Source organism: Canis lupus, chromosome 34 (genome assembly GCF_003254725.2).
Source record: "Canis lupus dingo isolate Sandy chromosome 34, ASM325472v2, whole genome shotgun sequence".
Classification (NCBI taxonomy): Eukaryota; Metazoa; Chordata; class Mammalia; order Carnivora; family Canidae; genus Canis; species Canis lupus.
Window position 1 is genome coordinate 16611916 of NC_064276.1, and position 221062 is coordinate 16832977.

At 40.8% G+C, this 221062-nt stretch overlaps 3 protein-coding genes across 9 annotated transcripts; 1 reads left to right on the forward strand and 2 right to left on the reverse strand.

Moving 5' to 3' along the window:
- Positions 1–28162: 28162 nt before the first annotated feature.
- Positions 28163–150792, forward strand: YEATS2 (YEATS domain containing 2). Of its 5 annotated transcripts, none has more exons than XM_025451321.3 (31): positions 28164–28373; positions 54356–54473; positions 58433–58530; positions 59448–59540; positions 63227–63472; positions 65650–65765; positions 80784–80945; positions 88806–88917; positions 93747–93791; positions 96145–96325; positions 102521–102760; positions 104421–104579; positions 106493–106596; positions 107569–107676; positions 108138–108320; positions 114553–114811; positions 117334–117495; positions 118905–119077; positions 119847–120005; positions 124207–124383; positions 127970–128153; positions 134533–134661; positions 135380–135478; positions 140245–140347; positions 141226–141299; positions 143054–143133; positions 143812–144013; positions 145496–145722; positions 146545–146619; positions 147382–147455; positions 149008–150792. In XM_025451321.3, the coding sequence occupies exons 2-31, from the start codon at positions 54374–54376 to the stop codon at positions 149114–149116; spliced, it is 4233 nt and encodes a 1410-aa protein (XP_025307106.1). In that variant the 5' UTR covers positions 28164–28373; positions 54356–54373; the 3' UTR covers positions 149117–150792. The 5 variants fall into 5 exon arrangements, 4 of the variants coding, with proteins under 4 accessions (XP_048961621.1, XP_025307106.1, XP_048961620.1 ...); XM_049105662.1 differs by lacking the exon at positions 28164–28373 and adding an exon at positions 36649–36854; XM_049105663.1 differs by lacking the exon at positions 102521–102760.
- A 985-nt stretch (positions 150793–151777) lies between these two features.
- Positions 151778–159859, reverse strand: MAP6D1 (MAP6 domain containing 1). The gene is made up of 4 exons (XM_025451324.3): positions 159429–159859; positions 154953–155070; positions 154282–154444; positions 151778–153596 (listed from the first exon to the last, which is right to left on the reverse strand). The coding sequence occupies exons 1-3, from the start codon at positions 159821–159823 to the stop codon at positions 154364–154366; spliced, it is 594 nt and encodes a 197-aa protein (XP_025307109.2). The 5' UTR covers positions 159824–159859; the 3' UTR covers positions 151778–153596; positions 154282–154363.
- Positions 159860–163287: 3428 nt separating this feature from the next.
- On the reverse strand, positions 163288–210809 carry PARL (presenilin associated rhomboid like). Of its 3 annotated transcripts, XM_025451322.3 has the most exons (10): positions 210636–210808; positions 200943–201138; positions 200130–200270; positions 197811–197859; positions 182751–182846; positions 182011–182160; positions 180054–180124; positions 167394–167495; positions 167157–167254; positions 163288–163615 (listed from the first exon to the last, which is right to left on the reverse strand). In XM_025451322.3, exons 1-10 carry the CDS (start codon positions 210758–210760, stop codon positions 163504–163506), a joined length of 1140 nt encoding a protein of 379 aa, XP_025307107.1. In that variant the 5' UTR covers positions 210761–210808; the 3' UTR covers positions 163288–163503. The 3 variants fall into 3 exon arrangements, 2 of the variants coding, with proteins under 2 accessions (XP_025307107.1, XP_025307108.1); XR_007408081.1 differs by lacking the exons at positions 163288–163615; positions 167157–167254 and adding an exon at positions 168503–168582 and having other exon boundaries at positions 210636–210809; XM_025451323.3 differs by lacking the exons at positions 167157–167254; positions 167394–167495 and having other exon boundaries at positions 210636–210809.
- Positions 210810–221062: the final 10253 nt, after the last annotated feature.

Consider the following 221062-nt stretch of genomic DNA (forward strand, 5'->3'; position numbering starts at 1 on the left):
CCTGGAGACCCGGGATCGAATCCCACGTTGGGCTCCCGGTGCATGGAGCCTGCTTCTCCCTCTGCCTGTGTCTCTGCCTCTCTCTCTCTCTCCCTGTTTGACTATCATAAATAAATAAAAATTTATTTTAAAAAAAGTAAAGGACTTAAGAAATTTTCTTTCAGATGTCAAAGAGAGGGCATATTATTTATTGGAGAGGCAATGTCTAATTTTATGTTAACAAAAGTAAAATTTTGAAGAGATAAAATATGTTACAGAAGCATATGCAATGCTAGCTTTTTATGCTTAGTTTTTAAATCGTGCCATCAAAATAAAATGGCATGTTAGAGTGCTTCTTGAATCGTAAATGTTAATGATTTTTCCTTGACTCGCTTCCTTGGTAGCCACCCCTGGAAAGTGCATGGGCTTCATCAGACGTGATTCCAACCAGTGCTCCATCATAAAGCTATTTAACTTTTGATCCATATTTTCCTTATTTTAAGAAAGATCAGGATATTCCCCTCACGGGCTTATTGTAAGGAGATGAGCTAATGGGAACATAAATGTTGGTTCCTTGTCCATGCAGCTAGTTCAGGACAAAAATGCAATATGTAAAAGCAGAGAAGGAGTTGAAAAAATTAAAATTATTAGCTTATGATTGGAAAACCATGGATAATGGGGTAAAGAATAGAAGCCTCGGGATCCCTGGGTGGCTCAGCGGTTTGGCGCCTGCCTTTGGCCCAGGGCACAATCCTGGGGACCGGGGATCGAGTCCCACGTCGGGCTTCTGGTGCATGGAGCCTGCTTCTCCCTCTGCCTGTGTCTCTGCCTCTCTCTCTCTCTCTCTCTGTTGACTATCATAAATGAAAAAAAAAAATTAAAAAAAGAATAGAAGCGTCTTGTAACTTAAGTTTTCTCTTTAAAAAAAATTGCTTGCGGGCAGCTCCGGTGGCTCAGCGGTTTAGCGCCGCCTTCAGCCCAGGGCGTGATCCTGGAGACCAGGGATCCAGTCCCATGTCAGGCTCCCTGCATGGAGCCTGCTTCTCCCTCTGCCTGTGTCTCTGCCTCTCTCTCTCTCTCTCTCTCTGTGTGTGTGTGTGTGTCTCATGAATAAATAATAAAATCTTAAAAATAAAATAAAAATTTTAAAAATCGCTTGCAGGGGCACCTGGGTGGCTCAGTGGTTGAGTGTCTGCCTTCCATTCAGGTTGTGATTCCGGGGTGCTGGGATCGAGTCCTGCATCGGGTTTCCAGCTGGGAGCCTGCTTCTTCCTCTGCCTATGTCTCTGCCCCTCTCTCTGTGTCTCTCAGGAATAAATAAAATCTAAGGAAAAAAGTGCATTTTTTAAAGATCGAAAAAATAAAATAAAATCCTTTGCACATTCTGGCATCTGGCTGGGTTGATCGGTAGAGCATGTGACTCTTTATCTCAGGGTCATGACTTCAAACCTCACATTGAATGTAGAGCTTACTTAAAAAAAAAAAAATTACCTGCACTCTTAATAGAATGGAGAAAAAATGGGCTAAACCTACCTTCTGCTTTTCTGATTCTATTGATGATCATTTAGCAAATCAAAAGGCATGGTTTTCCTCCTAATTTTTGGGGGGCCTTTTTATTTATTTCTTGTTTATATTTTATGACGTTTTGACATCTTGGGGGGACTTTGCTGGGAGAGACTGCCCTTCCTAAAACTAGCTAATTCCTAAAAAACAGTAGGTTTCTAGGAATTAGAACTTGTCAGTGAGCCTACCTTTCATATATAAACCAATCTTTCTCCATAACCCCCAACCACCTCCTTTAACTCTCACACACCAAGCCAATATTCCCTCTGCCCCTCAATCACTCCAGGGCCAGGTAACCAGGCAATAAGGAAGCTCCTCTGTCGTGAAGCCTGCCAGAATTATTAAAACTAGCCAATCCTAAACGTATAACCTGCCCTGCCTTGACTTTCTCATGGAAACACCAATAAAGGCTCTAGCCCGTGCTCTCCTCTCCTTTCTTTTTGCCTCTTGACACTGGTACTTTCCCCATGGCCCTGCATGACATGCCTCTTGTTTCTAGAAGAACTGTAAGATTAAACTTTTACTTCAAGAGTGATTTAATGTTTTAGTGAGTAAAAGCACTATTTCTGTTTTTTATGGCTATACAAGAGTCTGTTCAAAATAGACCTTAAGGGGATCCCTGGGTGGCTCAGCAGTTTAGCTTCTGCCTTCGGCCCAGGGCGTGATCCCGGGATCTGGGATCAAGTCCCACATCAGGCTCCCTGCATAGAGCCTGCTTCTCCCTCTGCCTGTGTCTCTGCCTCTCTCTCGCTCTCTCGCTCTGTGTCTCTCATGAATAAATCTTTAAAAAAAAATTGACCTTAAAATAGGATTTTTGAGTACATTTGATAAATATAATAATCAGTACATATGTACTGCCACCAAAGCACTGAAGAGAAATCAGTCCAAAGAGTCCAGGCTTTGAGCACTGATGCCCTTTTATTTAGAGAAAGTGCAATAAAGGGAAGCATCTTGTCCACATGGAAGAAGAAAAGATTTTAAAAGATCATATTTAGGGGTGCCCAGGTGGTACAGCTGGTTAAGCCTCTGACTTTTGGTTTCAGCCTAGGTCATGATCTCATGGGTCATGGGATCATCATGGCCTGGGTCGGGTTCCACTGTCTGTGAGGAGTCTGCTTGAAGATTCTTTCCCTTTGTCCCTCCTTCCACTTGCACACACCCTCTGACTCAAATAAATAAATAATCATATTTATTTGTTTACACTCCATTCTACTGGGGTTTGGTGGGTGATACCAAAGCTGATAGGGCTTTATAGAAATTCAGTGTTCACATGTATACAACAGAAGAGATAAAACAAAACAGAAAGCAACTCTTCAAAAAGCTTTCTAGTGTGGTATGGCAGCCATGGAAATGGGGGCCTGACCAGCTTCCAACCACAGGGAGCATAACTGACCAAATAATGCCCCAGCTGCTGGCTTTAAAATCCAGCTTGCTTTTGCAGAGGCCACACCTCCCACCAGCTGCTCCCAGCCAGTGTCTTGTGGCAGGGTTACTTAACATACATTTGTTCTGAAAGACCATTCTCTTCTTTTTATTTTTCTTCTGTTTTTTGTTTTGTTTTGTTTTGTTTTGTTTTGTTTAAAGAACGGGATGGTGGGGGTGAGAAGCAGAAGGAGAGGGAGAAAATCTTAGGCAGGCTCCCTACCCAGGGCGGAGTCTGACATGGGGCTCAATCTCACAACCTTAGATCATAACCCAAGTAGAAATCAAGAGTTGGCTGGACTCCTAACTGACTGAGCCACCCAGGTGCCCAAGACAAGTCTCTCCTGATCATGGATTTTTGGTTCCATGATTCCCCCTGTATTTTGTCCAACCTTCATTAGACTACATGGTAATGCAGGATATTTCTATCCAACCTTCTTTCCCTCTTCCCTTCATTTGCTTTTAGCATCTAATGGCTCTCCATGCTTTCCCTCACAGGGCATTTCTTTGCATGTTTTCATTAAAATTTTTGCATATTTGGAGCACCTGGGTGGCTCAGTGGTTGGCCATCTGCCTTCCGCTCAGGTTGTGATCTTGGGGTGCTGGGATTGAGTTCTACATCGGGCTTCCAGCAGGGAGCCTGCTTCTCCCTCTGCCTATGTCTCTGCCTCTCTCTGTGTGTCTCTCATAAATAAATAAAATCTTTTTTAAAAATCTTTGCATATTTGATCTCATCTCAGAGGACACAGGACTGACATACGTAGAAAAAAAGTCCCTTGGGAAACACTGCCCTAATGATAAAATTAGCACTGTGGAACCCATCCACTACTTGATTTTCTGGAAAGTTCTAGTTGTTACACTAGACTAGGCTTAGTGGCAACATAATGTGAAAATAGGTTTTAAAGTCAACTGTTTCGGGCTCCCCATAGGGAGCCTGCTTCTGCCTCTGCCTGTGTCTGCCTCTCTCTGTGTGTCTCTCATGAATAAATAAATAAAATATTTAAAAAATAAAGTCGGGGATCCCTGGGTGGCTCAGTGATTTGGCGTCTGCCTTTGGCCCAGGGCGCGATCCTGGAGTCCCGGAATTGAGTCCCACGGATGGGCTCCTGGCATTGGGCCTGCTTCTCCCTCTGCCTGTGTCTCTGCCCCTCTCTCTCTCTCTATGTCTATCATAAATAAATTTTTAAAAGAATCTAAAAATAAATAAATAAATAAAGTCAACTGTTTACAAATGCCAGCTTTAACGTTTACTGCCTGAGTGTCCTTGGGTAAGGTATTTAACCTTTCTAAGCTCTAGTTTCCCCCCTTCCCACTTAGGCTTGTTTTGAGGATTAACTCAGAATGTAAAAGCAGTCAGTACAGTACATGACAATGGTGCTTAATCAGGAATTGTAGTGATTACTAGCTTAGAAACTTCATTCATGTATTTATTCATTTATTTGGCAAACATTGGAGTCCTTGATGTGGGTCAGGCAGAGTGTTTCCTGCTGGCATTGCATCAATGAATGTGACAGTCCCTGCTCTTAAGGCTTATGGACTGATACAGGGCAAGCAGACATGTGAGCAGAAAAATTATATATAGTGTGATAGAGGAAGCTCTGGGCATTGCAGTTATTGAGAACTGTGTAAACGGGGATAAAGAATCCTCAATTTCCAGAGTAAAGCGATGTTATGGTCCCTTCTTTCCAACGGTGCCAAGCACTGGGCAAGGTGCCGTGGGATGAACACATCAAACAAGACAGGCCTTGTGCTCCCGAAGCTTTCTGTCAGGGAACACACTGCATAGCAATCAGGAAAAGGCTGCTTGCTGAGACAGGGAAACGATATTACACTAATGCCCTAGAGGTTTTTTTGGTTTTTGTTTTTTAAAGATTTTATTTTATTTATTTATTCATGAGAGACAGAGAGAGAGAGAGAGAGAGAGAGAGAGAGAGAGAGAGAAGCAGGCTCCATGCAGGGAGCCTGACATGGGACTCAATCCCGGGTCTCCAGGATCAGACCCTGGGCCGAAGGCGGCGCTAAACCGCTGGGTCACCTGGGCTGCCCGGTTTTTTGTTTTTTAAGTAGGCTCCACACCCAACATGGGGCTTGAAGTCATAACCCTGAGATCAAGAGTTGCATGCGCTCTACTGAGTGAGCCAGTCGGGGGCCCCCTAATGCCCTAGTTTGTTGTATTTGCCACTTCTCAAATTGTGGTTTCCAAATACCTACCATTTCACCGTGTTGTTTATAGCAAATTTGACACCTGACTCAAAGTCTTGCTCTTTAGTTTTGATTTCTGCCATTATCCTGGGTCATTTCAGCGTATAGAACCTATCCCTTTGCTCTCGCCTCACAGTATTTTGACCTCTAGTCAACAGACCTTCACCCCCACTCATTCCAGTAACTCACAAGGCCTTGCCTTAGGTCCTTTCATCGCCCAGAATTACTCTTCCTATGAAACCTTAACCTCTAAAGTCTTTCTGTCTTTTGCCACAGCCTTCCTTTCCTTCCTCTCTCATTCCATGACTTTACTTGTGAACTTATCCAGCCCTCCAATCTTCTAGCATCTCTTCATGCAGGTCCCCAGGTTGCCTACTCTCCCTTCCTAGGCTACACTCCGTAGTTACAATGTTGCTCCAACCACTCTCACCAGCACTCAAAATCTGCTCACCCTTCTGATCTCCCATCCCACTTTCTCTCCTCTGCCCACATGGGAATCAGCCCAATTATTGGCATTCTCTGCTCCTACTCCCAAGATATTGACTACTGATAAAGAAAATCAACTAGCTACAAACTGATACCTCTAAAATGTTGTGATCTCCAACCTCACTGGGGCAAGATACTCTTGGCAAACCTTCAGAGAACCTACCCTCTCTCTTTTTCCCTTTATGACAACTTGTTCCTCACTCTCCTGGAGAACTCTACTGTCTTCTCTTATGTTCTTAGCAGTTGATCTTGCCTTTTCCTTTGAAGACTTAAAGATATGAAATAGACTCCCAGCATCTTGCCCTCCCCTACTTATTTCTCATCCTCTCTCCTCCATGATTTAGGTATCTGTCCTCCATCTAAACTCTGAATCCTTCTTGTCTAGCGTTTTCAGGATATCCCTCTACCTCTCTCTCTGATTTTCAACCTCTTTATGAGTACTTTCCCATAGCATTTATACATACTCCAGCTTGTCTCATCTTTAAAATCCTTTCTGCAGTTCTAAGTTCCCTTCTCCACTTTATTTATTTATTTTTTTTAAGTCTCTCCTGGGGTACCTGGATGACTCAGTTAGTTAAGCTTCTTGATTTCGATTCAAGTCATGATCTCATGAGTCGTGAGATCAAACCCTGCAGCAGGCTCTGAGCTCAGCATGGAGTCTGCTTGGAAATTCTCTGCCTCTGTCCCTCCCCCAACTTGTGCACATGCTCTCTCTCTCTCTCTCAAATAAATAAATCTTTTTTAAAAAATCTCTCCTTGGGTGATAGTATTCAGGAGGGCACTTGTCATATTGAGCACTGGGTGTTAACATGTAAGTGATGAATCATTAAATTCTACTCCTGAAAACAATATTATACTATATGTTAACTAACTCGAATTTAAATAAAATTTTGAAAATAAAATAAAATACAACTACTATGCTTAATAAAAATTAAAATAATTTAAAAATAAATAATGATAAATTAAAAATCTCTCCTTTTGGGGTGCCTGATTGGCTCAGTTGGTGGAGCATGGGACTCTTGATCTCACAGTGTGAGTTCGAGTCCCACATTGGGCATAGAGATTACTAAAAAATAATAATAATAATAATTAAATCTCTCTTTTGCCTCTCACTTCTTACTACACTGCAATCTGATGCATACATACCATGACAGAAATCACACTTGCTAAGAGTGCCAATTATATCTTTGTTGCTAAATCAGAAGCCCTTGTTTTATATAACTTTCTATAAATTTGATGTTCTTAATTACATTTTTTCTATCTTGGCTGTAGTCATACTTTTCCTTTGCTCTTTCATGTTCTCTTCTTCTACCTCTGTCCTAAATCCCCAGTAAGGAGGCTTTCTTCTTACCTTGCAGATAATTATCCTGGGTAATTTATCCACTTCTTTCTTTTTTTTCTTTATTTAAATTGAATTTGCCAACATAGAGTATAACACCCAATGCTCATCATATCACATGCCCTCCTTAATGCCCATCATCCAGTTACCCACCTCCTCCCCCACCTTCTTCAGCAACTCTCAGTTTGTTTCCCAGAGTTAAGAGTCTCTCATGGTTGGTCTTCTCTCTAATTTGTTCCCACTTAGTTTCCCCTCCTTTCTCTTATGGACCCTTTCACTATTTCTTATATTTCACATATGAGTGAAACCATATGATAATTGTCCTTCTCTGATTGACTTACTTCACTCAGCATAATCCTCCAGTTCCATTCATGTTAATGTAAATGATAGCTATTCATCCTTTCTGATGGCTGAGTAAATTCCATTCTATATATACACCACATCTTCTTTATCCATTCATCTGTCAAAGGACATCTCAGCTCCTTCTACAGTTTGCCGATTGTGGACATTGCTGCTATGAACACTGGGGTGCAGGTGTCCCTGCATTTCACTACATCTGTATCTTCAGGGTAAATACCCAGTAGTCCAATTGCTGGGTCATAGGGTTGCTCTACTTTTAACTTTTTTTTTTTTTTTTTTTTAGATTTTATTTATTTATTCACGAGAGACACACAGAGACAAGAGGCAGAGATACAGGCAGAGGGAGAAGCAGGCTCCATGCAGGGAGCCCGACATGGGTCTCCATCCTGGGTCTCCAGGATCAGGCCCTGGGCTGAAGGCAGCACTAAACCGTGGAGTCACCCGGACTGCCCCTACTTTTAACTTCTTGAGGAACCTCTACACTGTTTTCCAGAGTGACTGCACCAGCCTGCTTTCCCACCAACAGTGTAAGGAGTTCCCCTTTCTCCACATCCAGGCTAACATTTGTTGTTTCTGATCTTACTCATTTTAGCCATTCTCACCAGTATCTCACTTCTATGGCTCCAGTTATAACTGTATTTTATGACTTCTAAATATAAATATTAGGTCAATATACTTGTATCCAAATGTTTTTTTTAATTTAATATTATTTTAAGTAAACTCTATGCCCAATATGGGGCTTGAATTCACTACCCCAAGATCAAGAGTTGCATGCTCCACCAACTGTGCCAAAAAGACACCCCACTTGTATCCAAATGTCTTTTAGAGATTTCTGCCTAAGTGTTTAATATGGGATTACTAGCACCTTAAACTCTAGAATCTCCTTCTCCAAAAATATTCACTTATCTTGCATTCTCTCTTGTGCAGCAAATAGCAACAAAATTGCTTATCAAAGCCAGAAATCTAGGAGTAATTTTTTTTCTGTTATTCAATCATACAAATATTTATTGAGTACCTACCTTGTGCCACGAACTCTTCCACTTTGATATCTAAATATGTCTACCTATCTTTCTCTCCATCCATCCATGTTTCTTTTTTTTAAGATTTATTTATTTATTTATGATAGACACACACACAGAAAGAGAGAGAGAGAGGCAGAGACACAGGAGGAGGAAGAAGCAGGCTCCATGCCCGGAGCCAGACGCGGGACTCGATCCTGGGACTCCAAGATTGTGCCCTGGGCCAAAGGCAGGCGCCAAACCACGGAGCCACCCAGGGATCCCCTCCATCTATGTTTCTATCCCTCCTCTCAATGTCTTAGTTCAGGCCTTCATCTGACCTCTTGTGGAAGAGCCTCCCAAATGGTTTGACTTTAAGATCAAAGTTGGCATATGACTGAAACGAACTATATCTGAATAAGGAATATGTTGGAAGGCAGCCAAGGGTCAGAGAATTGATGAGGGAGCCAAGTATCAGAACTGGAAAACAGAAACTGGGACAGCTCAAAAGAGCCATGAAGCAGGACGTGAAACAGTGATCTTTAAGCAGAAATAATCTGGAGAGAACATGTCTGCCCATCCACCATAACAGCTAACAAATTTATCTTTACCTCACTTACTCCTTGATTGAAATCCCTGCTGAAAACAATCAATTGATTGACACTAGTTCATATAACTAGCTGGCTGCTAAGGCCCAGGGAGAGAGATCTGAATTCTTCAGGAAGAGGTAGGCTTGGGATCCCTGGGTGGCGCAGCGGTTTGGCGCCTGCCTTTGGCCCAGGGCGCGATCCTGGAGACCCGGGATCGAATCCCACATCGGGCTCCCGGTGCATGGAGCCTGTCCCTCCCTCTGCCTGTGTCTCTGCCGCGCGCTCTCTCTCTCTCTGTGACTATCATAAATAAATAAAAAATTTTAAAAAAGGAAGAGGTAGGCTTTGCTTCTCGACAAAATAAATACAATATGAAATTCCCCAAATCTTGGGTGGCAGTGGGGGTCCGGGGAAGGAGGAGGATGTTTCATGGGTTTACTCGTCTCTGTGCCTTGGCTTTCTTCTCCAGGAATTCCTAACCTCCAGCTATCTTTCCCATTCTCTGAAAGAGCTTAGAATTCATTTCCTCAGGGGAACTCCCATGACCACTCTCTTCCCACCTCAGTCTGAGTTAGATGAACTCTTCTGTAACCCCAATACCCCTTTTATATACCTCTGTCATGGTACTTTACTTGACTCTTTACCTCCTTCCCCCAGGTTATGGACTCTTTAAAATCAGGAACCATTTCTTAATTGGTAAGATCCAAGGACTAGCTGGAAAGGGCCATTTCTTATTTGGTGAGATCCAAGGACTAGCTGGAATAAGATGACTTAGTGGATAGTTTTGGAAAGCCCCAGGTCACTGAAAAGTGAAAAGAGAGAAAAGAGAAGATAGAGTGCTGGTGACAAATGAGCTATTTTGAATTTGCCTAGAACTGAAAAATCTCATCAATATATGTTGTTACATTCCTAATGATTTCCCAGCATCTTACATAACAGTGACTTCCCCTGACCTTATCATTAGGTTTTGGGTTTCTGTCTAAATTTAGGTTTGGAGCAACCTTTTCTTGCTTCTGAGTCCAACTCTAATGCTGCTTCTTCTATAAAACCTTTCCCGATTTTCCAAATGGATTTCTTCTTTACTCCTTGAGGGCAAGGACCAAGTCTGTCTTGTTAACCTAACTCCATTCCTAGGACCTGACAAAGTGCCTGGCACAGAGTAGGTAATGAATACTTACTTGACTGTGAATCACTATGGGAAGAATAAGGGTTACATTGAAAAACAAAGGAATAGGGAAGTTCTAAAACCTCTAAAGTTCTTTAGCAGTCCTTGCTTTGGCTCACAGCTACTACCTCTCTCATGTTTGGTTTGGTTTTGGTTGGCTTTTTTTTTTGAGACTTTATTTATTTAACAGAGAGAGATAGAGAGCACAAGCAGGGAGAAAGGAGAAGCAGGCTGCCCACTGAGCAGGGAGCCTGAAATGGGGCTCAATCCCAGGATCCTGGGATCATGACCTGAGGTGAAGGCAGATGCTTAACAGACTGAGCTGCCCAGGTGCCCCTGCCACTCTCTTGTTATGCTACCTGAAAGTGTTAATTGATCGCTACCCAATCTTCTACTCCTGACTTATTCTATTACTGCTAGCCCTACCCACCATGTATAACCCTACCTCCACAGCTGCAATAATCCTGTTTTTATCAAAACGTTATAAATTACTCCTAGAAGGGTGATGTGAAGAGTTATGTGGACCCACACCCCAGCAAAACAAATGTAACTGGTAAAAATGATTTTTTTTTTTTAAAGAGCTCCCTTCATGGAGCCTGCTTCTCCCTCTGCCTGTGTCTCTGCCTCTCTCTCTCTGTCTCTCATGAATAAATAAAATCTTTTTAAAAAATATATAATAAATAAATAAATAATTTTAAAAAGGGATTCCTGGTGGCTCAGCAGTTGAGCATCTGCCTTCAGCTCAGGGCATGATCCGGGTCTAGGATTGAGTCCCTCATCGGGCTCCCTGCGAGGAGCCAGCTTCTCCCTCGGCCTGTGTCTCTGCCTCTCTCTCTCTCTCTCTCTTTCTGTGTCTCTCATGAATAAATAAATAAAATCTTAAAAAAAAAATTGTGGGGCAGTTCAAACCTAAGAGAAGTCTTGAAAATAATGGTGGCTAAAAACCACGTTTAAAGGCTCTAGAAATTGCCCTAAGGGCATATAGTAAGTGAAGAAACACTCATTCAAGAAAATCTACTAAAGTTTAGTAAGAACAGAGTCTGTAGCATGTTAAGCCCCTACACATTCTCAACCCCACCTCCCACCTAACTCAGTGCGACAGAAGCTACACTCCTAGCTAGTGTGGTCAAGAAGGTGGGGCTCACGCCAGCTATCAGTCAAGGATATCTTCTTGAGAAGGGCAGGCCACTAGTATTCCTCATCCCCTCATCCCCTCATCTCTGTGTGTCCTAGGCTAACTTCCAGGTGAATATCACTGAGAGGCTAAGGCACCCTTCCTCCAGCCACCCCACTCTTGTATGTTAGAGGTTCCACCCCCAAAGAGCAGACCAGAGGCTACACCCCCCAAGCATTCTGCTTGTAAAGCTGACTTTATTTTATTTTATTTTATTTTTATTTTTATTTTTTTTTTAATTTTTTTTTAATTTATTTATGATAGTCACAGAGAGAGAGAGAGAGAGGCAGAGACACAGGCAGAGGGAGAAGCAGGCTCCATGCACCGGGAGCCTGATGTGGGATTCGATCCCGGGTCTCCAGGATCGTGCCCTGGGCCAAAGGCAGGCGCCAAACCGCTGCGCCACCCAGGGATCCCCTGACTTTATTTTAAACAATTGTGGGATAAGTAAATAAAATCTTAAAACAAACAAACAAACAAACAAACAAACAAACAAAAAAAAGACGTGTGATCTGCCTTTGGCCAGGGCATGATCCTGGGATCCCAGGATTGAGTCCCACATTGGGCTCCTTGCAGGGAGCTTCTCCCTCAGCCTGTGTCTCTCCCTCTCTCTCTGTTCTCTCATGAATAAATAAATAAAATATTTTTTAAAAAATTGTGGGAAAGTTCAAACCTACGAGAGGTCTTGAAAATAATGGTGGTAAACAGTTAAGGGGAGCCTGGTGGCTCCAAGAGATCAGAGAACATCATAAGCAAGCTAGTTTATCATCGAGAACTAAGGAAAGAAAACAGCGAAGACCCTTCCTAGGATCAGAACAAACCTCAAAGACTGGCCTCAAAAATTAACCCTGCAGGGCCATCTAGCTGGCTCAGTCAGAAGAGCATGTGACTCTTGATTTGGGGGTTGAGTTTGGGCCCCACGTGGGATGTAGAGACTACTTAAATAAATAAAACTTTTAAAAAGTTAAATTGAACTTCGTGAAAATTAAAAACTCCTGTGTTCTAAAGGATACCATCAAGAAACAGAAAAGATAATCCACAGAATTGGAGAATATATTTTCAAATCATGTTATCTGATAAGGGACTCCTATCTAGAAGATGTACTGTACTAGTTTCCTGAGGCTACCATAACAAAGTTCTATGGACTGAGTGGCTTCCACAACAAAAATGTATCGTGTCCCAGTTCTGGAGGCTAGAATTCTGAGATCAAATTTTCAAAAGGGTTGGTTTCTTCTGAGTGCTGTGAAGGAGAATATGTTCTGTACCTCTCATATAGCTTCTGATGTTTTCTGGCAATTTCTTGTGTTTCTTAGCTTCTGCTATATCACCTTGATCTCTGCCTTCATCTTCATATGATGATTCAACTGTGTGCATGTCCAGGTTTTTCCCTTTTCATAAGAATACCAGTCATAGGGCAGCCCAGGTGGCTCAGTGGTTTAGCGCCGCCTTCAGCCCAGGGCCTGACCCTGGAGACCCAGGATCGAGTCCCCCGGGCTCCCTGCATGGAGCCTGCTTCTCCCTCTGCCTGTGTCTCTGCCTCTGTGTGTGTGTGTGTCTCTCATGAATAAATAAATAAAATCTTAAAAAAAAAAAAAAGAATACCAGTCATATTGGATTAGGGACCACTCTAAGACCTCATTTTAACTTGGTTATAGCTGTAAAGGCTGTATAAAGTCTTAATTCTGAGGTATTGGGGGTTAGGACATCACATCTTTGGAGGGAAGGTAGAAGGACACAATTCAACTCATAACTTATAGAGAACACTTAGAACTAAAACTAAAGTAGGGGAGGGGCATCTGGCTGGCTCTGTCAGTACAGTGTGTGACTTTGATCTCAGGGCTGTGAATTCAAGCCTCACTTTGGGGTAGAGTTTACTTCTTAAAAATGGAATAAAATTAGGGAGCACTTGGCTGGTTCAGTCAGTCGAGCATGCAACTTTTGATCTTAGGGTCATGAGTTTGAACTCCACATTAGGCATGGATCCTTCTTATTTAAAAAATTTAAATGAATTTAAGTTAAAAATAAAATAACCTAGTTCAAAAATAGGCAAAAGATCTGAGTAGACATTTCTCCAAGGAAGATTTACAAATAACCAACAAGCACATGAAAAGATGTTCAATATCATTCATTATTAGGGAAATGCACATCAAAACCACAATAGCTTCATACCAGAATAACTGTAATAAAAAAGATAAGTTATTTTTAGCTTAAATAAATTGAATTTTTTAAAAAGGTAAATAATGACAAATGTTGGCAAGGATATGGAAAAAATGGAATCCTGCTGCTGAATATTTAAAATAATGTAGCTCCTTTAGAAAACAGTCTGTCAGGTCCTTCCTTAAAAACTTAAACACACGGTAGCCCGGGTGGCTCACCGGTTTAGGGACGCCTTCGGCCTGGGGTGTGATCCTGGAGACCCGGGATCAAGTCCCACATCGGACTCCCTGCATGGAGCCTGCTTCTCCCTCTGCCTGTGTCTCTGCCTCTCTCTCCTCTGTGTGTTTCTCATGAATAAATAAATAAAATCTTTAAAAAAAAAAAAAAAAACTTAAACACAGAATTATGACCCAGCAATTCCACTCCTAGGTATATAAACAGAGAAATGAAAATGTATGTCCACACAAGAACGTATACATCAATGTTGATAACAGTGCTATTTATAGCAGCCAAAATGTGGAAGCAACTCAAATGTCTATCAGCTGATGAGTGGACAAATAAGTGGTGTATTGGGATGCCTGGGTGGCTCAGCGGTTGAGCGACTGCCTTCGGCTCAGGGCCTGATCCCAGGATCCGGATCGAGTCCCACATCGGGATCCTTGCATGGAGCCTGCTTCTCCCTCTGCCTCTCTCTCTGTCTCTCCTGAATAAATAAATAAATTTAAAAAAAAGGTGGTCTATCCATATAATGGAATTTTACTCAGCAGTAAAGAGAAAGGAAACACTGATACATGCTACAGCATGGCTGAATTTTTAAAGCATCACACTAAGTGAAAGAAGCCAGTCACAAAAGGCTACCTATTGTACAATTCCATTTATGTGAAACATATAGAATAGACAAAGCTACAGAGACAGGGGTAGGTTGATGGTTGCCTGGAGTTGGGGTGCTGGGGGAAATCGGAGTCATTGCTGATGGGTATACAGTTTGGGGGGTGATGATATGTTTTAAAATTGATGGTGGTGATGATGGCACAGTTCTGTAAATATATTTAAAACCACTTAATTGTATACTTTAAATGGGTTAATTATGTGGTGTTTGAATTATATCTCAATAAAGCTGTTTTAAAAAAACAGCTTTAAAATTCATGTAAACTCTTTTTAAAATTCATGTAAACTCTTTCCTTCAAGAAGCCCATCCTACCCAAAGTTGCTATCAGAACTGGAGTTGACAATGAGAAAGAACAATGGTTCTTCCTTGTTTTTATCCTTGAAATCTAGAGATGGACAGGGAGCCAGATGTATGGATAGATAATTAACAATACTTTGTGTAAAGACCTGTTAAAGGGAGACAATAGGTATAGTACAGTAAGCATAGGTTTTTTTGTTATTTTTTTTAAGATTTTATTTATTTATTCATGACAGACACACAGAGAGACAGGCAGAGACACAGGCAGAGGGAGGAACAGGCTCCATGCAGGGAGCCCGACGTGGGATTCAGTCCGGGGACTCCAGGATCACACTCTGGGCCGAAGGCAGGTGCTAAACCGCTGGGCCACTGGGGCTGCCCAAGAGTAAGGTTTTTTTAAGCCAGATGGCCGTAGGTTTGAAACCCAGCTCTGCTACTACCAACCTCTACTTCCTCTATAAATTGTGGGCAAATAATAAGCCATAAGACTTCTGAAGGAATCAAAGAAAATATTGTCATCAAACCATCTATCACAATGCCTAGCATGAAGCTGTGCCCAGCAGTGCCTCTCACACTTTTTTTTGCACAGGAATCACCTGGGGATCTTGTTAAATTGCAGATTCTGATTCAGTAGGTCTGGGGTAAGGCCTAAGAGTCTGCATTTCTAACTAGCTTCTAGGTGATGTCCCTAGTGTTAGTTGAGGACCATGGTTTAAGTAGCAAGACTATAAAATACCCTATGTATGAAGTGCCAAGGAGTATAGAGGAGGAAACAGTAAATTAATTCTTTAAGAGAATGGAAGATTGGAGCTGGACTTTCCTTGAATAATTGGTAAAGGAGTTTGCCAGGAATGAGAAGGATGACATGCATTCCAGGCAGGGAGAAGAGAATGAGTCAAGACCTTGAGTTTCCATAGAAATGGAAGGTGACTTTGAAAATAACTTCGGGAATATGGGGAGCAACAGCCAGAAACTGGGAAGGTAGATTGTAAATGATCTTAAAACTTGTGTTAATAAGCTTTAATTTTAGTCTAGGCCAGAGGTTCTCAAAGTGTGGTTCCTGATCAGCATCATTCCTAAATTTGTTACAAATGCACATTTTAGGGGGCACCTGGCTCAGTTGGTAGAGCATGCGACTCTTGACCTCAAGGTCATACGTTCAAGGCCTATGTTGGGTGTGGAGCCTACTTTAAAAGATAATAATAATAAATGCACATTTTAGGACTTACTCCAGACCCACTGAATCAAAAACATGGGAGGAGGGCCCAGAAAATTTGTGTTTGAACAATTCCTTTAGGTAATGCAGATGAAAAAATTTGAGAACCACTAGCCCTAGGCAATGGGGGTGGAGCACTGGGAGGCATCTTAAATGGCAGAGGTGGTCAGATTCGTGTTGTAGGAAGTTGGCTGGGCAGCTGAGATACATTAGACTGGAAGAGCAGGAAGTCAACACAACCAGCTGGGAGATGCATGAATCCAGATGTGAGAGTGGGCACCTGGCCCACAGCAATGGCTGAGGGAGGAAAGGAAGGAAGGATGACCTAAGAATTAAGAAGATGGACACAGTAGCATCTGGAGACCAATTAGATGAGACCTGTGAGGGCAAATGAAGATTAGAAGATTCCAAAGTTTCTATCTTAGGTGAAACTGCTAACCAAAATAGGTGAGGAAGGAGGAAAAGTAAGCTCTGGATGGGAAAAAATGAGTTTAACTATGGATAGGCTGAATTTGCTTCATGGCCATGCAAGAGGAAATGTCTTTAAGGTACTTAAAAATAACGGTCCAGGTTCAACATAGAGACCTAAATTCATGGTCTAGATTGGAAACTCATTGGTATGTAAGGGGCAGTTCAAGCTGTATACATGGAGAAAATTATTCAAGAAATGAGAACAGACCAATGACAGAAGACATAGAAACCTTAGTATTTAGGTACTGGCAGAGAAAGAGGAGGCTGGGAGAGAGAACTATCAGAGACGTTGAGGAGAATCAGGAAAGAAACATACTGAAGCAATCTCATGTGTCATATAGGAATATCCTTGGCCAGAAACAATAGAAAAACTGACTACAAGTTGTTTAAACAAAGGATATTTTTCTTACATAGCAAATTGGCAGTTTAGGCCTGGTACAGAGGCTCAATATCATCATTAAAGACCCAGATTCCTGCTTTCTTTCTGCACCACTATTTTTAAGGTGTTGGTTTATAATCTTATGGTTGAAGGATGGCTGCTGGACATTTAGGAGTCCTATCTAAATTCAAGGGGACAGAGGGACAAAGTCAGGACTAGCTACAACGCTCTTTCTTCTTTGGGAATTCTTTTCATTCATTGAACCAATGGTTTCATCTTCTTAGATACTGAGTCATGTAGTCACTCCTGGCCTCAGGGGAGGGCAGGAAATTGAGCATTCAACTGTCCAGCTTCTATAGAAGGAGGCAAGGGAGAACAGGTTGGGAATAGATGTGAAGTCTGCCAAGTTGCTGTGTATGCCGCATGTAAAAGGAAAGAGTTCATGAAGGAGAGAGACAAGGTGACCCAAGGGGAAGAGGAGAGGCATAGCTTCTTACACCTTTGTTGTTGAGTAAATAAGTCTTTTTATGCAAAATATAAATGTCAACATGGGGATGTCTGGGTGACTTGGCTGGTTAAATGTCTGACTCTTGATCTCAGCTCAGGTCTTGATCTCAGGGTTGTGAGTTCAAGCTTCAAATTGTGAGTTCAAGCTCCACTGTGTATGGGGCCTACTTAAATTTAAAAAAAAAAAAAAAAAAAGGGCAGCCCCAAGTTGCGCAGCGGTTTGGCGCAGCCTGCAGCCTGGGGTGTGATCCTGGAGACCCCGGATCAAGTCCCACATCAGGTTCCCTGCATGGAGCCTGCTTCTCCCTCTGCCTGTGACTCTGCCTCTCTCTGTATGTCAATAAATAAATAAAATCTAAAAGAAAAAAAATTTTTAAAAATGTCAACATTGTACAAGCCATATATAGTTAAGGGTCACAGAAAAGTTTTCCCAGCTATTATACCCAATACTATGGGGTTTGGTTTTGAGGCTTTGTTTTTTATTTTAAAACAGACTGTCCACATTTGGGGCCCTGAAGACCCAAATTCAATCTGTACACAAACTCTGACGCTCAGGTTTTCCACTTGGTCTTATCTCCAAGGAATACAACACAAAACAGTAGGAGAAAATTCCCTGATGATTTCTCCTCCTTTTGTTTCTTTTATACTGTGAACAATTCCTGAAGCACATTTATGGCTGTTCTGACATTATCTGCTGCTCAGTTAGGGAATAGCAAATCTGGATGACTTTACATATGAACATATGAATGAGGCATTTTATAAGCACAGAAGGAGAAACATAGTGGTCATACAAATAAAAGTTTGGAAAATAAATAAATAAAGGTTACTGGGCAGCCCCGGTGGCTCAGCGGTTTAGAGCCACCTGCAGCCCAGGGTGTGATCCTGGAGACCCTGGATCGAGTCCCACGTCAGGCTCCCTGCATGAAGCCTGCTTCTCCCTCTGCCTGTGTCTCTGCCTTTCTCTCTCCCCTCTCTGTGTATTCTCATGAATAAATAAATAAAATATTTTTTAAAAAGTTACTGCCCATGTGTTCATATCAGTGCCAAGGTCAATTTGTAGAAGGTTGCTCTTACCAACTAAAATTCCCTGTTCACTTGTTGGAGGAACTGAGATCTGATTACAGGGGCAACATCTCCAAATCTGCCATTGTGAAGGCAGGTTAAGACTTCCAACATCAGGGATGCTTGAGTGAGTCAGTGGTTGAGTATCTGCCTTTGGCTCAGGTTGTGATCCCAGGGTCCTGGGATCAAGTCCTGCATCGGGCTCCTTGTGGGGAGCCTGCTTCTCCCTCTGCTGCTGTCTCTGCCTCTCTCTGTGTGTCTCTCGTGAATAAATAAATAAAATCTTAAAAAAAATATTTCCAACATTAGGGTCAACAGTACAGCATTCTTGGCAGCAATTGATTTTTGAAACCTGATATATGCAACATTCTTTGTTTTGGCTCAGTTGAGGCCACCAGAGACCTCTTATTATATTTGGGAATGAGGGCTATTTTCTGTCAGGATTATACCTCTTGACTAAGGGCATTTGGGGGCATTTCTAGAACAGATGGATCATGAAATAGGAAGCCATGGAAAACATCATGATAAAAACTAGCAGAGGATCATACAAGTCAATACTATCAAGGAAATTAAAGGATATTAAAAATTCTGTCAACAAATAAGCTTAGCACTTATTTATCTTTGGAAGTTCATTCAAAAACAGTAAGTAATTAAAAAAGCCAATTAAAGATGTAAGGAAATATAACCAGATTAAGACCAGAAGTCTTTAGGCTTTAAAGTTTAAGTAGAACTATTTTGTATGTTCCCCTTTTTACATTGTCTGGGTTCCACCAGAACCAACTCATATGGGTGGGTTGGAAATTTTATATTTATTTTACCTTACCTCCCACACTAATTGTCGGACATGTTTAGTCTGTGCTCAGAGATTTCATTTTTAAAGAAACTTTATTGGGATCCCTGGGTGGCGCAGCGGTTTAGTGCCTGCCTCTGGCCCAGGGCGCGATCCTGGAGACCTGGGATCGAATCCCACATCGGGCTCCCGGTGCATGGAGCCTGCTTCTCCCTCTGCCTGTGTCTCTGCCCCTCTCTCTCTCACTGTGTGCCTATCATAAATAAATAAAAAATTAAAAAAAAAAAAGAAACTTTATTGAGGGGTACCTGGGTGGCTCAGCGAGAAGAGCATGCGACTCTTGAGCTCGGGATTGTGCGTTCGAGTCTTCCATTCAGTGTAGATTATTAGAAAAAAAATGACAAAAAACTCCACAACTTAAGATACACATTTTTTGCAATGAACATTCATGTACAAATTTTGTGTGGACACATGCTTTCATTTCGTTTTGGGATTCACCTAGGAGTGTCACTGCTGGGTCATTCGGTAACTCTGTGTTTTACATTTTGAGGAACTGCCAAGCTGTTTGCCAAAGCGGCCACACCCTTTTATATTCCTATCAGCAATGTATGAGAATTCCAATTTCTCCACAACTAGAGGCTTTATTTTTCTATGAAGTAAACACAGAGAGCCCAACCAGTTCCAGTCAAAGAAAGTTTCCTTTCAGGCCAAACTTCTCCTCCTCCTTCTCCACCGCTCCTCCTCCTCTTCTTTTTCTTCTTGAATGAAAACAGGTATTGTATCATCTTCCCCATTCTTAAGGTTTGTATTGTGTAGTGGGTGACAGCACAATCCACACAGTTAGAAGCACAAGTAGAGGGGGGCCTGGATGGTTTAGTGGGTTGAGAGTCTGCCTTCAGCTTGGATCATGATCCTGGGGTCCTGGGATTGAGCTCTGCATCAGGCTTCCTGCTCAGCAGGGAGTCTGCTTCTCCCTCTCCCTTTGAGCCCGTGCCCCCCATTCACACTCTGTCTCTCAAATAAATAAATAAAATCTTAAAAAAAAAAAAAAAAGCACAAGCACAAGTAGGGGTGCCTTGCTCACTCAGTGGAACAAGTGACTCTCGATCCCAGGGTTGTGCATTTGAGCTTCACATTGGGTGTAGATATTACTTAAAAATAAAATCCTAAAAAAAAAAAAAAAAAAAAAAGCATTATAACTGACTTCTTTCAGGTAATGATGGAATCCAGTAAAATCTACAACGGTGAGGTATAGTTTTGCCAAAATTCAAATATGCCAGTCAGACATTTGGTTTCTTGTTTGGACCTGGTTGAGAATAATACTTTACTTTTTTTTTTAAAGGTTTTTAAATTCTTTTATTCAAAAGATTTTTTTAAAGATTTTATTTATTTATTCATTAAAGACAATGAGAGAGAGAGAGGCAGAGACACAGGCAGGGGGAGAAGCAGGCTCCATGCATGGAGCCCGATGTGGGACCTGATCCCAGGACTCCAGGATCACGCCCTAAGCTGAAGGCAGACACCCAACTGCTGAGCCACCCAGGTGTCCCTTTTCAAAAATTTTTTTAAATTTACATATTTGAGATAGAACAAGTGTGAAAGGGCACTAGCAGGGGGAAGTGCAGAGGGAGAAGCAGACTCCCCACTGAGCAGGGAGCCAGATATGGTGCTCCCAGGCCCTGGGATCATGACCTAAGCTGGAGGCAGACGCTTAACTGACTGAGCCACCCAAGTGCTCCAAAGGTTTTGTGTTCTTTAAGTAAGCTGTATACCCAACATGGGGCTTGAACTCATAGCCTTGAGATCAAGAGTCGCTCACTCCACCAATGGAGCCAGCCAGGTACGCCAATAATTATTTATTTGTAACTGCCTAAGTGTAACTCCAAGGCACTAATTACAGTTTGCTTAGGGCTGTACATAAGTGAGATTCTCATTTAAGAAGTCTAATTAGTATCTGCAACCTACTAAGGGAACGTCATTACCTTAAGGGCTCTGGGGTCCGACTCATGTTCATCTTAGAAGGGTGGATAGTCTTCCCAGGAAATAGGCCAGGACACCTGAATCTCTGGGTCAGAGATTAGCAACAATTTTCCACCTGAGCCAGCTTCTGCCTCAGGTGGAACTTGGAGTTCACCATCCTTCTCAGGCTTTCCTGGTTTCCCTGATGACTGCCTTCAGTTTGCTCTCAGGGGTCTCTTGCCTCTGGAGCCCTCCCTGCACATCTCCCATAGCTAGGCCCCTCCAACTACAGGCTCCTTTTCCCGGGTCAGTGTCACCATTCCAGGAACCTTCTTGACTAATGTTAATAACAGTTGCTTTTTTTTCCCCACTGATGTTGTACATTTAAATCCATATCCTCTTCTTTCCTCCCACACTTTTACTAAGGAAGACACTGGTAAGCAATGTAAACCACCCATCCTGGGGTGCCTGGGTGACTCAGCTAAGCGTCCAACTCTTGATTTTGGCTCAGGTCATGATCTCAGGGTCATGGGATGCAGCCCTGCATTGGGCTCTGTGCTCAGTGGGGAGTCTGCTTGAGATTCTATCTCCCTCTGCCCCTCCCCCTGCTCTCTCTCAAATAAATAAATAAATATTTAAATCACCCATCCCCCTTCCCACTTGAGAGGCTGTAAGTGACTGAGTTAACTATACTTTTTTCCCAAGACTTGAAACTAAGGTGACGCATATTTTCAAAATCACCCTGATCTCAGTCTAAGGACATCAACCTTATTTAAATAAAACTGTTCCAAATTTAAAGGTTATCTAACATTTTAGTTGCCTTGGTTTTATCATTTTAATTTTATATACTTGGGAATAAGAGATCACCTCAGAAGCGTGATTGTATCAAAAGCATGGAAACATAGTGAAGAGTTTCTCATACATATTTAATCTGAATATAATTTTTAAAGATCTAATTCATTTATTCATAATGCAGAGAGAGAGGCAGGCTCTCTGCAGGAAGCCCGATGTGGGATTCGATCCTAGGACCCCGGGATCATGCCCTGAGCCAAAGGCAGATGCTCAACTACTGAGCCACCCAGGTGTTCTTCTGAATAGTAATTTAAACTGTTTTTACTGGTTTTGTCTGATCAGAAAATGTACAAACAGAAATTTCCCAAATAATTTTTAAATTCTTATCCATAGAAGTTAGACGTGTCAATTTAATTTTAATTCTTTTTCCTTTGTGGGAGACAGCACAAGCAGAGTAAGGGCGGGCCCAGAGAAAGAATCTTGAGAATCTTAAGCAGGCTATATAGGCCCAGCGTGGATCCCCACACGGGGCTCAATCTCACACCCTGAGATCATGATCTGAGCCGAAATCAAAAGTCAGACCCTTAACCAACTGAGCCACCCAGATGTCCCTCAATTTAGTATTTATAACTTTAGGGATACCTGGGTGGCATCAGCAGTTGAACGTCTACCTTTGACCCAGGGCGTGATCCTGGAGTCCCAGGATCCAGTCCCACAATGGGCTCCCTGCCCTGCTTCTCCCTCTGCCTGTCTCTGCCTCTCATGAATAAATAATCTTTTTTAAAAATGATATCTTTAACTTTCTACTTGGTATAGAGAAATAATTCTCTAACATCAGAAAACAGCAGCACGAGTTAAACAATATTTGGCAACCCGGGGTCCCTATGGAATGGGGGGGTGTGGGGAGACAGCAGGGAGGGGGCCGGGCCATCTGCTGCAGGCAATAGAGCTTCTCTGAACGGTGCTGCCTTTCAGCGGCCTCCACGGTGTGGGGGTGTGGGAGCGAAGACCCTGGCGCCAGACTGCCTGGGTGAGCAATCAGCTCCCCCACTTCTTAGCTGTCTGACAAGTTACTCAACCTTTCTCTGCTTTAGTTTTTGCTTCCTTAAAGTATAAAGAAGATGAAAAAAAGCTGTTATTTAGATTAAATTTGTGAAGTGCTTGGAACACCGCCTGATACATACAGTGTTAGCCAGTATCTAAGGCAAGTCCAGGTTCCCACAGCTTCTGATTTTTCAGAGAAGGAGAAATCCAGGTGATTATGTGAAATTTCTCAATGTTTGGAGTGTTGGCTTTTTATTTATTTATTTTTTAAGATTTTTTTTAAATTTTTATTTATTTATGATAGTCACACACAGAGAGAGAGAGAGAGAGAGAGAGAGAGGCAGAGACACAGGCAGAGGGAGAAGCAGGCTCCATGCACCGGGAGCCCGACGTGGGATTCGATCCCGGGCAGGCGCCAAACCGCTGTGCCACCCAGGGATCCCGGCTTTTTATTTTTTTTTAAGATTTTATTTAATTGAAAGAGAGAGATCATGGGGAGGGAGAGAGGGAGAAGAGAGAGTATATCAAGCAGACTCCTTGCTGAGCCTGGAGCCCATTGCGGGGCTCAGTTTCAGGACTCTGACCTGAGCCGAGCAGAAACCGAGTTGGACCCTCTGCTGACTTCGCCACCCAGGGGCCCCTGGAGTATTGGGTTTTTTAAAGCAAAATGTGACATTGTGGGCTGTAGCTGTGAACCCCCCTGAACTGTGCTTTTCACTGCAATCTTGCCAGCTCTCACAACTGCCTGGGAAAGGCATGTTGGCAGCGCCACCCACCAGTTCCCCCCTGAGCCCCAGGGTCATATGACCCTGTTTGCTCTTCAGGCCTTCTACTTACATGTCCCGAAGGGAATTTTTTTTTTCTATAAGATTTTAGTCACGAGAGGCAGAGACACAGGCAGAGGAAGAAGCAGGTTCCCAATAGGAAGCCTGATGTAGGACTCGATCCCAGGCCTCTGGCTCAACTGCTGAGCCACCCAGTGCTCCTCAAAGGGAACTCTTGTTTCACCCAACCTCCAACATACAAAATCTGCTCTTCCTTTAGACCCCCTCTGCTCAGGAAATGGCACCTTTAAACCCCATTTGCCAATGCCAGAAACCTTGAGGTCAATCTCAGTTCTTCTCCCTCCTAATCTCCTCCTCCAGGCCTCCCTCTTTGAGGAGGCTTAGCTAAGAGGCCCCTGAAATCCCACCTCCAGCTGTGCAGGACTGTGTCTGCTTGAAGGTTGGGGTGGATTCGTCTACACGCATTTGACTTAGCAGGGTCAGTCTCCATTACCAAATGTCTCAGTATTTTCTCGACAATTCTTGAATCTCTCTACTTCTTCTGACTCCACCGTTCAGTGGAGGCCATCCTCACTTTTCATCGAGGAGACTTACTTTCCAACCGTTGAGCTGCTTCTTGCTCACACAGCCTTCCAGTCATTCCCCACCCATTCGCAAGGTAAACAATCCTTTTACAAGGGCAAATAAAATACATTACTCCCCTGCTTAAACCCCTTCAATGACTTCCTGTTATTCTTACAGCAAAGATCAAAATCTTAACACCACCTCCTGTGTGATCTTGCTCCCAGCCCCAGCCCCAGCCCCAGCCCCAGCCCCAGCCACTCTGCTCTTATATAAGTTCCCTTGGGCTTCCTTCTTACCTTGCTGTAGGCATGATCATGCCCCAAAGGCTTCTACTGACTTCAGCTTTCACTGAATGTTTTTTCAGGAAGGCCTTTTCCACCTCCTAATATTAAATGTACTTCCCCTGTGCTGTGCTATCTTTCTTTACTCTGCCCAATTCAGCTTATCTCTGTTATGGAAATGTGCACACTGTAAAAATCTATAGCTATGTTACATCTCATTAAATGAGGCAAACTTCTTCGGAGGCTCTCACTGCTATCGGGGCTGGGCTAAACTGAAATTTGCTAATTAAAGTTATCTAGTCTTAAAGAGTCTCATTTGGGTAAACATTCAGTCAGTTTAAAGTTGCAGTCCTGCCAGAACTTTCCCTCCCCCCACCTTGACTTCCCAAGATGGCCTGTGGGATCAAAGGGAACCTTAGAGGAAGTGGCCAGAGGGTCTCAGATCTGTGTGCACAGCTGTGAGCTGTAGTCTGGGTTCTCACTGGCTTCTGCTCCCTAGTCATGTCTGGTCATCACAGCTCTGCTGTCATCAGCTGCTGAGGTTGTTGGCTGGCAAGCTCATGATTTGTTGCTTCCACACCTTGAGATTCAGATACCTAAATGTCTCTCATCCCATCCCCCATCCCTGCTCCTCTCACCAGGTGACTTGGAACCACTTTAGCTCTTCCTGGGGCTTTCAGCTCTGTACATCCTTTGGCTCTTGGTCATATTCTTCAGCCATTCCCTGCCAATTAGTCCACTACTGCCCCTGGTTTAGGCTCATCTTGTCCCTGGCATAATACCCATTGTCCCATCCATGGCTCTCAACCATGTTATTTTGCCTGGCAGGGAGCATACAGAGAAATCTGGGTTTCTGGCACACCATTTGTAAGTTGAGGACAACGAGCATCCCCTCTCTCTCCCATGCTACTCTCTGCTCCTGAGCCCTGCTCAATGTGAGACATCTGCCAGAATTGGGCAGCCAACCAAGCTGGGTTGGGAGAAGTGGACTAGCCCTACCTCTATGCTCAGTTAGCTAGACACTTCTTTTTTTTTTAAGATTTTATTTATTTATTCATGAGACACACACACACACACACAGAGAGAAAGAGAGAGGCAGAGACACAGGCAGAGGGAGAAGCAGGCTCCATGCAGGGAGCCTGATGTGGGACTTGATCCCAGGACTCCAGGATCATGCCCTGGGCTGAAGGCGGCGTTAAACTGCTGAGCCAACCAGGGATCCCCTAGCTGGACACTTCTAAGCAGTGTCTACATGTGGTGTCTGTCCAACCAGATGGGGGCCCCCAATGTGGGGTGATGATACGGTGGGATGGGCTGTAAAATGATTCACCTGAGGCAAAACAAAGACATAGAAGTTTATTGAATACACCACAAGGGAGCAGTAGGTGGGACAGCAAAAAGGCTGTTTGCCAGGAAACAGTGGGTAGAGGGCTGTTTTTATTTTTATTTATTTATTTATGAGAGACACAGGGAGAGAGAGAGAGAGGCAGAGACACAGGCAGAGGGAGAAGCAGGCTCCATGCAAGGAGCCCGACGTGAGACTTGATCCCAGGTCTCCAGGACCATGCACTTGGCCAAAGGCAGCACTAGACTGCTGAGCCACCTGGGCTGCCCTGGTAGGGGCTGTTTTTAAAGAGGGATGGTGAGGAGGTATGGTCACATACAGAATTTTCCCTTTTTGGTGCTGTGCCTGGTTGTAAGTAGCCCATTGGTTAGTTAGGGCCTATGGATATTCTGAGATGGGTTGCCTGATGGGCCCATCAATATTCAGCCAGATGGTTGCTGTGGGCCCTTTCTCCATTCCATTGCTCAAGCCTGTTTGCCCCAAGGCAGTCTCTACCTCAGAGTTAGACCTCAAAGGCAGGGGAACACTGACACACTCATGCTGACCTCTTGCCCTACCTCTTTCTCCATGAAATATATTTTTTACCTCCCCAATTCCTATTCTCTCTTTGGGTCTTAGCTTCAGGATCAGGGAGGGCTTTCCCTGCCTTTCAGATCACATTGTCTACATTTCACAAGGGCAGGTACTGTTTTGTTTCTTCTCGATCCTTAGTGCCTAACACAGTGCTTGGCCACACAGTGCCAGAAGATCAAAACGCAATAAAAATGTGCTGAACAAATATTATTAATCTGTCTTTACTCTTAATAGACCCTAAGGTCAGGAGGACAGGGGTGATATATATATATATACACACATATATATATGTATATATATATTAAGGATTTTATTATTTATTCTTAAGAGACACACAGAGAGAGGCAGAAATACAGGCAGAGGGAGAAGCAGGCTTCATTCAGGGAGCCTGATTTGGGACTCAATCCTGGGACCCCAGGGTCACTCCCTGGGCTGAAGGCAGGTACTCAACTGTTGAGCCACCCAGGCATCTGGGTTGTGTGTGATATATTAATAACCCTTCAATTCCCTTATTATGCAGAGCTTTGGAGTCAGTTCTTGGCCTTACTATTCATTTATTCAACAAATGTGTATTTTAAAAATATTTATTTATTTGAGAGGGAGCATGCACTGCACACATGTGCTTGTCTGAGGGGGAGGGGCAGAGGAAGATGAGGGTGGAGTGGGGGTGGGGGGGATGGAGAGAGAGAGAATCTTAAGCTGACTCTCTGATGAGCAGAGCCTGAGGAGGGTCTCTATCCCACCACCCTGAGATCAGGACCTTGGTAGAAACCAAGAGTTGGAGGCTCAACCGGCTGTGCTAGGCAGGTGCCCCTAACAAATACTTTTTCTTTTTTTTTTTTTAAGATTTTATTTGACAGAGAGAGAGCATAAGCACAGGGAGTGGCAGGCAGAAGGAGGCAGAGGGAGAAGCAGGTTTCCTGCTGAGCAGGGAGTGGACTCCATCCCAGGACTCTGGGATCATGACCTGAGCCTAGGGCAGATGCTCAACCCACTGAGCCACCTAGGCACCCTTCAACAAATACTTTTTGCATGCATGCTAAATTCTTTAGAACAATTTATTAAATTTAAGTACATCCAAAAAATTGATGACATAAATAGTATAAAAAATTATAAGTGAACTCTCTCTAAACCTACTACTCAGCTCCAGGGGTAAATTTTTACACAGTGAGTTGAACAGATTGAAGGAAGACAGAGACAGATCCCTGGAGAGCTGCAGCAGTCTTGGGCAGAGAGATGATGAGGCCTCAGGCAGGATGTTACAGGAAGAAAGAAAGGGAAATGTGGGCTCAAAAGATACTTAGGATTTGATGGATGGTCACTCACTAGTTGTATAAACTAGTGAAGTCCCAACCTTTCCGAGCCTCAATTTCTGCATCTGCATAATAGGTCAGTGATAACTATTGTTATCCGTATCCCTAGCACCTAACACAAAGCTTGGCACAAGATGATAAACACACACAAATCATTACTACTGTTTTAGACCTGTGGGAGGTTCACTACGCTGGGAGAATGAATAGTCGGTCTGTCAGACCGGAGGCTGGAACTCGCCATCTTCTAGGGAGGAATATGATAAATGACGGTGCCTCTGCCAGAACGGGCATCCAGGCTCCCCAGGCAGTGCGGCAGCACCAGTCCCCATCAGAGTCCGGCCGCCGCCAACCCCAGCTCCAGCCCTGCGCGGGCCCCAGTCCCCGCTGGAGCCCCGGCCCCGCCCACATCCCTGCAAGCCCCGCCCCCGGGCCGCGCGCGCGCCGCCGCCGCCGCCGCGCACGCGCGCCTCGCCCCGCCCCTGGTGCTGACGTGCGAGGCCGAGAGGGACGGACGGGCGGGCTCCGCCGAGCCGTGTGCTTCCGCGGGCTCCGGGGTCGCTGGGGCCTCGTGGCGGGGCGGCTCCGCGGGGCTTCGCCCGCTCCCGCACCTCCCTCGTGCCCTCTCGCCGCGCCCGGCGGGCCCTGCGCTTCGGCCGGAGACCCGGGAGAGGGTGAGTGTTGGCGGGAGCGGGGTCGGGCCGGCCGGGCGCGCGCTCCGCTCTCCCGGGCATTGTCTGGGCGGGGGCGGCGCGGGCACGTGCGCTCCCCTCCCCCACCCTGCCCGCCGCGCGGCCCCGGCGGGCGGGGGAGGGGGAGGGAGCCGGCGACTGCGGGCCGCCGAGCACCGCGGGGAGCGGGCGGGGTGAGCGTGCCGGTCGGGGGCGTCTCCGGAGCGGGAGCCTGCAGCTGCGTGTGTGGGGTCCTTCCTCGGGGCTCAGCGCTCTCCGAGGGCGGCGGGGTCAGGGACCCCCGGGGCTGGAGCTCTCGGCGTGTTGGGCTCGGTGGCCTGCGGTGGAGACGGAGACGAGATTTGGCTCCAGCACCGGCAAGTTGTGGGTTTACCGACAGGCACCGCGGAGTCTGCTTCCAACCTGTCGCCATCCTTACGGTCCTCCCTCGCGAAGGATGAGTGGGATTTAGAAAGGTTGGAGGATTTTCCAGGCATACGCTCCAGTTAGAAGCACCAGAGGCGTGACACAGTGCGGGGTGACAGCGGAAAGCTTGGGAAAGTGAGGACTTGGAGGAAAGGCTGGTTTGGTGGGTTGTGGCCGGATTGCAAAAGACAATGAATGAGGTTTATATCATAACCTTGTCTTCTATCGTGAGTGTAATCAGGGTAAAGAATAGAAAGTAGAGGAGGAAAATATCACCAAATAACCCCACGGCCCTGACACCTCTTTCTTAGTGTTCTGGATGTGTTTGCTGGTATTTTCATCTAAGCTTGTAACAGTTGCAATTAGAGTTTACTTACAATTTTCCATTCTCTTTTCTCCTTATGGTGTTAAAACGAGATGTAATATACAGTATTCGGCAGTATCCTTTATTCTTAATAAGCAAATAGCAAGTATTCATCATAGAAAAATGAAGAAATATAGACAAGCAAAATGAGGAAGAGTATTCATAGTTCTGCTGCCTCGAGATATTGCGTATTTTTGGTTCTGTATATTCTTTCAAAGATAGTGGGGCAGATAATGCCCTGGTTAGGAATTTAGTTTTCATACGAATCCTTTGAAGGTTTTAAGAAGGCAGGTAGCATAATCTGACTGCTCTGTAGAGGAAGAGGGTGAATATGGGAGCGGGGAGATCAGTTAGGATGCTGTTTGCAGTACCTTGAACTAGGTCCGTGGCAGCGAGATGAAGAGTACAGAGATTTAAACATTATTTTGGTTGTAGAATGAACAAGACTTGTGAGTGGGTTAGTGGGAAAATAGGAGACTTCTTTACTTTTTTTTTTTTTAATGTGTTTTTAAGGATTTGTTTATTTGAGAGAGAAGGATTGCTTGAGTCCTAGAGAGCAGGAGGAGGGGGCAGGGGTGGGGAGGAGAGAGAGAGAGAGAATCTCCAGTAGACACTCTGCTGAGCGCGGAGCTGAAGTGGGGCTCTATCTTTTGGCCCTGAGATCATGACTTGAACTGTCAAGAGTCGAATGTTTAACATACTCGGTCACCCAAGCACCCTTTTATATATTTTTTAAAATTAAGTTAAACTCTCTTCCCATCCTGGGGCTTGAACTCAGGTCTCTGAGATCAAGAGTTGCATCCTCTACTTACTGAGCTAATCAGATGCCCCAAGAATTCTCTCTCTTTTTTTTTTTTTTTTTTTTTTTGGTAGTTGTTTTGAGCAGCTATGGGTAGATAGTGACATTTACTGAGAGGGAGAAGAATGGAAGAGAAACTTGAAGGGGGAAAAATCACGAGTTCTGTTTTGGGTATATTAAATGTGAGATGTATATCAGTTATGAAGTTGGTATATTGAGGAAATTGGATGTGCAGGTTTAGAGCTCATGGAAGAGAGAGCTAGGAGCTGTTAGATAAAACTTTGGAATTCATTACATAGATGATATTGAAAGGTATGGGACTGCATGAGATCACCAAGGGAAAGAATATAGATAGAGAAGTGAAAATTGACACTTGATCGCTAATACTTCGAGCTGCAGTATGGGAAGAAGATTGAACATAGAATGGAAGAAACAGCCAATGAGGTAGGGAAAAAAGGCAGAAGACCAAAAGGTGTCATGGAAGCCAGGAAAAATAAGTTCAGAGAGGATAGAGGATGTCCATCCCTGACTTTGAGATGTTTAGTGAGATGCTCAATTGGATTTGGAGGTTGTTGGTTTTGTTATTGGTATTATTATTTTTAAGATTAAAAAATTTTTAGTGATCTCTACACCCATCGTGGGGCTTGAACTTAAAACCTGGAGATCAAGAGTCTCATGTGCCACCAGCTGAACCAGCCAGGCACCTCTGGTCATTGTTATTATTATCCAGAGTTCTAGAAGTGGGAGATGGAAACGGGATTGGAATAATTAATTGATTGGGGCTTGAGGAAGGGAAGATAATGAGTGTGGATTAGAAAAACCTGGGCCTTTTTCGAGATGCCTTATTTCCATCTGCTCCCAAACTAAATTTGGTAGGTGAAAAATGGTGTCTTGTTTAATTTTTCATTCATTGATTACTAGAGTGTTTGAACATTTTTTTGTTTGTTTGTTTGAACATTTTTTAACATATATTTGCCATTGGTGATTTTCTGTATCCTGTGTATATCTTTTTGTGTTTATCACTTTTGGGAATTGATTATCAAGAGTCCTTTTAGATCTTGAAAACATGTAGTTTGACATAGAGCTTGCAGAACTTCTGCTCTTAAGTATTTTTCCCTTCTGGGAGTAAATGAGTTTATAACATATGCTCCATCAGGAAGGACATGGTTAATGGAAAAGCCATACTTAACATTTAACTCCTACATATGCTTCTGTTTTTTTTTTTTCCCAATTATAGTGGAATACACATAAAATTTAGCACCTTAATGATTTTTAAGTGTGCAGTTCAGTGGTATTAGATACATTTGTAGCATTGTATTTGTAGCATACATTTGTACATTGTGCATCCATGACCACCATCCATTTTGGTCACTCTTTTCATCTTATAAAACTGAAAATCTATGCCCATTAAACAACTCCCTATTCCCCCTTTCTCCTAGTCCCCAGCAACCATCGTTCTTTCTGTCTCTGTGATTGATTTTGACTACATTAAGTACCTCATATAAGTAGAATCATACAGTATTTGTCATTTTCTTTTTTTTTTTTTTTTAAGATTTTATTTATTTATTCATGAGAGACACACAGAGAGGCAGAGACACAGGCAGAGGGAGAAGCAGGCTCCATGCAGGGAGCCGACGCGGGACTCCATCCTGGGACCCTGCCTTCTGAGCGGAAGGCAGATGCTCAACCACTGAGCCACCCAGGCATCCCAGTATTTGTCATTTTCTGACGAGTTTATTTCACTTGGTATAATATCTTCAAAGATCATATCCATGTTGTAGCATGTGTCAGGATTTCCTTTTTAAAAAAAAATTGTTTTAATTTTAATTCCAGTTAACATACAGTGTTATATTAGTTTCAGGGGTACAATATAGTGATTCAACATTTTCATACATTACCCTGTGCTGATCACAAGTGCACTTACCTATTTCACCCATCCCCCCACCTCTCTTCTGGTAACCAGTTTGTTCTCTGTAATTAAGAGTCTGTCTCTTGGTTTGTGTCTCTTCTCCCCTTTGCTCATTTATTTCCTAAATTCCACATATCAGTGAAATTATACAGTATTTGTCTTTCTCTGACTGACTTATTTCACTTGGTATTATACTCTCTAGCTCCATCCATGTGGTTGCAAATGGCAAGATTTCATTCTTTTAAATGGCTACATAAATTCCATTGTGTATATATGCCACATCTTTATCCATTCATTGATCAGTGAACACTTGGGCTGCTTCTGTATTTTGGCTATTATAAATAATGCTGCCCTAAACACAAGGGCACATGTATCCCTTTGAATTAGTGTTTTTGTATTCTTTGAGTAAAGAACTTTCCTTCCTTTTTAAGGCTTAATAATATTCCAGTGTATGTATATATCACATTTTGTTTACCCATTCATCTGTTGATGAATACTTGGGTTGTTCCCATCTTCTGGCTATTGTATATAATGCTGCTAAGAACGTGGGTGTACCTCTTCAAGTTCCTGCTTTTAGTTTTTTCAGTATATATGGATTTAGAAGTAGAATTGTTAGATCGTACAGTAAATCTGTTTTTAGTTTTTTGAGGAACTGCCACTGTTTGCCATAGTGGCTTGCACATGTATTCCCTCCAACATTGTACAAAGGTTCCAGTTTCTTCACATCCTCACCAACACTTGTTTTCTGATTCTTTCTTTTTTTTTGATAGCCATCCTAAAGGGTGTGAGGTTATAATCTCCCTGTGTGGGTTTTTTTTTTTTTTTTAAAGATTTTATTTATTTGAGAGTGAGAGAGAGAGAGCACGCATAAGCAGAGGTGGGGGCAGTGGGAGAAGGAGAAGCAGACTCCCTGCTAAGCCGGGAGCCCGACATGGGGCTCAGCCTGAGGGTCATGACCTGAGGCAGATGCTTAACCGACTGAGCCACCCAGGCGCCCCTCACTGTGTTTTTGATTTGTACCTCCCTAATATTAGTGATGTTGAGCATCTTTTCAAGTGCTTATTTGGTCATTTAGATATCATTGAAGAAATGTTTATTTAAATATTTTGCCTACTTTGAGTCAGATTTTTTGGTTGCTTTGAGTTTTAGGAGTTCTCTATGTTCTGGGTATGAATCCCTTATTGAATATGATTTGCAAATATTTTCTCCTGTGAGTTGCATTTTTACTGTTGATAGTGTCTTTTGATGCACAAAATTTTAAAATTGTCATGATGTCCGATTTATTTTTATTACCTATGCATTTGGTGTTATATCTAAGAAATCTTTGTAAATCCAATGTTGTCAAGCTTTTAAGAGTTTTATTATTTTCAGTCTTACTTTTAAGTCTTTGGTACATTTTGAGTTAATTTTTGTAAATGTTGTTAGGTAAGAATCCAGCTTCATTCTTTTGCATGTAGATATTCAATTTTTCCAGCATCATTTGTTGAAAAAACTTTTTTTTTTTTTTTTAAGATTTTATTTATTTATTCATGAGAGACATAGGCAGAGAAAGAAGCAGGCTCCACGCAGGGAGCCTGATTTGAGACTGGATCCCGGGACTCCAGGATCACGCCCTGGGCCGAAGGCAGGAGTTAAACTGCTGGGCCACCCAGGCCTCCCCAAAACTGTCTTGTCTTGTCTTTTCTTTTCTTTTTTTTCTTTTCTTTTCTTTTCTTTTCTTTTCTTTTCTTTTCTTTTCTTTTCTTTTCTTTTCTTTTCTTTCTTTTTTTTTTAAGATTTTATTTATTTATTCATGAGAGACACAGGAAGGCAGAAACATAGACAGAGGGAGGAGCAGGCTCCATGCAGGAAGCCCGATGTGGGACTTAATCCTGGGACTCCGGGATCACATCCTGAGCCAAAGGCAGATGCTCAACTGCTGAGCCACCCAGGCACCCCTGTCCTTTCTTAATTGAATAATTTTGACACCCTTGTCAAAAATAACTTGGCCATCTGTGCAAAGCTTTATTTCTGGGCTCTATTCTGTTCCACTGGTCTCTATATTTCTGTTCATGGCAGCAGTAACATGCTGTTTTGATTACTGTAGCATCTAGTACCTTTTGAAATCAGGGAGTATGAGTCCTTCAGTTTTGTTCTTTTTCAAGATTGTTTTGGTTAGGGTCCTTTGAAATTCTATAAAAATTTTAGGATGAGTTTTTCTATTTCTGAATGAAAAAATGTCATTGGAATTGTGGTAGGGATTGCATCAAATCTATAGATGGCTTTGGGTAGTACTGACTTTTAAACAGTATTTTCCACTCTGTTAATATGAGATGTGTTTCCATTTAGTTATACTGTTTTTAATTTCTTTCAGCAGTGTTTTGTAGTTTTCATTGTATAGGTCTTTGACCTCTTTGGTTAAGTTAATTCCCAAGTGCAGTTGACCCTTGAACCACACAGGTTTGAATTGTGTGGAAACATTTAATATGCAGAATTTTTTTTTTAAGATTTTATTTATTTATTCATGAGAGACTGAGAGAGGCAGAGACACAGGCAAAGGCAGAAGCAGGCTCCATGGAGGGTGCCCGATGTGGAACTTGATCCCGGGACCCCAGGATTATGCCTTGGGCCGAAGGCAGGTGCTAAACCACTGAGCCACCCAGGGATCCCAATATGCAGAATTTTTTGATGCAGTACTGTAAATGTATTTACTCTTCATGATTTTCTTAATATTTTCTCTACCTTATTTTATTGTAAGAATACAATATATAATACATATAATCTACAGAATATTTGTTAATTGTTTCTATTATTGGTAAAGCTTCTGGTCAACAGAGGCTATTAGTAGTTAAGTTTTGGGGGAGTCAAAAGTTATACATAGATGTTTGACTGTGGCTAGTTGGTGCCCCCAATTCCTGCATTGTTGAAAGGTCAACTGTGGGCAGCCCCAGTGCCTCTGCCTCGCGGTTGGTGCCGCCTTTGGCCCAGGGCGTGATCCTGGAGACCTAGGATCGAGTCCTGTGTCGGGTCCGGCTCCCTGCGTGGAGCCTGCTTCTCCTTCTGCCTGTGTCTCTGCCTCTCTCTCTGCCTCTCATGAATGAATAAATAAAATCTTAAAAAAAAAAAAAAGGTCAACTGTATTTTATTCATTGATGCTATTATAAATGGAACTGTTTTTGAATTTTCTTTTCAGATTTTTCACTGTGTATAGAAATGCAACTGATTTTTGTGTGTTGACTATCTTGCTACTTTGCTGAATTCATTTATTTCTACAGATATTTTTTTGTGGGATCTTTAGAGTTTTCCACATATAAAATCATATCCCTCCATATTAAAATGTCTTCATATTCATTCATTGGATACACTATAATTTGCTATAGACTGCTTCCAGTCATGTATTATAAAATATATAGAAGAGGAAAGCTAATTGTAGATCTGTAAGTGCAGCCCACATATGACAAGTTGAGAGCAATTTCTTAGGATAGATTCTGATAAAGAGGATTTTCTTCTTATTTAACCAGAGATTTGTATTTGAATTTTCACTGCCAATCCTTGAATTCACCCCCATCTCCCTACCTTTAATCCTGCCCCTCTTACCCTGTTTTTCACACTGCTACCGAATAGAGGGTGAGAGTCAGTGCATTTTTCCCTCATAGAAGACTTATGAATTGTGTCTATAACATCTGTTCTGTCAGTTGGAAAAAGTTTTGAAGAATGGAGAGCACTTCGTGGATGAGTTGGAATTTGATTTGGTTTTTGAAAGATGAATGAATAGCATTTCAGTAAGCAAGAGAGGAGGTAGAGGTGAAATACGAATCCGTTGAAAGGTAATTGTGTTCAGGCATGCGAACTTTGATGACTGTAGACAGAGAGGTAGAAGAACTAGTTCTCCCGCCAGGGATTGTTTATTCTGTTTATCTGAATAATGAGCTATGAGTGTGTGTGTGTGGGAGGAGACCTGTTATGTGTTGATAGTGAAGGAGGTGAGGAGAATGCCAAGGGGCGCTTCAGCTTGATTTGTATGTTTATTCATTTAGTTATGTGGCTACATTGGTGATTGTTACCTATTTTGTTTCTTAAAAATTAGTTTGAGGGGCATCTGGGTGGCTCAGAGGGTTAAGCGTCTGACCTTTGGTTTCTGCTCAGGTCATGATCTCAGGGTCCTAGAATCAAGCCCTGCGTCCAGCTCTACATTCACTTAGCATGGAGATTGAGATTCTCTCTCCCTCTTCCCCTGCCCCTATTACTCATGCTGTCTGACTCACTCTCTCTAAAATAAAGGAATAGGGATTCCTGGGTGGCGCAGCGGTTTGGCGCCTGCCTTTGGCCCAGGGCGTGATCCTGGAGACCCGGGATCGAATCCCACGTCGGGCTCCCGGTGCATGGAGCCTGCTTCTCCCTCTGCCTATGTCTCTGCCTCTCTCTCTCTCTGTGTGACTATCATAAATAAAAAAATAAAAAAATAAAATAAAATAAAGGAATAAAATCTTAAAAAAAATAGTTTGAGAGTGTGTGTACTATTTTTTTAAGATTTGTGTATTTATATGAGAGAGAATGCGTATGCATGCATAAGCAGTGAGAGGGAGAGGGAGAAAGACAGAAACCCAAGCACACTGACACAGGACCCCATCCCAAGACCCAGAGATCATGTCCAGCAGAAACCAAGAGTCAGATGCCCAACTGACTGTGCTTCCCAGGTTCCCCTAGAGCGTGTATGCTTTTTTTGTTTGTTTGTTTTAAGATTTATTTATTTAGAGAGAGAGTATGTGAGCACCAGTGCCAGGGGTGAGAGGTAGAGGGAGAAGGAGTCTTTTTTTTTTTTTTTTTAAGATTTATTTTTATTTATTTATGATAGACATAGAGAGAGAGAGAGGCAGAGACACAGGCAGAGGGAGAAGCAGGCTCCATGCCAGGAGCCCTACGTGGGACTCGAACCCGAGACTCCAGGATCGCGCCCTGGGCCAAAGGCAGGCGCGAAACCACCGAGCCACCCAGGAATCCCCGAGAGTGAGTCTTAAACAGACTCTCTGTTGATCGCTGACCCACGGTGGGGCTCAATCTCATGACCCTGAGATCACTACTCCAACTGAAACCGAGAGTCCGACGCTCAACCAGCTATGGCACCTGGGCACTCCAAGAGTGTGTTTACTTTTTAAAATTGAGATTAATTTGCATAATGTAAAATTCATCATTCTAAAGTGTATAATTCTGTGGGTTTTAGTATATTTACAAGGTTATGCAACCATTTCTACTATCTAATTCCAAAATATTTCCATCACCCCAGAAAGAAACCCCATACCTGTTAACAGTCAGTTCTGGTTCCCCCCTGTCCCTCAGCAGCCACTTTTTGTGTCTGTGGATTTGCAAGTACATTTCATATAATTGTGAATCAAATAACATGTGGCCTTTAGTATCTGGTTTCTTTCAGTTAGCATGCTGTATTCAGTCCACCTGTGGTGTAGCATGTGTCAGTACCTAGTTTTTTTTTTTTTCTTTTTTTAAAATTTATTATTATTTTTAAAGATTTTATTTATTTATTCATGAGAGAAACAGAGAGAGAGAGAGAGAGGCAGAGACACAGGCAGAGGGAGAAGCAGGCTCCATGCATGGAGCCCCACGTGGAACTCGATCCTGGGTCTCCAGGATCATACCCTGGGCTGCAGGCGGCGCCAAACCGCTGTGTCACCGGGGCTGCCCAGTACATAGTTTTTATCACTTAATAATAATCTCTTGTATGAATATGTCACATTTTGTCTAGTCATCAGTTGGTAATTGTTTATACTTTTCCGCCATGGTGAGTAATACTGTTAAATGAACATTTACATGTAAGTTTTTATGTTGACATATCATTTTAGTTCTCTTGGATATATACCTAGGAGTAGAATGGCTAGGTTATATAGTAAATTGGTTTAACTTTTTTTTTGCTTTTTTTTTTTAAGTTTAGTCTGGGTTTTTTGTTTTGTTTTGTTTGTAATCTCTACACTCAACTCAGGGTTTAGTAAACTCAGAATCCTGATATCAAGAATTTCAAGCTTTTCCCTCAGAACCAGTCAGGCACCCTGATTCTGTTTAACTTTTTAAGGAACTGCCAAGCTTTTCTGCAGCAGCTGCGCCATTTTACATTTCCACCAACAAGTATGAGAGTTCCTATTGTGTATTCTTTATATGTTTTTTGTGCAGACTATTCAATGGGGGTGTGTGTGTTATTTTTAAAGATTTTATTTATTAGAGGGAGAGAGAGAGAGAGAGAGCCCGAGCATGCAGGGATCAGGGGAGAATGGTAAAGGGGGAGGGAGAATTGCCAGCTGACTCCATGCTGAGTGCAGAGCCAGTGCGGAACTTGATCTCAGGACCCTTAGATCACAACCTGAACTGAAACGGAGAGTCAGATGCTCAACCAACTGAGCCACCCAGGTGCCCCAGTTGTGTGTGTGTGTGTGTGTGTGTGTGTGTGTGTGTGTGTGTTTATTTATTCTTGAGAGAGAGAGAAGCAGAGACACAGGCAGAGGGAGAAGCAGGCTCCATGCGGGAAGCCTGACGTGGGACTCGATCCCAAGTCTCCAGGATCACGCCCTGGGCCAAAGGCAGGTGCTAAACCTCTGAGCCACCCGGCCTGCCCTTGTGTGTGTTTTTAAACAGTGTCATTGAGGTACAGTTGGCATCTACAAACCGCACAAAGTAGGCAATTTCCGAAGTTTCAACAGATTTATACACCTATGAAACCATCACCACAATCAAAATAGTAAACATCCCACAAATTTTTCTTATCCCCCTTTTAATCCTTCTCCCTCTTCCTGTCATTGTCCTTCCTCTGGCAACCTGTGATGAGCTTTCTGTCAATGTAGACTAGTTCGCATTTTATATGAATGGAATGATTATAGTATATACGTAAACTGGCTTCTTTCACTCAGCATTGTTTTGAGATTAACTCATGTTGCTCTATGTATTAGTTCATTCCTTTTTATTGATGAATATTGTATGTATGGATATATTACAATTTGTTTATCCATTCACCTGTTAATGGACATTTAGATTATTTCTGGTTTTTGACTACTGCAGATAAAGTTGCTGTGAACATGTGCTTACAAGTTTTTGTAAGGACATGCTTTTATTTCTTTTATTTTTTATTTTCTTTTATTTTTTTTTTTATGATAGTCACACACACACAGAGAGAGAGAGAGAGAGAGAGAGAGTCAGAGACATAGGCAGAGGGAGAAGCAGGCTCCATGCACCGGGAGCCCGACGTGGGATTCGATCCCGGGTCTCCAGGATCGCGCCCTGGGCCAAAGGCAGGCGCCAAACCACTGCGCCACCCAGGGATCCCCTTTTATTTCTTTTGGGTAGATATACAGGAATGGACTGGCTGGGTCATGTTGTAGGGTATCTTTAACTTTTTAAGACACTGCCAAACTGTTTTCCAAAGTAGTACCTAATGTGGTTGTACCACTTTATATTCCCAACAGCAATGTATGAGAGTTTGTTGTTCCACACTATGTAGTTGTGTTCTTGTGAACATTTAGTGAAGAAGAAAACAGAGACATAAAGACCTCTATATAGGTATCCCCCGCTTTCTGAAAGTTCATATTTTGCCACTTTGGTTTTATAAAGAAAGATGCTCATGGCTTTTGCATAAGAGCAAAAATCCTCTTCTGATTTTGAATTAAGGAAAACAGGTACTGATATAGGTCTTTTGAAAAAGTGAGGTAGTGTAATGTGAAATTTCAGAAAGTAGGGGATACACCATTTCAAGTTAGGAAAGTTTTTGTAGGAATGCTGCACTTTAAGATAGCAGGGTAAAACTATATTCCATCTCACAGATTAGTCCTTTTGACATTTTCCTCCCTAAAGTAATGCATGAACATGTTTTAGAAAGTTCAAATGTTGTAGTCAGGAATAACATAAAAGGAAAAATCACTACCCAAGAGCAACGATTGTTAATCATTTTTTAATCTTTTCTTCCAGGCCTACACGAGTGTATACCAGAATTTTTAAATTTATTTTCATCTCTAGTTTACACAGAAGGAATCAAAATATACACATTATTCTGCACCTTGCTTTTTTTCATTTCACAGTTTAATTTGGAGGTACTTTCATATCAGCACATTCTTTTTTTTTTTTTTAATTTTATTTATTCATGAGAGACAGAGAGAGGCAGAGACACAGGCAGAGGGAGAAGCAGGCTCTTTTGCAGGGAACCTGTTGTGCAACTCGATCCCGGGACCCCAGGATCACACCCTGGGCCAAAGGCAGGTGCTAGGGCAGCCCCGGTGGCGCAGCAGTTTAGTGCTGCCTGCAGCCTGGGGTGTGATCCTGGAGACCCGGTATCGAGTCCCATGTCGGGCTCCCTGCATGGAGCCTGCCTCTCTCTCTGCCTGTGTCTCTGCCTCTCTTTTGCTCTCTCTGAATAAATAAATAAATTTAAAAAACAAACAAACAAACAAACAAAACAAAGGCAGGTGCTAAACTGCTGAGCCACCTAGGCGTCCCATTTTTTTTTTTTTTTTAAGGATTCTATTTATCATATCAGCACATTCCTTATCATGGCTGCATTACAAATTACAGTAGTACAGTCAGTATTGCTTTAAGAAAACATGAATTTGTTCTAGTGCAGTTAATCTATTAGGGAACTATTTGAGTATAATGTGAATTTCACATTTGCTTATAAGATTTTGTCTACAAGAAATGTTAGGTGAATGCAGAAAACTGCACTTTGCTGAACTGAGCCACAGAAAGGACTACACAGCTGCACATGCCTGGCAGCTATCATTCGGCTACCTACCTCAGCTTATTTTTCTCTTATGAGCCACATCTGGTGCTACAACTTTTTTTTATAATTTTTAAAAGAGATTTTATTTATTCATGAGAGAGAGAGAGAGAGAGGCAGAGACATAGGCAGAGGGAGAAGCAGGCGCCATGTAGGGAGCCCGATGTGGGACTCGATCCCAGGACTCCAGGATCACATCCTGGGCTGAAGACGACGCTAAACCTCCGAGCCACCCACTAAACCGCTGAGCTACCCAGACTGCCCTGGCACTACAATTTTGATTTCAGATTACCTCCTTCTGTCACTTCATGGTAACATACAAGCCGTAACCTTTTAGTGCCCACATTGCCAGGCAAACCTGAGGTCTTTTTCAAGGTGAACTGCCATATTTATTGTAGCATTTATGTATTTCATTACCATTTAATGTATAAAATTGTGCTACTATTTTTATTAGATTACCTTTTTTTATGTCACATTTTTGAATGTTGTGTCCTTAACCCCATTTTCCTGATGCTTTGTGGTTTTTATTCAGTTTTATACAGCATGGTGATTTTTAGGAATGTATATGTTACATTGTAGTGGAACTGATGTATCCATTCCATGAATGTACATAATTTTTAAAAAAAGATTTTATTTATTTATTCATGAGACAGACACACAGATAGAGGCAGAGACATAGGAAGGGAGAGAAGCAGGCTCCATGCAGAGTGCCCAATGTGGGACTTGATCCCAGGACTCTGGGATCATGCCCTGAGCCAAAGGCAGACAGGCGCCCGACCACTGAGCCACCCAGGTGTTCCCCATAATTTCTTTATTTACATTTTATTTTTAAAGCATCCTATATACTGGGCACCTGGGTGGCTCAGTCAGTTAAGTGTATGCTTTCAGCTCAGGTCATGATCCTGGCCTTGAGCTCCATGTTGGGCTCCCTGCTTACCAGAGAGTCTGCATCTCTCTCTACCCCATACTCATGCTGTCTTGTGCTGTTTCTTGTTCTTGCTTACGCTCTCTCAAATAAAAATAATCTTAACATATTTACTAGTGCATATAAGGAAGTATATATTTTTTTTAAAAGATTTTGTTCATTTGAGAGAGAGTGAGCACACATGGGAGAGAGAGCTTGAGATGGGGAGAAGCAGAGAGAGAGAGAGGGGAGAAGCAGACTCCCCACACGATGTGGGGCTCGATCCCAGGACTCTGGAATCATGACCTGAGCCAAAGGCAGATACTTTTAAAAATGTCTTTTAATCCCCTGATCCTTTTTTACTTTTTGAATATCTGAAATATTTTAGGATAAACTAAAATTTAAAAGTATTACTAATATGTGCCCTCCCCACCCCAAATTAACCTTCCTAATGTTGATTACCCAGTTGACTTCCTGCCACCTTGTAAATATACATATAGCATGTACTCACATACTTTGGAAGGGATAATCTGTAAATAGACTTGTTTAAGGTTAATATATATTGGGTTTATCATTTTTTTAAAGATTTAATCTTAAATAATTTCTATACCCAGTGTAGGACTTGAACCTACACAATGCTGAGATCAAGAGTTGTACCTTCCTCTGACTCTTGGTTTCAGCTCAGGTTGTGATCTCAGGGTTGTGAGGTTGAACCCTGTGTTGAGCTCAATGCTCAGCATGGAGTCTGCTTAAGGGTCTCTCTTCTGTGGCTCCCCCTTTCCCCCTGCATGCTCTTGCTCTCACTGAATAAATACATCTTTAAAAAAAAGGATTTGCACACTCCATCCACTGAACCAGCCAGGTACGCCGTCACTGTTATTGTACATGATTTAAAAAAAAATTGGGGATCCCTGGGTGGCTCAGCAGTTTAGCGTCTGCCTTTGGCCCAGGGCATGATCCTGGAGACCTAGGATCGAGTCCCACGTCGGGCTCCCTGTGTGGAGTCTGCTTCTCCCTCTGCCTGTGTCTCTGCCTCTCTGTTTCTCTCTGTGTCTCTCATGAATGAATAAATAAATAAATCTTTAAAAAAGAAAAAAATTACTGGATGGAAGGGGAGGGCATTATGCAAATAAGCCATTATGCAAATAAGTCAATCAGAGAAAGACAGTTATGATTTCACTCATGTGGAATTTAAGAAACAGCATAGGGGAAGGGAGGGGAAAAATAAAATGTTATCAGAAAGTGAGACAAACCATAAGAGACAATAAATTGAGGATTGCTGGGGGGGGTAAGGGGATGGGGTTACTGGATAATAGATATTAAGGAGGGCACATGATGTAGTGAGCTCTGGGTGTTAGACTGATGACATTGACTTCCACCTCTGAAACTAATAATACACTAATGTTACTTAATTGAATTTAAATTAAGAAAAGAAAAGGTTATTATTTTAAAAGATTTTATTTATCTATTCATGAGAGACACACAGAGACAGCGACATAGGAAGAGGGAGGAGGGACACCTGGGAGGCTCAGCAGTTAAGCGCCTCTGCCTTCAGCTCAGGGCGTGGTCCTAGAGTACTGGGATTGAGTCCCACATCGGGTTCCCTGCATGGAGCCTGCTTCTCCCTCTGCCTGTGTCTCTGCCTCTCTCTTTCTGTGTCTCTCATGAATAAAGAAGTAAAATCTTTAAAAAAAAAAAAAAAGAAAGAAAAAGGGAAAAGGAAGAGGGAGGAAAAGCAGACTCCATGCAGAGAGCCTGGTGCGGGACTTGATCCCAGGACTCCGGGATCATGCCCTGAGCCAAAGGCAGACACTCAACAGCTGAGCCACCCAGGCATCCCATCCGGATCCTGGGATCACACCCTGAACCAAAGGCAGGCGCTAAACCACTGAACCACCCAGGCGTCCCTCTTTTTTCTGTCTAAAAAGTTTATTTATTTATTCGAGCAGTCTATATCCAACATGGGGCTTGAACTCAGGACTCTGAAATCAAGAGTTGCATGCTCCTCTAGCTGAGCTAGCCAGGTGCCTCTTTATTTCCTTCCTTCTGTCAATTTAAGAATTTACCTTAAATGTCTCAAAACCCTTAAACATTTCATGTATATAGCTCACTCTGTCCAGAGAAGGTGTGTTGAAGTGGTGGAGTAAGGGAAGGGTAAAACAACGTAAGGCCACCTCTCCAGTTCTAACACTAACAGCTAGAAGCAGTGGCATGGATGATTTAGAATAGCTGTTTTATTCTGAACTCTTTGACATGTTACTTTGTAGATAGGAGATAAAGTACTGGCCTGAATGGATCCTAGGGCTGACCTTATATGGCAACTCGTGTCGTCTTTAGCAATTTTGTTTATAATAGGAAAGTATGTATTTTTGACCTGGAAATCTATAATCTTAAATAATAATACATTTTTTTTTAAGAGAGAGTGTGGGGGGAGGGAGAGAATCTTCAAGCATACTCCGACTGAGTGCAGAGCCTGATATGGGACTTGATTCCACAACCCATGAGATCATGGTCTGAGCCAAAACCAAGAGTTGGATACTAACTGACTAGGCCCCCAGGTACCCCAGTAGCACAATTTTTTTGAGCTCAGATATTTAGCTTTTCTGTTTTGCTGAGCTCTTACACGTTGTACTGTGACTAGCCCATATCAGATGCTAACTACTGACCTCTGGGCAGCTCCCCACCATTCTGGTCCAGTGTAAAATTCTGACCATTTTTACTTAAAAGACCTATTTTTTCCCATACCAGATGAGTTGAAGAAACATTGATTATGTTGACCAAAAATGAGAGTATATGCAAATGGTTTTATATATAAAATCTGGCTTAGAATAATTAGGATACAGAGTTTTTGTTAGTACCAGCTTAAAATTAGAACAGAATCTCCTTTTTAGAGTTCCTTTGATCTGAATCTTTCATATAATACAATACTTCAGATTGCTTGTATTGTGGAGTCAGACATGCTACCATTGTGCCACGAGGTCACTAAATTGCTTGTATTGTGATAAAAAGCAAGATTTGGGTGAGAAAATTAGCTGTGTATATTTTCAGTTACCTATGTCAAGGAGATGACAGTTTAATGACTAATCTTTAAATAAAAGGACAAATTTAAATCGACATTGAAATATATTTTGATTTTTTAAAAAAGTTTATTTTTTAGTAATCTCTGCACCCAGTATGGGGCTTGAACTCACAATCCTGAGATCAAGATCATGATTCTTCTGAGCCAGCTGGGGTCTCTTATATTTTGATCTTTTTGATAGGACTTCTTCATGCCAAATGATTTTTCTCAAAATAAATAAAAAAAAGAAAAGAAAAAAATGGATATCAAAATGGATATTTTTTTTCTTATAATACACATTGGGCAGTCTTCGGGAAGCCTTGGATGATGTTGGGGTAAAAGCTGCTATTTTAATTTCCAATATGTAATTTATTAAATGGATTCCTAAAGATTCAACATTAGTCAAATTTAGTGCAAGTCACCTTGCTTCTAGATCTCTAGTTATTTATTGCTGATAAGAAAAGCTTCTAGTTATTTTTCTGTTTTTCTAATACTCTGCTGTACTGGGGTCCTCTGGGTGGCTTGAACGTCTGACTTCAGCTCAGGTCATGATCTCAGTGTCTTGGGATCTAGCTCTGCACTCAGCGGGGTGTCTGCTTCTCCCTTTCCCTCTCTGCCCTTCCTCCTGCTCCTGCATGCGTGCTAGCTCTCTCACCCAAATAAAGAAAGAAAATCTTATAAATCCCATCCAGCGGGTTATATTTTTTATCTGTATTCACAAAAGAAAACTGGTCTGTCATTTTTCTCTACTGATGATTTTGACCACATCTTCATAGGTTTAGATACAGTGCTCTTTTTGTTGATAATTTTAAAAGTCTTATTTTAAATTTCTCTTTGAGTCATGAGTTATTTAGAAAAGTATTTTGTTTTCCATTTCATAGAACGTTCTTGTTAATGATTTCATATTTAGTTTTATTAGGATCAGAGAATGTTTTGTAATAATTATGACTTTATATTCCATCTCATGACTTAATTTTTTTAAAGATTTTACCAAATTATATGACAGAGAGTGAGAGAACACAAGCAGGGGGAACAGGAGAGGGAGAAGCAGGCTCCTCATTGAGCAGGGAGCCGGATGCCAGGCTCTGTCCCATGATCGTGACCTGAGCCAAAGCCAGATGCTTAATTGACTGAGCCACCCAGACACCCTGATTTAATTTTAATGACTTTCTATAGATAATCTTAAACAGTATTGTCTGTTGTGTTCAGACTGATGTGTAGCTATAATTTTTTTAAAAATTTTTGTTACTTTTTAAAAATAGGCTCCACACCCAGTGTGAGACTTGAAGTCACAATCCTGAGTTCAAGAGACATGCCCTGTACCGACTGAGCCAGCTAGGCCCTAGTAGCTGTTAAATCTGGCTTGTAAATTGCATTATCTATACTATTGGTATTTTTGTCTGTTGTTTTCTTCATCTTTTAAATTTCTGAGGTACATGTTCAAATTCCCCTGTAATGATTGTGATTTTCTTAAAATTTCCTTGTATTTTGGTTTATTTTGTACATTTTAACATGTTCGATGTTTATGGCATATCTTTGTGATTGTGTCCTTTATTTATTTTATTTTTTTAAAAATATTTTATTTATTTATTCATGAAAGACACAGACTGAGAGAGAGAGGCAGAGGGAGAAGCAGGCTCCACGCAGGGAGCTGGATGTAGGACTAGATCCCAGGACTCCAGGATCACACCCTGGACCGAAGGCAGGCACCAAACTGCTGAGCCACCCAGGGATCCCCTGATTGTGTCCTTTAATAGTAACATAATCATTATTAAAGTTTATTGGTAAAAAACAAAACAAAACAAAACAAAACAAAAAAAGTTTATTGGTGTTCAGTTATCCTGTTGGTTACTAATCATGCCATGCCAGTTATCTTTTCATTTGCATGTATCTGTGTATAATAACTTTGCACATCCCAGAGCACCTGGGTGGCTCAGTCCGTTAAGCATCCAACTCTTGATTTCAACTCAGGTCTTGGTCTCAGGGTTGTGAGTTCAAACTCCACGTTGGACTCCACTGTGGAACTTACTTAAAAAAAATTTTTTTTTAAACACAAACTTTGGGGGATCCCTGGGTGGCTCAGCGGTTTAGCGCCTGCCTTTGGCCCAGGGCGCAATCCTGGAGTCCCGGGATCGAGTCCCACGTCAGGCTCCCTGCATGGAGCCTGCTTCTCCCTCTGCCTGTGTCTCTGCCTTTCTCTCTCTCTCTCTCTCTCTCTCTCTCTCTCTCTGTCATGAACAAATAAATAAATAAATCTTTAAAAAATAAAAAATAAAACAATAAACACAAACTTTGCCCATCCCTTTATTTTAAACATTTAGCTATAATACCTTTCAAAATGTAGAAATATCAAATAGATTTGTAAGTATCAGGAGTGATAAAAGTTACCATAAGCTAGTGGTTATGTTCCCTGTGGGTATTTGTATTTTGACACGTATCTGTTATCCCTTCATTTACTTATTCAGCAAATAATGTATTGAGAGTGCCCAGGAACTTTGGAAGGGAAGATAGGGAAAGCTGTGTTGGATAGTATGATTAAGGAAGGCCTTCTTTGACAAGGTAGACATTTGAGCTGGGGTCTAGAAAAGCTAACTTGGGGAAAGTGCATTCCAGGTAGAGGGAACCTTAAGTCCAAAAATCCTAAGGAGAGACACCTGGCTGGCTCAGTTGATAGAATGTGTGATTCTTGATCTTGGAGTTGTGAGTTCAAGCCCTGTGTTGGGCATAGAGCTTACTTAAACAAAACCAAAATCCTAAGGAAAGATTGAGGTGTATTTGAAGAATAGAAAGGACCAATGTGTCTGGATCTTAATGATTAAGGATGATGAGGCAGGCAGGGCTCAATTCATGTAAGATCTTGTGGGTCATGTTAAGGAGTGTGCTTTTATTCTTAAGTGTTATGGAAAGTCATTGGCAGATTTTGAGCAGGGGATGACATGATTAGATAAATATCTTAATAGTCCTAATGTAAATTGAAGTGGTTTACATTCAGTGAAATGCACAGATTTTTGTGTACAGTTGGATAAGTTTTCACAGTTGCATATGCCCATGCGATCCACACCCTTAAGATAAATTTTCTCATCCCAAAAAGTTCCTTTGTTCTTCCCAGTCTGTCCTCACCATCAGCACCTGAACTATTATCCTCTTTTCTTTCATTATAGATTGTCTGTTCTAAAACTTCATATAAATGGAATCATTTTTAAAAAATGGAATCATTTATGTATGTGCTTATGTGTCTGGCTTCTTTCACTTTCCAAGATGAGTTTTTTTTTTTTTTTTTTTTAGATTTATTTGGGAGAGAAAATGTGCGTGTGTGTGGAGGAGGTGAGGAGCAGTCTGTTTTTTGTTTTTGTTTTTTTTTTAAAGTTTGTTTATTTGTTTATTTATTTATTTATTTGACAGCATGTCCATGTGCCTACTTTCTGGGGGAGAAGCACAGGGAGAGAAGGACAAGCAGGGTCCATGCTGAGTATGGAGCCGATTGGTCATGGGGGTCAGTCAACCTCAGGACCCCAAGATCATGACCTGAGCCAAAATCCAGAGTGGGACTCTTAACTGACTGAGCCACCCAGGTGCCCCTGTAATTGTATTTTTAATTATACAATTTCCTTTTAAAATTATTTTTTTCTTGAGGTTTATTCCAAAGTATAGAACACTACAAAGTATAGATAGAACAAGGTTTTGTTTTGCTTTTGATCTTTAACTTTTTTCAAAAACTCTGACTTGTTTATGTTAATTTGAATGGGTATGATTGGGTACTTTTGCTTTCTTACTTGTAGGGGAAAATTTACTTTTTAGGTTTAAATTGACAGTATTTACTTTTTTTTTTTTTAATGTGAGTTCTAGGCCCAGTATGGGGCTGAACTCACAACCCCAGTACCATGAGTCACATGCTCTACTGACTGAGCCAGCCAGGTGCTCTGACGTTTCCTCTTTTTTTTTTTTAATCCAAATCTGTTTATTGGGATAGTTTCCCACTCACCTTGATTCAGGATGCTTTAGGTGCTGCTTCTATCTGAAGGAGCATCCTTCGGTAAGCCTTGTTTTCCTTCTGTAGACTGGCAAAGGACAGTGGAGCAGCTAACACACAAAACTACCTTTTGTGCATGGCTGAACAGGATGGTGATTTTGTAGCCTCCTGGGCACTTCACACATGTGTGAAGTAGGAGTTAGAGCTCCGCTCTAGGCGCTTCTTCTTGTGCTTTCTCTTCTCTCCTGGGGACAGGTGGAAGAGGTCTTCACTAGGAGATGTTCTTCCTCATGCAGAGGTCATCACTGCCAGGAAGTTGTTTACTTTTTATTTTATTTATACATGTATATATATTTTAAATAGGCTCCACACCCAGTATGAGGCTTGAACTCACAGCCCCAAGATCAAGAGTCACACACTGCTCTGACTGAGCCAGCCAGGAGCCCCAAGCTGTTTACTTATTATAATGAGTCTGTTTCAGTGACAAAAATTTTAAATTAGAGGAATCAGCATTATACATGTTTCTGAATATGGATTTGGTCCCATAATATGGAAGAAATCCTTTCTCACAGACTAATTATAAGCAGTAATGGATTTTTTTTTTTTTGTAGCAGTTCACATTTACCATCTCCATATTGGTTTTATCTGATTCAAAACCTAAAGAGGATTAATAGGACATTTTGTTTCAAAGTTGAATGTAACAATATCTAACAACTGTTCTTATTTCCTTTTCATAAATCTGAAAGTCAGACAAGAATCTGAAGCTTAAGATGACCATGGATCATTTGTTACACATTCCATTCACTTATTAATTACATTATGATGAGAGCATGCCTCAGCAGTTGTTCCCAGCTTTCCTAGCATATACTTGAATGTGGCATGTGTATACCTTAGTGTTTTTGCTAGACCGAAGCAGACATGAATTATTAAAAAATCGCAGTATGGACCTAAATCTTCCTACACCTGTTTATCAGAAGCTCAAATCTATGCCCAAAGTTGACATCAAAGCTTTATTACAAGGCTGCATGAATTATGAATGACCTTGACAGCACAAGTTAACTCATTGGTTTCTTCTTTTTCTATCCCAACCCCTCTACACCCAAATTCTTCTTTTTTTCTCTTCTGTTTCCCTAGTTTTAGAGCAAAAGAGAGTTTTATTTTATCTTTTAAATGAGGGTGAAATAAAATACTCTTTTCTTCAAGGATCCCCAGCCTTCTTGTGGAGGAGCTACTGTTACTCTTGGGAGGTAGGAGGAAAATATTCAGATTATGAAGTCCATGGAATGGATGAGTGAAGGTGATGCTGGATTCACTCATCTTTGCAAATAATCCCATAAGACTCTGGCAAACTGTAGAAGACAGGTGATCACTGAGGAAGTGGTGTTGCGCAGAAACAGATTTGGAGATCTGCTAGAATGTGTCTACTTCTGATTCTAGGTTTATTAGAGAATAGGACGTATGTTTTTTCCCTTCTGCATTAAAGAAGAAGGAATGAGGTATGAGGTTTATTGATTTTTTTTTTTTTTTTGGAATGTATTCTTTATGTAATGGCCCAAGATTTTTTCAGATTGTCTAAAACTCGTTGCAGACCAATTGGGGAAGGCAAGACCTGACTCCCCATTTTTTTTTTTTAATATTTTAAAAAACATTTTATCCATTTATTTATTTGAGTGAGCATGAGAGAGCACAAGCAGGGGGCGCAACAGAGGGAGAAAGAAAAGCAGTGTCTTTCCAGAGCAGGGAGCCCAAAATAGGGCTTGATCCCAGTACTGCAGGATCATGACCTGAAGCAAAGGCAGACATTTAACCGACTGAGCCACCTGGGCACCCCTTGAAAACTTATTTTATTTTTTATTTTATTAGTATTTTTAGTAAGCTCTATACCAAAGGTGGGACTTGAACTCAAGACCCCGAGATTAAGAGTGACATGTTCTACCAACTGAGCCAGCCAGGTATCCCATTACTCTCATTTTTTATAAGCTTTCTTTAGAAACATAAAATAACAGTTGGATTCAGGGCCTCTACAAAAATGAAGACTCATTTATATTCTAAATTAGAGCAGGTACATAATGATGGTGAGGAAACATTAAATGGCTTGGTTCTGGATGTTTATAAATGCTGGAGTTTTTAGAACATTTGAGCTTAGTACACAGCAGTTATAGGAAAAAATGATCTCTGAGATCTAGGATTTAAATATGTATCATTATATAATGGGTCTCTCTCCCAGCTGAATCAATTGAGCCTATCTCAGGGTTGGGTAATAGAGCTGGACTAAACCAAGGAACTTTTAAATTGTTATTTCTGTTTTAATGTTGAATAAAAACATTTTTGAGTTAACATTTTTATTAATTTTATTTTAGAACATCTAAATACCTAAGCAAATACGTATTGTGTATTTTTGCCTTTGGTTAGGTAAATAACCTTTAGTGGTAGATGGTAGAACAAAGGTTTGGAAATCAAGGAGCTCTTCTTGTCTGTTCTGTGTCATAGATTAATGTTCTAAGGAACAACATATAAACTACCCTGAGCCTGTCTTATTATCTGTATATTGTATCAGTAGGCCCTCGCTTCTCGTAAGGGAGTCACTAGCCACAGATGGTTACTGAGCCTTTGAAGTGTGGCTGTTCCAAACTGAGATGTGCTCTAAGTGTAAACTATACACTGGATTTTAAAGACTTGGTACAGAGATAAGAATGTAAAATACCCTTTTTTTTTTTTGGTAAAATATCTTATTGCTAATTTGTTCATATTGATTACATTGTTGGAATGATAATATTTTGAGTACATTGGTTAAGTAAAAGTGTTACTAAAATTAATTTCACCCATTTCGTTTGCCCCCCCCCCTTTAAAAGTAATCTCTACACCCAACGTGGAGTGGAGCTCAAACTCATGACGCTGAGATCAAGAGTCAAAAGCTCTATTGACTGAGCCAGCCAGCTGCCCCCTTTTTTCCTTTTTGAATGTGGCCGCTAGAGAATTTTATTTTATTTTTTAAAAGATTTTATTTAGGGGCACCTGCGCTCAGTCCAGACTCAGTGGTTGAGCATCTGCCTTTGGCTCAGGTCGTGATCCCAGGGTCCTGGGACAGAGTCCCACATCAGACTCCCTGCATGGAGCCTGCTTCTACCTCTGCCTAGGTCTCTGCCTCTCTCTCTCTCTCTCTCTCTCTCTCTCTCTCTCTCTGTGTCTCTCATGAGTAAATAAATAAAATCTTTAAAAATAAAAAATGTTTTTAAATTAAAATTTTTAATTTAAATTTAGTTAATTAACATACAATGTAATATTGGTTTCAGTGGTAGAGGTCAGTAATTCATCAGTCCTGTATAATACCCAGTGCTCATTACATCACATGCCCTCCTTAATGTTCATCACCCAGTTACCCCATCTCCCTGCCCTCCCCTTCTTCCCCTCCAGTGACCCTCAGTTTGTTTCTTATGATTAGGAGTCTCTTATGGTTTGTCACCCTCTCTGATTTCATCTTGCTTTATATTTTCCTCTCTTCCCCTATGATCCTGGGTTGTTTCTTAAATTCCACATATGAGTGAGATCATTTGGTAATTGTCTTTCTCTCATTCTTTCATTTAGCATATCCCCTAGTTCCATCCATACTGTTTCAAATAGCAAGATTTCTTTTTCTTTTTTGATGGCTGAGTAGTAGTCCATTGTATGTATTGTATGCTAATAGTCCACCATATCTTCTTATCCATGCATCTATTGATGGACATCTGGGGTCTTTCCATAGTTTGGCTATTGTGGAAATTGCTGCTATGAACATTGGGGTGCAGGTACCCCTTCGGATCACTACGTTTGTATCTTGAGGCAAATACCCAGTAGTGCAGTTACTGGGTCGTAGGGTAACTCTATTTTCAACTTTTTGAGGAATTTCCAGATGTTTAGAGTGGCTGCACCAGTTTGCATTCCCATCAACAGTGTAAGAGGGTTCCCCTTTCTCCACATCCTCGCCAACATCTGTTGTTTCCTGACTCGTTCATTTTAGCCATTCTGACTGGTGTGAAGTGATACCTCATGGTGGTTTTGATTTGTATTTCCCTGATGGCGAGTGATGTTGAGCATTTTTTCATGTGTCTGTTGGCTATTTATATGTCTTCTTTGGAAAAATGTTTATGTCTTCTGCCCATTTTCTTGATTGAGTTATTTTTCCTTTGGGTGTTGAGTTCTATAACTTCTTTATAAGTTTTGGATACTCGCCCTTTATCTGAGGTGTCATTTGCAATTATCTCCTCCCTTTCTGTAGGTTGTCTTTTGGTTTTGTTGACTATTTCCTTTGCTGTGCAAAAGCTTTTTATCATGATGAAGTCCCAGTAGTTAATTTTTGCCTTTGTTTCCCTTGCCTTTGGAGACATGTTGCTAGAGAATTTTAAATTCCATACTGGGCTTACGTTATATATCTTTTGGATGGGGCTGGTTTGGGCAGCATTTCTTTCTTTCTTTTTTTTTTTTAATTTTTATTTATTTATGATAGTCACAGAGAGAGAGAGAGAGAGAGAGGCAGAGACATAGGCAGAGGGAGAAGCAGGCTCCATGCACCGGGAGCCCGATGTGGGATTCGATCCCAGGTCTCCAGGATCGCGCCCTAGGCCAAAGGCAGGCGCTAAACCGCTGCGCCACCCAGGGATCCCTGGGCAGCATTTCCTAAGCTAACTCATGAAATATTAATAAGTGCTCCATGAAACGTAGTTTGGAAGAGCAACAGTGTCCAGTAGAACTCTTTTGCAGTGATATAAATGTTCTGTATCTGCATTGTCCAATATAGTAATAGCTACTAGCTACTGATGGCTGTTGAACACTTGAAATGTGGCTAGTCCTGAAATGAGAAAAATTGAAATGTACCAGAAAGTAAGTGAATTTTGAATTTATTTTTTTATTTAAAAAAAAATTAATTAACTTTAAATAGCCACATATGGGTAGTTAATGTATTGGGACAGTGCTGATCTAGAAGATTTATGGGATTGTTTTGGTTTGTTTTGTTTTGCAGACCTGTATACATAGGATTTGTTTACTATATTGCAAACTTGCTTAATATATCTATAGGTATGGGTTTTTTATGAGTAATGATAAGTGATCAGTAGCAATAATATTTATTGAGTACCTGTTATATAGTAGGCACTGTGTAAGTACCAGAAAGAAGATTTTATGATAAATTTTTTATTAAGAGCTTAACTATATATATTACTCATGTTTTGTAATATGCTGGTTGCATTGTGAATTCCAAAGTGCTATTTGGGCTTTACCATGTTTTCATCAAAGTCTAGTTTCTTTCCTTTCCTTTTGAGTGCCCTTCTGTGAAAGCCTGGCTTCTTTTGAAAAGTTTAAGCAATGTGCTGACTTGTTAAAAGATTTTCTCTTGAAAGGGAAACCTACACTTTATGACAGATGATGCTGATTTTGTTTTTAGTAAACTTTTTTTTTTTTTTAAGATTTGAGAGAGAGCATGCATGCCTGTGTATGCAGGCATGGGGGGAGGGGATTGGAATAACAGTGGGAGAGGGAGAGCGAGAACTTCAAGCTGTCTCTCTCTCTTCTCAGCCCGATGCTGGGCTCAGTCTCATGATCCTGAGATCATGACTGGAGCTGAAATCAAGAGTTGGATGCTTAACCAACTGAGCCACCCAGGCGCTCCTGTTTATAGTAAACTTTTGAAGTTAGGTTTTTGATTTTAACAAGGGTATGTACATGTTTATACAGAGACTTAAGAGTATCAGTATTGTGTAATATTTTTCCCTTTGTTTTTGTGTGCACATATATTTATTCATACTAGCATCAAGCAGTGTTATTTATTATTACTTCACAGTGAAGAACGAATGTCATCATGTCTGGAATCAAGCGAACAATCAAAGAAACTGACCCTGATTATGAGGATGTATCTGTGGCTCTTCCAAATAAGCGGCATAAAGCAATTGAGAATTCAGGTAAAAATTCACCTGCTTTAGGAAATTATTTATTTTTTTGAGGTATGCTTTCCTATAAGATTTACAGGAACTAAAACAAAATGTATTTCTCCTGTTTCGTATAATTTGAAGAGGGATTAATTAAGTGGTCTGTCAATAGCAATACACCCTGTGTGTTGAAAAAGGCCAGGAAGACAATCATGTAGACAGTGAAAGTGTCAATAATGAGACTGGCTGTAAGTTTTAGCTATCATTGTATGTGAGGCATAACCATAAAATCTTATAATATGTATGCTGCAGTGTGGTAGATGATAATGGGTGGTATATGGATTAAGGTTTTTTTATTGTAATAGTTGTATATTATTTTAATGTCTGTTGGAAAAATGATCTTATAAGTTTTGTAGTTGCATGACTTGTTACATAGGATAAGGCTAAAATTATTTTAAAATATTATGTTAATTAGATGTTTCATATGATTCTCAGATGTGGTGTAGGTAACTTAACGATGGCATATGAGTGATACAAATTTGGGAATTACTGATGTAGTTTAACCTCTGCACTTAGGTGCTAGTAGTTTAGGCTCAGAGACATTAAATTACTTGCCCAAGATCATGTAATTAATTAGTTGAAGAGCAAATCATCAACTATGTGTCTGTAGCAACCCAGAATATTTTAAGCTATCTCAAAAAAAGTTGCTAAATTTGAGTTTTTAAAACAAATTATTGCTGAAATTCATTACTATTTATTTAAATAATCAATGTAAGTTAATAAAACTGGTAAAGAAGGCATCCAAGTCATAAAGTGCTGTAGCTCCACAAAGATTAGTGCCCCTAGAGTTGAGGTGGTGAAACAAAAATCCTTTCTCTAAGTGCAGTCAAGACATACATACCCTCCAAAAGTCTTTGTGGAGCAAAAATTATCAAAGTCTAGTTTCTTTCCTTTCCTTAAATTTCCTTTCCTTTCCTTGAATTGAATTTCAAGTAATGAAAAATTTCACTGCAACCTTTCCCCTTATTCAGTTATAATTCTATTTTTAAGGAAATTATTTCCTTTCAATAAGCCAAATAAATATGAAACTTATATCCTTTACTCCTCAAATGCATCATATGCCATAACTTTTTTAATAAAAATAAGAGTAGGGAAAACTGATTGTTTTAGTAAACATCATAATTTCTGTTAAAATCCCAGATAGTCTGCCTAAGCAGGGACAGTTTTTCCTACTGAGGAACAATTTGCTCTTCCTCTTGATGTCCATACTGTGCCTGCCTAATCCCAAACCATATTTTATTTTTCAGAGTTTTGCTCAAAGTAGATTTGGTAGGATGCTTCTTTTTGCTTATTTTTGTTTTGTTTGTTGGTTTTGTTTTTATTCATTCCATGAAAGATTTAATTTAGAAAAGTTTCTTTCTGAGGAGCTTATGACAAAACCACCTTCAGTGATGACAGTCTCTGACTTCATTCTCCCCTAAGAGTATCTGCTGGTTTCTACAGACAAGGATATATATAGTTATAGTAGAAAATGCTCTTTTTTTCATAATGACACAAGTCAGTCATTTCCATTCATGCAGACATATCCACAAGAATGCTCACTTATATCATTATTGGTTTGAAGTTGCCAGTTTAATGACCTATGTTTTGCAGGGAGAGAGTGACATGGTATCAAGGGGTCCAAATTTTCTCTGCAATTTTTCATATACTCCGAAGCATGAGTGAACATCATTTTTTTCATATTATACAGAATCATTTTTACAAAATTCCAAGTTTTTCTTTTTTAAAGATTTTATTTTTAAGTAATCTCTACACCCAATGTGGGGCTTGAATTTACAACCCCAGGATCAAGAGTCACATGCTGTACTGACTGAGCCAGCCAGGTGCCCCCAAATCCCAGGTTTTTCAAACAATCATTTGGCTCCCTTGTATCTGATATTTTAAACTCTGAGTTGCATATTACTTTGAGTCATTGTCATCTGAATTCTATCACCTTTACAGCATTCTTTTCTTTTTTTTTTTTTGTTTCAAGTTTTTTTTTTTTTTTTTCAAGTTTTTTTTTTTAAAGCTATATTTGTTTGAGAGAGAAGGGTGAGAGTATGACAGGGGGTAAGGGGAGAAGGAGAGAATCTCAAGCAGACACCATGATACTGGGCTATATATCTCATGCACCTTAAGATCATGACCTGAACTGAAACCAAGAGTCAGACACTTACCTGACTGTGCCACCTGGGTACCCCCTCTTGAGTTTTTATTTAAATTCTAGTTAATGTATAGTATAATATTACTTTCAAGAGTAGAGGCTTTTTTTTTTTTTTTTTTTTTGTAAAGAGAGAATGGACAGCAAGGGGCAGAGAGAGAGAGAGAGAATCCCAAGCAGGCTCCACACCCAGAGTGGAGCCTGATGCAGAGTCTGATGTGGGGCCTAATCTCATGACCTTGAGATCATGACTTGAATCAAAATCAAGAGTCAGATGCATAACCAACTGAGCCATCCAGGCAGCCCAGAAGCATTTTCTTTACCTTTGAATTCTTTTTTTGGTCACTGTTTTATGTAGTTGTGATCAGGAACTGAATTGCTTGCTAGATCCTTTTCTACAGAGGGAAGCTTGTTGCCTTCTTACAAACCGCTCTTATGTCACAGACTACCTCTCCTCTAGCTAACTCTTCTATTTTCTTTGTCTTTGGGACTATGGTTTTTCACAGGTCACCAAATACTTCTCTCAGAATCTTAATGGATTTCTTTTTCTTATACAGTAATTTTATTTTGGTGTAATTCCAAACAAAAATTGCAAGGATACTTGTATGTCTTTTATCCAGATTAATTTGCCAGTTGTTTATATTTTTGCCTCATTGATTTATCAGTCTTTTTACCCACCCCCAAATACACATACTCTGAGATGCGTCTGTGCATGCAGGTATATATGCATATCATTCTTTTTAAATCATTGGATAATAAATTGGAAACCTGTAAATGTAGGTGTATTTCTTTTCTTTTTCTTTTTTTTTTTTTTGTAGGTGTATTTCTTAAGGAGATTCTCTTATGGTAATCACAGTACTATTATCAGAAGCAGGAATTTTAACATTCATCCATTACATTATGTAACATCCAGTCCATATTCAGGTGTTACCAGTTTCTCAGTATTGTGTAAATATTTTACCTTCTCTAGGATCCAGTCCAGGATCACACATGGCATTTTGTTGTCATCTCTTTAGTCTCTTTTTTTTTTTTAATATATTTTTTTAAATTTTTATTTATGATAGTCATATCACAGAGAGAGAGAGAGAGAGAGAGAGAGAGAGAGGCAGAGGGAGAAGCAGGCTCCATGCACCGGGAGCCCGACGTGGGATTCGATCCCGGGTCTCCAGGATCGCGCCCTGGGCCAAAGGCAGGCGCTAAACCGCTGCGCCACCCAGGGATCCCCTCTTTAGTCTCTTTTAATCTCAACCTTTCTACCTTTCTTGACTCTAATGTGTGAAGCATGTAAAGCCAGTTATTTTGCAGAATGTCCTTCAGTTTAGGTTTCTTTGATGTTCCCTGTAATTAGATTTAGGATTTTGGCCAGAATGCCTTTGAGTGATGCATGTCAGAAAACACAGGAAGTCAGTTTGCCTCCATATTAATGATGTTAACTTTTCATTATTGGTTGAAGTGACGGCCACTAAGTTTATCTACATAGAAGTTATCCTGAGTTTCTTTTTTTTTTTTTTTTTTTTTTTTTTAATTTTTATTTATTTATGATAGTCACACACACACACAGAGAGAGAGAGAGAGAGGCAGAGACACAGGCAGAGGGAGAAGCAGGCTCCATGCACCGGGAGCCCGACGTGGGATTCGATCCCGGGTCTCCAGGATCGCGCCCTGGGCCAAAGGCAGGCGCTTAACCGCTGCGCCACCCAGGGATCCCTATCCTGAGTTTCTTCTATTGCATACTGACTTAAGACAGTCACTGATTAATTAGACCTTGGATTATTTTATGTTCTTTGTGCAGCTCGAGATGCTGCTGTGCAGAAGATCGAGACTATTATCAAGGAACAATTTGCACTTGAAATGAAGAATAAGGAACATGAAATTGAAGTCATTGACCAGGTATAATGGTGATAAAAAAAACAAGAGGTGCCTGGGTGGCTCAGTTGGTTAAGCTTCTGTCTTTGGCTCAGGTCTTGATCCCAGGGTCCTGAGATTGAGCCCCACTTTGGGCTCTCTATTCATCAAAGGGCCTGCTTCTCTCTCCCTCTGCCACTCCCTCTGCTTGTGCTCTCTCCCTCCTTCTCTCTCTCTGTCACATAAATAAAATCTTTAAAACAACAATAACAAACCTGTTACAAAAAAAAAAAAAAAAATCTGTTGAGGTAGAATGTTGATTTTCATCTTTGCTGTTCTTTCTTTCAAGATTTACTTATTAGGGAGAGAGAGTGCATGGGAGCAGCAGGGAGGGGCAGAGGGAGAGGGAGAAGCAGACTCATCACTGAGCAGGGAGCCAGATGCAGACGTGGGGCTCAGTTCCAGGACCCTGAGATTATGACCTGAGCCAAAATCAAGAGTCAGATGCTTAACTGGCTGAGCCACCCAGGCACAGTCCCCCTTCCTGTTCTTTTAAAAAGAGTGTTCTCATTTTGGAAAAAAGCATATGCCTTTTTTTTTTCCTATAAATGAAATTGCAGAAAAATATAATGAAAAAAATTACTTGAAATTCCATCCTATAAGGTAATACCTTTTTGCTCTCTGCTCAATATTTTTGTGGACATTTCTCAGTGATTATGTATACATATACATAAATATTACATATTAACTTGTCTATATTTGTAAACATTGGCTTTTGTCATTCTTTTAAAAAGTCTTTTGCCCATTTGATAGGTGGAAATAGTCATTTTTGTTTGCCTTTCTTTGATTATTAGAGAATTGAGCTTTCAGTCCTTTGTATTTCTTATTTTATTAACTTTTTTATAGTTTATCTCTTATGTCATTTCTATTTTTTAAAGTAACAGGTTAACATTTGTTTTTAGCGACTGATTGAGGCAAGAAGGATGATGGATAAACTTCGTGCCTGCATTGTTGCAAACTATTATGCTTCTGCAGGACTTCTAAAAGTTTCTGAGGTAAGTTTTCCTCATATACAGTCATTTCTGGCTATCCATATTTGTTGTGTGAAGGGGAAATTAGTGTTGATGTGAAATTCCTGCTTTTGAAATGTTCTTATATTGACCTTTGGAATTCAAGAAGCCTAGCGTACGTACCTTCTTGGAAAATACATAAACTGTCAGTAATCCTAAGTATCATTTTTTCCTTTATTTATTTTTTATTTTTTTACTTAGAGAAAAAGCACATGTGCCTGGGATTGGGGAGGGGGCAGAGGGAGAAAGAGAGCAAGAATCTTACGCAGGCTCCATGTCCAGCTTGGATGCTGATACAGTGCTTGATCTCATGACCCTGAGATCATAACCTGAGCTGAGATCAGGAGTCGTACACTTAACCAACTGAGCTGCCGGGCACCCCTACATTTTTTCCTTGATGTTAAATCCTTCTCCAGCTAATATTTAGCACTGTTGCTAGGCTTTATAGATAGAAAGTTGAGTGAGACCCTATTCTAACTTGCCTTTTTCTTCATTTGATTATGGTCGGCTTGGAGTAAGTTATAGATAGATTTTCCTAGTGAACAGCAATTTGTAGTTTCAGTAGATACACCCTATTCAGGAAACCCTGATTTTTCCCTCAATTTTTATGAAAAATTTCAAATACACAGAAAAGATGAAATAAGCACCCATTTATGCATCACTTAGATTCACTATTTTAATGTTTTGTCATCTTTGCTTTATCCATCTTATTTTTCTTTTTTTTTTTTTTTAATTTTTTTTTTTTAATTTATTTATGATAGTCACAGAGAGAGAGAGAGAGAGGCGCAGAGACACAGACAGAGGGAGAAGCAGGCTCCATGCACCGGGAGCCCGATGTGGGATTCGATCCCGGGTCTCCAGGATCGCGCCCTGGGCCAAAGGCAGGCGCCAAACCGCTGCACCACCCAGGGATCTCTCCATCTTATTTTTCTGTAAAATATTTGAAAATAAGTTCCAGGCATCATGACACCTCACCCCTAAGTACTCAAATCATGTATTTCCTACAGGATATTCTTCTGTGACTTTTTTTTTTTTTTTTTTTTTTTTTAAGATTTTATTTATTCATGAGAGAGGCAGAGAGAGAGAGAGAGAGGCAGACACACAGGCAGAGGGAGAAGCAGGTTCCATGCAGAGAGCCCAATGTGGGACTCGATTCTGAGATCCCAGGATCATGCCCTGGGCTGAAGGCAGGCGCTAAACTGCTGAGCCACCCAGGGATCTCCTTCTGTGACTTCTTGATATTATTTGATAACCATTCCATATTCAGATTTTCCTAGTCGTCCTCAAAATATTTTTTAAACCTGATTTTTTGACATAGGATCTAATCAAGGTTCATGGGCTACATTTGGTGGTTTTGTTTCTCTAGACTCATTTTATCTGATCACCTCCCCCCCCCCCCCCCCCCCCCCCGATAATGTGGACTTATTTAAAGAGATCCGGCCAGACTATCCCACACTTTGGGTTTATTTTTTTTTCCTTGGGTTAGTCCCTCATTCCCTCTATTTTTCTGTAAACTGGTAGTTGGGTATAAAGATTTGGTTAAAATTAGAGGGTTTTGGCAATAATACTTCATAGGTGATGCTGTATATCTTATTGTATCAAATCAGGAGACCTAGTAATCAGGTTGTCCTACTGTTTGGGATATTAAGTGTAATCACTTAATGTGATTGCTACTGGATCGCTCCAATTATAAAGGAATGTCATTAGAGTTGAACTGAAACAGAAGTGTTTCTTCTTGTTTGAGATTTTGATAATTTCAGCATATAACTTTTGTTCATTTTTCATTCAGTTAGAATGGTGGCAGGGCTGGGGAAGGTGTGATGTCATACTGGTTTACATTGTTCCCTGTGGTTTTTATGGATAAGAAGTACTGTGTTTTGGCTTTCATGTCATCCTATATTGCTTGAGGGTACCTGGCATTGGAGATACTCCCATGTTGTCTTAGAGAAATCTGGAGCATTATTTGAATTTAATCTTAGAGGATAGATGGTTGTTTCTTCTACCACAGGAGTTTCCATAATACATACTAGTCTTGAACTATTTTTTAGAGCTACTGTAACAAATTACCACAAGCTTCGTGGCTTAAAACAAGAGGAATTTATTATCTCATGATTCTGGAGGCTAACAGTCCAAAATCAAGGTGTTACTGGACGATGTTCTCTCTGAAGGCCCTAGGGAAGGATCCTTCATCACCTTCTCCTACCTTCTGGTAGTTACTGGCAAACCTTAGCATTCCTTGGCTTGTGGCTACATCAGTCCAGTTTTTGCCTCTATCTTCACATGGATGTTTTCCCTCTTAAGTGTCGCCACAGTTTCTCTCTCTCCACATTTCCCTCTTATTAGTAAGCCCTAATCCAGTATGACATCACCTTAACTTGATTGTATCTGCAAAGACTCTATTTCCAGATAAAGTCACATTCACAGGTTCAGGGTGGATATGAATTTTTGGAAGACAACTCTTCACCCAGGGTAGATTTTAGTGTCATCTGTTACGTGGCTTGCTATCAGATTCAACAAGATGGATATTACAGGCTAGCAACTGTATGACGTGGGACTTGTAGCAACTCTGTTTGTAGAGCTGGTTGTCCATTTAATGTTTTGTTGTTGTTGTTTTAAGATTTACTTATTTATTTATTTGAAAATGAGAGCACAGCAGGGATTGGGGAGCAGAAGGAGAGAGGAACTTAAGAGAGAGGAACTTGAGCCGACTCTGCTTTGAGTGGGAGCCCGGCATAGGGCTTGATCTCATGACCTGAGCTGAAGCCAAGAGTTAGATGCTTAAATGATTGTGCCATGAGGCAACACCCTCCCCCCACCTTTTTTTTAAGTGATTAGCAGTTCTGAACTGTGTTATTTGGTAGTCTAGAAGTAGACTGATATTTTTTTCCTGTTATATTTTGATTAGTGTTTATTCAAGGATATTGAGGTGTAGTTTTGTCTATTATGGTCTACTATTTAATTTTTTAATTTTCTGTAACAAAATACATCACAGCTCTAGAAAATAACCTTTATTATTGAGATTCAGTAATTTTGTTACTTTGAAATACTAGTTTCTGGCTCCTTTCTTCTCACTAAATTATGTTAATTGCACAGTTTTTAAAAGCTGGGCTTCCTGGGAACTGTAGAGTGTATCTCATTATAAGAGAATACACTGTATTTTGTATCCAAGTAACAAGATACACAAAAATACTCCAGGCTTCAGTACTGGACTGATGACAAGCTTCATATGTAAGTATTAATCGTTTTAAAGCATTCTGTACTACATTTTGTGGGAGCCATTTTACCATATACATTTTTTAAAATCTTTGTATCTTTTATGGTAACATTTTATTTAGAGCAATTGATGTGTTAAAGCAGTGTGAGGCTTATTTTTTTAAAAGTCAAATCTTACTTTCCATAATTTACTATATGTTTACCTTTATTTTATATTTCGTTTCAGAGAACTTGCACCTTTTAGTGTTAAGACCTCCACATAATTATCACTTTCTACCTTTTGTTTGGTTTGGCTCAGATTACATTAACGGATTTGGACTTCATTTTGTGGTTGTGGGGAGATTTTGAAGAATTTTAAGCATGATCCCTAAATAGATAAGGGTTATGGAAAATTAAAATTTTACCTACTTTTAATGGATTTGATTAAAAGTTTGTTTTGCTTGCTTTCATTTTTGCAGGGATCAAAGACTTATGATACAATGGTTTTTAATCATCCTGCTATCAAGAAATTTTTGGAGTCCCCATCTAGGTCATCGTCTCCTGCCAATCAGAGATCAGAGACACCATCAGCCAATCATTCAGAAAGTGATTCTTTATCTCAACATAATGACTTCTTATCTGATAAAGACAATAATAGCAATATGGATATAGAAGAAAGACTCTCAAACAACGTGGACCAGAGACCAAGCCGAAATACTGGAAGGGTATAGTTTGATGGGTGGGAGGGAGACGAGAAGGGAACTAGTATTTATTAAGTATGTACATGTTATTCCATTTCACCTTCATAGGAACCCTAAGAAATAAGTTAGTTATATCCCTTTTGGAGATGGGCTTTATGTTGCATTTGTCCACAAATATCAGAACTGAGAATTAAACTGAGTCAGAACTGTGCCCTGCACAACTCCTAGAGGCCATCCACATTGATAGAAAAACCTTGAGGAATTGGCAATTCTGTGACCTTATCCAAGGTCTTTCCATTTTGTCATGTTTGTTCTCTCTTCAGCATTTTGCCTTGTGAGACTTTAATGCTTTAATAACTGGGGGAAACTTGACAAGTAATAAATAAAAATGAAAACCATTTATTCCTCTTTGATCCTGCCAGATTCTCATTTGAATTCCCATCTCAAGCTGCTCTGAACTTCTTGGTATAATATTTGGCTGTAGGGCAGCCTGGGTGGCTCAGCGGTTTAGTGCCACCTTTAGCCCAGGGCGTGATCCTGGAGACCCGGGATCGAGTCCCACATCAGGCTCCCTGCATGGAGCCTGCTTCTCCTTCTGCCCCTCTCTCGAATAAATAAATAAAATATTAAAAAAAAATAATATTTGGCTGTAGAGCCCTTGTTGGATGATTTTTCTCAGCCAGGTGTTCTATGATAGAGGAAATCTTCAGGTTGTTTTTCACATATTCAGACATCAAGGATTTTATTTATTTTGATAAAAATCAATTTAAGAAATTTTCTTTTTATAAATTCACATGTGTTCATTTTTTAAAAATTTAAACTACAAGAAAGTAAAAAAGAATAGAAAAGTCATAATGTCATCACCCAAAAATGAAAACTCTTATTAATGTTTGGATTTATTTGTTTCTTACCAGTACTATTTCTGGGCAAATACTGCATGGTCTTTTGGGGTGGGGGGTTGTGTTTATTTTTTTAAAGGTTTTAGTTTTAAGTAATACCTGCACCCAATGTGGGGCTCAAACTTTACAACCTTGAGATCAGGAGGTCACGTGTTTTACTGACTAAGCCAGCCAGGCACCTGTATTTTGATTCTGTTTAATTAAAAAGAATTTAGGTGATACAGGTTATAGGATTTTGAAATTTACCATCATGTATGTAATATACATGTTCATGTTTATGTAACAAATATTTAGTACTTACTATGGTGCACTTCTCTGAGAACTGTATGAAACAATCATGTGAGGCAGGTACTATTATCCTTATTTTATTTTTTATTTTGTTTTTAAGAGAGAATGGAGGGAAGGAGCAGAGGGAGAGAGAGAGAATCTCAAGCAGGCTCCACACTGTAGAACCTGATGTGGGGCTTGATCTCACAACCCTGAGATCATGACCTGAGCTGAAATCAGGAGTGGATGCTTAACTGACTGACCCTCCCAGGCACCCCTAGGGTTTTTAAACATTTTTATTTTATTATTATTTATTTATTTATTTATTATTTATTTTTTTAAACATTTTTAAAGTAGTCTCTACACCCAATGTGGGACTGGAACACACAACTCACAATCCCTAGATCAAGAGTCACGTGCTCCACCAACTGAGCCAGCCAAGTGCCCCTGTTATCCTTATTCTATAGGTGAGGAAACTGAGACAGAGAAGTTAAATAATTACACAAACTTAAACATCTAGTGAATGGAAGAGCCAGGATTTAAACCCTGGCAGTCTATCTCCATAGTCAAACTTGAATCATTTATCTGCATTACTTCTCATTGAAAAGTTTTTAATAATATAGAATGTTAAAAAGAAAGTAAATTCCATTGATCCCTTTCCCCATTCCTGTTTCCCAGTGGTAACCATTGTAATAGTTTCTTGTATATCCTTCCATATCCTGTTTGCATATACAGCACAGATGTGTATGACTGTTAAATATATATATGTAAATATATATATGTGTGTGTGTGTGTATATATATATACACACACACATACACACACTCATGGAGTTATAATGAACATTTTATGTAAGCTAATGAAAAAAATGGTAAAATTACTCTTTTATGTTCTTAGAGGTACCATAAAGCCAGAGAACTTTGTATTTAAAAAAAAAATGAGTTGCTTCATACATACCTTGTATAAATTTTTGTGGTTTCTGTCTATTAGAAATTGTCCAAATTAAAAGTGAAAATTGATTGTGATTTCTTTCAGGACACTGCTAGTATTACTGGCTCTCATAAAACAGAGCAGCGGAATGCTGATCTCACAGGAGATGAAACTTCACGACTTTTTGTAAAGAAAACAATAGTAGTGGGCAATGTGTCCAAGTGAGTATCCAGTATTCTCTCATTTTTGGTTATCCATTTATGTTAATGCTCTGGCATACTTTTATTATCATAGTATTACTGTAGGAAGAAGCCTTAAGGGTTTTTCCCCCAAACTCTTAGTTGTTTTAAAATAAAGTAAGGTCCAAAGACTTGAAACTGCCTCAGTGTATCTGCTTGTCTTTGACATAAAGTAAAATTGTGCTTGGTAAAAAATTTCTAAGACATGAGCTTTTATACAAATGGAGTAATCTCTATACTCCACATGAGGCTGGAACTCCCAACCCTAAGATCAACAGTCAAACACTCCACCAACTGAGCCTTCCAGGCACTCCATATACAAATGGTATATTTTATCAGGCATGTTAGTGTGGATAAATTTAGAACTTTTGACTTTTTCTGACCTAGTTCTATCCTTCAGGGCCTTAGCTAGCTGCTAAAAAATGTTTGTTGTCCAAATTGAAATGTTTTAAATTTTTGTTTTTTAAAGATTTTATTTATTTATTCATGAGAGACAGAGACAGAGAGAGGCAGACAGGACTCCAGGATCACGCCCTGGGCTGAAGGCAGGCGCTAAACTGCTGAGCCACCCAGGAATCCCCTAAATTTTTTTTTTTTTTAAGATTTTATTTATTTGAGATAGAGTGACTATGAGAGAGAGCATGAGCAGAGGGAGGGGCAGAGGGAGAAGCAGACTCCCCACTGAGCAGGGGGCCCAATGTGGGGCTCGATCCCAGGAACCTGGGATCATGACCTGAGCTAAAGGCAGATGCTTAACTGACTGAGCCACCTAGGTTCCCCAAAATGTTTTAAATTTTTTTAAAAAGTTACAGTTCATGTCTTCAAGATAGAACTTCTCTGGGCAGCCCAGGTGGCTCAGTGTTGTAGTGCTGCCTTCAGCCCAGGATGTGATCCTGGAAACCTGGGATCGAGTCTCACGTCAGGCTCCGTGCATGGAGCCTGTTTCTCCCTCTGCCTATGTCTCTGTCTCTCTCTCTCTCTCTCTCTCTCTCTAGAGAAAAGGGGGGAAAAAAAAAAAAAAGAACTTCTTCAAGCTGAAGGACTAGCTCCTTAACAATATGATTTCATGGTGTCTTGTGGGAGCACCATCATTTTGCCAAGTATCTAGAAATGGATAAAGACATAACTCTTTAAAAAAAAAAAAAAAAAGACATAACTCTTCAAGTAGCATAAGAATGTTATTTTCTCACAAAGTCTTTATTTGCCTTTCTCCTCCCTCATTAGGTGTATTTTCTCTGTGCGCTCTTGTCATCTTTGTCATATAGTCATTTCTTATTTTTATATTTTCTCCAAATCAGACTGCAATCTCTCTAGGGTAGAAAATATGTCTCATTTGTTTTGTACCTTAATAGTTGGTATTCACTAAATATTTGATTGTTAAATAAGTTGATGTATTTATGAAAATTGTAATAGATTGAATTATTGAAAATAAAAGGTTCAGACAGACTAATTATTTGGGGGGAAAAATCAGGTCGGGGGAAAATATACCAACCCCCATTAATGGACCACAAATAACAAACAAGAAATACCTTTAAAAATCTTAGGATAGGGACCCCTGGATGGCTAAACGATTGAGCCGAGCCGCACTTTGGGCTTGGGACATGATCCCGGGATTGAGTCCCACCTTGGGTTCCCTGCAGGGAGCCTGCTTCTTCTTCTTCTTTTTTTTTTTTTTTTTATGGCTAAATTTTTTTTTTTTTTATTGGAGTTCAATTTGCCAACATATAGCATAACACCCAGTGCTCCCCTCAGTGCCCGTCACTCAGTCACCCCCACCCCTCACCCACCTCCCTTTCCACCATCCCTTGTTCGTTTCCCAGAGTTAGGAGTCTCTCATGTTCTGTCTCTCTTTCTGATATTTCCCACTCATTTTTTCTCCTTTCCCCTTTATTCCCTTTCACTATTTTTTTATATTCCCCAAATGAATGAGACCATATAATGTTTGTCCTTCTCTGATTGACTTATTTCACTCAGCATAATACCCTCCAGTTCCATCCATGTCGAAGCAAATGGTGGGTATTTGTCATTTCTTTTTTTTTTTTTTATAAGTATTTTTAAGTGTACAGTTCACTGGTATTAATTTTTATTTATTTATGATAGTCACAGAGAGAGAGGCAGAGACACAGGCAGAGGGAGAAGCAGGCTCCATGCACCGGGAGCCCGACGTGGGATTTGATCCCGGGTCTCCAGGATTCGCCCTGGGCCAAAGGCAGGCGCCAAACCACTGCGCCACCCAGGGATCACCCGTATTTGTCATTTCTAATAGCTGAGTAATATTTCATTGTATACATAAACCACATCTTTTTTATCCATTCATCTTTCGATGGACACCGAGAGGGAGCCTGCTTCTCCCTCTACCTATGTCTCTGCCTCTTTCTCTCTGTCTCTCATAAAAAGTCTTAGGATAATAAGCAAAGTTTCTAATGGTTTATGTGATAGTATTTAAATGGAAGCATAAAATATGATGAAGGCTATGAGATTTCTATTTTATGGATTATTTTAGAGTTAGCATGCATTTAGATAAGGGGACTCTTCGACCATGTGAAGTGTAACAATAGTATAAGACCTGTCACCTCAGAAAATCGAAAACTGCAAATCTAGATGAGCTCACTAGAAGACTGAGGAGAAACAGTCATTGACATTTTCAAACAATTACGTTTAAATTGTAGGTGTTTTGGTTTTTTGAAGACTAGCTAGACCTAAAATAATGGCCAATCATTGATTTTAGGTAGAGAAGGAATGATTGGCATGAGAGTTATAAAGTCCTTTTTTGTTCTGGAAGAGGGAAAATTATTGATTTACTTTAGACTTGTTAAGAATGTTAGAGTAGCTAAGATAACTAAAAAATTAGACATAGAGATTTAAACTTTAAAAGTAGTAAGAGGAAAGTGAAATTGAATGAAAAGGAAAAAAATCTTTTGATTCTTAAGCAGGGACAGGAGGGAAGGATATGATAAAGAGAAAAAACAAGACAAATAGTATAAAATGATTTAGTAACAACAAATCTAAATATATCAACAATCATAAAAATTGCCTAGGAATTTAGTTATCTAGTTAAAAGATAGAAATTATCTTGAGATAAACAATACAGAACTAAATTTTATTTTATCAGTGACATATCTAAATACATAAAGATTGAAAGCAAGCAAATAGGTAAGATATAGTTGGCAGATACTAACCAATGGAAAACCAGTGTAGCACATTGATATCAGGCAAAATGAAATTTTAGACCAAAAATATTCATAAAGGGAAAGAGTTATTATATAATGTTAAAAAGTTCTTTTCATCAGGGAGAGACAAAAATTCTAAACAACTGTGTACTAGATAAAAGTTTTTTTTTTTTTTAGATAAAAGTTTTAAAGTATCTAAACCAAAGTTGACAGAACCATAGGAGAAATTCTAAATATACTAGTGTACTGAGAGATTTTATGCACCTCTCTCAGTAATTGATATACTCAGCAAAATACCTGTATAAATGTAAAAGACTCAAACATCATTTAACAAAGCTTGATCTAATATATACATGTAGACTATTATATGTAATAGTTGGAACATTTTTTTTTAAAGATTTTATTTATTTGAAAGAGAGCAAGAGCGAGTAGGGGAAGGAGCTGAGGAAGAGGGACAAGCAGACTCTGGGCTGAGCACAGATGCTCAACTACTGAGCCACCCGGGTGTCCCTTGGCTGAGCACAGAGCCCAACGCAGGACTCGATCCCATGTCCCAGAGACCATGACCTGAGCTGAAATCAAGAGTAAGATGCTTACCTGACTCTACCTCTGTGCCCCTAGTTAAACATTTTTAAGCACATAAGGAATATTTATGAAAATGGACTACACAATATGCCATAAAGGAAGCTTCAACAAATATCAAAGGACTTGTATCATGCAGACCACTGTGGTGGTGGTGGTGGTGGTGGTGGTGGTGTTGTTGTTGTTTTAAGATTTTTAAGCAATCTCTACACCTGGCTTGGGGCTTGAACCCACAACCCCAAGATCAAGAGTCGCACTGACTGAGTTAGCTAAGTGCCCCCAGACTACTTTTTGTTTTTGTAGATTTTTTTTTTTGAAGATTTATTTATTTGAGAGAGCGCACGCATGAGCACATGGGGGAGGAGCAGAGGAAGAGAGAATCTCAAGCAGACTCTGCACTGAGCACAGAGCCAGATGGCCCTGAGACCATGACCTGAAACCAAGAGTGGGATGCCCAACCGACTGTGCCACCCGGTCCCCCAACCCAGACTACTATTTTGACTATTTATTGCAATTAATCAATGATAGTAGGAAAACTAGAAAACTGTTTTTTTTTTTTTTTTAAGATCGTATTTATTTATTTGACAGAGCACACAAATGAGGGGTGATACAGAGGGAGAGGGAGAACCAGACTCCCCAATGAGCAGAGGAACCTGATAGGGGGCTCACTCCCAGGACTGTGAGATCATGACCTAAGCCAAAGCCAGAGCTTAACTGACTGAGCCACCCAGGCACTCCTAGAAAAGGTTTTTTTTTTTTTTTTTTTTTTTAAGATTTTATTTATTTATTCACAAGAAACCCAGAGAGGCAGAGACATAGGCAGAGAGAGAAGCAGGCTTCCCACAGGGAACCTGATGCAGGGCTTGATTCTAGGACCCCTTGATCACGACCTGAGCCGAAGGCAGATGCTCAACCACTGAGCCACCCACGCATCCCTAGAAAACTTATTTATGTCTAGAAATTCAAACTACTGGGACACCTGGCTGGCTCAGTTGGTAGAGCATGGGATTCTTCATCTGGGGTCATGAGTTCAAGTTCTACATTGGATATAGAGATTACTTAAAATAAATAAATAAATAAATAAATACATACATACATACATACATACATACATACAAACAAACCAAAACCCTCCAAAATCTTCTGGGGGAAAGAGGCAACACTTGTCAGTTTATGTTATGAGAGTAGCCTAACTTTTTAAATAAAGCCAGACAATTCATAAGAAAAGGAAAATTATAGGACATACATGGTTGTAAATATAGGTACAGAAATACTGAACAAAATCATTAGGAAACCGAATTTTGTAAATACAGAAATGATAATACTTTATGACCAAGACATGAAAGTTTGGATTCACAGTAAAAATCAATATAACTTGGCCCATTTTTAAGGATAACCATAGGCATAAATAAACATATAGAAGGCCATGACCATGGGATCCCTGGGTGGCGCAGTGGTTTGGCGCCTGCCTTTGGCCCAGGGTGCGATCCTGGAGACCCGGGATCAAATCCCACGTCGGGCTCCCGGTGCATGGAGCCTGCTTCTCCCTCTGCCTGTGTCTCTGCCTCGTTCTCTCTCTCTCTCTCTGACTATCACAAATAAATAAAAATTAAAAAAAAAAAAAAAAAAAGAAGGCCATGACCATATTTTCCAACAGAGTGTTTTAAGGAGGCCTCATGAAATAAAGGGAGAGCTAGAGATACTGGTTTTACCATGGTCAGGACTTAAAGGGAATGATTTGTTTTGGTGTTTACGGGTTAAGAGACCAGTTACAACCTTCCTGGTAGCAATGAGTAGGAATTAGAAGAGTTCAGAGTTCTAGCACTCTGAAACCTGAATCAACCCAAAGGCTAGAGAGTCCCTAAACCAGTAGTAAAATATGCCAATTTATTTCTATCTCATGTATCTGCTTGGAAAAGCAAGGTTGATTTTTTTTTTTTTTTATTGCATGGTAGTAATCATAAAATAAAACAAACTTCATGAGAATGGTTCTTAGACCAGGAAAGAAAAAAAAGAAAAATGTTTAAAAGAAAAGGATTAAATGCAAAGACTCAAGTTGCTTGGTTCAGTGATAAAACTGTTAAAATCTTGATGGGATTAAAATTTTTAAAAATATTTTTTAGGGGAGTGGGAATATGAGCTTCCAGTTATAATGATTAAGTCATGGAGATGAAGTCAGTTGTATTGTAATAGTGTATGAGGAAAGATATGGTGAGCAAAGCATAATGTAGTATTGAATCACTGTTGTACACTTGAAAGTAATGTAACATTGTGTAAGCTATACTTCAGTAAAAAAATTTTCAGTCTTGTTGACATAATTAACAAAATTAAAAGATTTAAAGTGTATATAATGATTTGATGTGTATATACATTTTGAAGGAATTCCTGCCATCAAGTTCTCTCTCTCTCTTTTTTTTTTAAGATTTTATTTTTAAGTAATCCCTATGCCCAGTGTGGGGCTTGAACTCCCAACCCTGAGATCAAGAGTCTTAAGCTCCACCAACTGAGCCAGTCAGGAGCCCTGTCACCCATCACCTCACATATTTATCTTTTTTATATTTTTTAAAATTTTATTTTTATTTTTTATTTTTTTTTATCTTTTTTTATCTTTTTTCTTTTGGTGTGAACATTTAAGTTCTATTCCCACAGCAAATTTTACAGTGTTATTTACTGTGGTTACCTTGTTATACATTAAATCCTCAGACCTTATTTATCTCAAAGCTAAAAGTTTGTACACTTTTACCAGCCTCTCTATTTCTCCTACCCTCAGCCTCTGGTTGGTAACTGTTTTTCTGCTCTGTTTCTATGAGTTTGCCTTTTTTTTTTGCCATATTTAAGTGATACCCTGTAGTATTTGTCTTTCTCTGTCTGGCTTATGCCACTTAGCATAATGCCTTCCATTTTCATTTGTGTTCTCTCACAAATGTCAGAATTTCTTTCTTTCTCATGGCTGAAGAATAATATTCCATTATATACATACATATATACATACTTACTCAGTTGGCCTTTGAGCAATCTTTTTTTTTTTTTTGGTTCAAGATTTTTATTTATTTATTTTTTAATTTATTTTTTATTGGTGTTCAATTTACTAACATACAGAATAACCCCCAGTGCCCGTCACCCATTCACTCCCACCCCCCGCCCTCCTCCCCTTCTACCACCCCTAGTTCGTTTCCCAGAGTTAGCAGTCTTTACGTTCTGTCTCCCTTTCTGATATTTCCCACACATTTCTTCTCCCTTCCCTTATATTCCCTTTCACTATTATTTATATTCCCCAAATGAATGAGAACATATAATGTTTGTCCTTCTCCGACTGACTTACTTCACTCAGCATAATACCCTCCAGTTCCATCCACGTTGAAGCAAATGGTGGGTATTTGTCATTTCTAATAGCTGAGTAATATTCCATTGTATACATAAACCACATCTTCTTTATCCATTCATCTTTCGTTGGACACCGAGGCTCCTTCCACAGTTTGGCTATCGTGGCCATTGCTGCTAGAAACATCGGGGTGCAGGTGTCCCGGCGTTTCATTGCATTTGTATCTTTGGGGTAAATCCCCAACAGTGCAATTGCTGGGTCATAGGGCAGGTATATTTTTAACTCTTTGAGGAACCTCCACACAGTTTTCCAGAGTGGCTGCACCAGTTCACATTCCCACCAACAGTGTATGAGGGTTCCCTTTTCTCCGCATCCTCTCCAACATTTGTTGTTTCCTGCCTTGTTAATTTTCCCCATTCTCACTGGTGTGAGGTGGTATCTCATTGTGGTTTTGATTTGTATTTCCCTGATGGCAAGTGATGCAGAGCATTTTCTCATATGCATGTTGGCCATGTCTATGTCTTCCTCTGTGAGATTTCTGTTCATGTCTTTTGCCCATTTCATGATTGGATTGTTTGTTTCTTTGGTGTTGAGTTTAAGAAGTTCTTTATAGATCTTGGAAACTAGCCCTTTATCTGATATGTCATTTGCAAATATCTTCTCGCATTCTGTAGGTTGTCTTTGAGTTTTGTTGACTGTATCCTTTGCTGTGCAAAAGCTTCTTATCTTGATGAAGTCCCAATAGTTCATTTTTGCTTTTGTTTCTTTTGCCTTCGTGGATGTATCTTGCAAGAAGTTACTGTGGCCGAGTTCAAAAAGGGTGTTGCCTGTGTTCTCCTCTAGGATTTTGATGGAATCTTGTCTCACATTTAGATCTTTCATCCATTTTGAGTTTATCTTTGTGTATGGTGCAAGAGAGTGGTCTAGTTTCATTCTTCTGCATGTGGATGTCCAATTTTCCCAGCACCATTTATTGAAGAGACTGTCTTTCTTCCAATGGATAGTCTTTCCTCCTTTATCGAATATTAGTTGCCCGTAAAGTTCAGGGTCCACTTCTGGATTCTCTATTCTGTTCCACTGATCTATGTTTCTGTTTTTGTGCCAGTACCACACTGTCTTGATGACCACAGCTTTGTAGTACAACCTGAAATCTGGCATTGTGATGCCCCCAGATATGGTTTTCTTTTTTAAAATTCCCCTGGCTATTCGGGGTCTTTTCTGATTCCACACAAATCTTAAAATAATTTGTTCTAACTCTCTGAAGAAAGTCCATGGTATTTTGATAGGGATTGCATTAAACGTGTATATTGCCCTGGGTAACATTGACATTTTCACAATATTAATTCTGCCAATCCATGAGCATGGAATATTTTTCCATCTCTTTGTGTCTTCCTCAATTTCTTTCAGAAGTGTTCTATAGTTTTGAGGGTATAGATCCTTTACATCTTTGGTTAGGTTTATTCCTAGGTATCTTATGCTTTTGGGTGCAATTGTAAATGGGATTGACTCCTTAATTTCTCTTTCTTCAGTCTCATTGTTAGTGTATAGAAATGCCACTGACTTCTGGGCATTGATTTTGTATCCTGCCACGCTACCGAATTGCTGTATGAGTTCTAGCAATCTTGGGGTGGAGACTTTTGGGTTTTCTATGTAGAGTATCATGTCATCGGCGAAGAGGGAGAGTTTGACTTCTTCTTTGTCAATTTGAATGCCTTTAATGTCTTTTTGTTGTCTGATTGCTGAGGCTAGGACTTCCAGTACTATGTTGAACAGCAGTGGTGAGAGTGGACATCCCTGTCTTGTTCCTGATCTTAGGGGAAAGGCTCCCAGTGCTTCCCCATTGAGAATGATATTTGCTGTGGGCTTTTCATAGATGGCTTTTAAGATGTCGAGGAATGTTCCCTCTATCCCTACACTCTGAGGAGTTTTGATCAGGAATGGATGCTGTATTTTGTCAAATGCTTTCTCTGCATCCAATGAGAGGATCATATGCTTCTTGGTTTTTCTCTTGCTGATATGATGAATCACATTGATTGTTTTATGGGTGTTGAACCAGCCTTGTGTCCCAGGGATAAATCCTACTTGGTCATGGTGAATAATTTTCTTAATGTACTGTTGGATCCTATTGGCCAGTATCTTGTTGAGAATTTTTGCATCCATGTTCATCAGGGATATTGGTCTGTAATTCTCCTTTTTGGTGGGGTCTTTGTCTGGTTTTGGAATTAAGGTGATGCTGGCCTCATAGAACGAATTTGGAAGTACTCCATCTCTTTCTATCTTTCCAAACAGCTTTAGGAGAATAGGTATGGTTTCTTCTTTAAACGTTTGATAAAATTCCCCTGGGAAGCCGTCTGGCCCTGGACTCTTGTGTCTTGGGAGGTTTTTGATGACTGCTTCAATTTCCTCCCTGGTTATTGGCCTGTTCAGGCTTTCTATTTCTTCCTGTTCCAGTTTTGGTAGTTTGTGGCTTTCCAGGAATGCGTCCATTTCTTCTAGATTGCCTAGTTTATTGGCGTATAGCTGTTCATAATATGTTTTTAAAATCGTTTGTATTTCCTTGGTGTTGGTAGTGATCTCTCCTTTCTCATTCATGATTTTATTAATTTGAGTCTTCTCTCTCTTCTTTTTAATAAGGCTGGCTAATGGTTTATCTATCTTATTAATTCTTTCAAAGAACCAACTCCTGGTTCTGTTGATCTGTTCCACAGTTCTTCTGGTCTCGATTTCGTTGAGTTCTGCTCGAATCTTTATTAACTCCCTTCTTCTCTTGGGTGTAGGATCTATTTGCTGTTTTTTCTCTAGCTCCTTTATGTGTAAGGTTAGCTTTTGTATTTGAGTTCTTTCCAGTTTTTGAATGGATGCTTGTATTGCGATGTATTTCCCCCTTAGGACTGCTTTTGCTGCATCCCAAAGATTTTGAACGGTTGTATCTTCATTCTCATTAGTTTCCATGAATCTTTTTAATTCTTCCTTAATTTCCTGGTTGACCCTTTTATCTTTTAGCAGGATGGTCCTTAACCTCCACGTGTTTGAGGTCCTTCCAAACTTCTTGTTGTGATTTAGTTCTAATTTCAAGGCATTATGGTCTGAGAATATGCAGGGGACAATCCCAATCTTTTGGTATCGGTTCAGACCCGATTTGTGACCCAATATGTGGTCTATTCTGGAGAAAGTTCCATGTGCGCTTGAGAAGAATGTGTATTCAGTTGAGTTTGGATGTAAAGTTCTGTAGATATCTGTGAAATCCATCTGGTCCAGTGTATCATTTAAAGCTCTCGTTTCTTTGGAGATGTTGTGCTTAGAAGACCTATCGAGTATAGAAAGAGCTAGATTGAAGTCACCAAGTATAAGTGTATTATTATCTAAGTATTTCTTCACTTTGGTTAATAATTGATATATTTGGCAGCTCCCACATTCGGGGCATATATATTGAGGATTGTTAAGTCCTCTTGTTGAATAGATCCTTTAAGTATGATATAGTGTCCCTCTTCATCTCTCACTACAGTCTTTGGGGTAAATTTTAGTTTATCTGATATAAGGATGGCTACCCCTGCTTTCTTTTGAGGACCATTCGAATGGTAAATGGTTCTCCAACCTTTTATTTTCAGGCTGTAGGTGTCCTTCTGTCTAAAATGAGTCTCTTGTAGACAGCAAATAGATGGGTCCTGCTTTTTTATCCAGTCTGAAACCCTGCGCCTTTTGATGGGGTCATTAAGCCCGTTCACGTTCAGAGTTACTATTGACAGATACGAGTTTAGTGTCATCATGATATCTATTCAGTCCTTGTTTTTGTGGACTGTTCCACTGAATTTCTTCTTAAAGGGGAATTTTAAGAGTGCCCCTTAAAATTTCTTGCAGAGCTGGTTTGGAGGTCACATATTCTTTTAGTTGCTGCCTGTCTTGGAAGCTCTTTATCTCTCCTTCCATTTTGAATGAGAGCCTTGCTGGATAAAGTATTCTTGGTTGCATGTTCTTCTCATTTAGGACCCTGAATATATCCTGCCAGCCCTTTCTGGCCTGCCAGGTCTCTGTGGAGAGGTCTGCTGTTACCCTAATACTCCTCCCCATAAAAGTCAGGGATTTCTTGTCTCTTGCTGCTTTAAGGATCTTCTCTTTATCTTTGGAATTTGCAAGCTTCACTATTAAATGTCGAGGTGTTGAACGGTTTTTATTGATTTTAGGGGGGGATCTCTCTATTTCCTGGATCTGAATGCCTGTTTCCCTTCCCAGATTAGGAAAGTTTTCAGCTAGAATTTGTTCAAATACATATTCTGGCCCTCTGTCCCTTTCGGCGCCCTCGGGAACCCCAATTAAACGTAGGTTTTTCTTTCTCAGGCTGTCGTTTATTTCCCTTAATCTATCTTCATGGTCTTTTAATTGTCTCTTTTTTCCTCAGTTTCCCTCTTTGCTATCAACTTGTCTTCTATGTCACTCACTCGTTCTTCCACCTCGTTAACCCTCGTCATTAGGACTTCTAGTTTGGATTGCATCTCATTCAATTGATTTTTAATTTCTGCCTGATTAGCTCCAAATTCTGCAGTCATGAAGTCTCTTGAGTCCTTTATGCTTTTTTCTAGAGCCACCAGTAGCTGTATAATAGTGCTTCTGAATTTGCTTTCTGACATTGAATTGTAATCCAGATTTTGTAACTCTGTGGGAGAGAGGACTGTTTCTGATTCTTTCTTTTGAGGTGAGGTTTTCCTTCTAGTCATTTTGCTCAGTGCAGAGTGGCCAAAAGCAAGTTGTATTGGGAAAAAGAGAAAAAGAGAGGAGAGAAAGAAGGAAAGAAAAGAGAAAGAGGAAAAAAAAGGGAAGAAAAAAAAAAGAAGAAAAAGAAAAAAAGGGGGTGGGGAAGGAAACAAATCAAAAAGCAAAAGCAAAGAAAAAAAAAAAAAAAGAACCACAGGGGAGTATCTTCTGATTCTGTGTACTTTAAGTCCCTTGGCTTCTCCTGGAAGTTGTCCGTCTAGCTGTTCTTCTGGGGGAGGGGCCTGTTGTGCTGATTTTCAGGTGTTAGCAGTTGGGGGAGCTGCTGTGCCCCTGCCTGGTGCAGGGCTCAGTGGGGGTTGTTTACCCCGTGAGGCCGCAGGAGGAACAGCCCCAGTGGCGGGGCCAGCTCTGGAAACCTGGATTCAGCTCTGGCAGGAACTCCGTCTGCAGGGCCTGGAGGCTCCGGGGCGGGGCCGCTGATCTGCTCAGCTCGGGGCAGGAGCGTCCTTGCTGTCCTGGGCCCTCCCGGCCTCTGCCTGCCCCGGGGGAGGCCGGATCCTGGGCTGTGTCCCGGCGCCCTGTGCTCCGGGGCCTGCGCTGTTGGATTCGCGCTCCCGGGCCGCGCAACCCCCTCCGGGGAGCCGCCCCCGAGCCCCTCCGAGCTGCTCCCGGGGCCGCGCAGCCCCCTCCGCACGGAACCTCTTCCTCTGCCCGAGCCCCCCCCCCACCCCGAGCTGCTCCCGGGCCGCGCAGCCCCCTCCGTGGAGCCGCCGCCCGAGCCCCTCCGAGCTGCTCCGGGTCCCGCCGTGCGCGCTGCAGCCCTTAGGGAGCTCGGCGCACTCTCCCGGGGCGCAGGTGTCTGTTACTGTCCCGGGGAGCCCGAGCGCATCCCCGCCCTCCTGGGTCCTGCTCCACCTCCCTGCGAGCCCCTTTCCGCTGGGAAGGTCGGTGCAGCTCCTGCTCCTCCGGGACGGGGCTCTCCTGTCCTGGGGACACTCGCCCCGGCCTCAGCCCGGCTCCTCGCGGGGCCCCTCCCCCTTGGAGGCCTTTGTTTCTTTACTTCTTTTTCCCCGTCTTCCTACCTTGATAGAAGCGCGAACTCTTCTCACTGTTGCATTCCAGGTGTTCTCTCTTTAATTCTCAGGCCGAATTCATAGATTTTCAGGATAATTTGAAGGTTTTCTAGGTAATTTGGTGGAGACAGGTGATTTGGGGACCCTACTCTTCCGCCATCTTGCTCCTCGCCTTTGAGCAATCTTGAGCAATGCGAGGATTTGGGACACCAACCTCCCTCACAGTTAAAAATCTACATAAGGGTGCCTGGATAGGGATCCCTGGGTGGCGCAGCGGTTTGGCGCCTGCCTTTGGCCCAGGGCGCGATCCTGGAGACCCGGGATCGAATCCCACGTCAGGCTCCCGGTGCATGGAGCCTGCTTCTCCCTCTGCCTGTGTCTCTGCCTCTCTCTCTCTCTCTGTGTCTCTCATGAATAAATAAATAAAATATAAAAAAAAGAATAGATGTTGAATTTTGTCAGGTGTTTTTTCTGCATCTGTTGAGGCAATCATATGGTTTTCATCTTTCATTTTATTAATGTATAGATTGATTTGCAGATGTTGAACCATCCTCACGTACCTGGAATAACTACCACTTGATCATCATGTGTAATCTTTTTTATGTACTATTGAATTCTGTTTGCTAATACTTTGTTGAGGATTTTTACATCTATGTTTATCAGGGATATTGGCCTGTGATTTTCTTGTAGTGTTGTCTGCTTTGAAATCAGGGTAATGCTGGCTTTGTGAAATTAATTTATAAGTGTTCCCTCCTATTTTTGGGGAAGAGTTTTAGAAAGAATTGTATCAATTCTTCAAATATTTGGCAGAGATCACCCTTTATGCCATCTGATCCTAGAATTTTCTTTGTTGGGATAACTTGATTACTGATTAAATCTCCTTACTAGTAATTGTTCTGTTCAGATTTTCTATTTCTTCATGATTCAGTCTCTGTAGCATGTATGTTTCTAGGAATTTATCCATTTCTTCTAGGTTGTCCAGTGTGTTGGCATATAATTGTTGATAGTGGTTTTTCCTTTTCTTTTTCGTAACAATTTATTTATTTATTTTTAAGATTCTATTTTTAGGTAATCTCTGCACCCACTGTGGGGCTCAAACCCACAACCCTGAGATCAAGAGTCACATGCTCTATCTACTGAGTCAGCTGGGTGACTGTCATAATTTATGATCCTTTGTATTTGCGGGATATTAGTTGTAATGTGTCCTCTTACCTGTTTATAATTTTATTTATTTGAGTCCTTTCTCTTTTTCCTTGGTAAGTCTAGCCAAAAGTTTGTCTATTTTGTTTACCTTTTCAGCAAAACAGCTCTTTAGTTTCTTTAATCTTTTTTCTTGTCTTTTTGTCTCCATTTGTTTTCACTCTCATCGTTGTTATTTCCTTCTTTCTACTAATTTTGGGCTTAGTTTGTTCTTTTTCTAGTTCCTTGTGGTGTAAAGTTAGATTGAGAGCCTTCTTAGGGTAGACATTTATTGCTATAAATTTCCTTCTTAAAACCTCGGGCTGTATCCCTTAAGTTTTAGTATGTCGTATTTCCATTTTCACTTGTTTTTTTTTTTTTTTTAAGATTTTATTTATTTATTCACGAGAGACACAGAGGGAGGCAGAGAAACAGGCAGAGGGAGAAACAGACTCCATGCAGGGAGCCCGATGTGGGACTCGATTCTGGGACTCCAGGATCACGCCCTGGACCGAAGGCAGGCGCTAAACCACTAAACCACTCAGGGATCCCCATTTTCACTTGTCTTAAGATAGTTTTTGATTTTGTCTTTGACTCATTGGTTGTATAGTAGCATGTTGTTTAATCTCCTATATTTGTGAATTCCCATTTGTTTTCTTGTAATTGATTTTTTTTCTTAAAGATTTTATTTATTTGTGAGAGACAGAGAGAGAGGGGTGGAGGAGAGAGAGGTAGAGACATAGGCAGAGGGAGAAGCAGGCTCCATGCAGGGAGCCTGATGTGGGACTCGATCCCAGGTCTCCAGGATCAGGCCCTGGGCTGAAGGCAGCGCTAAATCACTGAGCCACCCAGGCTGCCCATTTTTCTTATAATTTATTTTTAATCTTGTTTTAAGTAGGAGTTGTTTTGTTAGGTTTCTAAAGGAAAAAAAAGAATTCAAGTTTCTTCCTTTTTTCTCCTTTAGGTACATACCTCCTGATAAGAGAGAAGAAAATGACCAGTCAACCCATAAGTGGATGGTATATGTCCGAGGGTCTCGTAGAGAACCCAGCATTAATCATTTTGTCAAGAAAGTTTGGTTCTTTCTTCATCCCAGCTATAAACCAAATGACCTTGTGGAAGTTAGGTAAGCACAGTCAAGTTATTTAATTTAAGAAATAAAGATTTATTGAACTAGAAGAGTGATTTAACTTGAGAATGTTCCCTTTAATTATTATATTATTATTCATTTAACTTTGACTTTTAGGCACAATAGACATTTAACTATTGTTCCGTCTTGCAGATTATTGTCTCCCTGAAAAAGCATTATTTCCTCCTGTTAGAATTATTGGATTTTGCTCCCCCTGGAAATAGCTAAACTTTTTTATATAGAGATAAACATAAAAGTATTCTTGTTTTTTATGAATATCAGAATGTAATAGAATTAAACATTGGATTCTGACATTACAAAAATATTTAATGTTGAAAGTTCCCTATGATCTCATACTCTCAGAATTAACCCCAGTGATATTCTTCCTACATATATTAGCCTAGTATAGTAGTTGTTTGTTGTTCCACAAAGATGGAATGATTATGTATATGCTATTCTGAAATTTGTTTCATTTAGGTGTATTCTTTTTTTTAAAAAAATTGATTTATTTTAAAGATTTATTTATTTTTATCTTAGAGAGAGAGTGGGAATGTGTGTGTGGGCGTGGAGGGGGCTAGAGGGAGAGGAGAGAAAGAATCCCTAAGCAGACTCCCTGCTGAGCAGGGAGCCCAATGCAGGGCTCTGTCCCAAGACCCTGAGACTGTAACCTGAGGCAAAATCAGGAGTCAGATGCTTAACCAACTTAGCCGCCCAGGCACCCCATTTTTTTTTTTTTTAATTTATTTGAGAGAGAGATGGAGAGAGAGAGGGAGGGAGGGAGGGGGATATCACATGTGTGTGTGTGAGTTCGGGGTGAGGGAAGGGCAGAGGGAGAGGATCTCAAGCGGACTCTCTGCTGAGCATGGAGCTCAATGCAGGGCTTGATCTCACGACTCATGAGATAATGACTTAAGCCATCCAGGCTCACCTTATGTGTATTCTTTATATCTTTAAATGATGTTAAATATCACATATACATTCATTGTATGAATGAATTGTACAAGTAGTTTTGGTTTACTATCAGTGAAATTTCCTATATCCTCACCCCTCTTCAGAACATTCCCTCTACTAACTCTTTTAAGATTTTATTTATCTATTTTTTTTTTAATTTTTATTTATTTATGATAGTTACAGAGAGAGAGAGAGGCAGAGACACAGGCAGAGGGAGAAGCAGGCTCCATGCACTGGGAGCCTGATGTGGGATTCGATCCTGGATCTCCAGGATCGCGCCCTGGGCCAAAGGCAGGCGCCAAACCGCTGCGCCACCCAGGGATCCCAAGATTTTATTTATCTATTAGAGAGAGAGCATGAGCAAGGGGGAGAAGGAGAAGCAGACTTCCCACTGAGCAGGGAGCCCAATGTGGGATTTGGTCCCTGAACCCTGGGAACATGACTTAGGTCAAAGGCAGATGCTTAACCTACTGAGCCACTTAGGCATCATCCACTCCTGAGTCTTAAATAAAACATGACTATTTTCCGAGAACACTTTTCTGAGAACAGCTTTCAGGTGGCAGTTATCTTTTTCCTCTCACACCATGTACCATTGGTCTAGGCATGGGGTGTGTGTATTCGTTGCATGTATTTGTGGCATCTAGACCATCTTTTCCCTGTTTCTGCCTAAAAACTGTCCACTCCTTTGGAGCATCATGATCCTCCTTGTTGCAGACATCTGCTAATTTCCCAGTTACTCCCCTCTTTCAAAAACATTTTTAGCACCTATTGTCCTAATTTCCTCTTGATGTCATTCCTAAGGACTTTGACATTGATGTAGACAGTTCACCCAGAACTGATTTCTCAGTTCATTGATTTCCTCACTTTTATAATGAGGTTATTGTGGTAGTGATGTGCTGTAGAATCTAAGCTAAGGAGAGAAGGAAATTATATAAAGAGCAGTGAGAGGTAGTGAAAATTGATGTGGGTAAGAAGTAGAATTCCCAGTGAGTCAAAAAATAGTTGGATTAGGAATGGAGCTGGAAAGATAGGAATTGATAGATGGTCAGAAAATGAAATACTTGGAAATGGGACTTTTTTATCTTCATATGGATGATAGTTGTCCCAATATCCGTTTATCAGCTGATCCATCTTTTTCTTATATTTAATACTAAGTCCCATATAAGTATGGATCCAATGCTACACTCTATTAATATTTATTTATGTACCAATATTATACTGTTTAAATTGTTTTTGCTTTATAGCATATTCTATTTGGTAAGGTATGTTCCCCTGATTATTATTATTTTAAAAATTTTTTCTTGGCCGTTCTTGGGAATACATGTTATTCCAGATTCAGCTTTCAATGCATTTAAGGCTTTCTTTCACTGTTTAAAAAATTTCCTTCATTTTCTTGACATATTTCACTGGATGGAACCTCAGTAAAGTGTTTGCTATTCTGTTTTATCCCAGAAGTAGAGGTTAACTGGTAAAGAAGTAATTTCATTTTTAGGCTCTCAGTGTTGAAAAAACCATGTCTGTGATTTGGTTTAAATCTATACCTGATTCATGAAACCTTTCACAAATACACTCCGTAGCTCATCTAGTCTCTCCTGGAATTCCACTGGTGACTTAGATTTGTTTTCTTTGCTAGTTTGTCATCTTCACTCACAGGCATGTCTGCAGATATGCTTGTGTGTACATACACACACATACAGTGTAGCTATCTTACTAAAGGTCTGTTCTTTATCCTTTAAGACATAACTTAGAGTTACTTCTTCAGGTTACTTCAGAGGTTACTAAAATAAATAAATAAATAAATCTTTTAAAAGATGCTGTATCTATAAAAATATAAATAATAAAAAGAATATATGTTTTAGTGTCTAGATCAATGAATGATCTCCTTATTTGGTTAAAAAAATAAAGCACATTGTCTTAAGAAAATATTTTATTTTATTTATTTTTAAAAATATTTATTTGAATGAAAGAGCACACACAAGTTGGTGGGGAGGGGCAGAGGGGGAAGGAGAAGCATACTCCCTGCTGAGCAGGGAGCTTGACGTGGGGCTTGATCCCAGGACTTCACATCATGACCTGAGCTGAAGGTACTTAACTGACTGAGCCACCTGGGTACCCCAAATATTTTATTGATTGATTCTTTTTTTTTTTTAAGTTTATTTATTTAAGTAATTTCTACACCCAGTGTGGGACTCAAACATATGACCCAAGATCAAGAGTCAGATGTTCCACTAACTGAGCCAGTTAGGCTCCCCAAAACATTTTATTTCATATAAATCCTGTGAATAAATGAAAATATATTAATCATATTCTTATTGATGATAAACATCTAACTTAACCAAAAAATGGGATTAAAAACTCATTACAGGGATGCCTGGGTAGCTCAGTGGTTGAGTGTCTGCCGTCAGCTCAGGTCGTGATCCTGGGGTCTTGGACTTGAGTCCCAAATCAGAGTCCCTGCAGAGAGCCTGCTTCTCCCTCTGCCTATGTCTCTGCTTCTCTCTCTGTGTGTCTCATGCATAAATTAAAAAAAAATCTTTAAAGAAACAAAAAACTGAGTACATAAAATCCTTAATACTTCGTGATTCAAACCAGTGCCTATTTTTTCAGTTATCACTCCGAGAATTGTGATTTATAAAACACTAACTTTCCTTAAGTTGCATGAGAGTACCATGAGCTGATAATTAGGATGTGTTGTAATGGTCTGAGGAAAATCCAAGGAAAAAAGTCATATTGTTGCTCCTTTTCAAATTTCTCTTTCATTGTATACATTTGGAGTCTCTTCTGTTAATAGTAAATGAACTTTGTGAAATTTATGAATTTTCACATCATTAAAATAGCCTTTGATAGTTATTTTCTGTCTGGTTCGTGCCACTCTAACAGTATTGCATAAATTGGCTGTTATGACATATTTGAGCAGTTTTCACAACTTATCACATCATGACCACTTATCTTTTCCAAGGGCTGATTCTCCCATATGTTATTAACTACAAGGGTATGATTTTTTTTTTAAAGATTTTATCTATCTATCTGTCTGTCTATCTATCTATTTATGAGAGACACAGAGAGAGGCAGAGACACAGGCAGAGGGAGAAGCAGGCTCCATGCAGGGAGCCTGACAATGGGATTTGATTCCGAGTCTCCAGAATCACACCCTGGGCTGAAGGCGGCGCTAAACCGCTGGGCCACTGGGGCTGCCCAAGGTTATGATTTTTAAATAGGATTTTAAAAGACTTCCTTGGTTGTATGCTTCTGGTGTTTAAAACTGGAGAAATAATTTGTTATGATTAACCATATTCTGCTTTTATAGCAAACATAAGGTATTTAAGTCTATTATTATACTTATTAATTTACATATATTTCTCCTTGACTAGTTTCAAAGCTTCTTGATGTTTGGGATCTTTTCTGATTTGTCTTTATATCTCCAAAATCTAGCAGTGCCTAGCATATAGTTAATGCTCATTTCACATTGAGTGAAATGATCATTTCATGTTGAATTCATGGTGTGGGCCATCCCATTAGTAGAAGGTTGTGTTTGTTTGGAAGTTTTTAATTTTATTGAGCAAAGATGTAACTTTCTTTAACTTCTAAACAATCTTGCATATGCCTTGTGACACCATATAGAGTCATTATAATCTCTTTTCATGTACCTATTATTCAGATTTTTTTTTGAAAGCAACTGTTGGGATCCCTGGGTGGCGCAGTGGTTTGGCTCCTGCCTTTGGCCCAGGGCGCGATCCTGGAGACCCGGGATCGAATCCCACGTCGGGCTCCCGGTGCATGGAGCCTGCTTCTCCCTCTGCCTGTGTCTCTGCCTCATTCTCTCTCTCTCTCTCTCTGTGACTATCACAAATAAATAAAAATTAAAAAATAAAAAATAAAAAAATAAAAAAAAAATGAAAGCAACTGTTGTGTCTCTTCCAGGCTTTAAGCCAAATACATTTGTTTTAGTTGTCACTCATGTGACTTTGTTTTGTGTTCCTTTGCCACCTAGGTTATAATCTCTGATATGTTCCAGCTTGTCTGTATTCTTCTTAAAATATTCTTCTTAGAAGTGAACTTTAAATTTCAGGTATGGTGAAACCAAGATCAGAACATTAACATGTACCCTACATTTAATTATAACTCTTTAGTTCTTTACAAGGATCTGAAGATGTTTCTTGTGTTGGATATCTAAAGTAGTTTGTTGAGTAGGGGAGACCTTTTGTAGGTGCTTTGAAACTTGGGGTTAATCTTATTTCTAGATCAAAGCAAATATGTGTTCCTCTTATACTCTGAATTTTCTTATCACAGCACATTACCTGATGAAGAGCATGGGCAGGTTCTGTTCTTATAGAAGCATTTTTTTTTTTTTTTTTTTTTACATTTGATTCCGTTGCCATGGCCGCCTTCCTAAAGGCTCTGATTGTAAACTTTGCTTTGAGGTACAAAATAGTCACTAAATGTATTCTAGGCCCAGAACTCGATACAGAGATTGCAAAAATGAATAACACATGGTTTCTTCCTTTGAGAAATTTGGTAGAATATTCTGGTCCTTGGTCTCTTGGGCTAGGTCCCCAAGAGAATGTACTCATGAGCTTATTCAAGATGTTTGTTTCATTCAGGTTGAATGTAGGAATTCTCTAGAGCTGCGCTGTCCAATAGAAATATACTGTGACCCTCATAAGTAATTTAAAACTTTGTAATGGTCACATTAGAAATGTAGTCTTATGCTGCTTTATTACAAGTAGAGTAGACTTGCTCTACCCTACATTCTGACCACATCTAGCCATACTATTGAGCATCTGGGAGGAGAGTCGTCTGGATAGTCTGGAGATCTAACACCACAGGGATGTGGATTGGCTACAAGTTAAAGCGTGGAGTGTCCTGGATCCTATTGCCTGAGTTTGATCTCAGCCCTACTACTTATTTGCTGTGTGACCTAGGGCAAGTCAGTTAGGGGAATGTTTTCTAGTTTTTTGAAGGTCATGTGGAGGAAGAATTTGTGATTGCAGAAGGCATATAGTGGAACTAACATGCTGGAGGAAGATGAAATGTTTTTATAACAGCTGTTCAGAAATATAGTAGAGAGCTTTATTAAGTAGTAAGTTTTTTGGGTCACTAGAAGTGATTGAAAGACTGGTTGGCATTTGAATTAGGTGGGTAAGGAAGGAGTTGTACCCCTTGCTGTATTTCTAGTAGAGCCATTTTCTTTAGCCCAGTATTCTGTAGTTTTTCCTTCTTGGTTATTGATACATTTCACCTTCTGTGAATTCACAGAGGAATTCTGTGAGGAATCCAGAAGTAAAAAAGTCTGGGGAAGGAAGTCCTTTTTTGTGTGAAATACATGTATCTTTTTGAAGTTTAACGTTTCCGTAGGTGATGTCTTTTGGTAAGTTCTAACCTCCTTTTTTGCTTTCAAAAATATAGTTAGGGAGAAATTTCCTGTTAAAAGCATTGTTCCTTTTTCCTGTCCTTTATGTTATCTGTCTGTCTACTCTGGCAGTAGTCCTTCCTGTTCATTCACTAGAGTTTAGCCAATGTACATAAATTGAGGAACATAGCTAATTTGCTATATCCGTTGTAAGAGAAATCCGGCATACAAACAGTATGATTGACGTATATTGCAAAATGAATTTAGGCTATCTACTTTACTGGAATTTAAATGACATGTTATCAGTAGAACTTTAATTTTTCTTCTAAAGTTCATCATGCCTCTAGGCCCCATTGCATCCTTTTTCAAATTACAGTCTCAAGTCGACCTTCTCATTTGATCCTAAGCCTGTCTTTTAATTTCTGTCTGACCTATGCCAATGTCATGGCTACCTCTCTTACTAACTCAGTGGGTGGGTGTTCAGCTAGTTTATCCCATCCAGGGCACTTTAGTTTTCTTTGCTTTCTTTTCTGTCTGGCTACTCTTGTACTCAGGGATTTTTCCTGTTGTGAGCCCCTTCTGGTAACCTCTGGCTCTTGATAATTTCAGATCTTTTAGACTCCTCTCAGGTTGTCTCCTTGGACTCTGCCCTTACTGAATTCATGTTGTCTTTTAGTTTTGCAAAAGCGTATCCTGTTGAATGTTTCTTCCTCCCTACCATCTTGGCATCTTCTTTCATTTCAATAATTCCAAGCCAGTGATTCATAATGAACATTTTCATTTTAAAGCATTCTCTCTCCCCCATTAACTTAAACCATATTGTTTTTTAGTACATGAAGTTCTCAGTTAAATTAAAAAAAAAAATTTTTATGGAAAATTCCAGACATACTCAGAAGTAGAGTATCTTGAGCTCTTCTATACCCAACATCAATTAACAATTTGCTAGTCTTTTATCAACTTTCCTTTTTCTTCACTTCACAAATTATATTTTGACTGAAAATTCTCTAGTTCAGTTAGCATTCCTGCACATTCCTCCTCTATCCACTAAAATCGTAGTCACTGCTTAGGGAAGAGCATATGGTGAACATATGATCTTTTAAGTCTTATTAGTGGATAATTTCAAATAAATTCTCAGTTTTAGTTTGAGCATTTGTGATTTATTCTGTTTTTGCCAGTGTGGAGGAATAAATATGAGTGTCTAGGGTAGGGAACATATACCTCATAGCTGGTGTCTATCAAGTAGCAGTTAAGGATTCTGGCTTCTAATATGTGACATCCATCATATCACCTTAGTTCCCTGCCTGTGAAAATAATATACAGTATATGCTGTAAGTGTCTTAGCTCTAAGTATTTAGTAATTGAAAGTTTAATGTAGGTTTGAGTTCAACATTTCTTTTAGCATTTTAGCAAAATTGAGCATATTGATTGAACTTCAAATGAGGAAATGTAAATGTTAGAGGTTGTGAATTTCTAATTTACCCAGTATGAGAAAACATTCCCTCTCTAGAATGAGAGCATGACTATAGCTTAATGTGTTAATATGTGCTTTTCTCTAGAGAGCCTCCTTTTCACCTGACCAGAAGAGGCTGGGGTGAGTTTCCTGTCAGAGTTCAAGTTCACTTTAAGGACAGCCAGAACAAGCGGATAGATATCATACATAATCTGAAGGTATTGTAACAAAACATTGCTCCCCCAAAATGAAGCACCTCTTTTCATCTGGTTACTTCAAGGCGTGGGTTAGGCCTTCTGAGAGAAGTGGCCAAGATTAAGAGGATTAGTCTTTTTGATTGTGTTATGCAGACTGCTACAGTACTCCTTTGGGGTTCTCTGAAGGTTGGGGAAAAGGTTGCGTTATATTAGAATGTATATTCTTTGAAAAGATGAACTGGTCAGATCAGAAGACTTGAATCTCTTATCAAAGCTCACTGTTAACTGTGTTACCTGAGACTGGGTGACTAAACTCTTTCAAAAAAGAAATCTGTTTACTTTTCTGTAAAATGAGGCAAATAATAAGCCTCATTTATTTATCTCCTAAGGATATAGATGTTTATCTTATAAGGATAAAGACAGAAGTGAACATGTTTTAGAAAATTGAAAGTACTATACAAAGTTGTAATTCTTTTGATTTATATTTTAAGAAATTCATTGGTATCCATATGATTTATTATGCAGACATTTTAAGTTTTATGAAGTGTTTTCTATACATGGGGAAAAACTACCAGTTATAGTAAGTGAAAAGCACAGAGTACAGAACTGTTATGTATAGTATGAAGTCAACTGTGATTTTTAGATAGGTGGAAAAAACAGAAAAGAAATATACCAAAATGTTGGAGGAATTGAAGTAATGATATTGTAGGCAATTTCTTGTGCCCTATTGTCTGTTTTCTTCCTTCTAATTTTCTATAATAAACATGTTTAACTTTTATAATTGAAAGATCATTTTTAAAATGTTTTCCTACTTCCTCTCTATATCGTCTCATAAGATAAATTTCTAATATTAAATTTACCCCAAAGTGCTCTTACGTTGTGATTTACCGCATTGTTTCCATTAATGGCTCAAAATTGAACTAAATGAATCTTAGTACATCTGCAGAATTCCCATTTTGCTCCCTTTGTTCTACAAATACAAGTTTTTCAACCTTAAGGCTGAAATTTGCCCTCCATTGGTGATCGACATCACTGCTTAACTTTGCGTTTAAGTTATTTTTTAGAGATTACTCTAAGACTAGATTGCTTTATGACCTCAGAGAAGAACTGGCACAAAATAAAGAATATATACACACATTGTTCAGAGTGGCAGGATATGATCCCACTTAATTAGAGGAAGGTCTAAAATACTTTGCTTTCTGTCTTATTTTAAACACTGTACATACCATCTTCTATCACACTGGGCCCAGCCCTAATTTCTAAAATAAAAGGAATTGTTTCCATAGTTCTCATACTATTGTCCATATCACTTAAGAGTTCCTGGTGGAAGATTGAGACACAATGATTTATTTATTTAAGCAATCTCTACACCCAACATGGAGCTCAAACTCATGATCCTGAGATCAAGAACAGTAGAGCATGCTCTACTGACTGAGCCAGCCAGGTGCCTCAAGACACACTGTTTTAGAATGACAGTATTTAAACATTCTTATCAGCTTTTTTGGAAAGCTTAATTTTACTGTTTGTTATGTGTTGATTGGCCTTGAGGCTTAAACACCTGTGTTGTAATTATGTGATCTTGTTTGTACCAGAGTATTCTTTGGCCTGTTATTTCTATGTTAACTTTCAGAGCCATCTTGGATTCTTGTCTCTTTGATCCAAATATTTGTTCAGTTGCTGTTATTCTTCATCATTGTTCTTACCCTTCCCACTCTTGCTTAGGTCATTATTTCACTGTCTCCTCATTAGCTTATTTCATTCTAATCTATCTGCTTTACCCTCCATCCATTCTGCACACCATCATCTAGTTAGTAAGGAGAACCATTATGCTATTCCTCTCAGAAAAGCATTCATTGAATTCCCTTTACTCAAGTTCAGACTTCGCTGCCTACTGTTCAGGACTTTTCACATTTTGACTCAAGACATTTTCCCTGAATTATCTCCTGCTAATCCTGTACATGGATACCCCATTCCAGCCAGGTCACTTATTCGTGTCCCAGAAATGCCATGGGCCTTCTTTTCTTGCATCTTTCTTTTATGCTTTTGCCCTCCTAGAATGCCTGTTTGAATTCTTTCCATTCTTCAAGTTCAAGTTCCTGTGTACTTTTCCTGACTATTTAAGCACATAGTGACCTCTATCTAGTCTGAAATGCTGAAATACTTAACAATCTATATTTGATACTTACAATTCCATTAAATACTAAATACTCAAGTGTTAGAAGTATGTACAATTTAAAGTTCCCAGAATGTATGAAATTCCCACATCCTGCATCCTTGATCAGCCATCACCATGGAGCACAGTAATTTCCAAAACAACCCATTTATCCGTTTAGAAAATAAACTTTTGAAAGGCTCTTTCATGAAGAAACTGTGCTTTTTTTTTTTTTTTTTTTTTTTTAAACCTTGATCTTATTTGTCCTACTTTGATTTCTGGAATAACACAGGACAGGACTTTGTTTTATTTTATAAGAACCCTAAAAATGTTTAATGACCTTAGGAGAGCCTTTATGTCTCTCCTTAAGTCATCTCTAGGCGGAGCCTGTTCTTAGAAAATTCCTTGTATGCTGTGCTTTCTATTTCTAGTTCCTCTTGCCATTTTGGTAATAGTTCTATTTTATCAATGTCTCCCTTAAAGTATGGTTCCAAGAATGAAACACGTAGGCCAGTGCACATTACAGAGAGACTATTATTTCCATGCTCTGGAGAATATGAAAATGGATGTAGCCTATAATTGCCTTTTAACAGTCATACTGTTGGCTGAGGTTTAAGTATTAGAACTCTAGATCTCTTCCATGGAACTAGTATGAATTCACCCTGCTTTGTCTTTCTAAAGTTGCGAAACTAGATCCCATGACTGAGTAGTCATGTCTGTGTTGGCTGCTAAGGAATTCAGCCAGACTTGAAATCTACTTTTTTCCAAGTCCTAGAGTTTTCTATATACTATTAGTAAATCATCTTTCCTTTTTGCCCAGCTGTATAGTTTTTCCCCTATTAATCTTACTATGTAGTGTTTATATTAATAAGTTCCACAGATCTTTTTTTAATTTTTAATGTTAGAATGCTTTATTGCTTCAAAGCAAAAATACTGCCAAATAACAAATTGTTTATGCTAAACAAGACTTTTTTGATTTTCATTTTTATTGAAATATAGTTGACATATAGTGTTATGTTAGTTACAGGTATATAGTATAATTTAATTACACATTATGCAATGCTCAACTTGATATGTGTAGTCACCATAACAAAGTTACTGTAGTATTATTGACTATTTCCTATGAGATACTTTTCATCCCTGTGACTTATTATATAACTGGCAATTTGTACCTCTTAATCACCTTCACTTACTTTGCCCAAGACCCTACCCCTGTCCTCTCTGGCATCTACCAGTTTGTTGTGTGTGTGTATAAGTCTGTTCCTGGTTTTTGTTTGTTGGTTCATTTGTTTTGTTTTTCAGATTCTACATATGAGAATTTGTCTTTCTCTGACTGAATTCACTTAGCACAACAGCCTCTAGGTCCATCCATATTGTTCAGATGGCAAGATTTCATTCTTTTTTATGGCTGAGTAATATTTGTGTGTGTGTGTGTGTGTGTGTGTGTGTGTATGTATACAGATCTTTTTTAATAAAAATGATAGAATATAAATAAAATATAGGAATAAGAAGTTAGCCTCTTTCTAAGTGTAGATTTTATTTATATTATTTTTATTCCTTTAGGTTATACTTTTTTCTTTCCTCTAAAATAAATCATCCATGATGCTAATACATTGGAAGTGATTATTAACATTGCCTATATCACTAAATTTTTCTTCCTTCTTTTCAGAAATGTTTAGTAAAATGTCTTCTTAAGTATATAATTGTGTTTTCACACTGTATATTTATTTTTATAGCCCATCTTTTTGTTTTAAAAATGATTTTATTTTATTATTTATTTATTTTTGAGAGGGAGAGAGAAAATCTTAAGCAAGCTACATATTCACTATGGAGCCCAAGTTGGGGCTTGATCTCACAACCCTGAGGTCATGACCTGAGCCAAAATCAAGAATCAGACCCTTAACTGACTGAGCCACCCAGCGGCTCCTAAAAAAAAAAAAAAAAAGTGATTTTATTTTTTAAGTAATCTCTAAACCCAACATGGGGCTCACACGCACAACCCCGAGGTTGAGAGTCACATGCTTTCCCAACTGAGCCAGTCAGATGCCCCCATAGTTTGTCTTTTAAGATATTCTTTACATTATCTTTGTAAACATCTAAGTGGCTACGTAATACTTCAGAGTTGATGGCTCAAGATTTACTTAAGCATTCCTCTCTTGATGGACATTTTCAGTTTGTGGTTATAGATAGTGCTGTAGTATACATCTTTTTTTTTTTAATTAATTTTTTGTTTTATTTATTTACTTATGATAGTCACAGAGAGAGAGAGAGGCAGAGACACAGGCAGAGGGAGAAGCAGGCTCCATGCACCGGGAGCCCAATATGGGATTCGATCCCGGGTCTCCAGGATCGCGCCCTGGGCCAAAGGCAGGCGCCAAACCGCTGCGCCACCCAGGGATCCCAGTATACATCTTTTTGTGTAAAATTTCTTCCAGTTTTAGATTGCCCTTAGAATGTTTTTACTAATGTATAGTTTATATTAAAAGTATAATACCTATCTGTTTGATGTTTATTAATTTTACTCATTTCCTTCAATTAAGAGGGTTTTATTGAAGTGATGAATTGATAGTTTATATTACGAAAAAGTAAATTCTGTGTTATGAAGACTTGTGGTAAAAGGGTACTTAGATGAGATTGTATCCTAAGATTTATAAGTATGCCAAGTGAAACTTTGCACTCTTCTTTTGTCTTTCAATAGCTGGATAGAACTTACACTGGCTTGCAGACTCTTGGAGCAGAGACGGTAGGTTTTTTCCTATAGTACTATTTGGGAATAAGTAGAATGAAAATTGATTTTCATTCTTTCTTAGGAGAAAAAGTGAGTGCTTAATTTTTTTTAAAGTTTGCCTTCCCCTTTTTAATTTGAAAAAATGATAAAATGCACTCAAAATTTAACAATTTTTAATTGTACAGTTAAGAAGTATTGAATATATTCACTTTTTTGTGCAGCTATTGCCACCATCCATCTCCAAAACTCTTTTTCATCTCGGAAAATTGAAGCAGTATCCATTTACAATAACTTCCATTCTCCTCTCCCTCAGCCCCTGGCAGCTACCCTTCTACTTTCTGTCACAATGACTTTTTGACTACTCCAGGTACCATATAAGTGGAATTATACACTGTGGGGGTTTTTTTGGTTGTCGTTGCTATATTTTACTTAGCATAATGTTCTCAAGATTCATCTATGTTGTAGCATGCATCAGAACTTCCTTCCTAAAAAAGACTGAATAATACTCCATTGTATGTATGTACCACATTTTATTTATTTACCTGTCAGTGAATACTTGAGTTGCTTGCATCTTCTGGCTGTTGTGAATAATCTTGCCAAGAACATTGATGTACAGGTATTTGAGTCTGTGCTTTCAGTTCTTTTGGGTATATACCCAAGAAAGTGGAATTGCTGGATGATATAGTAGTAAATTAGTTAGTTATTTTTATGTAATCTCTACAACCCAGCACAGGGCTCAAACCCACAACCCCAAGACCAAGAGTCACACGCTCCACCAACTAAGCCAGTCTTGTGCCCCATGGTAGTTCTGTTTTTAATTTTTGAGGGGCTGCCACACTGTTTCTATAGCAGCTGCACCATTTTACACTCCTACAAACAGTGCACAAGAGTTCCAGTTTCTCCATATCTTTGTCAACACTTAATTGTTTTCTGTTTTTTTACTAGTAGCCAAACTAATGAGCATGAGGTGGTATTTCATTGTGGTTTTGGTTTGCATTTCCTTAATGATAACTGGTGTTTAGTATCTTTTCATGTGTTTATTGGCTATTTGTGATTCATCTTTGGAGAAATGTCTAGTCAGATCCTTTGCCCATGTGTGAATCGTGCGTTTGGTTTTTTGTTGTTGAGTTTTAGGAGTTCTCTTTATATTCCTGACATTCATATCTTATCAGATCATTCTGTGGGTTGCCTTTTCACTCTGCTCATTGTGTCCTTTGATGTACAGAAGTTTTTAATTTTGATGTCCCATTTATGTATTTTTTCTTTGGTTGCCTGTGCTTTTTGTGTCACATCCAAAAAATCATTGTCAAATTCATTGCCATGAAGCTTTGCCCTATATTTCCTTCTAAGAGTTTTATTGTGTTAGCTCTTCTGTTTGGGTCTTTGATCCATTTTGAGTTAATTTTTGTAAATGGTGTGAGGTAAAGGTCCACCTTCATTCTAATGCATATGGATACCCAGTTTTCCCAGTACCAGTTGTTGAAAAGACTTTTTCCCAATGATCTTGGCACTCTTGTCAACAATAATTTGACCACCTGTACGAGGGGGGCATTTTATTCTAGTGGTCTCTATATTTTCTCAATGCCAGTACCACACTGTTTTGATTACTATAGTTTTGTAAAAAGTTTTGAAGTCAGGAAATGAGACCTTCAGCTTTGTTTTCCTTTCCCATATACCTCCTCCCAGCTTTTTTTTTTTTTTTGTATTCATGATATATCAGCAGTAGTTATTATAGTTAGAGTTAACAAGTTAAAGCTTATTCTGTTTAGGGAAATATGCTGTGTTGTATCAAAAGATATTTATTGAACATATACCACATATTAGATTCTGGTCCTGGTACTGGGGATACAGAGGTGAATAAGATAACTACTGCTTTTAAGGACTTATATTCTTGGTTGTGTTGAAAATGGGGAGAAGGTATATAGTAAATAAAAGCAAATGAGATAGTTTCACTTAAAATAAGTGCTATAAAGAAAAGAGTAGCTAGAGGACAAAAGGGTTGTTGCTTTAGCTAGATTGGTTAGAGAAGGTGTCTCTGAGAAGGTGACATTTGATTGAGACCTAATGATGACAAAGAGGTAGTCATGGAAAGATTTGGGTAAGAGTGGGAAAGAATGTTCTAAGACATAGAAACAGCAAATGGAAAGGCCCCAATTATATGATTGGTTTCACTCAGTTATCTGTCTGTGAAACCAAACTAGATTACATTCTGGGTTAAGTCCTTTAGTTCTTAGATTGAAATTGCTTTTGAAGTATGATTAGAAATTATTTGTCACATCTCTTAGAGAACCATGTTCTTGGACAGGTTTGGGGGTTTCTGAGACATTGATGATGGATTCATGAGCCCGATTGTTGCCTGATTGTGTAGGTAGTGGATGTTGAGCTCCACCGACATTCTCTTGGAGAAGATTCCATTTATCCTCAGTCCTCCGAGTCAGACATCTCTGATGCCCCACCATCTTTGCCTTTGACCATTCCAGCCCCAGTGAAAGCTTCCTCACCGATAAAGCAGTCACATGAGCCAGTACCTGATACATGTGTGGAGAAAGGTAATATATTTTTCCTTGTATGGAAATGAATTTTTCCTTGTACAGAGGAGTCACTTTCTGGGGCATTCCTTTCTCTCATTTGCATAAATACCTTGAACTGCTGCCTATAGAGATTTAAGAATGTATGGAAAATAAATTTTCCATAAGTAGACATGCTGCATCTACTATATAGTCCAGATATGAAAATAGCCAAATTTTTTTCTTCTTAGAAGTTTCTTTCATGAAGTTCTTCTGACATTTTATAGAACATTAAACTCACAAAAAGGCATTAAATGCTTATTTTTTTATGATTGTAATGGTTTCTTCTAATATGTTACAGGAAGACTTTTTGGTTTGGTTCTTAATTGTGTGAACAAGAAACTGAATACTAAGTATCTAAGCTTATTTAAAATATAACATAACAGGGCGCCTGGGTGACTCAGTTGGTTAAATGTCTGCCTTCGGCTCAGGTAATGATCCCAGAGTCCTGGGATCGAGCCCTGTATCAGGCTCCCTGCTCAGTGGGGAATCTGCTTCTCCCTGTTCCTCTGCTTTTCCACCACTCTCCCAGGCTTGTGCTCCTCTCTCCCTCTCTTGGTCATTCTCTCTCTCAAATAAATGATAAAGTCTTTAAAAATAAAATATAATGGACACCACAGAAATACAAAGGATTATGAGAATACTATGAAAAATTATATGCCAACATATTGGACAACCTAGACAAAATGGATAAATTCCTAAAAAAACATATACCCTCCCAAAACTGAATCAGGAAGCCGTGCCAAATTTGAACAGACCAATTACCATCAATGAAATTGAATCAGTACAAAAAATTCCTGGGGTCCCTGAATAGCTCAGTTGGTTGAGCATCCGACTTGATTTCAGCTCAGGTTGTGAGCTCATGGTCGTGACATCAAGCCCGGTATTGGGCTCTGCACTCAGCAGGGAGTCTGCTTGAGATTTTCTCTCCTTCTGTCCTTCCCCCTACTTGCATGCATGTACACACATACTCTCTTTCTTTCTCAAAACAAACAAACAAACAAACCAAACACAACACACCTCTCAACAGAAGTCCAGAACTAGATGGTTTCACAGGTGAATTCTACCAAACATTTAAAGAAGAGTTAATACCTATTCTTTTCAAATTATTCTAAAAAACAGAAGAGAAAGGAAAGCTTCCTAATTCATTCTGTGAGGCCAGCATTACTCTGATACTGAAACCAGATAGACACTACAAAAAAAGAGAACTATAGGCCAATATCTCTGATGAACATAGATGGAAAAAATCCTCAACAAAATAGCTAACTGAATCCAATAGCAAATTTAAAAAATCATTTGCTATGATCAAATGGGATTTATTCCTGGGATGCAAGCATGGTTCAGTATTCCCAAATCGATCAAGATGATATATCACATTAATAAGAGAAAAGATTGAAAGCTATTTCAATAGATGCAGGAAAAGCATTTCACAAAGTACACCATTCCTGGTAAAAACCTTTAACAAAGTAAGTTTAAAGGAACATACCTTGACCTAATAAAGGCTGTATATGAAAACTCACAACTAACGTCATACTCCATTCTCTCAAGGTTAGGAACAAGACAGGGATGTCTATTTTCACTGCTTTTATTCAACGTAGTACTGGAAGCCAGAGCCATAGCAATTAGACAAGAAAAAGAAATAAAAGGTATCCACATTGGTAAGGAAGAAGTAAAACTGTCACTATTTGCAGATGACATGATACTCTGTATAGAAAACCCTAGAGACTCCACCAAGAAACTACTAGAATTGATAAATGAATTCAGTAAGGTCACAGGATACAAAATCAATGTACAGAAATCTGTTGCATTTCTATACAGTAATAAATAAACAGCAGAAAGAGAAATAATCACATTTATTATAATTGTACCAAAAAGAATAAAATACCTGGGAGTAAACTTAATCAAGGAAGTGAAAGATTTATACTCTGAAAACTATAAAACATTGATGAAAGAAATTGAAGGTGACACAAACAAATGGGAAGGTATTCCATACTCAGAGATTGGAAGAACAAATATTTGTTAACCTGTCCAGACTACTCATAGCAATCTTAGATTTAATGTAATCCCTGTCAAGATACCAACAGCATTTTTCACAGAATGAGAACAGACAGTTGTAAAATTTGTATGGAACCACAAAAGATCCTGAGGGGCACCCGAGTGGTGCAGTTGGTTGAGCCTCTGACTCTTGGTTTTGGCTCGGGTCATGGTCTCAGGGTCATGAGATTGAGCCCTGCATTGGGCTCCCCACTCAACAGAGTCGGCTTGGGATTCTCTCTTCCTCTCCTTCTGTCCTTCCTTCTTGTGCTTTCTCTCTTTCTAAAATAAATAAGATCAATCTTGGTTTGTTTGTTTGTTTTTAATGATTTTATTTATTTATTTTTTCTAAAGATTCATTCATTCATTCATTCATTCATTCATTCATTCATTCATTCATTTATTTATGATAAACATAGAGAGAGAAGCAGAGACACAGGCAGAGGGAGAAGCAGGCTCCATTCCGGGAGCCCGACGTGGGACTCGATCCCGGGACTCCAGGATCGCGCCCTAGGCCAAAGGCAGGCGCTAAACCACTGAGCCACCCAGGGATCCCCTGATTTTATTTATTTTAGGGAGAGAGACCGTGTGTGAGCAGGGGGCTGGAGGGAGAAAGAGAGCAAGAATCTCATGCAGATTCCTCAGTGAGTGCAGAGTCCAGTGCAGGGCTTGATTCCATGACCTTGAAATCATGACCTGAGCTGAAATCAAGAGGTTTTTTTTTTGTTTTTGTTTTTTTTAATTTTATTTATTTATTCATGAAAGACATGGAGAGAGAGGCAGAGACACAGGCAGAGGGAGAAGCAGACTCCATGCAGGGAACCTGATGTGGGACTCGATCCGGGGTCTCCAGGATCAGGCCCTGGGCCAAAGGCAGGCGCCAAACCGCTGAGCCACCCAGGGATCCCTGAAATCAAGAGTTGAACGCTTAACTGGGTGAGCCATCCAGGCGCCCAATAAATAAGACATATCTTAAAGGGAGAAAAAAAAAAAAAAACCAAAACTAAATAGCCAAAGAAGTCTTGAAAAAGAAAAAACTGGAGATATCAAAATTCCAGATTTCAAGATAATACAAAGCTATAGTAATCAAAACAGTATGCTGTGGTATTGACACAGAAAAAGACATGTAGATCAGTGGAACAGAATAGAAGACCCAGAAATAAACCCATGCTTATATGGTCACTTAATCTTCAACAAAGGAGGAGAGAATATGCAATGGGAAAAAGTCTTTTCAACAAATGGTTTTGGGAAAATTGAACAGCAGCATGCAAAAGTATGAAACTGGGCCATTTTGTTATACCATACACAAAAATAAACTCAAGATGGGTTAAAGATCTAAACGTGAAACCTGAAACCATAAAAATTTTAGTAGAGATTCTAGGCAATAATTTCTGTGACATCAACAGTAGTTGATCTACTAGAAAAGTAACACTTTTCTAGATACATCTCCCAAGGTAAGGGAAACAAATATCAACTACTGGGACTACATCAAAATAAAAAGCTTCGGCACAGCAAAAGAAAAAATCAACAAAACTAAAAGAGTCTGTTGGATGGGGGAAGATATGACATACCTAAAATATATGAAGAACTTTTTTTTTTTTAAGATTTTATTTATTTACTCATGAGAGACACACAGAGAGAGGTAGCAGAGACATAGGCAGGGAGCCCGATGTGGGACTCGATCCGGGGTCCCCAGGATCACGCCCTGGGCTGAAGGCAGCGCTAAACTGCTGAGCCACCTGGGCTGCCCATATGAAGAACTTCTATAACTCAACACCAAAAAACAAATAATCCAATTAAAAATATAGGCAGAAGACATGAACAGACATTTCTCAAAGAAGACATACTGATGGTCAACACACATGAAAAGATGCACAACATAACCCATCATCAGGGAAATGCAAATCAAAACCTGCAAATGAGATGCCACCTCACACCTATCAGAATGACTAAAATAAAAAACATAGGAAAGAGCTGGTGTTGATGAGGATGTGGAGAAAAGGGAACCCTTGTACACGTGGGTGGAAATGCAAACTGGTGCAGCCACTGTGGAACACAGTGTATGGGTTCCTCAAAAAATTAAAAATAGAAGTACTATATGTGTGATACAATAATTCCACTACTGGGTATTTACCCAAAGAATACAGAAACATGAATTCAAAAAGATACACGCACCCTTATGTTTATTGCAGCATTATTTACAATAGCCAGATTATGGAAGCAGCCCAAGTGTCTATCGATAGATAGATGAATGGATAAAGAAGAGGTTATATGTATATATGTATACACACATATACAATGGAGTATTACTAAGCCACAGGAAGAATGAATCTTGTTTGCAAATCTTATTTGCAGCAACATGGATGGATCTAGAGAGTATAATTCTAAGTGAAATAAGTCAGAAAAAGACATACCATATGATATTACTCATGTAGAGTTTATGAAACAAACTAACAAAAAAAAAAAAAAAGATTACCCAGAAAACAGATTCTTAATTATAGAGAATAAATTGATCATCCCCAAAGTGGAGGTGGGCAAGGGAATGGGTGAAATAGATGAAAGGGATTAAGAATACACTTGTGATGAGCATTGAGTAATGTATAAAGTTGTTAAATCACTATATACACCAGAAACTAATATAACACTATATGTTGACTGTCTTGGAGTTAAAAATACAATATAAGGGGCGCCTGGGTCGTTCAGTCCGTTAAGCATCAGACTCTAACTCAGCTCATGTCTTGATCTCAGGGTCCCGGGATCAAGCCCTTCATTGGGCTCCACATTAAGCATGGAACCTACTTTAAAAAATAAGATTAATCATTGGGATGTCTGGGTGGCTCATTTGGTTAGGCATTCCTATCTTGAATTTGACTCAGGTCATGATCTCAGGGTCCTGGGATCAAACCCTTTATCAGGCTCCGTGTTCAGCGGAGAGTCTCTTTGAGATTCTCTCTCTCCCTCTCCTCCTGCCCCTTTCCCCCATAAATAAATATACTTTTTTTTTAAATACACCTTAAAAAAATTAATCAACAAAGCTATTTCAACTATGACATTTTTTCATTTTATTCACGAGAGACATAGAGAGAGAGGCAGAGACATAGGCAGAGGGAGAAGCAGGCTCCCTGCAAGGAGCCTGATGCGGGACTTGATCCCAGAGCCTGGGATCACAACCGGAGCCAAAGGCAGACGTTCAAGCACTGAGCCACCCAGGTGCCCCATAAAACTAGTTCTAAATGGTATCAGTTTAATTTCTAAACCTTCATTTTATTTTTATTTTTATTTCTATTTTTTTAAGAGAGTGGAGGGAGGGGTACAGGAGGAAAGAGAGAATCTCAAGCAGACTTCATGCTTATTGTAGAGCCTGACACATGGCTCAGTCTCACAAGCCTGCATGACTTGAGCTGAAGTCAAGAGTCAGACACTTAACCAACTTCACCATCCAGGTGCCCTTCTAACCCTACGTTTTAATGTGATGTTAATATTTTGGTCCTTTTATAAATCTCAACTCTTATTTCTCTTTAAATTTCAGTTGCATCTTCATGGGCATTTTAATAAAATAGGACATTATTAGATTAAGTGAATGCTTTTGAGTTTTCTTCTTTTCTAATTTAAACATTTTTCAATTCAGAACATAATGAACGGGGGCAGCCCAGGTGGCTCAGCAGTTTAGCGCCACCTTCAGCCCAGGATGTGATCCTGGAGCCTCGGGATTGAGTCCCACATCAGGCTCCCTGCATGGAGCCTGTTTCTCTCCCTCTGCCTGTGTCTCTGCCTCTCTCTCTCTCTCTGTATGTGTCTCTCATGAATAAATAAATAAAATCTTTGAGAAAAAAAAAAGCAACATAATAAACATGTGCTTTTTATATTGTACGTACTTAATAGTTAATGTTTTCTATTTTTTTTCTAATTTTTGAAAAAAACATTTTAATAAGATGATTCTAAACATGATCATTTACATTTCACCCAAATATATGTAAAGGGTTTATAAGTATTGTGAGCTGTATGTATTTTACCGGGAAGTGTTTTAAATGGTTGTTGAAGTGGTAAGGGGTTTTTATCATTTCATTCTTTTCCCACAGTGGTAAGGTTTTATTATTTCTAAGTGATTCATGACTTATCATTTGCCTGTTTCATTTCAAATAGGCTTCCCAGCCAACACTGAAGCTGAGAGACACACTACATTTTATTCTTTGCCATCTTCATTGGAACGAACACCCACTAAAATGACAGCATCCCAGAAAGTTACCTTTTGTTCTCATGGCAATTCAGCTTTTCAGCCAATTGCATCAAGCTGCAAAATTGTGCCTCAAAGTCAGGTTCCTAATCCTGAGTCACCTGGAAAATCCTTCCAACCCATCACCATGAGTTGCAAGATTGTTTCAGGTATAAGATGATGTGTGTCAAGTTGAAGTGTATAAAAATTGTAATAACCAAAGAAAGTATTGTGGCTTTTTTAAAAAGTTCTTTTAAGGGCAGCCCTAGTGGCGCAGTGGTTTAGCGCCGCCTTCGGCCCGGGGTGTTATCCTGGAGACCTGGGGATCAAGTCCCACATCAGGCTCCCTGCATGGCGCCTGCTTCTCCCTCTGCCTGTGTCTCTGCCTCTCTCTCCCCCTGTGTCTATCATGAATAAATAAATAAATAAAATCTTTAAAAAATAAAAAATAAAAAAATAAGTTCTTTTAAGTAAGGTTTTTGTTTAATAAGTGAGTTAATCAGTACTGATTAGCAAAGTTATCAACAAAGGAAAAACAAAAGTCATTTCATATGAAAACAATTTTTGAATAGGAAAGAAGTGAAATTCAAAGCAGTCAGGTTTTCACCTCAAGGATTGCTGGAAGGTAAAATGTTTACTAGGATGTATGGTTGAAGCTAAGGTAGGAATTAAGTTTTTGAGTTATATATGGAAACTAGAATGACTAATAAGAACAGTTTAAAGGCCTTTTGGTGTGAAGTTAAAGCTTCAAAGGTGGGAATTGGTTTGGAATTGAATTTTCTTTTATACTAATCACACTAGAAAATTACTCATTCCTATTACCGGTAGGAAATTCTGAGCCTTCACATTGACTGAGATTGGATTATCTACTGTCTCATGACAGTTTCACATTTATGTTAGGTAGACTTCTGATGGGATTATGCTTGATGGTTTAGGTTGTACCACTTGAGAAAAGGCAGGAAAGAGTCAGTAGAAATATCTAGGCATTGGAAATCTTCTATATATGAAGGGGGTAGAAAAGGAGTCCTCCGTGCTAAAAATAGACAAGCAAAAATATAATCCAAGTCTTCAAAATTGATGAAAGGTGAGAAACATGTAATTTTACCTCCCAGTTAGAAGCATTTTGGAACTTATTGCTTCATACGAGAAATAGACTGACCATACAAGTTGGTCTGAAGTTTAGAGAAATTTATGGAAGATAGATTTGATTGATAAAAAACCATTGGGATGTTGACTGATATAGGGGTAACATTTGAGAGTGTTCTCGGGAATAGGAATCTCTGGATCGTAGCTGTGATTTAGTATTGACAGACTTGTTTTGGGTGGGTGAAATTCATGTTTTCCTATAGGAAAGTAATTGTAAATCAAGACTCCCGGTTTGTAAGCCTTGCTGTTCACGTAACGAATTTCCTGTAATTTTAGTGTCTTTGACTAACCATTATTATAACAGTTTTCCCAAGTTATTAAGAGTGGTTAGGGATTCAGGAGTTCCACGCTGTTATGTGAAGCTCTGCTTTTTGAATTTAATGTGGATGGTTGTGTTGGGGGGAATTTTGTTAAGGTATAGATTTGTATTTAGTAGGTCTGGAGTAGCACCTCACAATATGTTTCTCAAAAGCTCCCTATTGATGCTGATGTAAGGTATAGAGAGGGAAACACACTAATCCCCAACTCAGCCAACAGCTACTGTTTGATCAGTACCTGAAACATACTGTACCATTCTCTCTTTTCCCAGTTTGTCACCTTTGTTCTCTGTTCAGCATTTCCTTAGATGGGTTGAGTATATCTTTTTTGTTTAGTTTATTTTGTTTCTCTTTTTTATTAATAAAGGTTCCCCCATATCAACTCCAAGTCCATCACCGCTGCCTCGAACCCCAACTTCCACTCCAGTCCATGTGAAACAAAGCACTGCCAGCTCTGTCATTAATAATCCTTATGTTATCCTGGATAAACCAGGGCAGGTTATTGGAGCTACCACTCCCACTACAGGTATGCCTTTTATCAATATTTCTGCATCCAAAAGATTTGAACTTTTGTGAGATGAAATCTTAGTAGGACTTATGTAGCCATATAATGGGAGAATGAAATCTTCCATTTGATTCAAGAAAGGACATCTAGAACAGTAAATCCAGTGGTATTTCTCTGAGGGAAGATGTACTTTATGTAAAATTTATACTTTTTAGGAATTTAGGAATTTACTTCAGTTTTCTTTTTAATTTCTAAAGACTAAAAGTGAACCATAATTAATTTTCTTTAAAAAAAAAAAAACAAACCCAAAACTTAATTTTGTTTTCATTTGGAAGACATTCTCTTTGGGCTTACAAGCAGTGTGGTTATTTTCCACATTTAAGCTTCAGAAACGAATACCTTTGTGGGCCACGTATGTTTCTTACCAAATAAAAAAATTATCTTTACTTTTCTGTGAATAAGTAAATTTTGTGTGTGGGAGGGAAATTGAACTCTGCAGTTATAAAAAGGGACCTCTGATAAGAATAAGAACTGGATTTATTGTGTCTGTTGTCATAATTTCCAATAACTACAGAGTGCTTTTTACAGTTTTTCCAAGATTTTTGCTAACATTATTTTATGTATTCGCTTCAGTTAAATTATGGGAACATGTGCTTCTAAGTGCAAACTTTCTGTAGCTTTCACTTTTAATTAAGAGAAATAGTGAAAAGAGAAGTAACTATAAGGTAATGAGACTGATTTAAAAATTTTTATTTTTATTTTATTTTATTTTTTTTGATTTAAAAATTTTTAAACATATTGATTTTAACACATGACTGTATGTTGGATCTTTCCAAGTAGTTTTTTTTTGGAAAAGTTAGGTCCTTTAACAGTGATTAGAATTATGGAAGTCCTTTCAAAAATGTTGTTTTCAGAAATTACTTAATAGCCTTTTGATTATATTTAGGGATATCAAATAGGTATCCTTTGAGGATGTTTAGTTTTAGGAATTAGCCAAAGTCTTTGCAGGCAAGTTTGATAAATGGAGCAGGTGATCAGATACCATTTTTGGTCTTGCCTTATTTTTGACTATGGATAATGGGACTTTTTTTTTCTTTTAAGATTTTATCTATTTGAAAGAGAGCACAAGCAGAGGGTGCAACAGAGGGAGAGCAGGCTCCCCACTGAACAGAGAGCCTGACTTGGGGCTCAGTCCAGGATCATGGCCTGAGCCAAAAGCAGATGCTTAACCAACTGCCGCCCAAGTGCCCCATAGATGATGGGACTTGTTTTTATCAGACCCTAAAGGCAGTTGTACAGATGGCGTATAAACTGCTTAATGTCAGCTGCACTTTGGAATAGGTATAATCTCCTAGTGAGGAGGCTTTGAAGAAGCTAGCTTTCGTTCAGATTCATACATTTGGTACATTGTTACATAACCAATATCCTTGCATATCCTACCTGTATACAGGTAGTAGAGTATGTTATGTCTAATAATTCACTTTTCTACATGTCCTTACTTGTCTATTTTTAAGTTAATGAAGTGGCTAATTTCATGGGAGGAACCCTTAAGTATTTTTTCTGTAATAATTTCATAATTTCATAGTTGTGAGTTTTCGACCCTTACAAATGAAAAATAGTGGGAGGGGCAGCCCCAGTGGCACAGCGGTTTAGCGCCGCCTGCAACCCGGAGCGAGATCCTGAAGACCAGGGATCGAGTCCTGCGTCGGGCTCCTGTGTGGAGCCTGCTTCTCCCTCCTCCTGTGTCTCTGCCTCTCTCTCTCTCTCTCTCTCTCTCTCTCTCTATGTCTATCATAAATAAATAAATCTTTAAAAAGAAAAAAGAAAAAGATGAAAAATAGTGGGAAAAGGGGGAGGGTGGTGGAAAATGTTTTAAACTTCCATTTTGTACATTTTACTTTGTACTTTATTTTAAAATCTGCCTTGCTTATCAGGAAGTCCTACAAACAAGCTCTCTACTGCCTCCCAGGCCTCCCAAGGAACAGGTTCCCCTATTCCTAAAATTCATGGAAGTAGTTTTGTAACATCTACTGTCAAGGTAACACTCTTACTGCATTATTGCACTTTTCTAGTTTATAAAGACAATAAGTTTAAGGTCAGCAAGAATTTGTTGGTCGATAATGCAAATTTCATTAAGTAGAATCTTCAAACTAATAAGTATCTTGAAGATCATTTATTCCAGACTCTCCTACCTTCCTCTTGGTCTTTTCCTAGTGTGAAAAATGTTCCTCAACACTTTTATTAGTTGGACGGTCAGTATGTATTTGAAAACTTACTCTGATGAGGAGGCAGCTATTTTTAGGAGTGGTCAGCTTTGTTACAGATTTTTCCTTATAAAAATATTCATCTGGCAGTATGCTATTTTTCTTCTTATGTTTGTCCAGTAAAGAGTAATTGTGTATTTTTTCTATACGTCAGCCATGTAGTTACCTGAAAATAATTTTTATCATTTCACAATTTATCTTTTTTTTTTCCCCTCAGGGTAAAGAAGCCTTTAAAATTAGAACTTCAAATATGATCTGACTTGTTCAGCTAATAGATACCTAGATACCTAGAGTGCTGGGTATCTGCTCACTGTTTGGTTCAAGTATATACTGAAACACTCGAACCTGTTTATTTATTTAGTGATTAGGCTCTAGGGATAGAAAAGAAAGAAAATACAGTGCCAGGCCTTAAGTGTCTTACCATCAGGCAGGGGACTAGACATGTAAATCAATGAGTCAACCAAATATTAGAGGCATATCATAGGAGACTTCCCAGCATACACTGGGGCACAGGTGAATAGGTTCTTGCCAGTTTATAGCCTTTTCTTGCATTTGGTTTCTGAAACAATATTAAAATGCTAGTGTGGGGGCTGAAGACCCCAAAGAGTTTTGAGCTTTTGATTTTCTTTTATTTTTTGGTTATGTTGCTAGAGAATGTCACAGGTTTATATTAAATATAAGGGACTGGAATATCTGAAATCACTTATTTTATCCTAATTGTATAATATGTATTTTTACATACACAGCAGGAGGATTCTTTGTTTGCATCTATGCCACCTCTTTGTCCAATTGGGAGTCACCCTAAGGTTCAAAGTCCCAAACCTGTAACTGGAGGACTTGGAGCTTTCACAAAAGTGAGTATTTATTAGGACATTATCCCATAAGTCAATATGGTTTTGTTATATAATTATTTTGTGGCATGTTGGGAGTTGGCTACCCTACAACATGTAAATTTTTAATTCTAAGACCACATCCTACTTCTGTGACATGTTTCCATATATTTAGTGGTGTCCACAGGGCAGCCCTTGGTATCTAGCAAGATCTCCTGAGAGCACAAGCTGTGTGTGCCACCAAAATCTAGAACAAATGGACTAGGATGAGTTGCAGAAACACAGGATCAAATCCAGATCCTCCTTTTCATCCCTCTGATAACTTTCATGGACTGTATTTAAGCAGTATTTTTACCTTCTAGTGGAGTCATTTTTTTTATAGACCAAGCTTCATTAATTCATTAATTTCTGCAAGCAGAATAGATTGAAATATTAGTGGCTTTATTCATAGGATGATTATTCAGTGTTATTATGTTTGTTGCCAGGTAATCATCAAGCAGGAACCTGGTGAAGCCTCTCATGTGCCTGCAACAGGAGCTGCTAGCCAGTCACCACTCCCTCAGTATGTGACTGTGAAAGGGGGTCACATGATAGCTGTGTCCCCTCAAAAACAGGTCCTAACTGCTGGAGAAGGGACTTCCCAGTCACCAAAGATTCAGCCCTCCAAGGTTTGTGTTCGGTAGGGTTGGGGAGATCAATATGTAAATGAACATTAGGTGCCTTAAATAATAGGTAGGTGCTGACAAAATTCAGATGACAGGGTTGCTCCCCCTAGAAAATCCTGTAGATGGAAGTCCTGTTGGAAAAGCAAGTTAGTGTTAAACCCGTCTGCTCTTGCAGTAATCATTGACAAGAACAGGGGCACATCTTACAGAGAGAGCTCAGGAGTAGTCAAGAGGCAAAGGGATACTTATTATCTCTCTGGCAGTGAAGGTGATAGATTTCATGACACAATTTCCCAATTGATTCAGTTGTAAAATGGGTAGCTAACAGGACCAAGGTCTACTGTTTTATTTATTTCTGGTAGGTGAGTGCTGTAGTTTACAACTCTAATGTCCAGGCTCTGTGATCTGTTTACTGATTCTTGACTCTTTAGAGAATTTTTTGCTTTATAATTTGGAAGTGTGGGGGAATTAATATAATGATAAAATGGCATGTAGGTCCATGTTTTCCTGCATTGGTTGTGCTTATGAATGCCTGTGTGTGTGATGTTCTCATTTACATGCTATCTGTTCTCCTTAGACAACCTTGCAGGGCGGATACTCTCAACTCCATTTTCCAAATGAGGAAACTGAGAGGTCAAGCAACTTCCTTGTGAGCGTTTAGCTAATAAGTGACACAGGAACCTGGGTCTGCTGAGCCCACAATCTCTCATTGCAGGGCTAATTAAAATTTGTGAGCCATTGTCTGGAACCTAAGCATGATTTTAGAACATAACAGAGTTAAAATATCTCATTTTGGTGGCAGATACATTCTGTAGCTATCAAGAATATTATGTGAAGTGTTTGTTTTTCAACTTGAAAGCCAGCCTATCTAGGGATAGATGAATTGCTCTGAGAGGAATACCTTTTTCTTTTTTAATTATTTGAGGGGCGGAGCAGGCCATGAGCAGGGGGGAAGGGCAGAGGCAGAGGGAGAGGGAGAAGCAGGTTCCCCACTGAGCAGGGAGCCTGACACGGGACTCCATCCCAGGACCCTGGGATCATGACCTGAACTGAAGGCAGAGGCCCAATTGACCGAGCCACCCAAGGTGCCTCAAGAGGAACGCTTTAAAATAGAACAGGGCTAGAAAAAGGGCTTTAGATATTTTGGTTTAGGCTAGATAACTGCACATGGATTTTGACAAAAATTCATATGTTATAATTCTAAAATATGTATGGTTTGTTCTCAAATCTGTAAGAGTCCATTAACTACTTTCCCAAACTTAGCTGGTCATGAGTTATCTGATAATTAAAAATGTCTAGATACTAAGGCCCTCATCTCATACTTTCTGAATCAAACTCTTCTTGGGAGCCCTGGGAATCTGGATTTTTATCAAGTTCTGCTGACTCACGATTCAACAAATTTAGGAACCACCAAGCTATAACATCAAATTTGACTTTGGGGCTTTCCTAACCTGACTGAGACAGGCACCCCTATCTGCTTCCTAATGCTCTCGCTATTGTTTTGGCCTTAGGAGTAAGCTCTTGTCAAAGTCCTTTCATGAGTCAGTTATTGTTATCTGGACTTGCTACTCGGACACATCGTCATTCTTCAGAATCTATTTTGTTTCACCAAAGATACATGGAATAGCTGAGTTAGGTTTTTGAGTCAATATAGCATTGCTGTTTATGCCCAGAAGCTCTGGACAAGTTAGTTTCACTTTTTTACACTTTGCTTTTTACAAATCCACCCCTCTGTAATCCTGAACAACTGTATTGGCTTTCTTGTCACATTGCCGTCTACTTAGTGACAATGTAGGACTAAAAAAAAGTAGATGGTTTTGTGCTAGAATGCCCTGAATAAAGTTTAAGGGCACCAGAAAAAGCCACAGAAGAGTGTGAAAGAAATGTACAGAAGCAGAAGAGCATGAGGAAAGACATTTCCTGTTTATCCAGGAAATTTAGTACATGCTTTGGACTCCAGATAAGGAACTGTCTGCAAGTACAGACTGTCCCTGGTTATTGGTGTGAAGTGCATTCCCAGAAATTATGCCAGAAAACAGAAGGGTGAACAAAATGATACTGTTTTACCTTCCATTCAACTTTGGCTTATCTTTTTTCATGAAAATAAAGAGAAGTGCTGCTTTTGCCATAAAATGGGACATCTGAGCACTTAGTGGGTTCTTGTGGGAAGGAAGGAGTGTGGCATAGTAAAAACAACGCGAGCTTTGTAATTAGAGCTTGTTACAAATCTCAGCCATTTACACACTACCTGTGTGACCTGGACAGGTTTTTCTTTCTGAACCTTGTTTTTTTCATCTAGTAAAGGAATAATACCCTCTGTCTTTCAGAGTTGTAGGAGAATTAGTAGAGATATTTGTATAGAAAAGGGGATCTCTGGGTGGCTCAGCGGTTTAGTGCCTGCCTTCAGCCTAGGTTGTGATCCTGGAGTCCCGGGATCGAGTCCCACATCAGGCTCCCTGCATGGAGCTTGTTTCTCCGTCTGTCTGTGTCTCTGCCCCTCTCTCTCTCTGTGTCTCTCATGAATAAATAAATAAAAATCTTAAAAAAAAAGAAAGAAAGAAATCATTGTAAAGAAAGAACTAAGCACAGAGCAAGTACTCAATAAATAATAGTAGCTAATGTTACCTGAGGAAGGACAAGTCCCATGTTAAGTACATGCGTTAAGTACATGGCAGTTCTTATCATTGAGTACTAAATTGTGATTGGCTGTATTTTTCAGTGTCTAGAAGAAAAATTAGATACATAGAATCTTCACTTTCTGGTTCTTAAAGTAAATTCTGACTTGCAGAGGTCTGTACAGGACACAAACAAAAACATTGAGTCAGAGTAAAGTATTTGTAACAATATAGAACAAAGGGTGTCTGCTTTGTGAAACCAGAAGGAAAGTAGGCATGTAAAGAGAGAAGTGTTGTGGAATGGGAGGAGTTCAGGTTCTATGCTAAAATGTTGTATTGTTTAAAAAAAAAAAAGCAAAACTAAGTGTCTTAGGAGTCTTCCTTATGATGTCCATAGACAGCTGTGTGTAGGATTTTTCCCCATAGAATGCCAGACTTCCTCATTCTCTTTTTTCAAACAAAAGGGGAGGAGGTTAATCTTGTGAGTGGTATGCTCCTACTGGATAAGCTCACTAATAAAAACTGCCCTCCTGTGGCCAACTTGGGATACCACATTTATTTAGCTCTTGGAGAGATTAAGTATGTCATATTTTGGAAAATTTGAAGCAGTTAAGTAAGGATAGAGGTTGGTACAAGGTGGAAAAAGCAAGTTAAGATGCATGGAATTTTAGAAAAGAAAAAAACTGGTCTAATCCATATATATTTTCCTTTTAAGATTTTTTTGCTTTCTTTGTTGGCTTTTAAGAGCATGAAGATAGATTATGTGTAATTTAGCTTATGCAGTGAATTATTAAGCTTGATATATTTAAGAAATGTGAAAACTCTTAGGAAAAAAGTTTGGCTTCTGTAATAGTAGAGAAATCCAAAAACCAAAAGCTTAAGTGTTTTTCTCACACATAAAAGACACACATAAAAAGGCAGTTCTAATATGTTGGCTCCAAAATCATCAAGAATCTAGACTCCTATCTTGTTGCTCTGCCATTTTCAAAATTTGGTTCTCAGCTTGTGGGCAAAGATGGCCATTTCATTTTATGCTACCATGTTCACATTTCTGGCCAGCAGGAAGAGAAAAGGGGGTGCGGGGAGGCATAACCCAAAAGTTGCTCTCATCACTTCTCTTCCTATCTTTTTAGCCAGACCAACACTAGGCTAGATAGAAAATGTTCTATGTGGCTATGTCCCTAGCTGGAAACTGGGGGCGCTCTTACCGTGAGAGAGAAAACAAGAACGGTTATCAGGATTCAGCTGGCACTTTCTGCCATTACCCAAAAAATGGTTTTCTACATTAAGAAACTGTTTTCCATAAATATATAGAAAAGTTCTTTTTTTGAGAGTGAGAGTGAGCAATCAGCAGTAGTGGGGGAGAGAAAGGGAATCTTAAGTAGGCTCCACACCCAGTAGGGAGCCCAATGTGGGGAAAAGTTCTTGATTAATAAGAAGAGTTTCTGGGCAGCCCCGGTGGCTCCGCGGTTTAGCACCACCTTCAGACCAGGGCGTGATCCCGGAGACCTGGGATCAAGTCCCGCATTGGGCTCCCTGCATGGAGACTGCTTCTCCCTCTGCCTGTGTCTCTGCCTCTCTCTCTGTGTCTCTCATGAATAAATAAATAAAAATCTTAAAAAAAAAAAAAGTTTCTACATCCACATCTGTGAGGTAGAGCAGGGTGAGTGTGCCCAGCTCTGTGGCTACAGCCACACTCCGTGTTGCTGCAGAATGAGGCTCACAGTCAGAATGAAGAGATTTGGATCATCCTAAGGCATTGTTTTAACCAAGCCAGGATAGTGGGAGGATTTTTTTTCTTCGTTCTAAGTTAACTTGTTTTTTTTTCCCCATTGGTTCTTTGAGTCTTTTGTTTCTTTCTTTCCCTCCTTCGTTAAACTTACATAAAAGTGGAGAGACTATTATAATGAATCCTGTATGCCCGCTACCCAGTTTCAATAATTATCAGCATTTTGCTAATCTTCTTTCTCTTCTAGGACATTTTAAAGCAGATACCAGATGTTGCATACTTTAATTTCTATTTGACTAAATCTAGGATTTACAGTGAAGGTTTTCTGCCCTCGCTGAATGTGGATCCATTGATGTTCTCCATCCTTTGAGTCTCTATGTAGCCTCATACATTACAGTTCTTCAGTTAATAATAAGTGTCATGGGCAACAGCAGCAGTCATTTACTGTGTACATTATATCTTATGAGATAAATATTATCTATATTTTATAAATGAGATGTCTAAGGCTAAAGCTCAGAAACATTAAATAACTTATGTAGCTACTAACTGATGGAACAAAGCTGGGAAACCAAGTCTGGCTGCTTATAAAATCTTGTACTCTTTCTTCTGTGTTATACTGTGGTTTATAACTGTTGATTAGAGGACCATTTCCTTTATATCAACCATAGTGTCCAAACACATGGCAAATGTGTTTTACTTTATTTACATTCTTTGAAAAGAAACCATGTATGATTTAGTAATTATTTAACATAAAAGTTCCATTTACCAGTTGTATATGGTTTATCGTTTTCTTCTACTTCTTATGTAATCCTATTATTGGTAATCCTATCATTTAGAAAGATTCTAAAATAAAATACAAAGAATAATATAATCAGTGCTCACATATCCTCCAACCAAAATTAGCATGTTCATATTTATTTCATTTCATATATTTTCCCCAAATAAAACAGGACAGAGTTGAAGTCTACTTTGTTCTTGCCAAAAGTAACACTGTAATGAATTGGGATGTGTAGCTTTCCAGTTCATACTTTTATTGCATAAATCCATAGCCATAAATAACATGTAATGTGTGTGTTTCGAAGATTTATATTAGAGATATTTACACTTATATTTTTCTGCAGCTCTCCAGTATTTGTACTGTCAGAGTTTGTTGATGCTGATATCTGTAGTTCTAGTTCATTTTTACTAATGTATGCTATTCCATTGTCTGACTTGTACCACAGTTTATCCATTCCTCTACCTGTAGACCTAAAGCATGTTGTTACATGTTATAGACATTAAGTTTGTTAACATTTTTTGTAATTATAAACAATACTACCTTGGATGTTATGTATATGTTCCCTTTAACACAGGTCTAAGGTTTCTCTAGGATGTATTTCTAAAAGAGGAATTGTTATAACACGGGATAGGCGAATTTTCAGTTTGAGTAGATATGCCTATAATACCTCTCTGGAGTGGCTGTACAAATTTACTTTTCTTTCAGCAGTGAACAAATGTTCCTGTTTCCCCATACTCTCCAGCCACTTCTTGATGGAGTTTACTTATAAAATAAATAAATAAATAAATTATATTAAATAATAAGTGGGTAAGTAGAATTTTTTTCTTTACATTTCTGTATTTTCTAAGTTTTTTATTTAAAAAAACATATAAAATAAGTTCTAGATAGTAGCTGGGGTTAAGACGAAAACCATAGCCTTTTATTGTAATAACATCCAAAATGTAAAAAATTCTGTCATTCACATCATAGGTAGCATTTCTAGGCGATGAAATTAGATTCCATGTTTTATATCTAGGACTTTGCCTTGTTCTCTGATAGAGTGACTGTTCTGTTCTAAGAGCCCTTGAAAGGACTGAGAAGAAGCACTGGTGGATTATTCTCTATTTTCAACAGGTTGTTGGGGTGCCAGTTGGGTCTACTTTACCTTCAACAGTGAAACAGGCTGTGGCGATCAGTGGTGGCCAAATCCTTGTAGCCAAGGCCAGCTCTTCTGTTGCCAAAGCAGTTGGTCCAAAGCAAGTTGTGACCCAAGGAGTTGCCAAAGCAATTGTGAGTGGAGGTGGAGGAACCATTGTTGCTCAGCCAGTGCAAGCCTTAACCAAGGCTCAGGTCACTGCTGCTGGCCCTCAGAAGAGTGGATCCCAGGGTTCAGGTAACTGATACTGATTGGGTCCCTTTCAGCAGCAGGCCTTTATATATAAACTGTTCTTTGCTAGTAGTTTTATTTGGTATTTGGTTCTAAGAAAACCTATTAGGTTGATGCATAACGAGTATATAAAAACATGTTAATTTTTTTCAGGTAGCATTTTACATAGAAGTCTGTAAAGCGGTTTACTTTAAGGGAGCATGTGTGTGTTTTAGCAAGAGTAATAAAAATAGAGCGTATTTCTTGATAGTGGTTTCAGGTCTGAAAGATAATTTTCATTTGATCTTATCTCCACTTTGGATTGTACTCAGACTTAAAATCTTGGGATGGTCATTTGTCAGCAGCATTTTGAGATACTGAACTAATGCTTTCTCTACCAAACAAGTTTAAACACCTTGGATGTGTTTGAAGCCTTGATATGTTGTTTTTATGAGAGCATGAAAAAATATACCTAAGACATTAGATGCACTAAGTTTTGAAGGTCTCGATGAGGCTAAAGAATTATTGCAGTGAATTAGAAGGATGAGGGTAGCGGATGTCTGAATCATATTGTACACCTGCTACTCACACTGTGTTAATTATACTTGAGTTAAAAAATTAAAAAAGAAAACATAAAATCTAAATAATAAATTGAAAGAATAACCAGAATCAACTTTATATAAAACATTAAAAAGATTTAGAAGAAGGGATCCCTGGGTGGTGCAGCGGTTTGGCGCCTGCCTTTGGCCCAGGGCGCGGTCCTGGAGACCCGGGATCGAATCCCATGTCGGGCTCCCGGTGCATGGAGCCTGCTTCTCCCTCTGCCTGGGTCTCTGCCTGCCCCCCCCCCCCGACTATCATAAATAAATAAAAAAATTAATAAAAAAAAAGATTTAGAAGAAAAAGGGAAAAGAAGGAAGTGGATGTCCAAAATAAAGATTTCAGAGGTGGTGAGTTGTTGGTGATGGCAGAGTCCATTTGTGCCATTAAAAATGAGTGTTTGCAATGTTGGAGGAAGTGATCTTTGGAGTTTAGAAAATGAGGTGCCTGAGAAGCTAGATAATTAAGTCACTGATAGTGCTATCACTGAGGATGACAATCATTGGCTTTAGAGCAAGACTGAGTCAGGAGTCAGTCTTCAGCAAGTGAGGGGAAGTGATTGGGAGTTCAGTAAATGAGCACAGAAAAGAGGGTTAAGGTGGTAGAGCCAAACAGGAGCCAGTAGGTTTTTCTTCTGGAATGAGGGGTAATAACGGTCTGAAAGCCAAATGGTAGAGCACAAAGACTCCTCTCCTTGTCCTGGCCATCAGACACTAAGTAAGATTCAAAAAATAGCTTTTAGCTAAGGGTGCTACTGGGGAAGTCCTGTATCTTCAGAGGACTCAGTGTTTAATACCACAAAAAGAAAGACTTCAGAGAGGTCAGGGTTCTAGTGGGTGTCATTATCACAGCAGGAATTCCTGGGGGTAAGATGAGAGAGCCAGGGGAGGAGGATGGGCTGAGGAGATGGGTTCAGATGAGGAATGCAGGGCAGTGTGAGGCTGGACTCTGGGTGCGGGTGACTGAGCAGAGAGGCTTGCTGAGCTGCACAGTGATATAAGGTGGGGTGAGTTCTAGCAGCAGTGGAGAGGGCTGGTACTCCAGTCTTCATATCAGCCCCTGCTGTTGGGGGGTAGCTTCCTGGGGTCTTGCTTCCCTGGGCTTGCTCAGTGGAGTAGTAATGAAGAAGAAGACTAGCTCAGGCTAGAGGAGGCTCTGAGAGCCCTGTGCCTGTGGTGACTCACTCGGTTCTATGGGCTTCATTATAGGGAGATTTGAATTCAGGGTAATTGCAGAAATTTTGATGTGTAAGTCTTCACTGAAGAGTCACATTTAGAGGTTTATAGCCTTGTGCATTGAGAAGTAAATCCTAGGGGATAAGTGAAAGCTCTTTGACATAGGTGAGACTTTCAAAAGGTAAATTCTGGTTTCATACTATATGTGCTAGTTGTTGACTGGCTTTTTTGTTGTTGTCATTTCTTTTTTTTTTTAGTTCTTAAAAAGTGAAAGAGGTTAGAAGTCTTGTTTCAAATCTGTAGTTTCATTCATTACTAGAAATTGATAAAAAGGGCTTTAAACGGGTTTTGGAAAGAAATATATATTCATCCAAAAATAAGGTTATTATTTCTTTGATTGTCTAAACCATAGGACTTTTGAGAGTAAAAAGAGTCACGGTTAATAATGATTGGGACATAAGTATAAAAATCAGACCCAGGTATAAACTGGAACTGTTCTGGGCAAATTGGGACATATGGTCATCCTATTTATGTACAAATATAAATTCCCCTTTGTAATTTATGGCAAGCTCTTCTAATATGTAAATTAGTTTTTGATTAGCAAGATATTAGCCTTTGAAGTATTACATATCTAGGAAAACAAACTGTAGAGTTTACTGTTTGTGTTTTTTAATAAGAATTTATTGCTCTGTTTTTAATTTTTAGTGATAGCATTGTCCTCAGTTCTACTTTTTCCCTTTACTTTTTTTTTCTTTTTTTCCTGTACCATTTTAGTAATGGCAACATTGCAGCTACCAGCCACTAATTTGGCCAACTTGGCAAATTTGCCGCCTGGCACTAAACTCTACCTTACAACGAACAGCAAGAACCCTTCAGGAAAAGGGAAACTGCTGCTGATTCCTCAAGGAGCCATCCTGCGAGCTACCAACAATGCTAGTCAGTCCGTCATTAAATCATTTGGTTCTTGGGTCTCTGGGTATGTTCATCTCATCCACCCGAGGGGCAGCTCTTACCTGTTTCAGGAAGTGTTTCTGTAGCTCTTTGTGGTGGTATGATGGTAGTATTTGCCCACCTGGATTTAAAACATACACATAACTATAAGTGGGTTTAAATAATCATAGTTCTAGGCGATGACACTGCTATTTTGGGTTTATCTACTCAGAGTTTGGGGTCAGGAACAAATCACACTGGAGAGAGATGACTATTAAGACAGTGTGGGGAGAAAACTGTTCGTGTGAACTATAAACAAAAAAAGTTCTTCTTTTCAGTGGTATCTAGAAACCGGTGATACCTGGGGAGATAGTAGCTGGAGGCCTATGTGCATTTTGGAGGGCATAGGAGTAGGAGTGGAATCAAATGTTCTCTGCCTGCTGTTATTTAAGTTTGTCAGTTTTGGAGATGGAACGAGAAATATAGAGTCAACCTTAGTGTTAAGCCTTAAAACCCCAAAGAAATTAGGTTAGACTTAATCTAGAAATTATCTAGACTTAGAAACTTTGGCTTTGACATAGAGAAAAGCAATTTGGATAGTGCTGGAAAGGAAAGGGTAAAAGGAATTATTTCCCTCTGAATCATAAGTATAATTGATAGAGCAGTTAGGTTCACTAGAAATGAGCTGCCCTTGCCAAAATCTAGTGTATGAGCTAGTCACCATTTTGTTTCCTGACTGTTTGCTCATCCTGGCATTTTTTCCCTCATACCTAAGTATTGATATATAAAAGATATGTAAGAAAAGGACAATGTAAGGATTCCATTATTTACCCAGAGAGCCACCTCAGTCTTAGTTTATATACATTATGTCACCAAAAGAGAAGTAAAGGGGATCCAAAGGCTTTAAGATGGAATATAAAAAGGGGGGGGGGGAATGGGGCACTGAAGTCATTATAAATATGAGGAAAAATGTTTTTTTTCCAGGGCAGAGGGAGACAGAAAAGAGAGTTCTGTAAAACTACACTTAATTTTATCAGTTTCACTGAAATCGAATGAGATGCCAGAATGTTTAGAAGCCCTTCTCTGAGCATATTTTAGTCAACACTTGGTTAGAAAATGTCAGTATCAGACTGTTGATCTCCCACAACGAAGTCAGAACTCTTGTTAAAGTGAAGTTCTTCTTGTACTGAAAGCTGAACTCATCATTTGTCCTTCAGTTGAAAGTAAAAATCAGTTTCAGTCCTTAATTCTAGAACAGTCTCCTCACTGTTGTCACAGAATAGGTATGTTACCAAAAAAGGGGACTAGGAAAGGGAAGGGATGGAAACGTCATCTGTCACTCTGGGTGCATTTTTTTTCCTGGTAAGTCTCTTACTATTTTTTATGATGTTGCTGTCATCTCGTTGTGTTTCCAGATCTCCAGTCTGGCTCAGCTTCAGGTAGTGGTGGTGGCGTCAGCGGAGGCAGCAGCGGCAGTGGAGGTAGCAGTGCGGGTGGCAGTGGTGGAGGAGCCCAGAGCCCCGCGGGCCCTGGAGGGATATCCCAGCACCTGACTTACACATCTTACATCCTGAAGCAGACTCCTCAGGTCTGATCATTCGTGACTGGTATCTTTCAAATCCTTTAGTTATTAACAACTTCCTTTAATTATACTGGATTTGTTTTTACATCTCTGGGATTGGGAGTCAATACTAACACTATAGCCACATGGAATCTTTATTATTTTGAGCTTGTTTTGAGAGGAGATAGAAGTTCAGAAAGACTTAAGTACGAGATCTCTCTGCTAAGCCAATGCTAGAATTTGGATTTAAACTCATAGCTTTCTGACTCAATTTTTGCTACACTGTTGCCTCCCAAATCCATGAGTTAATGAATAGTATTAAGAGACAGTTGAAAATTTTCTCTTGCAAGGGAGTAACCAGAGGAATACTATCAAGTTTTGGTATTTGGAGTTGAGTTGGATTCATGATTAAGAGTAAGTTTCTGCCTTCTTTCCCCTAGTTGCTTTTAAATCTTGACTCCTCTCTTAAGGAAGGTCGTGGAATTCTGGTCTAGATGTTCTTAATGAGAAGGATGGGTAGTTACCAGTCTGAATAATTCAGATTTAAAGACTAGGTTGTAGAACTTGACTGTCCAGCAGCCTGCTCCATAACTACTGTGCAGAGTTTCAGAAGTGGGGCTAGCTAGCTGTTGGTAGTGGAACTGAGGGCAGAGCTGTTCTTTTTAGTTATTTTGGCTGAGTTGCAGAATTGAAGGTGAGCATCGTAGCTTGTAACATGGGACCTTGTGATTTATAGGGTCAGGGCAAGTCATTTTCACTTAACAAATTACTGAGTAGATCTTTGTTTCTAACTTAGGGTACATTTTTAGTTGGTCAGCCATCACCGCAGACATCTGGAAAACAGCTGACTACTGGATCAGTGGTCCAGGGAACCCTGGGAGTCAGCACATCTTCTGCACAAGGACAACAGACGTTAAAAGTCATCTCTGGACAGAAAACCACTTTGTTTACCCAGGTAAATAGGCAAACACACACACATACCCCAAATATAGGATATTATGGCATTTATTTAAACATTTACAGCTTCTTTCTTTCCACAAAGAAATTAAAGATGCGAGATTAAAGATGAGAAAATAAACAATTAAATAGTATAAAAAAATAAGAATAAAATCTTGAGATTTGAGAAAACTATGAGTTAGAAATGAGAAGATAAAGCCAGAGTTATTAGATACGCAGTTATGTCTTTTATAATTACTAATACTTGCCAAAGCAAATCAAAAGCATGATCAGTTACAAAATTCACACTATTTGTGAGATGCAAAAGAAATACACACATAATACTTTCTTAAAAAAACAAAATTTTCTTGCTACTTCATTCTAAAACTTCACTGGAGAAACTTCATATAAGAGATTCTGAATAGTATAATAGATAATTATAGCTACAATATCCATATACAGTTGGCCCTTGAACAATGTGGGGTTTAGAGGTGCCAACCTCTCAGGCAGTGGGAAATTCCCATGTAACTCTACTTCCCCCACTAGTAATAGCCTACTGTTGACCAGGAGCCCTGCCGATAACACAAATAGTCAATTAACACACATTTTGTACGTTATATGTATCATATACTCTATTCTGACAAAAAGTAGCTAGAGAAAAGAAAATGTTATTAAATAATAAGGAAGAGGAAATATTTACAGAACTATACTGTATTTACTTTTAAAAAGAAACAAAAACAACCCATAGGGTACCTGACTGGCTCAGTCAGTAGAGTTTGTGACTCTTGATACCAGGGTTGTGAGTTCAAGCCCTACATTGGGCATGGAGTCTACTTAAAATAACAATTAAAAAGAAAAGACCCATGTATAAGTGGACCTGTGTAGTTCAAACCCCGTGTTGTTCAAGGGCCAGCTGTAAAAAGTAAATGTTGTAGGGGACTTGGTACATGTTTCTACAGCATTCTTTAGTGTGTAAGCCAAAGAATAGCGACAGGGCATTTTAGCTGGTGAGGGATGTCAGAATCACCTGCAGGAGAATCTATAGCTAGATCTCAAAAAGTTGACCAAATGAAGCAAACAAGGTATAGAAGGATAGGGGCAGTGTGATACCATTTATCAAAAAATCATTCATTTTCTCTGTGTGTAGATCAATAGTTCTCAAAGCATGGAATGTGGATATTGGATTTTCGTCAAATATTTTTTCTGTGTTTTATTGAGAAGATCATGTGTTTTTTTCTTTTTTTGTTGTGGTGAATTACATTAATTTTTAAAATGTTAAAATGGGTGCCTGGCTGGCTCAGTTGGTGCAGCATGTGACTTTTGATCTCAGGGTCATGAATTAGAGCCTTACATTGGGCATAGAGATTAATTAAAAAACATTTTTAAAAAGGTGTTAAACTAGCCCTGTACTCCTGGAATAAACCCTACCTCGTTGTGACATATTATCCTGTTTTAATGTGTTGTTGGGTTTCATTTGATAAAACTTTGTTTAGAATTTCTGTGAGAGTTATTGGCTAGTGGTTTTCTTCATAATTCTTGTCTGATTTTGATATCAGAGTAATGCTGGCCTCCTAAAATGAGTTAGCAACTTTTCTTTCCTGTTCAGTTTTTCATGAGATTTTCGGTAGAATTGGTATTATTTCTTCCGTGACTTTTTAAAAAAAGATTTTATTTATTTATTCATGAAAGACACAGAGAAAGAGAGAGACATAGGCAGAGGGAGAAGCAGGCTCCTTGCAGAGTCTGAACTGGGACTCAGTTCTAGAACTCTGGGATCATGCCTTGAGCAAAAGGCAGTGGCTCAACTACTGAGACACCCAGGTGTCCCCCTTAACTGTTTAGAGTACACCAGTGAAGCCATAATGACCTGGAGTCTTGTTAATTGGGAAGGTTTTTTAACTACAATTTAAATTTATTTAATAGATACAGGACTATTCAGGTTATTTGTTTTGTCTTGAGGGAGGTTTGGTAAGTTATATCTGTAAAGGAATGTGTCCATTTCATCTAAGTGGTTGAATTTACTAGACTAAAATTGTTCATAATTGTCCTTTATTATCCTTTTAATGTTTGTAAAATCTTTAATGATGGCCCCATTTTCTTTTCTTTTCTTAGAGAAAGAGTGCCCAAGTGGGGATTGGGGTGTTGTGGGGACAGAGAGAGAGAATCTTAAGCAGGCTCTATACCCAGCATGGGGCCTGCTGCAGGGCTCGATCTCATGATCCTGAGATCATGACCTGAGCTGAAATCAACAGTCAGATGCTTAACCAACTGAGCTACCCAGGCGCACCCCCCTTTCATTCTTGATTATGATAATTAAGCATCTTCTCTTTTCTTTCTTAATCATCAGTCTTTTCATATTAGTAGTATTTGGTTTCTTTGAGTGCTAATTTCCCTTTGGTCAGATGCGCTTAGTACTTAAACAGATATGAGGCCCCAAAATTCTTTAGGCAGTTCTTTTAAATCTTAGCTTATTTCTTCTTACCTGCTTATGGTTGCAGCCAGTGTGGTGACGCTCTCCAGGTTCTGCTACAGTGGAGCAATTACCGTTGTGTTTTAATAAGTATTATTTACATAAAGTAATGCGCAGATCATGAGTGTACTGCTGAATGAGTGTTGACCACTGTATAAACTCATGCAGGCACTGTCCCAATCAAGATACTGAACATTTCTGTCACTCTAAAACATACCCTCATTTCCCTTTCAATCATCATTTTTCTGTTACTATAAATTAGCTAATTTCTGTCATTGAACTTCGTGTCAATAAAATTATACAGTATGTAGTCTTTCATGTCTAACTTCGATTGTTCAACATGTTTTTGAGATTTATCCATATTTGTATCAGTAGTTTATTTTTAAGTAATATTTTGTATAACTTTTATATTTATTTTATTTTTTTAAAAGATTTTATTCATTTACTTATGAGAGAGACAGAGAGAGAGAGGCAGAGAAGCAGGCTCCATGCAGGGAGCCTGACATGGGACTCGATCCCTGGTCTCCAGGATCACACCCTGGGCTGAAGGTGGCGCTAAACCACTGAGCCACCCGAGCTGCCCCTTGTATAACTTTTATTCCCCTGTTTATGGACATTTGGAATATTTCCAGATTTTTATTATGAACCATAGTGTTACAAACATTCTTGTATACATCTTTTGTACAGTAGAATAACTAGGTCCTAGGGTAAATAAATAAGAAAATTTATAAGAAAATGACAAATGGATTGCAAAGTGGTTGTACCATTTGATTCTCCCATAAGTAATGTGAGAGAGTTCCAGTTGCCATACAACCTCAACAACACAGAGGACTGTCCATCCTTTTATTTTTAGCCATTTTTGTGAGTATGAAGTGATATCTCATTGTGGTTTTAATTTGCATCAGACTCCAGCACAAATTATGCCATACTAACTGTGTGATTCTGGTAAAATTACTGAGCTTAATGTCTTCATCTGTAAAATAAGACTAAAATCCACCTTATAAAGTTTATGAAAAGATTGAATGATATATAAGATATGTAAAAGTGCTTTCTGCCATTCCTGACACACAATAGTAAGTCCTCAGAGACTGATAAATGGTATCTGCTTGTGCAGTGTATTAATTTGGGTAGTAAGTAATCATTCGGGCCAGGAGTTAAGCACACTATGCCCAAGGCTTCCTGTTTTTATAAGTAATAATTTATTGGAACACAGCCACATCCATTTCATGCTATAACAGTAGGGTTGAGGAGTTGAAACAAAGACCATATGGCCTGCATTGCTGTAAATGCTTATGCCATTTACAGGAAAAGTTTGCTGAGCCTTGATTTAACCCACTAAAAGTATAATTTGTTGAATGGTACTAAATTTGTTGAGTGCATAGAGCACTTAACCATTTAAATCTGGCCCATCTTGTTTAGATTTTCATGTTTAATAATTATGTGTACATTTAAGAGCATTTTGGACTCGGTTATTTTGATAACATGTGACCTGGTATCTTTGAATTATTGCTGCCAATTAGTGATTGGCAAATGTATTCACTTAACTTGTTTTACATTAGGGGTAATGGAACATTTGTACGTAAAAAGTCAGACTTGAGAGCTTATTGGAAGGGTGCACAAACCTCATATGTTTTTGATTAGCAAGACTTTCTTGGATCTGCTCTAATTCTTGGGCCCTATGTTGATAAGGAATAATTTGTGCCTCTGAGCCAGGGCAGAATTATTACTTCAACCCATTTTGTTTCTGCAGGCGGCCCCTGGGGGACAAGCATCGCTAATGAAAATATCTGATAGCACACTGAAGTCTGTGCCGGCCACCTCACAGCTCTCAAAACCCGGAACCACAATGCTGAGAGTGGCAGGAGGGGTTATCACAACTGCCACTTCCCCAGCTGTGGCCCTCTCAGCAAATGGGCCTGCACAGCCGGTGAGGATTAGCATGACAGTAGAAAACAGTAATGAAACATAAAAGTAGTAAAAACAGAAGGTATTTAGCAGGTATACCAGTGGGTCGTATTTCTCTTTTTAAACAATTTGAAATATAACTCGCATGCCATAAAGTTCTCCATTTTCAAGTGTTCAGTTCTGTGGTTTTTATTATATTCTCAAGGTTGTGCAGTTACCACCACTAGCAATTTCAGAATGTTTATTTAATCACTGCTAAAGGAAACTCCATACCCAATAGCAGTTATTCCCTATCTACCCCTACACCCCCTCCCCTTCATACTAGGCAGTCACTAATCTTTCTTGTGTCTGGCTTCTTTCTGGTATTTTCAGGGTCCGTCCATGTTGTAGCATGTATTGGTACTTTTGTATAGCTCAATAGTCAATACCCAGTTTTATGGCCATAACAAATTTTGTTTGTGCATTTATTAGTTGATGGGCATTTGGATGGTTTCTGCCATTTGACTTTATTTATTTTTTTAGAAGAATTTTTTAAAAATATTTTATTTATTTATTCGAGAGAGAGAGAGAGAGAGAGAGAGGCAGAGACACAGGCAGAGGGAGAAGCAGGCTCCATGCACCGGGAGCCTGATGTGGGATTCGATCCCGGGTCTCCAGGATCGCGCCCTGGGCCAAAGGCAGGCGCCAAACCGCTGCGCCACCCAGGGATCCCTGCCATTTGACTTTAAAGAATAATGCTGCTGTGAACATTTATGTTCAGGTATTTGTATAATCCTGTGGTTTTGGTTGTTTTGGTTATATACGTAGGAAAGGAATTGCTGGATCATATTGTAAACTATGTTTAACATTTTGGGGAACTGCCAAACAGTTTTCCCAGGCAGCTACACCTTTTAGATTCCTACCCGCAATGTATGAGGGCTCCACTTTTCCCACATGGTCTCTAAATGCTTGTTCTTACCCATTTTTTTGTTGTTGTTAGAGCCATTCTAGTGCTTGTGAAATGGTATTGCATTGTGATTTTGATTTACATTTATTTCCCTGATAGCTAATGAGCATCTTTTCATGTACTTGTCCATTTCTGTATCATCTTTGGAGAAATGTCTCCTCAGATCTTCTGTCCATTTAGTTGGGTTATTCATTGTCTTTGTTATTGAGTTTTAAGTATTCTTAATCTAGATACAAGTCTCTTATGAGATGTGCAAAAAATTTTCTCCACTCTGTGGACCATCTTTTCACTTCTAGTGGTACTCTTTGAAAAACACAAAACTTTTTAATTTTGATGAAGTCCAGTTTATTTTTCTTTTATTGCTTATGCTTTTGATCTCATAGCTAAGAAACCATTGCCTAATCCAGAATCTCAAAATTTAAGTCAATATTTTAAGAGTTTTATAGTTTTGCTTTTTATATGTAGGTCTTTGATCCATTTTGAGTCAGTTTTTATATGGTGTGAGGTAGGGGCCAAACTTCATTCTTTTGTATGTAGATAGCCAGTTGGCCCAGCAACCTTTGAAGTCTGTTTACCCCTTGAATTGTCTTGGCACCCCAAGGTCTTTGCTTTTCTTTCTTTCTTTCTTTCTTTTTTTTTTTTTTTTTTTATGCTTTCTTTGGGCCTTATGGTTCTGTGGATTTTTGTTTTGTTTAATAATAAATTTATTTTTTATTGGTGTTCAATTTGCCAACATACAATAACACCCAGTGCTCATCCCGTCAAGTGCCCCCCTCAGTGCCCGTCACCCATTCACCCCCACTGCCCGCCCTCCTCCCCTTCCACCACCCCTAGTTCGTTTCCCAAAGTTAGGAGTCTTTATGTTCTGTCTCCCTTTCTGATGTTTCCTACCCATTTCTTCTCCCTTCCCTTCTATTCCCTTTCACTATTATTTATATTCTCCAAATGAATGAGACCATATAATGTTTGTCCTTCTCCGATTAACTTATTTCACTCAGCATAATACCTTCCAGTTCCATCCATGTTGAAGCAAATGGTGGGTATTTGTCATTTCTAATGGCTGAGTATTATTCCATTGTATACATACACCACATCTTCTTTATCCATTCATCTTTCGATGGACACCGAGGCTCCTTCCATAGTTTGGCTATTGTGGACATTGCTGCTAGAAACATCGGGGTGCAGGTGTCCCGGCGTTTCATTACATCTATATCTTTGGGGTAAATCCCCAACAGTGCAATTGCTGGGTCGTAGGGCAGGTCTAATTTTAACTCTTTGAGGAACCTCCACACAGTTTTCCAGAGTGGCTGCACCATTTCAAATTCCCACCAACAGTGCAGGAGGGTTCCCTTTTCTCCGCATCCTCTCCAACATTTGTGGTTTCCTGCCTTGTTAATTTTCCCCATTCTCACTGGTGTGAGGTGGTATCTCATTGAAGAAAGACAGTCTCATCAATAAATGGTGCTGGGAAAATTGGACATCCACATGCAGAAGAATGAAACTAGACCACTCTCTTTCACCATACACAAAGATAAACTCAAAATGGATGAAAGATCTAAATGTGAGACAAGATTCCATCAAAATCCTAGAGGAGAACACAGGCAACACCCTTTTTGAACTCGGCCACAGTAACTTCTTGCAAGATACATCCACAAAGGCAAAAGAAACAAAAGCAAAAATGAACTATTGGGACTTCATCAAGATAAGAAGCTTTTGCACAGCAAAGGATACAGTCAACAAAACTCAAAGACAACCTACAGAATGCGAGAAGATATTTGCAAATGACGTATCAGATAAAGGGCTAGTTTCCAAGATCTATAAAGAACTTCTTAAACTCAACACCAAAGAAACAATCCAATCATGAAATGGGCAAAAGACACGAAGAGAAATCTCACAGAGGAAGACATAGACATGGCCAACACGCACATGAGAAAAAGCTCTGCATCACTTGCCATCAGGGAAATACAAATCAAAACCCAAGGTCTTTTCTGAGGCTGATTTTGCTTGTTTTTCAGGCTTTATGTCCTCCAGCTACTACTTTTCATATACCTATTCATACCACTCTCCTTTGTAGTTCCTTGAACATATCATGTTCTCTCATGCCTCTCTTTTTGCCTGCTGTCTTCTGCCAAGAAGCGTTCTTTCTTGTCTCCCCCTTTCCTTGTCTTGAATCTGGAATATTCCCCTCTGTCCTCCTTGAGGGCTTTTACCTCTGGGCCCTAGCATTTAACACTGTGCCTGCCACATAGTAGATACTGTTTGGATGAATGAGACAAATGTTAAAATATTATAGTGAGTTTTTAATAAAACTTATTATCACTTTTATGTTCCAAGATTATGTAGTCCTTTTTTTGGTGATGAGATATCCTTTTATAGGGTGATATAATAGGTAGTAAGGGTTTTGGGGAGTTTTTGTTGTTGTGTTTTTAATGTGGTTTACTCTCTGATACCTCCTAGTTTTAAAATTTAAAAACTTTCTGGTCTGTGAACTCCAAAAGTGTAGGCAACACTGAACAAGAGAGGCAGTCTTTTTAAATGGCATGGGATTTAATAGGTAAAATAATAGCTAATAGATTATTGAATATACTCCATAGCAGTCACTGTTCTAACTTACACTGCTTTCTTCTTAATTTCTATTATTTTTGGCCCTATGTATGAGCAGGTGGAAGGAACAACTCCCAGTCCATCATCTGCTATCTGTTCTGTAGTGAAAACATCTGGGCAGCAATCAGTGTGTGTGAGCCAGGCCCCCATGGGAACTTGCAAGGCTGCCGCTCCCTCTGTCATCAGTGCCACGTCCTTGGTGCCCACACCAAACCCCATCTCTGGAAAAGCTACCGTATCAGGTGAGTTGTGTCATAATGATATTCTCTCTCCCTTCTTAGGCTTAGAATATTTTTGGAAGGTCTTAAACAATATTATATACAGTAAGTAGTTAAAAGTAATTCACATTTTCCATAAAACTGCTTTTTTCTATAATTTATTCTTAAAATCTACACATAAATTCTTTTTTTAAAAAAGATTTTATTTATTTATTATTGAGAGAAAGAGAGAGAGAGAGAGGCAGACACACAGGCAGAGGGAGGAGCAGGCTCCTTGCAGGGAGCCTGACATGGGACTCAGTCCCTGGTCTCCAGGATCACACCCTGGGTTGAAGGCAGGCGCTAAACCAATGAGCCACCGGAGCTGCCCTACACATAAATTCTTAAGTCAGAAATGGTTTATGGATTGAATAGTAATTTTTAAGTGATATAATAAAACTTCAGCCATCTGGAGCCCTGTGGAGTATTTTAACTGCTTTCACAACGTAACTTTGTGGAGAACTAAGAGTCTACTTTCCTTACATTGCCATTTGCTTTCTTTTTATCATCCAGTTTTGAATGGAACACATTATAAAACATATTTTCATAAACAAAGTATATAAAATATAAATTGGGGCAGCCTGGGTGACTCAGCAGTTTAGCATCGCCTTCAGTCCAGGGCCTGATCCTGGAGACTCAGGATCAAGTCCCACATCAGATTCCCATCTTAAAAATAAATAAATTAGCCTTGATGACTCCAAGTTGTGATTTTTAACCTTAATTATTATGTTGGGTAGTGTTAGAATAACATGCATGTGGTCTGTAAAATGTGTGATATCTTTGTGCGCACACCAAATGGCCCCAGAAGAGTGTGCCCTTTACATTGGTTAACATAACAGCACAAATCATGGAGCCAGATAACCTTAGTTCAAATAATTTGCTTCAGTTTCCTTGGCTGTAAAATAAGGTTGATAATAATGCCGACTGAGGATTAAATGATTCAGTGTGTTAATGCTTTGACTGCTATCCAACATGTAGTAGCCATTATATAAATAAATAATGCGGGGCAGCCCCAGTGGCTCAGCGGTTTAACTCCGCCTTCAGCCCAGGGTGGGATCCTGGAGACCCCAGATCAAGTCCCCACGTCGGGCTTTTTGCATGGAGCCTGCTTCTCCCTCTGCCTATGTCTCTGCCTCTCTCTCTCTCTCATAAATAAAAATAAATAAATAAATAAATAAATAAATAAATAAATAAATAAATAAATAAATAAATCTTTAAAAAAAATAGCCGCTATTAGCATGTTTAGTATCCTTATCCACGTTCCCTTGAATTTTTTTTTTTTTAATTTAGAATTCCCTTGAATTCTAAAATATAAAGAGCTGTGAAAAACCAAAGGTGTTTTTTTTGTTTCTTTATTTGGGTAACTAATTTTAGTGTGAAATCTGACCTCCATTGACAGTCTGTTTATATGACATAATATAAATATTCGTGTTTCACCACAAAAATACTAATGTGCTTGATTACATTGTGCTGCCCACATGCCAGTGGGCTGATACAATGTATAGCATTGCTTCTCAAACTTGAAAGATCAGTTTTGTTTTTCTACTGTTCACTGCAGATACTTCTGTGAAATGCAGTAAAAATACCACAGCAGTGTCACACTGTTACAAAAGTTTCTGAACATTCTTTGCTTCTGTATTACCTTGTTGCAGAATGATCAGAGCTTGCCAGCTGGCACTAACACACAAAAGAAGCTGAGCATTACTGAGATATATGTGCATACACAAGTTCCTTTGGATGAAAGATTGTGGATACTGTTATTTTTAATTATTTATTTGCGAGAGCATGCACTAATGGGGGTAGGAGCAGAGGGAGAGGGAGAAGCAGACTCCTGGCTGAGCAGGGAGCCCAATCCCAGGCTCTATCCCAGGACCGTGGGATCATGACCCGAGCAGAAGGCAGACACTTAGCTAACTGAGCCACCCAGATGCCCCAATTGTGAATATTGATATTCTTATTGCATCGTTATTTCATTTTGTGTGTGACAAGCCCCTATGCCTTATTTTTGGGGTAGTTCAAGACCAAAAGATGAAGACTTGTAGTTTTTCCTGTGACTTCTACCTACCAATTAACCATTGATCAAGTTCTAGTAAAGGAAGTACTGTTCTCTGCCAACAGAATTTCACAGGCACTGTTAGGAATGGAGTAGAAATTGTGGAAACAGAAGGATTACTTTATGAGAAATAAATGCCCTCCTTCTTGTCTTTCTTTTTTCTTTCTTTTTTTAAGAGAGAGCATGAGCTGGGGTTGGAGGGAGAGAGGGAGAGAGAATCTCCAGCAGACTCCACTGAGCATGGAGCCAGTCCTGAGGCTCCATCCCAGGCCCCTGAGATCATGACCTGAACCGAAAACAAGACTCGAACACTTAACTGACTGAGCCACCCAGGCACCCCTGCCTTCCCCTCTTCTTTTTTTTTTTTTTTTTTTTTTTTACCTTCCCCTTCTTCCCCCTTTCTAATTAAGTTTTAACATGAAGTAAATGAAGTGTCCTGGCTTTAGGTCTTACTTCATATGTTGCTGCAGAAGAACCAAACTATTTTCTGCTGCCTATTAATTTTTTGTGTGTATGTAAACTTTCTTTATTTTTAGCTAAGGTATAACCATTAATTTTTTTTAAGACCATTAATTTTTTAAATAAAATTTTTGCGTGCATTTTATGAATTGTTTTGAACAAGGTTACTGTTGTAACTGGAGCAGAGTGAGCAAGGGAAAGAGTACTGAGGCATATGGTCAGAGTGGTGGGGACCAAATCACATAGGGCCTTTGTAGGTCATGTTAAGAACTTTGACTCCAAAGGAAACCATTGGAGGATTTTAAATTAAGGAGTAACTTAATCTGCTCTACCTTACAACAGGGTCATTGGCTGCAGCATTTAGACCAAACTATGAAGCACAAGGTAGAAGCAGAGAGCAGACCAAGAAGTAGACACTAAGAAAGAAAATTGCGGGGGCGCCTTGGTGGCTCAGATGGTTGGGCGTTTGCCTTCAGCCCAGGTCATGATCTCCAAGTCGCTCAGCAGAGGATCTACTTCTCCCTCTGCCGCTGCCCCTCCCCCCAACGCATGTGTGCGTGCTCTCTCTCTGTCTCAAATAAATAAATAAAATCTTTGGGGGTAAAAAAAGGAAAAAAATTCGGTGGTGTATTGGGGAGTCTTGTCAGACTAAAAGAAGTACTGGAAAGCAAACAGAAGGTGGTAGGAAGGAAATGATCCAAGAAGCCAAACAATTTATCTGAGAGTTGAAGGGACAAACTTCCAAGTTTAAAAGGCACAAATGTCTAGCACAGTGAATGGAATATAGCTCACAAGGAAGTACAATTTATTCATGATTCAGAACACCAGGGACAAGGAGAAGATCTTACAAGCCTTCAGAAGAAGAAATAGAAAAGTTCAGAAGTTATGTGATCATTGGGCTTCTCAGCAGTGCTAGAAGCCATGATACTGTTCTTCAGAACTCTAGGGGAAGATTACCTTCATTCGAGAATTCTGTCTTCAGCCAGATGAGTGAGGGTAGAAATATTTTCTGACAAAGTTCTGTTTCCTATGCTCCCTGTCTCAAGGCATTAGTAAAAAATACATAGTTTTTACTAGAGTGAAGAGGTATAGACCAAGAAAGTGGAAGAAACAGGATCCAGTGTAGAAGGAAGGCAAAGGGAATCCCCTGGGTAATGATAAAGGATGTCCCAGGGTGGCAGCTGTGCAGCAGCCTAGAAAATAAGGTGGAACGGATTAGACAGCTCCAGAAAAGTTCTCTCTCAGACGATGTGGAAACTAGAAGTTATTTAGGAGATCTGACTATAGGGAGAATTATAAAGGACGGGTTTATGGCATTTTTGAAGGAAGTAAGAAGACATAGATGCTGTAAGAGAACTAAGCAACTGAAAAAGAAATATCTCAAGGGAACAGATTGGAATCTCAGTGTTATGGTGCTCTTTGGATCAATAGAGAACAGTATAGGGAGGAAAGAGGGTATAAGTGCCTTTTTTTAAATTTAAATTCATTTAATTAACATATAGTACATCATTAGTTTCAGAGGTAGATGTCAGGGATTCCTCGGTCTTAGATAACACCCATTGCTCATCACATCACCCCGTTACCCCAACCCCCCACCCCCTTTCCTCCAGGGAACTATGTTTCCTATGACTAAGAGTCTCTTATGGTTTGTCTCCCTCTCTGATTTCATCTTGTTTTATTTTTCCCTCCCTTCCCTTATAATCCTGTTTTGTTTCTTAAATTCCACATGAGTGAAATCATAGGACAGTTGTCTTTCTCTGATTGACTTATTTTGCTTAGCATTGTGTTCTCTAGTTCCATCAGGTATAAGCTTTCAAATGCCTGTATCTACCCTAATAGCACATCAGTATGTACCATCAAAATGTTATATCAAAATTAATACATACAATGTACACATTCTTTAAAAATTAATTACTAAGATAAATATTAAAAGGAGTCAAAAGGGTTGAAAGTGGATGCTGCTGGGGAGTTAGTTACATGAGGACAGGGAAGTGGAGGAAAGGATGGCTATATTTAATTTAGAGCCTCTTTAGCACTTTTTACTTTTCAACTGATAAGCATATAATATTTTGATAAAAATAAGAATTTTCAAAAGGAAAAACCAGGTCATTGTTCTGAGGACACATCTCACTAGGAACTTACTACCTGACTGATTTGACACTCCTCTATTCCAAAGAAAGATTTTTAAGGCTTTATTTCAGAAAGTATTTAAGAGAATTCCTTTCTTTTTACTCTTACCTGCTGCTTTCCAGTGCTTTAAGGTATCTTTAGCCTCAAATACTGTTGTTTTTGCTTTTGTTTTTTAGAGAGAGAGAGAGAGAGAGCATGTGTGCTCAAGAGAATGCAGGAGGTGGGGGTGCAGAGAGGGAGGGAGAGAGAATCTCAGGCTGACTCATGCTGAGTTCAGAGCCTGGTGTAGGGCTCGATCTCACAACCCTGAGATCACAATCTGAGCCAAAATCAAGAGTTGGATGGATGCTTAACTGACTGAACTACCCAGGCACTTCTCAAATGCTGTTTTTAAGTAGTTGTTATATGACAGCATGTGTTTGTGTTGTGTTTTCTGTGTGTCTTATAATAAAAGCCCTTTGTTGATTTTTCTCTGAATGCCTCACGTAGTTGTGTAAGAGAAATGGGAGTATGGAAGTTATTCCTAAAGGAAAGTAGAAGAGGATGACCCTTTCTAAAATGATAGGTGGAGGAGCATCTAGGTTGACTCAGTGGTTGAGCCTCTGCCTTTGGCTCAGGGTGTGATCCTGGGGTCCTAGGATCGAGTCCCACGTCGGGCTCCCTGCAGGGAGTATGCTTTCTCCTTCTGCCTATGTCTCTGCTTCTCTCTTATGTCTCTCATGAATAAATAAATAAAATCTTTAAAAAAAAAAAAAAAAAAGATGATAGGTGGAGGGGCACCTGACTGACCCAGTCAGTAGAGCCTGCCACTCTTGATCTTTGGGTCATGAATTTGAGCCCCACATTGTGGGTAGAGTTTTACTAAAAAAAAAATCATAAGTGGAGAATGATGTTTGGAAAATAAGAGCTGTACAGAGGTAGGAAATTAGAAGGCATGGCAAGTACACACATTTCAAAGTATTTGATCTATAGGGATGATGTGAAGAAGACACAGATAAACTGGGACTGGATTATAAAATGGACTCTGAATACTTTGAAACTAATTTTGGAAATGTTCTATAGGCAGCCAGGAGCCAGAGAAGGTTTTTAGCTAGGAAAAAGACTGTTCTCAATCAGAATATAAAATTTTATATCGGGGATCCCTGGGTGGCTCAGCGGTTTAGCACCTGCCTTTGGCCCAGGGCGTGATCCTGGGGTCCCAGGATCAAGTCCCGCATCGGGCTCCCTGCATAGAGCCTGCTTCTCCCCCTGCCTGTGTCTCTGCCTTTTCATGTCTCTCATGAATAAATAAAATATTTAAAAAAAAGATCATCTGAAAAAAAATTTTTATATCCAGTTTGTACCTATCAGAGCTATATACAAAGCAAAGAAACTGTCACAGGGAACAAACATGAAAAAGAACTATCATAAAATGTTATTACTGTCGTCTCCACAGTTGGACTTTGGATGACCTTTTCTCTCTCTTTCTTTTTCTTTATTCTGCTTTTCCAAAAATTTCTGTATTACTTTATAATTGCGGGCAAAAATAAATCCTCACTGTCACATCGTTGTTTCATTGTGAAGTCAGCCACATCCCTTGCCTCACGCTTCCAGCTCTTTGTTTATTGAAGGGGTAAATGTCCTAAGAACTTCTACCTGTGAGACAATGTGACTGCTGAAGAGGGCAGGACTTTCAGGAAGCATCTGATCTTCAGCTTGGCCTTATCTTCCAACTTATTTTAGGATTGCTAAAGATTCACTCCAGTCAATCCAATCCCCAGCAGGCTGTCCTGACGATTCCCAGCCAGCTCAAGCCTCTCAGTGTAAATACATCCGGAGGTGTACAGACTATACTGATGCCTGTGAATAAAGGTAAGTCCCCACCGTGGGTTGTGGCGGCCTCCAGGTTTGTGTGGGTGGCCGCCCCTCCCGTGTGACCTGCCGAGTAGCCATCAGTTCTCCTTGGCATTTTGAACTCTGGAGCACCAACTCTCACACTGAAAGTGAACCCCAGATGATCCATTGGTTTCCAAATAGCTCTCCATTTCTTGAGTAGAGGGGAGAACATTTTTAAGCATCTATGAGACTTCCAGGCTAATTGGATTTTATTTTTGTAGTGATGACAAGCCCCCATTTCATAGTTGAAGATAATAGCTCAGTTACCCTGAGCTATTTACTGTCAGTAAACAGCCTACCTTGTCAGATCACTATATTAAATACGGACCTTTTATTTTAAAGAATTTATTTATTTATGTATTTGAGAGAGAGCACAAAGTGGGGTGAGGGACAGAGAGAGAAGCAGACTCTCCACTGTGCAGGGAGTCCAATGTGGGGCTGGATCCCAGGACCCTGAAATCATGACCTGAGTCGAAGGCAGATGCCTCACCGACTAAGCCACTCTGGCTCCCAAATAAGGACCTTTTTAATGTTGTATTGAAATTGTTTTAGCACTGTTCGTCTAAAATGAGGCCACTACCCCGGAGTTAGATATTGTCATTAAAATAATTTCTATATTTCTTACATTCTTTCCCTCTTTTTTGTTCTTTTTGGCGGTTTTTTTTTTTTTTTTTTTTTTTTTTTTGCCTATTAGTGGTTCAGTCATTTTCTGCCAACAAATCACCTGCCATTCTGCCTGTAGCTGCCCCAACTCCAGTTATCCCCAGCTCTGCTCCTGCAGCTGTTACAAAAGGTGGGTAGTTTCTTACGGTATTTTTGCTTGGAAGTTTTATATAAGATATTACTGTAATCTGGGTGCCCTGAATTTCAGCCTCTGTGAATCAGTCACTTCAGAAATCCTTACCAAGTGTTCATAAAGTAGACCTGACACTGAGGGAAACACAGATGTGTAAAGTATTGTTTCTGTCTTCTGAGAACTTATAATCAGGTTGAAGAGAGTTGTAGTAGACAGCAAGCAATGATTGATAAATGCAGGATAAGTGATCTGAAAAATGAATGCTGAAATATTTCAGTCTAGGATATCTGGTCAGGGTTGGTGAGGGCATAGTGGGGTGAAGGACTTTATGGAATGTGGATTATAACCTGGACTTGAGAGTGAAGCATTTTGAGGGAACAGTAGAGACAGACTCAGAGGGCTTGTTTGGGGAAGTAAACCAATTAGGGGGACTCATCCAGGCTGTATAGTTGTGATAAAGGAACTTTAGGTAGGGCCAGGTTTTGGCAGGCTGGCAAGGGGGATATTTCTGACTACTGTGAAGATTGAAATGGTGTTGTGGGTTAGAGCAGCACTTTTGATACCTGTAACATCTTATAATAATGATAGCTACCATATGGTAAGAGCTTCAAGTGTACCAGGCACCAAGCTAGCTGCTTTATATATAGCTTTATATATATATCACTAATTACCATAGTACTTCAGGATAGCTATTATGCCCATTTTGCAGATGAGGAAACTGAAGTTTGGAGATATTAAAGTATCTACTTCCCAAGTCAAAAAGCACAGTCAGAATTTGAAGTATGTTTGCTTTTTAGGCATGCCAGGTCTTTCACATTAATCTTGAGAAGAGGTGGATTTGTAACTTACAGTGTGACCAACTAAAATGGGGTTTGCAGATTACAGTCCCCTGCCTGTCTTTACATAAAATTTATTGTTACCCAGCCATTCCCATTTATTTACATATTATTTGTGGATGCTTTACCACATAAGACTGCAACTGATAAGTTGCAGTCGAGATCATATGACCCACAGAACCTAAAATATTTACTGATTGGTCTCTTGTAGGAAAAGTTTGCCAACCTCTGATCAAAAGATAGCTGATAAAAGAATTGGTATTAGTCTGGACCAGCATTTCTCCTCAATAGTAATGTTTTATAGGCCTTCCTCATGCAGATTCTGACGCTGTTAATTTTAGGCTGGGGTCAGAGCATCTCTATTTTTATTTTCATTCTGATAAAATTTTGTGTATTGAAATGCAAAGATACTAAGCATACTGTTTGATGAGTTTTGTTATGAACCCATGTAACCCATTTTCCATTGAAGATACAGAAATTTTCATCACCTTGTGCCCCTTCCAGTCAGTTCCCAGCCCCCATAGGCAGCCACTGTTCTGATTTCCCTTATGATAGATCAGTTGTGTCTACTTTTTGACTTCATATGAGTGGAAGCACATGCATTCTTTTATGTCTAGCTTTATTCACCATAATGTTTTTGATATTTCTACATATTGTACCTAAATAGTATTCCACATTGTAGGAATATACCATAATTTATCATTTCTCCTGTTGGGGGACATTAGGGTTGTTTCCAGTTTGGAGTCATATGTACAAGTCTTTGAGAGCATATGTTTTCATTTCTCTAGTAGAATAGCTGTGTCAACCTGGAAAGGCTAATTATATAATTCTGTAGTTTTTTGAGGGCCAGATTAATGTGAGTATACTTGTGCCTATAGAATTGAAGTATATGAACTTTTTCTGATGCCTTCCTTCTGCTTCTTGAAGTCTTGGTATCACTAGGGGTTGGGGGAATATGTATTTACTAACAGTGAAATTAGCAAGGTTATTCAATACAAATCAATTTATACATAAAAAATTTAATTTTTATATAGAAATTAAGTGCTAACCTACTAAACAGTTCTGAAAGAAATTGAAAAGACCTAAATAAATGGAAGGATGTACTATTATAAATATAATAAGTTATAAGTACATTGACCCTTGAACAACACAGATTTGAACTGTGCAGGACCACTTAGAGATTTTTTTCAATACAGTACTTGTAATTGCAATCACTCCTCTTTATGATTCTCTTAATATTTTCTTTTCTCTAACTTATTGTTTCAATGTGGAATATAATATAACATAGAAAAAGTATAGGTTAACTAACCATTTATTTTATCAGTAAGGCTTCTTTCTAGTCAGTAATATGTTATTAATAGTTAAGTTTTTGGGGAATCAAAAGTTTTGCATGGGTTTTTTGACTGCACAGAGATTTGGTGCCTCTAACCCTCGGAGTTGTTCAAGGCCCAACTGTAATTTATTATAAATATGGTAAAAATTATATTAACTTACTGAAAGACCTGATGTGTTATGTATGAGCTCTTCCTCTCAGAAAATTACATACAAAATGAATATAGTGCCAGCCAAAATGCCTACAGTGTTGTGTGTATGTGTGGAAATGGACAAGCTGAGTCTAAAATGTGTGTGGAAATGCAAAGGCCCAGAAGAGCTGAGGCAGTTTTAAAGAACAAAAAGGTAGGGGATTTGGACCATAGATACACATACTATTAAAGCTACAGTGTTGAGATAGTGGTGTGTTCAAGAACAGACACAATAATGGAATAGAAGAGAGAGCCTCAAAATAGACTCACATGTTTATGGTCACTCGATTTATGACATTCAGTAGGGAAGGGATGTCCATTTCCATAAGTAGTGCTGGGTTAATTAGATACATCCATTTGGGAAAACAATGAACCTTACATCATAAACAAAAATTAGAGTTGGATTATGTCTATAATGTCTAAATGTGAAAGGTAAAACAGTGAAACTTTCTAGAAAAGAAGATGAGAATATCTTCATGACTTTGGGCAAAGGTATTTTAAGAGCAAAAAATGTGAACAGGGATCCCTGGGTGGCGCAGCGGTTTAGCGCCTGCCTTTGGCCCAGGGCACGATCCTGGAGACCCCGGATCGAATCCCATGTCGGGCTTCCGGTGCATGGAGCCTGCTTCTCCCTCTGCCTATGTCTCTGCCTTTCTCTCTCTCTCTCTGTGTGACTATCATAAATAAATAAAAATTAAAAAAAAAAAAAATGTGAACAGACACTGCCCAGAAGAGGGTATCCTAATAGTTCATAAAGATAGGAAAAGTTGTGAAAACTCATTAGTCATCAAGGAAATGCAGATTAAAGCCATAGTAGGATGCCATTAGATTCACCAAAATTTAAAACACTGGCTGTTACCAAGTTCTGGCAAGGATGTAAAGCAGCTGGAACTCGCACTGCAGATGGAACTATAAATTGATACAATCACTTTGGAGAGCAGTTTGGCATTTTCCGATAAACATACATCTGCTCTATGTTCCAGCAAATATACTTCCAGGAAATGCACACATAGGTTCATTCACCAAAAGACATACACAAGAAAAAAAAAAACAAAAAACATACACAAGAATGTCCATTGCATTATTTTTTTTTAATTTTTATTTATTTATGATAGTCACACAGAGAGAGAGAGAGGCAGAGACATAGGCAGAGGGAGAAGCAGGCTCCATGCACCGGGAGCCCGACGTGGGATTTGATCCTGGGTCTCCAGGATCGCGCCCTGGGCCAAAGGCAGGCGCCAAACCGCTGCGCCACCCAGGGATCCCCATTGCATTATTTTTAATAGCTAAAAAGATGCTAGTGCAAAGGTTTATGTACAGTACGGTGAAATTCAGATGGATAAAAAGTGGTTATCTTTGTAGGCAGGAACTGCCAAAAGCACAGGGAGCCTGCTTGAGGACTAGAAATCCTTCCATCTTTGTCATTGTTGTTGTTTTATTTAAGTAATCTCTCTACCCAGCATGGGGCTCAACTCACAACCTTGAGAAAGAGTCCCGTGCTCTTCTGACTGAGCCAGCCAGGCACCCCAAAATACTCTATATCTTGATTGGAGTGGTGTACATGAGTGTATATATGGGCAGTGGAACCATACACTTAATATTTGTGCATTTTATGCAAGTTATGCATCAGTGAAAAGGGGGAGGGATAGAGGAGTAGATCTCATTTATAGACCCTTGTTATATAAGAAAGTACTGAAGGATGTTAAGTATGGAAATGACACTAAAAAGATTTAGGAAAATTTTCTGGTGCTGATGTGCAAGGTGAGTTATAAGGGAAGCTGATGCAAAAGGAGAGAGTGTGTGGTCTTGGCTTTTTGATCAAAGAAAACTGGAAGTACATGCATCTGAGACATTGCTATCTTCCATCAGTAGATCTGGGGAGATTAAAGCCTAATGGGCGTGGCTTGGCTGTTTCCAGGCACAGCAGATCTGATTTTTGCTTTCTGCCTTACATCTCAGAATAGTAAGATAATGCTGAAAGTTGATAAACTTAGCTGGAGAGATGATATCCAAAAGGATACTAGAACTTAGAACAGGCCACTATTGTATTTTAATGTGGCAGTTTGTGTGCACACACACACACACACACACACACACGAGTGTGTGTGAGTGAGGGGGCCCTCACCAAGCAGTGTGGCTGGCCCTTTAAGAAATATATACAAAGCCACTGTATTGCCTGTCCTTGTCCTGAGCCTAGAGGCGCTCCCCCTGAGTGCCAGGGTAACAGTTCTTCCCTTGTCTGCTAGTCCTGTGATGATGGGCACCATCTCAGTCCCCCACCCCTGCTGCAGCTGGGGTGGCATGCCCTCACTGAGTTTCAGTGGAAGAGCTTTTGTTTCTGCCTTCGCGTGTCCTTCCGTCATTGAAGGCTGACAGCTCTCTTCTTATTGCTCTTCCCTTGTAGTAAAGACTGAACCAGAGACGCCTGGGCCAGGCTGCCCCTCTCAGGAGGCTCAGACAGCAGTGAAAACAGAAGAAAGTTCTGAGCTGGGAAACTATGTCATTAAGTAATTATTTCGATCCTTTCTAAGGGGGTTATGCTTTTGCTGTTTTACATGGTACTTTTTTAAAACCCATACCTGTGATGGCCGAGTAGAGTGTGTGTATGGAAGCAAGCCCCTTGGTTGGTGGAAACCCTCCGCTCGTGTTCAGTGAGCAGGTGTTAGCGCTTGATGCACAGCCCAGGGTCTTCATGTAACACCTGAATATCACCAGTGGGCAGCATGACTTGGCACTTCCGATGCCTCACATGGTACAGATCTCCCTCCAGTGGAGCTTAAAAACATGTACTTTCTTTGCTGAATCTTTGAGCATCAGATTTCTCATGGTGTAATTCTCAGATATGTCTACAGTTTACATCTGAGTATCCACACACCTGCCTAATCACAATTGCCTTTTCATGGGCCATACATACTCACTGCTTCTATAAATACTTCATGAGGTTTTCTAACTTCCAAGTTGGGAACCCACCTCTGACCCACTCCATGTATTTTGAAGTATGTCAGATTATTGGAGATAATGGAAACTCAGCCGCTTTGACACGATAGGTAACAACATGAACTGTAATAAACCTAAGAGTAGGAATTTGCATATAGAAGTGTTCTGTTCTAGTGGCAATCAACTGCAAAAAGATATGTGACTATTTAATTTTAAACTATAGATAGAATGATATTTGCATAATTTGCCATTCCTGGAGTCTCATCTGGGTTATGTTTACAAGGCAGTGGAAAAAAAGACATGCCCAATATAATTGGTTAAATTTTAATTCCCTTGGAAAGAGGGGACTATATACATGAATTTGTGTGTGTGTGTGTGTGTGTGTGTGTGTGTGGCTAGAAACTGCTGTAATTATTACCTTAATATTCTTTTCATTTATCCTTCTCAGGATAGACCATTTAGAGACTATCCAGCAACTCTTAACAGCGGTGGTAAAGAAGATCCCCTTAATCACTGCAAAAAGTAAGACAATTACACTGAATATATGGATGCATTTTTTTAAAAAAACTTTTTATTTATTTGAGAGGGAGGGGCAGACTCCCACTGAGCACGGAGCCCAATGCAGGGCTCAATCTCAGGACCCAGAAATCAAGACCTGAGCTGAAGGGCAGACACTTAACCATCTGAGTCACCCAGGCACCCCTATATGGATGCATTTTTAAAGCTGTGAACTACTTGGGATATTGAGTCAACTTTAACCCTTTGTGTTATAAATTAATACTAATGTGGTAGTTACCTTTGGAGGTTTTAGTTAGAACTATAGCTCATTTGCAAGATTTTCAAATTCACAGTATCTTGGTCAACCAGTTGGTCTTTTACTGTTTTCACTGCATTTGATCTGTGGAAGGAATTTTTTACATATTTTGGTGTATGTAAATTGTAAATCTATTGCATATACAATTAAAACTGCATTAGTCTTTAATGGAAATTAATAAGGAAAGAAATTAGAAATTGCCTACAATGTGCGAGACTCTGCAGGCTGAGTATTTTTACAGTCTTTTGTGGGATAGGTGGTATCATCTCCCATTTTACAGATGAGAAAAATGAGAATAAGCAAGGTTAAGTAACTTGCTCAAGATCACTAGCTATGATGAGGAAGGTTACTAACCTAGGTCTGTTTGAGTCCAAAACCATTAATGTTCTATCGCTCACTATCTCTCACTTGAAAGTTGAAATGCAGGATTATCAAGACTTCCAGCAGTGATGTCAGCTCTGTCATTATCCACTGTCAGCAAGACTCAAACACTTGCTTCTCAGCCTCAGTTGTTTTGACAAAACCAAACTGCCTTTAGGGTGCAAAAAGGCAGTACCTGTTGATACTTAGGTGTATGCTCTTGAGCGATGACTACAAACATTTACCAGGAAGGGATGATGCACATTATCATATTACATTCATGGGAGTATGAGAACGATAAGCCAAGTATAGACTACCCTGCTTGTTTTTTTCTGACAACAGAGAAATGATCTTTTTTCTCCTTGGTTGAAGTAGGGTCATTCTGAGGTAGTTCAAAGTAAACTTTCGGGGATGTTTTCCTAGCCCAGCAGAAAGAAATTTTAAAATCTCTGTATTGTATTATTTAGATACAAATAGAGAATATTAGAGCTGGAAGGCGAATCAGAAAACCATCTTCCCGACAGTCTAGTTTTATAGATCAGAGAACTGAAGCCCAAAGAGGTGCTTTAGGTCACGTGGCACCACTTAGCAAGCTAACGGCAAGGCCAGGCCTAGGTCTCAGAGCTGCTACCTCTAGCGGGTTCCATTTGCACTACTTTTTTTAATAGGTAGGGGTCTACTGCCATGAAACTTGCTCTGCCAAATAAGCTGATTTCCCAGAGGGGGTGTTATTTTGAATACACACTTCCCTTTTAAGGAGAAGCCCTCTGTGTTAAACCTCAAGTGAGCTTGTCTGGTAAGGAACATATGTCCAATAAACCGGTCTAAAGAAACTTTCAGACATACTTCGAGCAAATAAGATTTGATTTCAGGGACACCTGGGTGGCTCAGTGGTTGAGCGCCTGTCTTTGGCTCGGTGTGATCCCGAGGTCCTGGGATCGTGTCCCACATCGGGCTCCCTGCATGGAGCCTGCTTCTCCCTCTGCCTGTGTCTCTGCCTCTCTCTGTCTCATGAATAAATAAATAAAATCTTATTTTAAAAAAAGATTTGATTTCAGTCATAACAACTTTGTTCAGAGTTTGCTGGGTATGTTCATTCTAGGTGAAGATGCCAGCTGTTTTTCTGCAAAGTCTGTGGAGCAGTATTATGGCTGGAACATTGGGAAAAGGAGAGCTGCTGAGGTAATCTCGTTTGTTCAAGAGGCTGCCACTGAGCCTGAAAGACAGTAACCAGAACACACATGCATGCTGGCTACTTCCATAAACCTCATCTTACAGAGCAGTGATAAAATTTACAGCATATTTTATTAAATATTTAATGGTGGAATTTATTCCTCCATTTAAAATCTCATTCTTCAGACACAGGTAGCTAGCCTTTGAAAAGTCTACTATTACGTCCTGCAGTGGTAAAAAATTTCTAAACATCTTTTATGATTTTCATTCGATATATTAAAACGAAATGAAGTAGTTGTTGAGTACTCATAGTGTGGCAGCTACTGTGTCAGGTGGTGGGGTTTTAGGAGAAAGTGGCAGGTCTGAAGGCATGCTGAGGAAGCTGTGAGAAGGTCAGTGTGATAGGTTTGCTGGGGAATGGGATATTGGAGACCACAGGTTGAGACCAGCTAGAAAACCTAGGCCAGACCTAGGAGTGTTACTAGGCCAGCTGGAAAACCTAGGCCAGTGTTACTTCATAAATACCAGGTAGAAGTTCCTTTACTTCTTTTTTACAGCTTTTTAAAAACACAGTGAGGTTTTTAATAAAAAAATTCTGACAAGTTAGCATGGTCATTTACAGTTGGGTGATTTATTTGAACACACTGCTAAATTGAAATTGATGATTTCAAAAAATTTTGTTTTAAGTGGCAAAGAGCAATGACAATGCGAAAAGTCTTACAAGAAATCTTAGAGAAGAATCCAAGATTCCACCACCTGACTCCTCTTAAAACCAAGCACATCGCTCACTGGTGTCGCTGCCACGGCTACACCCCACCCGACCCCGAGACTCTGAGGAGCGACAGCGACTCTATTGAGGATGTGTTGACGCAGATCGACAGTGAGCCAGGTACCCCCTCGGTGGGCGCCCTGAGCACCGTCAGCAGCCTGGGAGGGGTTTGTGTGGCGCACGCTCCCATCTCTTCAGCTTCCACGGTTCTGGGACCACGTATGCCCCACAGGACTGGGAGACCAGGAGCCTTTGCTCACCTGTAGATGCATGTCTACACTCCCCACCCCCACGGCCCGAGTACAGCCCTGCACAACTCTTTGTGCCTGGGTGTCTCCAGCATTGTGTTCCAACCTGTGGCATATAACAGGCGCACAGTTTTTCAGTGGTCCCCCTCCTTGACATCATTTCTTCTTTCAAGGCTTTCCTAGTCCCCTCCTTTCCTCTAGGCAGAACTGATTTCTCCTTCCTTTGCGACCTTATAACCCCTCATAGACACGTCTACCCAATCTCCTTGAAGATGGAGGCGCGGTCTCATCTGTTACTTTATCCCCAGACCTAGCTAGGCAGTATGCAACCCAGCGTTGGAGACACAAATGAAAACTAATAATGTTGCCAATAAGATGAATTGCTTGATGGTGAAGAAACACAGTTGGGCTATATGGGGTAGGAGCAGGGCATGAAGGAGAATATTTTGCATTTCACCTTAAAAAATAAGGGTCATTTCCTCCTCCCAACCCTACGTTTGTAGAAAAGCAGAAGCTCCACCTCCCAATGTGAGGGAGCCTGTAGCACAGGGAGAGTGTGTGGCAGTGGGGGGTCCTTAACGATAAGCACAAGTCCCATTTTCTCCATGAAGCTTTCTTGAGAGCCCTCGTGCAGGATGACCACTCTTTTCTCTGAAATCCAGCACCCAATATTAGAACCTTGACAGTTTGTCAGAAATAAATACCTAAGTTCTTTGGAGGACAGAGGCCATGTCGGTTACCTCCGTGCCTCCTCGGTAGCCCGTGTGAAGCACAGTACCTCACACACCCTAGCTTTCCATTACTCTGACTGACTGGTTTGTAAGTGCCCAGTCAGTGACACAGAAGCCGGGAGCTTCTGTCACCAGCCTGCCTGCGTACCCTGGAGCCCATCTTGCACCTCGGGTGGACTTCGCTTCCTCGTCCGTAAACTGAAAAGGATGCACCGCATGATTCCCAGGTCCCCTGCTGGTTCAGAAGGTCTAGTCTTTTGCTAGACTTTGTACAAATCAGCTTATTGAAGATGCACAGTTTGTTAACGGTGTTGTTACCAGTACTTGCCTCTGTATGACAGCTTCAGGCATGGCCGAGTTTTTGGTGGCAAAGTCAGAATTACATACTGTCTGTTTTGTCTTAGATTGCAGTTACATCACATATATATTAACATAAGATGCCTGTCTCCTGAATTACTAGTTCTCACAGTTACAGAGCCATAGAATTCTAGAGCTGGTAAGAGAGTTAGCTCCCTTGATACTTGTCCCTTCTCCTCTGGGTCTCAGACTGTTGGTCTTAACGAGATAGGCAGGCCTTTCCTTTGGCCAGCAAGCTGTCATAAGACCGATCGCCTCTCATTTAGAGTGCCCGTCGTCATTCTCCTCTGCCGACAACCTCTGCCGGAAACTGGAGGACCTGCAGCAGTTTCAGAAAAGAGAGCCAGAGAATGAAGAGGAGGTGGACATCCTCAACCTGCCAGAGCCGTTAAAGATCAACATCAAAAAGGAACAGGAAGAGAAACAGGAAGAAATGAAGTTCTATCTGCCACCAACCCTGGGGTCTGAATTCATTGGTGACATCACACAGAAGGTAGGGGGATGGCCTCTGGTGTTTCTTGGTCACAAGCCAGGTTTGAGATGCTGATGCATAGAGCCTCAGCCTTAGAGACCAACCTCAGTCCTTCCTGGTGAAGTAATGGTGTGAGTTTCTTCTGCCTCATGAGCTTGGGGTGTGCTCCCTGGGCATCCCCTTAGAACTGTTAATGTGAGAAGGTGCCTTGGTGGCCATGGAACTGAAGCAGGCAGCTAGAGAGAGACCGTTTCCACTTTTCATTTTTGTTCTCGTTGGCCTCCGTGGAAGCGGCTCTCCTTTCCCATGAAGCGCATGTCCTGATATTGCCAAGTCACACCTGAGAGGGCGAGGCTCCCCTGACGTTATTAGAGCTCCCGGGTGCCCTGCCTGTGCTGGAGCTTGGACAGCTGCTTGGGACAGAAAGACGGAAGGTGGTGTTCTTTCATTTACAGGAGAAAATGCAGAATGGGGTGAGTCACAGTTTCCAAGTGTATCTTCACCACCTTTTACAAACAGGGCCTGAAGTTGGATTCCATGCTTTCCGGTGTGTTGATCCCACTATCAGAATTCCTGCAAATCCTGACCATGTTCTTCATGAAGGAGATTTGGGGGTGAAAGCGGGATTGTAATAGCATATTTAACAGCCACTCAGAAACAAAGAAAGGATGATGTGTTCTTCCAGTTATATTTTTTGTTACTTCCCCTGAGTTTTGTCCAGAATGCTTACAGAGTTGTTATTCTTCAATTGGACATCTCTTTGGGTATCCGAGAAGTGTGCTTGTTTGGAGAGAGGTGGTTTTTAGCGTAGAAATGGGAACAAATGGCTTTCTTCTTTTCCAGATTGGGATCACCCTGCAGCCTGTGGCACTTTACAAGAACGTGTATGCATCGGTGGTGGAGGACATGATTTTAAAGGTGGGTGCCTGTTGGCAGCAGAGGGCCAAGCTGTGTCTCCAGGGGCTGAAGCACTGAGGTGCCAGCTGTGGGCAGGATGGTCTGGGTCCCAGGCAATTTTGGGTAAGGGACAAGGGCAATGAAATGGAACAGAGATAATAAGTGTTAAGATTTTTTCGTCTTATTGAGGCTTACTGTGTTTTTCCTTCTGATTTTTGAATGAACTAAATCATAGGTCATCTGAATGTTAAAGCATCCACAAGAGTTTCTGTGCTGTTGGCACTCTAACAGTACTTTCTAGTGCCTTTGAAAGCAGACTGAGATGAGAGTGCTCTCATTGCTTTAGGAGATGACATAAGCAAGGCCTTGGGTTTTCTCCACTTGTCATAACAACAGAGAAACAGCCACAGCTGTCCCATCCCTGGGCGAGAGAGGCTCATGGACTAGCTTCCTTAGCCTGTCTGATCCTAGCTCTGCAAGCTCCTTTCCTGGTGGGACTTCTCCCACAGCACAGATAACTCACAAATAGCCCTCAACCTGTTTTCCTTAAAAACGCCATCTGAATAATGAATGTTACCCCCGTTCATAATTTCTCAGAATTATGGCCATTTTTCTGACCTGATATTTTTTGTCTATAATTTGGACCTTTATTTTTTCCTTAAGGACTTATGATCTTTAGATACAGTTGTTTCCAAAGTTTTGTGTATGGGATGGGGTCAGATGTGTCTCTTCTCATAGCAGGCCCGTGGCCATCTTCGAGAGTAACCCCATCTTGTCTCGTAGGCCACGGAGCAGCTGGTGAATGACATCCTGAGGCAGGCTTTGGCAGTTGGATACCAGACAGCATCTCACAACAGGTACTAATACCTCCCTAGTCAGGGGTAGTAGGCTTACAGATACTTCCTGACAGGTTAGACGCCCATGAAGGGGTCTTCTACTTAATCCAGTTGGAGATGGAGGGGTCAGTGCTTGGGACATGGGGTCGGCTTGGTCATTTTGAGACTCATGGTTGTAAACGCTCAGCTCTGTCCAGAGGTCTGTATGTTCCTAGTCACCCCTCCAGACACAGCGTTCATTAGGACTGTTATGCTACAGGGTTGAACAAATACCAGCTCTTTGCAATTAAAGATAATATTGTCCATGATGTATCAGATGTTGGGGTCAAACATTGCATACATTACTTGATTTGTTTTTCATTGGAAAACTCTAAACCGCTTTGTAGAAGTCAGGAAACCAGGCTCTGAAAGTTCTGTTGCCTGGCTTTCCCAGCCTTTGTGTGATAGAACTTAGACACCCACTCAGACCTCATTAGCTCTAAAGCCCACCGGCTCACCTCTGCTTTGCTGCCTCCCTAATTATCACTGGTCGGGACACTGAGTTTTGCCTTTTTCCTAGGCCCCAAGGAATGGCAGACAGGTTATTTCTTTGTTCCACATCCTGGCATTCTTTTCAGAGGAAACAAGTATTTTATCCACTTTATCCCAGTATGCTTAAAGCCTGTCATAAGTTTGCAAAATTGTATCAAAAGTGTCTGAGGACATAAAAAGGCTTAAATCAGAGGACTACGAGGTCAGACTTCACGGTATTAGAATATATCAACAGGGGGATCCCTGGGTGGCTCAGCGGTTTAGCGCCTGCCTTTGGCCCTGGGCGTGATCCTGGAGTCCCGGGATCGAGTCCCACGTCGGGATCCCTGCATGGAGCCTGCTTCTTCCTCTGCCTGTGTCTCTGCCTCTCTCTTTCTGTGCCTCTCATGATTGAATAAATAAATAGAATCCTTTTAAACTATATATATATATATATCAACAGAAGACATCTTTAAGAAAGAAGGAAAAGGAAACAGGAATTCTAAGAATGCTCTTGTCCTGCGTGAAATGCAAGAGTGGGCTGAGCACCTTCTGTGGCCCCTGCTCACCGCTGTCCTGGCTGTAGAGATAGAGTAGCTGGGGTGCTCTTGATAAGAACACTTAACCTCACTGGCCAGACAGACGGAATCGTGGTCTTGCAGTTCTGTAGCCCTTGAACTCAGTCCAGGTGAGACTGAATTACGAAAACATTGTGCTGTTTTGCTGTCCAGTTTACTTCCTTTCTCTTTTCTCAATCCTGAGAGTCTTTTTTCTTTGTTGTTCAACTGAGTTCTTGAAATCCATCTCATGCCTGTGACTGGGAAGTCAGATCTAAGCCCTAAGAGGCCAGGCCAGTTGTCATCAAAACAAAATAAATTAATGAGGAAGGAGAGCAAGCGAGAGAATGTACCTGGCCACCCCCATGCCAGGTGGCCGAAAGTGTGCCTCAGTATTGTCCCCTTCCAGTAGGCCTGCAGTGGGGGAATGGTCCTTTTGATAAATGGATTGTTTAATTATTAAATGCTTGAGAAAACTGCACCTAATATGCTTTGTTTTTGGACAGGATTCCCAAAGAAATTACAGTGAGTAATATTCACCAGGCCATTTGCAACATTCCTTTTCTGGACTTTCTCACAAATAAACACATGGGGATATTGAATGAAGATCAGTGAATGGAATGAAGATGCTCCTAGAAAAGCAGGATTTGAAAATGTATCTGAAGCTTTGAACTGTGACGACTCTTCTCTTTGGGGAAGGAGGTTATTTTCTGTGTGCCTCAGAATATTATGGCTACCAAACCATTGCCTCCACCTAATTCACTGTAACACCAGGGTGTTCAGTCTCAAATCAGATCCCTTCAGGACAGAAGTTTGTTTCCTGATTCTAGAGTGAAGCTGTGAGTGGATGTGTGTTCTGTTCGCTTGCATCTGCTCACTCTCTGCAAAGGCTCCAGGAGAGTCTCAGAGCTGGGCCCAGCCATGTGTAGTGAGCAGGTCCTTCTCTGGGTGTCAAGGGGCACCTTGGGCTTGAGTCTCCCTCCAGGAGGCAGAAAATAAGTCTGGCACACTAGCAGTCCACCCATTCTGGGATTACAGGCAGCTCCAGCAGTTACCCTGCTAACACCTGGAGACAGGCTGAGCTTCCACACTTGGGGTGGCCGTGGCGTGGGGGACCCAGTAAGCTATAGGAAGCGGTGACACCTTGCCGAAAATAAGCCTGGGAGCCAGCACACTACACTGCACAGAATTTTTTTTGTTTTTTCAGAGCACAGAAATGTTACTACAGCCATGGTCAGAGTATTGTCAAGGGGTAGGCGCATCCCAGCATAGGTCCAGGTTAAGGTTTGACTATAACCAAGAAGCTCTTAAAGTCTTAGTAAGAGAACACCCGCAAGTCCCAGGCACCTGGCAGGCTTGTACCAGCTTTGCGTGTGTGCCAGGCAGAGAGCCGGTTCCATGGCATTTGCTGCCGACCCCTTGTTGAGTGGCCAGTGGGGAGCAGCGCCTGGGACAGGCCTGCTGGGGTGGTAAGTCCTGTCCGTGGATTTAGTGTCCTGTTCTTTTCCACTCAGCTTTTCCAAAGAAAAGCGTTTCAAGGAAACACTGTGAGTGCCTTAAAGATAGAGAGATGACTGCTGAAGCCACGAGACAGGAAGGTCAGTGCTCAGAAGCAGTGAGAAGAGATTGTGCCCAGACGCAGAGCCCTCTCAGTGGAGTAGGGAACCGAAGGTAGGTTAGCAGTGCCCTGTGCGATGCCCAGTTCCATTACAGACACTCTGTCCTAATCATCCTAACACAGTCTCTGTCAAAGGAAAGCAAAGAATTTATTCTGTTAGGAATCTTCTCGAAGGAAACTTGAAGCCTGTGAATCACATGTACCGAGTCAGCATAATTCCAGTTTTCCTGAGTTCTATAGACATTTGGGCCAGGAGCAGAAGAGGGCAGGGAGGTGACTGAGAAATCTGCCCTTTTTTTATTCAGCATCTGAGGATTGCAGATGCACAAGGAAATCTGTTCGGTAAGGCACTGGGCATGCCCAGGCTTAGTTAAACAAAGAAAAAAAAAAAGTACATAAAGGCTCAGATACTTTATACATTAACTACTGCAAACAAGGTTAGTGGGCAAGTGCATAGATTTATTCAGCGTGGACTGTGACAGATCTACAGGACGGAGGATTTGATCCAAATGAGAACAGAGTGATTTATTACAGGTATGAAAGCCTAAAGTAATTATCTTTTTGCAAAAGAAATATTAAATCATTTAACAGTTCCCATATGTGTTAATGTTTCAGATGTATTTGTATCATAATGTGTAACAAAAATCTACAATAAATCTTTTAGTATTTGTGATGGGTTTTTCTGAGTTAGATGCATTACACTTTGGTAGGTTCTTCCTACGGGAGGCCTGGAGGCACCGGGGTGGGGCAGAGGGATGGGTACTTGCGTGTTTACGCTAAGTCTGCTGCTGCTTTCCATAAAGGGTTTGCGGCTATGCAGGATAAAGGATCACTGTTACGTAAGAGTCTGAAAAGAATTTGGAAGATGCACATTAACCCTGGAAATAGCAGTTTCTGACAGCTTGGGGCAGAGAAGCACCTCGGAGCCTCCTCAGAGCCCTGGCAAGGAGGGGACCACGCCTGTCCTCTGACAGCAGCATCCTGGTCTATGCTGTCTGGGAAGAGGGGACTCCTGTGACACAGTTCTGCTGGGACCACCTGCTATCAGAATGGCTAAAAAAATGAGAGATGCAGAAACATTTCAGAAATGACCACTTTTTACATCCGTCCTTAACAAGAACTAGGGGCTTTGAAAGCTTTGGTTCTTCGGAGGCAAGTAGTTCCGCAGGGAAGAGGCATCGTGATAGCGTCCAGGTCCATAGCTTTCTTGGGACCAGACTCCGTGTCAGCCTTTAAGGAACTAAGGTGTCTGGAGGACAGAGAATAGGGGTGTTACTGAGGCTTCTTTCCCTAATGACTGATGTCACCTCGGCTGGGGACTCCTTCTCAGGACCGAAGCCTGTGTGAACGGGGCAGGCAGAGCTGACCCCACTAATGGGGTGTCTGCAGGGTCAAGGTTCTTTCAAAGGGTGCTTTTTGGAGTTGGACCTGAAATCCTGGTGGTGGTACGGGTGTGAAAGAGTTCCCATTTGCAGTGGGTTTTTCTGACTTTTGAAGCACCATGGAACACAGAGGCAGGACCCTGGTCTAAATAACTGCGGGTGAGGACTTTTGGGGCTCCCCTCTCTGTGGGCCTCACAGTGCATCCTCAAGGTGGGTCGAGGCGGCCACTGGCAGTGCTGACACAAGTTATAAAATCATTGATACTGAACACTTGCTTTTGGCTGAAATTAGCTAACAGATTGAACTTTTTATTTTTAAAAACATTACTCTGTAGAATTAATACAAAAATGGTTATCATATAGAAACATTAGCAAATACAGTAAGGTGTAAAAAATTTAAAGTTACCCATAGTTCCCCTTCCCAAAGAGAACTACCTTAGTATTCCAATGCATTTTCCCATCTTTGTCTATTTTTTTTTCTTTGTCTATTTTATATACATGTATTGTGTGTGATGTGGGTTCATACCGCACTTGAGACTGTTGCCTCAGTTGCTTTGGAAGGTCACTCCAGTAACATGATGGGCCTTACTAGTGGGAGGAAGTCCCTTCTTCAGAACCCCAGTCTCCTAATAATGAAGCCTGGCAAAGAAGATTATCGAGTTGGGGGTTTTGTGGAAAGCTATCTGTTCCAGTGCATTCCAGAAAGGTTCTTAGGCATGCAGTATGCCTTGAGAGGCAGGCCGGGTGAGGCACAGGGTGCTCCTGCTGCTATGGTGCTGACGCGGCCGGGAACAGCAGACCTGTGGTGTCTGGCTGAGGTACAGCCTTTCTGGTCTACAAGCTCGGGGGAGGGAAGGGTGACAGGGGCAGGGTTTAGGGAGAAGGACTGTGTCTGTGGCATCAGGGGGACCCAAGCTGCAAAGGAGAATAGAGCCGGCTCCATGGGGAAGGAGGAAGGGGGGGCCTGGGCAGGAAAGGACAATTGCCATGTCTGTGCTCTGTTGTCCATTCACTGTACTGAGCAGCACCCTGCCCGTAAACATAAACCGGCTCGGCGAGGGAGGGGGTGGTCTCCTTACTGTGCACATAAGGAAATGGAAGCTGAAACTGCTCACAGGTAGTGAGGAGAGAAGTCAGGATTTGAGCCCAGAATTAGCTTCAAGGACGGACTTTTCAACCTAGGCTCTGGGAGATGCAGAGGGGCAGTGCGGTGCAAGGGGAGGATGGTACGTCCTGTGAATACCGCGCACGCCACCGGTGTGGATGGCGGTCCAAAGGGAGAGACCCTGGGATCCATAAGCCTCCAAGGGACAACCAGGACTAGCCATGACCCGCCAAAGTCCTTATTACCAAGAGGGGATAAAGACATGAGAGAAGGTGCTCTGGGTTCACAATTAAAGAAATAAGCTAACAAGAAATTGTAACCGTGCATTTTTGTGTTTTAGTAAAATCTGAGATTGTATGGTTAATCTGTTCATTCCCCACAGAATGCACAGCGGCAGGCAGTCTCTTTTCTCTTAGAAACCACTAGCATGCAAACCAATGAAGTCGGAAATAATAGAACCCTTTGTGTAAGCATATGGTTTGGGTTCTGCCTTTAAAATGATTCAGAGCATTTCCTCCGCTGCGCGGAGGAGCAGGCTGTGCCAGCCCGAGGCAGCCCTTTGAGGGACCAGCCCAGCTCCTGGTCTCGGGTTGTGAGCTGGGAGGGCCGGCGCCGCTGGCTTAAGTAAATGCCCACCAGCCAGCGCGTGAGGCGGAGAAGGATGAACATCCAGAGGGAAATCCTGGACGGAAGACAGCTTAGCTTAAACCTCTGATCTCTGAGAGGGGCCGAACTCCGAGTGTTTGACCACCTGCTGTGCAAACGGGGCCAGGCTTGTTCCAGGGCCACATAGGCTGGGACTTACCGGGAAAGGAGGCAGCTTTCCAAAGCCGACAGCTGCCTCCTCACAGTGAGCTCCCCGACTGTAAGGGAGAGCAGGGTGGGAGTCATCTAGGTGTAGATAACATTTTAAAGTCTTTCAGGGAATGAGGCTAATGCCACTTCGTCCCAAGGAAGCCAGTGTGTATGGTGTTCCCTTTTAGTTGTCAACTGTAAGGGAAAAAACTGGAATTAGTAATAAAATGTGGGGCTCAGAAACCTACAAGGTAAATGCCATTCATTCACTACTTGTAGCACTCCTCACAAGAAGCCTTTTGTTAAAACTTAACGGTTGTCTGGGCCCTAAATCATGTCGTTAAAACGGAAATCCTATGATTGATACTCCTCCTTTTGGAAATGGCATCCTACTCAGCAGCATCATGGGTCACATGCAGGTGATAACCCAAGAGTTCTTCAACCTGAATGTGTGGGGCATTTGTAGGAACACCCAGGGACAGGCCCTTGGGTTGCCATAGGTTACAAAGTTCTTGTGCAGCCTGGGAAAACAACAAAGTGGACATTAACTGGTTCTTTCAAGCACCTGTTATGTCCATATTCCTCAGCTCACACAGACCAATTCAGTTTACCACAGAATTGGTCCTTAGGTTCTTCAGATTTAAAAACTGAAGGGTGGCCAAAAGAGGCAATTAAAAAAAGATCCGAAGCCTTCTGTACACTTCTCGAGGAACAAGAGGCTGGTGGGGGCCCAGAGCTGAGCAGGGTGATGCTGTGTCCATCTGCGCCCCTGCTCTGCGCCAGGCCCACAGCCCAGGTGGCAGCCGGGGAGGAGCGGTGCCCACAGTAAGCAAGACGGGCCCTCCCCCTCGGACGGAGAGGGCCAGTCCCAGGATCTCACCCCAGTCCCCAAGTGGCTGAGCACTGCTCCATCTTGGCGGCAGTGGGTTCGGTCTCCGCTGTGGCCCTCTCCGTGGTGGGAGTCACACATTGAGGATCCGGGGAGCTGATGCCTGAAAGATGGCTGAGGGGTTAGGGGTAAACTTCTTCCTCCCCTCAGGAGCCTGGAAAATGAAATGTGGTGCCATATCAGTGTGCCTTTCCCACGACTTACCCTCCCCACCACCTCCCACCGCAGCTCCTGGAGGAAAACTCCTGCCTCCTGACCTCTTTATCCTCTAAGAGTTGAGACCACCTGCTTGGGGGATCTGTGGGGGGGAACATGCAGGGGGCAGGGTCACTGCATTAGTAGGACAAATATGGCACCTGGACCTTCCATTCTGCTTCCTGAAGCCTCCTTTGGGTGGAATCAGGCGGCTAAAGAGTCCCCACCTCCCATCTTTCCTCCCTTACACAAATGCCAAGGATGTGGAAGGCTCATTGCTAGTGCTCAGTGGCCAAGGGTAAGATGGGGATTTAGGACGGAAAGGGACATCCTGCTTGCCAGAGGCGCCAGCGCTGGGGAGATGGCCACCCCGCCAGCAGTAGGGGACCATCTAGAAAAAGACTGTTCTCACACCATCTGCAGCCTGGAGCCCAGCCCCGTGCCTGCAGCACCAGTTTCAGGCTGACCTGGAAGCTGTCCCGGGGGCTGCTGTCCCATCCAGAGCTGTGGGTTGTTATGACTGTGGCGGGTCTCGCCTTTGTGGATCTCGACGGCTTCACTCTGGTCCAGGCCTGGAATTCCTGTCTGGAATAGAGAACACAGTCACCACCCTGCTCAGAGTCCGTCATCCCTCCCGACTCTACAGGGGCCACCGCCATTGCCCTGTGCTTCCAAGACTTCCTGGCCAGTCTTCACTGCTCACATCCTGCTCTGGATCCAGAGCAAGCACCTGGTACGTGCTGCGCAACGGAAACCAAGTCCCAGCCCTTCCTTAGTGCTCCCACTTTTGTCTCTGGGCCACTTTAAGGGGCCCTAGTCACCCAGAACCAGTGAAGGCTGGTCACCTCCAGCCCAGGTCACTTACATCCACAGAAGGTGCTGGCCAGGACAGTGCCCAGCACAGCAAATTTCTTCTCTACTTGGTTACAACTGAGAAGGAAAAACAAGGTTCAGTATTGTTTACTTTTTAATAATTTCTTATTAACTCCTACAAAACAGAACAGGTTGTAGTGACTGTCTCAACTACAAGCTGGTCTGGCTTTAAATGGCTCCGTGCACACATGTTCCAGCCTGGACGAAGGAGGGAAGGTGGTTGGCTCCCTGGGCAGAAGTGACAAGGCTGGCACAAACTAGCTTCATGTTCTTGAAGTTTTTTTTTTTTTTTTTTTTAAGATTCATGTATTTATTTTTAGAGAGAGGGGAGGCAGAGGGGGAGAGAATCTCAAGCAGACTCCAGGCTGAACTCTCTGCTGAGTGGGAGTTCCATCTCACGACCCTGAGATCATGATCTGAGCTGAAATCGAGAATTGGACATTTAACCGACTATGCCACCCAGGTGCCCCCTTGGAGTACATTTTTTGACAAAGACTTATTTCCTCAATTCTTCTGCATAAAAGACCTATTTCTTTTAATTCTTTCAACGCCCCTGCTAGACAGCTCAGGAAGGCAAAGACCTGCTGTGTCCAGGAGCACCTGCCAAGGCAATGTTCTGTAGAAAAGTGTCCAGCTGGCCAAGGGAGCACCCACATGTGGGCTGGATCCATTCTTGTCTCATCCCACCCACAGCCCTGGCTGGGTTTCAGGCCCAGAAGTCAACAAAGCTGCCTTTTCTCCTTGGCAGCAGCACAGCTGGGCACCACTGGGCAGGCCTTGTGTGTAGGGAGCAGCTGTGTCTGTCCGTGGTCAGCACTCAGGGGTGCCAGGAGGCGAGCTGGGCCAGGGCCCTACGGATCACTTATGCTTCTGAAGCTGCAAGTTTCCAAAGACCAGCTGCCCGAGCCATCTGCCATTCTGTTTCTCCTGGGGAAGCAGGTCCTCCCCTGGGCGTGCCCTTCTGTCCCCAAACTGAGCTGAGCCTTGGACCTGGCAGCCCAAGCCTGCCGCCCCAGGGTGGCTGCAGGGGTCACGGCACAAAGCGACCAGAGCCAGGAGCTAGAACAATGCCCATAGCTGCTCCTGGAGACCAGTGAGAGGAGACTGCAGTGGGGATGGAGACGAGGCCTCAGACCTAGAATCAGCAGGACCCCCCTGTGACTGCCCAGAAGAGGAGGAGGACAGATTTATGGCTCTGGCAAAGAGGATAATAAAAACACAGGGCAAGCCAATACACCGGGTGCCTCCCCTGACCAAGCAGGCTCTCCTGTCCACCTTGTCTGGGCCTCAGCTGGGCCCTAGGGCTGCAGTCCCACGGAGGGCCGGGGGCCACCTGTGGCAAGGCCGAGCACCCTCCATCTTCATGGCTTCAAACCCCTTCATTTCTCTGAGCCTCAGCTTCCTCATGAAAAGGGCTACTGATGTATATGCAGGAGGTTATGATGAACCTTGGGGGCCGGGCACAATGGTTTGCCCTGTAACCCACCCAGGAAGGAAAGAGGATGACGACTGGGGAAGGAGGTCTAGAACCTGTGTCAAAGGTGCTAAATAGCACCTAGAGAATACCAGAGGGGAGGCTCTGGGCGCTGCCCAGGAGAGACCCAGGCTGGCGGCAAGAGCAGGATCTGCACCCATCTGGCCAAGCAAGTGAGGCAGGTCAGTTTTCACACGAGAAGCGGGGCTAGCGAGTGGCCACGAGGACTCCGGTACCTCGGCTCCCTGGATCTACTCATTTTGTTTTGTGAATTTCTTCAAACAGTTTGCTCAGATAACATGGATCTTACAAGAAGGAGCCAGAATGGAGTTTTCCTGCATCAAGTGCTAGAGCCGGGAAGTGAGGCATCCTGGAGGTCGGCTGGCATGGATTGGGAGAGCCAAGTTCAGTAGTGGTCCTGGGTTTGGGCCAGAGTTAGGGGTATGGGGACCCAGGGAGTCAAGCTCTGGCTATTTGTTTTACAGATGAGGAAAGGGTCACAGAGGCCAAGTGACCCACCAAGTTTAGACCCCAGGACACAAGAGCACCAGTGAATCCCAACTCCTGGCAGTACACTTCCCCCACTGCAGGACACAGCTCAAGAAACGAAGGGATTCGGGGCAGCAACATCTTAGGAGGTGAGGTCTTGGGGAGATAATCTGCAAAGTCCTGAGCCTGGTTTCTGATACTTGCTAAGCAGAGAATAACAACTTGTACCTTCAGCATCATTGGAGATGGGAGACCCAGTGAGACATTCAAACCCATCATCTGCTCAACGCAAGTGAGGGGCTCCTTCTAAATGGGCCCCACCTTTGCTTGAACATTACCAGTGAGGAGGAGCTTAGCACCCTGGAGGCCGCTCACCTCATCATCAGTCCGTTGGAATTACAAGAAAGCTCTTCCTTCCTGAGCTGAAGCCATGGGTTCTCCTCCTGGCTTGAAATACTGGTCATGTGAAGGTGCTGCACCCCCAGGCCCTTGGGCCCTACAGGCTTCTCTGGAGGGGATTCAGGCCCCTGCAGCTGGCTCCCCGCCAGCACACAGGAGTCAGAACCGCCCACAGCCCAGCTGGGGCCTGAGCTGGGCTCAGTGTGGGCCCTGCCCCCTGACCTTGCCCTCGCCTTTTAGCAGCTCAGCTGAGCACGCATCAGCAAACTCGAGACCCAGCCTGCAGCACCCATTCTTCACCAAGGTTCCTGAAAAACTGTGTGCCTGTGAAGGAACCTCTGGGGAGATGGAATGTTCTATGTGTCTTGATGATTATGGGACTCTTACCTTAACAGTGCTTCTAAAAATAATAAATCTGAGGGAGATAGAAAGTTCATACCTTTTTGCCCCTTTAATTCCACAGGTAGGAATTTATAAAGAAATTGATAAGCGCAAAGACAGCTATAAGGATGCTTATCATATCACAGAAATTATTTTCTCTAAAAAATGGTTTAAAGATAACACCTGTAAACGCTTAAAAAAAACCAGTTAAGAGGCTGAAAGTCACTCGGTGCCCTTCCACCCTGGCATCCCCCTCTCCTCCCCACTCTTCCTCCCCCCAAGGGTTCCTATTTGAACAGATACGGGTACATGAGTACTCCTTTTAAAAACATAAATAGTGGACACACTGTTCTGCATTTTGTTTTCTTTTTTGAGGCCGGTACCCACTCAAGATCTTCCAGATCTTCCACTATCCGTACATCCCAGGCCTCCTAGAATTAACCAGCTGCACTGGGGGGGGAGGTGGGATTGTTTCCATCTCCTGCAGTACAAGGTTGCAACATAGCTTCTATTCCTCTGCTCTCGCCCCACATTGAATACTTAGAAGGAAACTCCTGGAAATGGAGTAGTGGATTGAAAGAAGCGTTTTTAATGGTTCCAAATTAGAAACATCCTAAATATTCAATGACAGATTAATAATTGAACATACATATCCATATATGGACGAATGTATATCCATCCCTAGGATGAAACACTGCACATCTACTAAGATTCATGTTGCAAAAAAATATCCAGTAACATGCAGACAACTGAAATTGATGGGAAAATGTGTATGGAATCTAAACGTACAAGAATTACAAGTGGGTATGAACTCAAATATGGATTAGAAAGAACTACCAGTTTGGGTGAGTTAAAGGAATTAACTTGTTGTAATTTCTATTTTTTTTCTATGGTGAGTTTATATTACTTTTGTACTAAGAAAGGAGCGAGCCCGGGGCAGAGCTGAGGTGGGGGCAGGGTGGACCCACAGATCCGCCCACTCAGGGCGATCCCCAGGGGGCCACCTACTGGGCGCCCTGTTTGGTCGACAAACGCCTCCACAGAGGGCACCGAGGGCACCAGGGCAAGGGCAGGAGGTCCGGCACTGGCCCACCTGGGGAAGTGCCCGGAAGCAGGTCGTGGCTCGGTGGAGGCAGTGGGCTCGGGTGGGCAAGGTGCCCGCTCCTTCACTCGGAGGCCCGCAGGGAGCAGGGGGCCAACGGGGCGACCTCCGAGGCCGCCCGCAGCAGTGCGACGGGCGAGGGACGGGGGCTCCGGGTGCACGGCCTCAGTTTCCCCCTCCCATGGGGTACGCCCTCCCCACGCGCCCCCGCCCGAAGCCCCCTACCTGTACGACGTGGTCACCGCTGCGGCCGCGTCTGCGTCGCCGATGGGGAGCACGTACACGCCCCGGCCCGGGGCCGCGGACTGCTTGCCCCTGCGGCCGCCCGCCCCCGCCGCCGCCGCCCCCGCCCCGCGCCCCTGCGGAGCATCCCGGGGCCCCGCGGGCGCCGTCCACACCCCGAAGTCCCGCTGGTACTGAGTGAGCGGCACGTCCCGGCCGGGCTCCCGGGCGCCCGCGGGGGACGGGCCCTTGCGCGGGGCGGCGTCGCCCGGGGCGGGCTCCTCGCTCTCGAGGTCCGAGTGGCCGTGTAGGGTCAGCGGCACCGCCACGTCGGAGCGGTCCAGCTGGTTCCAGCGCCGCGCCAGGCAGCAGAGGCGGCTGATGCAGGGCCACGCCATGCCGGCCCCGGCCCCGGCCCCGGCCCCGGCCCCGGCCCCGGCCCCGGCCCCGGCCCGCCGCTCTGCTCCCCGCGCTCCGGGCCGCGCCGCCCCCGCCCGGCGTCCCCGCCCCCGCGGCCCTCCCCGCGCCGCCGCAGCGCCGCCCCCTGGCCTGGGGGAGGCCTCCGGGGCGGGGGCGGGGCGGGGCGGGGGCGGGGACAGCCCGGCTCGGCCCGGCAGCAGGGGCGCGGGGCTGGGGGGGCGGGAGGCGCCCGAAGACGCCTGGAGGCATTTGCCAGCGTCCCCCTCGAGGGTTTCATAATTTAACCCTTAGTTCCCTTTGATGCTGGCTTCTAACTCGGACCTGGTTTGGCGGAGAGCGAGAGCCTGGGGGCCAGCGCGGGCGCAGTACCCGCCCCCCCCCCCCCAGGCGCTTGGGCCTCGCAGGGCGCCCGGGGCTGCCGCATTGGCGCTGCGCTGCCCGCGGGCCCCGCAGGCGGGAGCGCGGGGCTGACCGCCCGGGCCCTGCTGCCAGGGAACACGTGTCCGAATCAGCCAGTTGAGTCACTACTTGCCTTCGCGATGCTAAATTTGTAACAACCAATCCAGTTTTCATTGAGAACTGGCATTAGCCCTCAATTGACCTTTCCCTGGGTTCTAAAATCCCTAATTTTAATGCATGGCAACAGAGGAGTTACATTATAAAGCTGCCGATAAATCTTTGGCCGTTGTGTTATAAAAAGTCCCTGTACCGTTTTGTTTTTTTTTGTTTTTTTTTTTTTTTTTTGCAGTTTGGGTAATCCGCCACTAAAGGTCAGTTTGTTTAATGCAGGACAGGGTTCCCTGGCCACACTCAAGAGACTTCCTGAGTATTTGACACATGCCCTCAATGTGCACTGCAGACCAATGACTAATTAATTAATCACACTACCGAAACGGCATTAATTACCCAGAGCTCCATCTCCAACATACACTTGGATGGTCTCCAGTCTGCATCTTGGAGGAGAAATCTGCAGTGCAGCCCTGACCAGTCAGGATACTGATTCCTCTCCCAAAGCATCCTCTCTCTTAGCTTCCAGTCATAGCAGTGACAGCTGCCCTGGCCAGGCCATGGCCCAGGAGGCAGAAGAGGAGCATGCCGTGAAGACACTAGGAGGTTGCACACCTGCTCTCTCCCTAGGCAGAGCAAGCTGTCATTGTGTGACCTCCGTGCTCCAGGGTCCTGGGTTAGCCATTGAGACATTTGGGACTACAGTACTCCATCCTGCAGGAAAAAGAAAGAAAAAAAAAGGTAGCTTTTCTTTTTATTTCATTCATTAAACAACAAAGAGCACTTACTAGGTGCCTGGAATAATGCTGGGGGACTCAAGAGGTTCAGTGTAGTAAGGCAACAACAGAATTGGATAAAGCAAGTAGGGGGTGGTGAGGCTGGCCCTGTCACCTGTAATGAGGGAAGGTGGTTGGGTAGGGGTGGGAATGCAGGGTGGGAGGTTGGGAGGTCCAGTCAAAGGCATCAGAGGCCAGACCATGGAGAGCCTCAGGGAACCACACTGAATTTAAGTTTTTTTCACGGGGGACAATGGGGAATGACCAAAGTGTTTCCAGCACCATGTAGCCATATGAAGACATATAAGGAAATTTTAGAGACCAGCTGGAGAACAGTCTCAACAGTCTAGGTTAGAGACAAGGGGCTGAACTAAGGCACAAGCACTGGGGATGGAAGGGGCACTGGATTCTAGAAATGAGAGCTGAGAGAAGGAAATCTAGAATGGCTCCCAAGTTTCTGGCTTCCGATCAGTGAGACCACTCAGTAAGCCAGGAGTGGTATCTGAAGGGCTTATGGAGTCCTAGGACCTGAAACCATACCTGGCATGTGGTAGATCCATGTACTGGGTACAGAGGTAGTCTGTGGGCCCAGAGCTCAGAGGATGTCCTCATGAAGATAACTAAAGCCAGGGAAAGCAGAGTGAGACAAGGCAGTTGTGTTCCTGGGGGCAACGCACTTGACAGGCCAGTAGAGGAGGCATAGTCCAAGAGGTGCGCTAGCCAGGCAGAACAGAGGCTTGGGGTGCTCACGTGTCAGTAGAGAAGCCACGATGAGAAAACACCCTAGTGGGCAAAGAGTAGTAGGGACGACTGCCAAAGCTACACTCAGTAAGACTCATGCTTCCAGAGCCGGGCTCTGACTCTTCATGAGGCCTCTCATGGGGAGAATGGCACTTGGCTGTTCAAAGGCATCAGCATGGAGGGATGTTATGGACAGAGAAGTGATTTAGGGACTTGACCTTCTAAATGCTCCTTCACTAACCATCACAAAGCAGGAAAATACATGTCCTCAGGGCCTATGTCCCTAGTCGGCCCACAGCAAGACATAAATTTCATTTTGGACCCCATACAGAATGTCCGTGTGATCTCAGCCTCCCATCCTATCTCTGAGAAATGCTTCCTGCCTCATCTGTGTATTGCAGGGCTGGTGGCATAATATATTCAGAAATGTCAAAGCACAGCAGTGTGACCCTGAGCAGTTCCCATACATGACCATCCTGCTTCCTTACCAGCAAAGAGAGGGCTAGGTTAAAAAACAAAACAAAACGAGTGACATTATAGTTTAAGATAGAATCCTTTCTGCCTAGTAAAAATAAAGTATTTCACACTAGAGAAGAATCTGGGGGAAAAAGTACAAAGAATTGTCAAATTCTAGACAATTCCAATGTGCGGGGACATGCTGCCATTCAGCTCTCACCACTGTGAGGTGGGCACAGCTCACTCCTTTCCATGAAGCTTGACACCTAGTAGGAAAGATGGCTGCACTCCTCTCCAGGGCAGGGTGCAAGAACCGGAATCACCTACTGAGGCCACCAAAAGACTAACAAGTCTCCTATAAATCATCTCAACAAACACTACTTTTAAATTCTCAAAATGCATTTCCTAGAAATAATTTTCAATCATGAGGGCAAGCAAGAATTTTACTAGAGTGAAGCTGTTCTGATGACCACTGTCTGCTATTTCAGTATGATGCTTCAATTCAAAGAATGCACATTTTCAAATGTAAGATGCAATTAGGCTCAGATTCAAGTCTGAATTTCTCCAAGATATTTCCTTCTAACTCTTAATTTAGCTACAATTTTAATCTAGAAAGCAAAGCCTAAAAATAGCTTTTTGTATATGCCACTCACTGCCAGAAAACATTACCTTTCTTGGGAAAATTTAGAAAATACTACAGCTGTTATTTCAGTCCACGCCAGCCAGAAGATCTTTTTTTTTTTTTTTTTTTTTTTTACCTGCCAACCAACCAAAGGAAAGGGTAAGTGAGGAAGCAGAGATGCAAGGAGGCCAAAGTACAAAAACAAGCATCTCTGAGTTTCAATTAGGCCTTTCCCTGTGCACTCCTGCCAAGTTCACTGCTCAAACTATGTCAGATATAACACTAATAGCAAGACTCCAGGGCAGCATTAGTGCTCTTCAAAAGGGACACACACCCTCTGTTTACAAACTAGAGATATAAACCTTTATTTCACAACTTTGTCATAATTCACTTTCTGGTAAGACATGTACTGGAGACAGAGTTTAAAATACTGGGAAAGCTAGATGCTGGGTGTCTTCCAAGCAGGAGCAAAGATGTGGTCACTCCAGGGCTGATGAGTTCCTGGGACTCTCCAGGCAGCACGGGGCACATGCACCAGTATCATCTGATCCCAGTTCTACTTAGAGCCGCCTCCTTTTTTGGGGCTGTTAGTCCTCATTTCATGCCAAATTTTCACTAGAGGCTCCCTGTTCTTCCAAATGAGTTCATGACCATAAGTAATATACCATCTGGGGAGGAGAAAAACAAACCAGGCTCAACATTCAAACAGTATGACATACAAATGTTAAGTACCATGATGATATCAAATTGACATTTAAAAACTGAATGCCATGGTTATTTACTATCTTGTTTATTAAAATAGCTGATTGATTTATTTGATGTAGATCAATGACTCACTGTTAATATGGAGTGTATGACAGATCAAGAGGAAAAAAAAAAAAAGAAAGATAAAAGGGATGGGACTATGTGTGACACATACTACTTTTGATTCACTACTGCAACTGAGCATCACCTCCCCATTACAGACATGAGGAAACCAAGCCTCAGAGAAAGCAATCTTCTCAGGAGCTAACAGCTTCTAAGGACTCACCTGAAGTCTAGACTGATCCTAAGCCTGGTCCCTCTTCACTACATTAAATGTAAGAAATGTCAGCATTCAAATTCACTAATGATGGCTTCAATAGTTTAAATGCTTCTCGTCATCTTCCACCTGGCTACACAAAGCTATCTGCTGATCCAAATTCTGCCCACCTTTAAAAATATAGTTCCAATCCCTATTCCGCTCTTAAATACTGCCAAAAAAGCAGCCTAAAGCAATGAGCTGAGGAAAATGAAGCACCGAGATGTTCAGTAACTTACTTTGCCCAGGCTACACAACTAGCGATCACCAGAACGGACACTAGAACCTAAATCTGATTCTGAAAGTGGTGCCATAATCACTACTACTGCATCTAGGGAGAATCTACTGTAAGCTGAGGAACACAAAGTTGAGAGACCACTGAGCAATGCCTGCCTTTAGAAGCCCACAGGCCTAGGTACTGCAAGACCAGGAGCTCTACCTGAGGGAGGCACAGGCTGTAAGTATAACTCGGGGGCACCTACCTCTTCCTCTCTTGGGCTAGGGGAAGGCTGTGAGGGCTTCCTGGAGGAGACGGGGTTGTCTGGAATGACTGTCATTGAAAGCTATGACTGAAACTTTTATTTTTGCCCTCCTTGCCCAAATAGATTTCATGTTCCCTGAGGCAGACACCAGACTGTGTTAATCTTTGCATCTCTTCAAACACCTGACTGAAAACATGCTCTATTTAAATGGCTTAGATTAGTATCAGAATAGCAATTTAATGTTTCTTTTTTTTTTTTAAGATTTATTTATTTATTCAGAGAGAGAGAGAGAGGCAGAGACACAGGCAGAGGGAGAAGCAGGCTCCATGCAGGGAGCCCGTTGTGGGACTCGATCCCGGGTCTCCAGGATCACACCCCGGGCTGCAGGCGGCACTAAACCGCTGCGCCACCCAGGCTGCCCTGTTTCAATTTTTTTAATGTTCTGTGTATGTTTATTATAAAGTACTTGTATCTTTTTTTCCCCCAAGTACTTGAATCTTAACATTCACTATATTTTTAAAAAGATCATGAAAATAGTCACCATTAAAATGTTAAAAAAAATCAGTAAATATAGAGAAAGAAAAAAGACACTTAAAGAACATGCAAATTAATAGGCATGTTACAAAATTCTTTTGGGCCTAAATCAAATTTTGTGGTGAACTTAGAACAACAGAAAAAGGATCACCTAAGATTCGAATGCAATTGTAAAACTCTTGCAAGAAATGAATCACTTGTCAGGAACTCTCCATTAATGAAGTGTCTTCCCAGATCTTTGTAATACACTTATTTCAAGCAGAGAGTCAACCAATTTAATATTACAAGTAAACTGTTCTGATCATACTTGGAAGTTCAAATATAATTGGTCATTTGGCTAAATTAAAATTAGGAAAACACTTTAAAATTACCAACTTCTAAGTTTCAGTTTGGTTTTTTTTGGTTTGTTTTGCAGCAGCTATATAGCCTAGTGCTCACTCTGAAACTCAGCTCTGCAAGGACTGGTTGTGTGACTTTGAACAGTTCCCTTCTTTAAAGCAGTTTTCTAACCTCACAAGATTTAAGAATATTAAATCAGTCCTTAGCTTGGGCACACAGCAAATATTCAAAATATGTTAGCTAGTATTACTGCAAAAGTACAGAGCGAAGACCATAACATCTGATGAGGGAACAGAGTCAAGGCAATGCGCAGGAGGATACTAATATGGTTTTTACCGTTAGTAAGGATTTCTAGCTTTAGCTTTATTAATTGAATTAAAGATGTTATAAAAGATGAATTCTGGATATGACTGAGATCTAGTAAATGAAAGGGGTTGAAATTAGAAAGAGCAAAGAAAAAGGATTCCTCTGCCTTTCAGATCCTGTACTTTAAAATACATTTGATCTAATTATTTTCAGAATGAAAAAGGTCATTTAATTATAGTTCAGAAGAATAAAAACCTGCTGAAGAGAAGATCCTTTAAGTATACATGGGAGGATCCAGAGAGATAAATTTAGAGTTCATAAAACAGAATCCTGTTTCCTAAGTCTAGGTTTCTCCTACTGTAATATATCAGGTCAGTTTCTACTATTTATAATGTGCTGCTGTTAGAGCCAGAACTCACATATGCAATTCTTTAATCATCACTGAAAATTATAAATGGCATAATGGCATTTAGTTCCACCGCCTACTGGGCAAAACTGCTCTACTTAGAATAGACTTTTCTTCTTCTTTTTTTTAAATTAAAAAACTTCAGTTTTGCATTGTCATGAAACAAAGTAAAAACCAAGTGAGGGCAAAAAGCAACATTTATGTAGGATAAGTAAGATAGTCCATCAGGGGACCCAGTACATGAGATAGAAATTACTCTGCTGAAGGGACTCTCATGGTCAGATAGGCTCCAGGAGTCCTGAGGAAGTTCTATGATCAAGTCACTCCAATGCTACTACATTTTAGGCAAAAGTCCACTGTCTGACACACAAATGGGAGATCTTGTGAACACTATACTACTATATTCAATATGGTGTGACAGAGGTAGAAAGGACTCTGGATCTGGTTTTAAATCTTTGCTTTGCTCCTAGCTGTCTGACCCGGGAAAGATCACTTTTGGGCCTGTTTCCCATCAGTAAAATGGAAGTAATAATAGTAGAATGGAAACTACTAGCTCAGAGCCTGCCACATAACTGATGCCCAGTTAAGTGGTCAACACTGGTTTTATGATCCCCAGCCTCTACTTGTTCAGGTAGCACACACCTGGACACTTGTCACAGGCAGAGTGTCACTCTGACTGCCCAGCGCTGGTGACAGGGAGGTGAGCAGCAGCAGGACAGAGGAGGCCTGAGCATGAGGAAAGGAGAGGACAACGCACACGGTGGGGCTGGGAAACAGTAGCCCAAGAGGGGCTAGGAGATCTGACAGCTCTGGACTTGGGGTGAGTGGAAGTTAAGAGTAGGGTAATGGCATAGTCTATAAATGACTGAGGCTGGGGCAGGACCTGCTCTTCTCCCTTCCAAGCTCATATGGTAGAACTGGGCAAAGCTGAAAACAACTATGTGACAGGTTTCTCAACCTCCCACCCCCCACTTGCCCCTGCTTTCGTCCCAGAGTTAACTGCCTTGTTCTGCCTTCCTAAAGGGTGGGCAGGAAGAGAGGACCAAGGAGGCAGCTTAGCAATTGGTTATACTCAAACTTACATTCCAAAGAGAGCTCCCCCGAGATGTGCTGCATGATCAAAAAATTTCCAGCCCAGGATCATTCCTGCTGTATCCATGGCAATAATGGCTTTTAGGGCCTGAAAGCCAGCAAAAGAGAATAAAACTGGTACAACTTTGATTCCTCCAGCATTGACATTTCTAATTTAAGGGCAAGAATTCAGTCAATGTAAAAATATCACCACTGTCCCCAGCACTTCACTTCATAAAAATACTCACATTCCCTGCCGTGAATGTGAACATTGGAAGGAAGATAATGGCAAGCCTCCCTTCTGGGATCTTTGTGCAGACAGCAGCAAGGACCGTCATGATTGCACCTGACTGCAAACAAACACATGTGAAAATGTGAAACTCTCAATATGCAACTGTTTCATGACTACAATGTCTAATGTAGCAATACTTTTTCCACAAAGTTTATAAGCCATACGTTTCTAGGATGAGTACATATCTTAAAAGCCTTTAGTTATTAACGTAGAAAATATCAGGCAAAGGGGGTTCAAGCCCACTACCTGGAAAGCACGAGGAGATGTGTAACCACTAGCCTGTGAGTACTTCATGAACTTCAGGGACAGTGTTAAGCATGATACATGCATCATTTCATTTAATGACTAAAAAGAAATTCTCAAATTTCCACAAAGCCACTTCACCTAGACTGTGACGTAAATTTGCCCAAAGAAACTCACATGCATGAATTTCTTCCAAGTATAATGCTTTATCTTAAAACAAAAAACACCCTGTGAAATTTATACCCTACTTCATAGTAAAACTAAACTTTTTTTTTTTTTAAGTAGATTTTTATTTATTCATGAGACACAGTGAGAGAGAGGCAGCAGAGGGAGAAGCAGGCTCCATGCCGGGCGTCTAATGCGGAACTCAATCCCAGGACCCCAGGGTCATGACCTGAGCCAAAGGCAGACACTTAACCATAGGCCACCCAGATGCCCCAAACATTTTCTTTAAAACCTTTGAGTAAGGGAGACCTGGGTGGCTCAGTGGTTGAGCATCTGCCTTAGGCTCAGGGCATGATCCTGGTCTGGGGATCAAGTCCCACATCGGGCTCCCTGAGAGGAGCCTGCTTCTCCCTCTGCCTATGTCTCTGCCTCTCTGGGTCTTTCATGAATAAATGAATAAAATCTTAAAAAACAAACAAACAATTTTTGAGTAAATGCTCTGCTCTAGAAGAGCACGTCATGTCTGTCCCATGGCTCTACATGACCACCCGTCACAGCATCCTCCCAGGGACACACATGCATCTGCCTGCCTGAGAAGCACTCTCCCCCAACAACCTCCTACTATTTTAGAGAATAAAAATCTAAATCTCAGGGCACCTGGTTAGCTCAGTTGGTAAATCATGCAAGTCTTGATCTCAGAGTCATGAGTTCAAATCCCACACTGGACCTAGGGCTTACTTAAAAAAAAAAGAAAATCTAAATGTCACAACCTTATGATCAAGAAGTCAACCATTTCTTATTATAGTTGAAATTATAATGGCTGTATTTTTTTAAATCATGTTTTTCCAGGTTGCTACATAACCTTCATAACTTAAATGTATAATGGCTATGAAGTATCTCCTGGATAAATAATGCTAATTTAAGTCTTAATGTCAGACATGTTCCCACTTCCTCTAAATGGTAGAATACTTGAGAAATTAGATCATAATCGCTAGTTCACATTAAATCTCATGATAATCATTCAACCAAATACTTGAGGCCTACTTCGTACCAGGCACAATGCAAGATGCTGTGGGTATAGAGGAGCACAAAATTAGCAGTCCCTTCCTGAATGGAGCTTACAGAAGCACAGACATAAAAACAAAATGTGATGAGCTAGGATAGTGAAGTAGGGCATGCTATGGTGGCATGTGAAAGGGAGAGCTCATTTAAGCTCAGGCTGACGTGACATCAAATTTTGCACGGAAGGGTCACCAGGCATTGGGCAATTAGAAGAGGAGGAGATGGGAAGAGTGTTCCAGGCATAAAATCAGCTTAAACCAAGCCTGGATATCAGAGAGGACAGTGAGTGGAAGAAATACAAAGAAGCCGAGTACAGCTGGAGGCCAGGGAGGAGAGCAAAGGGAGGTCAGCAATTTAACTTCATTTGTCTTCTGCCAAAGTTCTCAGTTCTAGTCACTTATTAAAAATAATAAAGCTCCGGGGCACCTGGCTGGCTCAGTTGGTAGAACATGTGACTCAGTCTCAGGGTGTAGGGTGTAGAGATTACCCAAAAATCTAAATAAATAATAAAACTTCCATGATAGACATTCTACAAAACATGTATCTACTATTCTTCAGAAGTATCAAGGTCATGAAAGACAAGATCAAGAAAGCACAAGACTGGAGGATACTAAAAAGATATGATAATTAAATGCAATATAGTATCCTAGAACAATAAAAGAACATCGTGGGAAAATGGGGAATCCAAATATAGTTTGCAGGTTAACAGTACTCTACCAATGTTAATTTTTTAGTTTGGTAAGTCATGTTTATAACAGCTGTTACCTAATGTACCCCTAATGAGATGTATCCTTCACCCTTATAATAATCACCAGAGCAAAAACCTCGAGCCAGAATAATCAATGGGGTGAGGAGGTTGACAAACAAGAGATCCCGATACTTACATAAATCCCAAAGCATCTTCTCACCAATTATACACTGATTTTAAACAGTAAAAGAAAACAGTAACTTTAGAGTAGAGAAACTGGATAACAACCAGTCAATAAATGGACAATTAGGAGCAAATGAGCATTATGTGCTTCCAGTTGTGTTACCCAAGGACAGACCACCATTCATGTAGCATTTCAACCAAAAACACACAATCAGCATCTCATCATGAGGAAATAGACAAACCCAACTGATGGATATTCTATTAAATAACTGGTCCATATGGTTCAAAACTGTTCATGACATGAGGGGGAAAAAAGGCTGATCAAAATCAACAAGCAGAACTACATCAAACCCAAAAGCTTCTGCACAGCAAAGAAAACCATCAAAATGAAAAGGTAACCTTCCAAATGGGAGAAAATATTTGCAAATCATATCTAATAAGGGATTAATTTTGAAATATATACAGAACTATAATTCAAAAGCAAAAAAACACAATCCAATTTAAAATGGGCATAAAATCTGCATAGACATTTTTCCAGACTTTTAGATGGCCAGCAGTCACAAACACAAGGAAATATCACCTCACACCTGTTTGAATGGCTATTGTTAAAACAGCATGGAAGTTCCTCAAAAAATTAAAAACTGAGGGGCATCTGGTAGTGGCTCAAGTAAGCTGGGTGTCTGACTCTTGAATTCAGCCCAGGTCATTATCTCTGGGTTGTGAGATACAGCCCCGTCAGGCTCTATACTCAGCACAGAGTCTACTTGAGATGCTCTCCCTCTCACTCCTTTTGCCCCTCCCTCTGCTCGTGTATTCTCTCAATAAATTAAATCTTTTTTTTTTTTTAATTTTTATTTATTTGTGATAGTCACAGAGAGAGAAAGAGAATGAGGCAGAGACACAGGCAGAGGGAGAAGCAGGCTCCATGCACCGGGAGCCCAACGTGGGATTCGATCCCAGGTCTCCAGGATCGCGCCCTGGGCCTCCAGGATCGCGCCCTGGGCCAAAGGCAGGCGCCAAACCGCTGCGCCACCCAGGGATCCCAATAAATTAAATCTTAAAAAAAAAAAAAAAAAAAGGATGTTTTTTAAACATTAAAACCAGAATTATCATATGATCCAGTAATTCCACTCCTGGGTATTCATCTAAAGACACTAACTCAAAAAGGTGTATGCACTCCCATGTTCACAGCATATTTACAATAGCTAAGATCGGGAAACAACCTAAGTGTCCACCAATGGATGGGCGGATAAAAAAAATGTGGTATGTACATATGTGTGTACACACACACACACACACACACACACACACACACACAAAGAGGAATATTATTCAGCCATTAAAAAGAAGGAAATCTTAGGGCGTCTGGGTGGTTCAATCAGTTGGGCATCGGACTCTTGATTTCAGCTTGGGTCATGATCTCAGGGTCATGAGATTAAGCCTGGTGTTGCACTCTGGACTCAGCATGGTATCTGCTTGCGATTCTCTCACTCTCCCTCTGCCTCTGTGCTTCTCCCTGCTTGTGCATGCTCTCTCTAAATAATCATTTAGATTATTATAATTTATATATTTATATAATTTATATATTTATATAATTTAGAGATTATAATCTCTAAACAATCATTTTTTAAAATATTTATTTATTTATTCATAAGAGACACAGAGAGAGAGAAGCAGAGACATAGGCAGAGGGAGAAGCAGGCTCCCCAATACAGGACTCGATCCCGGGACTCCAGGATCACCCACTGAGCCAGAGGCAGACACTCAATCACTGAGCTACCCAAGCATCCCTAAATATATACAATCTTAAAATTAAAAAATTTGAAAAGAATGAAATCTTGCCATTTGTGACACACGAATGGATTTTAAGGGCATTATGGTAAGTGAGATAAGCCAGGGAAAGACAAATACTGTATTATCTCACTTGCATATGAAATCTAAAACAAAACAAAACAAAAAGCAAGTTTTTTTTTTTTTTTAATTTATGATAGTCACAGAGAGAGAGAGAGAGAGAGAGAGAGAGAGAGAGGCAGAGACATAGGCAGAGGGAGAAGCAGGCTCCATGCACCAGGAGCCCGATTAGGATTCGATCCCGGGTCTCCAGGAGCGCGCCTGGGCCAAGGCAGGCGCTAAACCGCTGCGCCACTCAGGGATCCCAAAAGCAAGCTCTTGTATGTGAAGAAGATTGGTGGTTACCAGAGTCAGGGATAGGGAGGGCCAAAATGGGTGAAGAGGGTCAAAAGGTACAAACTTCCAATTATAAAATAAGTCAGTCATAGGGAAGCAATGTACAGCATGGCAATCATAGTTAATACTACTGTGTTACATATTTGTAAGTTGCTGAGAGAATGTAACTTAAAGGTTCTCATGACAAGGAAAAAATATTTTAACTGTACCTTGTATATGGTAATAGACTTGTTAACCATGTTTAACCAGACTCATTGTGATCACTTTGCAACTTATACAAATATAAAATCATTATGTTGTATGCCCAAAGCTATAATGATTATGTCAATTATACCTCAATTTAAAAATTTTTTAAAAGCTGTGGAAGGAAATGTTCCAGCTTTTGGGATACCAGAGAGACATAACCACTAAATGCAATATATGATATTAGAGGGAGAAAAATAGCTACAAAAGACATTACTGGGACAATTTACAAAACTGTAATATGTTCTGTAAGTGAAACTAAAGTATTATATCACTTTTAAATTTCCTGAATTTGGGGACGTCTGCGTAGCTCAGCAGTTAAGCGTCTGCCTTTGGCTCAGGGTGTGATCCTGGAGTCCCGGGATAGAATCCCACATTGAGCTTCCTGAGTGAAGCCTGCCTCTCCCTCTACCTAAGTCTCTGCCTCTCTATCTCTCTGTGTCTCTCATGAATAAATAAATAAAACCTTTAAAAAAAAATAAGCAAATTTCCTGAATTTGATAACTGAACTGTAGAAAGAATCAGAATATTCATATTCTTAGAAATATACACTGAAGTACTTAAGGATAAAAGGGCATGATATATGCAACCTACTTGCAAATAGTTCAGAAAAAATAGTATGTATAAAGAAAATGACAAGTGAAATGTGGTAAACTGTTAAAAACTGGTGAATATAGTTCAAGAATATTTTGCAGTTCTTTCAAAGTGAAACACAGACTAAATGTAAAACATAAAATAAAAACTTTTAAAGAAAGCACAGGAGAAAACTCCTTGTGACCTTATGTTGGGCAAACATTTCATAGCTATGAGACCAAAAAGCATGATCCTTCAGAAAAAATAACTTAGTAAATCAGACTTTATATAAACCAAACAGTCTTCCAATGGATACTGTTGAGAGAAGACAAGATATAGGCAAAAGAGAATACTGGCTCACTACAGATAATCTAATATGAAAGAAAATTCTCATTACTATGCATTTAATTAACTGAATGAACTGAAGGTAGACGCTATTAACCAACTGTGCCCCTTAAAAAATTGTTTTAACTGGGCAAAATATTTGAACACTTCAGAAAGACATATGGATAGCAAATAAGGACATGAAAAGATGATCAATATCATTAATCATTAAGGAAATAAAAAATTTAAACCACACAGATATCACTATATATTGGTTACAAATTAAAAAGATTGACCACACTAGGTGTTGCTGAGGACGTGAAGAAACAAAATCTCACACTGCTGGTGGGAAAGTAAAATACTATAACCACTTCGGAAGACTTTGGAAGTTCCTTAAAAGTTAAATACTTATTTGCCATACTATCTGGCCATTCCACTCCTAGGTGTTAACCCAAGAGAAATGAAAGCACACATCCATACAAAGAGTTTTACACAAATGTTCATAGCAGCTTTTCTATAATAGCTAAAAGTAGAAACAACCCAAATGTCCATCAGGTGAATGCATATACACATTCTGGCATATTCATACAATGAAACATGAGTCATCCATACAAAGGAATAAACTGATATATACAACTTTATGGATGAATTTCAAAATAACTACAAAGTAATGAAAGCCAGAACAATAATAAAAAGGACTATATGCTAGGTGATCCCATTATTAAACTGTAGACAGTAAATACAAATGAAACTATCATGACAGAAAGTAGAGAGGTTGCTGCCCAAGAATGAAGGGAGAAGCAGTAAGGGGGGGCTACAGAGGAACACAATGACACTTTTAAGATGACAAGTATGTTCATTTATCTTGATTCTAGCAATGGCTTCATGCGTATCCTCATGTCTGAGCTTGCCAAATTATAAACTTTATTATTTTTTTCAAAGATTTTTATTTATTTATTCATGAGAGATGCAGAGAGAGAGAGAGAGAGAGAGAGAGAGAGGCAGAAACATAGGCAGAGGGAGAAGCAGGCTCCACAAGGGAGCCTGACACAGGACTCAATCCCAGGTCTCCAGGATCAGGCCCTGGGCTGAAGGTGGCGCTAAACCACTGAGCCACCCAGGCTGCCCTTCCTAGATTTATTTTTAAACAAACCTAAAAAGGTCAACTCAACAAAACCCAAAATCAAGCTGAGACCTTATTTTCTGAGAAGGAAAAAAAAACAATAAAATTATATTTCCCTCCAAATGAGGCCACCAGAATTTGATTAGTTGATGTTAAAGAACAACACTAAAATTAAAATGGTTAGGTAGCTCTAGATTACTTCTCCATAGATGATTGTTCTTCATCTAAAGTGCTCACTATAGATATTTTAATATGAAAAATTTTTTTTAAATTTTACTTATTTATTCATGAGACACAGAGAAAGAGGCAGAGACACAGGCAGAGGGAGAAGCAGGCTCCTCACAGAGAGCCCGATGTGGGACTTGATCCCGGGTCTCCAGGATCACGCCCCTGGCAGAAGGCGGCACTAAACTGCTGAGCCACCTGGGCTGCCTAACAATCAACTTTTAGATAATAACCACTCTACTCCAGCCAAACAACAGAAAAGGCTGTGGCCCAATCCCCATCAACAAAGACTGAATGGAGAGCCTGACTTCTACCCTTGCAGACTGCAACCAGGCATCCCAATACTGTTGACAGGGTAGGGTCAGTGGAGGTCATGTAGGCAGCAGTAACAAGGCACCCTGTTCTTCCTAGCCAAGAGAGGTCTACATAGGCGACTCAATTTCCAGAACTCCCAGTCCTGCCCTCTAGTAACAAGAGCCTTCATCCCTAGGTGTCAAAGGAGGCTAAGTAGGGAACCTGGACTTTAACCTTATCAGACACTAATGATCAACATACCCCTTTTCCCCCCTCATCAGAGCACCTTCGGGGCAGCCTAATAAAGAGTAGACTCAAAGTCTCATAATAGCCAATATGTCCAGTTTTTTTTTTTTTTTAAGATTTTATTTATTTATTCATGAGAGACACAGAGAGAAGCAGATACACAGGCAGAGGGAGAAGCAGGCTCCATGCAGGGAGCCCCACGTGGGACTCAATCCTGGGTCTCCAGGATCAGGCCCTGGACTGAAGGTGGCGCTAAACCGCTGAGCCACCTGAGCTGCCCTGTCCAGATTTCATTTAAAAATCATTCACCAGGGATCCCTGGGTGGCGCAGCGGTTTGGCGCCTGCCTTTGGCCCAGGGCGCGATCCTGGAGACCGGGGATCGAGTTCCACATCAGGCTCCCGGTGCATGGAGCCTGCTTCTCCCTCTGCCTATGTCTCTGCCTCTCTCTCTCTCTGTGTGACTATCATAAAAAAAAAAAAAAAAAAAAAAAAAACATTCACCAGGGATCCCTGGGTAGCTCAGCGGTTTACCACCTGCCTTTGGCCCAGGGCGCAATCCTGGAGTCCCGGGATCGAGTCCCGCATCCAGCTCCTGGCATGGAGCCTGCTTCTCCCTCTGCCTGTGTCTCTGCCTCTCTATCATGAATTAATTAATTAATAAAATAAAAATAACTCACCATACCAAGAACCAGGAAAAACCCCAAGTTGAATGAAAAAAAGACAACACCAACAAGATGACACAGGTATTAAAATAGTCTGACAAGTATATATTTTTTAAATTTATTTATTGGGACACCTGGGTGGCTCAGTGGTTGGGTGTCTGCCTTTGGCTCAGGGTGTGATCCCGGGGTCCTAGGAGAGAGTCCAGCTTCAGGCTCCCTGGAGGGAGCCTGCCTGCCTCCCTCTGCCTATGTTTCTGCCTTTGTGTCTCTCATGAATAAATAAAATCTTTAAAAAAAGCAGACTCTCCACTGAGTGTAGAGTCCAAAGCAGGACTGATCCCAAGACCCATGAGATCATGACCTGAGCTGAAATCAAGAGTCAGATGCCCAACCAACTGAGCCACTCAGACATCCTGTCTAACAAGCATTTTAGAGCAGCAATTATAAAAATGCTTTAATGCGCAATTACAAACATGCTTGGAACAAGTGAAAAAATAGCACAAAAATAGAAAAGCTCTCAAAGAAACAGAAGACACTACTAACAATGTAAACTTTAGAACTAAAAAATACAGTACCCTAAAATAGAAACACTCAATAAATCGGCCCAAGTAGAATGGAAAGGACAAAATAGTCAGTGAACTTGAAACAGAGTATCAATTACCCAGTCTGGACAACAGAAAAACAAGACTGAAAAAATTAACTAAATTTCAGGGACCCATGAGATTATAAGTGATCCAACATTATGTCATCAAAGTTATAAAGGAGGGAGGAAGGGTGAGGCTGAAAAAGTATTTGAAGTAGTAATGGCTAAAAACGTCCCAAAAGACAAACTCTAGATTCATGAAGCTAAGCAAATCCTAAACAAGATCAACACAAAGATATCCATGACAAGACAGAGTCAAACTTCTGAAAACTAAAGACAAAGAAATTTTTCAAAGAGATCAACACCACCTTACCTATAGGCAAAAAGCTATTTGAACAACAAAGAACTTCTCTTCAGAGACTATTGTGGCCAAAAAGAAGTGGCACAACATTTTTTCAAGTGCCCAACGAAATGTCAGCCTGGAATTTTTTATCCAGTGAAAATATCCAGAAATGAAGAGACAGACATGTTCTAAGAAAAACCTAAGTATCACCAGCAGACCTACCTAAACGAATGGCTAATTCTCCAAATAAAATGAAAATGATGAAAGAATCCTGAAACATCAGGACAGAAGAACAATGGAAAAAGTAAAAATTATGCATAAATATAATTGGTTTCTCCTCCCTTGGACTTTTCTAAATGATGCTTAATTATTGAAGCACTTATAATAATAGTGGCCAATATTCTAAATATATGTGGAGCAAGTATTTAAGACAAGTATAATCTGGAGAAGACATAGGAATGAAAAGGGAGGTAAGGTTCACTTCACTCAACCACCACCAGCAGACTGTAATAAGTGATGTGTGTATATATATTGGAATACCTAGAGCAGCCACTAAAAAAGTTATACAAAGAGATATACTCCAGACACTATAGGTAAATCAAAATAGAACTCCATATGAATCTGTTCTAGTGACCATTTCATTTTACTTGCAACCCTGTAGGAAGAGACTAAAGATACTCCTCCCCCCCCCCAAAAAAAGATACTTCCCTAACTTAGCAGAGAATTTTTATATACAGATTAAATGTGATACTTACATCAATGAAGTTATAGTAAGCAAGTTATCATAATGCTACTGAGCAAATCCACCCTATGATGAACTACATCATTAAGTGAAAAAAATTAACATTTTAACAAATGCTGTTTCCTACAACAAACATTTTATTGATCTTTGCCATCTCAAGATTAAGGGTTATATTTCACAGACAATAAACTTTTGAAAAGTAGACTAGGGAAAGCTTCCTACCAATAACTACTAAGAAACAATTTTTAAGTGAGATTCTGAAAACAGAGAGGTCTAACAAAACCGTTATCAAAATCCCGTCAGTATTCTTGCTCTCTAGTGCCAATATGTTAATTGACAAATATTCTTTAATGGTCCCCTTTATCCTTTAACAAAGGATTATGATGAAGCCCATCATCTAACACAACTTTGTCGACAGTATTTTTTTTTTAGTTTTCTCATTAAAAATGCCATTATTTCTGATGATTTCATTTTCTTTATTATTGGGGACAATTTTATCCTGACATGGCTGTACAGAATTTTGATTTCTGAGCAGGAACTACCACTACCACATTTCTTAGTACATGCTCCTTATTATGCTAAGCATTCTAAACACACTTGCACTGCAGATCAGAAGAGATGTGCTATCCCCATTTTACACAGAGAAATTAAAGCTCAGAAAGGTTCAGGAATATGTTCTAGAAATCACAGATAAGTGGCAGAGCTGGAATGCAAACCCAGTCTAATTCCAAATATCTGCCACACTCTTTTCATCTTGGACTTCAGTTTCTTATCTGTAAAATGAGAATACTTGTCCCGAGGCACATCAAAATGTCCTCCCAGGGGTGCCTGGGTGGCTCAGTTGGTTGGGCACCCAACTCTTTATTTTGGCTCAGGTGATGATCTTGGGGTCTTGGAATTGAACCCTGTGTTGGGCTCTGAACTCAATGCAAAGTCTGCTTGAGGAGTGTCTCTCTCTCTCTCTCTCTCTGTGACCGTCCCCCACTCTCTTCCCAGAATGAATAAATCTTAAAAAAAAAAAAAAAAAAAAAAAAAAAAGCCCTTCCAGATCCTCTCAGTTAATGAAAAAAGTCTCCCCACATTCAGAACACCTGAAGACTTCTAGAGAACACTAAGCCCTTTCAGTGTGTATTACATATAGCATATAATGTTTTTTCCCCAACTAAAGTCAGAATCTATTTCTGACTCATACCAGTGGTCTTTGTTGCCTTCACATAACAGGTGCTTAGTTGGTTAATGAGGTAAAGGATAGGATTTGAAATATGTAAATTATATCAGCACAAAATTTTATATATAAAACATTCCAGGGATCCCTGGGTGGCGCAGCGGTTTGGCGCCTGCCTTTGGCCCAGGGCGCGATCCTGGAGACCCGGGATCGAATCCCACATCGGGCTCCCGGTGCATGGAGCCTGCTTCTCCTTCTGCCTATGTCTCTGTCTCTCTCTCTCTCTCTCTCTGTGACTATCATAAATAAATAAAAATTAAAAAAAAAAAAATAAATAAATAAATAAAACATTCCATTAAGGGAAAAGCAGGGCTTAAGAAATCCAGTAGGTTATAGGAAAAAGTATAGGTCTCATTAGGAAATTAAGAACACACAAATTATGGGCTGATTACTTAAGAATTCTTCTAAAACTGAATCTTCTTAGAGTTTCTTTTTTTTTTAAGATTTATTCATCCATCCATCCATCCATTCATGAAAGACACACACACACACAGAGAAAGGCAGAGACACAGGCAGAGGGAAAAGCAGGCTCCATGCAGGGAGTCCGACGTGGGACTCGATCCCAGGTCTCCAGGATCACATGCTGGGCTGAAGGCAGCACTGAGCCACCTGGGCTGCCCTTCTTAGAGTTTCTTTAAATATGAAACCCCCTATTTCAATGCATTTAAGTGATCTGCATTTATATACGTAGAAAATAGGGTGCCTGGGTGGCTCAGTTGGTTAAGCCACTGCCTTTGGCTAGGGTCTGAGGTTGTGATCTCCAGTTCTTGGGACAGAGCCCCGCATCCAGCTTCCTGCTTGATGGGGAGTCTGCTTCTCTCTCTCCCTCCCACTGCCACTCCCACCACTCTCTCTCAAATAAATAAATGAATCTTTTAAAAATAATAAATATGTATAAAATGAAGTCTTTAAAGAAATATTATGCAAAGATTTCCATGTGCCTATAAATCTGCCACTAAACTCAAAAGAAAATGTATTTTTGTCTTTATGTTTTTAAAGCATCCAGAACTTAGCTCCTAAAGACAGGTACTATGATCATCTTGCTCACTGGCTGTAATCCCCAGTCTTGAGTAGAGTGCCTACTAGTCTAATCTGCCTAGCAGACACTCAAGTAGTGACTAAACATCATAATCAAATCTGTAATTATTTTGAATTTTCCAATGCTAGATTAGGCTACCTGGTTTTAGAGACTCATTGTTTTCACTACTCCTCTTGATTTGTACTGTTCCATCAAGTATATATAAATGACCAATGGTTAAAAGCTATAGCCTGAGGTTTAAAGGGTCTACAAACATAAATTCTAAGTTAGATACAGATTAGTTAGTAGCATTGTCTCAAATGTTAATTTCCTGGCTTTGATAATTGTACTGTGGTTCTGTACTTAACAGTAGGGTAATGGGTATATAGGAAATCATAATAATTATGCAACTTTTCTGTAAGCCTCAAATTATGTCAAAATGAAGCTAAAAACTAAATTTAGAAAATCTACATTAGAAACACTTACTGCACCGAGTGATGGTCCATATCTTCCTGTGGCAACTTTACACACGTAACTGACAAAATTGGAAATCACGCCTGGGAAAAAAGTCACATTTCGATCATTATAGTGAAGTATAAAAATGGTTTCCATTTCTGATCTCCACCTCACAGAGACTAACAGTGTCGGATCTCTACCTAGGTCAGTACAAGGTGCAGGCACAAACACTTACCCTATCATTCTAGATATTTTAAAGAAGAGTCTGATCAACTGCACAACTTACTGAGTGACACAGGATCATTCACTTTACTTCTCAGTCCTCACTTTTCTCATCTATAACATGAAAAAGACTATTTCCAAACTCAACAACTGTCTGGGAATCCTCTAGGCCATACTCCAAACACTAAATCAGATTCTCTGGAATAGGACCAGAGAATCTATACTTTACTCAGTTTGCCAAATGATTCTGCCACAGATCTAGACTAGATGATCTTTTTCAAGTCCCTCTGGCTCCGATGTCATCTAAGCTGAACATGGCTCATTTTAAACAACTTCCTACAGAGCAGGAATTAATGGCAGCTGACAGACTCATCTTACCTACTATACAACTAGTGCTTGAGAAAAAAACTACACACTTCTGTTACAGGCCAAAGATATTGCTCAGTTTCTAGTTTGAAGGGACCAGATGCATGGATATTTAATTAACACTAAGCACTCATTCTGCACCTTGCTGTAAATGCTTCTATTTAATCCTTTCTACACCACCTTGTCAGGAGAGACTAAGTATCATTACCTCAGAGAAGTATATGTTCTTTTCCACAACATCACACAGCAAGTAGCAGAAATAGGATCTAATAAAACTAGGACTTCTGTCTTCAAGCTCTCAAGTGCTTTCTTTCACACTACAGTATGATTCCCAGATACACTGCTTTTAAATGAAGGGAGTTCAGGGGCGCCTAGCTGGCTCAGTCAGAAAAACATGTGACTCTTGATCTCAGGGTTCTGAGTTCAAGCCCCATGCTGGGTACAGAGATTATTTAAAAAAAAAATAAACTTAATTTTTTTAATTAAAAAAATGAAGAGAGGGCAGCCCCGGAGGCGTAGCGGTTTAGCACCGCCTGCAGCCCAGGGTTTGATCCTGGGGACCCTGGATCGAGTCCCGCATCAGGCTCCCTGCATGGAGCCTGCTTCTCCCTCTGCCTGTGCCTCTGCCCCTCTCTCTCTCTCTCTCTCTCTGTGTCTTTATGAATAAATAAATAAAATAAAAAAAAAAAAAAAGAGATTTCAGAAATGAATTTTTATGCTGTGTGGTTTTTAATTAAGTACATTTTACAAAGAGAGGGGTAAAATTTAATTGACCAATTGCCAGTTTAGTAGCATCTAGAACCTGGAATCTACTACCACCATTTCCTAGTTGAAATAAGGAAATGGTGTTATCTCCAGGACCATGACTGGAACTGTTCCAGACTAATATATATGCTTGCAGCAAAGTTAGAATAAACTCATTCTTGACAATTTATTACAAAGCTCTGATCCAAAGCTTTCTGGAAACTGAACACACCATGGGAAATGAGTTTATGGTTATTTAACAAAGATCCAGATGACTGAGACAGCCAGCAAGTCTTGGAAACACCGATTTATAAAAATGGTAGGCCTGATCTAAAGAAACAAAGCCTAATGAGATAAAAATGACATTTGTAAAATCTATACTAAATCTATACTAAAATCTATACTAAACCTTTAATCAGACAGGATAACTCCTGTCTATCCTGATTTAAAACTAAACATACCTATAATCTTAAGAAGAAACCAGCATGATGAGAAGCAGAAAAGAAAATAAGCCACCAGTCTGTGGCATCCTTCTCTATATACAATTTATACAATTCTCTACATACAGTCTTCATATGTAGACTATGACTATAATCTCCTCCAGGTAGGTGGGAATGCTTATACTCTGAAAGATCCCCAGATTAAAGTTTATTACCTGCAGATAGGTATACTGCCATGAACTGCTCTTGACCCAGAATGTTCACTATGCTGGAGGAGAAGCTCCACAAAACATACATATTTGCAGCCATGTGAAACAATGAGAAATGACTGAATGTTGACAGCAACATTGGAGAACACAGGACCTCTACAAGAGAATGAAAAACAGTCTGGTAATCATAGGACACACGACCATGATCTAAAAATGATCTGTTTTAAATTTTTTTCATTACTATTATAAAAAATTCAAACATAGTAAATAAAAATAGAGCCAGTTAAATAAGATGGTTTACCACAGTATTTTTCAAAGTGGCAAAAAGTTATCCTAAATTTCTCTCTTCTACTTTAGCAAGCAACCAATAAAAATTCTCAGTTCAACGAAAGCAACTTATCCTTACAGCAAAAATCACTTAGAAAAAGGATTTCATAAATTATTTCAATTACAGATATGCAGTTGTACATAATAGTATCCTCCAAGAGTAAATTTGTAGTGATCATGCATCTTATGTCACTAAAAAATACTTATCTACTAGGTGCAAGGCACATTTTAGGTACCTGAGACATAACACTAAGAGAAATGAGGTCCCTTTACTCAAGGAGCTTACTTATAGTCTATCTTCTAGATTCTGCTTATAATATTGAAAAGTAACTCATCCTTTTTATAGGATTTCAATTAACATAAAGCATATTTCTTTCATATTACATCTACTTCAAAATAAAGTCATTAAGTAGACTTACTTGAAGCTGGGTTTGATGTGAAATATCTGATCATTGTCCGCTGTAGAGAAGGTACTCTCCATAAACAGAATACAAAAACATTTGCTGCTATGATACCTACAAAATAAAGATTTATAATTTAGGGAGGTTAAAAATAGGAACAAAGTCTGATTGAAAGTCCACCTGAATAAGATTTTCTACCACAATTATTTAAGATTACTATATACTTATGGGTTGGGTGGGGGCAGGGCAAGCTAAGGAAAGTTGAGTGAAATCAATGTTTTTAAGTATCAAACTATATGCACTGGTACAGTCAGAAAATTCCTGGGAAACTGCAAATGCTCTAGAAGCTAACTTCCTTCACTCAGATCCACTTTCTTCAGAACAGTTTACTCTTCTCAATAAGCAATAATCAGATCTATAATTACTGTTTGAAAATGGCAAGCCAGAGATAAGTAATGTACAGATTTGGGTTCTTTGGCCAAGATCAGAAAAGCTATATTGCATAACACGCTTCTTTTTCCACAGGGAATAATATACTTCTTAAACTTACAGAAACATCTATGTGTCATTGGGTAGATGAAGATCCACTTGTCTGAGAAAAATACTTCTTAGGTAAGAATTCAGGAATGACCTGGAAGAATTTTCCAACTGCTTTTGAAACTGTTTATATGTGGGAGTTGAGTAACTTTCACTTTTAAGAAATTGATGTTGCTAGAACTATCACTAAATTGAGGTTTATTATTTAATGATAGAATTAACTATTCAGTAACATTTTAGTGAAAAATTGTTATTCTTGGGGTGCCTGGGTGGTTTAGTCAGGTAAGCATCTGCCTTTGGCTCAGCTCATGATCCCAGAGTCCCAGGATTGAGCACTGCACTGGACTCCCTTGCTCGGCAGAGAGCCTGCTTCTCCCTCTCCCTTTGCCCTTTCCCCTGCTCCCACTCTCTCACTCTCACTCAACCTCTCTCTCAAATAAATAAAATTATAAAATTTATTCTTAAAAGCTACAAACGTTAAAAAAACACATTAATTTTAAGGTACCACAGCTCCTTGCCCATATAGTAGGCACTCATCTATTTGAATTAAAGGAATTTATTTTTTTGTTTTTTTTTTGTGTTTTTTTTGAATTAAAGGAATTTAAACATTTATTCATTCCTCCAGTTTCTTTCATCAATAAGCAACTAAGGCCTTTCAGCTTCTTCAATCATAGTAAACACTGATTCCAGCAACATTCTGGTAAGAGGATTTATTTTAGAAGATATTCATTGTATAATCCCCACCGGCTGCTATATCTTGGAGTTTCCTTTGGCTTCTATATTTACTCACTAAGGCTCTCAGCTATACTCTCACTCTCCCATTTGAGAGTCAGGCAGGAAATGAAGCTACCATTTTTCATAGATTCTAAGACATTTCCTCCATTTTAATATCTATAATCAGGATGCATCTTACAACTGGTGGTGTGTCATAGATGAACTGGAAAGATTTTTTTCTTCGTGGCACATGAAACAGTGTTTTGCTGCATTAACTGAATGATTCCATCAATTTTATCATGTCTTACTAGTGGGAACTGACAGCTGTTATGCACCTTCAGTAAATAACTAATTAGAAGTCTTTCAAAGATGGTGAGAAGGACAATATTCGTGAAAGGATGGAGAAAAGAGGTCACAAGCAGGGCAAGTGAGAGTACAATGTATACCTCCCAACAAGGAGCCTGAAACCCTGGGCAGGAAAGGTGGGCAGAGGAAGGATAGAGCCTCCTCAGGTGAACAGACCTCAAAGGGTTTATCCTAAGGAAGTGAGCAGTGATTAGTGTTGCTTGGTTCCTTAGTTTCTTTTATAAGAAATATATCTATTACCCAGAGAATTCTCTGAGGCCTAGGTTGTACATAGTGATTGGTACCTTGGGATAAAGAAGATCTGAGAATAGTTTGGCTCCAGGACTCTATGATCGCAAAGACAATCAGGCTTAAACAAAATTACTGCACGCACTCAAATGCAGTATTCAGAAACTCAAATAATGGTTCCCTCCTCCTCCTTTTCCTTTGAGAAGTAGCACTGCTTAAGGTCTTTGCTTTTATCTCCATTTAGAAGGAGTATTACTTGCCTCCTCCTGACTCAGTAAACTCTTAGACAAACTTGACACTGTTGATTTGGTAAGTGTGCTGCTGCCTCAACACCTACCTTTACCAAAAGGGATGCAGTGGATTACGTTAGAGAGAGTAATGAAGTAATAAGGACTTTGAAAAATTCTTTCCTTCACAAAGCAATGAAAAAATTGGCAAAAAAAAAAAAAAAAAAAAAAAATTACCCTGTCAGAATCAACTTATTCAGAACTCTTGGAAACTAGCTAAAGGCCTGTAGCAACTCAGTATTTAAGAAAAATAGCAAATCTCAATAGGAATAGAAATTTGGGGCATTTTAACTTGCCCTGGTCCCATTCCTTTTCCAGCTACAAGTTGAAGCAATAAGTTATGAAAACAATCCACATTTCCCATGCAGTCTCACAACCACGAGAGGTAGCACAATGGAGCTGGAACTCTTTTAAAGCCTCCTTCCCAAAGAATTGTTATCATCTGACCTGATAATAGTTCCCTGCAAGACTCCACTTGCAAGGATGTCTATATTGGACTTGACTGAAACCTCAAATGCAAAATTCCTTTTCACAGGGGGCATTTGTCAGAAACAATATCAGGCAAGTGTTTTTACGTTCATGGCTGCCTAAGATAGTGGATAATTTTTGGAGTAAACAAAAGACCAAACAAAAATCTTAAAAGGAAAAGCTGAGGAATGAGATGTCCACAGGAGCTTATAAAGCCTCAATATAGTCCTAGGTTCTTGTATACCAAAACCTAACAAAAAAAAAAAAAAAAAAAAAAAAAAAGACTTTAAGATAATATTTGTTATTAGACACAAAGAAGGACATTATAGAATGATAAAAGGACCAAGATATAACATCTTCTTGATATATCAATATAGCAATTACAAACATACATGCTCCTATAGAATCCCAAAATATATAAAGCAAAAATTGAACTTAAAGGAGAAAGAAACAGTTCAATAGTAATAGTTGGAGACTTCCAATACCTTATTTGTAGTAACAGATAAAATGATCAGCAAGGAAATAAGACTTGAACAACACTATAAACCAAGTAGGCCTGACAGACATCTATATAACACTCAACAGGGGCACCTAGGTGGCTCAGTTGATTAAGTATCTGACTTTCGATCTCAACATGGTGAGTTCAAGCCCTATGTTGGGCTCCACAATGGATGTGATGCCTACTTAATAAAACAAAATACCCAACAACAAGGCAATACATTCTTGGGACACCCCACTGGCTCAGTTGGTAAAGCACGTGACTCTTGATCTTGGGGTTGTGGGTTAGAGCCCCATATTGGGTTGTAGAGATTGCTCAAAAATAAAATCTTAAGGGGTGCCTGCATAGCTCAGCCGGTTAAGCTATCTGCTTTCAGCTCAGGTTGTGATCTCCAGATCCTGGGATCAAGCCCTGCGTTGGGTGGGGAGTCTGCTTCTCCCACTCATGCTTCCTTTCTCTCTCAATCAAGTGAATAAATAAAATCTTAAAAAATAAGTAAAATCTTAAGGAAGAAAAAACACAAACAACACATTCTTTACAAGCACACATGTAACATTATCCAGGATAGACTAGACCGTATGTTCGGCCACAAAGCAAGTCTCAATGAATTTTAAACAGTGAAATTATATGAAGTATGCTCTCTAACCACAATGGAATAAAATTACAAATTGATAACACATTGGGTGAAGTCATAAATTTGTGGAAATTAATATATTCCTAAATAACCACTGGGCCAAAGAAGAAATCATGAAGTAATTTAGAAAGCACTTTGAGATGATTGAAAACATAAATGTAACTTAGCTGCTATGGACTGAATTATGTTCCACTAAGATTCATTACACAGCCCTAATGTGATGGTATTTGGGGACGAAGTCTTTGGGAGGTAATTAGACTTAGATGAGGGCATGAGGGTGGGTCCCCCTTGAGAGGATCAGTTTCCGTATAAGAGAGATAAGATACTCAAGAGCTTGCTCTTGCTCTCTCTCTGAAGTATGACACAGCAAGAAGGTGGTAGAAGAGAGAAGAGACTTCTTACCAGAATCCAACCATGATGGCACCTTGATCTTGGACTTCTACCCTCCTGAATTTTGAGAAAATAATTTTCTGTTGTTTAAGCCACTCAATCTATGGTATTTTGTTTTGACAACCCAAGCTGCTAAAACAATACTAAAACTTACAGGGTACAGCAAAAGTAGTGCTGTAAATGCCTACATTAAAGAAGAATAAAGATTTCTTTTCTTTTTTTTTTAATTTTTATTTATTTATGATAATCACACAGAGAGAGAAAGAGTCAGAGACACAGGCAGAGGGAGAAGCAGGCTCCATGCAGGGAGCCCAACGTGGGATTCGATCCCGGGTCTCCAGGATCGCGCCCTGGGCCAAAGGCAGGCGCCAAACCGCTGCGCCACCCAGGGATCCCAGAATAAAGATTTCAAATCAATAACCTACCTTCTACTTTAAAAAACTAGAGAAATAAAAAGAGCCAACCCAAAGCAAGCAAAAAGAAGGAAATAATAGTTTGGATGAAGGAACAGAAAAATAGAGAAATAAAAAAAATCAATGAAACCAAAAGTTGGTTATTTGAAATGACCAATAAAATTGATAAACCTTTAGGGAGATTGACAAAGAAAACAAAAAACAAAAAACAAAAAACACCACCTCAAGTTCCTAAAATGAGGAATGAAAGAATGTTACTACTGACCTTACAGAAATAAAAAGGATTATAAGAGAATACTATGAACAATTGTATACCAACAAATAAGAAATCAGAAGAAACTGACAAATTCCTGGAAAGATACAAACTACTGAAACTGACTCAAGAAAAAGAAAGTCATGGGCACCTGGATGGCTCAGTGGTCGAGTGTCTGCCTGTGGCTCACACTGGGATCCTGGGGACCCGGTACTGAGTCCCTCATCAGGCTCCCTACAGGGAGCCTGCTTCTCCCTCTGCCTATGTCTCTGCCTCTCTGTCTCTCCCATGAATAAAGAAATAAAATATTTTTAAAAAATGAAAAACAAAAAAGAAAGTCTAAATAGGCCTATAAGAAATAGTGAATTTATAATTAAAAAAAAAAAAAAAAAAGACTTCTCACAAAGAAAAGCCCAGAACCAGATGACTTCACCAGTTTATTACTTTCCTAGGGCCGCTATAATAAATTACCACAGCCTTGGTGACTTAAAACCACAGAAACGTATTCTCTTAAATTCTGGAGGCTGGAAGTCTGAAATCAAGTTGTTGCTAGGTCATGCTTCTTTCTGAAGACTCTTGGGAAGACTCTTTCCTTCCCTCTTCCTAGCTTGTGGCAAATCATGTATCTAATAAGGATCTAGGATCCAGAATATATAAAGAACTCTTAAAACTCAATAAAAAGACTACTCTAAAACAGGCAAAGAATTTAAACAGACATTTCTCCAAATAAGCATGAATGGACAGGGTACCTGGGTGGCTTTGTCAGTTTCAAATATCTGACTCTTGACTTTGGCTCAGGTCATGATCTTAGCAGTTCCTCAAAAATTAAACAGAATTATTACATGATCCAACAATTCCACCTCTGACTATATATACCCTAAAGAACTGAAAGAAGGGACACAAAGTAGAAACTTGTACACAAATGTTTGCAGGAACAGAATTCATAACAGCCAAAGACTGAAACCCAAATACCCATTGACAGATGAACAAAATGTGGTGTACACATAAAATGGAAAAATGACTAAGCCTTAAAAAAATAAAAAAAGAAATTCTGATACATGCTACAATATGGATGAACTGCAAAAACAGTATGCTAAGCAAAAGAAGCTGGACACAAAAAATGTATTTTACAATTCCACTTATATGAGGTATAGGCAAATTCAGAGACACAGAAATCGTGGTCACCAGGGGTTAAGAGGAAGGGGAAATGGGAAATTAATAGGTACAGTGTCACTGATATACTAGAAAACAAAGACAATAAATGGAATCCTCATACAGTTCTTGAGGGAATGTAAAATGGTGCAGCCACTTTAGAAAACAATTTGGCAATTCTTCTAAAAGAAAATATGGAGAAAAATAGATATCCACATGCAAACAAATGAACTTAGATTCTTAACACCACATACAAAAATTAACTAAAAATGGATTAAAGACTGAAATGTGAAAACAAAAACCATAAAATTCCTAGAAGAAAACACAGGGAAAAGCCTTGTAACATTGAACCTGGCAATGATTTCTTCGACAGGACACCAAAAGCACAAGCAATACAATCAAAAATAGACAAATGGGACATCAAACCTAAAAACTTTTGTCCAGGGACACCTCGGGGGCTCAGGCGGTTGGGCGTCTGACTTTTGATCTCAGCTCGGGTCATGATCTCAGGATACTGAGACTGAACCCCATGTGGTGTTTCTCACTGACAGTGGAGTCTGCTTGGGATTCTGTCTCTCCCTCTGCCTCTGTCCCTCCAATCCCCATCCCCTGCTCAGTTTCTCGCTCTTAAAAGCCCATGCACACACACACACACAAAACCCCAACAAACTTTTGTCCAAAATATACAACACAGTGAAAAAGGCAATCTACAGAATGAGAGAAAATATTTGCAAATCATTTATCTGATAAAGGGTAAATATCTAGAATATATAAAAAACAATGACAATCAAAAAAAGAGTCAAATAACCTGATTAGAATAGGTAAAGAACTGGGATAGACATTTATCCAAAGATGATAGTCAAATGGCCAACAAACATATGAAGAGATGTGTAATATCACTAAACATCACAGAAATGCAGATCAGAACCACAATGATGTGTCATCACCACACGCCCATTAAGATGTCTACTATCAAAAAAAAAAAAAACCAGAGGGATGCTTGGGTGGCTCAGTGCTTGAGCATCTGGCTTTGGCTCAGGGTGTGATCCCAGGGTCCCAGGATCAAGTCCCACATTGGGCTCCCTGCATGGAGCCTGCTTCTCCCTCTGCCTGTGTCTCTGCCTCTTTGTGTCTCTCATGAATAAATAAAAAACAAAACCAAAGAAAACACAGAAGGAAGTAAGTCCTGGCAAGGATGTGGAGAAATCAGAACTCTTGTGCACTGCTGGTGGGGTTGTAAACTGTGCAACCACAGGGCACCTGGATGACTCAGTCAGCAGAACATGTGACTCTTGATGTCAGGGTTGTAAGACTGAGCCCCATATCTGACGTGGAGATGACTTAAAAATAAAATACACAGTACAACCACTGTGGAAAACAGTATGGAAATTCCTCAAATTCAAAATAAAACTACCATATAATCCAGCAATCCAACTTTTGAGATATACCCAGGTATATATCCAAAAGAACTGAAAGCAGGATCTCAGAGATATTTGCATATTGATGTTCACAGCAGCACTATTCACAGTAGCCAAGAGGTAGAAGCAATCCAAAAGTCTATCAATGAATAAATGCAGGAACAAAATGTGGTATGTACATACAATGGAACAAACGACTTAGCCTTAAGAAGGAAGGAAATCTTATCACATGCTACAACATGGATGAATCTTGAGGATATTATGCTAAGTGAAATAAATGAGCCAAAAAACAGAAGTACTGTTTGATTCCACTTAAATGAGGTAGATAGTCAAATTTATAGAAACAAAGTGGCATGGTGGTTACTAGCGGCTGAAGGGGAGAGGGAAAAGTTGAAATTGTCCACAGAGTTTCAGTTTTATAAGACAAAAGAGTTCTACAGATGTTTTATAACAAAGTAAACATACTTAACACTACTGAACTATAAACTTAAAAATGGGGATCCCTGGGTGGCGCAGCGGTTTGGCGCCTGCCTTTGGCCCAGGGCGCGATCCTGGAGACCCAGGATCGAATCCCACGTCGGGCTCCCGGTGCATGGAGCCTGCTTCTCCCTCTGCCTGTGTCTCTGCCTCTCTCTCTCTCTCTCTCTCTCTCTCTGTGACTATCATAAATAAATAAAAAATTAAAAAAATAAAAAATAAAAAAAAATAAACTTAAAAATGGCTAACATGGTACATTTTTTTGTTTCTACTACAATTTTAAAAAGTTAAACAAGGGCAGCTCTGGTGGCTCAGCAATTTAGCGCCTGCCTTCAGCCCGGGGTGTGATCCTCGAGACCCGGGATCGAGTCCCACGTCGGGCTCCCTGCATGGAGCCTGCTTCTCCCTCTGCCTGTGTTTCTGCCTCTCTCTCTGTGTCTCAAATAAATAAATAAATAAATAAATAAGTAAAATCTTTAATAAAAAAAAAAAAAGTTAAACAAGAGTACCATACAACCCAATGATTCCACTCGAGGTATATATTAGCAAAAGAAATGAAGGTACATCTACATGAAAATGTATACAAAAGGTGCCTGGGTGGCTCAATCAGTTAAGCGGCTGCTTTCAGCTCAGGTCATATGATCCCAGGGTCCTGGGATCAAGTCCAACACCAAGCTCCCAGCTGCTTCTCCCTCTCCCTCTGTCTGCTACTCCCCCTGCTTGTGGTCTGTCAAATTAATAAAATAGAAAAGAAAGAGACGGAGGGAGGAGTGAGGAAGAAAATGTATACCAAAAAAGTCCACTGCATTATCATAATAGCCAAAAGTGGAAAAAACTCAAATATCCATCAACATATGAGTAAACAAAATGTGATATATCCTTATAATGGAATATTATTTAACCATAAAAAGAAATGAAGTACTGACATATGCCACAACTTAGGTGAACCTTGAAAACATCACACGAAGTGAATGAAGCAGACATAAAAGGTCATGTATGTGATTCCATTTATATGAAACATCCAGAACAGGCAAATCTATAGAGAGAAAATAGATAAGGGGATGCTTATGGCTGAGGGGAAGAGGAGGATGGGGAGTGATTGTTCACAGGTATGGAGTTTCGTTTTGAGATAATGAAAATGTTCTGGGATTAGAGTATGATAGTTGCACAACCTTGTGAATACAATAAAAACCACTGAACTGCATACTTTTAAAAGGCAAATTTTAAGATATATGAATAATATCTTGAGTGAAAGAAATATACACTAATTTGGGAATCACTCCTTGGTTCAGTAATCTCAGTCTATTTTTCTCCTTTTCTGAAAAAAGACCTACTATCCCACCTGGAGTCCAGTAGCTAAGAACAAGATCCCCTCCGCTGATGCAGTGGGCCAGCTCACCTCTCCACAGCTTCTCTACCTGAGGGAGGCTAGACCTGGCCAGTCCAGACACTATCAAATATATACATCCACGACAACCAAAGAACTGAGCTCAAGTGATTCCTACCTCAGGTTCCCTGGGAAGCACAATTATAGGCATAGGGATCATCCTGTTGGCTTCACGCAGTGACTATAATTTCTCTTCCTGGGCAGTATCAACAAAACTAGCTAAGGACTGGTCCTACAGCTTCCTGGAATCAAGAGGAAATTCAGAAAGACCATCTATCTTAAATCTTCCAACTGGGATACAGATAGTTAGAACTGATAAAGGCAGATGGAAAGAATGGGGCAAATTCACAGTAAGGTAGACAAAGACATTTACAAACTAACCACAGAAGGGGTTATTTCTCTGCACCTTCCCTATAAATGAGAATACGTAACCTCCCCTGTGAGCAACTTTTAGAAATAAATGACTTAGATTCTGTAGGTTGTTGGAGGATGTTTAAATTTAAATAGATATTTAAATAAATATTTAAAACTTATTTTAAGACAATCTGACAATAAACTTTTAAGAGTACATACTCTTTGACCTACGAAGTCTATTTCTACTAACTCATCCTAAAAATATGCTTGCAAAAGGGTGCAAATATCTCTATATAAGGATATTCACTGCAATATTATTTATTGAAGACTACAACTAACCTAAATATCCATTAATAGAAGACTTGGTACATAGTAATCATTTGCATGAACTACTACACAGCTATTAAAAAGAATAATCTGAGCCCAGGGTGCTGGTAATTTCCATTTTTGTACTTGAACTAGGTGCTACTTATAATTACATGGATGGGCTCATGTGAAAACTGTACATCTGACATATGCATATTCTTCTATGTACATTATACTTCTATAAAACAAAGAATGTAATAGACTTATTTGTACTGATACAGTGTCCTTTAAGATATTAAGAGAATAATAAAATCAAGGTGCAAAGGAGTATAAATGCCTATATATAAACACTTTGGAAGAATATACAAATGTAACTAAAAAGGCAGTAGTTAATATGGGAACAACTGCAGAACTAGGGCAGCCCCAGTGGCTCAGCGCAGCCTTCGGCCTAGGGTGGGATCCTGGAGTCCTGGGATCGAGTCCCACGTCAGGATCCCTACATGGAGCCTGCTTCTCCCTCTGCCTGTGTCTGCCTCTCCCTCTCTCTCATGAATAAATAAATTTTTTTAAAAAACTGCAGAACTAGAAATCTACAGAGATTTTTCACTTTATATATTCTTTAACACTATTTTATCCTGTTACCATGCACATTTATTCATTTTACAATGACAAAGACTAACCTAAGTAGACAAAAAGAGCTCCCATTCATCCCTGAGTGCCAGCCTGCTGTCTTAGGACAAGCCACTGCAGTTTGGGCTGTCAATAAACACCCAGATACCTTGTTTTGGGAGGTAGCAGTGTGGTTAACAGAAAGGTAAGTTATTGGTGAGGTGATCTGCTATAGTAGAAAGTGAAAAGATATAATAAAATGTATATTAAACTAGGAAGCTGCACTTGAGAGGGGAAAAAAATTTATTCCCCCCATCCCTACCCTTTCTAGCTGTGTGAGCTCAGACAAGTTATTTAACTTCTCTGAGCCTCAGTTACTCAATGTGAACAATCAGAATACCACCAAAAGGGCTCTTACAATTAAGATTAATAATAAGGGGGGTGCCTGGGTGGCTCAGTGGTTGAGCATCTTGCCGTCAGCTCACAGTGTGATCCCACAGTCCCGGGATTGGGTCTGGCATCGGGCTCCTTGTGGGGAGCCTGCTACTCCCTCTGCCTGTGTCTCTGCCTCTCTCTCTCTCTCGTGAATAAATAAAATCTTAAATAAAAAGATTAATAATAGGATAACAGCATATATGTAAAGTACCTACCCTAGTACTTGAAGCCTAATTGGCACTCAAACATTAGTTTTGTTTTTCTTTACCCAGAAATAACTTGTCAGAAGACTGAGAAGCTAAGAATTTCAGGAAAAAGTGACAAAAGTTTAAGATTAGTTAGATCCAGTTAACACTGCCTTACCAGCAACTTCAGGAGCAGGGAAGCAGACTTTAGCCTAGGAGGTATAGATCAAAATCTTTGAAAGGTATAAAGGGAAAGAAAATTGAAACTAGGGGCACCTGGCAGGCTCAGTTGGTAGAACATGTGACTCTTTTATTTTTATTTTTTTTACGATTTATCTATTTGAGAGAGAAAGAGAGCAAAACAAGAGTGGGAAGGGCAGAAGGAGAGGAAGAAGCAGACTCCCCACTGAGCAGGGAGCCCAACATGGGGCTTAATCCAAGACCCGGGGATCTTGACCTGAGACAAAGGCAGACATTTAACTGACTGAGCCAGTGAGGTGCCCTGAGAATGCAACTCTTATCTCAGGGTTGTGAGTTCAAGCCCCAAATTGAGTGTAGAGCCTACTTAAAAATGGAAAGAAGGAAGGAAATAAAAACTAAAAAATAAACTATTCCTGGTAGAAGGAAAATAGCAAAAAAAATGAAATTAAAAAAAATACACTTTTAGAGATTGGGGCAGAAGGCGTAAGGCCCTAGGGTGCGATAGTGACTAACTTTGGAGCTGACGATACACATGGACTAGCAGAGAAAATAGGGCACTGTTTTCTGAGGTTTCTCTTCCCCTCCTCCTCCTCTCCATCTCCTCCTCCATCAGATACAACAATTTGGCAGGTTTCTCTCTCTCTGCTTTACCTAAATCCCGAAATAGTAAAGTCAGCATTCTGCTGAGCTACTAGAAAACCTGGCAGGTATCTCACAGACATACCTGAAAGCTAGAAAGGTAGGGGAAATACTCTCCTTATCTATTTGAGAGAAATTGCGGGTTGCCTAGGGACCTCCAGTACAGGCTTAAAACCCCTGCAGAACAAGGCAATACAATAGGAAACTAATTGAAGTGTAAAAGCACCAGGGACAAGTCTAACTTGAAGAATGCTACTTGATGCTCCCACAAATACCAAGTGAACTTTTTTTTTCAAAGCAAGGTGAAGTTTGGGAAGATACTTCTGTGTAGTAATTAAGATTAACACCAGAAAAAAAAAATCCCCAACCAACCAAAGGGAGAGCAGGAGGATGAAGATCAGTTCTCTAGGGGCACTTTGGTGGCTCAGTTGGTTAAGCATCTGCTTCTGCTCAAGTCATAATCCCAGGGTCCTGGGGTCAAGCCCTGCATCGGGCTCCCTGCTCAGTGGGGAGTCTGCTGCTCCCTCTGACCCTCCCCCTGGCTTGTACTCTCTCTCTCTCTCTCTCTCTCAAATAAATAAATAAAATCTTAAAAAAAAAAAAAAAAAAAGGATCAGTTCTCTAGTTCCTTTGAAAAAGTTACTCCCAAGGACAGCACCTCCTCAGCACTTAAAAGTCACTTAGATAACCTCATAATAAGGAGTTAGCATGACTGTTCATGTTTCTGTGATTCAAAGCACTTTACACTCAAGCTGCCAGTTAGATCAAAATGTCTGTCTCTCTCTACTACTATATCCTATGTGTCAAATAACGGATTTGACTAAGGTAAAAGAAAAAGGCTGGGGAAAGAATTCTGATTTTCAGTGGTCTCCAAATACCAACTTCTTTGTATAAGGTATTTACTGGCATGAGAAATGTTTTACATTTTAATCCCAAGGTTTCTTCAAATATTTAATGACATAAAATCTTTACTATCTTCAAAAAACACTAGGTGTCAACTAACTATGAGATACTTTGAAAATATCAAAGGAAATCAAAACTTTGCTACCCTAAGGAAATAATGTTAACTTTAGTTACTTTCAGAAAACAAGCAAACAAACGAAAAACCCTGTTAATCCCAATGAAAACAGATGAGCTATTATGGAGCTGTCTTTGAAGGTATTCTATTTATTAAGACCTTACTGACTAAGCAATTCTACAGTAATAGCAATATACCTTTGAAAAATCTCAATCTTTTGATTCAAGAGCCCATTCAATATTCATTCACTCAGCAGATTTTTAGTCAAGTGCCATTACTGTGTGCAAGACATGTGCTAGTCGCCCTAAAAAATGAAAAACCTCCCTGTTGTCCTTAAGGATGTTGTATGTACAATTACAAGGCAAGCTGTGCTATAAATTATTAAAAAGCATAGGGTGCCTGGACAGTTTAGTGGGTTAAACATCGGACTCTTGATTTCAGCTCAGGTCATGATCTTGGGGTCCTGGGATCCAGCCCCGCCTCAGGCTCTGCACTCAGCAGGGACTCTGCTTAAGGATTCTCTGCCTCTCCCTCTGCTCCTCTCTCTACTTGCACATGCGTGCACTCTCTGAAATAAATAAATGATTAAAAAGTGCAATGAGAGGTGCATGCCTGGGTGGCTCAGTCAGTTAACTGCCTGCCTTCAGCTCAGGTCATGATCCCGGGATCGTGGGATGGAGCCCAGCATCAGGCTCCCTGCTCAGAGGGGAGTCTGCTTCTCCCTCTGCCCTTCTCCCATGATCTCTTTCCCTCTCAAATAAAATCTTAAAAAAAAAAAAAAAAAGGTGCAATGAGTTCAGAAATATTAAAGCACTTGTTACTGACAAGATCTCATGACCCACTAAACCTAGGACACTCCCAGAAGCTTCGGCTTGTCACTTTCATCTTTTATAAACTAATGAACTGCCATAACAGGATAAGAAATCTTTGAGGAGGAAGCCTGTGTAGGTGAGTCAGAAAGTGCCTGCTACCTCAGCTTCATTATATTAAAATCTTTTACCCTTCTGAATATTCACCCCAAGCCCTGATGAAAGGAGTCATGGCTTTGGAAATTATTTCCCATGGTCTCATTTGTACAAATAAAGATAACTCTGAGCAACTCCAACCTGATACAGTCTCTGTCTATAATTCACCAAGGAACAGATTCACTTTGGTCTGGTAACAGTTACTGCAGGAAACAATGTCTAAACCATAAGCTTGAAGACCAGTTCAGGTTCTAACAAGGAGAGAGAAAAAGTAAATCTTCTAGACAAAGAGCCCAAAAGAAGAAAGATGAGCATTTTTTCTCCTCTTAGGTAGGTAAAGAAAATTAAGAGTACCATTAAGTCTAACCATATTTAAGAAAAAGCAGTATTTTGCTATTTCTCTAGAAGACATTTTCCCTATCTGCACAATTGTTAAACTTTCAAATCCATTTCCCCAAATTCTCAAATAACTAGGTCTATAAAATCCTGTACAAGTATTATATTGAAGAGCTGGATTTATCTTTCCATGAAAATTGACAATGAACAAAAATTATCATGGTGACATGCATGGCATGCTTACATTTATTTAATAAATAAAGACTTTAAAAACAGCATGGTGCAGTAAAGAGAAAATTAGCTTTAGAATGAGACAGACCTGGGTTTTAAAACTTAGCTCTACTACTTACTAGCAGTGTGACCTTTGAAAAGTTCCTTCTCTGAAAGCCAGTTTCCTTATTGGTAAAAAGGGAGAGAACTACCCGGTAAGCAACCCTGTGAGGTAGGGAGAGAATGTGTATAAAGCATTCTGCATAAAGAAGGTACTTAATCAATGTCCCCTTTAATTTCTTTAACAGGGGAAGTAATAATTACTCAGAACCTATTTCACAAGCTAGGATTCTACAACAAAGATTATTTGATCAGTATCATACTAGGTCAAATTAGAAAATAAGTGATCCAGAACATCATGCACACCTTTACATCACACTACTTTTTATAAAATATTACATTAGCCTGAAGGTACAGACTCTGTCTTCTAAAACACTGGTGAGCAGTGTACACAAAAGCCATTGACTGTGACATACTGTACCTTTTGGTTTGATTTCTCTTCCCTTGAATGGCTAAAACGTGTAAGCTAACACAAACCTGTCACAGTCCGCTGGCCATCACTTAGGTTATTCCACCACTTGTTAATCTAAAACAGAAGGAAAATTGCCTATCACCATATGGTAAATACTTTCAGGCTAGGAAAATGAAATTGCTTTGTGCATAAAAAGATTCTTGTGTAAATATTACCAATATACAGACAATAGATATGTGGCAAAATAGAAACACAGGTGATTTAGTGAGGCTACAATCTCCATGCAGAGTCGCTGTTTAGCTCTGTGACCTCAGACAAATAATTTCTAAAAATGGAGACACAGGTACCTAGCAATATTGTTGTGAGGAATATTAATAACATAAAGCACCTAGCACACTATCAGATTATATACAGGTATCAAGGTTAAGTGATTTATTCACCAAGGTCCAATCGAGTTTTAAATTCTAGGTGCCCAAAGGGGCACCTGGGTGGCTCAGTTGGTTGGGCATCTGCCTTCGGCTCACACAGTGATCCCAGGGTCCTGGGATTGGCTCTGCATTGGGCTCCCTGCTCAGCGGAGAGCATGCTTGTCCCTCTCCCTATGCTGCTACCCATGCTTATGTGCTCATGTATTTACTGCTTGTGTCACTTTTCACCATTCTAAAGAACCAATTTGGGCCATCAAAACCTTATAATATAGAGGCAACTGTGTGGCTCAGTTGATTAAGCGTCTGACTCTTGGTTTCATTCAGCTCAGGTCATGGTCATAGGGTGTTGAGATCAAAACCCGCGTTGGGCTCCACGCTCAGGGCAGAGTCCACTTGAGATTCTCTGCTTCTCCCTCTCCATCTACCCCTCCCCTGCTCAAGTGCAAGAACACAAGCTCACATGCTCACACGCTCTCCTCCCCACCAAGCTCATGATCTAAAATAAATAAAATCTTTAAAAATACTTTATAATATAGACATGCTGGAAACCTGTAGCTTTCTAAGGAATCCAGCATTATGGAACAGGTGTTACTATCTTCTTAAACATACTGTTCTGAATTAATCACTGTTAGCTACTGTGGCTTTCACATGCAAATAATCACACCCATTGTCCTCTTGACACAAAACCTCTCTAAACCAGGTAAGGCTCAGGCTTCTTGCATTTGTCTATGGGGAAGTGAAGAAGTGAAGTCTATGGGGAAGTGAAGAAGTGAAGAATGAATACTTCTTTGTACTTCAAAGGACCCTGAATTATCATTAGGAGAAAACTAATAGAGAAACTCTCTCACACACACATATCAAAACTAAAAACAAACACAAAACAAATCAACAAAAAACAAAGGTGCTTGAAAACCAAATGAACCTGGATCCACACATTAACTTAGGGCCTCCCTGCTCACTTAAGTATTGTCAGGTGAAAGAAGTATGGTTTATCTTATAGGCAGTATTTGTAAAAAAATAAAAATAAAAAATCAATTAAATTGAAAGAGGGTCACCAACTTGCATATGAAACAATGAAAAGCTCTAAAAGCTCTATATTTTGTGCCCTTTTCAACTTTATCCCCTGAGGGAGAAATATTCTACAGTGGGTAGTTAACAGAGGTGTGTAAACATCATGTCACCGAGTAGCTTTTTTTTTTTTTTTTTTTTTTTAATTATATTTACTCATTCATGAGAGACACAGAAAGGCAGAGACACAGGCAGAGGGAGAAGCAGGCTCCTCGCAGGGAGCCTGATGTGGGACTCGATCCCAGGACCACACCGTAAGCTGAAGGCAGACACTCAACTGCTGAGCCACCTAGGCATCCCACACTGAGCAGCCTTTTAAAATCCACATAACAGGGGATCCCTGGGTGGCTCAGCGGTTTAGCGCCTGCCTTTGGCCCAGGGCGCGGTCCTGGAGTCCCGCGTCGGGCTCCCGACATGGAGCCTGCTTCTCCCTCCTCCTGTGTCTCTGCCTCTCTCTATCATAAATAAATGAATCTTAATAAATAAATAAAATAAAATCCACATAATATCTCTACACCTAAGGCATAGATGCTTTGAAAAAAATGCCGGCGATTCTACTACCTACTCTAAAACAATTCAGCAGGTAATGCAAAACAGTAGCCCTTAAACTTTGGTAGAGCTGAAACCCCAGCCCATTAATTTTTAGCAACTATCCAGTGATTTTTGATACATGTGGGTAGAGGGACAAACCTCCTAGAATACCGTCAAGTACATTACTGCCAGACATATAAAAAAGCACTGATATTGCAATGAAATGACCCTAAAGACGAATACTAAGTTCAATAACTTCGTATCCCCTGATGTAAATGTTATCATCATTAAAAACACTTAACAAATAACCAGACTTCTAAACTTGTGATCAAGTAGAACAAAGAAAGCCATGTTTACCTCCTTTCTGAAGTCTCCTTCCTTTTGTGGTCTTATGCTATCCAACCAATCAGCTTTTATACCATCAAAATAACTCTGGACTCTGGATTTCAGTGATTCATACTGCCAAATAGCAGCCGATCCAAATGCACAGCCTGTAAACTATATAAAACATATCACAAAATAAATTCAAAAGAAAAAAAGATCAATACAAAGATCTAAGAACAATATTTCATTTTCATTGCTTCTTGCAAAATCAACAGAAGGAACAGAAACATCTGGCATAGTGAAACTTAATTAGGTGAAAAGAATATTTAACTGTTCTCCCCATTTTATTAACTTTACTGTACCCTGGGGCCTGCTTACAGCTAGAAATTTTCAAATAAAATTCAAAATACCACATAAAATGTTATCCCAAATAAGAGAGCCATAAGTTTCTTCTGCAGGGCATACAGAAGTGAACCAGATTCTAATAGCAATTATTAGGAGCACCTGGCTTGCTCAGTTGGTTAAGTGTCTTTGATTTCAGCTCAGGTCACGATTTCAGGGTCATGAGACAGAGCCTCATGAGCCCCCAATGGGCATTGAGGCTGCTTAAGATTCTTTCTCTCTTCCTCTGCCCCTCCCCCCCACGCATGCATATGAGCTCCCTAAAAAATAGTAACAATAGCAATTGTTAAATTCATGTTTTCCCAAAATAACTCATGACTCCCCAGATACCCAGATCCTTTAAATCCCCTTCTACTTGTCTTTAAGGAAGCCCAAATAAGACAAATATACTTCCTTACTACAGCAGCAGCAAGATAAATAACTCCTGGTGACATGAGCACTTACCCCAACAGTAAAAAACAAGGGCTTCACAAGGGTCCTTATAGGATAGGGAGAAGGATAAAAGACTGTTTCTTCTACAGGAGGAATCAAAGCACTTCTTTTGTATGCTTCACCACTTGTTCCTGTGTCTGATCTTCGGGGTTCAACCTTCCTGGGTGCTTTTCTGAATCCACATTTTTGCTGAATAAAAAAGTCAAACCTTTAAGGGGAAAATGAGAGATTAGCAACAGCTGCATTTTGCAAACATCAACCTCCATGACCCTCACCCTCGGCCTGCATCTGCTCTCCTTCCATAGCCCCAAAGAAGCCAACATTCCTACTTCCAGCTAAGGTTCTAAGTCAAAATACTGAACTGTGCCCTTCTAGAAAAGGGGACAGACACACACAAACCATAGCAACTTTAAAGTGAATTTGTCTGGGCTGTTAACTTGTGTTATCAATCAGCAAAATTATTTGTCTCCCTCCTCCACACACAGTTCGGAGTCTGGGAAAAAGCTGGAGAACTCCAACTTGTCAGTGTGAATTTGCACAGAATGGCTTTGTTATTTTGTTTGAAGTTTGTTCAATTTCTAGGACAAACATTTAAATATAAGGATTATCCTCAAAGTCACTCCAAATTCAAATAATTGCTTTCTTTTATAGAAATACTGATCATTCTAAGTTGATGGATTTTCCCTACTTCTCTACTTATTTATTTCACTCAGCTCTGGGGACACCTGCCAAGTGTTTTATAAAGGGTTTTGTTGTTTTGAGTCCTCATAGCTTGACCTCAAAACATTGACACTACTGACCATACTTACCAGCCCTACCCAGTTCCTGTAAGATCTCATTCCTTTTCTTCAAATTCACTTTCTTGATGGCTTCTCCCCATTCTTCCTATCCCTTAGTGATAGATACATTCAAAGTCTCCAATAGTTCCTTTACATGCTCTTCTTTCAAACTCAACCCATATAAATTCATGAAGAATTTTTTCTTTTGTAAAATTTCCTTAAGTAGACAAAGTAGAGGCCCTTTCCTGTTTGTTCTCATTGTACTCTAAATATACCATCCTCCTAGACTCAAAGCTCCTTGAAAGCAGAAATCAGACAGGCCTTCCAACATTTTAGCTGAATAAATGTATTTCTGTGGCCAGTGATGACTTCTAAATATATTTTCTTAGTCCTAATTTCAATCTTGCGGTCTTGTATTTCCATCTGTATACTGAATTTGATTTGGATATGCTCTTAATTATTTTAAAACCAATATATTCAATAAGAAACTCCTCCTCTACAAACAGTTCCATTTTCTGACTTCCTCAGTCTTTCTGAGAAAGACTTTCAGAGAAACCACAGCTCTCTCAATCGCTGAAGTTAAAAATCTAAATGTCATTTTGGTGTTTTCTCCTTTATTTTTTACCATCCAATTAAAAACCAACTCTGTCAAATAAAAAAAAAAATTCACTCCTAATCCCTCACTTCATGCCTGTAGTACAGCAACAATTTACTTAACTTCAAACATTTTAACTTATATGTTGTTCTTAAATCACTTTTCCTCATTCAATAGTTCCCAAATGCCTTCTCAGAGGACCAAAAATCTCTCTTGAGTTCCAATACAACTCCTAGCTCATCTCTTCTGACCTAGAATGCCCTATTTCCTCATTACTTGAGGAATGCCCATACCTCATTACTTCCAATATTGCCCCACTGCAATTCATCTTCATTTTATTAAACACAAATGTAGTATCATTCCCCTGCTTTAAACTCCACAATAATTTTTCATCCTCCCATCAAACTCAGCAATGCTACTCCCTTGTTCTGATACATCCCTTTGTTAAAACACTCTTGTGCCCCTCAAAATTCAGTTCATCTATCTCATCCTCCAGGAATCATTCATTAACCAGGGTGGGTGTCTCCTTTGTACTCCTAGAGTCCTAAAGCATCCTGTATAGACTCTTTTGCTTATGTGAGAGTTATTGCCTGTACCACAACTAGACAATTACTTTTGTATTCACTGTATCTCTATCACCAAGATCAGCCCCTAATAAAGAAAAGATGAATAATTATTAGAAGAAAGAAGGGCGTCAAGAATGATCGTTCTATTTTGAATAACTGAAAGGAAGGTGATACTATTCACCAGGACAAGGGAAATCAGGGGGACCAAAATAGGAACTTGGAAGATAAGAGATGAAGAATTCCATCTTGGGCAGTCTTTCAAATGCTTGTCGTCACAGCAGCTCTATTCTAATAGCTAAAAAACCAGAACTTCAATTCCTATCAAAAAGGGAAAGGACAAACTGTTGTATATTCATACAATGGAGCACTACTTAGCAAAAAACAAACTACTGATTACACACCATGGATAAAACTCAAAAACATTGTTGAGCAAAACAATGTTTATCTTTAGGTGATGGTTCCACAGGTATATACATTTGTCAGAATCCATGGGCTATACACTTAATACTTACACAAAATAAAGTATTGTTAGCAACTGTAGGATACCCAGATAGTGTAGAGATCTGGAAAAAATTGAAACTCAGAAAAATGGCATAGCAACTATTATTACTATTACTTGCCTAGTATGCTCTTTCTTCAACACTGAGTCCACTCCACAGTTCAACTTCTCAGAAGTCACATGGTGAGGATGGGTGATGATGATAAAGGAATTTGCCTTGAAACCTTTAATAATTCATAATTTATACTTCCAAATAAGTGCTATTCCTTTTGAGGAAATCTATTTGGAAAAGCAATGCACTTATTCAAACAAAGCAATGCTGCTTTGAATGGCTCTGAACTTCCTTCATAGCCCTGTTACCAGTATCATGAATATCCTTTAGCAAATACCATTAAACAGCTAATCCCAAATCTATTTCTTTTTCTATTGCCTTTTTCTGCAGAGGCTAGAAAAGATAAGTACCTTCACTTTTCCAGCCTTCATTATGGCACAGGGTAGCCATATTAGAGTTCTCAGAAAATGAGAGACTTAAGAATTTTTACGTGCCTCTTGGGAACATTTGTTTCTCTATAACAATGGACATATCATTAGTGTCATTACCATAACCCTCCCCCCTTCATTTTTGCCTTGAATAAGGCTGTAATGCCTAGAGTTGGGGCAGTCATCTTGAATGCCAAGAGAAAGGCCAAGGGATTAAAATACTAACCTTGGGATTTTTGAGCTACTGAGCAGAGAGCAGCCACTGACCTCCATCATCTTATGCTAACTACTCATCCCCTCATTTATTTAAACAGCAAATTTACTTACAGCCAAATGCATTCCTAACTGATAACACCTTTAAAGTGGCAAATGTTAATCCCTTGCATTTGGATTTTTTATTTATTTTGGGGGAGGGGATATAATTTTTATTAAATAATTAAAAGTAACATAGAGCATGGCTGGTAAATAAAGTACCACCACTTCGGGTCAAAAGACAAAGGTGTGACATAAAGTAACAAGAGTATGTTCCCTTTAAAGACCACAAGTTAAAAAAAAGTTAAATAAAATAAAGACCACAAGTTGTAACCAAGTGTTGTTTTCTAGCATTTTTTTCTTATTAGACCAAGAAATGTGAAGGATGAGACTCCTTTATGTTTCCAATAGTGTAACACTAGAAGACACAAACTCAATCGATTCTAATAAAAGATTACTTCTATAGCTTATCAACTCATTTAAAATTCTGAAGTGCAGGGCACCTGGGTGGCTCAGTGGTTGAGCATCTGCCTTTGGCTCAGGTTGTGATCCCTGAGGTCCTTGGATCAGAGTCCTGCATCATGCTCCCTCCCACAGGGAGCCTGCTTCTCCCTCTAGGTTTCTGCCTCTCTCTGTGTCTCTTATGAATAAACAGAATCTTAAAAAAACAAAAACAAAAATTCTGAAGTGCACGTTTGAAAAGAAACACAAATACACCAGTTTCGGAACCTAACTTTAAGCAAAGCCAGACCTTTTGCCTTGAATAATATTTACCTTAGAAATAAGCGTGGGATGGTGGAAGGGAATAAAGGGGAAAGGAGAAAAAATGAGTGGGAAATATCAGAAAGGGAGACAGAACATGAGAGACTCCTAACTCTGGGAAACGAACTAGGGGTGATAGAAGGGGAGGTGGGCGGGGGGTGGGGGTGACTGGGTGACGGGCACTGAGGGGGGCACTTGATGGGATGAGCACTGGGTGTTATTCTATATGTTGGCAAATTGAACACCAATAAAAAAATAAATTTATAAAAAAAAAATAAGCATGGGGCCAAGGACACTGAGAATATGTTACACAAGTTGGTCCCAGGGTTAAGGTCAGATGCAGAATATATATATTAAGAATATATACATATGAAAAGAGTATATACAGGGACATGTGGGTGGCTCAGTGGTTTAGCTGCTGCCTTAGGCTCAGGGTGTGGTCCCGGGGTCCTGGGACTGACTCAGGCATTGGGCTCCCTGCAGGGAGCCTGCTTCTCCCTCTGCCTATGTCTCTGCCTGGGTCTCTCAGGAATAAATAAAATCTTTTTTTTTTAAGTATATACATATTGGGAATTATAATTGGACATACAGAACTTGTTCAACAGTGGTGCCTGGGTGGCACAGTTGGTTAAGCATCTGCCTTTAGCTCTGGTCATGATCCCAGGATCCTGAGATTCAGACCGCAGGTGGCTCCCTGCTCAGCAGGGAGTCTGCTTCTTCCTCTCCATCTCCCTCTCCTCCTGGCTTGTGTGCATGCTCTATAATAATAAAATCTTAAAAAAAAGACTTGTTCAATAGAACTAAAACTGGTTCACTGAACACCTATTCCTATTATCCGGCACATATTTATATGCCGCAGGAGCTGGAAAGCTAAAAACTTTATTTCCCAGGGTTGATCTACCACAGATTTGGGGAAAACTTTAGTATCGATACAAATCACCTGGGTGTCTTGTTAATATCAGATTCCAAATTAGTTAAGTGTGAGGCGGAAAAAATAGGAGATTCTACATTTCTAAACAAGCTCACAAACTGACAAACTTCAGCTTGGAGGATGGATTTGGCCCTTCAGCTAAGAGTGTTTTTAAATTTTTTAAAGAGTTATTTAAAGGAAAAGAAAGAGTATGTGACAGAAACCATATGCAACCCTGTCATTTTCTACCTGGCCTTTCACAAAATAAGTTTGCCACCCCTATCCTAGACGAGGCCTAAACTGCTAGTTCATGAACCACTTACAATGGAGCTAGAACCTAATTCCTGGGCAGCCCCGGTGGCTCAGCGGTTTAGCGCCACCTTCAGTCCAGGGCGTGATCCTGAAGACCCGGGATCGAGTCCCATGTCAGGCTCCCTGCATGGAGCCTGCTTCTCCCTCTGCCTATGTCTCTGCCTCTCCCTCTCTGTCTCTCATGAAAAAATAAATAAAATCTTAAAAAAAAAAAAGAACCTAATTCCTAACAAAACTTCCACTTCAATTAGAATGGTTATTTACAGGGTAATCCTATCTGACTAGGACTAACAAAAATTTGGACTTATAACAAAGAATTTAAACACAAAAGTTTCACTAGATCTGACAGCAGGGAACGTTTCTCGCTGACTCCCAGCATCTAAGTCCTTTCCCCCTGTTCTAACAGTACACTGGAATTTCCAGCCATTTGGTTGGGAGAGGCGCACCAGCTCCTGACTGGCTTAAACCAACCTAGAGAGCCCCTACTCCTGCCAATTTCGAGGGGTTCAAAAATGGACACGTATCCCAAATCAGGCAAATCTAGTCCAGTGAATTTCAAGATTTTGTTTGTAATACTGGAAAACTTTTTTTTTTTTTTTTTTAAGATTTTGTTTATTCATGAGAGAAAGAGAAAGAGAGACAGAGACACAACACAGGCAGAGGGAGAAGCAGGCCCCATGCAGGGAGCCCAATGCAGGACTCAACACCAGAACCCCAGGATCATGTCCTGAGCCAAAGGCAGACGCTCAGCCGCTGAGCCACCCAGGCATCCCTGGAGAACTTTTTCTGCTGGATGTGAACCTAAGAGTATATAGCCCCAAGAGCTACTACTGACAGCCATCTTACAACAAGGAGAGCACGCCAAGAGTAAGGCCAACGTTTAGGAAGCAGAGCCAACCCATGGAGAAAAATGGAATCCTGGTGACAATCTGAAATACTGAATCTTGCCACATTAGAAGCCAGTCCTACTTCTAGACTTAACCACGTAAGCCAATAAATTCCCCTAATTACTTAGGTTGGTTAGAGTTGGGTTTCCTCTGTTAGTACAAAAATATTTTTAGATCAAGTACTTCATCACACATTGTAGGAAAGGTACATTATGTTCGTAAGGAGCTTTTGTTTTAAATTTCTTAAAATGCAAAAACAAGGATAAAGCATCATAAACGTTTCTAACTGCAAAATGTTTGAGATCATATTTACAAGCTTAGGTTCTTTAGCTCTCATTCATATCAGTACAAAAGGGAGAAAAATAAATGAATAAATCACTTACCTGAAAAAGGTTCAGAAAACAAAGAGAAACAATATGATAAAATGGATGGTGTGAGCAGAGAGTAGAAAGGGAGGAGAGGGCCACTAGAGGCATATACTAACTCATGAAAACAGGCCTGCCTTTTAGCTCTGCTGCTCTGGTCCTTCCTCCAATAACCAGTCATTTGTAAGAGCAGTAATGTACTTAAAGTCGGAAGATCTCATAAATACCCATTTCTACTAGCCATATGATTGTTATAGTTCTGTTTTTTTTCTTTAAGATTTTACTTATTTATTCATGATAGACATAGAGAGAGAGCAAGAGAGAGGCAGAGACACAGGCAGAGGGAGAAGCAGGCTCCATGCCAAAACACTGAGCCACCCAGGGATCCCCCTATAGTTCTGTTTAACATGATCCCGTAACTTTTAAATAGGAAAAGTCGGGATGCCTGGGTGGCTCAGTGGTTGAGCGCCTGCCTTTGGCCCAGGGCATGGTCCTGGAATCCCTGGGATCGAGTCCCACATCGGGCTCCCTGCCTGGAGCCTGCTTCTCTCTCTGCTTATGTTTCTGCCTCTCTCTCGCTCTGTCTCACATGAATAAATAAAATCTTTTAAAAAATAAATAAATAGGGATCCCTGGGTGGCGCAGTGGTTTGGCGCCTGCCTTTGGCCCAGGGCGTGATCCTGGAGACCCGGGATCGAATCCCACATCAGGCTCCCGGTGCATGGAGCCTGCTTCTCCCTCTGCCTGTGTCTCTGCCTCTCTCTCTCTCTCTGTGTGACTATCATAAATAAATAAAAATTAAAAAAAAAAAAATAAATAAATAGGAAAAGTCGTATCTATGAATTACTTGGCTTAATGAGTGAAAACAGTCTTGTGAACTGTTTTTAACAATGCAACTTAGATATATGTACGAGTCAGCACTAATGTCTGTTACTACAGATTTTCATGAATAAATTGAGTAGAAATGGCCTAATGTTCAAATGAAGACAACATGTGTCTAAGCATACAACCAATAGATTCATTACACTTAAAAAGAAATTAAACGTATTTAGGGGAGGAGGAATTCTACATAAACACTTTCATGACAAAATTATTCTCTTAAAACCCATCTTGAGTCAATAGATGATAAATTAAACAGAGAAAGTAGCTGAACAACCAACTACTCTCTTGGATAGTTCCATACAACTGAAATTGTGCAGGCTTCTTTCAAGCCTAAACCATTTCTTAGAAGTGCTGCCAGAAATTTGATAATGGTAAAGCTTCTGAAGAGCCTGAGATTTTCTTTTTCTGTAAAGGGACAGATAGCAAATATTTTAGTTTTTATGAAGAACACATTTGTCACATATTGTTTTGCTTTGCAACCCTTTAAAAACATAAAAATCATTTTTACCAGGTGGGCTGCATTGGGCCTTCCATAGTTTACAGAACTCTTCTATCATTACTTGTACTGCAAATTTCCAGCCATGCTTCAGGTCTATCACATCAGAATGACAAGGATTGGGCCCAGAACTCTGCTTTTTAACCTTACCTCTAACTATAGTCTGTATACTAATCTTAGAACCACAGGAAGTCAAAGCAGAGCAGATAAAGCTACATAGAAGGTAACTCCTTCTTCCTATTTAAGTGCTTATTTCCAGAGGTGAGCCGCCATATCTATTTCAGGCTTACCTACATTCTCTTGAAATGCACATTTTTCTATGCAACCATAAAAAATGTCATTTTCAAACTTTGCAAATAAAAGGCAAACTTAAAAAAAATAGATGCTAACCTTTCACATCACACTTTCATTTGTTTTTTTCAAATGGTTTCCAATTTTTACCAGAAGCTCTTCATTAATCAAGGTATTTTTCCTTTGCTTTCCCTTCTTAATACTTATTTTTAATATTAACACACCTGTTGCTTCCTAATAGTGATACTCATTTTTGCTCCTCCCACCCCCAAACCATGCAATTTTCACAGGATTTGGAAGAAATTATGGAATCTGGACCACTGAAATCTGTCACCACCTCCACCTAACCTCCAGATGGGATTCTCCATCTCCCCAGGAGTTTAAGGTTAGTGCCTGAAGTTCCAATGTTAAGATGTGTCAGGAGGTTAAGCTACAATGTATGCAAGTTTTCACAAATCCCTAATTCACTTGGGAGTGCTTGCCAAGAATTACAGGTTTTTCCACTCCCTCACCCCCACAACAATTTCTGAGTTGATAGAACTGGGAGGGGGCCTGGGAAAAGTCTACAAACATTCCAGGTGATTCTTAAAATCAGGCAAAAACTCCACCACGTTTGAGCCTTCACTTGCCACTGGCTGACCACTCTGTTCAACACTCTACCTTAACTTGCTCTACCATCAGATGGGATTCCAGGCATCTGGAACCAACTCAGGGACTGGGAAGGTTCGAACTCGAGATTAAACAACTGGAACAAATTTCGAATCGAACCACATCAAAATCTCGGACAGCCGATTTTTTTTTTCTTCTCTTAATTCAAAATTGAATCAACAACAACAACAAAAAGCAGCAAATACTGAGTATACTCTTCATGCAGCTTCTACTTGGGAAAACCAATATTGTAGTTTTCTTTCCAAGTCATCTGGAAACCAAATATTCCATGGTCTCCATTCTTCAACAGAGAAGCCTCTCCTAAGACTTAGCAGAAGGCAAAGCAAATGCCCATGGACTCCGTCTTCCCTTAGTTCTCTAAACAGTAAAGAAGTTGTTAGCTTGTAGGGCAGCCCGGGTGGCCCAGGGCATGATCCTGGAGACCCTGGATCGAGTCCCGCGTCGGGCTCCCTGCATGGGGCCTGCTTCCCCCTCTGCGTGTGTGTGTGTGTGTGTCTCATGAATAAATAAATTTTTTTTTTAAAGTAACTTGTAGAACACAGGTTTATAAAGACGGATAGAGTCAGTTCTGCTATTCTCCCATCTGTGTAACGGCTTTACTTAAAAAAAAAAAAAAAAAAGTGGGTCTAATACCTTCTTCGCGGGATTATGAGGCGTGGCACGCAATTAGCCCTCAGAGACTAAGCTCCCTTCTCCTCACGTCCTTCCCGTTGGGAGAGGGGCAGACGGCGCGGGCTCACGGGAAGCTGCGCCGCGGTCGGTCACGGGCACCCCGGCTCGGCGCACGCTGGCACGGCGAGAAGCGAGGGCTGGCGAGAGGGCAAAGCGGGATGCATGGAGAGGAAGGGAGGGGTGACGACGGGGGTGAGCGAAGGCAGCCCCGCAGGCCCGCGCGGCCTGCGCCCCCGAGGATGCTCGGCCGGAGCGGAGGGTCTGAGGGGAAAGAAGCCCGGTCATTACCTGCGTCCGAGCAGTCGCGGCGGGGCCAGGGCCGCAGTGAGCTCCTCGCAGCCGCGACCGCCCGCCGGCTGAGCCCACGCCGGGCCGCAGCCCCAGCCTCTCTGCGCCCAGCCACGCCACGCCATCTTCCCAACCTCTGCCCCACCATGGCCCGACCTTACCAACTCTTGCGGCGGAACCACTTCCGGGGCGGAGGAAGAACCATAGAGCGCCGGAGTGTGCAGCCTAGAGCGCCGCCACGCCGGGCTCGGCGGAGGCCGGAAGCTCGCGAGGCCTCGGTGGGGGGCGGGCGGCGAGCTCCCCGCGGGGCCGGGCGCGCACGTGGGGGCAGCGCGGCCGAGTGGTCGGGAGGAAAGAGAGAAGGGCAAGCCAGCGTTTACCGAGTAATGCCGCCCATCAGGCCCTCTACCCAGGTTACTGCACTTAATCTCCACTAAACACTTGAGGCGGATACGGTCACCCCTGGCTTACAGAGGCCCAGAAGGGAATGAGTGAAGAAACCATCATTGCAACCCACGTGTTCCTACATTATTTCTTTTTTTTTCCTGCGGTGGGGGATGGCGGGGGGAGGGGGGCGAGGGGGCAGAAGGAGAGAGAGAGCCCCTCCCTGGGCCCGGATTTCTGGACCCTGGGATCCTGACCTGAGCCTAAATCAGGACTGCCACGGGCTTTAACAGACTGAGCCGCCCAGGTGCCCCTCGCCACTTCATGGTATGAGACATTTAAGAGGGTGTAAATGTATCTTTACAAAAAGTCTGATCTTTAACCAAAAGTCTAAATCTGAAATGAAAATCTGGATTCTAGATGAAATACAAACGTCATGATTGAGCCCTCACCTACCTACCTGGCAGGCAGCCTTGTTTCCTGTCACTCCAACCCACCCTCTGACCCCGGCTGCAGCCAGCTCTGCAGGATAGGCCGGTTTTGTGGTTTTTTTTTTTAAGATTTTATTGATTTATTCACGAGAGACACAGAGAGAGAGGCAGAGACACAGGCAGAGGGAGAAGCAGGCTCCATGCGGGGAGCCCGACGTGGGACTCGACGTGGGACTGGACGTGGGACTCGACCCGAGTCTCCAGGATCACACCCTGGGCTGAAGGCGGCGCTAAACCGCTGAGCCACCCAAGCCGCCCGGATAGGCCGTTTTCTTAAAGGCACTTGCTTTTTCCATGTTCACGTTAACCGTTCTCACCGTCTGAAACGCCCTTCTCTTCTCTCCCTACTGAACCTACCTAACCGACTCATCCTTCAGACCAACCTCAATTGTCCTCTCTTCCAGGAGGCTGTAGGGGAGGAGAAAGTCTTCCTCAACTGTCTTGGGGGCTTCTAGCTAGGTCTGAGAATCACACTGACAAAGATTAACAGGAGAAAAAGCATACACATATTTGTTTAAGTTAGTTGAAAGAGAGAGAGCAGGGGAGGGGCAGAGGGAGAGAAGGATCTCCAGCAGGTGCCCCACTGAGTACAGAGCCCAATGTGGGGCTCCATCATGTGACCCTGGGATCATGACCTGAGCCAAAATCGAGAGTCAGATGCTGGACTGATGGAGCCACCCAGGCCTCCTAATAAAGCATACAAATTTTATTTTATTTTTACACTCACGTGGAAAGGCCAGAGAACAAAGATCTGAAGAAAAGATCAGAACAGGAAGGTTTTATATCTGTTAGGCAAAGAAACAATAATTTGTGAAGAATTGACAGTGAGGTTCAGGTTAGGGGTAGTCCAACTAGAGCAAGGTAGTCCTTATCTTCCTTAATGAGAAAGACAAGGATTAATTTAACGAGGTTTGTTTGCAGATCCTCTGGTGCCTGGCCTCTGGTCTTTGGGTTGTTAAGAGTCTGTCTTTAGGAAAGGAGACATTTCCTGCTTTTAGGATTTACTGCTTAATTGCCTTCAACTCAAAATAATTTTTATGTCAAAGAGGCATACTTTGGGGTGACATATTCTGATTTCTTTAAAGGCCTCTCCCAGACCTCCACTCTTATTTAAATGACCTCCATTTATGCTTTTTTTTTACTACCACTTTATGCGTATCACTCTAATTGTACTGTATTCATCACATAAATATTTATGAAGCACTTTTTGTATACCAGGCAATGTATTAGGGTGTATTTTTTTTAAAGATTTTTTTATTCATGAGAGACACGGAGAGAGAAAGATTCGATCCCAGAATCCCCAGAATCTCTGAGCCAAAGGCAGATGCTCAACCCCTGAGCCACCTAGCAGTCCCAAGGGTCCCAAGGGCGTATTTTGGATGACAATGTCTCTGACCTCACAGAGATCCTGCTTTACTGAGGGAGGGGGGCAAGTAAATAAACAGGCAATTACAACACATTGTGAGAAGTGCTTGAGCCAGGAAACAGAATGCTCTGTGGGAGCTTAGAAGAGGGGAAAATACTACAATTGACAGATGGGGAACAGGAGGCAAGGGAAAAGGCTTCCTACAGAAACTGGTGGGGGTGACCAAAAGAAGAGAAGGGCTGAAATGTTCTAGGCAGAAAGAATAGTATTTGTGATGTTTTTCAGGGCATGACTTATTCGAGAAACTAAAATAAATTCACTTTGCCTAGGACATAGGTGTCAAGTCTGGAACTTAATTTTACCCTATTGAGAAGCTAATGAGTTTGGTTGCTGGCAGAAAACAGGAGACTCCTGAGTCAAAGACAAAAGACTGGGGACCCCTGGGTGACGCAGCGGTTTGGTGCTTGCCTTTGGCCCAGGGCGCGATCCTGGAGACCCGGGATCGAATCCCACATCGGGCTCCCTGCGTGGAGCTTGCTTCTCCCTCTTCCTATGTCCCTGCCTCTCTCTCTCTCTCTCTGTGTGACTATCATAAATAAATAAAAATTAAAAAAAAAAAAAAAGACAAAAGACTTACCCACAGCACAAACAAGCAGCATGAGCATTATTTTTACATGGGTTCCCCTTTTTCTCCAGTTCCCACAGTGGCAATGCCATGGGCCAGCTAGAGGCTTACAGATACTCTGACACTTTGACTCTGATTCCTGTAAATTAGGATAATAATATCTACCTTGTCACTTTGAAAATTAAATGACTTTGTATCAAATACCCAGTTGCTCATGGTTAATACTCAATGCACAGTAGCTATCATCCTATTATTATGAGGTAATAATTAGAAACTAACGTAGAAGCCCATCCACAGGGGAAGGCTTTCTCTCATCATCATCATTTTTATTTTATGGCCATAAACAAAGGTACGAAGTGCTTATATGGGTGTATGGGAGAAAGAGATTCCCACCAACATGTATGGAGCACTTATCATATGCCAGGTTCTGTGCTGAGCCTTCCACACAACAATCCTAAGGGAAAAATTCCTATTGGCATCCCATTGGACAGATGAGGACACCAAGGCACATAAAAGTTGAGCTATTCAGAGCAATACTGGGATTTCAACCAAAGTCCAAGCCCATATGAGGGAAAGTTTCCTGGAGGAGTTGGCCTTTGAATGGAGTAACATGCAGGAAGCCAGGCAGGATGAAAGACAGGAGACTGGAAGATGGCAGGGGTAGATGTTAGAGGGTGTTGCAAGCTCTAGATAGAAGCTCTGAGGTGTATTTTTCAAAACCACCAAGGAATCAACTCAGTTCTGAAACTTTCTACCTGTAGATAGTGTGAGATTCCACAGGTTAAGAGCTCAATCCCCCAAGACTGTCCCCATGCCCCCACTTGAGATGTCAGTTACAAGTTCAGGTCATTACCTGTGCTTCTGACCCACTGGCTAGAGATCAGAGGTTTCCACAACTCTCTAGGTGAGTTCAATTAATTTGCTAGAGTGGCTCACAGAACCTCTAGAGAAACATTTACTTACATTTACCAGTTTATTATACAAGATGTTATAAAGGATACAGACAAAAAGTCAGATAAAGAGGTACACAAGGTGAGACCTGGAAGGGTCTCCTGAATAGGAACATCTGTCCTTATGGAACTGGGGTGTTCCCAACAAATGGATGTATTCACTAACCTGGAAACTCTTCAAATCTCATAGTTTAAATATTTACAGAGCAAATCTACAGCCTCCTTTCCCCCTTCCCAGAGGCCCGGTAGGTAGGGCTGAAAATTCCAATCCTTTAAACTCTTGGTCTTTCTGGTGATCAGCCCCATTCTGACTTTGTCCAGATCACCTCATTAGAGTAAACTCAAAAGGGCTTCTTCTGAATGACAAAAGACACTCTTGTCACTTAGGATAATTCCAAGGGTTTGTGCTAGGCACAAAACCCAAATATATTTCTCACTATACCAGCGAGACTCTAACAGGGGGAGAACTTCTAAAGAAAAGCTTTAGGAGGGAGGCAAAAAGCAGTTGGATTAAGGCTGCTGTGTTTTCTCCACCCTATGGCCTACCTGGGCCACAAACAGGTGCCAGACTTGGGGAGGGGGTGGGGGAGACTCTCCCAGGCAAGAAAACCCCAGTCTTTCTGCTGCTTTCTGGGACCCAACTTGCTCAGTGGATCCCAGTCTGGATTCTCCAGGTTATAGGTGTGGTTCCACACAGAAAATGAGTTGCTGTGAGAGAGCTTCAGGATTTCATGAAGTCTAGAGGAATGGCTAGGCTTGCCTGCAGAAAAGCCAGAGGCTAATTAATACATCAAGTTTCCTTAATTCTGATGGGGATTCTCCTAGCTCAGCGCAGCAGCAATGATTGAGATGCTACTAACTGAAATGTTGGTGCACTCACATGTGCATATTTTATTTTATTTTTTAAATTTTATTTATTTATTCATGAGAGATGCAGAATGAGAGGCAGAGACATAGGCAGAGGGAGAAGCAGGCTCCCTGCAGGGAGCCCAACGTGCATCTTTTAAATAACTCAAAGGAGAATAGTAAGACATGCCTTCTTAGGGGCGCCTGGCTGGTTCCATTGGTAGAGCATGTGACCTCTGGATCTTGGGGTTGTAAGTTTGAGCCCTGTGAGTTTGAGTTGGGTCCAGAGTCTACTTTAAAAAAATAAAATATAAAAAAAAAGACATGCCTTTCTTAGAAGTCAGATTTATTGAGATATGATTTATATAAAATAAAATTCACCCTTTTAGATGTATAGTTCCATGATTTTTAAAAAAGATCTCATTTATTTATTCATGAGAGACACATACACACAGAGGCAGAGACATAGGCAGAAGGAGAAGCAAGCTCCCTCCAGGGAGCCCAATGTGGAACTCCATCTGGGGACCCCAGGATCACGTCCCAAGCCGAAGGCAGATGCTCAACCACTGAGCCACCCAGGTGCCCAGTTCCATGAAATTTGACAAACATATCCAGTTGTATAGCCATCACCAGTTATAATACAGAACATTTCCATCACCCTAGAAATTTCTTTCATGTCCCCCTCCTTTTTTTAAAAGATTTTATTTATTTATTCATGAGACACAGAGAGAGAAGGAGAGAGGCAGAGACAGAAGCAGGCTCCACGCAGGGAGCCCAACATGGGACTCGATCCCGGGTCTTGAGGATCACACCCCGGGCTGAAGGCGGCGCTAAACCACTGAGCCACCAGGGCTGTCCTCCTATCCCCTTTATAGTCAACCTATATAACCCTACTCCCAGACCCCAGGAACCACTCATCTGCTTTACATTCCTGTAGTTTTGTCTCTTCAAGAATACCATACAAATAGAATCATATAGTATGTCTTGGTGTTAACATCTGTTTTCATTTTTTTGGGTAAATGCCCAGGAGTGGGATGGCTGGGTTGAATGGTGAAGTGTTTTATTTTACAAGAGATTGCCAAACTGTTTTCCACTGTGGTTGTACCATTCATAGGGTTTGCTCTGTACCCTTTCCAGTGCTTGGGATTGTCAGGGTTTTGTTTTTAGCAATTCTAAAAGATGTACAGTGATCTTTTTGATTTTGACTTCATGTAAGTCAATCTTTTTTAAAAATATTTTTATTCATTCATTTGAGAGAGAGAGCACAGCAGGGGAAGAGGTAGAGGCAGAGGGAGAAGCAGACTTCTCACTGAGCAGGGAGCCTGACTGACACAGGGCTCTATCCCAGGACCTGAGATCATGAGCTGAGCCCAAGGCAGATGCTCAACCGACTGAGCCACCCAAGCACCCCTAATTCAATCTTTTTAAAATAAACAAGACTTGTCTGGAAACATACTGTTCCAAAACTTGGGGACCTTGGCGGGGGCTAAGGGAGAAGTAAAGGGAGTGCTTGGTAGATAGTTTGTTGAGAACAATCCTATTGTGGGCAGCCCGGGTGGCTCAGCGGCTTAGCGCCACTTTCAGCCCAGGGCCTGATCCTGGAGGCCCCGGGGAGATCCATGTCAGGCTCCCCGCATGGAGCCTGCTTCTCTCTCTGCCTATGTCTCTGCCCACCCCCCTCTCGTGAATAAATAAATAAAATATTAAAAGAGAGAGAGAACAGTCCTATTGGCTGCTAGTTTTGCGGGATAACAGACTGGGGAAGAGCTTTCCTGCGCGGTCTGGAGCGGCCTGAACTTCTTCCCTTTGGTCAGGAGAGGGCAGGAGAGGGTAGAAAATAAATCGCCCAGTTTGGGGCTTATTCATTAGGCACCAGCATCAATATTATTTGCACACAGTATTATATTGGCAGTTTTTCTCAAATGGCTTTCCCTCTCAACCTATTTAGCTGCCATCGCATGAGGTTTGACTCCCCAGATTAATCTTGTGAAATAATTCAATGCCAAATCTTAAATAACTTTGTAAAATCCTTTCCTCCCAAAACATAACTAACCTATGAACTAAACTACTGAAACTGAGCTACTGTTGGAGAATCCTTATTAAGTCTCCTGTCTAATGTCACTCCACAGAGCCTGTATGAGGGGGGACACATCAAGAGCTGAGCTGGGGAACCCTGTTCTTCTACAACTTTGCTGAAGCTAAGAGAGACTGAGGATGGACTTTGTGGGGGACAGGTCTCCAGATCCCCTGCTGGCTACAGATCCTCCCACACGTCCCCCCCTCCACCATGGCCCAGGTTGGGGCGACTCAGATGGGGGCACTGCACAGATCTTCTGGGGCTGGGGCTACAAAGTGCCCCAAATGTATTGTAGGTCTCACCCTAGGCTCCCTTCTGGCAGTTGGAACCAAAAGGTCCTGAAGGGGTTGGCAAACATCAAGAAGAGTTCCATCAGAGCCAGATGGTCCCCTGGGCCCACTTGATGCCCCAGAAACAAAGAGAAAGGTTAAATGGTGGTAGCTGTTTCTGTGCCTGTCCCATCACACCCTCTACCTACCACCCATAACCCAATACTTTGCCCAGTATCTGCAGAGAATGGCAGGAAAGCCTCATTGACCAGGAAGTTTCCACCCATGTCCAAAAAGAGGCCTGGGTTGAACTGTTGAGGGGTCTCCCAACACTCAGGATCGAGGAGCACAGAGGCTAGATTGGGCAAGATGATGGTGCCCTGCAGAGAGAAGCTGGTGTGGCTCCAGGAGCCTCAGCTGACCCAGCACCTAGCTCTGACAGTAGGCTAAAGTGAGCTCTGAGAACACCCAGTGTGCTGGTGAGAGTGGCCCAGGAGAGTGGCCAGGGCTGAGAGTGGCCCAGAGAGAGGCCACCGAAAGGTTTAGCAGCCAGCTCTCCCTGGGTTCCTTTTGTCCAGGCTCACATCAGTGAAGTCGCTGAGCATTACGCTGTCCTGGCTAGGGGCCACCCACCTTTATCCTGAAGACTCCCAGCCCAGGTCTAGAGACACAGCTACTGCCACTTGTGGAGAAGGCCAGCAGCTGTTGGGTATGACTGAAGAGGACCAGGTTCTGTGCAGGACAACTTTATTATAGGGAGAGGGGGAGTGGTGGTGGTAAGTGGACGAGAAATGGAATGACAGAGAAAGAAAGACTGCGTGAAGAGGCAGAGAGAAGGGGAGGAGACAAAAAGCTTCCCTCTTTCAGAGTAGGGAGAGGAGACATGAACCCTAACCAGCCCTAGCCCCAACCCTAACCCTCTTTAGGTAAGGGAGAGAACTTGAAATCTACCCAGCCCTAGCCCTCACACTAACCTCAAAGGAGAAGTGAGTGAGTGGGAAGACAATCAGCCTGATTAGGTGGGAGCCCAAAGAAGCCAAAGGCCCCTACAAGAGGGCTCCTCACCTTCTGGCCCTGGGCTAACAAGAAGGTCAAAGTGGAACCAGGATGGGGTTGGTTATCCACTCAGGACCTGGGACACTCAGCTCCAGGGGTTCTGAGGAAGGCTTCGTACCTTGCAGCTCATTTAACAAACACCAGAGAATTCATCAATCTCTCCTGTGGGGACCAGAGGACTGGCAGCAGGATTCTTGATTTTGACAAAGGTGTCTTGAAATTGAATACAAAGGGGCGCCTGGGTGGCTTAGTGGGTTAAATGTCTGCCTTCGACTCCGATTATGATCCTGGAATCCCTGGATGGAGCCTGCATCAGGCTTCCTGCCCAAGGGGGAACCTGCTTCCTCCTCTCCCTCTGCCCCTCCTCCTGCTTGTGCTCTCTCACTCCTGCACTCTCTGTCTCTCAAATAAAACATAAGATCTTTAAAAAAAAAAAAAAAAAAAAAAAAAAAGAGGGTGCCTTGGTGGCTCAGTCAGTTAAGCGAAGCAAACCATCAAACCATTGGGCTCCCTGCTCAGCGAGGAGTCTGCTAATCCCTCTACCCCTCCTCCCTGCTTGTGATCTCTCTCTTTCTCAAATAATAAATAAATAAAACCTTTAAAAAAAAATACAAAACGAAAAAACTTGGAGAGTTTGAAGCAGACATCCTAAACAGAAGCAAATAAAGAATGCAGAAATTTAGCTGATGTAAATACTTTCAGAAGGCACTTTCTTTCTTTCTTTCTTTCTTTCTTTCTTTCTTTCTTTCTTTTCTTTCTTTCTTTTCTTTCTTTCTTTTTCTTCTTTCTTTCTTCTTTCTTTCTTTCTTTCTTTCTTTCTTTCTTTCTTTCTTTCTTTCAACTTTTTAAAAAAGTGATCAATATGGGGCTCAAACCCACAACCCTGAGATCAAGAATTGCATGCTCTACCAACTGAGCCAGCCAGATGTGCCTTTTCTTTTTTTTAGTTGCACTCTGCAGGCTTAAGGAAAAACGTGATCCCAGCCATCTGGACCAAGGGTCACCCAGCAAGGGTGGTCACTCCATGGCTTTAAGTGGAGGGGCTGGGGGGCACATGCTTTTGCTGCTGTCTGACTGAGCTATCCATTTCCTAATTATGGTCCTGGGAGATTTCCCCTACCAGGGTGAAGGAATCTCTGCAATCTATTAATAATCATCTTCAGTTGCAGAGGGCCTTGGAAAAATGCTCTTTTCCTTCCAGAATTATTTATTTCCTGTTCCGGGTGATATTCCAGATTCCTTACAGAGTGCCTGACTGATCTTAGTCCATAGAATAGCCTCAGAGGACAGCTTATCCAGTACACGAAAAGGCCCACCCTCCCTGTCTCCCAAATTACAGAGCCATCTGGCTGCTGGGGGACTCTATGCCAGCTTCCTCCCAGGAAATTGCAATTTGGAGCTCACAATCAAATAGAATGAGAAGACAGGCTTGAAGTGCCATCACTGTATTAGAGATCCTTGCTGTTTTTGCTATCGCTCAACTTGAGGGAATGATTGAGGATAGCTTTGGAAATACCTGTAACATTTACTGATCTGCTGGCAAGCTTTGAATTCCTCTCTCAGGAAACATTTCCCACACAAGTTTCTTTTTTTTTTTTTTAATTTTTATTTATTTATGATAGTCACAGAGAGAGAGAGAGAGTGAGAGAGGCAGAGACACAGGCAGAGGGAGAAGCAGGCTCCATGCACCGGGAGCCCGACGTGGGATTCGATTCCGGGTCTCCAGGATCGCACCCTGGGCCAAAGGCGGGCACCAAACCGCTGCGCCACCCAGGGATCCCCCCACACAAGTTTCAATAGCTCAGGCTATTAATGACTCCAGGTTATTAATGGGCCTCTGGAGCTCTTACACACAATAATTCCTAGAATCAAATTGATAGAAATGGGCTCTTAATAAGGAAATTTCTGATCCCAATTGGTATAAAACAGAACTGAACTCTGGTTCCCTCCTCTTTTCTTTTTTTAAGATTTATTTATTTATTTTAGAGAGAGAAAGAGCAGGGAAAGGGGCAGAAGGAGAGGGAGGGAGAGAATCCTCAAGCAGAGTCTCTGCAGAGTGTGGAGCCTGGCACAGGGCTTGATCCCAGGCCCCTGAGATCATGACCTGAACCAAAATCAAGAGTTGGATGCTCAGCTGAGCCACCCAGATGCCCCAGATTCCCTCCTTTTTAACTTGACCTAATTTGACACAGCTTTTAGACCATCAAGGCTCAGGGCCTCTTGCCATGCCAACAGCAAGAGAAGCTAATGACATGGTTTATGGTCTTGTACTCACATTCTAGTAAACATTTGCCAAACCTATGATGACTTGCTGGACAGTTATTGCCAAGGATAGTTCAGTATCAGCCAGTCTGGCAGACCAA

Coding starts and splice junctions, on each gene's coding strand:
- MAP6D1 (XM_025451324.3), bottom strand. CDS start 159,823: ATGGCGTGGCCCTGCATCAGCCGCCTCTGCTGCCTGGCGCGGCGCTGG. Junction 155,071..159,428: donor GCGGTGACCACGTCGTACAG/GTAGGGGGCTTC, acceptor TCTCTATTCCAG/ACAGGAATTCCAGGCCTGGA. Junction 154,445..154,952: donor GCCCCCGGGACAGCTTCCAG/GTCAGCCTGAAA, acceptor TTCATTTTCCAG/GCTCCTGAGGGGAGGAAGAA.
- YEATS2 (XM_025451321.3), top strand. CDS start 54,374: ATGTCTGGAATCAAGCGAACAATCAAAGAAACTGACCCTGATTATGAG. Junction 58,531..59,447: donor AAATTGAAGTCATTGACCAG/GTATAATGGTGA, acceptor ATTTGTTTTTAG/CGACTGATTGAGGCAAGAAG. Junction 135,479..140,244: donor TCCTGCAGCTGTTACAAAAG/GTGGGTAGTTTC, acceptor CTTCCCTTGTAG/TAAAGACTGAACCAGAGACG.
- PARL (XM_025451322.3), bottom strand. CDS start 210,760: ATGGCGTGGCGTGGCTGGGCGCAGAGAGGCTGGGGCTGCGGCCCGGCG. Junction 200,271..200,942: donor CCTTGTTTTTTACTGTTGGG/GTAAGTGCTCAT, acceptor TGTTTTATATAG/TTTACAGGCTGTGCATTTGG. Junction 180,125..182,010: donor GGCAGTATACCTATCTGCAG/GTAATAAACTTT, acceptor CTTTTTTCCCAG/GCGTGATTTCCAATTTTGTC.